Here is a 288358-nt window from a genome sequence, read left to right as displayed (position 1 = left end):
CAGGCACCTGGCCCTAAAGGCAGCCCGGAAAGGCGTGACATTGCTTAAGTTTGAAATGCCTCTGAATATCTCCCACGTCCCCCAGATGCGACGCCCATGAAGCTGGGGTCGGGGGAGATTGGAGGATTCTTACCCCATCTCACGCTAGCTCCAAGGCAGAGAACGGGGTGGGATTATGGCCAACTCGACACTGTCCTGGGAGGGACAGTTGGGGGGTGGGAAGCCAAAGGGGCCAGGCAGCCAGGTCAGTCTCTCCCTTTCTCCCTTCCTCCTCCTCCTCTTCTCTCTCTCTCTCTCCATATAACTGAATTCTCCTGAGATACCGTGTGTGCACATTCATCCTCAGCACTCTCCCCTCCAGCTGTGGTGCTATCCATTTGCTCTGAGACTGGGATTCCTGCAGCCAGCACGTCACCTGCTTCCATCCCCAAGTCTGCTCCCTTTGTTTGCTTGGGTGATGAAACAATCACCCCTTTTCGATGATAATTCTTTGCTCTCGGCAGCCTCCTTGTATTTCTTTCCATCCTCGCTCTCGTGACGTTCCGTTTAATGCCACCGTGGCTGCCCATGCCCCCGGATCCATCCACGTGTAGAATGTATTATAGATTGTAAGAATGTAATATATATTTATAAACCTACCGACTGTAAATATAAAGTTTGCACTCCGCGGCTTTACGTTTGTCCGTTGTCTTTCTACATGCTGATTCCTTCTAAAGGGCTGGTGTCCGTGGCAAATGGCTCTCCAAACACTGTGGCTATTGGCCGATGAAATGCAGATTTCAGGATGCCAGCACAATCCAATTACACCCTCACACCGTGTGCTGCTGCTGTCTGTGCGATGAGATGTTGACACATGATGACAAAGTGCACTGTGTACTAAGTATCTCTCCTTCAGGACCTGAACGGATCTGCAAATAAATCACACATGCAACTCTCTCCTAAAAGCCTGCTGACTGATGGCGGTAAGTGAGAACTGTGGCGGGCGAGTGCATATTCCAGCCTCCCTTTGGGCTGGAGCAAGGAAAATGCCCCGTTCTCCCCTTGGGTCGCAAACATCCATGCACAAGGTAACCCTGGGCTGGGTTAAAAAAGTCTGATACTTTATTACATTCCTTCATCAAGTGCAGCCTCAACACCATTGCACATAAAGAGAAGCTGCATGAGATCCTTGCATTCATGCAAAGCGTAGCAAGTATTGGATCATTCATTCATCCAGCCTGTACTTAACTGAGCAGCTATACTGCACCAGCAATAGCTGTAAGCCCTGGAGACAGAGCCGTAAACACAGACACACCCTCGCTCCTGGAGACCTGACTTACATCTGGCAGGGGGCGGGGGGGGCACAAAATAAATTTTGTATAGTCCTAAGTTTTCCAAAAGACAATAAAACAGGTTATAGAATAGAGAAAATTCAGCCAACATTTACCACTTTGATGATTCTACCTAAAAATTTGGGGCTTCTATTGTCACTTGCAAATTCAGACATTCTGGCGAGAAGGGGCGGAATTCCAGCCTGTCTGGGCGTGACTGGGTGGAGTCAAGTGGGGACAGGAGTCCCCTCCACCCCCTCACCCCCCCCCCCCCCGTGTCTCCTCGACTCACCGCATCGATTTCATTTACAATCTCACCGCTCTTCTACTAACAGACAAATATTTCTCCCTAGTCATGTCTCTGCCCACAAATGGGGCAGGTGTCGCTCCCCAGCCCCGGAACCTGGGGCAGGGAGGAGGAAGTCCTTACCTGAACCCTGTCGCAGGGACGCAGGGCGGGGAAAGGTCAGAGTCCCAGGGCGAAATGCAGAGCCTGTTGCCAGCGTGGGGAACAGGTGTCACGCCTGTTGCCAGCGTGGGGAACAGGTGTCACCGAGCAAAGCGACCCCGCCCACTGCCCTCTCCCATGGCCGATTCCCGGCTTCCGCGCTCCCCACGGTCTGTTCTCGCGAGCTTTGCTTTCTAGACACTCAGAAAGATGCTGGAGTCACATACACGGGGCCCCAGGAAATTGTGGGCATGGTGAGGAGTGGGGACAGGCGCCCTTCACAAACAACCCACGCGGGGCCACCACAGAAACCCTCTCCTCTCGGGCTGGGTGAGGGAGCCCCTTGGGGCCAGCACGATTTCTGCTCTTTCTTGGATAGCGGGACTTTAAACAGTTGCTTTTCCTGATGTTCCATCAAGCCTGACCCCCAGTCATGCTAATGGATTCAATGCACCACCGCCAGCGATTGATAACTTTGAAATCTTCTCTCTCCCCCTCTCGGTCCCTCTGCATCTGGAGCATTTCAAGGCTCTCAGATGAATCTACTAAGTAGGCAGTCGATGTTTGTAAGTGAAAATTAATGGGTGACCTTTTAAAAACATGATTCATGGCCAGGTGTTGTGGCTCATGCCTATAATCGCAGCACTTCGGGAGGCTGAGGCCAAGGGGATTACTTAAGGCCAGGAGTTTGAGACCAGCCTGAGCAACACAGCAAGACTCTGTCTCTACAAAAAATTTAAAAATCAGCCAGGTGTGGTGGTGCACACCTAGAGTCCTAACTACTCAGGAAGATGAGGCAGGAGGGTCGCTTTGAGCCCAGGAGCTGGAGGTTGCGGTGAGCTGTGATCACACCACTGCAGTTCAGCCTGGACAACAGAGTGAGACCCTGCCTCAAAAAAAAAAAAATCATAAAAAATAAGTAAAAATATGATTCAAATCATGTCACTCTCAGCTGAAACCCTCCAACAGATGCCCACAGTTCCTAGAATAAAATCCAGGCTTCGTGGTATGACACAAATGTCCCATGCAATGTAGGGGCACCTGTTCACCCTCACACCTGTCACCTGCCCACCCACTCACGAAGCTCCAGCTCACTGGTCTCCTTCTGTCCCTTCCTCTAACAAACAAGCTCCCTCCCCCCTCAAGGCCTTTGCTCCTCCTGCTGCTTCTTTCTGGAACTCTCTTCCCCCAGATGTTCACAGATCTGACCCCTCCTCATCATGCTGGGAGACCACCTCTGAGCAGCCTCACGCCCCTCCCGTTCCTGAACTTCCCACCTCCCTCATCTCAACCTATGTCTCCAGAGCTCTCAGAACACTCTGGAATTGTCTTTGCTAAGTGTTTGCTTTCTTACTTGTTGTGTCCTCCCTCGTATACTAGAATGTTCCAGAAGAGTAAGAACATAGTCCAATCTGTTCCCTGCTCTATAGAGTCATGTCTCCAAGAGTCGGCGATCAGTATAGACTGTTTCGGGTGGATGGTTGGACGTCCGGGTGGGTGGGTGAGAGGTGAGTGTGTGGAAGGTGGATGGTGGCCTTGCAGCTGGGGTGGGGGGCACAACCAGCTCTGGGCAGTGACTGTGAGTGGTGACAGCCGTCACTTCCAACGAGGGCAGGGGAGAGCCATGAGAGCAAGAAAACCAACAGCCCTCAGCAGAGGTGGCCATCTTGGGCTGGACATGGCAGGTCCCAGACTCCGTTAGGGGCATCAGCCTTGGCTACAAGCCGGCTCTGCCTCTGCCCAGCCTTGGCCACCCCCAGCCCAGTGGGTCTGCAGAGAGGGTGGGGCTATGTAAGTCCACAGCCTCCAGCCAGTGACCAACCAGACCTTCATGCCTTAAGCCAACATAGACTGAGGTCTCAGCCTCGGAAGGGGCAGTGGGTGCTACAGCCCTGACAGAGGACAGGACGCCAGGGCTTCTGCCGCCCTACCCGGCAGGGCCTGCTGCTCTCTCGGGTGGTTCTCCAGGTTCCCAAGGGGCCTTTCCCGGCCGTGACTGTCACTGCCATTTACCACCAGGGTGTCACTCTCTGGGCCTGCAGGGGCCCCGGGGCAGAACTCGGGCATCTGTAAGTGAGGAGCCTTCCCGAATTTTGTTTTTCTCCATGGAGAAATAAACAAAATCTAAACCCTCCCAATTTTAAAAAGCCTCAAGGAATGTGCAAAACTCCCCGGTTGTTCCTTAGGTATTTGAAAATAACTGTGGTTTTAAAAAAAAGGCTTAAAGTTTAAAATCATGTGAGCTTGTGGCCTGGTGAATCTTTGTTTCTTCCCCACTTTTGAGAGGCTTTAAAGAATATGAAGGTTTTTAAAATAATCCCCGTCTGTCTCACTGTCCCTCAAGTAACCAGACACAGTCAATATGTGCTGCTAGAATTTTCCAGTGCGGATCTGTAACTGGACAAACAGCCCAGCTGTGTGTCAGTGTGTAGATCTCAGCACGGGGGGGTGGTCTGTAACTAGCAGCTACTACTCATGTGATTTGCCCCCGTGACTGGGTCTCGGTAACTTTGTGTTGGAGGATGTGCATCGTTAGGGATTCCAGTCTTGAACTTCAGGCCCCAAAAGTCAAAGGCACTTTCTCAGAGTCACGTGGCTGGCAGGTGGCAGAGCTAAGTGTCAAAACTCACTTCCTGACTCCCAGGCCAGAGATCGTGGGTTAGAGCCGCAGTAGCATCCAACTCCCTTTTCTAGTAACACCCCAAATTGCTTGGGGCATCACCTCCCTACAGTGTGTGCATTCTTGGTAGGACGGTAAAGGCAAGTAGCGACCTTTGACACAGAAGTCTAAGGGTCAACTGGAGACTGGCGGCTCAGAGCCTTCCTCTTGGCCCAGGGTGCCCGACTGGCAGGTGCGCACACACCTGAGCTAGGCGAGCCAGGTAGATGCTCTTTCCTGGGCCGTTGACTGTCAGACAAGTGACCCAGGGACAGGAGAAGCAGATGAAACGCAGCCATTCGATCAGGAGCTGCCTGACCCGGCCGTCCCTGCTTGGCCCCGGGCCCGCAGCGTCCGCCTTCCTGCCTCCGAACCGCCCTGTTCCCGGTCTACTTCCAAACTCCCCAGCGAGCCGGGGAGTTCCCAGTGGCCCCCAGGAAACCACACTTCACTTGCAGGAATGAGCCTCCGCTTGCAACAAGCATCCTGATAAAATCGGTCTTTCTGTCTTACGCTGCCTGGTAATAAAAGGACGTTTCTGTCCTCCCAGTGTGACATCCAGGCCACAGTCGGCAGGGGCTCTCCGATGTCCTACGTTTTGATAAGGCCCCACATCCTATGGGGCACGAGCTAAGCTTCTAGGGAAAAAAATAGAGACATTTATTTCTGTTTCAAGAAATAGCTTAGAAAGAAACAGTCCAAGCCTGGTGGGTGTTTATGACTCATGAGGTCACCTGAGGACGCGGGTTCCTCCTGCTGTGTGTTCTCCTGCTGGAGAACTGGCTTCCTCTCTGTCCCTGCCTGACCCCAGCACGATCGACTCCTTGGGGCCGGATCATTCCCGTGGCCGGGGCTGTGCTGCGCGTCCCTGGATCCGTAGCAGCATCCCCGGCCTTTCCCAGCAGGTGCCGGCAGCACCTCTCCCCACGGTGACAAAACGGTGGCATGGCCGCTGTCCCCTCATCCTAGCCCACAGAAAGGGGAGGGGAGGAAGAGGAGGCAGGAGAGTGTGAGAAACTGCCTTCCGGAAGGACACGACCCCAAAGCCGCCATACCCCTCACTTCCAGCTGCACGAACTTGTCCCTGGTCCTCCCCTCGCAGTAGCAGCCGTGGGCCCGGCTAAAGCTCAGGGGTCCTTTTAATTAACCACGGCGCAGGAAGGATGGATTCTGGGGACAGCGTGTAGTCTCGGCCACAAGCCCTGACAAACCGCTCTAAAAGCCCATTTCATGGCGTCTCCCAGAGGCAGTGCAGAAAGGCGGAGGGTTCAAGCTGTGTGGGGATAATTGTGTGTGTGTGTAACATACACACGTACCACACATATAAAATATTTATATACACAACACATACACACATATCCATATCCTTGCATGTGTTCATAACACATATGTAACACATAGATTGACTGATATAACACATTGATTGATTGATAGATAACTCTATTTCTATTGTGTTCTTCAGGGACGGGGGACCTAGAATGAGTAGAGGTAGTAAGAAAAGTCAGTGGGCATCGTCTTTAGTGAGCGAAAGAATACCCTTCGGGGCTGCGGTGAAGCCCGTGGGTTGGGCGTGTGGCTTTAGGGTTGTCGGGATTTGGACTTGAGCCAGCTGCTACCACTCACCCACTTTACAGAAGAAGCAATTAAGGGTTAACAGGAGCAGAGGCTTTGGGGGTGGTCAGCCGCTGGTTTGAGTCTATGCTCTTCTCCTTCCCAGCTGTGGCAGGGACTTCCTCTCTCGGCCTCAGTGACGATTGCCTTGTTTACTTTCTGTCTCAATTGTTCCATACGTGAGATGGGGTGACAATTGCACGCACATCACAGGGCTGTGCAGAGGTTGATGAAATGCTGCACGTTGCCTGGCGATAGGGACCCCTCAGTAAACAGGAGTTACTATCGCTGCAAATATTCACGGATGTCAAGGCATGGATTACAGCCTTGGACTAGGTCATTGGTTCCTGAAATTTCCCTGGAGAGTTTTGACAAAATATAGATTGAAAGGCCGACCTTCAAGAAATTTGGAGTTGATGGCTTGGGGTCAGAGCCTAGGAGTTTGTGTTTTTTAAAAATTTCCCCCGGTTGGTTCTGATATGTAGCTGGGTTTTGGAAGGGACTCTCCAGCGCTAAGATTTTGTATTCCAATTCTTTAACTTCACTCTGCCCTTTCGTCTTCATGCCAGAAATCCCAGCCTCCGTCCCTGCTCTGGCCATTAATGAGCATTTACGACTCTCTGTCATCCTTCCTCCGTCCCGTCCTGATCAATAGCTCTCTTCTTAGCTTTTGGCATCGCTCCGCATGCGCTGGGCGGGCTCCCAAGGTCAGAGAAGGGCTGGGAATCTTCTTCTTAAATAATAGCACCGACCCACAGGGTTCTGTGTTCCTGAACCGTTTTGCAGCGATTTGATTTGACGCGGCCCTGTGCTCGGTGCACACGGCAGGAGCAGCTGTGAGAGGCACACTCGGTGGGAAGCCGTTGGGAGCTGAATGTGCAGAGCTGTGGCCAGCAAGTGGGTTCAGTGCAGAGCACAGCCGCCAGCCCCAGACCTGGGGCCTCCACTGATGAATGAGCCTCCAGGAGCAGGTTGCACGGAGCTCTGTTTGCAGTTACCCAGATAACGCGCCCAGTGACCCCCAGGAAAAAGACAACAATTCCCTCTTCAAAGTGCACTAGGTAATTTATCCTACAGTTGGACCTGCACGTTTGCACAAAGACAGATGGAGGCGTAGGGCTATTTCTTGCAGAGCTCTTTGCAGTGACAAAACACTTGGAACTACATAAACGTCCTTCAATAGGGAACTGGCTAAAGAGTCTGTGGGGTTCTCTGGGGCTCTGACCAGCTTCTCAAGCCCCAGGGACTCAGCACAGGCTTCCAAGGCCCCCAAGGGCTGGCAAATGCTCCCCTGTATAGACTCCACGAGCACCTCCAAGCTTGGAGGGCTGTGTGGGCCCTACAGCCCAGAGGTGTGGACGGGTGTGATGGATTGATCACAAAAAAGGGGCTCCAATTCTTCTCCCCATGTGCAATCCACCTTTTCTTTCCTTTATTAGTTTAAAATATTTAACTGATAGAAAGATTGTATGTACTCAAGGTACACACTGTGATGATTTGACATAATGTATACATCGTGTATGATTTTCAATGTAGCTTTGCCCTCTTCCTATCCAGGGGAGTAATGATAAGGGTCAGAATAGTGGTGACATTTGGGGCGATCCTGACTGGAAATGGCATGAGGCAGCCTTCAAGAAACACTGACAATGTCCTATGTCTTGATCTGGGTGGTGGCTTCGTGGGTAACTACACATACAAAAATTTATATTTTTGTACATTTTGTTGTATTTAAATTATACCCCAATCAATATAATAATGATGATAATAGAAAGTATAACCAACATTATGGTAATACATATGAAAACTAGAAAAATAGACTATAGTTTATTGAGCACTTATTATGTGCTGGGCATTGGCCAAGCGTTGTTCACACATTTCATTCTCACGACTACCCTATTAGATGGCAACTTTTACTAGCCCTAATCTATAAATGAGAAAATTTAGGCTCAGAAAGACCATGGGACTTGCCCAAGTTCACACAGGTCATACCTAGCAGACCTGGGATATGAAATTAGACTGCCTGGCTCTAGAGCCTGTATCCCTAACCCCTGTGACATGGATAGATGTGAGATGCATGTACCCTCACACATGCTCTCTCTCTCCAACACACACACACACACACACACACACACACACACAAACACTCAAAGTGACAAACACGACTTGTAGCTGTATATGTCTACTGCAGATAGGACTCAACTTAGTCTTCTTTTTCTATTTTTGTTTACAAAGCATTCAGCCATTCAAATGAGTCTATAACTTCTCAGTGATTTAGTAGAGTTTTTCTCAGCTGAAAACAATGCACATTCCCTGTCGTTTATACCCACAGATTAAATGTCCGGTGTGCAAAGTTATCATATTAATTGTAGCTTCTCAATCCGTTTGCTGAGCTGGGCTGGTGATCATGCATTTATGATCTGGAGGCTGAACCCATAGGTCAGTCTTTACCGCCGCAAGGCAGAGGCCTGTGGATAGAGCTGTCCATGGTGCTGAGTGTTAAATGGGGCAGTTTGCACACATCTGGAGGCAAACCTGGTATTTCCACTTGCTCTGAAGAGGAGGAGTTTGGGATTGAGATCACTTCAGGAACACTGGATTAGATTTCCAAATTGGCCAGATCAAGGTGAAGTTGGCCACGCTGGGAAAGCTATAGCTGGAGACAAAGTAGCAAGCCAAAGTTCAAGAATAGCCATGAAGAGCAGAGAGTTAGTTTTAAAAAAAATTAAAATTAGAGAAAAGCACTTTAAATTCTGCAATAAACACAAAGGATATATTCTCAGAAAAGGTTTGCATAGGTCTGCTCAGGAGGACGTTCATTCAGAACTGTTAATTTCTCATGGGAATGGCAAACATACATAAGAAAAAATGCTCAACATTTCTAATCATCAGAGAAATGCAAATCAAAATGACAACGAGATATCACTTAACTTTAGTGAGAATAGCGTTTACCAAAAAGTCTCAAAACAATAAATGTTGGCGTGGATGCAGAGAGATAGGAACACTCATACACTGCTGGTGGGACTGCAAACTAGTACAACCTCTGTGGAAAGCAATATGGAGATACCTCAAAGAGATACAAGTAGACCCATTACTGGGCATCTACAAAAAAGAACAGAAGACATTCTATAACAAAGACATCTGCACTAGAATGTTTGTGGCAGCACAATTCACAACTGCAAAGATGTGGAAACAACCCAAGTGCCCATCAATCAATGAGTGGATTAATAAAATGTGGTATATGTATACCATGGAGTTCTACTCAACCATAAAAAGCAATGGTGATCTAGCACCTCTTGTACTATCCTGGGTAGAGCTGGAGCCCATTCTACTAAGTGGAGTTTCACAAGAATGGAAAAATAAGCACCACATGTACTCACCATCAAAGTGGTATTAACTGATCAACACTTATGTGCACATATAGTAATATCATTCATTGAATGTCAGGCAGGTGGGAGATGGGACAAGGGGATGGGTATATTCACACCTAATGGGTGTGGTACGCACCATCTGGGGGATGGACATGCTTGAAGCTCTGACTCAGCCGGGGCAAAGGCAAAATACGTAACCTAAACATTTGTACTCCCGTGATATGCTGAAATTAAAAAAAAAAATTGCATGCAAAATGGTAGCAATGGTGTTCTCCCTGTCCAGGACTGTGGGAAGTCCCAGGTGGGGCTTAGCAAGCCTCCTGCACCCCCAGCTATGTGACTCTGAAGTAGCTGTGAAGTATCTCCCCTATAACCACCTTTCCCAGTTTCAAAAATGACTTTTGTAACCCAGAGCTCCTAAATCTCACATGCCATTTTGAGTAAGATTTGGGATATTTTCCTACTATTTTCCACAGATTATATGAAAACAACAAAGCATCACCTGTGCAAAGTCATACTTCAATTATTCAATGGGGTGTTTGGACAGAAAGATTCCAAATCCTACCCAGCTTGAGAAGAGGTGGGCACAGGACTCTTAGCCAGCACCATGCAGAAGGGGCACGGCCACCAGGTTATTTGCTAAAAGCAGCAGATACTTTCTCCAGTATTTTCCAAATACACACGTTTAGCCTACTTTTCTACATTAATGACATGATAGTATGAGCATAAATGCAATTGACAATTGGGGAGTGGAATTGCTCTCCGATACTTTGTTTGGGGGGATGACTAGGGAACTCCCAGTGGCACCAACATCAACCTTATCCACCAAATAAACCACTTACTCTTGTAGCCACACCTATCTGCTGCTCTCTAAAGACATTTAAATCACAAACTTGGATTCATTGTCATTGTTCTTCTCCATGCCTCTCCCATTTCTTCCCCGTTCTTGGACTCAAAGAATTACTGAAATTAAACATAGCCACTGAGGCTGCCTATTGTTTCTTGGTAGGTGACACATTACAGTGGCACCTTCAGACTCAGCCATCCATCGGAATCCCCCCGGGTGTGTGGCTCACACAACGGTTATTGTAAAAAGAGACCCAGGAATGAGCTCGTGCATTATTCACTTCATTTATTTTGATACAATATTTGCAGCCACTTCATTAAATTTGCTTAGAATGTCCTGTCATTTTTTCCCTCTGCCAGCATCTGCTTCACACAGATAATGTAACACAGAGAGGGTAAAAAAGAAGTTTCCTGTAGAAGGAAATAGAAATTATTTAACTTGATTTATAGATTGCAGTTAGCTGCTTTTTTTCCCCCTTCTCTCAAAGAATTCAAATAGCATGAAACATTTCATCAGTGAACATGTCAATGCATTTGGCTACTTAATGGCTGAGGCAATTAAGCTATTGCTCTCCCAGAAGAAAAGAGACACTGTTCGGGTCTGTTTGGGGGAGGGGTTTTATCCAACCGAAGCCGGCTCTGACAGCAGAACTGCTAACCGGGCTGCCCATATGTGTGTACTTTCAACTTTCATCAATGTGAGAGACGGAAATCTTCAAGTTCTGGGCGATCTTGCTTCTCAGTCTGAGGAAACAACTCAAAGACCAGCGTCTGTCTCATTCAGGGACTGTTGTCTTTTTACAGTTAATGAATGTGACACTTGTCGCTGAGAGATGCTAGACAAACAGGGATTGGATTCCAGTGAATTTGAAGGTCCACAGTCCCAAGTTTACGATGGGAAAACCAACGCAGGTAAAACAACACAAGGACCCAACTGAAGGAGACAAGCTGGAGGGACAGCGTGTCAGCATTCCTCGCCCAGTGTTCTCCTCATTAGATGCACTGGATCTAAAATTATCCAGAGATGGATATGTAGGGAGGGAAGATGATGTAAACAAGAAAACCAGTGTGGGTTTATTTTTATTATTATTTTTTACTTCTCCAGCTTTCAGAAAAAGAAATTCTGTAGCCATGAAATTATGTCCACCTGCAGTTTGTGCCATGGCCATCTGGGATGTCCCAGCAGTGGCCGCACATTTGCTTATGGGCAGTTCCACTCTGACCAGGCAGTGTTCACACTAGTTATTAAATATTTTGAAAGCAATCCCAGTGTCAATCAAAAGGGTCGGTCCAAGAGGAAGTGGAAGGCATTGGCTCTTTTGTAACTGTTCTTCCTTTTTCTGGCAATAGCATCGCAAATGTGTTTTGGGGGAACAATTATAATTTTCCACTAAGAGATGCAGTCTGCTGGGGCTGTCAACCAAAGTGGCTTCATCTCTCCCACTCAGAGATGTCCACACTGGTGCTCTGGGGGAACCAGCCATTAGTTTCTGTTACCTCTACCTGCCTCAATCCTAGTCCATCCATGGTAAGCCTAGTTTTTTAGCCTACTTTTCAATTTTGTAAGATACCCAAGAACCCTCTAATAAAGCTCATTCCTCTTTAAGTTAGTCAAAATCAATTTCTGTAACTGGCAACCCAACCCAAAGTACCTAGGACGAACACCAAAATATAAGTCCCTTAGTTTTCTAGAAATGATATAAGTCAACCCATGAGATACTATTAATAAATCACACCCCACAGATGGAATTGGATGGCCGGTTGCAGGAATGCTTTCCGAAGCAAACCATCCTGAAAAGACAGCTTGGAGACAAGTTATTGATGAGATTAAAGTGGCCCTCTCTCTGTCATCGGGAAGCATCATCTAGGAAGAAAATTCTGTAGCTCTAAGACTCAACATGTTATAAAAAATCTGTTGACAATAAAATAATGACTGTGACAAGTGTGAGCCTCAGGGAAGAGTGGTCTTACACCAAATAAGGTTTGGGAAGAGTTTAATTAATCTTGATCTCCAGAACTGTGCAGAAAAGTGATTGCTTACTTTACCAAAAAATTATTTTCTAAAGGCTTGTGTGTATGCGCTTGGAGGCATTCCATGCACTTACCTTTGTTCTGCGTTCTGGTGAGAACAGCCCTCTGATCCCCACAATGATAGTCACGATGCCCACATTTGTCAGGACCCTCTAAGTCAGCCGTACACGACAGAATCCGGCTGAAATGGTTTTAAGCAGAAGGTGGGGGGGTAGCTCACAGGCACGAGTAAAATAAAACCGTGTCTGGAATGCACCAAGGCTGAGATTCTCTTTGTCACCTGCCTCTGCTTTCCTCTGAAATGACATTACTCTCGTGGAGCCTCTTTCCACATGGTAATTCTCCTGGAAGCTTTAGGCTCACGTTGTCCCAATATCAATCTCTAAAGAAAGATTCTCTCGGAGGGGCTCGGTGGCTCACGCCTGTAATCCTAGCCCTCTGGGAGGCCAAGGCGGGAGGATCGCTCGAGGTCAGGAGTTGAGACCAGCCTGAGCAAGAGTGAGACCCCGTCTCTACTAAAAATAGAAAGAAATTAGCTAGACAACTAAAAATATGTATATAGAAAAAATTAGCCGGGCATGGTGGCGCACGCCTTTAGTCCCAGCTACTCGGGAGGCTGAGGCAGGAGGATTGCTGGAGCCCATGAGTTTGAGGCTGCAGTGAGCTGTGATGACACCACTGCACTTCAGCCCAGGTGACAGAGCAAGACCCTGCCTCAAAAAGAAAAAAAATGAAAAGAAACTTGTTCTCATCTAAGCAATCATGAGCTAGAACAGTCTAGTGAAGAAAGAGCAGTAGGTACGTACGAAGCATCGACTCTATATTGTAATTTGCCCCTTTATCTCCCCTAAACACGTCTGGCATGTCTGGCGGATACCACGTAACCAAAAGCAATGGTTGTGGTTGTGGAAATCCTAGGATTGGATGGGGAAGGGGCCACAGACCCGTGGAAATTCTGCCACGGTGACGGGACAGGGGTGCTCTGGAGAGCGGAGCCGGTTTACCAAGCAGGAGGTACTTCCTCCCCGGTCGCTCTTCGGGATGTCAACCGGCAACGTCACTTCTTGTAAACCTGACCTCCAGGGGCTGCCTTGGGCATCTGTGCCCAAGAATGAGCCTTACTCGTCTGACACTTCCCCAGTGGGGACCAGGAGGCTGCAGCTCCTTGCAAACATGGAGCAAACAGAAAACGGAAACAACAATCTAGCACCTTGAGTCTTAGTAGCCACGAGGCGTGTCACAGGTGAGTTGTTCTCCGGTGCCATCGGGTGCGGAGAGGACATATGTGTACATGTGCGAGTGTCTGTCTGTGCCGTGACATGTGCCCATGAAGGGCGAGTGTCCAGAGACAAAAAGTCGTAAGTCAAAGAGGATTAATAATATTTGAGGATCTTTGACTGTGCAAAGTGCTTGCCTTCACTCTCAGTTTTAGGGCGAAATCTGCCCACCCCCGGCAGAGACAGCTCCTCACCAACCTGTGCTGCATCTGCAAAGAACATACCTCCGTTACGGGTTTCTGACGACTGTGCTGGCTGATTATGACAACTAACCCTTAATAAAAGACTCACGGCAAGAACGCTGTGTCTGGAGCTGTTCTTCCCTGTCTGCGTGTCACAGAGCAGAGAGAGCAATCCATCCGCCTCTGCAGCGTGCGGGGCGGCAGGGCCAGCCCCTCGCACCGGCCGCCCTAATGCAGCATCCTGCAGTGACATAAATCTCCCGTGTGACGGGCTAGAAAGCTTCATAGGCAACGGCAGCCCAGACGCTTTGTCATCCTAAGTGCCGTGCGGACCACTCCTGCTCGGGGGGCCTCCGCTGAGTTATTGCAGGAACTGCGGGTCGCTTGTGCACGGGCAGGCTGCAGCCATCGTCTGGCCGCCGGAAGCCGGTTTGCCTGGGTGTGCCGGGCGCGGTGAAGAGTTAGGGATGCTCTGGGGGCTGGGAGTCAGTTCACAAAGGCAGTGATGGGTCCTTTCTCGCCTTTCTTTTTAAATGCATCCCCGTCAATAAGAAATACGTTCCCCGTCTGCCTCCAGATCTGCTCTTGCTCTCCTGCAACCCAGTCTCCACAGAGGAGCAAAATCCCACCATGTCACTCCCGGACTTAAAACCCTCCAATGGTGTCCCCTTACACTTGAATTAAAAACCAGAACTCCTGGCCATGGTGGTCAAGACCCCCCCCCACGGCCTGAACCCCACAAGGTCCGAGCACTTGTCCCAGCCCTGCACCCCTCGCTCATGGGCCCCACTCCCGGCGACCTTCCGCTCCTGTTCCTCCAGCGCCCGAGCCCCTCCTGCCTCCCGCAGGGCTCTGCATGGACTGCTCCCCGTGTCTGGGTGGCTTCGCCTCTAGCATTCACGTGCCTGCGCCTTTCCCCTGACCCCCGTCTCAGCGGGCGCCCGCCCCGATCACCGGACACAGGCAGGTCTCACCCCACTCATCCAAGCCCCCCGGCACTCTCTAGCCCTGTTGTATCTTCTTTCAAGCACGTCACGACCTGGAATTATCTTTTTAAAAAGGTATTTGTTTACTGGCTTACAGACTGTCTCTGCCCCCTAGAACATGAGACGCGCCCCCCATCCTGCCGTGCAGACAGGGAGCTTGCCTTTCTTACGGTCAGATTTCTTAACGTCTAGAAGTATGTTTGACACACAGCAGGTGCTCAAAAGTTGTTTGTTGCGTGGACAAATGAGTGGATAAATGAGTTAATCATGTATAAACCTGGAAAAGACTGGAGTTGGAGGGATGCATCGGGTCTAGGGATAGTCCCCAACCATCCACTGAACAAACCATGAAAAAGTTATACCTAAGAATCAACCACAAGCAAAGCAGCAGATAAGGGTCTGGGGGGTGGGCTCCAGGAATCCTACCCGGCCACCCAGTGGGACATCCAGATAGAGCTGTCGACTTTCTAGTAACTTGGCATCTGACACAAAGGAACAGAAGAGAGGGGGTTACTTCCCAGAGTGATGAAATTACACTGGACAACTTAATGAAAAACTCTCAGTTCCCACTGAGGCATTAAATAGTTGATTTCCGCATGGAAGCCTCGATAGCTTGTGACAAGCCCGTGACAAACTGTTTATTTTTTTCACAGAAATGTTATGGATGAAAACAGATTAACCAAACAGATCCTCCCCAAATGGTAGCCTTGTCTTTGAGCTCCACGTCTCGCCAGGAAAGAGTCTGCTAGAGGCGGAAGGACAAGAAAGTCCAAAGATGGATGATGTTCCGTTTCTAATCGTAACCAGCTGTTAATTATGTTTCCCATTGGCTTTTTCCAATGTAGCTCTGCCTTCCATTGGGAAAAAATACAACCTCTCCTGTGGACGTTCTCAAATTCTAGTCACTGAGGTGGTTCAACAATGAAAGGAGAGTTTAGCTCTGGGAGCACAGAAATAATTCACATTTGGCTAATGTGGCACTTTGGGGTTGGGCATTAGGCTTTAGATCACTGTGGTCAACTCTGAATTGAGGCCGGCATCCCGAATGTCTGTGATTAATCCACTGAGTACACTCGCTACCAAATGTCAGGATTTTGCTCGATAAGGTCTTATAATAACCTGACATGGTGGATAAACTGACAGTCGCAGAACAGCTCATTTCAACCGGGTGAAGACGCATCTTCGCCGTATTGATCCTTTGAACACCACGGCATGTTTGAGTGGGAGGTTACTCCAGAGCTCCCTCTCAAAATCCTCTCGGATTAAAGCCATACAGTCTGGGTATGGAGTGAACGTTTCAATGTTTACCCCTGGAGCGTGTACCTGAAGCGTGCCCTGCTTTTATATTCAACACCTGCCATCCTGTTAAGTAAGTACTCCCTAGAAGACGAAATACAGCCTGAAGCCACAAGCCCATGAAATACTTAAACAAAATAGGGTTTTAGCATTTGATCAAGATTTGAAGACTCTTGAGAAAGAAGTATCTCCAACAAGACACCTGGAAAGAAGAGAGAATGATGGCCTTCCTTTTATGTCAGGCCCTCAGCTAGTTCATTCCAGAAATGACACGTTTGCACCACCTGTTGGCATTCAGACCTGGTGGGAACTCAAGAAATAGTCACTGAGGCGTGGAGAAGTCAGGACGTAGTGATTACTTTCCCTGTTTCACTCCCTGAATTATTTTTAAAATATCATTTCTTTAACCTACCAAAAAAAAAAAAAAAGTGCTTACTTCAGAAAACTTGAAAAACCACAGGAAAAATAGTGCATAAGAAAATAAACATCACCCATAACCTTATCACCCAAATATCCATATGTGTATCAATACAAGTTCTGGCTTATGCGTCTATATGCATCATTTTCAATAAATAATATGGACATATATATGCAAATAGTTCTAAAGAAAGCTGTTTCCAAATTACGATCCCACTAGCAGCACATGTGGGCTTGGGGATATTAAAGTGCTCACATCTTTAGAGGATGCTTTGATGTCCTCCCTTCTGAGGGACCCACCTTCTAATTCCACTGGTCAGCGAGCAAATGCTCTGATTGGTTTCATCAGGATTAGGTGTCCAAGGCCCCCAGGCCCCACCCTCCAGCGCCCTCCCCCGCTGCAGCTGTGGCTGACCGCCTCAGTGCCCCTCGTCCAGAGAGGACAGCTGCCTGGCAGGAGGTGCAGGGGCACGGAGCAGCCCCTGGGGTGCCACGCACAGTTCAGTCTGCAAACATCAAGGTCATGGTTGGCACATACACAGATGATCTTAACATGGCTAAAAGTGACAATGTGCTGGTGTAGTGGGTTGAAATGCAGCCCCCCCAAAGATACGTCTACCCCAAATCTAAGTGTGTGATCTTATTTGCAACAAGTATCTTTGCAATTGTAATTACGTTGCCGATCTTGCAATGAGGTCATCCTGGACCTGGGTGGGTCCTAGAGCTAATGACGAGTGTCCTTATAAGAGAAAGAAGAAGAAAAGACAGGCACAAGGAGGAGGCCACAAGCCAAGGAGCACCTGGAGCCACTAGAAGCCAGAGAGGCAGGAGCATCCTCCCCTGGAGCCAAAATGATTTTTGCCGAACTGTGATGTGAATGGTTTGGAGCAGTCACCCACAAGGATTATGGTTGTGACCAGTCTTACTTCATCACGTTTGAAAACGTCACTGAGTGTAGGGACACCCATGTCACATGACCTTTAAACTCGCTTTGTTTTCCCACGGGTCCCCTCGTTGATAGGCTCAATGAAACCTCACATAGTTTTATTTGAAGAATTATATGTTTTTTTTTTAACATTTTGAGAATTCTATGTGTGATATTGCTCACGTGGTAACCGTGAACTGGGTACATGTGCCATGGGTAGGACGATGATTACACAAGGCGACGGGGTTGCAGTGACTGCAAACACCCTGTCCCCACATGGTCCATCTGCAGGCGCTGGTTTGCAGTGACTGGAGGAGAAGGAAATTGTGGTGAAGAAAGTCGATAAAGGGGAGCAGGGATGTCATTACGTCCCTCTAGGGGGGCCACCAACCCAGGAACCTGCTGTCATTTTCTCTAAATGGAAGTTCAGAAAGATTTTGCATTCACAAAATATATGAGATTATTTTTAAATTCTCCCAAGCAAAAACAATGTGCACTAAATGTGGGGAAGATTTGCATGGTATTATAGATGCAAATTTCTCAAGCTACATATTCAGGTGTGAGAAAGATCAGACATTATCTTTCCAGAACTGTCACCGGTTGGGGTCCCCGGGAAGCAGACCTTGAGGTGGGGGGAAGATCATCCCTCCCCCTCCTGCTCCAGTGTCCCTGGGCCCCCCACCCTCCCCAAGCTCCATGTGGAGAGGGGCAGCCTGCGCCCTGTTCCCAGATCACTGCATTTAGCTGGTTTCCCCAGGCAGGGGGAGGGGAGACAGCACCCCCCCCCCGCCCCCCTGCACCACCTGCAACCTCTCTCGTCTGCCCCGGCCTGGGCTGGTGTCCCATAGTCCCAGGGACCTGCTCCCTCATCTGTTTTCTTTCCAATCTGATCATTCAAGCGTAGGCATTATGCCTGAGTCCTTCAGGACTCTGATTCTGAGACACGTCTAGACCTTGCATTTTGAACATTAATACCTTTCTCTCTCAAAAAAAAAAAAAAGAAAAACCCTGCTTTGCAATTCAATAGCTTTGGTTTTCAAGACTATTGTTTTCTCTCTTACAATATTCAAAAACCTTCTCAGATGCTCAGAACCAAGAATTTGACTCTTTACAACCTGAATTTGGTTGTGGCAATGCCCACCGCCACCCCACCCTCAAATACTCAGCATAGTCTCTTTTTCCTGTGAATTATATGTATATATGTGTATGTGTGCAAAAACAAAACAAAGCAAAAAAACATACTTACCAGTTAATATATCAGTACGTTATTATCCTGCCAGAAAATAGGAAAATTTTTGCAGAGGCGGTATCAAAGCTTATGAGGTTTATCCAAAGAGTGTTTCTATACTACTAAAAACATTCCAAAAACAATAAAGTCTCATTGTATTTAAGGCCCCGGGATCAAAATTCCCTCCTGGTGCTACTTACCAACAAACAACAATCCTTATACTGCGCAACTCGGTTAAAATACGTGTGTGAATATTTAAACTGATTGTTCCCTTTGGCCTGGGTTGAAGATTTGTGTAACCCAAATGCAAACTAAATTTCTTAGGGTAGAGCCAGCATGGCACGTGCAAGAGAGAGAGCAGAGTTGCAGGGGGGAGAGAGAAAGAGAGAGAGAGAGAGAGCGTGAGCTGGCATCTGTGAGCCTCACCCAAGTCTCAGGGGAGGGTGCTCTTCACAGCCAGTGTTTCCAAAACATAAAAGGTGGAGGGGGGAGATGTCTTAACCTTCACTGTTTTCCAGAGCTTGAGCGCAGTTCCACGTTGTCAGCACTGAGCACGACCCCTGGCACATAGTAAGTGTTCAATTAATGATGGCCATTACTGACGGGGCTGGAACGATGACCCCATCTGATGGCGTGGGAGTCAGACACACAGCTGCATGCTAAGCCATCCCATGCAGGGTAGCTGTTTATGTGACCCCTGAGCCCTCGGATGCACTTAGACCTGGGGAGAGACAGGAGAGAAAACCACGGAGAGAGGGAAGCCTTCGCCAGCTGGAATCTAGCAGGTCAGTCTTTGTAGGCTGTTTTTCCAGATAGTTCTAAAACTGACATATGTGTGTACCAAGTCCAAAGTCAGAAAGCTCGTCGTCCACTCTATTGCCCGGCTCCTCATCCTCTGGCTTCTTGCAAACATCTGGCTGTTAACCCTTCTGATTTGGGGAAATGTTTACCATATTTTTTATATTAGATGCCAAGATGAAAATGCTGATTCTGGAGAGGACAGTCCCCTTTAAATGAAGCACAACTTTTTTAATAGTCGAGGTTTTCCAAGTGCCTGAGTGGTATCAAAGGCTGAAAAAGGCATGATGGTGTTCTCTCTCTCTCGCTCTCTCTCTCTCGCTCTCTCTCTCTCTCTCTCTCCACCCACCCCCAAGGAGAAAGCTTTTGTCATTTAGCAGAATTGTGTCATTTTTTGGAAAGACATTTCTCTCAGCCTCGATGTCTTTAAGGACTATTCATGAGTCCTTTTATGAAAGAAGAGGTAGATTGCAAAATAATCTCTTTAAAATAGATTGTGGCCACAGATACAGATGAAGTCATTCCTTTTAACCAACACCCCCTCCCCACCTTTCTTGTATGCATTTTTTCCCCCAGAAATTCCTTTAGCGTCTGTGAAGATTCTCTTAGAAATGACTTGCAGCATCTTGGATGGGGATTTTATCCCGAGAAGTGGCTGGGGCTTAATAGCCCTGAAGGTCCTGCTCTCAGTGACTTTTGTTTTTTTTTTTTTTTTTTGAGACAGAGTCTCACTTTGTTACCCGGGCTAGAGTGAGTGCCGTGGCATCAGCCTAGCTCACAGCAACCTCAAACTCCTGGGCTTAAGCGATCCTACTGCCTCAGCCTCCCGAGTAGCTGGGACTACAGGCATGAGCCACCATGCCCGGCTAATTTTTTTTTGTATATATATTTTTAGTTGGCCAGATAATTTCTTTCTATTTTTAGTAGAGACGAGGTCTCACTCTTGCTCAGGCTGGTCTTGAACTCCTGACCTCGAGCGATCCACTCGCCTCGGCCTCCCAGAGCTAGGATTACAGGCGTGAGCCACCGCGCCCGGCCTCTCAGTGACTTTTGATCCTAACTCCTTTGTTAGAGATGACTCATTAGACACTCTCAACAACAAGGTGTGAACGCACAGGCCAACTGTGCGGCCCCTCTGGGAAGCTAGTCCTCTAAGCCTTTGTTCGCTGCTGCCCCCTCGGCCCCTGGAGCAGTACCTGGCCCAATCACGCCAATAAAAACTTGTTGAATGAATGGAAGAATGGTTATACAGACACTGCTAAAACAGGGTAAAATAAACCTCACAGGAAAACAGAAGATATTTCCACACTTCCTGCTAAAGAGTCAATTCTGTATCTCAAAACAATGGTTTGGAGAACCGGACATTCCGAGGTTGACTTTCTTTAGGGTTCAGGAATTCTCAAACTTGACTGTGGATCAATGGTGTTGTGCCGGGAGCTTGGGCAGCCACCTTACACCACGAGGTAGAGCCGGCCACACACCAAGGGTGGAAGCAGTCTGGATTCCTGACTCTGCGGAACACCACGCCTGCCCGATGCATGTCTCTATTTGGGGGGGGGGGGGGAAGGCATTTTTCTCTTGCTTAAGCCACTATTTATGATCATCTGTCTTTTGTAACCAAATGTAGTCTTAACTGATACCCTCCCACTCCATGCCAATTTCAAGTTGATTCCTCTTCCTTACCCTTAGATGTTTAAAATGTTTCAAATGCTAACACAATGTAAATAAAGTAAAATTGCAAATGTTGCAAAGATGCAGGCTTTGCTGAAATTGATGAAACAGATGTTGGTGAAGTACTTGAACCGCAAGCACCTGAGGCTCTGGGTGGCTGGAAACCAGCTAAGGAATGAAGACAGAAAAAAATAACCCAGGAAGGATGAGAAGACAGGAACTGCAAAAAACAAAACAAAACTATTAAATACCAAAGGAAGGAGAGAAGCTCTCCATGCATCTGGGGAACAGGGATGAGGTCCTGGCAAGTTGCTTTATTCCTTATTTATTTGTCTGTGTGAAATATTTCTTGGCCTTATACTCATAATTTCTATTTTGCCTACATAAACAAATTTTGTTAAACACAAGACAGATTTAATCTATTTTCTCAATTTGGGGATTCATTTTTTCTCAGTAAAAGGTCACAATCCAATCTTTCCTTAGCCTGTCCCTGTTTTCCATGAAATTCCAGTCCCTACTCAAATGGATCGTGTGAGATCGTGCCTCACGGAACAGTGCTCACGGTGGCAACAGACAGTGACGATCTTTGCACGGCAGACGGGGACGCTCTTTATTAACTTAAAGACACACCCTTCCCCAAAGTGCATGAGGCACGTGCACCTTCTCATACAAGGACATTAACCAGTGACGGTGAGGTTCAGCGGAGGTCAGGATCTGCAAGGTCACCGAACGGAACAGATTCGAGCTTCCAGACAGTCGGCATTTTATAAATAGCAGCATCACTGGACGGATCTGAGACAGCACCAGGCCTGGTGGTGGCCTTGCTAATTCCAGGTTCAGACGGAGCCCTCCTCTCAGGGCTTCTGCCTCCCCCTCCTCCCTCTGCCCAGAAATGGAGCCAGGGTCCTGGGGCCACTCACAGGCAAAAAAAAAATAGGGGGTGGGCATTGCTCCCCAGGCCTCCCACCCCCGGCATCCGCTGTTCCCAGTCAGCTGCCTCTCTGGCCAGCAATTCTGCTCCGCGATTGAGGTGGCAGAATGAAACACGGCACGGAATCCAAACCTGTTATTCTCATCCCCAAGGCATCAGAGCTTAAGATGTTTAATTTGAGGCTGCTGCTTTTTTTAAAAAGAAGATGTAGGTTTCATCACTTTTTAAAAACATACCGATTGTAAAGCAGCAAGTCCAAGATGTCCTAGGACATGCGGCAAGGGTGGGATTGGCCGTCACGCCTACCGGGTCTGAGGGCGTCTACACGAGCTTTTAACAAATCACCCTCCAAGGTGGGCCCCTGAGTGGCTTCACCTCCTCTGCCCGTCACAAGAGGCAGGGGACCTGCCACTCCCTGTCTGCGGTAACACGTGTCCACCAGAAGGCAAGGAATTCAGACTCCAGCAGAGGTTCCCCAGCTGCTAAAGGACAGTGATGACAGCTTTTAGGGAGGGCGGGCTGATGTGGCCAGACCACTGTGACAATGGCCGCTGGGCTGGCCCCTGGGCTGACCGAGTGCTGCGTCCTCGGCAACGTCCTACAGACCCGACTCCTGGTCTTGCCATGGGCGGGAGGCTGCTGGCCTGTTCCCCTCCCAGCTCCCTGGTGTTGGAAGGGGACAGACAGCCCACCCTGCACCCAAGGCCCCAGTCCCCATCCGCCTTTCTAGAACACATACCCTGTCTTTCAGTGACACCCTGACGAGCAAGACCTGTGGGGCATGAACTCGTTCGAGCACTTCCTGACATTTCGACAAGCCTGGGGCCACCTGCACCCTGAGGGCCCCAAGTTCCTGGCAGAAATGCCGCCAGGACTCCACTCAGCTGACAGTTCTGATTCTGGCTTTTGCTTTGGGGACGGACAAGGATGGGTAGAGGTCCCTGAGAAGCCAGGCGAGGGGATCTGAACTGTGACTTCTTGAATAAACCTCTGTGGTCCGTGCCAAAGTCCCAGAGCAGCTAATCAAATTCTCTCCCAGATTCCCCTGGGAACCAGCTACCCCTCCCCGCCCCCCCAGCCCACTCCGCTCCTGCAAGTTCTTCAGGACCGAGGGATGAACACCTGAGATGGGGCCTGAGTGCACAGGAGGTTTGGGATGAACTCGGTGTCCTGGGGATTCATGACCACCATATCTACGATGGCGCTGAGGCCGGTTTGATTCGCACTGGGCCGGCCCAAGCCGCCCAGGGCCTCCTCTCTGGGGTTAACCCCGAGCCGAGCAGCCCAGGGCAGGCATCCGAGGACACGGGACCCCTCAACCCTCAAGGCTTCCCTCGAGCTTCCTGAGGAGGCGCTGGTAGGTGTCTCTCTCCACCTGCCACGAGTGGTGCATCCTCACATATTCCTTCCCGTTGGCCACAATTTCCTTTTCTAATGCAGGATCGCTAACCAGTCTCTTGCCCAGCTGAACAAACTCCTGCAAAAAGAAGAAGACGGGGGGAAAAAAAGGAAGTGGAAGAGAAACAGAAGTAAATAATTGAAGGGGGAGTTTGCAAGTGCATCCCGGAGCCTGTGTCTGCCTTGGCTCCAGGTCTCCTCCCGTCTGCCTCCCCGACCTGGAGACCGCGGCTTTTAGGAGGGACGGGAGTTCGTGCAAACACTGGGGTTGAGGAAGAAATCACAGATATGTACACACGCATGTGCACGCATGCACGCCAGGATGAACATGGAAAATACCGGCGCCACCAACCATGTTTCCCTCACCTGCCTCCCTGGATCAACAAAACCCAGATTCTCAGACTCACGACTTCATCCCTCCTTTATGGGTGGGGCCTGAGCTGTGAACTTGGGTCTCGCCCCAGGGTCTGAGCTTCATAGACTGTGCAGTACTATTAATAGCTGCCCCATTTGATTTCACCGTGTGTGTTCCACCGTTTGCCCTGGGCACAGAGCCTGTCTTCCCATGATGGGTGGCATCTGGTATCATGAAAGGCGCTAGGTTTCAGAGTCAGATCTGGGTTCAAAGCCTCTACATGACCTAATGCAGCTGTGTGTCTTTGGGCAAACGAGTCAACCTCTCTGAGCCCCGCATCTCTCACCTGTAGAGGGTAAGCCCAGCCCTGCCCCAAGCCCCACGGGCTCCCTGCGTGAAGAAGGGGGGACAGAGGTTTAACACCCCCACTTTCCTTGGCTTTGCTTCTGTGGCTTCGTCTCAGACCACATTTCTTCTTATGCTCATTCCTGACGTGCTCACAGACACACCACAGTAGAGAAACAGCACACCTGCTAGCCAGTTTTTAATATCAGAGCTCTTACGAATTAGAAAAAAATGGAGTTGTTTTGATTGTTAAAGAGTATTCAGGTAAAGGAGGGGAACATTCATTATTTATTATGCTTGCATACAAGTTAAGAGCAGACCTCTTTTTTTTGGAGACAGGGTCTCGCTCTGTCGCCCTTGCTACAGTGCAGTGGCATCATCATAGCTCACTGCAACCTCAACCTCCTGGGCTCAAGCCATCCTCCTGCCTAAGCCTCTCAAGTAGCTGGTGAGTGCAGGTGAGTGCCACCATGCCTGGCTAATTTTTAAATTTTTTGTAGAGATGGGGTCACACTATCTTGCTCAGGCTGGTCTTGAACTCCTGGCCTCAAGTGATCCTCCTGCCTTGGCCTCCCAGAGTGCTGGGATTACAAGTGTCAGCCATGGTGTCCAGCCAAGGGCAGACTTCTTGGGCCACGAGGCCTGGATTTAGATCCACACCCTACCCTTTATGTGAGGGATGCTGAATAAATTTCTTAACCTCTCTGTGCCCAAGTTCTTCAACTATAAATTAGGGTTAATCACAGTACCTGCTTCCTAGGGTGTTGAGAGGATGTTAAATGAGTTAATACAAATAAAGAATTTAGGGCAAAGCCTAGCACGTACTTAGCTAGCATTATCATTACTATTTCCCCAAAGCCCACGGAAATTCCAAAAAGGCAACGATGCCTAAGATTAACACACAGTGCTTGATGTTTGAAAGGAATGTCCACATACTCTCAAAATTATTGTTAATTAAATGTTGAATGCCTTTTATAGCTAGCAATATAAAATAGCAATATTTATGATAGAGTAGAATTATTTTTTATGTATTATGTTTATACTTTATAGTAAATTGGTGTTATTTTTATAATAAAATATAACACATTTATTCCAGTCTCCTAGCAGAACAACATTCTTATTAAAATTATTTGAGAGGCTTACAGCTTTGGTATATTATTTTATGATGCTGGTCATATCTTTGATTTATCTGAGGCAGAGACTTTGGATGAAACCCAACCCCACTGCTTATTATTTCTATAGGTTGTACGGCCGTTTTACAACAAAATCCTGAATGATAGACTTTCTAGGAAGAGGTTGTGATTAAAAAAAAAAAAAAAAAAAGCTTTTTTTCCTCTCTGCATGGAAGACTAAACAAAAAACATAGACTTAAATAAAGCAAGGGAGGTATGGGTTAGAGTGCACAACATCTTGGCTGTTGGCAAAATATTAATAGAACCCAGGGCCAGCGGCAGGAAGAAAATAGCAGCATTAAAAAAAGGAAAGGAAAGGAAAATCTCTCTCTTTTGAACCATTAAAAGTCACTCCCTGAGGCTCTGGAAGGCCCCAGCCCCACCCTGCCCACCTGCCCACCCTGCCCCACCCCCTGCACACCTGCCCGCCCCGCCCCCACCCTGCCCAGCGGGCATCCGACCCAGGACGCTGCGCAGCTGGAAGGGCCTTGGGAAGGGTCCTTCCTCCCCAGAAATGGATGCAGGGGTGAGGAGAACCCTGTAGAGGACTGTGAGGAAAGGACCGGCTTCCTTCCCACAGCAAGGGAGGAGGGAGAAGAGGGAGGAAGAGAGACAGAGACAGACGGAGAGAGAAACAGAGACTGAGAGGCAGGGAAGAGACAGCAACAGAGAGAAGGAGACAGAAATAGAGGAGAAAAGAGGACATGAGAGGCAGAGAGAGACAGAGAGAGAGGAGGAGAAATATAGAGGCAGAGGGAGAGACAGAGACATGAGAGACAGAGACAGAGCAAGAGACAGTAAGAGACAGAGAGAGAGGAGGAGAAATATAGAGACAGAGGGAGAGAAAGAGACAGAGACACAGAGAGGTAATGAGAGACAGAGACATGAGAGACAGAGACAGAGGGAGCGACAGGCAGCACTAGGGAGGGAGGCAGAACACCTGCAGTGGGTGCCGGGAGGGTGGGCACCATCCATGTGCTCGGTGCCCAGACGGGGCCTGGCCCAGGGGACACCAGCCCAGCCTCCTTCAGAGCCGTCCGCCCAGCCCAACCCCTGCCCTCCTCCCTCCCGAGAGCCCCCATCCCACGCCCGCGAGCATCCTCTGAGCGCCTGACATGTGGCTTCCAAGCTGCACTTTTAATTATTATTTAAGTTTGGTAGATTTGAATTTGAAATTTAAAGCTGATACTCCATTCAGTTATTTAAAAACTTTTAAGTGCGCTGGGAACAGCTTGGCTCTGTGGCCAAGCCCCTGACCAAATTCCGTAAGAGAAACGCGAGCCAGAGTGAGGGTGAGATGGGAGATCCTCTCAGGCCCCCTGCCTGGAGCAGGGCAGGAGTGTCGCCCTGGGAGCAGAGTCTGGTGCTTAAAGACCACACTGTACACACTGCGGGGCTTCCTGGGACTCAGCTCAGGGGCGGTGGACCAGGCTGCCTTGGAGCATGGAGTTGTCATCTCAGGTGACGGAAGGGACAACACCACACACCCATTTTCCCTCAGTTATTCCCAAAGGATGGGTCGTTATCTCCATTTTATACACGACAGAGCAAGCACAAGATGAGAAATGTGTCCAGCATCACTCGATTCCAAGTGGAAAACTCACAATCAAAGTCCAGCGTCCCTGGACCAAAAGTTTGGAGGTTGATATTTTTCCAGCACACATTGCTTCTTCCAAACATCAAACTGCTGCTTGACTCCTGAAGTCATTATTGCTCAAGGAAAAATAAACTCTCTCTAGTGAAAGTGTAAACCAGGGCTGACACTAAGGGTGGTGCCAGGAGCACAACACACACGCGATCAATGCCGGCTCTCCTCATCCTCATTAGGCAGAAATTTATCTTTCCCCTGCAGTTGTCTACAAAGCAAACTGAACCTCCCAGCAAAATGAGTGTGAGCTAGACTTTCAAAGTCTGACCCTGAGAGAGAGAGAGAGAGTATGGATTCACAGTTTCTAGTAAATGTCAAATGGATTTTAATTTTGAAGCTATAAAATGGGAGCGATAAAATACCTAGGAAAATAGCTCAACGCTTTTCTTCTTCTTAGAAAGAGAAATAACAGGATCGTTGTGGTAATGAAAAATCAATGTTTAGTAGGTTTGGAAAGCTTCACTTAAATTGAAGTTTTCCAGACGTGAGGCTTATAAAAATAGAGATTATTCTGTTCCTACCATGGCTGCATATGTTTAATGATCAATTTTTTTTTTTTATCAAAAATACACGCCAACAGCATGATGGTTTGCTGGAACTTTTCTAACTACAAGGCTGATGCTCCGACATGCATGTTCCCTCTTAATAAAAGCGATGCTGGTTCTAATACATAAATCTCAATACATATATATATATTTAAAATTACTCTTGCCAGCACTGGCAACTGATTAGCAGTGAACTGCACCTGAGTTTTCGCGTTGAGAGCAACACAACCACAGTCCCTGATTTATTGAAGGTGCCTATTTGTTTTAAAGCCGCAGCTCCCACCCTGTGCGAGGTAAAGTCTGACAAAGATAACAAAACCAAACCATGTGTGACATCCTCGTCTAGCGCACTTTTTCAAAGTGTGTTAAGAAACACAGCCTCCTCCCATATGAAACCAGAAGTTCTCATTTTTTTTTTTTTAACATCCTTTGTGAAACCTGAAAATGTTGGACTCAAAACACGTCTGCAGCTGAACTTCGTGTGTGTCTCCAAGTTGTGTCTGGTGACGCAGAGGAGCAAAGAGGATTCGCATGTGCCAGAGACGCGACAGTGATTTGCAAATATTACAAGGACTATCTCACAAGAGGCTCTGTGAAATGAGGGTAGCCAAACCCCTTTTGTTGTTCTTCCATTCCGCCTAATATACCCCTTATAAGAGACTGGTATTCAGACCCTCGCTGATAAAGCTATAGTGGTTTTTTTCTGGTGCTCTGAAATGGAGCTATAAAATAAATGGACACTGCATTTAGGGAGATGAAAAGAAAACCCATTTTTCTGGAGTGGAGATAATATTCTGTGACCTGAAGCTTGGCTAGAGCTGATTCTGGGAGATCCGGGGTATGGTGAGAAGTAATAAGCCTTCGTCTGGAGAAGCAACCAGTGACTGCTGGAAACTCCTCACATCCCGATACGTCCCGGCTTTTAGAGTCTGCTATCGGCTTCTAGAGGCGTGCTAGACACACCTGCCTTTTGTAGATAATGAAAGATAAACCCCTGGGTCCTGCCTCTGCTACCCCAGGCTGCTTCTCTGGCCGGGGAGGCGTTCGGGGCACCTGTGGGTGCCTGGCCACAAGCAGCCCTCCAACCTGTGAGGTTCACTTCCCTGTTGCTTGTGCTGGAGTTTGTTTGCGACTCTGTGATAAGCAGGGAGGGAAAAGAGTGACCCAGGGTCACGTCAGGGAAAGGGAAAGCTACCTTGGATTGAACATCTGCTACAGGAAATTTTAAAAGCAGAATTTTCAAATATTCAAGTTATAATGTTTAAGCACAACTGCCTGTATTTCTGAATACAATATGTGCTTTAATAAAGATGGTTATGAGTAGAACCTAATTTTTAAATCTACATATTTTTTTTTTTGAGACAGGGTCTCGCTCTGTAGCCTGGGCTAGAGGGCTGTAGCGTCAGCCTAGCTCACAGCAGCCTCCAACTCCTGGGCTCGAGCGATCCTCCTGCCTCAGCCTCCGGAGTAGTCGGGACTACAGGCATGCACCACCACACCTGGCTAATTTCTTTCTATTTCTAGTAGAGATGGGTCTCACTCTTGCTCAGGCTGGTCTCAAACTCCTGACCTCAAGTAATCCTCCCTCCTCGACCTCCCAGAGTGCTAGGATTACAGGCGTGAGCTACCACACCCAACGTTAAATCTACAGACTTAAAGAACAAAGGTTGGGCCTAAGATTTTTACTTCTGCCTTAACAAAAGGCACAGGGGGTGACAGTGCCTCCCCTTTGGGTGACACTGGGCATCTACTGAGCTTTGACCACCTGCGGTGCACACGGCTGAGCTCTGTACACGGACTCATTTGATGCCCACGTCACAACGAGACTCAGAGTTTTAATGAGCTCCACCTGTCCCAAAGAGAAAATGGGGCTGAGAAACACAGGCACCTCCTCCTGGGTCACACACTTCCAGGGGTTGCCAAGGGTGCCGAACGCAGGCAGACACCAGAGGGTGCACCCTCAGAACCACCCTGCACCGGACGGCACCTTCACACGCTGCTGTGAGGTCCTGCCACACACGGGTGCCGCAGAAGTCACCGGGTGACCAACCGCGCCCACCGTCAGCAAGATGGCGCTTTATTTTACTTCCAGATGCAGACGTGTTTGCCCATCACCCTGCCGGCTCCGAGGGATTGAAAGTGGTCGCATATACGGCATCCCCGGAAAGCCGGCAGACGTCCAGCAAACGCAAGGCCACCTTTGAACACGACCCATTTCAGACACCAGAAATCTGGACGTGGAAGGGGTGATGTCACTGCTCAGCCCTATAGCGCAACCATAGGGTCGGAAACGGAACTCAGCGCTGCTGTTGCTTGAAACTTCGGACATTTCTTCCAGTGGCACGTCCGGGCCACTGCCCAGGAGACAGCCACGCTCCCTAGTAGGCGCCTACTGACTACGACGGGAACACGGAGAGTGAGCAGAAAGATGGGACCCGGACGCTGGTAATGAAGTGCAGGTGAAAGCTATTCCCACGAGGCGAAGGGAGGGAAAGGACTGTTCCTCACCTGGGGGTCTGAAAACAGCAATCCCGTCACTTCGTGCTTCACGACGGCGGCGTTCCCAGGGATGTTCCTCGCCAGCACCGGCACTTCCAGGTGCATCGCCTGCGGAGACAGGAGGAAAGGGGACAGGTGGGCAGTCACCTTAGAGCTTCTGGGGCGAGACGAGGCCAACTCGTGGGAGAGTAACTCCTGGGGTACCTCTGGCACCTCGCAAAACGGGCACCTTGCCAAAATGACAAATGACATTCCAACCCCAACACTGCACGTTCAAATCCGGCTGAATTGCAATTACGTTACTGTAGTTGGAAGCTCTGAAAAACTAACAAACTGTAACAGTTTGTCTGACTTAATTACTGCCATGCTACAAAGAATCCCCTCTCTGCAAATGTTCACCTGACACTTCTTCACCCATCGTTTGGAGTCTACGTGCTTAGTCACCGTCATTGCTCTGACGAGTAATTTGCCTCCAGCATGGGCAGTGTGAACGCCACAAGCCCCAAGCACGTCTCTCTGGCTCGCAGACGAAAGGAAGAGGGAACGTGATCTATCGTTCCGATTATTCGCGAGACTGGCTTTCCTTTCCCAAAGGTCTGGGGACCAGGACGCGATACCCCACACACAACCGGGCACTCGCTGGCAGCGAGACCACAAGTGGGGAGAGTTGGAGGCCCCACCATCAGGGAAAACCGCGGTTCAGCAGGAAGGATGCAAGACACCCTGACACCTGGTCGTGACGCCGTGACACGGTGGGGAGAGAAGAGACGTACGTGGAATCTCAGGGCTGAGCACCTACAGAAAACTAATTCTGAAGTCGCCTCTCTAGAAACCAGCAGAATGTGTCTTTGACAGAAGAGACACCTAAGAAGGGAAGAACTCCGGATAGAACTGGGCGTGAAGCCGGCGCTGGCGTGCGAGACGGGGGTGTGGGGGGTGCTGTGACTCAGCAGCGAGAGCCCGTGGACTAGATCACGGACTTGGAACAGAGCAGTCTGGGCCCGGTGTCCGGACGCCACGCGGGGACGAGGATGCGAAATGTCAGAACACAGGATGCGTCTGGCACCCGCTGGTGTTTGAACTCACTTGATTTCTTTTACGATTTTAACTGGCAAGTAGAAATCGTGTGTATTTACAGCATGCCACGTGATGTTCACACACCTGCATGCACTGTGGAACGGCTCCGTCAGGCTCGCGGACACAGGCACGACTTCATGCTTATCTTTTTGTGGCGAGAGCACTTAACATCCACTCTTAGCAGTTTCCAAGGACACGATACCTTGTTATTAACTATAGTTGCCATGACGCACGATGGCACTCTCGAACCTGTGCCTTCTAACGGGGATTCGGTGTCCTGCGACCAGCGTCTGCCCAGTCCTCTCAGCCCAGCCTCCACACACATATGCACACAAACACGTTGGAACTAGTCAAGGTCAAAATGACAGATAATCACACTGTCTTTGAAACACCCTCACGTGGTTCTCAATCACGAGGGCTTGATCCCGGAAGCTAAGAGGCTGAGAGTCATCTTCTTCCCTGTTCCTTGTGTTAGACAATGGCCCTTTTATTTTCCTGGGCAGTGTGTGTGTGTGTGTGTGTGCTGCAGCAGGGAGAAAAGCCTAATTAGGAAGAACAGGATATAAAAATCATTTTTATGTTGTTTTAATGTAACTCTCTGCAGGATCCAACTCCGTAACAAGCTCAAAACTTGAAACGACCAATTAGTTGTCGGAACATTCACCCCGCTGCCCACACACCCAGCCAAAGTTTGCTTTTTGGAGTTTATCAGCAAGAAATGTGTTCCAGCAAATGGGATTTTTATATGCTTCCAGGGGAAAATATAGCTAATTCTGAAAGGTCAGGAGATCACTTCCTCCAAGAGCGATGGGCACTGATGCCATGATTAACCACTTTGGTTATCTGAATTGATCCTAATGAAACGCACCCGCACCACTCCTCCAAAATCAGTTGCATTCAGAACCCTTCACCCAAAGGTCATTTTGGCGTTTTCAAAAGGAACACAACAGCAACATTTTAAGGCAGCCAGAATTGCTAACAGCTGCCTTTCCTTTGAAGTAGATGAGGTTTGACGGCGATTCGTCTGCAGCGAGATGCTGTGCATGCCACTTATGAAATCATCCCTGACTTCCACTTTACCTTTCCTTAAGAAGTTGGGGAAAAAGTATACTTACATACAAAGGAGCAATTCAGCAATAGCTCAAGTACTCGCACCAAAACAATGCACATTTTTAAAGCTAACGTGAAGAGTAAAATGTATTTCTCTGGTGACTGCAGTTGAAAGCAGATTTGAAAGCACAGTGGAGACTGATGCTAATCGCTGAGCGTGGACGGAGGTGTTGGCATCTGGCTGAAGATGAACAGGTTACGAACTCATGCTGTGTTTACGATGATGCTACAAAAGTATCCAATGCTGGCTTCATTCACAGGTGTGGACGTGCGGCTTCTACCAACTCCCCTGTGTGTTTTGTTTTGGGTGGTTTTTTTTTATTTTGCTTTTTAAAATGACGCCAAATTAGAAGAATATATTAGGCATACACATCAGTCGTTTCTTAAATTTAGGGAGAGGATTTTTTTTTCCCTATTTTACCATGTTCTCGGAAAAACTAAGGTTTGTAAATTGTACCCTTGGCCAATAAATTCGGTGCATTCAGTTGGTATCCAAAGAGATAACTAGATGTTACAAATGCGTATGATACCATCACAGCATCACTCTATGGAGACATGGGAATAAGAGATCCAGGTATTAAGAGAGAGCACGTGAAACCCGACTCAAAGACCTCAGGAGCCAGTGGTCGAACATTTTCCCTCCTACAGCAGGTTCCGTCATGTGCTCATCGGCCGATGCTCACGCCGTGTCTGTCACGTGCAATGTGTGTGCTGGGAGTTGTCACACCTGCAGCAGCTTGAGTTTCGATGATGGGAAAACCCAGCCACGCGAGCCAAGCCGGGTCCTCGCGGAGCTAGCTCTTCAGAGGGCGGAGTCCTCGATGCCATGAGCCAACGACAGACTCAGGGAAGGAGGATTTTTTTGTGTTAGACATATGCTGGTCTAGAACCCAGCATCAGGGAGTGAGGACACCCTATCCCAGCACACTCTCACTCGAGAGGAGGTGCTGTGGGCAGTCACTTTGCAAAGGGGCACAGGGAATGTCACACTCGTCTAAGGAAGAGGCAGCATGGCCAAGCCAGGGCCCACCAGGGTTTGGGGAGCAGAGCCCTCTTACTCAGCCCCGGTGCTGCACACGGTGCACCGGCAGGAGGCCTAGGAGGTGGCGGGAATGCACACATGGCCAAAGGACAGGAGGTGATGGAGCCGAACGCTGGGTGACAAGAATGCATCCACCCTGGTCCCAGCTACCCCATCATCGCCTGTGATTGCCACCCCCAACCCCGTCTCCTGCCACCTGCAGAAGTCCAGCCCTTCCCTCTCCCTTAAATCCTGGGATGACAGAACATGCGGACAAGAGGGAGAAGAGACTGAGCTAGAGGAGGCTTCTTACCAAAAAATGCCTTCATCCATCTCCCGCCCGACCTCTCATAACCTCAGCTGCCCTCGGGCCAAAGGTGTTTGGGGGGTCAGAGAGGCAAGAGAGGCATGGCCATCCCAGCTTTATTTTACGCTATAGCAGGCAAAGAGAAACAGCAATGAGAAATGCAATGGTATTTTTTAACTCCCAGACAGAACTTTGAAAGTCCCTTTAAACGCCAAAGGAAACGCCAGTTTGCTCTTTCAGCTCTGAGAAGTGCAGAGCTTTATTGACAAAGACGTCTCCTCCATAAGCACGAAAAGGAGTGACGGACAATTTCATACTCCCAGTGTCGGTGCTCGAGTTACATAATTACCTCCAGGATCGCAGCTGACATGCCTTCGGAGACAGAGCTGTTCACCACCGCGAAGCAGTTCTTCACGGCCGCGTGCAGGTCTTCCTGGGCCATCTCTCCCATCTGTCGGACCCCTGCGGCCCTGAAACGACAGGGAGCAGGGGGGCAGGTCTACATTCAGGACCCGCATGGGTGGGGAGCTGGGAGGAGGAGAGGTGACAATTTGGGAGAAACACTGGATCGCAAAGCAAGCACTGTTGCCACGGGTGCGGTAAGGAAAACCACGTGGGCTGAAACTTCATCACAGCTCACATCTCTGATCAGGGTGGGAGGGAGCCGGTTAACAAATTCCTGTTTTGAGTGTGCACGACAGAGACACCTGCTCTCAAATACCGGAAGCGTCAGAGAGAAGGCCTTTTGACATTTTCTCTGCATGATCTAGAAAACATTTTTCTAATAGTTCAACCATTTTTTTCAAATAATTTTAAAAAATACTAAAGGCACAATAAGAATAGAAATCATAAACGGAGAGAAACAGAAGTACTCGAACAGAGAGGATAACGCAACACAAGCCCATGTTCCCGGCACCAGAGTTGACAGATATTTTGTCTTCTAGGTTTTGCCTTGATGTGTTTTTTTCATCAAACAGTGTATTATACATCTGCACCTGTCTTTGATATTCTTCCCCACGCTGCTGCAAAATGTCCTTCCCCACCAGCGCTTACCTTTGCACTTTGGCTTTTACTTCCCTCGTAAACACCGGGTCAACCTGAGAAGAGACAAAGACAAACTTCAGCAAGAGCCCGAAATGAATCTGTCTCCAGCGAATCCCACGTACGGGCAACAGGGCCGGACTCGGCCATCCAGAGGCAGGAAATATAAGCAAGTGGGAGACAGTACCCCGAGCCCAGCTGTTAAATAACAAAAACAATAATGGTAATAAAAAGAGAAAGAGGGAGATGAGGTTCCAGAGAAATATGTATTTATGCTCCTGCTTGTCCTGGCTGAGCCCGGGTGCGGTGCGGGGAAGGCGTCGGCCGACCTAAGGGTTTGAAACAGTCGTTTCAGAAATGGGATAATCTGACAAGGACACGACACTGCGTTGAGATTTGCTCACTTAACTGATGCAGATGGATTTTGTCCAAAAACTCTCCGGCAGAATAAGTGGGAACCTTCAGTAAATCTACGACCAAGCGTTTATCCATCCAAGGGAGGGTTGGCCACAAAGAGGAAGTGGTGAGTGATGCTACAGTGTGGATTCAAGACATTGTGCTGCGTGAGTTGAACCTCCAGGGCAGGGACTGTGTCTTGTCCCGTCGCATCCCTGGAGACTGATAGCACTGATAGCATGAGTGTTGAACTCATGCAAAAATTAATGGCAATGTTTTCAAACCGATCTGCTACACCAGGAATTTTTGCTCCTTGAAGACAGGGCCGTGCGTTTAGGCAAACGCATGTGCAGATTGTTAGAGGCAGCGGAGACCGGTGAGGGCCTGGACACAGACTGCCAGCGCCCGGTCCCCCACGCAACACACGAGCCTCGCACACAGCAATGCGCCTCTCTGGGTCTTCCCTTGCTCATCTCTAGTAAAATGGGAACAGGAACAGCACCTGAGGACGGTCGGGAAGATTGAACCACTTAAAATACATTCAGTGCCTGGTTAGAACTAGATACCAGGGCATGGTATCTGCTGTACAAGTAGAAGCAAAAAGTCAAACATCAACACCCTATTGTAGCTGTGTTGTTTTCTCTTTAAAGATATTTCCAGTGAATAGTTAATACTTCCTGGCTACTTACTCTGTGCTGAATCTGTGCTAAGTCCCTCACATGTGCATGAACTCATTTCCCAATCCTGGTATCATCAGCTGCCTTTTAGACATGAGGATGCTGAAGCCCAGAGAGGGTGTGACTGTGCCAAGATCACACAGCTAGAAAGTTACCGGGCCAGCGTTCACATTCAGGCAGTCTGACGCTGTAGCCTGAATTCCTAAACCCATGTTCTACAGCCTCTCTGGTTTCTGTTCAAAGGATTTCCTCAAATAGCTCATAAAAGGCTCATGTGGGTTATGGAACACCTGCCTACCTACTTATTTATTTGCCTACTGTACCCCAGCTGTATCTACCTGTGTCCCCAAATTCTCCCTACCAGGAATGTCACCCTCTGTCCCCAAAACTATTCATCCACCAAGGTGCAGACAGTATCTCTCTGAGACACCGTCCCTCCATCCTGCCCCAAAGTTATATCTTCTCCCCAAACTCTCCCAACACCTCCTACCACACAGGAGCCAAGCTTTCATGCCACTGTCCTCATCCTCGCCTTGTACATCTCCACGTCCCTCCCAAGGCCATGTGCAATGCCCCACTACAGTTCTTTGCTTAATAATATTTGCTAAATGAATAACCATTGACCCTACTGACTGACCCTACCTTTCTATTTCCCATTTCTGATTCCTTTTGTTCAAATTATCCTAAATAATTGAATTATATTATAACCCTAACATCTCATAAAAAAGTGAACAGTCCAATGAAAACCTTCTTTTGGCTCTACATATTAATTTTTGAAGAAATATGAAATATTCTACTTACGATAATTTTTAGTTAGAAATTTCTCTTTTTTAAAAAAATCTCATTAGCATGCCTCTGCTCTCAGGATTAACTAGGTAATTTGTCAAGGGAAAAAAATCGAATTTTTATAAGACCACTAAAATGCCTAACGCTTGAAGTAAAATTTAACTGAAGATATAATAACACCAACTTTGAAGTTGAAACTAAAAACTGCCTTAAGTTTTTCTGGGTTTTACCTTCCACATGAGTTCATTTTCAAATCTCTTAGTGAAGCAGAGTGGAACAAAACCCAAGATAGAGAAAAAAAGAAGGGCGGATATTTTTATTTAATGAAAGCACATGTTATGAAATTTTAAAAGGCCAAGGCATTGCCAGCCACAAAGAAAATTCTTATTTCCTCCTTCCAGGCTTATGTATTTTCTAGCGAAATATATTGTTTCAACTCCCGGGCTTAAGGGAAATAATCTTTGATACGAGGAGTTATCGTGGAAAGTCATTACGCTGCTCCGCTCAAGCCACATGCTCACACCACGCTGCTTATCAAAGAGCACCAGAAGATGCACCCGCACCGGAGCCCCCGTGAGCAGGAACCACACGCTCTGCTGAAACGGTTGAACCGAGAGATCAAAGCAGCTTTAATAGAAACCAAAGCCACACTCGAGCCGTCCCGCAGCTAAGACAGAATCGCAGCATGTCAAAGCAGCAAAGAAACACGGGCAAGAAAAGATCTTTTATGTGACATTCAGAGGATGCGGCCCCAGAGCCAGGCACTGTTCCAGACGCTGCTCAAGTCCTCGCTCACTGACCCCTCACAGCAGACTGCGAGGCAGGTGGTGGTGGCTTCGTCATCCCCATGTTACAGGTGGGGAAACTGAGGCACAGGGTGTTTAAGTCATGTGCACCCAGGTAGCTGGCTCTAGGGTCCACGACAGGCGTGTGTAACCATTCTAAGATGCTGCCATGCAGAGCTAAACTTCTCGTGATTCTGATAGTTAACATGTATCGATGGCTATGTGGTCGGCGGGTGTCACCCAAGTTGCCAGCAGTCAGCAGCTGTAGGTGATGGTGTGGATTTCGTACGGCACTGGGACCTGTCTTTGTAAAAAAAAGTCCCTGCTAAGAATGATCACAAAAATAAACATACGTATGGCTTCCAAAACTCAAAACATACAGGGCATCAATGGTTTTGTTTAAGCACTCTAAGATCATCCACTCTCCTATTTTGTAAATGATTGGTGGAGTGGAAAAATAGCAATTATTAACAAAAAGCAGAGTGACGATATTCAAAAGAAAGCTACCGTCACTACCTTTGGGCGGGGCCCAGACATGGTCCGTGCAAACGTCCACGTGACACACGCCCCTGGCCACGGACTTCCCACTGGCGACACATCCCAGCCTTGTCATTATCGGTTCAGGTCTGTCTTCCGAACTGGAGCATCCATCTGGGTTCTCCTGCCGGGGCTCATGTTCCTTTCGGATCCCTCCTCACCTCGTCCCACGGGACACGATGTAGTGAGAGTGGCATCAGCTGTGTCACAAAGGGTGGGAGGTGACCCTGAGCCCGCACAATCTGATGTCCTCCTCCGCAACTCGGAACCTTGACCAGAACGACGCAGAGACTGAGCAGTGGGTGGGGCTCACCTTTCCCAGGTGCGGTGCCTCGGACAAGGGGCTCCTTGGACCAGAGTCCCCACCTCTGCGATGTCCTGGTTCTTCCCCAAATCCAAGCTGGCTCCGTGAGTCTCCTCGCGACCAGTCGGATTCTTTCAATAAACATACTTTTGTGGATGTTGAGCCGGAGGCCGTTTCCGATGCTCGTGGCTGAGGACATGACTGAGCAGGTGCCGTTTCTTCCCTGGGGTCTCCCACGTGACGGGGCTCCGGGAGAGAGAGGGACAGGGAGGAGTCACCACTGTATACACACGGCAATTATTCCCTCAACACAGACTGGGCTCTCTCATCAGCACACAGGGCCTGCCGGGACGGGGGTCCTAGCGGTCGAAGTAGGAGGGAAGAGAAACATTTTGCCTCTCAAAAGGAGGCAAACATAAGCTGGAGGCAAGGCGGTGTGTTCCAAAAAGAAAGGGTAGAAGAGACGTATTTCCTCCTCCGGGACGTGAAAAACATTCCTGACTCTTTCACATGGAAACAGCAGTGGCAGTGGCAGGGGTCCTGCTAAAAGGCTGTCACTTCAGAAGCCATTAAGAAATTAGTGGCACCTGCCACTGCCCCGCGGGCTGCAGAGCTGAAGGTAACAGATAAGCCCTTTCTACGTCTTTCTCCCACCGCACACGCAAACACTTTGTAACACTGTTTCCCAAACTTCAGCCGTTTGCATACACTGTCACCATTGGTCACATCTGCACCCCACCTGCATGTGCTATTGTTTATTTGATCCTCTGTGTGGAGTTGGTTTATTTTTAAAGGAAATTTTCCTAACTGGAAAGCCGGTATCATGTGGTATAAATAAGATGTGACCATAAAAATAAAGACAGTTAAAAAGAAAACCATATTATTAAATTCTTTTTAGATTTTTTTTTTTTTTTTTTTGTCACCAGCCCACAGCTCTGAGCCTGAGGCCTTCTCTCCTGGTCGGCAAGAATTTTAGCATCCAACAAAAACTTTTTCTCCAGTGTTCTTCAAACAGAAGGATGAAAGGAGAATTTAAAAAATAATAGTAACTTTGCTATTATGGGGCTTCACGTTAATTAGTGCACCAGGAATTATGCTGGTATCACCAAAAGACTAGCACCTAATGTGTGTGTGTGTGTGTGTGTGTGTGTGTGAGAGAGAGAGAGAGAGAGAGAGTGTGTGTGTGTGTGAGTGTGTGTTGTACCAAGCAAACTGCTGGATTTAGGGGTGATTCGTGTTCCACGTGGTATTCTATGTGGCTGCACAGATTCCAGCCCTTGATATACTTAATAACTTATGTGGCCTCTTCCCGGGTAAACGTATTATTTCCAAAAGCCTCTGAGAACACGAAGAAGAGCTTGAGACCCCCCACTGCATGCTCTGAGGATCCCCAGGCAACCACAAAAACTAATTTTAGAAAATACATTAAAAGTCTACAGAAAACAAAGATGAGATAAAAGTTCAGAGCGTAGCAACTTACTTCAGGACCTACGATGACCATGTAAACACTGGGCTCTTCTTGGTGCCACTCTTGGGAAGAATAAAAGGAAAAAAATAACCTTTTAGAACGGTTTTAAGTCACAGTTGCAAGCACCATGAAGTTTAATATAAATGACTCCATAATATATTAATAAATCATTTCATATCATTTGGCTTTCATTAATATTAGTCAATTTATATTTATTTAGAATTTATATATGTGAAATGTTATGCTTTTAAAAAGTAACATATTTTTTTCTACAATGTTACACATTATCCATATTTCTAATTTATTAGATAACTAGGATGAATATGCCACCACAGCTCAATATGGGATTTAGAACACACTGGAGACAATATAGATAAACAACGAACAAGACTCTGAATGCATCAAGCAAGTTGGCATGTGCGAAACATTTCCAGATAAAATTCTTTGGGTCTTACAACTATTCACTATTTTCATGAATAATGACCCCAGAAGCTGTGTCCACAGGACAATAGAAAACTAAACTGAAATCACTACATAGAGCTGCTCATCCCATAAATTATTTTTCTGCTTGTTCTCAACGCGAGACTCCGGAAGCAGCTCTGCTTGTGTGCAAAGGACGAGGACATAAAACGCAAAGTCCTAAAGATGCCGAGACGTGGGCCCAGACGGGATTCCGCAAACACAGGGGGAAGGAAACGCCAGAAAACGTACCTGAAAACGCATCCACCAAATAGAGAGGATCTTTGACTTGTCGAAGTCCACAGATTAGAAGAAACACGTGTAAGGTATCAGCGCTTTGGTTAATCTCTGCAAGGGAAGAGTTCAGGATAGTTTCAGTGAGGAGAGTTCGCTCTATGCCACAGGTGCACCTCGGAAGCGAGGTCTCCGCTTCCTGTGCCGGCTGCTTCTACTCTTGCATTTGTGTTCATGTCCTTGCAGTAAACTCATTCCCTCTGCTGGGTGAACCTGGGCTCAGCCCGGCCCGTGCAATGCAAGCAAATCTCTGCTGCAAGGCGGAAGGATGACAGCAAGAAGTGACTCCATTACTGCAGAAATGGGAGCCAGAGGTCCTAGAAAATATTTGGATCCCATTCTGGATAGGAATTGGATGAAATTGTAAGTCCCAGTGTTAAATGGGGCCCTTCCCCACCCACTCCCCCTGGTGTCAAGGTGACGGTTGGTAAGAATGCTCAGGGTGAGTGGCCGATCACCGACAGTCTGTATGGGATTCACTCTATCATGTTCCTTTGTCACTGTCTGAAGCCCAAAGTGGAAGTGACAAATCACAGTCCCAGGTTTCAGATGCTCCGGAGGCCAGGGGAAGACGAGGAAGGATGCTGAGGACAGCCCATCCCCAGAGTGTGCAGTGTGACAAGGACGGACGACCTCACAAATGAGAACAGACGCCGGATCATAAAGCCCAGAGATGCGGATTAATTCCACGTCTACCCTCGAGCTGTTACCTACCCCTGTCAGCTACCGGAGCCACCAGCAAAGTCTCCCTAAGCCCATATATTCTGCATACATTTACAGCTTCTAATTGCACACATTAAGATTAAACTGCGGCCACGGAGGTCCCCAGAGAAGCTCTTGCTAAGGAGTGCTTAAAATCTCTGGGCTGTTCCCTTAATCACTCTGCAGTGAGACCAATGAAACAATCAACCCCGCCACCGCGGAACCTGATGACAGATCACCCTCCCTTTGGAAATTATGAATCTTCGTTACAACGCAGTGGCGTCCTGTGATAGATCAGAGATGAAATAACCTCACAACAGGCAATTTAAAAGAGGCCCAGTGGTTCTGAATAACGGCACGCGGTTGCCGCGGGATAAAGCGACCGGATCTCGAGGGTTCATCTGTAATGCCAGGAGCAGCCCTGCTGCTGTCGATGGGATTGATGAGCACGCTAGGAAGATTGTTCCTAATAAAATGCTTGGAAATGTTTCTTTTCAAGGGAACCCAACACTGACACACAGCAAACAGCCGGGGCTTTGTTTTGAGTTTCTGGACTGCAGACAGGCTTGGGATGGCCTCCTGGTTGCTGGGGGCTGGGCACCGGTTTTGCATTTTCAGTCCCTTCTGAGATGTTTGCGGCGGGACCTACGACTTCAACCCTCCCCGGATCCCGCGGTTTGGCCCCTGTAATGGTAACCAGCATGTCTATCTCTAGGGAAAAATGTTTCTGGTTAAAACAAGAATTCTTGCGCTTCAAGTTGCATGTGGTGAAATCCTAGCACTCTGGGAGGCCATGTAAACTTCAGAATTTTTTCTTTTTAAAAAAAGGATGAGTGACTTCCATTCTTATTGTCATAATGGATAAACAAGGCAGGTTAGAGTAGTGAGGAAAGTTTGGTTTTGTCTTTTAAAAAACATTGCATGTATATACGTAAAATTGTTGCGAAAGATCACACCAAACATTAATAACAATTCCTTTTTGGTGCTGAGATTTCAAGTGATTTAAATTTTTGTTTCATTTTTCAGATCTAGATGGTCTTGTTATTATAAAATGGTCATTTATTATGTGTGTAAATAGGACAGTCAAATAAAATGAACACCTGAGGTTGTTATTCTTTAAAAGAACAAATGTGGCAGGGAGTGACACTAAAAATGGGGTACGTGTCCCCCAAGAACAGCAGGAGAGAGGGCCGGAGCTTTCTTCCTCCCGCTCTGGCCCTGCTGTTTCCCACAGGGATGAAGCCACTGACAAGGTCACAGAGAGGAGGGACATTAAGTTCATTCTCCCAATCTTGCCTTGTTCCAATTCATGTTACTTCCTGCCCTTGTTCTCCCTAAAACAGCGCATTTCTCTCACCTGACAGCCGCTTTTTCAAAACCACATGAACGTTGCAAGTCACTGATGCTGACAAGATGCGCTTTGGTCAAAATCCCCAGAGAAGATTTCACGTCTTACCTGCACGTTGAAGAAAGGTGTTCCAGTTAAAGGCGGCATTTGGTGTTGTCGTAATTCCTGGGTAAAAGGAACAAGAAAAAGAGAAGATGACTTTGATGAAACTCCTGAAACACAACCAGTTATTTTGTGCTGAAGTTTGAGCAGCAGTGGGACTCGTTTCTTACAAAGCTACTCTAAGTTCTGAGTATTTCCGTAAAGCCCCACTAAGCCCCCCGCACGGGAGGGTCACAGAGAGCCCATGGGTTCCAAACGAGAAAACTGATCTTTCAACCCCTGATCCACGACTGGACCAAACTGCCTCCGGGTGATGCCAACCTTGAGTTCCTTTAAGAAATGCGTGTAAGTAACAGGTTTCTAAAACATCACCAGCTCAAACCTAACGGCCCTGTTGTCAGCCCTCAGCGAATCACGCGACATTGTCTGCTGTCTGCCTGTGTCATTTCCTCAGACACATGGGTTAAGTTTAACTTGCTCTGAACAAACAAACGTTTTCAGATTTAGAAAATTCAGAGGCAACATTTAACAGAAAAATTGGGCAGTTTTGTAAAATGTAAATCAAGCCATCCAGCCACCTCTGACATCTACCTGGATGTCATTCACGCTGAGTATTACAAACAATGGCTTCTTAACAGGTTCCGTCTCTGACCAGCCCCTGGGCTCAGACTGTCCACGCACCACGGGGAATCCTTAATGACCTGCTGAGCAGGTTGGTTCCTCCGGTTTATCCCGCTGGAAACCGAGGGTCAAACTGGCAGGCTGCAGGCTGCATTCAAACCTACACGCTGCTTCAAAGCCCAGGTTTTTCCTGCTGTATCAGTTAAAAATGTCATTGAAACCACCAGAGCAATGATACTATGCCCCTAAGACGGTGTGCCCCAGCTGAGGTGGGTCCCCTGGGCCATGTACATTCTTGGTGCTCGGGGCCATGGAAAAGTCCCCATGAGACTTGGCCCCCTGGCCTTGGCCTCTGAGCCTACCTAACCCGAGCTTGGAACCGGTTGTATTAATAGAACCGGTTGTATTAATACGTTCTTCCTGGGATGTGCTCTCCATGAATTTGATCGGGTAGCACGATGGCTCACAAAGTGTGTTTCGACCTCAGAGTGTTTTACGATGGGCGTCAGATGCCCCTGCAGGGGCAGGACTGGGGGAGGGGAGGAGGTCAGTGGGGGGAGAGATATTCCGGGTCACCCCAGCCCGAGTCAACTTAAATAGAGCAGCTCGGCATTTGGCTTTGTGTCTATACCACCACCGATGGAGTACACTGCTCTTTCCACCGGTAGAAAACGTTACGTGATCTGCGTTTTAAATTATTTATTTGTAATTTCTCCTATTTATAGTTTACACTAATGTTAGATATTAATAAAAATGTATCCATTCTACTGATTATTTTTAAGTCAATCTCGGAAATCACATTATCTCCTCCATAAACATCTCAGCATGAGTTTCTAAAAGATAGAACTCATTCTTTAAAAATATGTATATGTATTCTTTCTCTATCCCTTTACTAAAATAAAACAATAAATAAATAAAAATAGATATGTTTAAAAATCCTTACCTTGACTCTGGACATAGATCTTACCCTTAGCATGTGGCTGGGAAAGAGGGGAGAAAGGAAAAAAAAAAAAAGTAAATTTGATCGTCCACGACGACTGCTTTATAGAAATAAAATGAAGGTCATTAAAAAATCCTCTTGGAAAACATCACTAGGCATTACCTACATAGCTGCTCACCGACTCATTACTCTTTAAGAGCACAGCGTTACCTCTGCTCTTAATGGGTTTTGCCGTTAAAAATACAGCATCTATAAGTTAAAAAGCACAAAGAAAAAAAAAAGTCTCTTAAATTAGGCTTAATGCGATTTTACGATTTCCTGGCCACCGTGTTAGCAGAGATGCTACTGCAGCTCAGCGGGAAAGCATGCCAGCGACATGGTCCACATCCTGCCCCTAAGCAGAAGGTGGGAAGCATGGTTTGGGGACACACGTTCTATTCCCTCTGCCCCCGGGGAAAAAAGAAAAAAGGAAGAAGAGTTGGAAGAGGAGCCGCCCACATGATGGCGCAAGGAGCCAACTCTTCCTGACCTGGGGACCTGGCAAGGACCTCCCCAGACGCCTCCCCGACATCAAGGAGCAAGGTGGCGTGTGCATGGCTGCATTGGATATTCCCGCCGAGATATCAACTTCCCATCCCTTGTGGTGCTGTCTGGTGGAACCTCCCAAAACTACCAGAGAGAAAAAAGAGTCCATTTCTCCAGTTCCTTTGGAAACTGTGGCAAAATATTTTTCAACATCCAGTTTTCACACAAAGGCGGAAGTGGGAGGAGAGTGAGGAATCTCTTTTAAGTGGCTGAGGGGTCAAGTAGATGCTAATGGCTGTTTCTCTTGCATGATCAAAATTTTGGTGAAAGAGTCCCCCCAAAAAAATGTGCGTCTTGTCGTGTGACTTAAGCAGTCCAGGTCAGTGCACGGTGTGGCTGAGCTGGCTGGGTAGCTGGAGTCCCAGACAGCACACCTGTGTGTGCAGGTGTAGACGGGACACAGCCAGGGCCTGGGAGCCCCGTGGAGCCCAGGGCACTGCATGGGGCGTGCTGATCCGCTTTGGACTTTGTCCCCAAGCCAGTTTTATATTTGGGGAAACAAGCCAAAGGTGATACAGCCCTGCCAGGGCAGAGAAGGTCGGTGAGAAGATGGAGATGGGGTCTGCCCCCGCGGCCCGCCGACAGGGAGGTTTGGGAAGAGGAGGTGTCCAGGCAGGAGGTGGGACACACACTCGAGCCCCTGGTGTGGCTTCGGTTCTGGTTCTGTCCTCAGCATCACATTTGGTATTTAGCCATTGGAAGCACCTGCAACCTCCCAAAGGCAAACAGCAGTGCCCCTTCCAAACGCCCTTACAGCAGTAAGCATTTTAAAAAAGAAAGAGTGAATTTCAAAAATCTCTGCTAGTTAAAAAAGATAACTTGAATGGGGAAAAAAATAGCTAACAGCAATCATTAGAAATTATTGATAGAAACTGAAGTTCAGAGCCCTAAAACATCCCTTTTGTTTAATTGTAATTTCACTGGGAACCTGGAAAAAATGTTATTGGAATGCAGTGGACGCCAGGAGAGCTTCGTTCTTAACCAACTCTGTGCCTAAAACACCAGCCTGGGAAACATCTTTAAGGTGGATGTTAAAGTACTGTTTATCTGTATTAACTTTACAATAAAATATTCAACATAATTCTAGATGGATATAAGGTGAGGAAAAATAGAGTTTATATTCTCACCACTACTTCATTGGAAATACGCTCTGCAATTAGAAATATATAAACTCATAATGTTGCTTTCAAAAAAATTCCTTGGCTTGGCGCAGTGGCTCACACGGGTAATCCCAGCACTCTGGGAGGCTGAGGCAGAAGGATTGCTTGAGCTCAGGAGTTCAAGACCAGCCTGAGTAAGCCTGAGATCCCTCTGTACTAAAAATACAGGTATGGTGGTGCATGCCTGTAGTCCCAGCTACTCGGGAGGCTGAGGCAGGAGGATCCCTTGAGCCCAGGAGTGTGAGGTTGCTGTGAGCAAGGCTGACGCCACAGCACTCTAGCCTGGGCAACAGAGCCAGACTCTGTCTCAAAAACAAAAAAATAAAAATAATTTTTTTTTAATTCCTTTATCCACACTCTCCGAAATTAATCAGATTAGCATCTCAATCCTGGCAGCACAAGGAATTGACTGTGTGGGGGGACTTCGGGATCTATCTGCTGGTCTTCCTGCATCTCTGAGCATTATTTCTCTAAAATCTATTGAAAACCTGAAAAGAAAATAAGTACCAAGTCCCATACAGACTTTGAAAACATATCATAAATGGTATTTGGAGATCGTATCCGGGCAGATCGAGCAAAGCCAGTTACAGGATGAAGCAGCCTGGGCCCGGCGGGCTGTTTTCAGTGATTGTAATGGAAGGAAGCTTGCAAAAGCCAATGGCTCGTATTGATTTTGAAAAGACATTTTCTATATTGAAATGTTACAAATACAAATTAGTTTTCTTTGCTCAATATTTATTTCTTATTCATTTGCTTTGAAATAACACAGGGGTCGAAGTTCTTGTGCAGTGCCTGCCCCGTGAGATGAGCTCACTGAGGCATGAATGACCACGGCCGAGGTGGGAGGGCGGACGGGATGGGGAGATTGGCTGTTTGTCATGTCTGTGAGGAACCACCTCCTGCTCAGCCCATTCCTGGCTATAAAAAGCCCATGTTCCATTGGATAGAAACCTCTGAATAGAAGTGGCTTTACAGCAGACCCAAGTGCTAGTTGGTACCTTTTTAATATAATGCAATAATAGACAACAACAACAAAATGACCTCCCATTCTTTGATTAATGTAACGCCGAGGTTAAACTTCTGAAATTAAACTTTCTGCAAATGGAAACCACAACAGATACTACTTTTGAAACGCATGCACAACTCTAGACTCTATAGGTGGCAGAGACAGGAATGATTCCCATTTTGCAATTACAACACCACCTCTGTTCATGGCTTTGTTAAAAGTACTGGTAAAAATATTCATAATTACAAATGGCTTAAATGACATCATGACCCATACGCATAAAGTTCACAAAATATACCTAAGCCACAAAACACAGAGAAATGAGGCAAGTTTCAGGAGACATGGTGTCTTTTCCCTCCCTCTACTCTTTCCCCTTAGAAATCTGTTTTCAAGCAAAAAAGAAAATAATAATGTTCAAAAAAACGGGGTGGTGGTGACGTGGACTTGCCACTGAACTCCTACAATGGAACCAAGGAAAAAGTTTTCAGGACAGAAAATATGTGTGGGTGAGATGAGGAAGACATTTAAAAATTAGATGGGGATATTATTCCATCAGACCCAGCATGGAGCAGGAGGCAGAGATGAAACTAAAACCACCCATGATCCGGGGCAAAACCCAGGGAGGTGAGCCCAGCACCCAGCTCAAGCATCGGGAATGTCAACAGGAACATCCCAGAGGAGATTTTTGTTTCTTAAAACCATTAAAGCCACGGAGTAAACAACTCAGAATTACTGCTGATTTTATCCAGAACATTCCCCTCCCATACTCTGCCTGGGCAATGGAATGGACTAGAAGCAGCACCTGTGGTCATGCTACACGTTTGAGCCCTGGGTCGTGTAAAAGGTAAACTCAGGATCTACACCTGCGATGGATGAGTTTTCTCCATCCTTTCAAATTACTTTAAAACTTCTCGATTTCCAGGAATCTCACATGGTAAAAAAAAAATACGTAAAGGATATTTGCAATTCCATGAAGAAATCCCCAAGGAAAACCCATCTTAATAGAAGTTATTAAAAATGATTAACTTGCTAGAATATGACCAATCCCTGGAGTTTCTCTTGCAAAGCTCAACGGGGTCTTTACATAGCTCCCCACTGAGAACTCCCCACCAGCTCAATGCACCTGCCCCTCAGTCACAGTGAACACAGAAGTCAGTAAGTGAATTGCCTGGTAGATCTACAAAACCCCGACTCCCTAACGCTCTTCAAAGAAACAGTCCCACCTAGGAGACCACCTCTGCCATCTAAGAGATTGTCCCTCTCCGTAGACACCAGGCTGCTGCAACACGCACAGTGCAGCCTCTAAATCCCCTCATCTGAGAACATAAACAGAAAACAGACGAAACATTAAGAGATGTGGCTACTGGGCTATTTTGTTATTCGATAACAACATCAAAAAAACAAACAAAACAACCTCAGTGAAATTTTCAGACTATCCACACGCCAAAACCATCAATATATGGGAAACGTAATACACTGACGTGTCCACAGCAGGCATCGTCCGCGGAACACCTGATCCTGCCTTGCAGTTCTCCAACCCTGCGGTTTCACCAGCACACCCAAAGCAACACCACGAGATCAACACGTACCCACTGCACGTGTGCCACCTCCTTCATCGACTCTGTGAAAGCGACAGCAAACCTGGTAAATGAACAGAAACAACGGAGACAATTAGGCCAGGATGCAATTAACGTCACCATGAAACTGCTCTTCGGAGCAAATGAAGAGAGACAAGGTAAGACACCAAATTTAAAGAGCAATCAATCTTTATTACTTGTGGTTGTCGGCCGTTAGATTTAATCTTTACTCACAGCAAGAAAAAAAGTTGTGTGTGTAGGAAGTAAAATAAACGAAGCTCAAAACTTCCTACTTTTCTTGTTCCTTCCACGCGAGGTTAGAGAAGCAGGGATAAAGTCCAAAAGCTGGAAATCCAGATGCAAGACAGAAGCAGGACTCAGGGAAGCCCCCCTGCAGGTTCAAGGGCAGACTCCACTCCGGCAGCTTTGCCAAAGGAAGACTCTGCTGAAACACTCAACACTTCCTGAATGTCCGTGGATGAGAAATTTTTTTTTGTTTTTGTTTTTGTTTTGAAGTATGTCATTTTATACAAAATCTGCTCATCTGACTAGCATTATTTTTTCCAATATGTACCTGGATGGTCCTTCGCAAAACAATTTCCACAAGTTTCAAATACTCTTTCATTTTGATATTTATAATATAATTGCCAAACATTTGTAATATTTCTAAGTCAGAAAGCTGATGTTAAAATATGTTCAAATGCTCTACTATACAGGAAAAAAGTTTAACATACTAACAAAGTTCAAAATATACCCCATAGGAAAAATACAACTATTGAAAAGTATTCAATTGAAAATGAAGCACTCATTATAAAGCTAAACAAGTTCAATGCTTTGTTTTATAGAAAAGTGTGCTCTATTGTGTCGGAAGAGAAACCTACAATTCATGCAGCTCTCCTGCCCACTAACCTGGATCAATAACTCCCCCAAATAAAAATCAATGTTTGTTTTAATAACAATGCAGTGAATAATACTAATGATAATACTATAAGATGAATTCAATATTGTTTCTAGTAAACAGAATTATTTTCCTTCTATTAATATGAGGCAGGGCATTGCAAACAACATGAATCTAAAGGTAATAAATTTTAACAGGGTAAGGACAGCAACAACAGCAAAACTTGTAATGACAGATCACCTTTGAAGGTAACCCCAGAGTGCTTTAACGCCTCTGTTCATTGTGATACACACCTGTACAAAACACACACACATGCACACACAGTGTGTACTCTGTTTTCAAAAGGCTGCACTGCCACATGTATGTTCAGGAAGTCTTCAGGAAGAACTAGTGTCCAAAGTATAATGGCATCTTCCTGTAACCCTGGGTGTGTTTTTAATTATTATTATTATTATTTCAACAGATTTACAGGGCGTAGGTGTTTTTTCTCACATGGATGAATTGTCTAGTGCTGAAGTCAGAGCTTTTAGCTTACCCAACCCTGGTGTTAAGAAGTGAGACCAACACCTACATTATAAAAAAAAGGAACTTTAGGCTGCACAACAGAACTTTGAGTACTGTCCTGGGTTCTGTTCCAGTGAAATAAAGACTTGACCAGGTCCGAATTCCCTCGCTAGAGCTGCCCAGCCCTGTGACGGCTATAGACAAGCCACAGAAAATTGAAGGCTGGTGATCTATTGGGTTAAAATCAATTACCTGTTATGTTTTGTGTTTTTACAATGATTCAAAGACTTAAAAGAGCTGAAAGCATACTTAGACGGCACTTGTTGGCTGTCTGTAAACTTAATTCAGGGTTATTCTACACACAGGGGAGACTTCCTCGTTGCACCGCTGCCAGCGGGTGCTTGGGGGGGCAAACTACACAGAACCCCTCAACCTGTCTGTGGAATCACCCTAGGAAGCCTGTTGTCACCTCACCACTTTATCAACAGAGAAGTTCTTTGTTTCAATCTCTATTGAAAAAAAAAGAAAGACAGAAAGAAAAGTGCTTTGTTTTGGGTATGCATGCATATTTAGTTCTTTGGGTTTAATTTCCTCTTCTTTCACAATTTTTATATGATCATAGAGGATTCATATTGCTTTTATCGCTATTTTAATTCTCGTGATTGCATTTGTTATACAAAGAAATTGGAGTGATTATTTTTTTTAACCAAGCCTTCCAATTCACTCCAGAATGCTGTACCAATATAATTTTCTAAATACGCATTGTCAAAAGACACAATTACAACAAACTTAAAGATCTTAACTGGCTTTTATTAGCTGTTCTAGCACCTCGTTCCACAAAACGGAAGGAGTGTGTTGATGGGCTGAGCAGAGGCTTTGTAGACAAAAAAGGACTGGAGACAGCAGAAACGGAAAACAAGGCTCAGATGGGCCATTTCAAATTTACTTTCCTTACAGGATTAAAGACTCCCTTATGACATGAAAAACATCGACAAGTGCAGCTCTGGCAATGATGCTCAACTGAGGGTAACAGCCACCCCACCCCAGGGCAGTCAGAAGTAGGTGGAGGTGTCCTAGTTTGTCGCAGCTGGAGGGTGCTGTCCACAGGAAGTATCTGCCGCTCTGAGAAGCACTGCCCAGGGCAGATACAGCTGTGCTCCCGGCAGCCGCCTCTCAGGTCCCCGGCACGGCTGGAGGGACACACTGGAGAAAAAAGACTGAGCCACAGTTTAGAAGTCTCACCGGTGACCCGTCTTGCAAATAGTTTATACAGCTCAGGAAGCTGCATCAGTAAGAGCCGTGCCACAAACAGTCTCCTTGGGCAAGTCTGATGCAAACGGACCCTAATTTGTGCGCTGATGAGGCTAGAGTGTGTCTGTGCTGTTATCTCTTAGAAAGCAACGATGCTGTCTTTTCTACCCTCCAGAACATTCTAGGAACGCTTACCCGATATTAACTGCAGCTGGAGACTTATTCCAGCGCAATAACCTGTGAACAGTGACCATTCGTGGCAAAACAAAAATGTGCCAAAAGATAAAAAAGATTAGGTGAAATTGGTGTCTCAGGGGTGAGATGTAAAGCTCCCCAATGGCTGGTTTCCTCAGTCTTTTGGACTCAATTAATTCCATCCAAATGGTTTCAGTGTTTGACTCCGGTGAAATTCCCTTAAGCCTTACCTGGCTTCCTCGAGAACTTTTCCCATCACTTTGTTCTTTTCTCCCTGGTTGACATCTTCATTCAAATCAGTCCCGCCAAAGATGATTCCGAAAGGGACCCGGTGACCTGCAAAATGATGACAGTTAACAAAGCAAAATTCAGCTTTGGAGACACCCCTCACCAACCCGCCCCAAGGCATGATCTTAAACACTGAAGTTTCCAGAACACAGGGGCTGTATGTTGTTGTTTAATTTTATCCACTCTCCGAATAGCAGAACGGGTGGCACTACGTAAATGTGACCCTGAGAGGCCATCACGGGAGACATCAACCACTATAGGTGTTGCCATCTCAACAACAACAACAAAATTAGCCAGACGTGATGGCGAGCACCTGTAGTCCCCACTACTTGGGAGGCTGAGGCAGGAGGATCACTCGAGCCCAGGAGTTCAAGGCTGCAATGAGCTATGAACATGCCACTGCATTCTAGCCCGGCCAACAGAGTGAGACTCTGTGTCTTAAAATATAAAATAAAATAAAATAAAGTAAAATAATAAAAAGAAAAGCCCATCCAATACAGGTGATTCACCAGTGGTGATGGGTTTAGATGTGGGGGGATCTTGGGATAGGGTGAAGATTTTCACATGTGGGAAGAGCATGAATCTCTGGTGACCACAGGGAGGTCTGCGGTAGGAAGAATAATTGCCCCCAACAAAATCCACATCCTAATTCTCAGAACCCATGACATGTTCCAGGGGAAAGGAGAGTTATAGCAGCCAATAGAATTGAAGGTTGCTAATCAGCTGACCCTAAAATGGGGAAGGTTCCCCTGCATGATCCAGGTGGGTGCAACATAATCACAGGAATCCTACTAAGTGCAAGAGGAGGCGGGACCGTCGACGTCAGAGCGAGGATGTCTCCCCAGACACGGAGGCTCTGAAGACGGAGGAACGTGGGTACCCCTGGAAGGGGGGAAGGCAAGAGAGCAGATTCGCCCCAAGAGCCCCCCAGAAGGAACACAGCCCTGCTGACACCTTAACCTTAGCCTAGGAGGCCATTTCAGCTTTCTGACCTCCAGAGCTGCAGGATGATGAATACACACTTTCAGTAATTAAGACGATGGACCTTCCTAACTCCGTAAGCCAAGGAACAATAACTCAAACATGTCAAATCCAATTTAGCGGAGAAAGCCCAGGACTTTGACTTTGGACATCCCTGTTACAGTCCTGGTTCTTCCCCTGCAAGGTGTGTGACTCTGGGCAAATGACTCAGTTTCTCTGAACCACAGCCACCTCGTCTGTGAAACAGAGACAGTATTCACCAGCGGGCTGGTGAGAATGAGACTACATAGGACATCCTGGGACAGAGCAGACCCCGTAAGTGAGAGCTAGTTTCACCGTGTTTTATACTAAGGAAATGTTAAATACACAAAGCTAGAAATTCTCTGAATTGAATTAACACTTAGAAAAATGGAATGTGGGATATTTCATTTACTTTTCTGTTTTTCTGATGTTCATTCTATTACTAAGAACATAAAGCTTTAAATAGGCAGAGTGTTAGCCTTAATAGCAAAGGACTTTATGAATTCACTCAGAAAACTTCTGGCAGTCCTTTGCTATAGCATGATTTATACAAAATATCCTTGCAAACTTTTTTTATGATTGTGTATATTTACGGTGTCCTGATGTTTTGCAATATCTATACATTGTGGAGAGACTAAATTAAGCTAATTAACATGTGCATTTTACCTCCCATACTTACCATTTATTTGTGATAAGAGCACTTGAAATCTACTCTCTTAGCAATGTTAAGTACATGTTACATTGTTATTAATGTAACTACATTACATTGTTATTAACCATAGTCAACATGGTGTGCAGTACATCTCTTGAACTCATTCCTCCTGTCTAGCTAAAACTTTGTGTCCTTTGACCAACATTTCCCGGATAGCCACACCTGGCTAATTATTTCTATTTTTAGTAGAGACCAGGGTCTCACTCTCGCTCAGGCTGTTCTCGAACTCCTGACCTCAAGGGATCCTCCCACCTTGGCCTCCCAGAGTGCTGGAATTACAGGTGTGAGCCACCATGCCCGGCCCAAACTTGGTTTCTTAATCGGCCACCTGACCCTAACTGCTTCCTTAGTATGTTCAAGCCTAAAGCACAGTGTCAACAAGAAATAGGAAGGGCTTCCTTAAAACACTCCCAGCCAGCATCACATTAACTGGTGAGTTTTCTCTTGTGTGTCATTTAGGGCATATGAGAGAGCCCAGAAGACAGACTACAGGGGGACAGGTGACAGTATATCTTAGGTAAGGATAGCTATAAAAATCTGTTCTTACACACTTGAAAGAATGATTGGTATACATGTCAAAAACCTTTTTTATAGACATGCCAGAGAGGAAGAAATGCATACAATGTGTTACCTCGAAGTCCACATGGCAATTGGTCCATAACTTAAAGCATTAAAATTGATAGTGCTTTTAAATATACCTGTATTACACCTGCAATTTATCTGCAATGTGTATTAATGTTGTTAATGTGCTATTTCCCAGTGCTTGCAAATTCTACTTAGCAATATGTTGACCTAATCATTTGCTCGGCAAATATTGATTTTAAACAGAATAGCAAACTTCCACTTGTCCAAGTTGTTATGGTGTTACTTAGCTATATCTAATATACACTGTAACATAAATGTCGGTAGTTATTATTAGGCAATATGTATCAGACGCTTCAAAAATGAATATACCTAGGAGCATACATTTAGGGGAACTTGAATCTATGCTCCTGGCTAAAAAGGTTTATAAAAAATTTAAAAAGTAAAACTGCATATACTCGTTCATCCTCCAATGTCACTTCTGCAAAATACGAAAGAAAATGGGCTCCAAAGGTTTGTGCAGAAGTTTGTTCATCACAATATTGTTTATAATTGAAAGGGAAAACAGAAATTGAAATTGTTTATAATTGAAAGGGAAAACAGAAATAAGATGTGACCATTTATAACCATGTTGTAGAAGACCATTCAATGATGAAGGAACATTTCTTAACATATTATAAAATATTACTAAACTATAAGTACAGTATGATTGCAATTTTTTTTTGAAACAGGATCTTGCTCTATCACCCAGGCTGTAGTACAGTGGTGTGATTATTGCTCACTGCAGCCTCGAAACCCTGGGCTCCAGTGATCCTCCTGCCTCAGCCTCCCCAGTAGCTGGAACTGCAGGTGCACACCACCACAACTGGCTACCTTTTTTTTTTTTTTTTAGAGATGGGGTCTCACTATGTTGCCTTAGCTGGTCTCAAACTCCTGGCCTCAAGCAATCCTCCTTCTTCAGCTTCCCAAAGTGCTGGGATTACAGACATGAGCCACCGCACCCAGCTGATTGCAATTTTAAAACACACACACAGACCACAGAGAAAAAGAGTCAGATACAGCAGTATCTCTCCATTTGAAGCATTTAACACAGTGCTTAGCACATAATAAATAGCATACAAAAATTTTTAAAAAGAAGTTGCAAGTTTATATTGTAAGGGTGTATCTTTTTTGCAAACTTAATTTTAAATAAAAATATAAATAAAACAAAACACACACCCACAAGCCATGGTCATCACTTGATAGTAAAAGTGCAGATGCCGTATTTTCTTCTTTGTATTTTTATATAGTTTCCAAAGCACTTACTTTTGTAATTTTAAAAATAATCATGTGCTATATATTTTTAAATACAGTTTAACCAATAGAAGAAAGACTGTCTACAAAACTTATGGTGCAGAAAAGGAAAGAAAAAATAAATAAAAAACAAGAAAAAGAAAATTTAAAAAATAATAAAAACTTATGGTGCATCCACAGGACAGAATATTACACAGGCGTCTGGTAAGAATGTTGGCGGCTCAGCGTGCGTAACTGGAACAGAAAAAGCCCCTTAATACCTGGTTAAGCAAAAGCTTCATGGTGCACAGGGAAAGCTTTCTACACGGCACACAGGCTTCCGTGAAATGTCTTAGGAAGCAGCATTGAAAAGATCCCCCAAACATTAGTTAATTTCCTAAGAGAATGTATCCTTGTTTGGCTTCACTATTCACCAATAATTAAGAGCTCATACTCTGCGAAGTCACAGTAACTAATTTGTAGCTTTGTGTCAGGTGGAGATGTAAATCATTTCCGCCTAGTAGAAAAAATAGTCTCCAAGCTTAGGGTTCACTGCCCTGTTGAATGTCAATCAGCTTTGCAGCTAACCTGGCGATCTTATTCTGACATTCTTTATTAAATTGCCTACGTAAACCACATTTGCCCAAACGTGCTTTAAACCGGCGTTAGCCTCTTAGCAATTTCCTCATTGATTAAGGGGTTGAATAAAATCTTTCGTAAGTGTTCATTCTATATTTGTAAAAGAACCCTCTTTTTCAATTTGGAAATACTTTGAAATATGAACTATACACTGAAAAAAATTCAGGCTGATACTTTGAATACAGTAAGAACAGCTTTAATACACATCTTTTCTCGATCAGCACAGTTATGACATTTTAGAAAATTACTTAATAGAAAAACTAACCAAAGGTATCATTGTATCCCTTCCATTTCTGAACTGGGTGAACAAGAGATGCAGTTTCCTATTTTATTGAATGACAGGTGCTTCCAGTTTCCCATATTTCCAGTGTTGGACTTTAAAGAGAAAGAGTCGGTTACCTTGCAGAAGTCTGCCTGCCCGGTACAGATGAAGGGCCAAGGCGGCCTCGCACTTCTCAGCTGTGATGAGGTTTGCGATTTCAGATGGGCTTTCAAAGTCAAAGGCATCTTTCAGAATGCACACATGTCCTGCTGCCTCTAGGTGGACCCTTTATCAAAAAAGACAAAGTACAAGATGGGCAGGGAGGGGAACATTAATATGCCACAAGTTGCTGCTCTGATTAAGATTTTAAATCAATGCCATTGATAATACTTATTTAGTGCATGGCCCTTTGTAGGCAACCTGTCTTACGGACAAGGCTCATAGTCAATGACAAGAACATTCATCCACCAGCATCAGATACCCAGGACGAGGCCAGAGGGAGGAAGGCTAATCCAGGAGGGTTTGGCAGCCTTGAGACACGGGGCAAACACTCCCATCCTTAGTGGCACTTGCTATACCAGAAATCTCCTTCTCTATTTCCTTAATTCCACTTTTTTTTTTCCTGGTCCCTTAAATGTGAATGGTACCTGAAGTTTGTTTTCAAGCCTCTGCTATTCAGTTCTTTAAAAAGATTTCACAAGTCACCTATTATCATAGCTTCAAAAAATACATCATGGCCTTTCCATTCTACCTGTAAAATATATATACATGTGTGTGTGTGTGTGTGTGTGTGTGTGTGTATTGCAGGTAGAATACACACACACACAATCTTTCAAACATTTCTCTTTCTCCTCACCTTAGTACAGTTGCTGGCAACAAATCTAAAACATACATCTGATAAACAAAAAAGAATGTTCTGATTGGTGACAATAGCATGCACAAAATCAAAACACAAATGAAATCTGGGGGAGGGGAGTATTTACAATATTTACAAAAGGAAAAACTCTAGTTTGCTTAATATATAAATCTCTCTCATAAATCAATAGAAAAGACTAAAAACACCATTAAAAATTGGGGATGGGCATAAAATTGCAGTCTATGGAAAAAGAAATACAACTGGGCTTTTAATTAAAGGAAATGGTTGGTGCTCAACTGCAGTCATCTTTTTCTTTCTTCGTAGAATATCTATAAAGATTAAAAAGTCTGCCTGAGGCTTCATGAAATGAACACTCCCGTGTATTATTTGTGCCAGAGCAAAGTGGTACAACCTCTTTTGCAGGGGATGCAGCAACTGTTAGCAAATTTAGAACGCACCAACCCTGTGACCAAGTAACTCCACTGCTAGGGATTTATTCCTAAGATATACTTGGATATGTGTTCAAATGCATTCACTCAAGAGCAGGCGCTGCAGCTGTGTTTGAAGCAGCAAAAGAAATAAAAACCACCTCAAAGTGCAAGTCGGGCCCCAGTTATTAATATGTTATGGTAGATACATCCAATCATGTTCTCTGCCATTAAAAGAAGGAGCAGGTCACCATGAAGTAATTTAGAATGACCAAGATACATTGTTAATGAAAACAGAGGGAAGTGAAGGCCACTTTGTATATATACACTGCATGTGCACAGAATATCTGGAAGGATACATAAGAAATAAATAACAATGATTATGTCTAAAGAGGAAAACCGGAGGCTAAGGTGGGAGGGAGACTGTCTTCTTACCACATGCCCTTTTGTGTTGTTGGATTTTTTTTTTACTGTGTGCTTATATTATCTTTCATAATTATTTGAGGGGTGTGTGTGTGTGTGTGTGTGTGTGTGTGTGCCTGAGTGCATTTGTATATAAACAAATGGCAGCAGGTCTCTCCCCTGATCAAAACTCTCAAACAGCTCAGTGTAGCCAACTGGACTGCAAATTGCATGAGAATGGAGTCTGTATCTGTCCTGCTTAAGGAATAAACTAATGGCTGAATGAGTCTCCGTGATAAGGTGCAAACACCTCAGCCCAGCACCTAGCAAGCTCCGCACAGCAGGAATTCATCCAATACCTACCAGCCTTCCACCAGGACAGCTGACACATCATGCTGCCTTTGTGAGCCTTCCTGCCTGTGACTTGACACTTCCTAATGCCAGCTCCTTCCATAGAGCTCTTCTGAAGTCCCTGTTCCTACTGCAAAATTTCCATCATGCTTTGAACCTTTCTCTCCTGTAACCCTCCGCACTGCACTTATATTAATATGAACGATGGAGTCACATCTTACTTTGGGCTTTGGTTACAAACTCAGCACATAGGTGAAAATCAAGTACACTTAGAATTACCCTTGAAAATCTCTTAAACTATCTAGACAGTACTTTAGTACAAAGGTCAAGTTCAACATAGCCATTTTTTTTTAACTCCTACAATGAAATAGTTATTTCTCCAGTGGGACACCAGATGGATTAGCTGGCTGGAATTTCAGGGCAATATTGTATTAATGTAAAATCATAAAAGTAAGAACAGAAGAAAGAACAGGGGAAGGACGACATCTAGAATCTTCAAGCACTGTGATCCTAAAATAATCAAGTTGTCAACAGTATAGGAGCCACGTAGGAAAAAAAAGACCCTCAGAAGAAATGCTAGATACAAACTCTCAAGCTCACATCCCCCCTGGGGCATAGGTGAGCTCCATCACCAGACTAATATGTGAATGATCATGTTTCTCTCTCTTATTGTTTCCTTTTTACAATGTAATTAACCATACAATGTTGCAACCTCACTATGCAAATAAAGAAAAGTCAAGGTGTGGGACCTAAGTAGGTCTAACTTATTGAAGCCCATCCTGTGTCCTGACCTGACCATTTTCATCATTAACCCTGATCCAGGCATTGTTGGTCGATAACCCACTTCTCTCCCCCATCCTTGGGAAAGGTAATGGCAGCTGACCGGCAGAAGCAGGAAGGATGCTTGTAGAAAATATCTCACACAAAAATAAGAATTCAACATGCTTCTGAGCAGAGGTGAATAACTGCTATTCCATCCCTTCTTGAAGCTCTAAGCAATGAGAAGCCCAAAAAAAGTGTTGATAAATGGAAAAGAAAGGTTTGAATTCCACAGAAATGTTCTGGAATTAGATAGTACTGATGGCTGCGTGACTTCACTAATACACTAAAAACCACTGATGGGTATACTTTAAAAGGGTAAATTTTATACGATGTGAATTATATCTCTATTTTAAAAAACTGCATGGCAAAGAAGAAGTTATCTCTTAAAGACGCCTTCCCAGGCCCTTGCTGGGGCTCAGAGAAAGACACCCCAAAACGAAGGCCTCAGACACAGCCCCCAAAACAAACGTTTCTCTCTGATCTTCTCCTGCCCTCCTGTCTCTGGAACCTCGGTCTCCCCCCACCCCAGACTAGCCATAAAAACTGTAATCTCTCTCCCCCCAAGGCAGGTCATAGAAACCAGACCCCTTTTCCCCAAACCCAGCCATAAAACCTGAAAATACTACTCTAACTTTCCCCCAGCCTTTCAGGGTAAAAACTGGCCATAAAGAAATTATCTGACCTACCTTGTTTTATTGCAGGTCATAAGATGCACCCCCCCCATTCCAGAGAGGGTCCTGCCCCACACCCAGAAGGAAGGATGCTGCACAGAGGGGCCAAGAGGAGTCTAGACAGACGGGCCTCGCCGGTTTCCCACTCAGTCTATTCACATTACATCACACCCTTTGTGTCCAATCCTGTTTCTACCCGGCTGCCTGTGCTGTGCGAACCGAGGCATAAAAACGGACAGTTTCCCCTCTGTCCTTGGGTCTATATTCAAAAGCTCCCATGTCACTAAAAGTGTGGCCCCATAAATCTGTGTCTTTCCTCCTATTAATCTCCCTTGTGTCAGCTGGTTTTCTGTGAACCTTCCCAGGGCAGAGGGGAGCTGTCCCTTGGCCCACGCCCTCTTAAATGGGGTGGATTCCCTTTAGCGCATACTGTCATCACCCTGCCCCCCTTCACAGCACGGATCATATCTGTCTTCGTGCCAGGGTGCTGGAGCCTTTCTCCAAACGACCAGGCTTAGCTCTGAGCAGAGGTACAAACGCTCTTGGTAGCTGACCAGCGCCTGCCTCCATGGGCAGAGGGCTACATTCCACGGAAGAGGCTCGATGTTTGTTAAATGAAGATGTTAACTGACTTTCCATGCCTGTTACTTAACGTGGAAAAAAGGAAATAGTCTCCTCCCCTCCACTCAGTGTACATCCACAACTTCCTTTGACTCCTCTAAAGAAAAACTAGAAAACATGAAAACTTTTCCTCGAGCATTTTTTTTTTCTTTCCAAATGCTTGGCAATCACAGAATTCAGAATGAAGACACCAAAAAGCAGCTGAGCACTAAAGGGAAAATGCTGCCCTCCATGCAGATGATTTTTGTGTTCCTTTCTTTCTCCGTTTTCCAGACAGTATTGATTAGGGCTTCAGTTTGCTCTCATTATTTGAAGTGCTTCCCATCCAAATAAAAACACTGTTGCAAACTATGTTCAAGATGCGGAAAGAGAACAGTCACCACCCACCGTACAAAGTCCACTATCAATGCAATGACATTTGCAATAATTTTGATGTCCACACACTCATCTGAGTGAATTCTGAGCTGACCCTCAGAATTCTCTATTCTGGGCCAAGGAAGCCCAAACCCTTTACTTTTTTCCGATTTCCATAACCCTCTGCATGCATTTCCCCAGTACCCACGGCAGCTCTGCAGACAATACACTGGGCGTGGAACTCACTAATTAGCAAACGTCTATTAGTAGGTTTAGAACAGGGGGTCAGAAAACCGTTTCTGGACGTGGTCAGAGCAAATGTCTTTGTGTTTGTGGGCCAGAGGGAGACAGAGGTGTCCTAACTGCCCAATTCTGCCATTGCAGAAAAAATAAAATCAAATGTTGAAAATATATGAACTCATTTGATCCTCCCAACAACCCCACGTGGCAGGTCACATCAGTATCCCCGTTATGGGTAAGAGCACAGAGCCCCAAAGCAAACCTGGTCTACATCTTGCCGTTTCTAAGCAGAGGGCTTTGCAAGCACCAAAAGGCTTCCCCTGACCTCTATCCTGGATAGGCCCCCACCTACGTGTTCCCACAGGGCCCGTACTTCCCATATCAATGTATTCATCTTGGTGTAGCATGACTACTTACATGTGGGGTGTCCATTTACAACTACCAACTTGAGTGTGCAAATCTGAACCCACCTCTTCTTGACTCAGACACCCTGTTCCGCTAAGCGGATGGTGTGTCCACTTGAGGAGCTCCCCAACTCTGCCCACTGCCCAGGCCCACTAAGGTCTTGTGCAGAGAATATTGGAGGAGATGCTCCAGTTCCCACTGCTGGCTGCTGATTGGCTCACAGGGAATCTCTGTCGCCATGGGAACCCCCTCCCCTCCCTCCCAGGATGCCAGCATCATTTCCTCAAGGAACCTAAATTTTCACAAGACAAGAAAGTGTCTTCCAGCGACTTCTGCTTTTTCCTTTCTCAGCAGTCCTTCCTGAGGTAAAGGATGACAAAATCCGACACCAAAGCACAGATAGCAAATTTATAATGCTTTGTGCACAGCCAGGAAAACAGAGGACAAAATAGCCGACGGCCCTGCACTCCAGGTCAACTAAGTCAGCCCTCCCCGGGGGCCGTGCCCGCCTGGTTGCCCTCTGCGTCCCCAAGGCCTGGCACGGCACGCGGCACCAGAGGTGCACGGCAAACACGCCAGGTGCAGGAGTAAAGGAAGAGTGAATCTGAGGACAGCAGCTGACAGTTATTTTTCTGGTTTACTTCTGAATTGGGTCAAAAGTAACGAGTGGCCTTTGGAGTGGGTGTGTGTAGATGTGGGTGTTTATAGGTCACGTTAGAAACCAAAGGTTAAATAACAGGTACTCATTAGGCACGAGCTGTTCTCCCTGTCACGTGTACGAGTCAGCCAGATCCGGCCTGTCTCTCTCTCTGACCCAAATTCCTAGCACTTGCCCCAGATTCACTATATTCCGTGAGCTCTGCCTTCTTCCGTTGCTCTGGCGCATCAAGCTTGCTCCCACCTCAGGTCTGTTCTCTCCACCCCCCTTCCTGGGACCACCCCCTAGATCTGAGTGGGGGCCTCTGTTTGGTCTCAGGGTCAAGGTCATCTCCTTTCCCCCACCCCAGTATCTAAAGCAGTCTCAGCCTCACCCACCACCAGCCTCCTGCTCACCGTATCTAGTTACGTTTCTGAGCACCAATGGCTCTGTGAAACCACCTCCTTCACCCCTCCCTCCCCGCTGGAAGGTGACCCCAGACCACGGTGGGGTTCCTGGCCGCCTGGCCCAGTGAGTGGCTGGAAAGTCGCTGAATTCCATCTAAGACACACCTGTGCCTGGAAACCCCTAATTGCAAACTCTATGGTAAACTTTAGAAAACTCACGTACCCTCTCTTGGTCATTTTAACTTGGGATATTGGTCATTCTCACTTATGATCTTTAGAACTGGAACACTTTTTACCCGAAAGGGACATGGAAGAGTTGGTGGAGCCTTAATGATGAGGAAACAGACCCACACACGGGCACCGCATTGGGAAATTTCATGAAGCAAGTCAGGGTGTCGAGGGGGAAAAAAATTAGAGCTTCTCTTGGGCTTCAGGCACTAATCCCGGCGCTGCTGCGTGTCCCGCCCGACCCAATGCCTTTATCCAGCTAATGCAGACCCGCACCCGGCAGCTGGGTCTGCAGTGATGAGTCAGCCCCTCCCCGTCCGCCACACTTTCCAGGGACCAAAGACAGAATGCACGAGCAAACCGATAGGGCCAGGTAACTGCAGGCAGAGATCGGTGCCGAGATAAGCAGGCAGGTACACAGAGGAAGGATGGAGAGTGCCAGGGGAGGGGAGGCTCCTTCGGCGAGCAGGACCCAGGGGCGCTCTCATGGGTTTGCACCTGCTGGGCCCTGCGCCGGGAAATCCGTCCCCAGGCGAGCGCCACTGCCCAGCCTTCGCGTCTCTGGGATTCTGCTCAGACCCCCGGCAGGGAGGCCTTCCCGGAGCATCCTCGCGCTGCTCGCCCCGCGGGCGGCCCCGCGCCCTGTCTGCGGCGCTCGCGTGCATAGCGCAGGCAGGCGAGGCCGGCGGCGCGGGGGTCTGCGGGGGACAGCGCCGCGCGCCCGGCGGATCCGACCCACCCTGCACGCGCGGGGGACCGCCCGCCTTCTCCGCGCGCCCCCGCGCCCCCGCACGGCCGTTTGGGCGCACGGCCTGGGGCTGCCCCGCGCGCTGGGGTCCTGCCGGGCGCCCCCAGTCCCCGCGTCCCCGCACCTACCGGACGCGCTCGGCGGTGACCGCGTTCCCGGTGTGCGGCCTCAGCACCGCCAGGAACAGAAGCCGCATGCCGCCGCCCGGGCCATCGACCGCCCGCCGCCGCCCCCAGGCCCCGGGGAAGGCGCAGACGCGGACGCCGGGGGCGCCGGGGCGGCGGGCGGTGGCGCTGGGTCTGTCCCGCCCGCGGCTCCCCAAGGCCGCGCCCCCGCTCGCAGGTGCCCGCGCCCGGGCGGGGAGGGGTCGAGGCGCGGGGAGGGAAGGGGAGAGGGGAGAGGGCGGGGAGGGGAGAGGAGGCCGGGAGGTGGGGAGGAGAGAGGGCGGGGAGGGGAGAGGGGGCCGGGAGGTGGGGAGGGGTCTGGGACAGGGATGGGCCGGGAAACGAGAGGGGACCGCGCGCGCGGCGGGGAGGAGGCGCGCGGGGCCTGGGGGACTTGGGTTGGGGGTGGCGCGGGCCACTCTCACCCGGACCAGGATCAGGGGTGACCGTGTGTCGCTCCCCAGAGACCACGTGATAGGGTCCATTAGGGGCCTCCTCGGGCTACCATGGTGGCTGTGGGTCTGTGCCCATGGGGACCAGGCGAGACCCGGGGTCCCATCCCACCAGGTGCTGAGAGGGCATCTGAGCCTCACTGTGCACGACAACGTGTGCAGGGGCCTTCGTCCCCACGAAGCCTTGGATTCCACTCTAGTCAGATTCCTGGGGACATGGCACGGTCAGTTTCGAATTCTTTCCCAGACCCAGGCAACCCTAAACTAGCCAGAGCAGGGAAAGGTAGGTGCGGTGAGGAAGAGGTTTGAGCCCAGAACCCGGGGCCCATCAGGGGCGGGGGCTGCTCGGCCTACGCAGCAGGCCAGGTGAGCTGCGTGGGCTGTGTGCTCGGAGCTGGGTCTCCGACAGGACGAGCTGAGTGAGAAAAGTCGGGGCTGAAGGAGGCTTAAGGCAAAATACCACCTGTGTGGACTTAAAACAGCCCCCAACTAAGCTAAGTACTCAGGAAGGAAAGGCAAAAAGGGGTACATTTCATTTTAAGAGGTTTTCCTGGGAAATCACACAGCCCTGTGCCTTTGTCATATTGGCCACACGACCACTTATTGAATCCAAGGAAGCTGAGAAATGCATTAGCTGGGCACTTTGCCACTCTGAATAAAATCATGGCTCCTAAAGAAAAACAGGAGAATGGGTTTGAAGTAAGTCGTCTCTGCTGTAGCAATACAAGTGAATAGATGAAAGGAAGAAACCATGGCACAATAAGGACATGCAGTCAAATTCAGCACTCATTCCTGATGACAGAAACGAAATAAAACGAGAAAGAAGAAAGAAAGGAGCAAGGGAGGGAGGGAAGGAGTGAGGAAGGAGAAGAGATGGAGGGAAAGAAGGAAGGAGGAACCTAAAAATCCAGTAATGTTACCGAAAGTTCCAATACTTGTCCCTGAGGCTGCATCAGAAGAATGAGGACAAGTAGTTTGAGGAGAGGGAAAGAGGAGTTTATTAATTTGCTGGCAAATGAGGAGGCCAGCAGACTCCCATCTCAAAGTACCAATGTCCTCTGAGCAAAAGTACAGAGCTTCTGAAGGTTCTGATTAATTCCATTGTCCCACCTTTGGCTAAAACAATCTCCTGACCTCTGCCAGGATTAATCTCATCTTCTGTGACACAAAGAACAAAGGACACTCTCTCCCCTACAGCTTAGGAGTGGTTGAACTAGATGCAGAACTGCTCTCCAGGGGACTTTTGAAATTTGGGGTCATGGAAGGAAATGTGTTTTCTGAATGATTAAGGAATGCTATCAGTATTTCAAGACAAGGCCAAGAAGGCTTAACACCTTGCAACGTACAGAACAGCCCTGCCCAAAGAAAAATTGGTCTCCCCCAAATGCCAATAGATACCTGCATTAGTCCGAGTTCTCCAGAGAGACAGAACCAGTAGATTTATATACAAACGTGGAGATTTAGCATGAAGAATCAGCTCATGTGAGCCTGGAATCTGAGAAGTCCCACAATCTGCCGTCTGCAAGCAGGAGACCCAGGAAACCCAATGGTATAATTCAGTCCACACTCGAAGGCCTGAGAACCAAGGGAGATGAAGGTGTCAATTCCAGTGCCAGGCAGGAAAGTTGAGATGAGATGTTCCAGCCTAAGCAGGGAGACAGGGAGGAGAAAGGAAGTGAATTCCTCCTCCCTCCAAGGCTTGGAGGGGCACCTACTTTGCAGAGTCCTCTGATTCAAATGCTAATCTCACCTGGAAACACCCTCACAGACACACCCAGAAAGAGCATTTAATCTGAGCACCCCCTGGGCTGGTCACATTGACACGTAAAATAAACTATCACAACACCCCTTCCTCTCACAGTTGGGAAGTATTGGATGTGGCAAATTCTCTTTTGTTTTCCAAAGCGAGATCAGACCACTTTTCTACTTCTGGATCTGACCTTCTGTGCTCCAAACTGGGCGGCTGAAAACAACAGAAATGTTTTTCTCTCTCACAGTTCTGGAGGACAGAAGCCTGAGGTCACAGTGTCAGCTGGGCTGCACTCCCTCCGGAGATATTAGGGTGGAATCTCTGAGTTGCTTCTTCCAGCGGCTGGTGGCTGTGGGTGTCCGTTCACTTGTGGCCACATCACTCCAATCTCTGCCTCTGTGGTCACGTGGCTGCCTCCTCTGCCACCCGTCAAATCTCCCTCTGCAAGCTTCTTAGAAAGGCACTTAATCGTTGGATTTAGGGCACACTGGATAATCTAGGATGATTTCCAAATCTCAAAGCCTTTATCTTGATTACAGCAAAAAGCCCCTTTCCACATAAGGTCCCTGCTATGGTTTGAATGTCTGTGTCCTCTCCAAAATCCATGTTGAAAGTGACTCCGCAATGCAACAGTATCCAGAGATGAGGCCTTTAGGAGGTGATTAGGCCGCGAGCGCTCCATCCTCAGGGATGGCATTAGTGCCGTATGTGGAAGAATGGCGAGGTTCACACCTTAGGAAAGGAGGGCTCTATTTCTTATATGCAGCCTGCAGGTGGTCACTCGGACAGGCTGGGAAGCGTAACCTCCAGCCAGAAGTGGGAACCAGGCACTTTGAGGGAGAGGTAAAGGAGACAGAAATGTATGACAAGTGGCATGGCTGAATATACATATTTAACAAGCCGTAGGAGGAGTCATGAATATTTATGAAAGGAGAACCGTGCGCGGGCACAATTGAGCTTCACGCCCCTTCGTGGGGTCCATGTTCAAAAATGCAGGTGTCAGCACGGTCCCAGGGTGGAGATTTTAGCCCTCTGATGTCAAGAAGTGAAGCAGAGGACACAAGGTGCTCAGAGTCCAGCCTTAGTAGTCCGGCCAGAACCACTCGCTGGTCGGTGGTCTCTTATGAGGAAGGAACACAGGTCAGTTGTGTTCAAGCACAGCAGGGAGGGGCAGTCGAGCTTGGTTGAAACCAGCAGTTGACTGAGTCTTTCCAAAGGGCCAGCTCTGTTCATTTACAGGTTCTGGGGATTAGGACATGGGCACATCTTCCTTGGGGCCACCACGAAGCCTGCCACAAAAGCCCCATTTCAAAAATGGCTGCATTTATGAAGACCCCCAATCAGCGCGTCTGGGGCTGTCCTCCGCCTTCCCTAACCCACACAGCTCTCGGTCCCCCTTTTGGTTGTCCTGACCTCACTCTGCACCATAACCACGGAGCCCACAGTCAACCGTGTCATGACCTCCCCACCTAAGTCACTCATCCCTACAACCTCTTCTTGCCTGGGACAACGTCAAGTGGAGCAATGGCAATGGCAGTCCATAAATGTTGAATTAACCAAATGTTGAATTAAACCAAATAATTCAATGTGCACGGTCCTGTGAGATTCTATTCCTATGAGGATGCATGCTTGAGTATTTTTTTTTTTTTTTAGTGGGAATCAGTGCTGCAGCAGGATTTTCTAGGCTGAAATTCACCCATATTTGATTTTTCTGGAATACACCTGTTCCACAAGGTAAGAAATTCTGATGTGTTTTTTGGGACCCATTATGTTACGTATTCGTTGCTTCAGTTTACCCATTTGGAAAGTGAGAAAAAAAACTATAAACAATATTACAGTTAATTGGTTCATTTTGATGAAGTCTTCTATGATTCTCCCAAGTAGGTAACATACAAGGGCACAAAGGCAAATGTGTTATTATGGAATAATGTAGAAATAATTACGGAGGAGGACAGTGATAGGACAGAAAAAGTCACAGGCGTCTCTTACAAGATTTCTCCAGATGCTTCTAACATAAGGGTCTTAAAATAAATGTAAAGCAAGATCTTTTTTTCCCTTTGATCATAGTGTTTGCTCAGACTATTTTTCCAGTTCCTAGCGCCAGGGAAAATGAAACTTTATTACCCACTCTGCATAAAAATGATAGCATTTTCAAGGGAAAGCACTGTGGGCACACCGTCTTCAGGGATGATTCTGTGATAAAAATCAACATGGTATCTTTTTTTCCTGCCTTTATGATATTAATAAGAGAGGCACTCTACTTCTTTGCTTCTGTCAGAGATTTTAGACTCTGTGTCATTATTTCTCCCCATAGTACTGCAACCTACAAATGCTGTGTGTGTGTGTGTGTGTGTGTGTGTGTGAGAGAGAGAGAGAGAGAGAGAGAGAGAGAGAGAGAGAGAGAGAGAGAGGGACAGAGACAGAGACAGGGAGACAGAGCAGGGCAGGAGAGGAAATAAGAGAGAAAGAGAAAGGACAGGCAGACAGAGATAGATCCTCATTAAAAAAGAGAGAGAGACACACACACACACACACACACATATGAAACTGTGGTTTGTGTGTCCTGGTTATGTTTCCTTTTCCTGACTTTCATGAACAGCACTTGAAAGTGACCAAATGCAAAAAAAATAAAAAATATGTTGGTGTGAAAGTATCTAGTCCCTGCTACTGTTGCTTTAATGAACATGGTGAAGTCAACCAACCAGAAATAAGCGATCCTTCCCTTTGAGCTTTTGGCAAGAAATCAGGGCTTTGACTCCCACTGCTGTTCTGATGGCTGAGCCCACCCGATTCTTGACTTTTCAGCACAAAGATGCTCATCACTGTCAAAGGCGACAGCGAGCGCGGCAGCGTTTGGTGCAGCTGCAGGGATTTGTATCGCTGCTAAGGCAAGAGGCACATCTGCAACGGAGGCTCCAGGCCCAACTCTGGGCATATCAGAGACTCACTAAAGGGAAGATAAGACTCCCTTTGAACTGCTCCAGGTGACAACCTGTTGTTGGTAGAGGCCCATATTCATTCTTTTGACATTTTAATTTATTTTTATTAAATAAGCAAGTTACTTGTTTAACAAATTCAGATTCTCAAAACAAGGCTTGTACAAAAAAAAAAAAATCACACACAATCCCACTATCCTGAGATAACCAATATTAATGTTTTGGTCTCAAGTTCTTCCAGACTTTATGTATAAATATAATCCTCATAATAGTCCTGTTTACTGGAATGCACCGTGACCCTAACATTGTTGTAAGCACTGTATCGTGTTCATCCATTAATCCCCCCAAATCCTAAATCATAGGAGCTATTGTGCTTACTGTTTCCAGGAGGAGAACCAGTGACACAGCGAGGCCCGACACCACCCCACGGTAACACGGGCAGTGGACACTCTCCACCATGCTTTTGTGGCTGTGCTTATACACAGTCTTTTTGTTGTTGTCAATCTTTGCTCTGTTTTGCTTTGTGTTTGTCATTTTTGCTGCAAAAAATAGGAACACTCTATACCTTTTTTCTGTAATATGCATGTTTTTACTTCATAATTGTGGCAGACAAAATTCTAGCATGGCTCCCAGCGGGTCCACTCCTGGTAGACACACACATACCTCCTCCTGGTTCAATGGAACACCCATCCGGAGACTTTCTTTTTGAAACAGGGTCTTTCTCTCATCTCTACCTCCTTCTGGGTTGTGTAATTCTCCGGTTTCACGAGATGGTCCCTGGCAACTCCAGGCTTCTATCTTTATAATTCCAAGCTCAGCAGAAAGGAGAATCGCTTCTTTCTGCTCATTCCAGAATAAGTCCTGAGATTGGCTTTGACCAAGGTGGATCCCATACCCATCTCTGAACCAATTACTTTAGCTCAATAGATGGGATACTGCTGACTGGGTGGGCTCAGGTCAAATGCCCACTCCTGGACTACAGAGTCCGGCCAGCCCTCCTTAAACCACAGGGGAAAGTGATTAACTAAGGAAAATCCAGGTGCAATTACCAGAAAGGGGAAAGGATGCTGAACAGGTTCCTCTAAGGAGCCCGGCTAGTCACTATGCCAGTTTTGTTTATTGGATGTTTATCTTTTTATAAGATTCTTAAAAACTATTTATAGAATAAGAACATTAGTTTTGTCTTATGTACTCCAATTTTTTTCCAGTTTGTTTGCCATTAACTGCAATAATTATTTTTATATACATGGTTTTGGGTCTTTATGTAGTCAAATTAACTAACTTTTCCCTTTATGGCTTCTGCCTTTAGCATTAGGCTTAAGAAGGCATTCCTTTCTCTAAGATTTTACATTGGTCAATATTTTCTCCTAATGGTTTTATATTGTGGGTTTATTTTAATATTTAATTCATCTGGAATTTATGTTAGCACAAAATGTGAAGCCTGTCTTTCCCACTACATTAAATGATTTATTCCAACAGAATTTATTGAACAATCCATTTTCACCCCCTGGATTGCAAATCCCTTTATTATCATACACTGAGGGGTTTTTGGCTTTTATTATTATTTTTAATTGATGTATAACTGTACATAATTATGGGGTGCAAGGTGGTATTTTCATCATGCATAAAATGTGCAGTGATTAAATCAAGGTAATTAGCATATCCTTCTACTCTCTGCTTCTATGAGATAAACTTTTTTAGCTTCCACATATGAGTGAGAACATGTGGCATTTACCTTTCTGTGCCTACCTTGTTTCACTTCATTTGTTGAGTTACTTTGTATTTGTGCTTCAGTTCTTGTTCTTTCTATTCATCGCCATTGATCTTTCCTGTAAGGCCTAACCTAAAAAAAAAAAAATACACTTATTACTACCAATTATCTATTTTATGATTAGAATATAAGTTAAGATTACTCATGAAAAATTATAAAAGTGGCAGTTAAAATAGGATGTTGGGTGTGGTTGTACATTTGTTAATATCCTGCATTTCTTGCAATAGAAGGAAGCAGAAGTTCATTTTCTTTCACTTACTCCCTCTCTGTCTTCTACCTCCCCCCTTCTACTGGTGAATGCCCAACTTTTGCAGATGTCTTGTGGGTTTTCAAAACACAAGAGTAAAGGCACCCAAGAAGCAGAGGTCGCTACTTGTAAGGGTCAAATAAAATGAGTGCTTGAAAAAAGTCAAGTCAAAACCCACCTTCCTGACCATATACTCTCAGATCCTCTGTAAAAATAAACCCAAGTCATTCTGAGAGCTGAATTCATTTGTAGCTTTGGTTTGGGCTTTATCATATAAGACATGGTTCCAGTCCATTGGTTGGCTGTGTTTTTCCTTACTTCACTTCTTATCTTTTCTACTTCTGTCTAGATCATTTATAGCCAGAAAGAACGGTTGCAACAGCGACTCCCTGAAATAAATAGAATTTATGACGACTCTCTGTACCCAGGGACAGGAAGAAAGATCTATGACATGGCCCACGGCTATAATAGGGACAACCACTGTCACAGTCCCTCCCCAGGGAACTGGGAAATCTGGAAAACCATAAGCTTTGGCCGTGAGTGCTGAGGCTGAACCGTCATGACGGATGGGGTCTGTGTTGAACAGTTATTTGCTGACTGAATGAGTGAACAATGTGTGGATGGAACAGAAAGGCTGTGATGGCCACTTCTAAACCAAAGTTTTGAGGAAGTTTGAGGAAGCAGACACCGTAAGGAGATGCAACCGTCTGGCAGTGACTTGTGAGCAACTTAATGGAGATGTGAAACAAGAGGCAGAATGGTTATGAAAAAAAGTCAGAGAAATTAGGCAACCCCTGAAATCGCCCGTCTCTGGTGGTTTCTGAATTCATCGCCTCAAATAGCATCTCCTTCCAGCTGTCACTGGGCGAGGCTCAGGCGACAGGGCTGCCCAGCGGAAGGCAGAGTCCTGCGTTTCCGAGAGAATAGTGCATTTCTAGTTCTAGTTCACACCGCGGGTGTCCCTGCAATGAGGTCTTCTTTCCCAACAGGCCCTTGAGTTGAAGAGCCTGCCTACAAAAATGCATTTTGTAAGCCAATGCTACCTGTCCTGTAGACAACTGCTGTACGAGTTAGGTCATTTATTTATCTATTTTAGTTGCAAAGGAGAGACTCCTATGCTCAGGAGCAGGGCTGTATGGCAAGCATCCCCAACAAAGCGGTAAAGAGTCAGCTTCCATCAATACACAATCACTGGGGCTTAGTACCGGGCTGCAAACTCCATGATTACAGGAACCAGGCAGAAAACTCTCATGCCAGACATTTTCTTCTTCTTTTTTTGTAGAGACGGCGGTCTTGTTCTTGCTCAGGCTGGTCTCGAACGCCTGGCCTCAAGCATCCTTCCATCTCAGCCTCCCTAGGTGCAAGCATTACAGGCGTGAGCCGCCGCGCCCGGCCCATTTTAGCTAATTTAGGTTCCAATAGGCATAAGTGGCTGGTGGCTGCCGTAGGAGGATCGTTTGGGGCAGGGGTCTGAGGCTGCCGTGAGCCATGATGACGTCACTGCGCCACAGCCTGGGGTACGGAGCGAGACCCAGTCTCAAAATATAAATTAAATAAGTAAATAAAAAGGGGGGGCTGATCTAGTGCGGGAGGTTTAGCAAAGAGACATTTGACCCGATACGAGAAAATGATTAGCATCAACAATAGAGAGCCGAGAAGGCCCAATCCTGGCGTTCGGTTACCGTGTCATTACCAAACATGTCACCCAGCTCCCTGCGCCCCAACCTTCCAGGGCGCACCAGCCCCCGGCGCGCCCGGCTTCCGGGGCGGGACCGGAAGCGCCCCGCGCGGGGAGCTGAGCGGCTCCGCGCCCGCCCATTGGGGAGCGCCCGCGGCGGGCGGGTCTCGCGAGAAGGGCGGCGGCGGCGGGGGCTGCTGGGAGAGCGGCGCGGGCGAGCGGGCGGCGCGCATGGAGGGCGCGGGCGAGCGGGCGCCGCTGCTGGGCGCGCGGCGGGCGGCGGCGGCGGCGGCGTTCGCGGGCCGGCGCGCGGCGTGCGGGGCCGTGCTGCTGGCGGAGCTGCTGGAGCGCGCGGCCTTCTACGGCGTCACGTCCAACCTGGTGCTGTTCCTGAACGGCCCGCCGTTCGGCTGGGAGGGCGCGCAGGCCAGCCAGGCGCTGCTGCTCTTCATGGGCCTCACCTACCTGGGCTCGCCGTTCGGCGGCTGGCTGGCCGACGCGCGGCTCGGCCGGGCGCGCGCCATCCTGCTCAGCCTGGCGCTCTACCTGCTGGGCATGCTGGCCTTCCCGCTGCTGGCCGCGCCCGCCCCGCGCGCCGCGCTCTGCGGGGCCCTGCGCCCGGCGCGCGTGCTCAACTGCTCGGCGCCCCTCCCCGACGGCAGCGCCGCCTGCCCGGACGCCGCCGCCCGCCGCTGCGCGCCCGCCACCTTCGCGGGGCTGGTGCTCGTGGGCCTGGGCGTGGCCACCGTCAAGGCCAACATCACGCCCTTCGGCGCCGACCAGGTGAGCCGCGCGCGCCTGCCCTGGACCCCTGCCCCGGCTCGGGACGGGAGCGGGAGGGAGCCCCCCGGCCCGGGGAGCCTCTTCCTCGTGCGGGGAGCAAGCCCGCGGGCGGGTGTGACAGGTGCAGGGAAGCGATGGCGAGCGACCGCCTGTCTGTGGAGGTGCCCTGCGAGTGGAGGCGTGAAGGATAGAAGAGGTAGCAGGTGTTGGAGGAGCTTTCCGGATGGGGACTCTGCCAGTGTAAAGGCCCCGGGGCCAGGAAGCTAAGGGATGAGAGGGCCCCTATGGCTGTGGGTTTACGAAAAAGCGGGAAAGCACTCCATTCCGTCTTTGTTGTGTTAAAGGAGTTTTGGGATGGGGGCGGTAGGAAAGGTCTGGTGAAAATGAGTTTGAATTGAGTTAGCATCAGGCTGCTCCTCTGTCACTCCAGACCGCCAAGATCTTAGGGAGGGGACTGGAAATGATCACCAAGTGTTACATGCAGACTAGGCAGCCTTAAGAGCAGTGGCAAACTGGAATCATTGCGGAAAATGTTAAAAAAAAAAGTGAGAATCAAAGTGGTCTGATGAGGCCGGGCCACGTGAGGTCTGTTTTGAATACAGTAGGAAGCCTTCATGGTGTTTGAGAGAGGAGTGGTGACATTGTGTTTCCCTCAGTCTGACAACCGTGGCGGGAATCTCAAGTCAGGCCTACTTGCTTTTTGAGGGTCCACAAGCTAAGAGTGGTGCTTTCCTTTTGAAATGCTTGGAAACAAATAGAATATTTTGTGATAAGTGAAAACTTTGTGAAATTCACATTTCAGTCTCCATAGATCTTTATTGGCACACGGCCCCACCCATTCCTGCTACATAGCTGCTTTCTCCAGCGGCAAGAGTTAGTTGTGACAGAGACCAAATGTCTCATAAAACTCAAAATGTTAATACTGGCCCCTTCCCAGAAGAACGTGTGGATGTCTGTCGTCGAGGATGGGGTGTATGGGAAGGAACTCCAGGCAGTAGTCTTACCACTGGCTGTGTGGGAGAGGCTTGGGAGGCCGTGGGCGTCGGGGAGTGGAGGGAGGTAGGTAAGTCGTGGAAGTAGAGTGGGTGGGTCGTGCTGGTGGATCATCTCAGCCCGCTTGTGTTGCTATAATGGGACACCTGAGGCTGGTGATTCATGAAGACTAAAGGTCTTTTTGGCTCAGAGTTCCGTAGGCTGTGTGAGAGGCATGGTACCAGTGTGGGCTTCCGGTGAGGGCCTGGGGCTGCTTCCACCCCTGGGGGAGTGAAGGGACCCAGCTGTGCAGAGGTCAGGAGGCCAGAGAGGAAGTGAGAGAGAGGGTGGGAAGGTGGCAGACTCCTAACAACCATGTCCTGTGGGGACTAAGACAGGAGAACTCTCTCATTACCTTGAGGAGGGCACCACGCCATTCCTGAGGGATCCGCCCCATGGCCCAGACACCTCACCTTAGGCCCTATCTCCAACGCTGGGGATCAGTTTTGAAGATGAGATTTGGAGGGGGTCACACAAACCAAGCTGTGGCATGGCTTCTATGCGAGCCATAGGGAAGGTGACTGCTAGGCGTTTGCACTAAATAACAGTGCCTGTCTCTACCTGATGTTTGCTGAGTGCTTACTAAGCACCAGGTGCTGTGCTAAGTACAGGACTTTATTAGGCCACATGACACTTCTGCTATTACAGTGTCCATTTTACAGATGAGGGAACTGAGGCTTGAGAGGTTAAATTATTTGCTAAAAATTACACAGCTGGTCAACATTTCTGCAAGAAAAGTGGTCTGATCTCTTCAAATGTAACAGTGTCATGGAAAAGGAGGGCCATTCTGGACGAACGGGTCCTGGAGAGACATGGCAGCCAGAGGCAGTGTGTGCTCTGTGATTGGATCCCAGTCTTTTCGATACTTGGGATAATCTGTAGACCACATGTTAGCTAACAACCTGTTGATCTTGCTTTTCTTAGGTGTATGATGTTATTGTGTTCACGTAGACAAATGTCCTTAGTTTTAGGAGATTCATAATGAAACACGGGGGTGAAATATGTTGCTGCGACTAATTTGCAAATAGTTTAGCCTAAAGTACTTTGTGTATACAGAAAAAAGCCGTGCTAAGAGTCTAAGTATAGGGTATAGAAGTGTACATTTCACGATTCCTTCCACTTTCCTATAAATTTGAAATTTTTTCAAATGAAAGTTAGGGGAATAGCCATCAACTGATGAATGGATAAATGAAATGTACTATATCCACACAATGGATATCATTTAGCCATAAAAATAGGCTAAGTACGGATGAACCCTGCAACCCGATGCTGCCAGGAGGAAGCCACACACAGAGGTCTCCCTCGCGTGACTCCGCTGTGTGGAACATCAGAAGGGAGGAGTTTGTGGGCGCTGGAAGTACTAATAGACCAGTGGTTGCCAGGGCCCGGAGAGGGGGCCAGGGAGTGGCTGTTAAAGGGAACAGGGTTCCCTGACAGTGTGGTGACAATGTTGTGGGCATGGATAGGTGTGGCGGTTGTACAACGCTGAGTATCCTGGACACTGTTGGGTTGTTCACTTCTGCAGGGTGACTTTGATGTGTGTGAGTTACATGTCAATGAGAGAACATTAGGAGGAGAAATTAGCACCCTTTATGCCAGGCTGCTTGCTCTGTGCCAGGTGTTGGATGGTCTTTGAGGGGGTTTCAAAGCCCTGCTCCCCAGGGTGCTGTCTGTTCCGTGGGGGCCTGGCTTGGGACCTGAGGTCTGTAGGAGTGTGGCTTGCTCTGCTGCTCCCCAGCACGGGTCGGCTTGTCCCGCTCTGGCCCTTCTCGCTTGGAGCAAATCTGTTTGAGTTTTTACGGTACTTTTTATGCCTCTCTATCATGCCCCTCTTTACCTTGACGTAGGGGCTCCGGGAGACTCCGCTTGCAGGAATGAGTGGGGTCAGGCTGTGTGGCTGTGAGGAGGCGCCTTTGGCAGGCTTTGAAAGACATGTGAGCTACAGTCCAGGACAACATACTTTGATATAAATGGTGTCAGTCTCACATTTTCCCCCAGTGCTGAACCCTTTTCAAAGGTTACAATCATTCTTGGTGGATGGATGATTTGAAATAATGACCTTAAAGAAGAAAAACTTGGTTTGCAGATAAAGAGAACAAATGATGTATTTTTTCTAGAGGAAAAAAATGGCACTCTTGTGCATTTTGAGGAATTTTTCCGTGTCAGCCAACTGTTTGACTCACTCTGCACAATTCTGTTCTTTTGGTTTTACTTTGAATTGATTTTGATGGTACCTTCTGACCAGTCCACGGGAAGGACTTGTGTACCCCTGGTGGGCACGTGGCCACTGTACCATTCCAGTGTCATGTGACTGATGGGAAGCCAAGGCTGTGCTCGTAGCCAGGGTGGGGAGCATGTGATGTGTCCATAATAGCAGCCAGCTTCCCTTTTGTTTCAGAAATGGCTGGTGTGTGGTTACTTAGGGCTTAGTGATAGTCTTTGGCTTAGAGAGTAATTTTGATGGATTACCCTTGGAAGTGGAAATAAATTGACCACCGGGTTTACTCAGGATATGAGGATGAATGGAATTCTAGGGTTAGGATTTCACTAGAGTGATGGCATGCTAATTTTTGCACGCTTCATGTGAGGAGGATGTGTGTCTGAGAACAGGGGAGGGTGTGTGCAGGGCCCCTGTGGGTAATGGAAGGGCCCGAGCTAATTGCAACTAGTATGTAAATTATGTCTCCATTAAGTTTAGTATTGTGTCTGCTGGCCTCTTCCTTCTGAGGTTGTCAAAACAATTACTTCTTTTGCTTGTTTGATATTACATTTGTACTTATGTTTTCTCTGTAACCATTTCTCTGCTCAACATTTTTTTTCTTTCCGGTCTGTGTCCAGTATAGCATGAATATCGATGCCCACTGTTTAGTAAAATTTAAATGCACTGTGTCACAGTGAAGCACTGTGTTTCTGTCTTAGATGTGTAAGAAATTCTCAGTCCAAACTGTTTATTCAGTAGCGTTGCCTGCATTTGGCCTAGGACTCTGTTCATTGCCGATGTGAATAGGAGAACGGTTTAAATGATTGAGAATGTGTGGATTTTTTTTTTTTTTAACTCAGACTTTCAGTTTGAGATGGTGGTTTCTATATAATTAATTTCAACCATATTACTTGCCAACACGGTAGCTGTGCTTAATCTTTTGGACTTAAATTTTTTGTCTTTTGAGGAGCACACAATTTTGACTGTATATTTCACACTTGTACTTCAACCTTAAAGAGTAGAGCTTAAATTACCGTATCAAGTAATATGACTGCTAGAAAGATGCTTATTGCATATAAGTGCAATAAGTTTGGTTTAGCCCCATTTAAAACTTGTTATTCAGTAGAGGACACTCCTCTGCGGATCAAAAACCAGAGCTGCTCCTGGAACAGGAAGTAACCTGTAACTTAAGGACAAGACAGTAGAAGCTTTGAAGACAGCAAGGCTAGACAGTCATTGTGTGAGATCCACCATGAGCCTTTGGCTAGTAAGTTTGTTTTAAAGTTTTATGAAATGAAACCCATTAGCAATGTCTCTGGCTAGTACAGGGCTCATTCTTGCAGTGTCTGTTGGGATGTGGCAATGCGGGTGGGAGAGGAGGCTCACAGCGCGCCTGCCGCCAGCCAATCCAGCGGTCACCAGCCTCACGGTCACCACTGATGTCGTCTTGGGCAGGGCAGACGCCAGGACGTTGCATGAGGTCCCTTAGTGCTCTCGTCTGAGTCCAGGAAGTCTGTGATTTTTGAGCCTTTAAGGGATCCCTGCCCTTACCCAGATTTCTCGTAATGTAGAAATATTAATAGTCTGTGAGTTTTGTCTTTAGTCTATGCTTTCTTCTTTGTTTTATCAAGGTCTCTGATTCTCAGGAGACCAGATACAATAGGTGTGGTGCCCTGGCCTCTTTGGACAAACAGGAACTGCAGGGCCTCTCTGTGGGGCCTGCGTGTTTGCTGGGTGCCCCATGGCGCTGGCGTTGGGCTCAGCGAGGCGTGGGGCTGTGTGACGGTGCTTCTGAAACGCGCCTGTGCGTAGAAGTTTAAGATGCAGGTTCCTGGGCCTCAGCCCTGAGACCGTGACTCAAGAGACGTGGGTCTTGGGAATCTCTGTTTTGAGGAGTGTGCCGGGTGACTCCAAGCAGGTGGCCCACAGACTCTGCAGACTCCCCCAGGATTTGTTGGGATTTAGCATGTAATTAAAAGAAACCTACCCAGCATCTGCAGTAATTAAAAGTGTAGGATATGTTTTTGTCGGGAGACCTTGAAGGTCTCTGTAAACACCGTTTTGATTCTGCTACGCTTCTTAAAGGTTGTGATGACAACAGTAATTTTAATCGCTTCGTTATATGTTTTTTTCATCCTTGAAGATTTTCACACGTTTTCAAGTGTTTTTCCTCCCTGTTATTTTAGGTTAAAGATCGAGGTCCAGAAGCCACCAGGAGATTCTTTAATTGGTTTTACTGGAGCATTAATTTGGGAGCGATCCTTTCGCTAGGAGGCATTGCCTACATTCAGCAGAATGTGAGCTTTGTCATTGGGTACGTGATCCCCACTGTCTGCGTCGGCCTTGCTTTCGTGGTCTTCCTCGGCGGCCAGAGCGTTTTCATCACCAAGCCCCCCGATGGCAGCGCCTTCTCGGACATGTTCAGGATACTGACGTACTCCTGCTGCTCCCAGAGGCCGAGGGGAGAGCGCCCGAGTAGCGGGTAAGTACTGGATTCTCGTCACTCACTCGGTTTGAGATGACTTAGCAACCAATTTCATTAAAATACTAGCTTGTGTTTGTTGTGTGCTTATTGTGTGCGGGGTGCTGGGCTGAGTGGTTTGCATGTCTTGTCTCCTTTACCCTTGGATTCGCTCGAGGAGGTGGCGGCTGTCGTGTTATTATTGTTCTGTCTTAAACACAGGCCGGGGACTGATTCCGGAGCTCATGTTTTAACCCCCACCTTGAACTTCCTCTCACTGAAATAGAAGCTCCTGGCTTTTCAGTGGCAGATTACAAAGGTAGACATTTGCACAGGGCATAGAGGGGACAGAACACGTTTCTTTTTATTTTAAAAAGCTCTGAAATACATTTGAATGAAAAAGCAGGCAATTGCTTATGTTGTCGGCACCTGTCTGTACCCTTCAGAAAGCGAGCTGCATCTGGAGTGGAGGTCAGCGGTCCAGGTCAGCGTGGGCTCTGTTATCCAGCGGTCACTTCGTCACTCTTGGACAGATGCAGTGGCAGAATGCTGAGATGCACTCAGGGTGACCACATCATCTTTGATTTCTTGGGACTTACCTTGCTGAAACTCCCACGAGCTGGGGTTTTAAAACAGGAAGTCCTGTGTCCTCAGAACCTGTCCACATCCCTGGCAAACTGTGACTGGTGCTTGGTCCTGTTAGATGTAGGTTAGTAAAGAAAAGTCCAGATCTTAGCCCAAGAAGAGATCTCGGGAATTTTTGTGTTGTTTATTGAGGTATAATTTACATGAAGTAAAATTTACCTCTTTTAGTTGTTCGGTCCGGTGAATTACGGCAAATGTATTCAAATCCTGTAAGCAGCAGTCCAGTCAAGGTGTAGAGTATTTGCATCACCCCAGAGGAGTCTCTGGGACCTTTTGTAGTCAGTCCCCCCATGGACTGTTTTGATCCACATAGGAGTTTCTGACAGTCGCTGGGTGGGAGGTTGATTGCTCAGCCCTCACAGCTTCCTGCCTGGGGTCCTGTCCCTGTGGTACTGCTGCCGGCTGCTGTCCCGCAGGTGCCTGGCACATCTGCACACTGTGACTTATTTATATACTTGGAGCAGCAACAAGCTAATGTCTAATGTTCCTTCCACGTGGTAGATTTGAAGCTACACCAAAATAGCTCTTACGGGCTGCTTTTTTGCTCCAGGCTGAGTGTCTGATTTCTTCAGCTGTCCCTGTGTGGCGTTCTGGCCGATCTGACCACCCCAGGTGACCTGCCGGAGATGCTGGTGGGTCATCGTGGCATTTCAGCTGTGTAATCAAAACTACAAGTCGTGGGGCCATACTGAAGAATTTTTTAAAATTAAAGTAGCAGCAGACACCAGTCTTTGCCAGGACCTTATTTTGATTAGACAAGAGCAGTGTTTCAGATCCTAGATGTTTATTCTACAGATTGAAAACCCATTAGTGAAATATGGCCTTTGCAACCCTAGTGTTTCCGTGTGTCTGTCTGGGTGGTACCCGATGGACATTTCCGTAAGAGAGCAGCGCTGGTGTGTCGACTTTTTGGGGGTTTGGTGCACAAACAGCAGCATGAAGAGGGTTTGGAGCTACTTTCACTTAGGAAACTTATTTCTCGTTAGGTTTGTTTTTGGAAGTTGTCTTGGGGAAAAAGAAGGACTAGTTTGCGGAAAGGTTGATAAGCTAAAGAGTTCTCCAACTCTGCTTTCCATATGAACTGGCTCTGTCACCATGGGCAGGTTAGTGACTCACCAAGCCCACCTTTCCGTGCTGTGTGGTGGAGATGGCCCTGGGGGGTTGTTGTGAGGCCTGAGTAAGGTGACGTGGCAAAGGCCCCCCGGCAGCGTGCCGGCGCAAGGGCAGGGCCCGGCAGCGGACGCTGCTCTGGTGAGGATGCCTGCGGGAAGCCTGAGGAAGTCCAGTCCCAGCCTTTGGTCTAGGTTGATGTATTTTTTGAAGATAATTTAATGCCGATTTTATATTATTTATTTATTTATTTTTAATCTTTTATTCTTCCTTTAAAATTTTTTGCTAGTTGATTTGGCAGATGAGTTGTCACACACTCCTTAGTGGGTCCCAGCTTCCACGGCCTGTGTCCTGCTGTAATGCTGGTTTTAAATGAGAAATGAAGACATATTTCTTCAGTCCCTCAGACCGGAGTGGAAATGGTTCAGCAGCTTTTGTGAGACACGGCCCCGTGTGAGCTGAGAACCCCTGAGGCCCAGCGGCCTTTCCTCCTGCAGCATGGACGTGCGCGTAAGCGCAGCCTTCAGGAACTTTGTTAGGGCCACAGGTGTCCCGAAATTGGAGCACAGAGACTTTTGGGGGCAGGAACAGTGGACTCTTGTCTGCGTTCTGATGGCATTTGTGACGGTGGCTTTGTGTGGGACCTGTGTATGTTGCAAGATAGTACACTAACAGTGTGTATGAACCCGGTGAAGTTTTAGGTGCATATTGACTTAGCAGTTTTTAAAATATTGTAATGATATAAAGCAATAGTTGTATAACCGGTGACGTGTGAGTGATTCTTTGTGTGAAAATGGATTTAGCTGGCATTTAACTGTTTTCATAGAAAACTTATTTAATATGATGTAGTAAACCACTGGTAATATCTGTGTTAGGTACATAAAGCCTTTACATTTCCTTTTTGGAAAAAAAATAACTTGAAGAAATAATGAATGTTCTCAAATAAAAGTATGCACAATACCTTTGAAATTTAGCATTTCACTTTTGAGCATTTTTTCCCTGATTGTTTTTCCCACTAGACTCAGTGCCGTAAGGACAGGAACCTTGTCCTTTGAAATGTATTCCTGTGTCCCCAGCACCCAGCTCGAACAGTGCTGGGCTTGTAGCCAGTGCCTAATAAATATTTGTTGAATTGAATTTAGTTTTCTTCTCCAGAATTTGGCTAAAATATTCAATATTAAATTACAGTTTTCAGCTTTTTTATTTTTCTCCATTCTGAAAGTCTAGCTTTAAAGTGCCAGCTTTATAATATAAAAATGACTTAAAATAGTGGCACCTTATTCAATGGGATGTGAATTTGTAACCTAGAAAGCGGGCATCTACCATTTCTGAGTTCCAGCTTTGGAAGCGATCTTAATGGCAGCTGATTATCTGCTGGTATTTCTGGCTGTAGAGAATACTGTGCCTTTTCTTTTTTTCTTTTTCTTTTTTTTTTCTGTTTCACCCCTCAGATCCTTGTGTGTGTTGCCCCATTACAGTGGTTTGGGGCTGGGAGAGATCTTAGAGCTACCTAGTGGGACCTGTGCATTTCATAAATAATGGAGCAGGCCCAGAGTGAGCTGGTGACACTTGCTGGCACAAGAGCCGGGAACCCCAGGTTCCTGTTCCTGGTGTTACGGGCACATGTGAGAGTGGGGAGCAGAGGGGCCATGGGTCAGGCTCAGGCTCAAAGCCAAGACCGCCTGGTCCAAGTCCCAGTCCCAACCCGAGCTTCCTTGCCTGGGGCACACATTTCACTCTGTGTGTGCCCAGCGTCCACTGCTGTGCAGTAAGGCCACGTGGGCCATGGGCAGCACGTCGGTCGTGGGGAGCAGGTGGGCGTGGTGCACAAGCCGTCCTCATCTTCCTCGTCACCACCCCGCATCTCGTCCCCTCAGCGCTTCCTCACGAGAGACGGTAGTTTCCCTGCTGGAGCAGAACCCTCCCCCAGGGTCATACCCAGGACTTAAATTTATTTTTTATTTTTTTCTTCTTGGACTTCTTTATTATCAGACAAACCAACAACTCAATTTAAAACAAACCAGCATGGTTTTATTTAACACATTGGTATTGGCTATCAGGTCTTGATATTTGATAAATTAGCTAATTAAAATCAGACAAATCCCTCGCATTTTTTGTTTTGTTTTCAAATATGACCGCAGTGGCGTGGCTGCCTGGGTGGCCCCCAGCCTCAGGTGGAGCCTCGGGCTCTACTGGGCAGGGCTCTACTGGGCAGCGCAGGTCTCTTACTAGGGCTGGGTCAGCCCGTCAGCGCCGTCGCGCTGTGTCTTCCAGCCCTGTTAAAAGTGCAGCAGCCCAGTCGCACTTTGCCTCGGCAGACCCTCCGCCAGCTCTTCCAGCACGTACTGTGCTGTTTGGAACCAGTCTGGGCAGCTGCGTGGTGTGTGCAGTTAGTAAGTGACGGGGTGAGTTGAAGCAGACTCAGCGTGGTGAGCCCGTCTCCTACCCCCAAACTTAATTTGTGACCAAGTAACTGATTGCTGGGGGTGGAAGAAAACTAATTCCTTCATTTTATTTCCCAAAGTGAAGGCATTGGAGTCTTCCAGCAATCTTCTAAACAAAGTCTGTTTGATTCATGTAAAATGTCTCGTGGAGGGCCATTCACAGAAGATAAAGTGGAAGATGTGAAAGCTCTGGTCAAGATTGTCCCTGTTTTCTTGGCTTTGATACCTTACTGGACAGTGTATTTCCAAGTGAGTGGTGACAACCAGGTTTACTTTCCTTTATCTTCCTATGAAGCCTTGCCCTAGCACTCGCTCTGCCATTACGCAGGACTCTGGTTTTTATCCCTGAGTCTCTCTAGGATCTTGGAAATTTTTTAGTTATGGACTCATTTTGGCCGCTTTAAATATTTTGAAAACCTTTCCAAAAAAGAAGCTAAGAATAGGTATGCTTCTGGCTTTTCAGGCCCCTCCTGTTAATTTAATTTCCCATTTGGATAACTGGCAGTTCTTTTTCCAAATTGATCTCCAGAGGACGTTTATGATGACCAAGTAATTGACTTGTTCGTTTTCAAACTTGAACCATCATCTGTTTCTGGGAGTCATTGCTGTGTCTCATCAGAGTCTGCTTTAGGGGAGGGACAATATGCTTGAAGTGTTCAAAAAGCACATTTGGTTCACGTATAATAATCCTGCTTTTTATACCCAGATGCAGACAACGTATGTTTTACAGAGTCTTCACTTGAAGATTCCAGAAATTTCAAGCATTACAACCACCCCTCATACGGTAAGAACAATTGAGATGATCTGAAATTGTCACTTGGGGCTTATGTAAGAAATGGATTCCTTCCACCAACTGTAGAAATTTTATAAATGTTAGCAGTTAGCACGAACTAAAAACAGTTACTGAAATTGAATTTTGACTTACTTTAGAGAATTTTTTTCATCAGTCATATCATTTACTAGATTAAGTTGATTAGTATTTTCATCTGATTTTTTTTTTTTTTTTCCCTTCAAAACACAGAAAAGCAAATGCGAATCCATTTAGGAATAAGTCTTTCCCCAGGTCCGGTGTCTTGGAACTGAGGTCTTGTTCCTAGCGGTCGTTCTTTGTGGGAGGAGCTGTGGTTCACACGCGTGTCTCCCGGGTGGACGTGTTGCCAGGGAGCGGCCACGCGTGTTGCGGAACCAACCGTCCCCCTGTCTCGCCCCAGCTCCCAGCGGCCTGGCTGACCATGTTCGACGCCGTGCTCATCCTCCTGCTCATCCCTCTCAAGGACAAGCTCATCGATCCCATCTTGAGGAGGAACGGCCTGCTGCCCTCGTCCTTGAAGAGGATCGCGGTGGGCATGTTCTTCGTGATGTGCTCGGCCTTCGCCGCCGGTGAGAGCCCTGCCCGGTGCCCCGCGGGCCCGGCCTGTGGTGACCGCGACCGTGCCTCGTGTTGCTCAGGGAGTGTAGGCGCTTTAGAAAGTGCTTTAAACCACCGAGTGTTCTTTTCTAATTTTTTATCACATAAGTTTAAAACTTTTTTCCTAAGGATGTGCGATTTTTATTCTAAAACTAAAACCACTAGAGTGCTCCGGAAAGTGACTTTCGGACTGAATTAAAGGAGGCTTGTTCTCTACCTGTTGATGTAAAATTAGGCTATTCATTGCTGAATAGATGAGTTTTTATAAATTTAAGATGTTATATAATCCTCAAGATGAGAATTCTACCTTTTAATTATTTATTTATTTTATTTTGAGACAGGGTCTTGCTCTGTTGCCCCAGGTAGAGGGCGGGGGCGTCAGCGTCTTTATTTACACTCTTAAATCCCTCGAAGTATAGTCATTACATCCTTTTAAAGCTTTGGATCTGTGTGGCAGATGGCGCAGGGCGGGTCTGCTCCGTCACCGCAGGCCGTGGCTGCCTGGGCCCTGTCACCCACGGCCGTGGTCAGGCAAGAGAGCACTCTGGGCTTCCGCGCATGGACGGGCACCCTGAAATGGAGGCAGGTTCAGTGGGGAGAAGGGTCGTAGCTTTCGTTAGAAGAGAGTTAGGAAGCACTGATCCACAGCAAGTTTTTAAAAGTTGTTATTACACGATCGATCCACGGTCATTAAAAACGCAGATATAAGGAGAGGCCTGAATTTGTCTGTATCGGACCATCTAAAGATGACCAAACTATTTTTATATCCTCCTGGAACGTTTTCTTTGCATAGCCAAATTACTGTGTTTAAAACAGAAGTGGAGCAAACGACTCACAGTTTATAACCTATTTTTGTATGTTACATACTATATATGTTTTTCCACGTGAATAATTACACATTTAAATTATGCTTTTTAACAACTATATCATATTCAATTTTTGAATGTTATTTTTAAAAACCAGTCTCTTATTAAATGTGATGATTGATTCCAGTTTATTTATTCTTTTTTTTTTTTGGAGACAAGGTCTTGCTCTGTTGCCCAGGCTGGAGTACAGAGATGTAGTCACAGCTCCCTGCAACCTCCAACTCCTGGGCTCAAGCAATCCTCCTGCCTCAGCCTCCCAAGTAGCTAGGACTGCAGGTGCACACCACCATGCCCAGCTAACTTAAAAATGTTTTTTTTTAGAAATGGAGTCTTGCTATGTTGCCCAGGGTGATCTCGAAATCCTGACCTCAAGTAATCCTCCTGCCTCAGCCTTCCCGAGTGAGCCACCGTGCCCAGCCAGAAACTAACATTATCATTAGCTGTTGTAATGATAATGATAATAAATCAGTGGATCACCTAAATCTGTCATTATGATCAGAAAAACATTACATAATTTATTACCTCCTCTTAAGTAGAATGTCAGGACTGTTTAGCGTTCCCCTCCTCCACTTTGTAAAAGAAATAAAAGGAACTGTGGGTGAGCCATCCAGATATCTGAGGATGAAATTACTGCCGTGTGACCTCCAGCCAATGCACCAGGTGCTGGCAGCAGGGACTCCTCAGTCCGGGGCTCTGCCTGGTGTAACTGGGCACAATCTTTCCAGCATTTTTTAGAGACATCAATGAGCATTTTGTAGCAAGCGTCTATTAACAGTTTTTAGCTTAATTGTTATGTTAATAAAGAAGGGCTACACTGACCTATTTATGAATTCTAGGAATTCTGGAAAGTAAACGGCTGGATCTTGTTAAAGAGAAAACCATTAACCAGACGATCGGCCACGTCGTTTACCACGCTGCCGACCTGCCCATATGGTGGCAGGTTCCACAGTACGTGCTGATTGGGATTAGCGAAATATTCGCCAGTATTGCAGGTGAGGTTTCTTCAGGTCAGAGGTGTCTGAGTAGTCATTTTTAAAAAAAAAAAAAAAAAGGTCATTAAATATGAAATGTCCAATTTCAAATCAAAAGTGTGGTTTAATGTATCTCAAACAAAAAACAGTACAACTAATGAAAGCATGCACCTAAACTATTGACACAGTTTTGCCACCTTAGTGGTAGCTTGTTTACACCAGCAGCGAAGAAACCTGGAGAGTAAGTGGCGATGAAATCATGAAAGGCGTTTTCCACGGCTTTGTTGGACCTGCTGAAGGTGTTTTAAAACATACTACCTTTGAACTAGAATCCTAGTGTAGATTCCTGTTTTAGAGTATGTGCTTTGTCTTCAAATTCCCATTACTTGAGAATATAGAAAAATTTTTTTTCTTTAATCTCTTTTCCCATGAGGAACGAAAATCTTCTGAGAGCTAACAAATCACATTTTACGTTTAAGTTTGAGAGCAAGGAGTTAACTTCCTGCTTCAATGGATGTTTTTAGGGATTGTCACAGTGGGCAGGAGGACAGGCGGCTTGTAGCCATCGGTCACGACCTTGAGTGGGAACCGTCTTCACAGCAGGGCAGGGGTTGGTCCCCGAGTGACTCTGTGCTTGTCCTGCTGTGCCAGGGAGGAGCGTGGACACAGAAACGAGCCTGCCCCTTCTGTCCCTAGGTCTGGAGTTCGCGTACTCGGCCGCCCCCAAGTCCATGCAGAGCGCCATCATGGGCCTGTTCTTCTTCTTCTCCGGCGTCGGCTCGTTCGTGGGCTCGGGCCTGTTGGCGCTGGTGTCGGTCAGAGCCATCGGGTGGATGAGCAACCACTCGGACTTCGGTAAGAGCCACTCCTGTCTTCTTTCTAAGGCATCCGGCGGTGGCGAGGCGCGGAGCTCACGGCTGCCGTGGGTGTCTGGGACCCTGGGCGAGCGAGGGGGTTTTCACGCAGGCGGGCCTGTCCGAGAGCTGCGTGTCCCCGCCCCTTGCCCTGCGGGGGACCCTGGCGTGGTTGTATTCGCTTAGATCATTCACGGCGTCTCTTGGAAGCCCAGTGCCCGCCACACCCTGCCAGCTGTGCCCTCGCTCTCCCGGGAGCGTCCCCAGGGCCGGCCGCCTTCTCGCCCAGGACTAGCGCTGCTGTCGTGGGGCAGACGGACCCGCATCGCAGTCTCCCTTTGCTGCGCTTGGTTTTGTGTTTCCTTTCCCTTTTAATTTTTTGATATTAAAAAGACAGGGATAGATAACAAGTCACTTTTTACAATCAACATATCGCTCGTGATTAGTCTCAAGCGGATTTTACGGTTACTACCAGCCGGTGGCCACAAAGATCAGCGTTTTCCTTCTCCAGACTGGGGATGGCTTTTAAATGGACCCAGAGGTGAAGGCTTCTTTTTTCTTTTCTCTCTCTCTGTTTTTTAAGCTTTATCTATGGAAACAACCTTACTGCTTTTTCTCATGTAGTCGTGCAGCACTGGCTCTGGTCTGGTCAAACCTCACCACTTTCAGGTCATAAATCCCCTTGAAAATCTGAGGAAAGTTTAGGGACTTTTCTCCAGAAATTGCAAAATTCCCAAGGTCCTTCCACAACTGAGTTGAAATTCCTGTCCTCACGGCTGAGTTTAGGCCTGTGGAGTCCCAGTGTAAGTCCCAGGACCCCAAGCCACCACTGTCCCCAGACACCGGTCACCAGTGCTCCCGGCTGGGAGGGCGTCTCCCTGGCAGGCTTAGCAGTGGCTCTGAAGGGGGCAGGCGGCTCCGTGGCTGCCTGTCATTCTCGGCCCCTTCTGGGGACAGAGAGCTGTGGCATAAGGTGTGGTGACGCGGGGCAGGCTGAGGACTCTCCTGGTCCCAGGTGCCACCGGACCTGTTTCAGTCCATGGGACAGACCCCTTCAAAGACACGCATGTTATAAAGACCAAATTCTATAGGTCTTAAGTTGGAGGCCCTGTTTCTTTGTTTTTGTTTGAGCTTTAAATGTATCATAAGGGATTGACTGGTTTTTGTCATTCTTGCTGTTCTCCAGTTATTTAATCCCCTCATCACTAATTTAACATCTGAAAGTTTGCTACGGTCCCTCCTTTCTGGCAGGCTGGCTGCGAGCTCCCGCTGGGGGGGGGGGGGGTCTGTGTGCCGCTGTCCTCGAGATGGGGGCCCCTGGGGGTTCTTGAGCAGTCCCTGGACTGTGCCCTGTGGTCACAGTCACACACGGCAGCCCCTTGTCACAGGCTGAGCAGAGGTGCAGGCAGTTCTGTGGAGCAGACCCAGCGTCCTGGGAGAGACGACAGCTGTGATGTGGGAAATGCACAAATAAGCGCCTCACGCAGGGACACGTGGCTGTCACAGGTGGCTGGTCTGGGGAGGGAATTCCCCACACTCTCCAGAATGTGGGTGGTGGCAGGAGTGGAGTAGCAGCTCTCAGGCCAGGTTCCCGGGCTCCCTCGGTTGGCCTTTGCTCTGGGCTCTCTGGGGACACCTGCCTCCTGCCTCGGCACCTGGCTGACACAGGAAGTGGCTTTTGTACAGTCACAGGGCTGTGGTTTGAAGGGAGATGCGCCCGGATTGTTCCATTATTTCCTTTACCCATCCTCCCAGCAGGCCTTGCCTTTGCTATTACTAATGTTGTTTAAGTTGGGAGCAACGTGCACACCGTACAGAGCTCTCGTCTCGCGCGCACAGCCGGTGCGTCTGGCCAGGGCAGGGTGGAGACGGTTTGGAGCCGCCTCTGTCCTCCTGAGCTGTCCCGTGTTCTCCTGGGGCGTCGTCTTCTGCTCAGCGCTTCTGCCGGGGAGCCCTCCCGCACCTGCTCTCTGTGACTGCGTGGTGCTCCCTGGCGGGGCGTGTTGCCAGCTCATCCGTCCTGCTGCTGGCCGCGTCCCTGCGGTTTCTGGCGCGGGGCTGTCGTGCGTGGTGCTGCCGTGGACATTCCCACACGCAGCCGGTGGGCGGTCTCTAGTCCCGCGGGGCCAGGGCCTGCCTGAGTGAACTTGACCCCGTCGTCCTGTGTCACTGACCTCCTGTCTGTGAAGGGGCCAGGACAGCAGGGGTGGTGGCTTCCTGCATGGTGGCGTATTTTGGGACGCCCGCGAGGCGAGGCGAGGCCTGCTGTCAGCCCACTGGCCCTGCCACTCCCTCACCTCCGCAGTGTGCAGCCACATGGCCCGCTTGGAGCTTGGAAGTTTTCTGTGGCTCTTTATTCTGGGCAGATTCCTATTTCAAAATCGGCACATAAAGTGATACCATTGATATTCTGATGACAACCTTGTCACAGCAGCATCAAGTTGCTAATCCTGGAATAGCAGTGACAGCAAACACCAGGCTCCAAGACGGTGGGGTCTGTGTCTCCACCAAATGCCAGCCGAGCCTCGCCAGCAGTAAGGGCCAGATCGGTATTTGAAGCACGTGCAGGAGAACGACGCTTTAGTCGGGTATAAGCTGCAGGTATTGGCGGGTCTCTTCCCAGATCCATAGACAGAGAGATTATTGTCGTCTATAGCATATATGAACGAACTTTAAAAATATGTGGAAACTTACTACACAAACATGTGTATCTGTTTATTATGTTTGTTTGATAAATGCATTGTTAAACATTTTGATAGTAATTGTATGTTCAGATAGAAAAAGGAAGGAAGTTTCAGAATAACCCAACTTTAAAAAGATCTTCTGAGGAAAGGAAGTCTTGGTTTTTTTAAATAAAAAAATCAGTGCTTCTGAAGCGTGTCAGCAACCATAGCAGCTTTGATTCCAAAGTACTCGCTTCCCCTGGTGACGCCGCAACTAGAAGCATCTGTCAGCCTCGTCTGGGGACAGGCTGGGGATGCTTTTCAGCTGGTGGCAGGTGGCTACACGGTGTGACATCTGCGGGCCTGCAGGGACAGCGGCATCTCGGCCACGTGGCGGGGTCGGGCTTGGTGGGGACACTCGGCTGGCTCTGAGTGTGTCCCGGGCGGGTCCAGACAGACGAGTGTCCCGCCGTGTCCCGCACACGTCCCTACCCTGTCTCCACACGAGTGGGGAGTGGTGACCGTGGCAGGTGCTGTCCGAGCCCGGTGTGCTGGTGGGGGACAGTCGGTGCACAGACTGGTAGTCCCGTCCTCGGTGTGAAGCGGGGCTGCTAGCCGCGGCGCGGGACGGAGCCTCCTCGTGCCCAGGTGCTGCCTGAGCGCTTGCCTCTGCCCTTACCTGGGGGACGCCAGCCGCAGGGTGGTGGCTTCCGTTTTACAGCGGGGAACTGCCAGACCGAGGGGCCGCGTGGGTGTGAGGTTGGAGCGTCGGGAGCCCACCCGGGCCCTGCGGGGGACGCTGCCACCCCGGGGTGGCTTCTGTGGTGGCGCTGAGACACAATGTGCAGTTTGAGTCACAGAGATTTGGTTCTTGTCTTCTTTTTTAATGACTGCAGGTAAAAGTCACCCTGACCTCAGTAGACCCACACTAAATAGTAAAATCTTTTAAACTGTCTCTAGAGATGCGCTCACCGCCTGCCCCGCCTGTTTCTGCAGGAAACATCAACGGCTGCCGCCTGAACTATTACTTCTTCCTCCTGGCTGCCGTCCAGGGAGCCACGCTCCTGCTCTTCCTGATCGTCTCTGTGAAGTACGACCGCGACCGCCAGCGAGCCAGAGCCGGCGGGATGCCCGTCGCCGCCAGGGCCTGAGCCGGGCGGCCCAGGGGACTGTGCCAGTGGCCGCGGCGCTAGACGGGGTCGGGTCGCCCGGGTCTGCCTGTCGGGACGTGCAGGCCGCCCGGGTGGCCTCCCCTCCCCGCCACAGCGAGGCAGGTGTCTCGGCGCTCACCCGGCACGCGGCCGGTTGAGTGTGTTGCTTCTCGTCATCCGGGGTCCTCTGAGGGTCGCAGCCGTGTCCCTCCTCTGCTGGCACCGCGGTGGAGATTGCAGAGTCGTGGAGACCACACGGCGGCCTCCCAGCTGCGTGGACAATGTCACTTCCTCCCCGCAGCCCTGATCTAGTTTTACAGAAAGTTAATAACATCTATTTACATTGAAGAAAGGGAGGATTTTTTTTTTTTAAGAGATGGACGTGGGCAGATGCCGCGAGGGCTTTATGTCAGGGTCGCGTGTCCTTCCTGAGCCGCACGCCTTGCCGCTGCCGGGGTCTTTGGTGTGGCTGGCACGAGTGTGTTCCATCTGCTGCTTCAGAAAATACCTGTTTTTTAAACCATTGACATGGCTTTTTTGTTTTTTTGTTTTTGTTTTTTTTTTTTTTTGAGAAAGAACAGGCATAAGAGTTTCTTAAGACCATGGGTCGTATCTCAGCCTGCAGAACAACTCAGAGGGCGTTTTAGAGCTTGCCTAGCCAGTGCTTATGTGTGGCTTTACTTTGGGTGCCATGGAGACTGATAGCACATCATGGCCGGATGTCAGAAAGCATTCTCTCAGACAGAACTAGTGTAATTAAAAATAATCGAAAGTGTTAAATGTGAACTTGAGTGTTTGACTGGTCACCAGCCTTTGTGGTGTTATTTTACATGTATCTAGGGGTTCTTTGTTTGTTAAAGTATTCTGTATTTGTTGCTGTATTTTTGGCATAACTTTATTATAAAAAGCATCTCAGATTTGAGACCCACGACCTGGTTCTTTGTGTGGTTTACTCGGCGTCTGCGTGTGGATGTCAGAGAGTCACAGACTGTGGCTCTGAAGGGACGCAGTGTCCCGGGCTGGGCATTGACGAGGGTCATGGTGAACCCGCTCTGACAGCTCAGACTCCCCAGGCGTCTGACGACCCCTGAGCCTGCTCTGCATTCGAACACGGTTCATCATTGGGAGAAGACAGACAAACTCTCACATTGTTTGTTTCATAAGATAAAGTATAGGAAAATTGCAAAAAACATGCAAGATCTCAACCAGTGGGGTTAGGAGAGGGTGCAGACAGATGGCTGTCATCGTCCCTGGGTCTCAGAGGGGCTGGAGGTGTGGGTTTGGGTTAAAAAAATAAAAAGCGTTAAAAAGCACTGCTTCAGGAAGGATGTCATTCTCCAGAGATGGAAGTCACAGCCTCAGGGTCTGTCACATGTTAAGCATCATTAACTCGTGGTGTCAGAAGTTAGATTTTCTTTATGAGGAATTTGCCATGAAAGGAGAAAAAGGAGCCCACGCTCCCGCGCCTTCCTGTGTGTCCTGCTGTTGACTCTGGGGACAGTGTGGAGGGTGAGTCCCCGGCCAGATCCCCCACGGCCACCTCCTGCCCGTCCCATCACCCCAGCCAGATGCACCCTCCAGGTGACCAGGGGACACTCTCCAGAAAGTCAGCGAAGGATTGACAAAGTCAGGTGACAACCTGTGACACTGTGATGTGACAAGAAATACATATGTGGTCTCTGCCAATAGGCTGCCCCTGCACAGAGCTTGCAGATGGGTGGAGAGTCCTGTCCTCACATCTGGCCTTTGACCCCTTGACCCCAGTTCCTGACACACAGCTCCTAAGACCTTGTGATCTGGGTGATGGGAGCATCTTTTACTGAGGCCACTCTGGGACTCCTGGACGGCCTCAGGGCTGGTTGCCAGGGGAACCAACCTTGTGATGGGTGGAACTTCCTGCCCTTCCCCTCCCCTCCCCCCTCCCCGGCCAGTGGAGCAGGGGCGGGGCTGGTGGCCGCGGTGTGGTCAGCGGTGCCTGCGTGGCAGAGCCTCGCGAAAACCCAGAGGACGGTGGTAGAGCTGCCTGGTGCCCGGTGGGGCTGTCCCGGGCAGGGCCGGAGGCTCCATGCCCCCCCACGTGCCTGGCCGGCCCCTGTGTGCGTCTCCGTCCTTTATGTAAATGGGCAAATAGGGGTAAAACATTTCCCTGAGTCTGTGAGCCAGGCCGGCCAGTTGAACCCCATGGGAACCTGGAACTGCGGCGGCCGGTCAGCAGTGCGGGTGCCAGCCTCCTGCTCTGACTGGCATCCGCAGCAGGGCCATCAGTGGGACTGAGCCCCCAGCCCGTGGGAGCAGACACCGTCTCCAGTTAGGTGACATCAGGACTGTGTTGCAGGAGACTTGCGGGGGGTGTGGGGAGACGTCCCTACCCCTGGCGTCGGGTGCTCTGAGAGTAGAGAGGAGAAATCTTTTTTTCCAGACGACTTTTTACATTTTCCACTGAATTTAGATCGTGGCTGATCCTGTTCACCCCATGGCACTGAACAGTAATTGAATAAATAAATACAAAAAACAAAATATGCTCTTTTGGAAGATTTTTTAAAACGTGTCTGCCCCGAAGACTTCGATGTGCGTCTTGAACCCGTTTTTATTGGTGTCCAGGAGCAACCGTCGGGCCCCCTGTGGGGACGCTCGCCCTGACTTTCTGTTCTCAGGGTGGGCAGCACAGAGCTGCGTGTTGCTCCGCGGCGTGGCGGGCAGATGTGAAGAGGAAGCTCTCGGTACGACTAAGCGTCACCAGGGACCTGGCAAGCTCCTGCCCGGTGACGTCAGAGTGAGGCCACCACCCCGTGTCTTGCTCTGAACTTGGCAAAAGGCTCCTCTTCCCTGGGGTCCCTGGCGCCTCTGGGCACCTCACATCCCGGGGCTGAGCTGGCCTCTGGGGGCCTGGGGAGGGCCTGGCCCTGTGTCACATCAGCTTCAAAACAGCCAGTCTTTCCGAAACGACACCAGGCCCATCCCAACCCCTGGTCACTTCTAAATTCTAGGGAATAAAAAACGGATGGTCTCCACTATTATCCCATTGTCCCACTTGGTGCTAAATTGTTCCGTCCCTTCCAAGCAAAGCACATTGAGGAAGATAATTTGAAACCGCTGCGTACCACAGAGCGATTCACTGTGATTAGAACGGGCCCAATATCTTATGGGGATTTCCAAGTAGAAGGAAGTCATTTGAGTAAATGTTTTAAGATGTTCATTTTAACACCTTGTTCCTTTGGAAATGGGAGCTTTTCAAGGAAATAATACCTGAGACGTGATTTGTTGAACTAGAACATATTAAATAAATGAAAAGGGAGTTGGGGAAAGCGAGGCCAAAGGACAGCCAGCCGGGTGCACTTGCTCCTCCCGGGGTGGAGCGGCCCCGGCCGTCCCCACAGCCCAGCGAGATCTCTGCCCACTCTGACTAGTGGCCAGTGGGTGACTTGCCTGAAGTCACCTCAGGGAGCCGGAACCCACAGCTTCACTTCCACAGAGGTCGTCTGTCTCTTTGGGAAGAAGGGGGTGGACACAGTCCGGGGATGATCATAGAAGCTTCTGGATGGATTTATGCTCAGCGTTTGAAATCTTAAACCCACGCCAAGCCCAGGAGACCCAGAGGACTTCTTGCTTCCCGCTCCGTAGGGCGAAGATATTTCAAAGACATGAAGCAAACCGCGGAGGTCGGGCACCCTGCTGAGTGCCCATCGCCACCCGCCCACCGCGAGCCAGGACACCGTTGGAAACAAAGTGGGGACAGTCAGCCGAGGCCGTTCACTCATTCACTCGGATCATTCACTCGCTCAGCAGATACCCCTTGGCCACCTGCGTGTGACACACCGGCTCCCTTTAGACGTGGGGGCACAGCCAGGAGCAAGCCCGTCTCGGCTGCCCCCGGGGCTCACGTGTTAGTGACAGACAGACGGTCCCCATGTCGGCAAATAACATTTCAGGACGTGAAAGGATTACACAGAAAACGGTGGAAGGGGACACGATGACGACACGGTGCGTCTGCCTGAGAGTGACTTGTCCGGGGAAGCCTGTCTGGGACGGTGGTGCCTGAGGGGGACACCGGGGGACCAGGAGCCGGCGTGGGAATATCCAGGGACAGAGATGTCGGCAGGGAGAACTCAGGGAAAAGCCCCAAGGACGGCCCAGAGCTGCGAGGGGGCGCAGGGTGGGCTTGGGGGACGGCGAGGCGTGGGAGGCAGAGCGGCCTCAGAGCACCCCCTGTTTGGGGTCAGCCCCACCTTCGCCCAGGCCACCGGATAGACCCAGGTGTGGCCACCGGTGCCTGGTCGGCCCGCCCTCTAGTGGCCGCAATGTGGAACGACAGGCTAGTTAAAAAAAATAACGGTGCCAAGGAGTTGTTTTTTCAGTGGAAACACTGTACAGAGAAGGAAAATACTGTTAGATTCCACCAGAATGTTTGTACAGAACCTGATCACTCAAGTCGTTTTCCCAAAACCGTCTTAGGTCCACAGACGATAGGATTATTGAGAACTATTTACTATTTATTAGAACTGAATGATTCAGTTGCCGTGTCTCTAGTTTTGTTCACACTTGGTCACAGGGAGGGTTTAGAGTCTAACAGAGATTTGCAGATTTGCTTCTCGGACCCGCCCAGGACGCAGGGCCAGGCCCTCCTCGCTCTGGAGGCGGAGCCGGGCCCTGGGAGAACAGCGGGGCCTGGGAGCCTGGTCCTTCTGGAAGGCCGCCCAGACGCAATCTCAGGAGGGCAGCGGGGACGGGGAAGTGAGAGTGGGGAGAAGAGACAGCCGGTAGCAGGGCAGTCACCGAGCTGGCGGCCACCGCAGGTGCCTGGTCCTGGACCCCGTGGGTCGTTTTCGGGAGACTTAGGACGTGCATCTCAGAACTGCCTGCCTGGGCGAGAGGAGGGGAGGATGCGCCCCATTTGCCAAGCGTTCGTCCTCCAGCACTGACTGACAGCTCCCGGTTGTCCGAGGGCCAGGGCTGAGCAGGGGCATCCCCCCCCACCCCCCGTGGAGTCCGAGGGGTCCCAGGGCAGGAAGCTGGAGGGTTTTGGAACTTCTCTGCCCAGTGACCGATGAAGCTCCACCAGCTAGGCCGGGCGGGTTCCCAGGAGACCCTCTCCGCACAGGAAGACGGGAACAGAGACCCCGACCCGGGGCTCCCAGCCAGACAAGCCCCTCGTGCACGTGCTGGAACTTCTCCCAGGGTGGAAGCCGTGTGGGAGCCACGGACGGCCGATCCCGCAGCTCTGCGTGCAGACATCTTCCACCTCGTTCACTCAGCAAGCCGCGCTGCAGGGTCCCGCGTTTCCAGGAGCCACATGCGTGTCCACGTCTGCTGGCTGGGCTCCAGGACGTTGTCATCCTGAGCGCTGCCCCGGGATGGGGCGGGTCCAGGTCCCGAGCCCACCCAAGGCTGCAACCCCGGCAGGGGCCCCACCAGCCACGCCTGGCCCCAGGGCATTTGATCAGCTTGGAGAGTGTTTTTTCCTATTGACCCCATGTGTCCGTTTCCCAGGGCTGCAGAATTACCCAATTGCCCCAGCCTTCGTGGCTTCAAACAACTGGAATTTATCCTCTCTCTGCTCTGGGGACCGGAAGTCTGACACGGAGGTGTCAGCAGGGCCGCGCTCGCTCCAAAGGCTCCAGGGCAGGGTCCTTCCCGCCTCTTCCGGCTCCTGGGGTCCCCGTTCCCCGGCTGTGGCCACATCACTCCGGCCTCCGCCTCTGTCTTCCACGGCCCCCCTCTGTGCGTCTCTGTGTCCCCTTCTGCCTCTGACGGGGACACTGTCATTGGACTCGGGGCTCACCCTAATCCAGAATGATCCTGTCTCCATCCTCACCTCAGTCACGCTTGCAAAGACCCTGTTTGCGAATAAGGTCCCGTTCTGAGGATCCGGGTGGACGTGGATTTTGGGGGAACATTAGTCAAACCACGACACACAGCACTGGAGAATCAGGAGATTTTACATTTAAAAAATCCAGGCTTCTGAAGACATCAGAAAATTGGCCGAGATCACATTCCAGTCCCTGGGGCACACATAAAGCTGGCCACCTCCTCCGGAAGTGGCATCTCTTCTGGTTTGTCACCGTTCTCTACTGAGGGAAGTCGGTGGGTGGCCGAGAGTGCTGAATCAGCAGCTGGCTTCATCACGGCCACTCGGAGAGGAACAAAATCGCTTTGCTTAGAAAATCCCAGCAGCCGGAGAAAATCGACCATTTGCTTCACTGTCCTGAGAACCTTCCTAATGACAGGTCGCAGGTCAGAACGCAACACCTCAGTGAATTTCTCTGTCTTGTGCAGACAACATTACAGCAATTTATATCACTCCAATTAAGAAAAGCCATTACTTCCCATACTCGTTAGCCCAGATGGCTTTCACCTCACGGAGAGGGGAAGTTCATCCAGGAGACAGAGACGTTATGTGGTCTTATCTTGCCTGCAGTAAGAACGGGGCCTGAGTCCTATTGCCTGCAACCCTGAAAATGTCCCTCTGCACTGCGGAAACATGTTCCCAGTCACGAGGCCATAGGGAACAGAGGTCCAACCCGATCGGGCTTAAGCACAATAGAAGACTAACTGGTTTACATAAGTGAAAAGCCCACACGTGGATTTCAGGTATGGGTGGATCCAGCAGCTCACATCATGTGATCAGGACTCACTCAGTCTCTTCCCATCTTTTGAATATGGTTTTATCTGTGTCAGCTTCACTGTCAGGTTTTCCCCACGAGGGTGTGAGAGCTCTGGATCCCCTAGGAGCTCCGTGCTTTCATTCTACCAGGTTTGAATCCTGTGAAAATTGGCTGGGGCAGGATTATCGCGTAAGCCCAGAAGTTGAAGTTTACGGTGAGCTGTGATCGCACCACTGCACTCCAGCCTGGGCAACCTCATGAGACCTCATGTCTAAAAAACAAAGTTCTAAAAACTATTTAAAGAAAATCATGTCCATGTATTAATACATTATAGGAAATATGTTGAATTCATTATATTAATTAAAATATTTATATTACTACATCTTATGTAAATATTTTATATTAATTTAAAAATAACCTAGGTTGGCTAATTATCCTTGGTACAGATTCATATTCTTTCATCTGTTTCTTAGTCACGTATGTCTCTAATACTGTGCCACTTTTATTTTTCTGCAGAATACATTTTTTCAATGTAGTCTGTCTAGTGACAAGCTCAGAAGCAAAGCTGCTACATCAAGAATAGTCTCTTTGATTAGCTTTTAAAATATTGAACTTGATAATAAAATATTCAGCCCAAATATTTTCACAGGCGAAGTCCTTTTCACCTCCATTCAGAGGACCTTGCTTTGACAAGTGGTTTTACAACAGAAAATCTATCAAATTACCTCCACTTAAGGTTTCTCGCTATATTTTACCAAATTTAGATCCTGCAAAATTCTAAGCTTTCTCAATTTTACTTCATTCTGACACAGAATATAAATGTACCTAATTAAATACAGGGACTCGATCAAAACTTTCTTCCTCTGGGTCAGGATATTTCAAAGCACAATCCCATGATTTCAGAATTAAATCTTGCCTGTCGTTTCAGACTCTGTTTAATTTGTTTAATTTGTTCTGTTCCTCCTCTGCTTCTAGAGGGAAAAACTTCAATGCCTCTCTGCTTTACAGCTTTTTTTTTTTTCAAGGATTGCAATTTGCTAAAAGCTTCAAAAAGCGAAGGTTTATGATGCTCCACTGTTTGAATATTCCGATGAGAGATTTCCATCTGATTGTGAACAGAACGCAATCAGAATCTCAAGCTTTCACAAAATAGTTTGATACCATCCTAGGACACTTAGGTGGATTTGCAAAGTTCTTCAAAGACTCAAACATGTCTCTCGTCTGATTGAATAATGACGCCCAACAGAAAACGAGAGCTGCTTTGTATCCACTTCAACTTCACTGAAACGTTTTGAGCTCCACTTACTCTGCATGTAAAGAAATACATCTAAACTTTTACAGCTAGAACTTTGTGTTTGTTATCTATTGTCTGGGGGCGTAAAAAATTGCCCCCAAATCTGGCAGCTTCAAACGACGCACCTTTGTAAAAACGCAGCTTGTGTGTGTCGGTAATCCAGGCAGAGCGTAGCCGAGTTCTCCGGCTTAGAGTGTCCGGTAAGGCGGCGATCACAGTGTCGGCTGGAACTGCCATCGCCTCAGGGTTCAGGTGGAGGACAACCCTCTTCCAAGCCTTTATGATACTATCAGACATTTCATTTTCAACTGAACAAACCTCCACAAACTTTGCTTTGATTTCATGAATTGTGTGGACCAGTTCAAACCATTGTTGTAATTGCTAATATTTTATTTGAATCATTGGCCATCACATCAGTGTCATTTATTTGTTTGAGAGATTCGTCTGTTAGTAGAGCCCACCTCATTTTCTTCACTGTTTGAACATACCCAAGAAAACAAGAAATCAAAAATGAGCAAAATTAATTTAGAAGAGCAATTATTTGATCTAACAGAAAAGTCATGCTTCACAGTGAAATGTAAATGCTCCTGTCTGTGTATCAAACACTCAGCCAAGGAAGAGAAGATTTAAGTAATGACTAATGGTTTAAGTTCTTTATTATAGAACATGTTCACATATACACATATTTAAAATAAAACCCACGTGCTCCAAATGCAGCTTCAGCAATTGCCACTTCATGGTGAATGTTGTTTCGTCTATACCTTCGCCTACTTCCCACATGCAGATATTATTTTGTAGCAAATCTCAGACATCCTGTCATGTTATTGGTAAATATTTCATACGAATCTGTAGAAGAGAAGAGCTCAAAAAACCCTATTCTGCGATTATCACACCTAAAAAAACAACACTTGCTGCACAAAGTCATTAAACACCCAGTCCCAGTCGCTACTGCCCCGACTCACTCTGCTGCAGCCACATTGGCCTCCAGAACTTATCAAGCATGAAGCTGCCGCAGGGCCTTTGCACTCACTGCTGTCCATTTGGCGTGGGCTGCTCTGCCTCCAGATAGCTCCGTGACTTGCTCACTCACTTTCTTCACGGTTTTGCCCAAGTGTTCCCTTCTCAGGGACACTTTCCCCAAAAGGCTGTATTTGCAGTTGCAACCTCTTCGTCCCTGCACTGGATTTATTTTTCTCCATAGCACATACCACCTTGAACATACTGCATAACATGGTATAGGATTTGCAGTTTTGTCAGCTGTCTCAGCACACTGGTGGATTTGGGAGAGTGGGCTTCCTACTTCCTCCCCTCCCACCTAGTCCTCGTGAAGACCCTCCCAGGGGTGGTCTGTTAAGCCCAGACCCCCTTACCCAGCCCGCTGTCGGGGAGTCCTCTGTGGAGGGCCTGAGGAAGAGGAGGGAGGAGTGGCGGGTTCTCTCCTTCCTCTGTGCCCAGAGTTAGACGTTCTTACGTTCCAAGCCCAGGAAGGAACTCGGGAAGGGGAGGCACACAGTCTGCCTTGCAAAAGCCGACTGCTTGCATTTGACAAATTCGAAAGAAATATTAGAAAGACAAACAAAAAGAGGCATTTCTTTCTTTTCACTTCGAGGATTTATTCTTCCTGGGACTCCGGGCGGCATTGCCTTTGTCTCAGGGAGTCTTTGGCTGTGTCCTTGGGACGCAGACAACTTCGTTTGAGCCCTCTCTCCAGGCAAGGCAATTTTGCCATCAGCTCCCGGCGATCCATCTTAGTTTTCTCCCGGAGAAAGCTGTTTCGCAAGCTCAGCTGTGGGCCGCAGAGTCTCCGTCCCGAGGAGACAGCTGGGAAACGTGGGGGTTTCCCTTACTTGAAGCAGAGCTGTGGCCCTGCAGAGCCTGGGCTGCGGCAGGGGACGGGGTGGTCCCCTCGGTCAGAGGCTGGGCCGTCCCCCCGTCAGCGGAACCACTGCCCTTCAGTGATTCTGAGTGAGGGGCAGCACCTGCGGGTTGGTAAACAGATCACCGCTGCCCTGGGGACAGCTGGGTGACACAGATGTCCGGACTCAGATAGGAGCAGAGACTTTGGAGCGGGTTAATCCTTTACTCTGAGACCCACCTGCAAACCCCGCGTCCTCTCCTGACCCTGCTCAGAGTTGCGTGGGGGACACGGATGGAAAGCAGCTCCTCCCTGCCCCTTCCTTTGCTTTCTTCTGTTACCGTCGTTCTCTCTCCCCTCATCCCCTCATCCCCACTCTCTCTTCCTCCCTTCCTCCCTCCCTCCCTTCCTTTATTTCTTTCTCCTCCTTTTCTTTCCTTTACTCCCGTCTCTCCTCTTCATCTTTTCCCCTGCTCTCTTGCCCCCTTTCCTTCTGTCCTTCCTTCATCCCTTCCCTTCATTCCCCCCCATCTTCCTTGCTGTCTCCCTGCAGCCAGGGGCAAATGCTTATCTCTGCCCACACTCCTCCCTCTCCCGTCCTGCTCCCGCTCTGGTCCGTGCTCTATGAGCGACGCCTCCTGGTCAGCCCCGTAATATCAAGGGACACCTGAGACCCAAGGGGCTCACCCCGAGTCGGTTTCCGCAGCAAAGGGCCAGGGCTGCAAAAGCCCGGGGTGTCAGCGGGCATCCGGCGGGGAAACGGCCCGAGAGCACAGCACAGGGAACTGGCAGAAATCATGGCTAACCTTCCGTGGTTATGAAGTAGGATGGGGCCAAGTCTGACCTGCTTTCTGAATGACAGCGGGCTCCGCTCCTGTCTGGAGTCCCTGCGAAACGCATTTAGCACACTCTAGATTTTTTTCCCTACAAATATCAGACACTTCTATATTCATCGCCCCCCGACCGGGGGCCAACCCCACTCTACCAGCAAGGGAAGCCCTGGGATTTCCTGCCCAACCTCAGTGAAAAGGCAGGATTTCTTTCCCATAACAATGACAGCTCGGTGTCTGAGAGCCAGTCTTTGATTGCCGTGTCCACACCACTTTCTCCCCACAAAGGCTCTTCTGGTCTTTGTTCGAGGGTGAATCACCGGCCACCGTGACTTCTGAGAACCACTATCTGGGGTCCTCCCCGCCCGTAATTATTTCCCCAATACGACATGATCCTTAATTACCTCTCGATCGATTTCTCTCTCTGGGAGCTGGTTGTTACCGCTGAGGTTAAGCTCAGGGCTGCTGGAAAATTCAATCAGACTCACACAGTCCCCAGCCCCGCTAAGGACTTTAACAGGTAGGAATGTGTCACTGTTTGGGTCCTTAAATAGCCGGGAAGTCTGTGGACACCCGATCAAGGTGGTGAAATGCTGACCACAGCCGAGCAGCTTGCGACGTCAGTCGGGAAAAACGAACGGAGCCGCCCGCAAGTCGGGACGGAAGGGTTAGGAGATTTGAGCCTTAAAACGTCTCAGCAGAACCCACCGCTAGACAGACAGTAGAGCCCACCCAGGGCGCTTTGTCCAGGTGAGGCTGATCCCTCAGCGATCGGCCAGTGCCCACCTGTGCTCACAGCCATCTCTCATCTCCCCTCGCGGGGGCGGAAGGAACCTGCACAAAACCATTTCAAAAGCCAACTCAGAAGCCTCCCTCCTCTGCAAAAAGACCTTCCCATGGTGGGTTGACACTCACCGCCTCTCAGAGTCCCCTAAGCCACTCGTGGGAATCTCATTTTAATCAGCAGGGATGGGTTTAGGAAAGAGAATGTGGGATGATTCGGCCCTGCAGGTGTCTGGGAAACGCTCCTGTGTTTAACAGATGCACAGCAACCGACGGTCCCTCCCTCCACGGGTCCCATCTCTCAGGGACGCCCGAGACCCTGGCTGCCACCCTGAGGCCAAAAAGGTGATCGCAGAGGAATGACCCACCCTCTGCAAACAGCGGAGACAAAGACAGAAAGAGTCCGGCTCCTCACTGGGGTTGTTGATTGTCTGAGCCCAAAGCCCTGTCAGCCTCCTACCTCGGGGCTTCCCTTCCAGGCAGGAACATGCTGTTTCTGCTGTTCAAGCCACCTTGACCTGGGAGACCAGGACGGGACCCTGACTGTGCCAAAGGGATCTTCGGTTACGTGGCGCCCACCAGGCCGACCCTGCAGCCTCTCGAGATCCCATCTCAAAATCCTCACCTTGATCACATCCACGAAGTTCCTTCAGCCGTGAAGGCAACATATTCACAGATTCCAGGGTCTAGAGCATCGGTCCCCAGCCTTTTTGGCACGAGGGACTGGCTTCATGGAAGACAGTTTTTCCGCAGACCCGGGGTGTGTCTGTGATGGATTCGGGATGATTCAAGCGAATGACATTTATTGTGTGGTCACACCTCTCTGCTGCTGACCTCAGCTCCACCTCAGATCATCAGGCATTAGATTCTCAAATACCCTGAGTCACAGTGATGACTTTAAAAGTAGACACGTGACACAATGGTTCAAACAGATTCAATTGTAAGTATTTTGTTCGAGTGGTTAGGGGAAAGAACTGGAGGTACTGAGAGGTGACGAAGCAAGCCTGGCACCCCGATTTCCGCCGTTCTGCCTGCCTGGGAATGGAGGGAGCACAGAGAAAGCAGGACTGAGTGGCAGAGGGAGCGATGGCACTCAGGCCCTGTGTGAGCACCTGGATCCAGCCATGCCTGAAGCTTGATAGACTCTCATTTTAGCCAGCCTCCTCCCCCCACCCCAACTTTTTTTTCTTAAGTCATTTTGACTTGGATTTCTTGCTTCTTGTGATCAAAAGAGTCCTGACTCATACAGAAATCATCCCATAGTCTCCATTTTTTCTTCCCCACCCCGAGTCTCCTTTTGTACCTTATTTTACCCTCTCTGATGCTGCTCTTATTTGTTTTCCTTTCCATTCACTTTTTAAGCTCTCCGCTAGCACCGTGCAATGTTTCTTGCAGAGCCAAAATGAACGAACGGGCACTGGTGTCATTAAACAGCTCTAAAATGAAGACTTACAGGGAGTTGACCCTGGGCAAAGCTATTCCTGGTCCCAGAGTGCTTCGGAGGTTGCAAAATCAAGCTTCATTTTTAAAGCTCCTTTTGAAAGCCGATTTTCCACACACACAGGGGCACAGACTGAAGAGCCCCATGAGATTCGGGAACTAATTTTATTTTTGCCAGTTCTCACAGGTTTCATATGGATACTCAAGTCTGTGCTTTCTCCAGTTCTGCGGTTCTTCTGAAACTGAATTATATGTGATCCCGAAGCCTGCAGTTGTGAGCGAATAGATTCCAGTATTACTCCTGGCATTTGTGCAGTAAATGTTCTGCCAGGAAAACAATAAAGAGGCTCAGTGTATAATTTCTCCTCCCTTCGCACAGCAGAAAGCCCCTGACGGAGCCCACGAAGGCTGCAACCTTACTCCACGCACCTGCTGGGCAAGACACACCTGCTTTTCTTATTACCCGATGGAGAGGAAAAAGAAGACCTTCGACCCTCTGTTTTGGGGACGTGTCTAGGAACATATGGAGGGACTTGTTCCTAGGAAAGGCACAATTACACTTGGACCAGGAAACACACGGAGAAGTGTGTTTCTTTATATGAAGGTCAATTGTGGAGGTAGCAGCTCCAGAATCATTAGAACACGTTACAGTTTTATAAAACGCACATTTGGACATCACGCTTGAGAAGAACCTGAGTATGGACCACAAAGCCTGAGAGTGGTTTCCATGGTAACGCTGCTTTGCTGACGATGCTGAGTAACTGCTGGCCATCACCCATGGTGGGCGAGCTCTTCCGAGTTGAACTTGCTTGCCTGATTGACGTCTCCTTTCTGTGCCTGGCTCCCGAGTAGGTCATCCCTGATTCACCTTTTAAAATACACCTTTGGGGAATAGCACCTGTGTCACTCCAGTGTCAGGTACGTTGGGCTGGTGCTCTTGCTCAGGCTGGTCTCGAACTCCTGAGCTCAAGCAGTCCTCCCACCTCAGCCTCCCAGAGTGCTGGGATTACCGGTGTGAGCCACTGCACCTGGCCAAGGTCACTCAGCTTTAAGTGCTTGAGTCGCCCAGGTTTTTTTTTTTTTTTTTTTTTTAGTACAATTCAATCATCTCTTTACTATATCCACAGAGTTTGCAACCATTATCATGGTCAATTTTAGAACATTTTCATCACCCCAGAAAGAAACCCTGAACCCCTTTAGCTATCCCTTCGTTAGTCCCCATTCTCACCAGCACAAAGCAACGATGACTGCACTTTCTGTCCCTGTGGACTTGCCTGTGTTGGACATTTCATGTAGAGGGACTCAGGCGATAGGGCCTTTCGTGTCTGGCTTCTGTGCACTTAGCGACGTGTTTCCAAAGCTCATCCATGTTGTGGCGTGTGTCACATCTTGATTCCTTTCCGTGACTGACTACTGTTCCCTTGCATGGATAGACCATGTTCTCCTTGTCCACGTGTGCCCTGGGGGACTTTCAGGTTGTTTCCCTCTATTGTGAACGATGCCCTGAGCATTGCATGTAAGTTTTTATGCGAACAGCTGTTTTCAATTCTCTGGGGCACCTGCCTAGGGGTGGAATCTGAGCCGGGTCTGCCTGGCCGTTGTGTTTCTAACCAGTAACTTTGGGGACAGCAGAACTCTGCTGCTTGTGAAACGGCTCAGGTGACAATCAGTTGGCTCCCAGACGATCTGGCTGACCCCGGTTCTCCAGATGTGTCAGTCACCCCTCTCTTTCATTTCCTGCCACAACCTCTCAGCTGGATGTGACAATCTACCCACTTCCGGCCAGCATGTGGCCATCAGGAAAGTTTTGCCTTTTCCTTGTTTATTCTTGTCGTTGCTATTATCCGAAGCGCCACCAGATGGAGCGCGCGCTCCCCGGCTCCTCACCGCGGCTCGGGGAGCGCTTGCCCGCACCTGCCCGGGCCCTGGAAACCCTTGGCACGGGAGGCGTCACCCGGGACCGGTCCCCACAGCATCACCAGGAAGCTGATTAGAAAAGCAGAACCTCAGGTCCCACCTGGGCCCCCCGAGGGATAATCTGCATTTAACCAACCAGACCCGCCGGAGACGCCCGTGCGCGGGAAGGTGGGCGCAGCTCTGGGCTAAGCAGCCGCGTCCGGGAGATCCACGTTTTCAACACTTGCCGGTTGCTTTCCAGGTCGTTTGTGACATTTAAACAGCCACCTGGCGGTCTGGGTACCTCTCTCTCTCTCCACACCCTCACTGAGGTGGAGCAACATCGGGGAACACCCTTCCACTGCCTCTTGCAACCCTGTGCGCTCGGCTCTGCGTGCCAGTGGTTTCCCGAATAGCGTGCGCGGAGCACGTCGCCCGCGAAACATGGCTTGGACTTGACTCTTGAAAGGCTAGTCTGGTGAGTCCCTTTTGGAGAGCAAAGCTTTCCCGAAGGCGTCTAATCAGACTCATGTTTTAAAGAGTCAGCATAGGCCGGGCGCGGTGGCTCACGCCTGTAATCCTAGCACTCTGGGAGACCAAGGTGGGAGGATCCCTTGAGCTCAGGAGTTCGAGACCAGCCTGAGCAAGAGCGAGCGTCTCTACTAAAAATAGAAAGAAATTATCTGGACAGCTAAAAATATACATATAGAAGAAATTAGCCGGGCATGGTGGCACAAGCCTGTAGTCCCAGCTACTCGGGAGGCTGAGGCAGGAGGATCGCTTGAGCCCAGGAGTTTGAGGTTGCTGTGAGCTAGGCTAACGCCACGGCACTCTAGCCTGGGCAACAGAGTGAGACTCTGTGTCAAAAATAAAATAAAATAACAAAATAAAGAGTCAACATAGTAAAAAAATGCAAATTTCACTACTTTAACTCAAGTCTGGGAGACAAATATTTTATTTTTACTATACTAATTTATGTGAAGGCCGACAGACATAAAAACCTGTATCAAAGAAGTCCCTAATGCCCAGGGGCGGTTGGCAGCAGCGGACTGTCATACACGCAGGGACTGCAGGGCAGTGGGGAAGGGTATCGGCCCCACCTGTTGCCTGCAGGCCCTGTAAGGTGTAGGGGCGCTGAAATGACCCCGGGGGTCCCAGAGCAGCCCGGGAGGAGAGTGAAAATGGGCCGGAGCTGGAAGAGTCTTGTCTGGGGACCAGGAATGACTCCGGAGACGTCCGCACGGACAGACGACCCTGGGTAGATCCGGAACCCCCTACCCGACTCCGGGGACAATTTCACGGCGCTACTTTAACCCGCTGGAACTTAGATGCCTCCCTGGGGAGAGAGGAGGAGAATCTGAATGGTTTGAAATTGAATTCTTGTTCCTAAAGGTACAAGATTGCACAAAAAATAATTTCTGTTATAGGGGGAAAAAAATGAAAATTCTATGTTTTATATACGTGAGCTTGCGGTCTGGCAGGCTCTGTCACTGCGCATGCGCGGCTGCGGTGCGGGCCGGCCGAGGGCTCCCGCAGCCGGGATTAAGGAGCCATCACGGCGCATCAGTCCCATCTGCGTCTCACAAGCGGCAACATTGTTACTTGCCGGCGTCGTGGGGATTATAACCCACTGGGAGCGTTTTCAGGAGGGTCTCTCGTAAGGATACAAATACGGGCACCTGCAGGCAAAGCCGTGCAGACGGAAAACAGAGTAGCTGTTGCTCAGGGCCGCTGAGAACAGGGCACAGGGCAGTGCCAGCTGAAGGGTGTGGGGCTTCTTTTTGGGATGATGAAAATGCTCTGAAATGCATGTGATGAAGGACATACAACTCTGTGAATATGCTAAACAACATTAAATGGTGCAGCTTAAATGGGTCAAGTTTTTTGCTATGTGAATGGTAGCTCCATAAAGTTATTTTTTGTTTAAAAAAAAACCTTGTCTTTTACCAAAAAATTTTCTTCCTCCAACCAATCGACAGCAACAACAGTCCCACGCAAGCGTCAAACACACAACAGCAAGCACACACACAAAACAATCAAAAGTAACCCTTCTCCCCAGAGGAGAGATTTAACACCGTCTTCCATTCAAGGCCAGGGCTTTCGTTTGCGAAGCGTGGCCTTGGCGTCACCCTGGAAGCCCAGCTCAGTCCCACTGACTCGCACAGATGAGAGAAGGGTTTTCTATTTAGGAATTACTCCGGGTCGGCCAAGAAACTGAGAGGGAAATAAAAAGAGATGGGCAAATGCGTTGTCTTCCCTGCAGCCTAACAGCCTCGTTCTTCGAAAGTTGCGCATTCCGGGGTGGGGAGCAGGAACTCAATCAAACAAGAAACACCCCACGAGATACTGAATGTCACACCATGATACGCCTTTTAATGACAAATGGCATCACAGGTATAAATAAATATCTTCTTTCCGTCTACAACATGTGCTACAAATATATTTTTAAAAGGTCCAACCACAGTGAGGAGGCTTCCAGGACCCTCTCTTAGCTACCGGTTTTAGTAATTAAAAAAATAAACACAATAAACACCCCTGGCATCTTTGCTGAGAGCATGACATGCGGGCGACCTCCCGCGGCCACCGCGCACAGAGACCCGGAGCCGCGTGAGCGCAAAAGGGCTTGTTCCACTCTGCCGTGGTCTTCCGGGCCACACACGTGTCGCTTTGGATGAATGCGTGTTTGCAATGTGCTGCTACACAATTATGCTGTTCAAAAACACAGTTGATTGACAATCTAACATAGATTTTTATCTTTAGAGTTGATGCTGGTATACCCCACCCAACAAAGTAAGAAAAACAACTTAAAAACTCCCAGTGGTTTTTTTTTTTTTTTTTAATCTTTGTTCATTTTTTCAGCATCGGATATGTCTTGGGATAGACCCATCCCACCAGGTCGGCTGTGACTATTCCTGGGGACTGTCTCTCTTTTGGATTTGACCCAACTTGCCCCCATGAGGGAGGGAAGGAGTCACTGTGTGGTCGGGTGGTCCAGGCTGGGTGCCATCTGCCAGCCACGTCCCCTTCGTGCGGCCGTTAGCAATGTCCCACCGTAGTGGTGGCAGAGGTGGTCCAACTGCAGTTCCCTCCTCCCACAAGACGCTCCGAGCTTTCCCCCTAACTGCGAAAACCCAGCAAACACCAGCCAGGCTGGGGGGCTGTAGAAAAGCCTTAAAGTTACTACTTAAAAACTGGATTAATGGACCTTGTTTACAGGAATCCTTGTTAACAGGAATATAATTTATGTTTCCTTTAAGAAAAATATACCCCTTGATCCTTAGAAATAAACATTAAATATAAATGAAATAGAAGTCTAGGACACAGAAAGGAATAAAAAAGGAAACATGGAAAAGAGAAGAAAAGAGTATCAAGTAAAGATTTAAAAATCCTTCGTTCTATCCCAAGAGGCAGCCCCTTGTAGACAATCAAAGCGAATATTGAACTAAAATGGAAAATGTCTCTTAGCGGGCCCTATTTTTATATTTTGCTCCTTTATTAGAAATATAAACAGATTATTCTTTCTATCTCTTTTTATTTGTCTTTTTTTTTTTCATTTTTTTAAACAAATGATTTTTGGTAGCTTGTCTGTATTATAGGTTGACTCACAAAATAACCTTCCTAATTTCTCCTTGTGCAGTTCGATATCTTGGGCTGCACTCCCCACACCCCAGAGTTTATTCCTCTGATTTTTGAAAATCCATCATCATAGACTGCTAAAAAAAAAAACAAAAAAACCTTGATACAAAAAGAATGTCCCTTCCCGGCTTCAAACCTTCCCACTTCCGGAGGCCCAGCCCTTCCCACGCAGCCCAGCGCGAGCCCCTGCCCGGCCTGGGCCAATTTTTGGAGCCGAATCTACGTGGACCGGGAGGAAGGCAGCGGCCGAGCGCCCGGGCCAGAGGGGCCCGCGCTCCATCTGCCACTCTCTCCGACAGCCCCTGCGTCCTCGGGGCGCCACGCCCGTCTCAGCACACCCACTTGATGTCCTCGTCGTTGCCGCCGAGGATGGAGTTCACCGTGGGGCAGCCGTCGTCCGGGGGGATGGTGGTGAAGGTGGTGAACTGCACCTTCTTCCTCTTGGACGTGGGCGAGTGCAGCGGCTCCGGTTTCTGCTCCCCGCCCGGCCGGTGCAGCTGGCCCCGCGCGTGCTTCTGGGCGCCGCCGTTGAGGAGCAGGTGGCTGCTGTCCTCGTAGGCGCCCGGGCCGCGGTCGAGGGCCGTGGTGCGCTCGCGCGGGGGCGGCGGCGGCGGCGCGTCCCCCGCGTTCTCCAGCAGCTCCGCCTCATTGCCCAGCCACACCCAGTCGTGCGAGTGGCTCACGGCGGCCTGGCCTTCCAGGGGCGCCTGCTTGTGCCTGTACCTGAGCGCGAAGGTGGCGCAGTTGATCAGGAAGACCAGGATGGCCAGGCAGAAGACCCCCAGCAGGGCGTACATGCCGATCTCCAGGTGGCTCAGGCCGCCGCGGGGCGTCTGCACCGGCTCGTCCCCCGCCGGCGCCGCGCCCGCCCCGGGCGGGCCCACGTGGGCCGGGAAGTTGGCGAAGTCGATGGGGATGTTCTGCAGCTGCCCCGCCCCGGCCAGCCTGCCCCCGTCCGCCCGGCTGTTCTTCGCCACCCTGCTGTCCGGCGGCGACTTGGCCGTGGTGGTGGCCCTCCCCAGCGCGCCCTCCTCGCGCCCCAGGGCCGAGCGCCCGTAGAGCGGCCCGTCCTGGCCCGCGCGCTCCTGCTCCTGCCCCTTCTGCCGCCGCTCGCTGGCGTGGTTCTGGATCCCGTCTTCCTCGTAGTCCCCGCCGGGGCCGGGGTCAGCGTCGCTCTGTCCAAACTTGACCCTGACGGTGCCGACGCCCACGGCCAGGACGCTCTTGCGCTTGGATTTCTGGCAGGCCTCCGCGATGGTCATGTCCACCCGGACCAGTGGCCCCTGGCCCTCCCCTTCCGCCACCACGACGGGCCACCTGGGGGAGCGGGCCTGGGGGACCGACACGACGGCCTCGTCCTGGGAGGTGGCCGCCAGGGAGAAGTCCTTGGTGTCGTAGATGTCCAGGGGCGTCACCGAGCCGTCGCTGAACTGCAGCCACGTGCTGACCACGGCTTCCTGCGGGGAGAGAGGGTTAGAAGACCACCCTGGGGGAGTGCCTCTTCTCAGAAAGCCCGCCTAGGAGAACACCCTGAGAAACAGGGAGCAGGACCCCGAATCCAGACCCAGCAGCTGATGGATGCAGGCAGGAAACCTACAGGTGTTATGTCAAGGCCAGAGAAATCACCTTAATTTAAATGGGAACAAATGGAGAAACGCGCTGACAGCAACGGCATGGTCCTCACCAGGAACAAATCGACAAACAAGGACACAGAAAACCCCCAGGTAATGCCATCCGCTAGCACGTGGGACATCACTGCCGTGGGGTGACAGCCAACAGAGCACCTTCGACGGGACAACGGGGTCAGCCATATGGGCAAAACACACCTGTTTTCTTATTTCTCAGGCAAAGCCAAAGGTGCCACTGCATCGCGGGGAAGTGCAGAGAGAAGGGGGAGCTTCCTCTTTAATGTCCTTGTTCCTGACCGTGTGTCCCGGCACTGCCCCCCCCTTCCCGCCCCATGCCCCCCATCCCACAGCAGCCCTGACATCGCAGACAGCACCTGCATCAACTCCAAAGACTGGGCCACTAATCAGTGTCTGTGACCACGTGACAAGGGCCTGTTGTGGAAGCCAGCCATTGCCATCGGTGATGCACAGACCCACCAGCTGGTTCAGCAATATCTTGGTTAGTCAAATCAGCGGCCCTTGGAGATGGCTGAGCTGGAAGTGTCTCCCACCGGCTTCTCCACCGGGGTTGCTTTTGTCCACTAAATAAAGTCCTTGCACCTGAATCCTTGCTCAGGCTTAGCCTCTGGGGAACCAAACGAAGCCGGATGATGTTGGCTCAGCAATGCGGTTCCCACCGTGTCCCCCCACCCAGAGAGACGGGTGGGTCCTGCAGCCCTGCAAGCCCTTGCTGATGCCTCAGCCTCACGCGTAAATCCTGCAGGACTCATCTTTTCATTCTCCCATCCTGGCTTTCTGCAGAACACACGAGGCGTGGGACAATGCATAGCCATGACCCTCACGTTTGTGGGTGCAAAAAATCTTTCGGATTTTATATTTCAAAGTTGAACATATCACAAACAAGATGCCAGCCTTCCACACTCCACGGGCTGAGATCAAGCGCCGTAGTAGTGTGCAAGTTCACTGTGGCTGACTTTTCCTCTTGAATTAACTTCTCTTCACAAACTCTAGATGGAGAAAGATGTTAACATAAAACAAGCCCCCAAACGGCAGACAATTGGAGCTAAGCCCCCGGGCGCCCTCGGCGTGCCAGAATCCATCTCTGTCCACCCTGCTGTCTGATTGAGACCCGGGCCTTCCATTAGCTCGTTACGGGGAGGTCGGAACCTGGCGTTTTATCAGGAGAGGCCAATCCATCCCCCCAAAGATGAGAAATTCTGAACGACTTAAAATAACACGTGCCCGGGAATGATGGAGAGCTCTGTCCTGTCAAGAGTCATGTCTGCAAATCAGATGAACCACGTCCACAAATCCCCCGAGTCGTGCTGGGGTCTGCCAATTACTGTCAGCTGATGAAGACAGATGGGCCACGTCGGGGAGGGGACCGGTAGCCTCGCCCCATGCCAGGGAGGTTGCAGTGCCAATCGTCCGCCCTAATTGACTACACATTCTCGGCAAATAGCTCCATGCTCTCTCCCCAGCAAGTTCCTCCACTCATCTTATGCTGCCCTTTATAGACTAGAAACCACCAGGCCAGTTTCCTGCCCTTGGGAGAGAAGAGAAGCCGGCACTGCGGGCTGGGCGTGGGCCTGCAGGCATCCCAGGACACTCTGGAACAAAGTCAGGTCACAACCGTCTCCTTGTGGTAGGCAGAACTTCCAGAATGGCCCGCCAAAGGTGTTCCACCCTAGACCCCAGAACGTGTGTGTGCTGAGTGTGACGTTGCTCAAGACTGTGTTATATGGCACAGGTGGCCCTAAAGTGAGAAGTGAGGGCATCTTCCTGGACTATCCGTGTGGGTCCAGTGATGTCACCTGGACCCCTTAAAAGCAGAGAGATTTCTCTAGCTGGTGGCAGGAGGGGAAGGCAGGGAGGCTGGAGGCGTGAGAAGGACCCCTGCACTGCTGCTGGGTTGAGGCCCGTGGGGACAGGTGAGGAGAGAGGAGGGAGGACTGCGTGGCCTTAGGGAGCTAAGAGAAGCTCCCAGCCAGTCGCCAGCAAAGAACTGGGGGCCTCAGTCACGCAACTGCAAAGATCCGGCTTCTGCCCACACATAAGTAACTGTGGACGCAGGCCCTTCCCCAGAGTGACCCAGCAAGAACCTGGCCAGCCCACACGTTGATTTCGGCCACGAGATGCCCTGAGCGGAGAACCCAGCTGAGCACCCACAGCACCGTGAGCTGACAGGTGGGTGCTGTTTTCAGCTGCTGAGTTTGTGGCAGGTGTTACGCAGCAGTAGGTAACGGCTACACCTCTGTGCACTGTGAGTCACTGCTCTGGTCATCGCAGACCCTATGGGGTCTGTGTGACCCTAAAGCTACGTGGGTAAGATGAGCACTTTTGTCTGCAATAACGCAGCCTCCATCACAGACCATGGTCCTGCCGACCTGCCCCAGTTCCGGCCTCCTCCCTCCTCTTCCTCTGCCTCCCGCATAGACGCTGGCCCTGCTCCCTCCCAAACTCTGCCATCTGCACCCCTACCTGCTTGGGGGTCCGCAGCAGCTCCTCAGCTGTGGCCACAGCTGTGATGGCCTTGCTGTTCTCTGCGTTGGGGTGGAGGGTGACGGACAGCCCAGCCACGAGCTGGATGGCCAAGTCTGTCACCGACACTTTGTCATCTAACACGGTTACTGTCTTCTCTGCCAGGATGGAGTCAGAGAGCGGGGACAACACCTGTGGGATTGGTAGGACACAAGGAAAATCCAACACACCTGTTTCTAGATGTTAGACCTTTTCCCAGCAATATTTCCTTTAGATGAGGTACCCTTGTATAATGCCCAACCTGGTTAACTGTCCATGGTGATCTCATTGACCAGACTCATGAAAAGTTACACACGAGCTGACTTTGTGCGGCTTGCATCAAATTGTAAGCGGACTATGGAATGAACCGGGGAGAACTGAATTATAAATAGTCCACTCCTGGCTTTGCCGCCACAGGGCATCCTCTGCTGAAACAGGACTTTCTGCCTCATCTCATAAGCCACGTGTTGGGCTGGAGATGTCCAGGTGAAATGGCAGAAATGTACCCGTCGTTTCACGATGACATTCCACAGAGGTGGAGTCAGTGGGGTGGGCCCCGAGGGGTGGAGGAAAGGCTGTGCATGCCCCGTCCATCACCTGTCCCGAATCTGACCATTCCGTACGTTTCCTGAAGCGAGGGAGAGGGAGTAGGATTGCGAAGAGTTTGTTGGATAAATAAATGGTAGGATGAGACGGTGGTGGAGGGGAAGGAGGCACGAGAGGAGGAATCCGTGCTCCTTCACCTGCCACTGGGAGAGCCGTGCGGAGAGGAGAGGAGGCCATGCTGAGGGAGTGGGGTGGGTGTGTGCGGAGAGTGGCTGCTGAGCGGGAGAGTCGGAGGTGGGGTGGCAGCGCTGGGACACGGGGGGAATGGAGGCTGTGACAGTGGGGAATGGGGTCATAGGGGGTGTTCAGGACATGCAGCCACCTTCTCAGTTCTTTTTTTCCTTTTTTTGAGACAGAGTCTCACTCTGTTGCCCAGGCTAGAGTGCTATGGCATCAGCCTAGCTCACAGCAACCTCCAACTCCTGGGCTCAAGCGATCCTCCTGCCTCAGCCTCCTGAGTAGCTGGGACTACAGGTGCACACCACGATGCCTGGCTAATTTTTCTATTTTTGGTAGAGATGGGGTCTCGCTCTTGCTCAGGCTGGTCTCAACCTCCTGAGCTCAAACCATCCTCCCACCTCGGCCTCCCAGAGTGCTGGGATTACAGGCGTGAGCCACCACGCCCGGCCACCTTCCCAGTTCTGTCTGGAAGGAGACTAGAACTCAAAGAGCTGGTCCGGGCTCATCCTTCTGTGTCCCCATGAGACCATTTGGAGCCATCGTGGGGACAAGGAATTGGCCACAGTGAGCTGTCCACCTTGAGTCTCCCTCAGTATCGCATGGCATGCTCCGTGCGGGGGACACAGGAGCTTCCTACCTGGATGGTCGTCATCCCGACCTCTCGCCCGGCCAGGACCCGGCTGTCCTGGAGCGTGGCCACGTGCGGCTCCTCCAGCTTCATGAAGTCTGCGACCAGGTGGGTGATGTCGAACTGCCAGTCGGGACTGAGCAGGTGGCTGGGCTGGCCCCACGGGCCGGCCCCCTCGGACACAAACTGGGTGAGGACCCTCACGGTGGCATGCTGGTATTGGAGGGCACAGCCCCGGCCACGCCTGTCCTCCTCGTCCTCGTCCTCGCTCTCTCGGGTGGGCCTTGCGGGAAGGAGAGGGGCTCTCAGACATGGGGAGAGGAGTCTACGGTGTTCTTGAGTCAGGCAGTGCCCACTTCAACCTCAGGGGGATGACATCAAGACAGGGGCCCCGACCACACGTGGGGGACCAATCCTATCACTGGGCATCTCCTCCTCGAACACATTTACTGACAAATAAGAGGCTTAAGGGCTAATATTTACTGAGCCTGCACCATCTTGTAAGTAGCCATTAGCCACATGTGGCTATTTAAATTTTAATTTAAATAAGTAAAAACCAAATACATTTTAAAAATTCACCTTCTCCAGGCTGGCTACAGTCTGAGTGTTCCAGAGCTACATGTGCTGTTGGTGTTACCATATTGGACAATGTGGTTCTAGAACATTCTACCCCTATAGAAAATGCTAACAGACAGAACTGTATGACACTCTTGAGATGGGCCAGGTCCCACTCTAAGCTCCCTTGTGTATGAACTCTTTTAATCTCATAACACTATGAGGCAAACCCATAATTATATTCTTATGTCCAGATGAGGAAACTGAGGCACTGAGAGTGGATCGCTTGCCCACACTCACAAAGCTACTAAGTGGCAGAGCTTGGATTGGTTGTACAGTGCACAACCTAGTTAACTGTACATGGCAATTCTGTTGACCATGGAGCCCAGCAAGTCTCAGTTCTGCTCCCTCAGAGACGTGGAACAAACCCATTATCTTGGCCACTTGTGGCTACTAAATGATCTGAAGGCCTGGCTGGACTGTCCTCTTCCAATCAAGCTAAATTCCTTCAAGCTCTCCTTGTAGAAATGGATTTTCCATCTCCCTGAGGCACACTCTAGTTTGTCCCTTAACAGGAAGGCCCTGGTACCTGAGGGACTGTCAGGAAAATAGCCCTGATGGTTTGGGATAAAGAATTCCAGGCAGGAAGCTGGGAACTCAGCCACGCCCTCACTTAGCTAAACACACACTAATCTGGGGGCCATGGAGCTGAGAAAACAAGACCCCAAACTCCTATCCATGACAGACAGGCCAGAGTCACAGAGAATAAATGAGATGCTTTTTGCAAACAGTAATCCCATAGTCCAGTATAAATGCAATTAAATTGTATCCAATAACTTGATCTGCACAGAACATTTCAAGCTTATAGATATTCATAAAGCACAGGAGAGAACTTTGATGTTCTGCTTAGCGTGAATAAACCAAACCTCAAATTCCCCCGTGACTGAGAAGCTAAAACATTGCATTATCTCCATTGTGACATTTTGGGAGAGCCACTTGCAGGAGACAGCCTACTGTGAGCCAGGTGTAGGGCGTGGACAACCTGGGTTGACACGGAACTGCTGCTTAGCAGCTTTCAGGCCGGGCTGGGTCCTCCTGGAGCCTTGGCCTCCTCAGAGGTGGTTGCTAGGATTTAGGGAGATGGAATAGTCGAGATAATACCAGCACCTACCACGCACCAGGTCCCTTAGTGTTAGGGTCAGTAAATAACGCTATTGTTGTCATGGCTCTAGGACATCCCTCCCACCCAGGCTCACCTCTTACTGGCCATGATGGGGACCCTCCAGCCCTTAATCTGGCTGAGCTCTGTGTCAGAGACCTCAATCTGCAGGGGCAGCCGCGGCACCCACACAGTGATGTGCAGGGGGGCGCTCAGGTACTGGTATGTGAAGTTCACCACCGCGTCCATCTTGCCTTTTATCTCTTTGCCATTGACAAAGACGTAGTCGCAGCGGTCAGACACCTGCAGAGACAGAGGTAGAGAAGATGGAGGAGAAGTTCATGGGGCCCTGGAGACCACCATGCTCTGGTTAGTCTTATTCTCTGGCAAAGCACATATGCTTAATTCAGGTTCCTCCCAACACAGAGCCTGAGACAAGGATTCAGTGCAGCTGGTTTAATTGGGAGGTGAGCCCAGGCAGCAGGGGTGAAGGCTCAGACTGAGGGAGACAGAGGAAGAGGAAAACCCAGTAGGAAGGTGCATTTTTAAGGCTACTACAGTAACCATCAGGCTCAGCTTCTTCAAGGAATTGTCTACCTGAGGAATAAGAGGCTGGAATATTATCTATCAGCTCCCATTTCCTGCTGCCCGTGCCTGGAACTGGAAATAGAAAATAGCTTGAGGTGAAACTGCAATCAGAAAGTGAACTTGAACTTGCACAGAACTGCAGCTATGGCTGAAATCTGGGTGGGCCCAGGGGATGCGGTGTGAGCCCCAGAGGTGTCTGTGCCCCAGGCTGCTGTGTGCTCAGAAAGGGAGCTGCTCCCGGCCCCACCCCGGCCAGCCTCCCAGGATGCTGGGCCTGCGGCGTCTTCCTCTCCAGCAGGGCTCACATGAGCCTGAGCTCCGTCCCCTCCATTCACCAACGGTCCTGATGCTTCTCCAGGGCGCACAGGCCTTGGCAGTGCAGGTCCCTTTGCCCAGGAGCACCCTCCCTGTGTGCCTGGCCTGGCCCAGCTCACGGGTCCCTGGGACATGCCTCCCCCCTCCCCCCGGGATGGTTTACACATTTGTATTACAGCTGTTCGTCACGCGAATGGCAGATTCCACGTGTGACCACCAGCCTGCGTCCCCTGCCCTATAGTCCTCCCTTCCTGTTCTCCTTTCTAGCAGATTGCGGTCTCACAAAAGGGACGCGATGGAGCAGAAAGAAAAACAAACACACAAAGAAAATAAACATAAAAGTCTAAAAATATCCGGCTTGTGCGTTCCAAAGCCATTCACTCAAAGATGAATCTATCTATAGCCCCAGGGACATTCCCAGTGAGGCAGGAAACAGCAGAAAGATGCCTGTGTTCTCAGCCACGCAGGGCCAATGTGGATGACGATGAGGCCATCATGAAGGCAATCCCATGGACTGAGTGGTGAAGGATGTCCCCCTAGGAACTGTGAACTTCTGGAAGACTGGAAGACCAGAAACCCCTTCCCCGAGTGCCTCGGCAATAGTTAGGTCCCTTGGAAATTAGACTGGGATTCTGTTTCTGCCACCTTAATGAACTGAAAACTGAAACTGAGTAGAGTTACAGAGAAGCAATATGACCCACCCTGCAGAGCCAGGTTGTCTTCTTCATCTTCGATCTTGTGGTTCCTTACACTAGCTGCTCATGATGCAGAAGCTCAGCAAAGCAGCCATTGGATGGATGGATGGGTGGACAGATGGATGGATGTATGGATGAGTGGATGGATGGATAGGTAGATGGATAGATGGATGGATGGGCAGATGGATGGATGGGTGGATGGATAGATGGGTAAATGGATGGATCGGTGGATGGATGGATGGATGAATGGGGGGATAGATGGATGGATGGATGGATGGATGAATGAATGGGGGAATAGATGGATGGATGGGTGGATAGATGGGTAAATGGATGAAAGGGTAGATAGATGGATGGATGGGTGGATAGAGAGATGAACAGATGAATGGACAGATGGATGGGTGGACAAATAGGTCGATAGATGGATGGATGGATGGAAGGAAGGATGGATGGATAAACAAGGCCTTCCACTCATGGGAATGCCTCCTTCAAGATAATCATCAAAGATCTTGGGGCTGGTGGGAGATGCGGCCAGAGAAGGAGATGAGGTAGAGCCCCAAACAGCGGAAACACAAGAAGTTAGTTCAAAAGCTTCTCAGGCAATGTTTCCTAAGCTTCCTGGGGTTACTGACTCCTTTGAAAATACTCCTAAAGCTAATTCTTGCTGGGGAAACACACTATGTAGAGTTTAGTGGGACATTTCAGAGTTAACAAAGTCACTCGGGGCCTCCTCATGCACGCAGCACACACCGCGCTGAGCTACAACGGCTGACCTCGTGTCTGTCCCCTGCCCGGATTGTGCACTCGGGAGGCAGCGGAGTCCCCTTCTGGGGTTCCGTGGACCCAGCAAGTAACATCATGTGCTATTCAGTGAGCTCTCATGATCCGATTGTCCTCTCTTTCCCCAGCTTTCAGGAACTATGAGCGGCTGGTCGGGGCCTCGTTTTCATTTTCTGTTTGGGGGGCAGCTGGTGAGGGCCAGGCTGAGACAATTTCCTCCATCTGCCAGGGACTGTGGCAGGGAGAAGCCGGGAGGGCATCGCAAGGCTTGGTCTTCTCATTTGTGGTCAAGAGTGGTTCAAAAATGTTTACATGCTGATTAGGGATGGAAACCAATTTCAGTGGCTGTGCAGACTTGTCATTAGCATGTACACACTGTCCTGGGTCCGGGCAGGCATTAGCATAATAGCCGAGCACGAGTTATATCAGTAATCACTTCTTTAATCAATGTTGTAATTTACAGACCATTGACTTTTCTCACTTATTACCTCTCTGAGCTCTGGAGGGAGGAAATCTGGCCGCTCCTGAATATATAAATAACTAAGAGCGACGCCAAGGGTATGAGGTTGCCGTGCGTGATGGAGCCATCGTCACTGCTGTTCCTGAAGGTGTCATAAACGTCTGGGGACATGTCTGGATGCATCCATCATCTCCTAAGTGGCTAACAGTGAAAACCACAACGTCACAAAATGATCCTGCTTATCTACAGAAAGGAATGGAAACCCCCACAGGAATCTTTTCAGTCCCTTGGCTTCGTTTCTTGGCATCTCTTCCGTCTTTCCTCTTGGGGGAGTCTGTCGGGCCACTCTCCAAGGGACAAGCAGAGGCGGCTGCTGGTGGACCACTGATGCCCGATGGAACCTTCTCCTGAACCCTCCTCTGCCAAGCAGGTTCTCAGACGCGAGCGAGCACCAGAGAGGACTGGCCGGCTCAGCCTCCGACCTGCAGGTCTGCCAGGGGGGACCCACAGCGGCATCTGTGACCCGTTCCGATGTGACGCTGCCGCTGCCGCTCTGGAGACCACACTTTGAGACCCACTCTTTGTGTCTTACACAACCCTCTCATTGTTGTAACTATTGAGTTATGATGCTTTAAATACCGTCTCTGAGCATACGACTCCCCCAATCCCATCTCCGGATATCCACCTGCTCCTTCGACATCTCCGCTTGGATCTCTAATTGGCATCCGAAACTCAATGTGCTCACAAATCAAACGGCTAGAATAGGGCTTTTGTTTTTGTTTTTGATTCTTTTGCCACTCAGGGGACTCAGACTGTATCTGAATTAAGTTCAGATAGAGAAAAATCATATCTGCGTTTCTCGTACACCTGCTCTGTGAATGTGCACAAAACGCTCTGTTTGCAAAGTGTTTTCTCACCCTTTTCATGCTCAGTCCTCCCTGGAGCTATGGGCAGCCATTAGGATCCATTCTGCAGGTGAGGAAACTGAGGCTCGCTGAGGCTGCTGCTCGTCCGAGGTGGAGAGGCAGCGCGGGGACCGTCTGTGACAATTTGCTCTGTCGGCTGACCTGTTTCAAACAGTGTTTATCCTGGGATTATGGCCTTGGCTGAAGCCGTCCTTCCTGCCATGTGGCTCTTCGGGTCATTCCATTCCTGTGGCAGGTGGGTCGCAGGAAGGAAGGCCGTTGGCCAGCAATGGTGACACGGCCGTGGCCGGGGGCCAGAGACAGTCCGGATCTTCTCCTCGAGCTGCCCCAGCCTGTTCACTTGGCTCTTCCCACATGGGCCACGCGGACAGGCTGTCTCTTCCCGCGTCCAGGCAGGGAGCAGATGGCGCACTCGCCCGGAGCTCGAGGGGGTTGCACGAAGGGGCGGGTGGGGTTAAGGGGAACCCATGTGAGAGGACAAAGGGCGCCAGACCTGGAGGGGCTGCTGGGAGGAAAAGCAGCCTCCAAAATTCAATGTCCGCCCAGAGCCTCACACCCTGACCTTATCGGGAGACAGGATCTTTGTGGATGTAATTAGTTAAGGATCAAGATGAGATCACACTGGCTTGGGACGTGCCCTCCATCTAACTGTCCGTATAAGAAGAGACACAGACACACACGGAGAAGGTGACGTGAAGATAGAGACAGAAATTAGGACCATGCATCTCCGACCTAAGGAACGCCGAGGACTGGGGACCACCGGGAGCCGGGAGAGGCAGGGAAGGAGCCTCGCCCGGAGCCGTCAGAGGGAGAGCAGCCCTGTCCACACCTTGATTTTGAGCTCCAGTCCCCAGAGCTGCAAGAGAATACATTCCTGTTGTTTCCCGGCCCCAGTTTGTGGTTCGCTACGGCGGCCACAGACAGTAATACGAAGGGCTCCAAGGAGTCGCTGCCACCTGAGCAAGGTGAGGGCACGTCCACAGAGCCAGCCTGGCACCGTCGCGGTAGGAGAGGCCTGCAGAGCTGCGAGCTCGATGGAACACGCAGCCACGGCCAACGCACGGCCTGGCAGGGGGCGGCCGAGGGGACTGACCCTCCCTGCCCCCAGTCCCTGAGCTCACTCATGTCCCCCCTTCAGCACTGCTGGAGCCAGCGAGAAGCGGGAGGTGACCAGGCTTGTTCAGGCAACACACAAGGTTTAGCCTCCCAGGGCCAGGGTGGGAGAAAGACAGAGATCTGCGGCGGGAGCAGGAATACCCAGCACACCAGCCTCTTCTCATCATCTGTCCATCCTCCTAGTCTAGGCTATTGTTTAAAAAAATTTTTTTTTAATCATATCTCCTTCTCAACTCTGGAAAAATCCTTGAATGATGTACAAGCCTGTGTCCGGGTGGAAACCTGGGGCTGGCAGGTGGGAGTCTGTAGAGGGCCAGGCAGATGGAACGCGTTAGCCCCAGAAGCGTGTTTACTTCCGTGCAAAGCCACCACGTCAGGTGTCTCCCATGACAGCGTGCGTCCTTCCACGGAGACCGGGGACCCGTCGGCGTCTGCTCCGTCCCGGGCAGGACTGCTCCACCTGAGCGCTACTGACACGTGGAGTCAGATAATTCCCTGTCGTGAGGACAGTCCTGGACGTTGTAGGATGCCCAGCAGCATCCTTCGCTCCTACCCACTAGATGCCAGTGGCCCCTGCTCCAGGCGGGACAACCAAAAATGTCCCCAGACATTGCCACATGTCCCCTGGGGGCACAACCACCCACCAGAGAGCCCGTGGTCTGGGTCTACCTGGGTGCTAGGAAGAGCCAGCACGAGCGTTGTCCTGCCTGCTTTCCAGGTACTGCTGCATTGGAACACACCCATCTCTAGATCTATGGTACGATACGGTGACGTTAGTTAATACCAATACGTTACATTCTTGGAAGTTGCTAAGAGAGTAGAGTTTAAGAATTCTCACTGCAAAAAATGACACGTACGTGAGCTAATGCACGTATTCATTAGCTCCATTTAGCCATTCCACAACGTATATGCATCTCAAAACGATATGTTGTACACGGTAAATAAATATATACGATTTATATTTTTTTAAATAAATAAGGAAAGAAAGAAAGAAAAAAGAAAGAACAAAGAAAACCCAACTATGGGAATGGAGAAGTCGCGTGACTCAGCTGCACGTCAGCCTCTGCAAAGCTGGACCTCACATTCCCACGTGCAAGTTCCCAGGGAAGGGGACGCTCCATCCCCCTGGGCGTGGACTCACTCACTTTGATGACATCCTCGTCTGCGGACTTGCACTCCACCAACTCCGAGATGTCCGTCACGGCGCTGTCCTCCTCCACGGAGACCACCTTGATGGGCAGCTCCACCGTCTTTCCCGTGAGGATGGCAGTGTTCAGAATTTCAGTGTCCTGCAAAGGAACCGGACACACCTGGGTCAGTGGAGACCTCACTTCTGCTGGGTGCCAGACAGGGGAACCTCTCGAGGCAAACACCAGGATGTCCTCGTTTAGACAGGACACGCGGCAGCGATGACCGTAGGAACCCAGGGAAAGGGGCCGTTCTCTGTGGAACAGTTTCCTAAGAATGTTCAACAGTTCACTTTCGGCTTATGGACGATCATCTTCCTAGTTTCCAACAACAATTGAAAAATATCTATTTTTTTTTCCTCTATTATAGAGACCAGGCAGAAGGAGCACATTAGTTGGGTGTTGGCTGCAAGGAACAGAAACTAACTCTGGGCACCCTGAGTAAGATGGTACCGTGGTGGGCTGAAGGATGTCCTCCCTCGGGCCCCCTGCAAAAGATACCCAGGTCCCAACCTCCACGACCCGTGACTATGTTTCGCTACATGGTAAAAGGGATTTCACAATTGTGATGGGGGGAGATTATCCTGTATTATCCAGACAGGACCAACGTAAACCTAAGGTCCCTATAAGAGGGCACCATGAGGGTCAGAGGCAGAGAAGGGTGTGTGGAGAGGGAGGCAGAGGTCAGAGTGACAAGGCCATGAGCCAAGAGATGGGGACAGCCCCTCACAGCTGGAAACGGCAAGGAGCAGGTATTTCTCCCAGAGCTCCCGCAGGAGTGCGGCCCTGCCAGCACCTTAACGTAGCCCCAGAAGACTCATTTCCGGCTTCCGCCCTCCGGAACGACAGGATGGTGAATTCGTTTTAATTCGTCAGAGCGGCATCAGGAAACTGACCCAGATACCCACTGCCTAGACCCCGGGCTGCTGCCGGAATCAGAGGAAAAGCTGAATGAGGCTCTGCAAAGGCCAGGTCACCTTCGAGGACGGGGACAGCAGGAGATAACGGGCATCGTCCCAGAGTAAGGCGGCAAGCGTGTCTCCGACCGTTTCCGCTCTTGAGCCACTCGCTCCCCTAAGATGCAAGTTCCCTGGAGGGATGGTCTCACTGGGGTCCTTACCCAGAGGGGGGCAGGGTGCTGTGACCAACAGGACTACCAAGACTGACTGCAACAGGACAAGGGCAGTTTTTACAGATCAGGATCACGCTGTTGGAGGAAGACAGGATGCACAGATTCCTGGCAGGCAAAACACAACTACAACAACTATAGCAGCAGCACTGTCCACTACAACACCAAGTCAGGTCATTTTGTCCCCAAATGCCCATAATCCCTGCGCTTGGGCAATGGACGCCAGACCACTGGGGCTTCCTTTTTAACTGCAGACTTAAGCAGAGCTGTTCTTCCCCTGCTGCTCCCTGGGAGCTCGTTCCAGCACAGCCCTGGGACCTTGCAGCCCATTCACCCTGACTTCATGCAGAACTATTAACACCAAGCCTCTCCTACTACTTGAGATTTACAAAGTGATGAAGAAAATACCTTCTTTCTGAGTTTGCGGGATACCTCCTGCTTGCCCTTTGGCAATCCTACTCTTTATGGCCAGATGGGTGTGAAAAAGGTCATTTGGCTTTGGGGCATCTAGCGACACCTTTCACCTTTGGGCAGATTTCTCCCGAAGCCTCTCTCCAGAAACGCTGCTCGGGTTTGAAGCGGGAAAGAGGTTTCCTCTGTTCTTTCTCCAGGGAAGCAATTGACACCAAAATGACCTTTTGCATTAAACAAGAGCACAGTGGAAAGAGTTATGAGTCACAAGCAGAGTCTCGGCTTCTCTCTGATGCTCGCATGTCGGCCGGCAGTTAAACGACCCTTGGCCGCGTCTCTGGATTCCCGGGGCTGGGGTGCAACCCGGGCAGCGTGCACTGCAGCTATTACGGATGCTAAGAATACCGCAGAAATCCCCACGTCCATCTGCAGGCTCATTACAGGTAATGTGCTCGCAGTTCCGTCTTCACACTTTCTCTCCCGGAATGGGCTTTGGCTAATGGCTTCATTAAGGCAGCACACTCCACGTGGATTAATTGTGATTCACCTTCTAACGGTTGTTGCAGTTTTACACACACGCACACACACACACACACACACACAACCCTAACACTCCCTACCCCTAAATTGCATTTCACCAAAATTAAGACTGGTTGGACTTTAGGTGTTTTTCACTGATGAATATTAATTTCAGGAGCAGAGAATTGACAGTCGTAGAAATAACAAACGATAGAAGGAAACTTTGGCCTCTGGGACAAACTGGCTATGCCACACGAAACAAGTTCTCTGTATTTAAAAATCACTCTCTTGACAAATAACTCTGGGGTCTGTGGCTTGCTGGGTGCTGGAACTCCGGAATCCCGAGTTCCACTCGGTGCTTTGCATGAACTTCCGGTACCACCCTGATTCCATCGCTTGGAATCTTGGTTTCCTCATTTTACAAGTTAGGGGTTGGGCTACCTCATCTCTAACCGTCTTCCTGACTGTCCAATCCTAGACATCGGTCTCAGTCCACTAGGGCTGCTACAGCAAAACGTCACGGGCAGGGGAGCTGCCAAACAGCAGGGATCCATTTGTCACGGTTCTGCAGGCTGGGAAGTCCAAGTCCAAGACTCAGGGTGTGGTGAAGGCAGAGCGTTAAAAATGTGTGCGTGCCTGTGTATGTACACATGTATGTGCCTGTGCATGTGTGTACACATGTATGTGCATGTGTGTATGCACACACATGTGTGTGCACCTGTGTGCATGTACACATGTATGTGTGTACCTGTGTGTGCATGTATGTACACATGTATGTACACATGTATGTATGTGTGTGTGTTATTTGATGTAGAGGGCACAGAAGTCTACATGGCTGGTTGCACCTGCCAAATACCTGTTCGGTTGAGGCCCATTCACAGCGCTGTGCCTAGCGCACTATTTCAGTGCATAAAATCATACTGTTTTCTGAAACCTACCCAACCCCCACTGGAACTGGAGGGACACACCTTGTGCATGGCCTGGCAGGGAGCAGATGCCGCCTCCCTTTACCCTGCAGCTCAGCGCTGCTCTGGGCATGGTTTATGCTGCTGGCTGCCTTCCCTAGGCCCCACCTGGGCCGTGGCCAGGTCACCATCCCAGAAGGCAGCCTGTTCCTGAAGGCACAGGGGTGTACGATTCCCGTCGGCTCCAGCAGGTAGCAGAGAAAGCTTACCAACACCGTCTCAGGGCCTGGCGGAGCATGACAAAGGGCACTACTACCACCTGGAAGCTTTTTGTCTTATCAAATGTTTCCGTTCTCCTTGCACTCCGTTCTCTCTCCCTCCACCCCTCTCATCATAAATCAGAGAACTGCTCTGTTTGGCTGAAAAGAATCAATAACACAGGGTACGTTCCATCTCCGTCGTATCACATTTGACAAAAGCCCGAGGCTTCTGAGCAATCGTGCTTTGTTGCTTGATTTGCCCTCATAAATGTAAGTTGGCTGGGCCATCTTCAGGGTAAGTTGTGTATTTTTAATTTTTAAATAAATAAAGAACACAGAATTGCTTCTGGAGTCTTCAAAGGACTCAGGAGCATGAACAGACTAAAACCATGTTAGGGGAGCCCTACTGGCGGGAGATGGGGCGTTTAGCCCGTGGGTGGGTGTGAAATGCCCCACTGTGAATGTCCCCCGAGGGTCCTCGTGCAGCGTAGGAAACAGAGAGGAAGTGCATTGTATCCACACACTGAAATGCCATGCGGCCATCAAAAAGAATGAATCCGTACTGCAGCGTGGACAGATCGTGAAAACATCATGCTAAGTGAAGAAAAGCCAGACACCAAGACCACAGAGGGTGCAGTTCCACTCACAGGGAATCCCCGGGACAGGCAAGTCCACAGAGACGGACCGTGGATTAGTGCTGGCCCTGGGCTGGGGGGGGCAGGGAGGGGCTTATTACGGGGTCCGGGGTTTCCTTTGTGGTGAAGAAGGTGCTCTGGACTTAGCGGCAGTGGCTGCACAACCTTGCACACACTAAGAACCGCTGAACTGTGTACTTTACAATGATGCATTTTATGGCAGGTGAATTATATCTCAATTTAAAAATAGAAAGAAAGGAAAGAGTGTGGGATGGGGCCACAGAAAGGCCGCGGCCAGGCTGAGACCAGGATTTGACTCCGGGCTGGCCGCGTGGCCTCAGACAAGCCAGGTGCAGTGACTTACCCTGGAAATGGGACTAATTGCAAACGTACCTGCGGCTCAGAGACCAGACACCAGCCTCGCGAACCAATGCGGGGGGGAGGGTTCAAGTCCCATGCGGGTCTGAGGAAAGGGTGAGCTTACTCTAAAATGTCCCAGACAGCAGAAGAATCACCTCTCTCAATTCATGTGTCTGGGAGTCAAGAAGAGGTAGAAGCTAATAAAACTATGAACAAACAAGTGACACTTGGGGAGCTCTCAGTGCCTGCTAGGTGAGGCTAAATACTCTCATCACTCTCATCACAACTGCAAACGAACGTGCTGCGTTGAAGCAGGAAGTCTTGCTATCCTCAAGTGACAGACAGGGAAACCGAGGCACGAGCTGGGTAGCTGAGTTGCCCAGGGTGCAAAGCCCTCGGGAGGTCTCGCCAGGCTTCTACATGCACGTGTTCAGGCCACAACTGCTCGATAGGTCGAGCGCGGGGACCTGAGACGGAGCTGCCCTCAGTCCCGGTGCTGCTCTCTCCTTGCTACGATTTAAATTCTCCAAGCATCCGTTTCTCCGACTGGGAACCCGGGAATAATTAGGGCTGCTGCGAAGATGAAATCAGATAATGTTTATGGATCGCCTGTCAGGGCTGGGGAGAAAGTCCAAGTTGACTCAAAGGGCAGCTCTTCCGCGTCAGCGGGGAGTGTCTCGGGTGGGGCGGTGGGTGGAGGGAGGGAGCCAGATTTTCCCACTCGAATTTCTCTTTCCCTCTGAAAATCGGGGCGAGTCGGGGGAGGAACAGAAAACCAAACCAAAACAAGTCAGACTTGTAGCCCACATCTAAACACGTATAAAATGTATTAAAAATGAGCACTTTTTGTATTCGTTTCAGATTTTTTTTCTTTTATGAAAGAGAGAAAATCTGACTGCTAACTTTGAACTCTCCTCTGTTGTTTCTCCAGCTCGGTCCCTCGATTTCCCTCCCCGGAGGCAACTGCTGTCGGGAATTCGGGTGTATCGTTCCAGTTTGTGATTTTACACTTTTACCAAATATCCCTGTCTATGTAAAGAAAACATGGCATTGTCTCCTGCTTTCGTATTTTATACAAACATGTTGTATGTGGTTTCTGTATCAGATTGGACTTTCATCAGCTTACGTTGTGTTTTCATGATCCACCGTCTGTATCGCTGGACCGTTTATCCCTATTTAGATCCGTATCTACGTACTGACCGGGGTCATCCGTCTTAAAGACTGGCTATAATTCCACCACATTCCTTTTCCATATTTTACTTTTCCATTTCCCTATGGATGGAAATTTAGAGTGTTTTACGTTCTTTGCTTTCACAAATAACTAAATCTCTCCCTGTATGTGTGTACCCAGGGTTTGTTAGCCTCTGATCCTGGAAGGGAAATGGCTAGATGGAGAGTCTACATGTTTTTTTCTCTGACCCTGCCACCTGGGGCTGCCCAGGTTGTCCTTGTCCTGTCCACTGGGGAGCCTGGGAGTGAGCAGACAGGTGGTTGCAAGGGCCTCACCCCGGACCGGACAAGCTGGACAAGCTACTGCACGGAGCGACAAGCATAGCTTCCGTTTCTCGCTGACTCATTTCCTGACGTCAGTGACTCTCAAATCCAGGCTCTCTGTTCCTTTCACCTGCAGCCAGAGAAGCAATCCAGCCCGTGAGCCCCTCTCCCGCCCAGCTTTGCGGGAGGAGTAGCAGGTGAGTGCTCCACTTCCTTCTCTACCTGAGCGGGTGCCCACAGAGCCCGGCCTGTTGGCTCTGTCCCCTCTGGGAGCCCATGGGGCTGATTGCAGAGCAAGATTTTCACGTTTTCTCTGAAGAAGGTAACGCAGAGTGAAGTCAGTTAATAGGCAAGTCTGCTGTTTACTAATTCATAGCAAGTGCTGAGAAGAGAGATGGCAACCCCATGCTGCTTCTTGGAGTGAAAAAGAAAAAGGCTGAGCTTTTCCGGGTAGAGGAGCACGTCACGTTGGATTTCACAGACCGATTAATACAGCGCAGAGGCCAGATCCTGCCGGTGTGTGATTTTCTGTGAACCTGTGAGCCAAGAAGGATGTTTACACTTGTCAAGGCTTGTAAAAAAAAAAAGAAAGAAAGAAAAAGAAAAAAAGGAAGAAAAGGAAAAGAATGTGCAACAGAGACTGTGTCCCGAAAAGCTGAAAATATTAACTCGCCAGCCTGTCATAGAACAACTTTGCTGACCCCTGAAGGAGAGCATTTTTCCAGCACGATGGGGCCTCTTGCACCCAAGAGCCTCTCCTGACCCCTGGGTGTCAGGTCATTCTCTCTGGGGGAGCCAGGGGCCTCGTCCTTGCAGATGCCAACTCCCATCCTCCAGCGGGTACTGCCTCTGATGCACCGCGTGGCCCGGCCGCCAATGGCTGTGCTGAGTAGCTTGAAAGGAGGGTTCTGGATTCAGGGCAGAGAAACCCAGAGAAGGGTCATCTGATTAACAAGCTGACTTTGTTAGGTGCAGCCAGCAATTTGCATAATCCTGTGACTAATCACACATTACTGCTCACACAACACACAACAGGCATTGAAGGGAGGCCTCCGCAATTCCACCCACTAACGCAATTTTCCCTTCAGGCAGGCTGAGTGCAGACCTCAGCTCAGCCGGCTGCACGATGCCGTCTAACAAGCTCTCCCACCGGGGGAGCAAAGGGAACCCTGTTATCGCCGGCTGCAGACGGCAGCCTGCTGCAGCAGACCGGGCTGGACCTGCCATCGGTCCACACTGCTCCTAATGAACGCTCGGGGTTCTGTATAATCTTGCAGTAGAATTGATTTAAAAGATGCTCGGGGAGATACTGCTAGGGAAATGCTCCTCCCACAGGGACACTCACGTCCCCATCATTTCCTCTGCAGTGGCTTTAGATTCTGCAGGAGCCGTGAGAGCCGGGAGGTGGCAGGGCAGGGCAGGAGGAGGGGATGCTTCCTACAGGCAGGCATTCTCTTCTGCACATCTGCAGGGAGCCAGAGAGGAGACCTTCTCCATCAATACGCCCGCAGGTCCATCCACGCTGCGGTCATCCTCAGCCATATTTTCTCCTCTGTCCTCCCTCGACTTTGCAGTTCCTTCCAGAAATCTCAGCACAACGGAACAGTGCACCAGTTAGGATCCAAGCCTCGCAGCGGAAGGCATCTCAGCCCAGCGTTCTGCGGCAGAGCGCAGTGGAGTTGCTTCAGAGCCGAGGGAAGTGAGCTCAGCAGCCAGCTCAGAGGTAAATAAACAACCAGCCGGGCTCGGAGTTGTGGGCACCTGCAGGGTGAGAGCAGGAGCATCGCACTGCTGCACGCCCAGCAGTGAGGATGATGACAATTGATGTTTATGTCTCTGTTAGTTTCTAGGGCTGCTGTAACGAGGTACTGCAAACTGGGTGGCATAAAACAACAGAAATCTGTTCTCTCGCTGTTCCAGAGGCTGGAAGTCTGAGACCAAGGTGTCGGCAGGGCCAAGCTCCCCACGAAGGCTCAGGGAGGGTCCTTCCTGCCTCTTCCAGCTTCGGGTGTTTGCCTGCAACCCTGCCTTTCCTTGGCTTGTGGTCGCACCGCTTCAATCTCTGCCGTCACAGAGTATTTTCTCCGTGTGTCTGTGTCCCAATTTCCCTCTTACAAGGACACCAGTCATTGGATTAGGACCCACCCTAATGACCTCATCTTAACCTGATTATGTCTGCAAAGACCCTATTTCCAAATAAGATCACAGTTCCTGAGGGTCAAGACTTCAACGGTCTTTTGGGAGGAAACAATTCAACCCACAGCAATGTCTCTTCGTTCTTTGCAGAGAACGTTCACGTGAATTACTGCCTCGGTTGTGATATTCGACACACGCCACAGAAAGGGTTGGTGTTACCCCGGTGGGGGAAACTGAGTCCCGGAGGACTGAGATTCAGACCCCTCTGGTCTCCTGACAGCCAGGCCCTCCCCTCGCTCTCCCTTTCTGTGAAACAGCCCCTCCCAGCTGAAGGTGAACGTACCCAGCCAACACCGCCATGGTGAGAACAACAGCCACCTCGCAGCCCAGCGTGACTCTGAGCTCGTTCCAAGTACTGGATGCTGTTCCAGGCGTTTTTTGCATGTACTAGTGAGGCAGGCACTTCACTTATCCCCCACCTCACAGGTGGGGAAACAGAGTCACAGGAAATGTAATTAACTAGCTCCTCCGCATGGACTTGGGGAGGAGAACCGGGGACAGAACCTGGGCCAATCAGACCCCACGGCCCATCCTCTGAGCCACTAAACTGCCGACACAACATCCCTGAAAATGCTGTGATCTGACTTTGAAAAAGCAAATGCAAACATTAAATATCTCAGGAAAGCCTTTTTAAAAAATAAAAACAGCTTTATTGAGATATGATTCAGATACCGTACGATTCACCCAAAGTGTACTTTAGTTTCAGAACATTGCCATCACCCCGAAAGGAGGGAGCCCCCTTACTCATTAGCATCCAGGCCCCACCTCCCCTCCCCCAGCCCCTGGCAGCCACTGATCCCCCTTCCCTCCCTGTGGATTTGTCTACTCTGGATATTTCGTGCAAGGGGAGTCGTACAGTGTGAGGCCTTTTGCGTCTGGCCTCTCTCATCACGTTCCCAAGCTCCGCACGTGCTAGCAGGACCCACACTTCCTCTTCATGGCCTAATAATGTTCCATCGTGGGGACAGACCACGTTTCGTGTCCCCATTCACCCGCTGGCGGACATCTGGGTTGTGCCCACTCCTTGGCTATCGTGCACGATGCCGTGCGGACATTGAAGCACCACTCTCCATGCGGGTGAGGTTTTCATTTCTCTGAGGTGTGCCCGTAGGAGTGGGATGCTGGAAGGTCCCTTTTAAAAGCAGGTGATCACAAAGACTTTTCTCCAAGGCAAATTATCTTTCTTGAACTCCTCTTTGCTGACATAGAATAATCCCGTGGCCCAAGCACTGTCTTTTGTGCTGTGCAATCCGCTCCCTGGCAGTGTTTCTCGTGTTCACTCCACGAAGCAACTGAGGCTGGAGAAGGGCTTTGCAGGGGTCAGAGGCTGGGGAGCGCAGCCATGACGACCTCCAGCCAGGCGTCCTGTCTGGGGGTCCCCGTCCGCACTCTGAGGACGCTCCTCTTGCAGGCGCACGGAGATGCCCCCCGCTGTCTTCCGTGAATGCCGTTTCTGGTGGCTCCAAGAACGCCGCGTTCCGCGCCGCGGACATTCCTAGACGGTGTTGCATTCATCACCGTCCCCGTGGACGGCTGCCCTGCGAGCTGCATCTTAACGAGGGACCCCGCATGGCTGACCTTGGCGAGCACAGGAGTCCTCTGTTGGGTCCTGTGTCTCCTGCCGTTTTGAAAGCGCAGATCGATGGGACGCAGTGGGCCGACTTGTCCCACTTCCCATCTCTGGGGAACAGGAAAGCGTCCTTGTGCGCGATCCGTGCAGCCCTGCCCCTGGCCCGGACCCCGCCCACGGCCAACAAGAAACCCCTTTGGTGTGCGGGGCAGGACGGTGCGGTGCTGGGAGCTCTCCCCCTTCTCTAGCCTTCGCGGCAGGATCGTATTTCGAGAGCGGCGACCCTGCACGCAGCAGACGGGCGGAGCCCTGTGAAACCTGGATGAGACCATGTCTCCGCTCTGCTAAGAGTGAAGCCCCCGTCCCACAGGATCTGGACCCCGGGGGCCGCTTTGGTTTCCTCCCCACTTCTCTTCCCCTCCATCACATTTTCCAGCCATGGTGGCCTCACAGCTGTGTCTTGACTTGATGGGCTTTGCATATGCTGTTCCTTCTGCCTGGAATGCTGTTCCCTCAGACATCCACGTGACTCCATCCTCGGGCTCCTGCTTTTCCCCTTCCCCGCTGTGGTCCCCGTAGCTGTGATCACCCAGCGGACACTATTCCAGTTCAGCTTTGAGGCCGTGTCTGTCTCCCTCTGAAACAGAAGCACCAGGAAGGGAAGATGTGTCTCTCGTTCACCCTTCCACCCCCGGTGTCTGGAACAGCGACTGTGCGTGGCAGCTGCTCGACAAATGTAGGGGGTACGGATGAAAAAGAAAAACCACTTGCAAGCCGTTCTAGTCTGCATTTCTGAGAGCATTTTGGAGAAAGGACTTTGGGGCTCGGCACTCTTTGAAGACGGCCTTGAGTAAGGAAGAAGGGGATCTTGGCCCGTTTCCTGCGGGAGCAGGATTGCGGTCCCGGACGCAGGTGTCCGACAGCGCCAGCCTTGGGAACGAGGCCAGGGCCCTGCGCTCGGCTGGAGACAACCGCAGACGTAAAGAGACCACACTCCAGGAACAACGGATGGCAACGCGTGTGTGTCAAGATCGTGAAACAACCCCCCCCCCCCAAGCCAGCTTTGCCTTGGGCAGCAGGAGATCCAGAAACCGTTACCCCAAAGAAGCATGAAGGGGGCAGAAACCCCAAGAAAGACTGGGCTAGACTAGTTTCTTAACGCAGACGGAGTGGAAGGTGGAGTCAGAAATCAGGGTGAGGGACGGGACAGCGAACGATGGCTGGATTCACACACACCTGTGGCTGGGGATTTGTGCCCGGGGCTGACACGCAGAATCACCTCCAGCTCCTTTCTGATTGGTCAGTGCTACACCCCTGCCCTGTCCTGATTGGTCAGAGCTCCCGCCACTTCAGCTGATAGTTCCGATATCACCTGCGTCCGTGCTCAGCACCTGGGGAATTAATTTCAGGAACCAGTGACATTCACTCTGCAGTTTCCCCGCTGCCCTCTCAGTGACCACAGTGACCCCTCTTCTCCCAGTGGACGTGGTCCAGCAACGACCTTTTAAAACAATCTTTAAAAATGTTTTATACATTTCTGTCCACTGCAAAGAGTCATACGACGGCAATGACCTCTGAGTGAGACTCTTACGCGGGGTATTCGTGGGTTTCCTTGGGGTACTTGGAGACCCCAAGGGCACAGAGGTCAGAATTCAAAGGGAAAGTCGTCCGTGCTAAAATGACCTGCAGGGGTCCAGGCGTGTGGCTTTTTGACCGTGGAGAACCGTGCCAACCACGTTAGTCACATGGAGTTAAAAACAAGCCCCGTTCCTCTTCCCCCCTGCAGCCCGACTTTCGCCGCGGAAGAAACAGGCTCACCACAGTAAACCACTTAGCAGATCAATCCCGCGGAGCAGCAACTCAGATGGTAGCTGAGCAAATTTTCCTCCCTCCCCGAGGACACGGCTGACAGCTCTGCAGGCCTGCGGTAACGGAGCAATAATTCTGGGTTCTGTCACTACAGGGAAACCCAAACCCCACCTCATTTACTTCCAATGCCTCCCCAGTGCAAGCCGGGGTGCAGGAGACAAACTTTACTTATCTGTCAATTTGCTCCTAATACGCGCGAGAGAATCTATTCCGAAACGTGCATCTAAAACAAGAAAGCAATTCAATTCAAGCAGGCACCAGCGCCGTACCCGACGTATTAAACAGATCGTCCTTTGGGGAGGCATGTGGCGTATGTGGCATCGACTTCCCCGAGAAATGTCCATGTTTTTGCAGTCTAGTCAAGACAGGAGGTAGCTGAGAAATACATACTTTATTTCCCCAATGTTGTGGCGTCTTTCACCGTTTTCAATACTGTGCATCGCTTAAGTATAAACACGTGCCATTGCTATGAAATCCAGGGTGTTTCTGAGGTCAGTCCTGGGGGCAGAACCTGCCCAGCAATATTATGAAGGAGGCAAAATCGGCCAGTGGTATCTGGCGTGGGCGACATTTCGGATGTGCACCCACACCTGGATCTCCTCTCCTTCCTCAGCGAAGAGGAAGAGCCCGTGACCCCCACTCCTTGCAGCCAACAAAATGTGAGTGCAGATGATGTGTGTCCCTTCTGGGCAGAGGCAGGGGAGAGCCAGAGTGACAGTTCTCCACTTTCTCTCTCCCCGAAGGGACAGTCTGGGCTGGCACTGTCACAGGATGGCACGAGTGGAATCCCCGACTCACTGCTTGGAGGAGAGCCCAGGATGACAGCCCAGGATGACCCATCCCACACTTTGGTGAGTGTGATAAATACACCTTGGCCGTGTTGCGCCCCTGAAATCCCAGTGCCTGTCTGTTGCGGGAGCTGGCGGGACAGGTGCTGAGGACTCACCCAGGGAAGCCAGGCTGGCGTTCACCTGGACTCGAGAGAGCTGACGGTACACGCGCTCATGCTCACGTCTGTTGGACTGTGCTCCAGTGGTGACTCCGCCAGGAACACCAGCATTTCGAAGAGGCCCACAGGGACAGGGGACACAGCAGAGAGGGATGAGCTGGCAATGGTGCACTCAGAGCCAGCATGGGTGGGCCATCGGGGAAGAGAATGCTGGCGGCAGGATTCCTAGGTGCCCGTAAAATCATGTAGAGAGCTTTCACCCAGTGGGGATTTGGGGATGTGAGCACCAAATTGAGCTCTGGATTACTCAAGGCACGAGGGAATGTGCAGGATCATGGATGCCCCACAGCATGGGTGGTCAGGCACCATGACCAGGCAGCAAGGGCTTCTCCGGGTTTTGTCAGGGAGATGCTGAGGAGTGAACAGCAACAGCTGGCTCCTGTCCTTGCATCACGCCAGCCAAGAATCGGAAGGATCCTGCTGGAATTCCACCCCGGGCTGGGGTGGGGCCGGGAGAGGAGGGCGTCTGTGCCAGGCTGGGGGAGATCCACAGCCCCGTGGTCCACCCAGGCCCTCCGTGGACAGTGGCTTGGGCACAACTGCATCTGGTCTGCAGGCTTTGTCCAGTGGGGTTAGAGGCTGTTGCTGGACCAGAGGTCCTCTCGGAGTCTATGGGATGCCTCTTTTGGGGAAGACCAGAAAGTTCATGCATCTCAGTGCCCCGTTAATTCCCCTGCAGTTGTTAGCACAGGGGACACATTTTCCCTTTCAACATTGCCTGCCGAGATCTATCAAAAAACCTCATGAATCCTCCTTGACCCTAACTACAGAAGGAACCCCCAGCATCTGCCCCAGGAATAATGGATGACACTATCCCCTAGTGGCAGAGCCTGACCATGCAACGTGCCCGGCAAGCACACATTTCATTTTTACTAACTTTTTTGAACAAAAATACCCCACCGCTCACAGGGCTGATCAGAGCAGGATGGGAGTGTACGTCTCTAATGTTGTTGACTGCTCCAGAGCCCTGTCAAGGCAAAATATACACGCTGCAAAATCTAACCATTTTAAGGGTACAGTCAGTTACAGTTTTAGTAACTTTAGATACTTGTGCAACCTTTACCACAATCCGGTTTTGGAACACTTCTATCACGTACAAGGCTCCCTTGTGCCATTTGCAATTAATCTCTGCTCCAACATCCAGCCCCGGGCAATCGCTGATCTGCTTTCTGTCCCTATAGTTTTGCCTCTTCTAGGAAGTTCCTATAAATGGAATCCTATAATACGTGATTTTTTTACGCTTGCCTGATTTCATCCCAGTTGCTTGTTTTATTGCCAGTTTTTAATTCATTTTCATTTATTGTTTTATTTTACTGCTAAACAAGTGTTTGAATGTTTGGTGATACCACACTATGTTTATTCTTTCCCCAGCTGTGGGACACGTGGATTGATTTCCGTTTTGGGAGATTCTGAACAATGTTGCATAGTAACATCTGTGTACCTGTCTCCGTGTGGATGGGTGTTTTTAATTCTCCCCAGTACCTGAGAGTGGAATTGCTGGGTTGTTTGACAAGTGTACATTTCACGTGTTAAGAAACTGCCAAACTGTTTTCTAACAAATTATCATCCAGCCACATTCCCACCTCCAATGCAGTTTGCCCACATCCACGTCAACACTTAGTATTGTCCGCCGCTTCCATTTTAGCCATTCTAGTGAGAGTGAGGCCATATGTCATTATGGCTTTAATCTCCCCAATGACTAACGACAGTGAGCGTTTTAATTCCCCTCACATTTCAGGTTTAATTACTATCTTAAGTTTTGGCTAACATTCATTTTTTAAAATACTATATGTAGATATTTCTTCTTCTTGGCTCAAATTCATTGAATCGTTTCTCTGACATTGACTTAATCTTTACACTGGAGAATCTGAAAAGAACCAGATAATAGGATGAAAAGGAGGCATTTTGGTTCATTACCAGCCAAAAAAAGACAAACCAAAAATAACTAAAACCAATGGAAATCTAGAGAAAATGGGAAGTGCGGTCAGAAAGAGCTGATGTAGCAAACAAAACAGTAACTGTTTTATGTCACTGGACATTTAAATTCATTATCAAAATACATATAGTTAGGAGCACTTAACACGCTATCCTTCCAAGTTGTCTTGCAAAATTGAGTTACAGGAAACCCTGCCTGTTGTCCGTCCCAGCAAACACAGTGTCTGGTAAGGAGATTTTTAGGGCTCCAAACAGAGGCCTGGGCTGCTGTCGGCCAAGCGCGGATGGCTGCCCCTCGCCGGGTGGTTTCTCTCTGCCCTCCACGCGCCGGCTCCTCGCTGAGGCTTCATTACCTCCCCCTCAATTGCTAACGAGCCTGTCTGCCCAGGCGTCTGCGGAAACCCGCCGGAACGTGAGGTCCACATCAAACGGGCACATCCAGACAGCAGCAGCCGGGAGGCCTCCCCTGCCGCCCGGCACTGATCTCTCCGATTAATGCAAACCTCTTGCAAATTCCTGGAGAAATGTTCCCGTTTCCTGTGCCCCGGCCCAGCTTTGCAGATTTAATTTTGAGAAGCACAAGCAGTAATCCGCCCACAAAATCCCTCATCCCACACGGTGCTACTGACATATTGGACAAATAAAAGCCTCCAGGAAAAAAAAAAAAGGATCTTGTCTCTTTCTTTCAAGCGATTCAAGGAAAGAGAGAACGAGTCCGTCGACTCCTTGAGTTTTTCTGGCAAATTCAAGAAAGAAGAATTCTCTGAGGGTCGATGAGAGATGATGCCAATGAACAGGCAGCAGGGCGGGCGTGGGGGACGCAGGCAGACACTGCTCCCATCCGTGGGACGTTTGCCAACACCCTCCTCCGTCTCTGCCTGGCCGCCCGCAGTGTGACGGGGAGGTTAGCGCCCACGCGGGGCCAGGTCACCCGATTCAGGCCACAGCCTGTCTCTTAGCAGCTGTGTGTCCTGGGCAAATTATCTAACCATGCTATGTCTCAGCTTCCTTCCCTACAACACAGGGAAGATAACGGTACCAAGCTTGGGTTAGCTGCCTGTGGATGCTGTAATGAGTTGTCACAAACAATAGAAATTTATCCTCTCGTGGCTCCAACAGCGCAAGGTGTGGGGAGGATCGTGCTGTCTCTGACGGCTCTGGGGGATCCGTCCTGCCTCTCCCGGCTGCTGCTGGTGGCCAGAAATCCCTTCAATGCTCGGCTCGTGGCGGCATCAGTCCGATCACCACTGCCATCTTCACGCGGTGCCCCCCTGGTGTCTCTGTCTCCCCCCCCTTTCTGTCTCTTAGAAGGACACTTGTCATTGGTTTAGGGATCACCCCAATACAGGATGCTCTCATCCCGGTCCTTAATCCCATCTGCAAAGACCCTATTTCCAAGTTAGGTCCTATTCGTAGGAACCAGGGTTAGGACTTGCATGTGTCTCTCTGAAGGACAATGCCACCCGCTGCAGACCTCGCAGGGACACCAGGAGAGTGGGTCTGCAATGGCCGTCTTATCATTGTTGAAGGAGATGCAGAATACGGACCGGTGAGGAAGGTGATGGGAGATGTGTTCCCACGGGGACAGCAGGAGGGACGCAGGCAAGGAGGCTGCAACCTCCTTGTGTGAAGGAGAAACCGCACGTGTCAGGACTCGAATCCGGCCCTCGGTATTCAGACTGCATATTCCAACCAGGGTAGTCTCGCGCCTCCCCCTGGGAACTGTCTGTGCTTTTCTTGTCATCTCTTCAGCCCTCATGTCCCCAGAGGCTGTGGCTTTTGTGCTGGCACCGGAGCTAGCCTGCAGCACATTTTTTTTTAAAGCTTTGTTGAGATACAATTCACACACCATGCAACTGCATTAAGAATGTATAATTCCATGGTTTTAGCAGATTCAGAGTTGTGCAGCCATCTCCCCAATACGTTTCAGAATGTCTGCGTCACCCCAGAAAGAAGCTCTGCCTACCTTAGCTGTCACCCCTCATCCCTCCCAGCCCTGGGCAGCCATCGTGTTGCTCTTTGTCGCTATGGATTTACCTTTCCTGCAGTTTCACATAAATGGACTCACGCAGTGGGGTCCTTTGCGACTGGCTCCGCCCCCTTAGGGCAACGTCCCGAGGGCTCGTCCACGCTGCAGCGGGCAGCAGTGCTCCATGTTCACTGCTGGATGATTGCGGCACTCGAGTCGAGAGGTATAATTATTAAGCAGGAATCATATATTAAAATGGTTATTATGTCTCTGAGTACTTCCCCGTGCCAAGCACCGTGCTAATTATATGCATTATTTCCAGTGAAATGCCCACAGAGGATGGGCAGGCAAAACAAGCAGGTGAAATGGACGTGGTAGAAATTGTCGTAACCCTGGTTTGTGCCTGGCCCACAGCAGACAGGGAGGCAGCCTCCATTCAGCTCTGCTGGGGGCTGCCTTGTGGGCCATCAGATCTTCTAATTCTTTCTAGAGAAGCCAGAAATCCAGGTTTATTTGTGTGAAATCTCACAAATGATAATACAGATGATAAACAAAATTCATCTTAAGGCCAGATTCAGACAAAGAACTTGCAGTTAACAATGTCCACGTGTGAAGCAAGAAGATGGTCTTACAGTAACCACGGCAGGTCATGCACATCCTGCTCGCAGCCCCAAAGTCGGTTTGGGGAAAGGGTGACCCACTCACCCTGGTTTGCCCAGACTGGCTCAGCTCTAGAACTGGGAGTCCCACATCCCAGGAACCTCCTCAGTCCAGGCAAACTGGGACGGCTGGAGAAGACCCCAGTCTACCCCTAGGAAGTGCCCACATTCGAGATGCTGGGCTGCTTGCCTTTGGAGCTACACTCAGAGGGAATTTATGAACACAAGGAGGGAAGGAAGTCAATCTTTTTAACTTATTGACACTTCCTTTTGGGTCAAAAACGCCATTGTCTTTCTCCAACTTCCTTATTTGTCAGATCTGATTTTTGCCTGTTTTAAAAGATGATGTCACCACTAACCACCATAACCAACATCATCAGCATCATCATCACACGCATCATCATAATCATCACCTCCATCATCATCACCATCATCACCACCATGACCACCATTTTGACCATCATCACTATGATCATCATCATCACAATCATCATCATCATCACCACCATCATCATCATCATCATCACCATCAACACCATGGCCGTCATTTTTACCATCATCACTACGATCATCATCATCACCATCATCACCATGATCATCATTTTGACCATCATCACTACGATCATCATCATCACCATCATCACCATCACCACCATCATCGTAACCACCACCACTACCATCAATGCCATCATCATCATTCACCTCCTCTTCACCCTTTAACTGTAAATACTTTCCAGGTGAAGATGTGGTGGTGAAAAGGACAAACTCTGGAGTCAGAGGCCCATGGGTTCGGTCCCCACGTCTACCCTTTCCGAGCTGCGTGAGCACGGAGTGTCACCTCTGCCCACGGGCCTCGGTGCCCTCACCCACACAGTGGAGATGGCGTAGGCTGAGACACCACGGAAGCAGCCGTTATGAGGATTAAATGAGATAACAGACATGAAGCACTCCGCACAGCGCTGGCACTCAGCAAATGCTAACTACGATCACTGTGGACATGAAACACAGTATGATTCAGCAAACTTTGATTCTGCAGAGTTACCAAACCTGGGCAGCTCTAATTTCTGGAATTTCTTGCCAGTTTTTGCTCAAGCTCTCTCTGGTTAGGTTTCCCAGGATTACAGAGTCACATTCTTGGGGGCACTGAGGATGTTTGCCTCCGGGGGGGATTTTCCACAAGGGACAGTGACAAACAAAAAACAGGGCCAAATGTGTGAAAGCATCTTATAAACTGTGGAGTGCTGTGCAGGTGTCAGGGAAGGGGACTAGGACTCTTACAGTTTGGCATTTCATTGTTCACGGAAACAAGATGGCTGCCCGATCTTGTTCTTCACCCCGACCCCCGGAGAACTGAGGACAAACACCGGGAGCTAGGCTCCCCCACCCTCGTGTAGCTAAAAGCTCTTGGAGGTTTTGCAGGAAATGAAGGCACATGTTTCTCTATAGGAAAACTATTTTATAAATAATCTCAATTAAAAACAGCCTCAAAATTTGGGGTGACATTTTCTTTTGCTGACTCTGACAGTCCCACAGTTGCTACCTAGACATGGGAGGCCGTGGAGAAATTAGGTCAGAGAAAGGCAAATATTCACAGTGCACTTGGCAAAGTTCTGTTCCGGGAACTTCCACTGTGCCAACTGTGGGATCCAACCGAGATGTCTACAGCAGGGGGGGCCTCATTTAACGTGTGGTGGGTTCCAGAAGCAGGACGGCATGGTGAGAAGAGGGACGTGGGGGAGATGCTATAAAAGCAAGACAGCAAAAATGATTTGGAAAAGACTGCAGGAAAATTAAAAAGGAAAAGCCTTAGGCTATAACTACAGGCTCTCAGCTGGTGTCTCAGCTTCTGGAGTTGTTATAGGGAGGGAAGATAATTTCTGACAGATGGAGGTCAAACCCCATGGCTGCTCCTTGCAAGCTGTGTGATCTTGGGAGGGTGACTTTACTTCTCTGAGCCTTGCCTTTCTCATCTGTAAAATGAGAGTCATGCTCGCTCCCTGTGGAGCTTTGGTGAGGACGTAGGAGATACTGTATGTAAAATGAGCAGCACATGGTAAACACCGCAGGAAGTTAGTTACTTTGGGGCATTACAGAGTGTGGGAAGGATTTCTAACAACACGTGGGGAAAGTCAACGAAAGGTCGATGAGAAGACCTATAAAATTAAAAATAGAACTCCCACTTCTGGGTGTGCATCCAAAAAACAAACAAACAAAAAAAGTGAGATCAGTATGTTGGAGAGACATCCGCCCTCCCACGCCCACTGCAGCATGATTCACAGAGCCAAGGTGCCCATGCACAGATGAGTGGGTAAAGAAACTGTGGTAGGTCCATGCAATGGAGTACTATTCAGTCATAAAAAAGGAGGAAATCCTACCTTTTGTGACAATGCGGATGTGCCTGGAGGACCTTACGCTACGTAAGATAAGCCCGTCCCAGAAGGACAAGTGCCGCGGGATTCCGTGTATAGAAGGTGTCTCAAGTCGTCAAACTCACGGAAGCAGAGAACAGATTGGTGGTTATGGGAGCGGGCGAGGAGGAAATGGGGGCGGTTGTTCAGCGGATACAAAGTTTCAGTTATGCAAGATGGCGGAGCTCTAGCAATCTGCTGTGCAACATTGTGTCTACAGTTAACATCTGGGTATCCTGCACTCAAAATTTGTTATGAGAGTAGATTTCATGTTAACTGTTCTTAATTAAAAATAAAAATCAGAGAGAGACAAACCCACCCAAACAGAAGAAGGCCTACAAAGGGACCTAAGGAAGCATTGGGAGGTGAAGGGTTAGTTTATTGCCTTGATTGTAATGGTAGTTTTGCAGGCCTACGCCTATGTCCAAACTGGTGAAATTTTATAAATTAAATGTGCAGGTTATTTTCCTTTGGCATATCGATTATGCCTCAATAAAACTGTCTGGAAACAAATGTGAATGAGAAGAATTTCAAACATCCCCCGAGAGCACAGAAGAAGTGGCAGAACTCGTCTGCCCCTGGGGCATGGAGTTGAGTTTGGGGGGCATGGGAGTGGCTGGACCCAACTTCTGGGGCTCTGTGAATGAGATGTGTGCACAGAACTTCCCTCCTCGGCTTGGCCTCTTCGTCACAACTGTGGGCAAGAGGAAAATCCCGCTCAGAGCAGGGTTTCAGGGCAAGGAGGTGGTGCATCCAGGCTATTCTATTCAGAAATAGAATCACAAGCTGCCGGGGGCTCTTAAAAGTTCATTCTGCCACAACCCCGAGGGGTTATAACCTGGCTGTAGGTTGCTTTTCGTTAATGGAGATCCGTTTCAGGGGTTCACGTGTCACCTAATGGCAGGTGGCCCCTCAAAGGGAAAACGGAACTCTCCCATACGTGTGTTGGGGAGGCAAAAAGTACACTTTTAAATAAAATAAATGAATGTGCTGATTTTGACCTTTTTAAAACTCTGCGACAAAATCCAGATGGAAGCAAAAAAAAAAAAAATCTCATCTCACCTAGCTGTTCTCATATTAATTTATAAAGCAAAATAACCCAGATTAATTCTCATTCAAACCTGTACCCACCTAAGTTTCTCGAAAATGAAATTCCATTAACAATTCCTTTTCATTTCTCCTTTCAAGACTTTTTAGTATGCAGGCGCTTGGGCGCTGGTGATTTCTGCACTTGAGCACCGTGGGGGTTCTGGGAGCATTCTGAAAACTCTTTTTCCCTCCCATTACAGGGTACAATGATACAGTATCTTAAGAAGTCTGTTGTTTAGAATCTCTTAACATTATGCGAGCATGTATCTGAGATAATGCTAGGGACACATTTGTAAGTGAATTTCAGGTCTGATTACAGTAAGTGCTTTAAAATACTTGCTCGGAGTAATCACCATCATTTTTGCGGGTGATGTGTACACCCATAGCAGCCCAGCCTCTGTTACAGGAGTAAGAGTGAAGACCACTTCTGTGCTACAATTGCCTGCCAGAAATACTGGGAAAGGAGTTATCTACTGCTCATATATTCATTTCCTAATAAATCCTGCCTTTTCAAGGCCCCTTCAGAAAGCAATGAAATAAAAGGGAGACTACAGATCTCAAGCCATTAATGATGGGAATGCCAGGCTCTGACACAGGCAAAAGCAGAAATCAAAGTCTTTGGTTTGGTGCTAAAACCTAAAATGTGTTTGAAAGGAAAACTAATGGAGAAATGAACACTAGATAGATGGTATCTGCTTCTCTGTAGCTAAGGAAAGTGGGTTTTACGTGGTTTGCAGATAAGATCAGGCAGGGCTGCCAGGTACGGTTGGGCAGGCTTTGTACTGCACAAGAGCTCTGCATCTAAGCAGGTGTCATTCACATAACAGACATCGTATATTTTGTGATAAAGGGAAGTCAAGCATCATACAGAAAGCACCTCTTTCTAATGTGCACGAAGACACCCCTTGGGCCTGGGGTGTGGCCCTTGCCTCAGGACACGAGGAGTTACAAAGAAGCAGTGCACAGATATATTCAAAGCCATCTCTTCTAAGACAGAGAGGCAGAGGTTTCTAAGTCAAGCCCAACCTCCTTACTTTTTGATTTCATTAATGAAAGGCAGGTTGATTCATGTAGCATGTAAACAGGATCTGAGATTATCTTGTTAACTCTGGAAACTCAAAGGGTAGAATACTTGTCTGGCACTCTGGGGAAGTGGAATAAATACCTGGTAAATGAACTGACAGGTGATTCTGTGTATGAAGCTACTACTGCAGCGAGCCTGACCTCTGCCCTTAGCTCTGAATCCCCAGACATGTCTGTCCATGCTCAAGTTTGAAAACCCCTGAAACAGAGCCGCACCCTCCCCTAGCCCACAACCTGCATTTGAATTATTTTAAAAACGTTTTTTATTTTACTTTGGTAAGAATGTATAACATGAGGTCTACCCTCTCACACATTTTCAAATGCACAACGCAGTGCTGTTGGGTGGTTTGTGCAGATCTCTAGAACTTATACGTCTCGCACAACTGGAATTTTGTGACAGCTGATCAGTAACTCCCCATTTCTCTTGTCCTCAGCCCCAGGTAACCACCAGTCCGCTCTTTCGTTCTATGAATTTGACTATTTTTGATACCTCATATAAGCAGATTCACAGTTTTTAATTTTTTTTTTTTTTTTAAGACTGAGTCTCACTCTGTTGCCCAAGTGAGAGTGCCGTGGCATCAGCCTAGTTCACAGCAACCTCAAACTCCTGGGCTTAAGCGATCCTCCTGCCGCAGCCTCCCCAGTAGCTGGGACTACAGGCATGTGCCACCATGCCCGGCTAATTTTTTCTCTATATATATTTTTAGTTGGCCAGATAATTTCTTTCTATTTTTTTTTTAGTAGAGACAGGGTCTCGCTCTTGCTCAGGCTGGTCTCAAACTCCTGACCTCAAGCAATCCACCGGCCTCGGCCTCCCAGAGTGCTAGGATTACAGGCGTCAGCCACCATGCATGGCCTCCATTTCTCAATCATCTCCAATGAAGCTATATAATCTTTAAACCTAGAGCACAGTTCTAACTTTCTGAGTCAACTGAGTAACATCATGGAAAGCATGAACTTGGGAAAGGCCAGGGCCACCCTACAGCTTCCTCTCATGGAAGAAACCAAAGTTCAGCCCGTGACGGTAAGAACAAGAATGACAATGATGACTCACACTTTTTGAGCGCCGACTTTGTTGGCAGGCAGCGGGTAAGGTATCATTCATTGGATAATTAATCGGTACCCCTGCAGACGTTACCACCAAGGCAAAACAGCTTCAGAGGAGTCAGAGATTTGCTTTTCAGGCAAAAATCTGGGCCAGTTAGTTGGAGGCAAAGGATATTTTTAAACCTAATCCCAAAGTACATCTCCAGCTGTGACAAGAAAACACTTATTCTGCCCATGTAGTTATTTCGCAACCGAGCACACATTTTTCAATTGCCCTAGAGCATCGATGCCATCCTTAAAATACTCTCCGAGAGTTACAAATGAAACAACTTCAAGTTGAAACAGGAGAGTGGGAGATCAGGGTAGGACGTTTTTAAAAAACAATAAAACATTATTTTCCCATTGTCTCTTTAAAAACACTATTCCTCCAATCTCTGTCGAAGGAGATTTCCCTCGAGTTCTTTGAAACACCTGCCTTCGCCCTGCTTGAACGCAGAAGGTATTGCCACACGCTTCCCCACGGGCCCGGGGCAGAGTGAGGCCATCCATCAAGTGCAGATTGACGTGCAGATCCAGCACACCCCTGCGATGCTACAGTGCCGCCAGCGCCCTCGCTTTCCTGCACCTGGGTCTCCAGACTCCGCAAAGGCAGAGGATGCAGGAATGTAACCGCACGGTGCCGCTGTCGGGAAAATCCAACCCTGGGGATTCAAGATACCCCGATAGGTCCCTCCAGGTTTGACTGTCTGTGAAGAGGGGAAGAAAGTGACCCTGGGAATGCTTCCTGGTCGTGTCCATTTGGGGATAACCTTGGTGTGTGTTTTGGGAAGGAGACTCTAGAGGGAGCGTGTAGCGTTTACCTCTCAGGTATAACTCGGTGTCGGATGGAAACCTAGAGCTGCTCAAAGCGGTTTACCTGGAGGATGTGTATCCAAGGACTGAGGACCAGGCTGTGGGCAGGATGGAAGGAAACAGCCAGGGACGATGCAGCCCTCAGACACCGGCCCCCGCTGGGAGCCGCCTCCACCTCCAGGCATGGGGCAGCGGGGGGCAGTTGAGTTACTGGAGCCCAGAAAACAGACTCCGCAGCAGGACCGGAGCTGAGAGCACGGAGGACCACGCCCCAGGCAGACACTGGCAGGTGTGTCGGGGAGGGAGGCACTGCACGGTGTCCCAGGGCTGCGGTAAGGAAGTACCACAAACGACAGACGTTGATTCTCGCCCAGCCCTGCAGGCTAAGGGTCCAGACCCAAGGTGTGGGCCGTGCCACGCGCCCTCTGAAGGCTCTAGGTGAGAACGCACCCTGCCTCTCTCCTGGCTCCTGCAGGCGGCTGGCCACCCTTTCTTTCCTTGGCTTGTGGATGCACATCCAGTCCCTGCCACCGTCCTCATATTGCTTTCTTCTCCAGTCTCCTCCATGCCCGAATCTGTCTCCTTGTAAGGACACCAGCCATTGGATTGAGGGCTCATCCTAATCCAGTATGACCTCATCTCAACGGGGTCACATCTGCAAAGACCTTGCTTCCAGGAACGGTCATATTCCCAGGCACCAGGAGATAGGACTGCCACGTATTTTCTTGGGGACATAATTTAACCTATTTCCTCCAATTACCTGGATGCCTCCCACTGGGTAAAGCCCTCCTGAATCCAGAGTGCAAGGGAGCCGGGGGGCTGCGGTCCAGGCAGATCAGCCGTCAGGGCCCAGAGAAGAGCACGGAAGGGTCTGGAAGGGCAGGCCAGGCTCGGCGGAGGCCCTGGCTGGCATCTCTCTGCTAACAATCCTTTCCTGCTGCACACCTCGCCCGGGGCTCCCAGGATCTCTCAAACCCTAATGAATCTCCATGACACCCCAGAGAGGTGAGAATTAAGATCATCATTTTGTAGACTCCAGAACAAGTAGCAATCTCTCCTTTAAACAGCCCTACTGATTGCCACTTTATTTTTAATTTGATTTTATGCAGAGACAGGAACATGTTCCAGGCATTTTGAAAGCTCTCTGTAAGAAAAAACTCCCAAGTTACCGCCACGTTTCAGGGGTCAAGGAAAATGATTTCCCATGAAGTTTGCAAAGGGTGCAAAATGACAATCGTTTGAAACTTTTCAAAATTCCGGGTAAATTTCACCACCTCTCAGGAAATTCAATCTGGGACAAAATACATCAGTCCTGGGGCAAAGAACTTCTTCCCACACCTGCCCAAATTAGAAGAGAAATACCCAGAAATACCCTAAGGCTGAGCTGTTGGCCATGAGAAGGGAGGTCAGACACACCTTGTCATGTGACTCCTTGTAGATGTTCCTTGTGACTCACTAACAGGCCTAAGGCCATGCAGGACACAGCTCCAACCGCACCTGCAGGCCATCAGCTTACCCTACAGATCACTTGAGTCCGGTTCATTTCTGGTGGCTGGTCTGTGATTCACAGACTTGCTTATCTTAAAGCATGACGCATTCAGACAAACCTTCATTTCTTTGACCAATCACAAATCAAAGAATCTTTAAACACACTTATAACCTACAACGCTCCCCGCTTGGAGCTGTCCTGCTTCCATGGCAAGCCTGGAGCGCGGAGGGGCCCGCAGTGGCCTGGGTGTCAGTGTGCTTCCAGTGAAATAGCGCCAGGGGCAGGCAGGGCCAGGCAGGTGGCTTCTGCCTCAGTGGGTCACTTTATAGGAGAGTTGGGAGCGCTTTTCCCTGCTCCTCCCATCTCGTTCCCAGCGAGGCTGCAGATGATCCATCTCACTCATTGCTTTCTCCCTGGGTCCAGGCGGGGGCTGGAGAAGTCCTCATTTTAAGGCAAGACATTCCCCAGTGAGGCAAATTTTCCACCTGGTAATCCCCTATTTCACCTTTCTGAAGTCTGCTTTCTTTTAGAGGAAAACAACTGGGAAAATTTACTTCATTGTTTGGGACCTAACCAGCTGTCTCCCTGGCTGCTAGCAGACAACACAGGATTTGCCTCTTGTTCAGTAGTTTATATATTTTATGTCATTTCTTATCTAAGTCAAGCTATAGTTTTATTCGCTAGCTACTTCCGATAAAAGTTTCTTTTTTTGGCTGGTTGTTAATGTACTAAAGTTTATTCTTTAAAAAAATCCCTTAGAAAATAGGAGAATGGAAGTTTCTCCAAACTGCCTCATGTGTTGTCTAATTTCCATGTTGCTTTGCAGAGTTGAGGTCAGGCCCATATTCCAGGGGACACGAAGTGATGACAGCACACGGCTGGCAACCTAAATCCAGCTTTCAGAGCCCTGAGCCCCGCGCTGGGGCTGCAGAGATGTTTGTTTGTCACTGAACTTCAGGATAAAGCCAGTCTGTGTTTATTCGCATTTACTTGCAAACAAAAGGGTTCTGGGTACTGACATCTGCAGTCATTTCCTGTTACCTTAAAGGCATTACAAAAATACAAAAACCACAATAATAATAATACGTTGCTTCAAGGAGGACTTTCATGTTTCCTCGAAAATGGGTCATATTAACCTCTCATATCCTCACGATGGTTTTACCTTTCCAAGTGTTTGAATGTTGTATCCTTTGGAAACAGGTAGGCTAGGAACCGTGCACTTATCCCTCAGAGCTGATGTTGGCGTGTGCTCTAGGACACAGGTCTGCAAACTTTCCCTCCAAAGGGGCAGATAGCAAATATTTTAGGGTTTCCAAGCCAAGAGGCAAAACTGGGCCTACGCAGTAGCTCGACAGAACCCTACAAAATGTAGACACTTAACAACGTTCAAACATTCTTCGCTCGCGTGGGGTACAAAACCAGGCAGCAGATTGGATGTGGCCTGTGGGCTGTGGTTTGTTGGCCTCTCTTCTAGGACATGGAAAGTCAAAAGGAATCATTCCCCAGCCTCAAAGTGTCTGCAGATCCTGTCGGCGGATGATCCCTTCCGGGGGGACATCTGTCGTTTTGTGTGTCCAGCGTCTGTTCTCCCTCTCTGAGCGGGAGCCAGGCTTTCCCCGGGTGCACCACGTGCCGCGGCTCAGCCTCTCTGCACCTGCCCCAGGGAGGCTCCCCCGGCCGGCGGGTCAGAGTGTTCTAATTGCTATAGGGTCAACCTGCTGGCGAGGAAGCCTGCTTACCCCAAAGCCGCACAGAAATGAATTTTGGAATATCCACGCCAGGCCCTGTAATTCTGGCAAAGACAGGTGTAGCCACATATGGGAACAGTCCTGGTGTGCCTCTGAAACTCCGTCCTCTTAGGATCCTCTAGAGGGACTCTTCACACTTGTGCACAAGCATAGGAGGGCCCCAGGGGACAGTCCCGGGGAGTGGGAGAGTGTCGGTGAGGGGCCAGGGGGCAGATGTCCAGTCCTGGGCTCTCACCGTCCTGCCCGCTCACTCCCAGCTCCACAGGGACTGGCAGCTCCGACATGCCATCTTTGCTCTAACGGTTACGTTCTAGTTGTGCCGATGCTACAGGTTCACCTGATCCCACAGTGAGGCAGAGACGATGGCATCTGCCCAGCTCTTCCTCTGCCCCCACGTGTCCCAGCCATGGGGCCATGGAACTCCTGGCCAGCAGTGTGTGCATGGGAGTGTCACATGTCCCTTCTAGGCCACTGCTCAGAAGAGCTTGCATGTGACCCTCCACCTGTCCATTCTTTTGCCTGGTGACAGAGAAGATCACGCATCCTTGATGCTACAGCTACAAAACGATCATGTCCCCATCAGTCCAGGCCCCTGAGACACTGCATGGAGCAGAGCCCCCCGCCAATCAAGCCATGCAGTATGAGCAAAAATGACTTGTGTCACTCTGGGCACCTGATATTTTGGGGTTGCTTGTTGCCACAGGATAGCCGAGCTCATCACGACTAGCACACACACTGGTCTAAAGATTCCTTATGAAAAAAGGACCAGAAGAAATCAATGGAGTAGATTTCGTGAAGAAAAGGAAGTAAATAACAACGCATTTGGCATGGGGCTCTGGTAAACATCATGAGGGTGTTGTGAGTAACTGAAGTCGAGAACGGCCCGGCTAGTGAACGCAGCCGCTTCCAGGGGAAGACGGGAAGCTCTGAAAGCAAATGGCCCTAAAACAGCTGCAGCAAACACCCCGTGAGACACAGGGACGGCCCCGGATGCCACGAGACACAAACACAGGAGCATCCGCCGCGACGCACGTCTTACCGTGGCTAAGGGGACGATGCCCACCAGGTCCTTCTGGCTGACGAAGATCTCCGACACGGCGATGTCCGTGGTCCCCTTCCGCGGGTATTCCACCTGCCACGTGATGGGCTGCGTCCCCGAGAGGCTGCTAAAGCTGGCGATCTCGAAGTTCATCTGCACGACCTCGTTGAATACACCGCTGCTCCTGGAAGACAGCAGAGAAAGGGGCTCTCAGCCGGCTTTGTTCACACGACCCTCCTCTCACTCTCCATTGCACCCAAGGCAAGGACAGAGAAAATGCCTTGCAGGGAGGGAGAGCTGCGGGGTTTTCTGAGGCACCTGGGGTGTGGAGCCACCTGCAAGGGAGGGGCCGGGCAGCTGGGAGGGAGAGGGACGCACAGGTGAGGGGTCTGGACAGAGCGTTTAAGAGCATTAATCTGCGTGTGCACTGATGGGAACCTTGGGCTGGTTTCTACCTGCTCTTCAGACAGTGAGTCAATCCAGTCTGCCTCCTACCTGCAGCGCGCACCTGCATGATCTTGGCACTAACTGTCCTCCCTTCCAAGTTCAAAAGCAAGTGGTAAAATAAAAAAATAAATACAATGTCCCTCTTTATTTTGTAAATCACATCCTCAGGCTCTGCTGCCACTAGAAGCAGGACTGAAGCAGAGTTTCCACCAGTTGGACCCAATCCTCTGGGACTTAGACGTGGAAGCAGGGTATGAATCAGCAGCGGGAAGGGAGCTGGGGTTTCAGGTGGGCACAGGGGTCCTGGTTTCTCTGGGGCAGCTGTGGGGGGCTCCAGGCATCCGGGTCCCCAAACCATTGTGCCACGTGGCCGGTAGTCTTGTGTCCACTGCCCTAGTCCTCTGCAGAGCTTGGACGTTTTCTGTGCCTGTGTTACCCCTGGCTGCTCTGTGCCTGGATGTGCAGGGTAAATTCAACTCGATGTCTCTCCTAGGGACTCTCTGAATTGCTTAGTATCCTTTACTGAAAACTCTTCTGCTTAGAGGCACTGCTTAGCTAAGCCAGTCTGCTGTCTGCATCTAGTTCTGACCAATGCCTCACCTTCCAGGTGGGCCCAGATAGAGGTATTTAGGGAGCTACTGACAGTCCAGACTTTTTATTTTTTAGATGATAAACTCGAGGCCGAGGAAGGGAAGCGGCTTGCTCACAGCCACCCAGCCAGCAGGTGCAGAGCTGACATCCCCAGTAGCATCTCCCATCTCCCAGCCCGACGCTCTGTACAGCAACCTCCCCGAAGACAGCTGGTGGTCAAAGTGACATCACAAGGCACCAAGACAGCCTCCTCAGGACAGGGGACAGCAGACTGTGTCCTGCAGATGAAATCCAGCCAGCTGCCTATTTTCACAAATAACATTTTATTGGAGCTCAGCCCTGCTCATTCATTTATGTTTTTCTATGGCTGCTTTTGCGTTCCAAGAACACGGTTGAGTAACTGCATCAGGCAGTGTATATACAGAACCTCAAATATTTACTAGCTGGTCCTCTGCAGAAACTGTGCACCGGCACTTACTCAGGAGTTAGAGTAGGGGAGATTGGCCAGGCTTTCTAGAGCTGTTGAATAAATAGAATCAATATTGGTGGAGGCGAGAGGCAAGGGCATTCTGGGTACAGAGCTGGGTTTGCAGGGTGGGTCAGGGTTCTGGTGAGCCCTGGCAGCCGGCCTGAGGTGCCAGCAATGCCCCCGTCCTATATGCTAAGGATGGCTGTAAGGGGAGGGTCACCAATCAGCAACATCTCAGGTTGACATCCCCTGGAAGGCCACCTGTTTGCAGGTGAGTTGAAGGCGATTTTCCACAGCACATTAAGAAGGAAACAACAAATATGCTTAAAAACCGCATGCAAAGCGTTTATTGGTACCAATGCAAAGAGTCGTCATGGAAACCCCTCCCTTCGCTCGGGCACTAATGAATGGCAGATGCAATCAGTCCATCTTCAGGGCTTGCTCAACTGCCAGCGACGCAATTCCTCACCTGTCACCCTCAGCCCTGCTCCGTGGCTGGGACAGGAAGGACTGGGAAGGTTACTACACCAACCAAAGCACTGGGACTTGTGACTCTTCCCCGAGTTCTCTGGGCCAGCAGTGGGACCCAGAGAATCATGATTTATGAGACGCTCGAGATTCCTAAATCCAAGGTCTGGACCATCAAGCCCCGGGCTGCAAGTCTCAAGAGTGAATCACTGGTCTTGAGCAATGAGGGAGAGGTGTCTGGAGTCTAGAGTGTTTCCAAGGTGAGAGATGTGTTCTTGGTCCAGCGACCCATGCCCACTGGTACCTGAGCCCACACGACTCAACTCATCATCCGGGAAATCCTTCCAGAATGTTCTGGCCCCACCTCTCTCTCCTCACTGGGCCACAGATACTCCTTCATTTGGGGGAGTGTAACCTTGCCCTTTTAGCAAGAACATCTGGACTGACATCTCCTCATCTGCAGCAGAGCTGGTACCGGTGTTGAGCTGTCCAGTAGCTACTTGATGGACTCCACTCTGCAAACCATTCACTCCCCTCAGTGCTGGATGTGGCAAAAGTCCAGCCGTCCAAAGACTCCCTGTCAACCCCCACGGGATGCCTATCCCAGCACAGCACCGTGGTGTGGCAATGGCTCTCAATCTGTGCCCGTCTTCATTCTGTGACAAAATTCTTTTGTGAGCATCACAACCGCCCACATCATCTCCGAGACTCGGCGGCATCATTCAGAAGATTGAAATGACCACATCGCCCTTGTGTGGGGAGGACAGCAGTGTGCAGAAGAATCCAGCACAACCTCTCATGCCCAGCTGTGTCCCCTCCGTGGCAGTCATGCTAAGGAAGGCGGTAGGGAAGGTGCAACACTAGACAAGAGACAAGAGAAGCAGCGTTTTTCTTTCTGGCTGGAAAGACACTGTTGTGCGATTTTCATGAGCACTGGTCTTACATGCCTAAGGTGTTTTGTCCAAGTTAATATAAGAATAAAAACAACAAGCTATTGTTTATGAAATACTCACTATATTCCAGGACTGGGCCAGGTTCCAAGCAAACATTATTCCAAATCCCAATAAAAACCCTCACGGTTATTAAGGCTCCCGTGGGCACAAGTGGCTGCACGGATGCTCTGGCAGCCAACGAGCATGTTTGTGTCAACTCGCTCTTCAACCACGCAGAGAAGGGAGCGACTGGGCAGGAGCCCCCCTGAAACACTCTGTGGCTCCCCGCTCAGACTCTCCCCACTTAGGAGCCAACTCTACTTAATTCTGGCTTCAGTACAGAAAAATAAAAAAAGCAAATTTTACAATTAGAGGAAAACTCCAGCTTTCTGGGAGCCGTGCAGAATTCCGGGTCAGGCTGGCACTGGGGCAAGCTCCCCGGTGCAGCGTGGAGCACACGTCTGGTCCGGACACTGACATCAGATTTTCAGGGAACTGGAGATCTCAGATGACAAGGAGACTGTTCTGTGGCCACAGGGACCCGGGGAACGTGTGTGAGAGAAAATCCCAGACGTGCTGACCCGACAGAGAAAAGAGCCCCTGGGAGGGCTTAGGATTAAACATTCCGACTCAGACGAGGAACTCCTTTGGGAAGCTCTAGAACTGACTCCGCATTTGTTTATCTTTGTGCATCATGTCCCTGCCTCCTCCTCCTCCATCTCCACACAGCCTTTATCTTCATGTCTAAAAAAGGCATAGTTATATACATATAGATTTAAGGAAGTGAAACTGTATTTGGAAACTCGATCGTTTTGTGGGGAAGAGCACAGAGGGCTGTTTGGTGCCTGTGGTCCTTCCTCTGTCCCTCTTATGGGGCGTCCCCCCTCCTTCCTGCGGACGGCTGCCTTCCGGAAAGCAAGGAGAGCAAAAGATTTTCCCAGAGAAGCTGGGAATCTAGGTTTTTCCTCTAAAATTTCTGGATTTTTAAATGCAAAAGCCTTAACTTTGTAGCCACAATGCAGCTCAAACAGCATCACTGCTGTCTCTGGCTTAGGAAAACGTCTGCGTGGTCTCGCTGTATTCTGGAGGAAGCATTTCGCAGAAGTGCCGTGGCTTTGAGCTGGAAGCTGCTGTCCTAAGACGATGCCGTGTGGTGGTTTTCCCGCTGCAGGGCCCGGGATCCTTCACCCTCCAAGGGGATGAAACAGCAACTGCCAGGGGGCCCCGGCTGATCCGTCACCTCACCCCTGCCCTCCAACACACTCCTGTTGCAACAAGAGCACCTCCTGTCTCATGTGTTGCAAATATTAGGTCTCCAAGAAGCGTTTTATTCAAAGACTGAAAAAGAAGAGAAGAGATGAAGGAAGAGATAAAATGATGGAAGGAGGAGGGAAGGAAGGAAGGAAATGAGAGAGGGAAGGAGGGAAGAAGAAACTTAGGGATTAGAACCAAGATTGAAACCATGGCTCCTTTGGGGCAACACGCTGAGTGTTAGGGTTCGGGCCGCAGGCTTTCAAACAGCTTCAACGCCTGGCTTCCCAGATACTGGCTGGGTGACCACGGACAACTCTGCTTCCCTTTCTCTATTTGCAAAATGGGGACGCTCACCCCTCCCATTTCATACAGCTGTCGTGAACGAATTAAGTCAAAGCACTGAGAACAGAGACTGGCCTCAGCAAGCATAAATGTTAGCCGTTTCTTGTTTTTAGCAGGACTTGATATCACACTCGTGCTCAGGGACTGCAGGGTTGGCTGCCTAAGCCATCGTTAGGACATGCCCTGTTAAGGCTGGTCCAGAAGCCCCCCGAGAACAAGACACAGCAGAGATGCAGAGTCACTGCCATTCACTGTGAACTGACATTCCTTCAGGTGTGCGTCCAGTGCACTTGCTCAGTTCCTGCCTCTGCCTGGCACAATGCCACCATCCCAGTCTACTGGCAGATGGAGACCAAGGAAAGAAGAAATCTGTCTGCAATTCCGTCTGTGGTCAGTGCCTTCTGCCGTCTCTGAGAAGACTGAAATCTTTTCCAAGCTTCTGCCTTGAAGGGACCGAGAGCCTAGCCCTCCACATCAGCTCACACGGGGCTTGGGGTGTTGGAGTAATAAAGAGAGAAATCTAAACACTTAAGTGACTCTAGAAGCACCCAAGAACCATCGGGTGCTAAATCAATAGTGCAGATTTATTGAAGTAACTCTTGAAAGAAATTTCTAAAATTGGCTTAAAAAGCTCTTACTCAAAAGCAAATAAATTCCCCCAGTAGTCACAATAAAGTTTGGACCACTGGAAACCCAATTTACTAAACCTCTTAGCTATTAGACTCCATTTGGCAAAAAATGAAAAAAAAAAAGGGGGTAGGGGAGTCTGGGGTATGTTAAAAAGCCAAAAGAGCCTTACCTGTCTGCTATGGGGAATAGGGGTTTCAGCCCCCATGTTGGCAGCTGTGTTCAGCTTAGCGGCTGCAGACAGAAAAGAGACTCACGAAATGAAAAAATCAACCTTATATATAATGGGGAAGTCACTGTGGGAGAACAGAATCATTTGACCCAGGCTTTGTTTTATTCATTCTGCTTCATGTGTATTGCATGAAGGGAAGGACGCGGCGTCCCCGCTGGGAAAGGCTTTATTAGAAAGTCCCACTGACTCTAAAGTCCACAGGAACATCCCGGCATGTCCTGGGAGCTCTCCGTGGTGCTGAGACATCTCCGTCCGAGCCGCAAGCTGCAAGTGACGGAAAACAGCTTGCGCTGACTCGCAACGGAAAGGGCAATGCCCCAGCAGTACCAGGGTTCAGGGCACAGGGTGAGAGACGGGTGGCAGGAGCAAAGCTTGCCCTGTTTCCAAGCACGCTTGGTGTAGATGACGAGCTCGGACTTCAAACAAACAAACAAACAAACTGCATTTACTTCTCTCTATCCCGTCCCCCAAAGCACAAATATTTCCGGGAGCAGGGAAACGTATGCAAAGATGAAGAGAGAGAGGGCTTTCTGCAAATCAGACTGACATCAGACTGATGCCAATGGCATCGCTTAAAAGAACGGCAGCCCTCACAGAAGCGCCCCGAGGCTCCGCATCCTCTAAGGCAGGTGCTCCCAACCTTGGCTGCAGGTTATAACTCCCCGGGGAGATTCAAAGAAGAACTGTTGATACCTGGGTCTACCCTAGACTAACAGAGTCAGAACCTTAAGTGGTGACAGTCAGATGTTAGTATCTTTGTCACTGTCACGGCATATTGGATCAGGGTGTGTTATCTCAACTTGGCCCGTCAGAGGTCCACAATGGGCACTTTGAATGAGGGTGACTGGGGCAAAGAATTGAAGACAGGAGAAAGTTAGTTTTGGTGCCAGCGGCCTTGTCCGCTCTAGAACTGGTGTTGTCAATATATTAATACAAGAGAGGTTTCTAGAACAGAGAGCTGCTCCCTTGCTGAGACGCTGGGAGCTGGGGGAGTGGGAGGCAGAGAGGCATGTCCATGTGTAGCAGGGTCCACAAACTCAAATGCCCTGCGGGGCCAGGCCGGCAAGACGGACAGGCGAAGTGTGCTGAGTGACCAACGCACGCCTTGATGGAGACTGTCACGGACAGGAGATCCGCTGCCACGTTTGGGGAGGCGGTGGGGAGCCACGCCCCAGTTCTAGCTCACCACAGCCAGGTGCAAATCTGGGCCCCATGTTGCCAGAAAGTCTGTTTTCCAAGAGAAAAGAGAAATCTGATTATTTTTTTTTTAAATAGGAAATCTGCTGTTGTGTAAATGTTGGCAGCTAATCCAATTAATGAAATAAATAGGACGGTGACGGAAAGACAGGCAAACCGAACAAAACTGTGCTTGAAATGAAGTCCTTGAGAGATGGGGAGAGGGACTGTGGAAGCTTCCAGTTCTTCAAGGCCCCTTCTGTGTGCAAGGCCCCCAGCAGTGCTCCAGGGACCCCCAGAGCCATGAGAGGGAGGGCTCTGCTGTGGTCTTGCACGTGGCTGGTTCTCATTTTCCACGCAGGCTGCAACTTCCCAAGTGGAGCAGGAGGCTCACGTGGACCCAGCACGCCAGAAGTGTGCAGTCCCCCCATAATAACATATTCCTTCCCGGGCAGCTGGACTTGCAGCTAAATCAGATCACATTTTAGGAAGTGCCGTTGCTGAGAGGCCTTTGAGGTCCGGGTGGGAAGGGGCACAGCCTCCCATGACGCCCCGCCCAGGTGGGCTCTCGGTGCTCCGCAGCCATCACGGTGGCTTTCCGTGCGGGGTGGTCCCTGTGCCAGCCAGGGGTGCGCACTGAGCCCAGCCCTGCAGATCCAATCTGGCTGGTCCATCAACATGCTGAACAGAGGCTTCTGCCAAAGGAGAACGAAACCTTCCAAAGTGACTCTCAGGGAAGATGGGGGTGGGTGCGTGAAGGCTTCGAAGACCCCCATGTGCAACTCAAGCGAGACTGAGGAGAAACCCAGTGATGCCTCCCAAGGACAGCATCCTCCCCCCTCGCCCCTCCCCCACCCATGCCCCGGGGGCTGGTCTGACACCCCCCCCCACTGGGGACACCCAAGGCAGCAACAGGGCTGAGGCTCCCTGGGAGCCAGGGCCAGTGTTCACCCCGACCCTCGGGCCCCATTTGGTCTCCATGATGGTTCCTTTCATGCCTCAACTTGACTGAGCCCCGGGGTGTCCAGACATGTGGTGGAACAGTATTTCGGGTGTGCCTGTGAGGGCGTTTCCGGAGGAAATTCATGTTGAAACCGAGTAAAGCACATCGTCCTCCGCAGTGTGGGCGGGCTCATCCACTCCACCGAGGGCCCGAGTGGAACGGGGCATTCGGCCCTGCGCTAGGTTCCTGAATGGCCTCACACTCCACCCCTCCCAGCGTGCACCCTTTGCAAGGTGACCCTGCTGCACAGCCCCTCGAGGGGGCCTGGATCCTCGCCCCCCTGAATCTAGGATGGGCCTGCGTTTCGTTTCGTTTAGACCCATAGAATGTTGTGGAAGAGATGTTGCAAGACGTCCAAGGCCTTAGGGAGCCTCCAGCTGCTGCTTTTGCTCCACTGGGATAATTCAGATCATTGCTCTGAGGCCACCAGGGTGTGAGGACCCCCAGATGCAGGATCGTGTGGGGAGAGAGGGAGGGAGGCCTGGCCGTCCCAGCCCCAAGGGATTGCCCAGATACGTACAGCTCCCACAGAGGGAGGGCCCAGCAGATTCTTACTGATTGTGAGAAATAACAAACAGTGGCTTGCAGTCGGTCAGCCACAGTCGGGGGACAGTTTGTTATGCAGCAGCAGATGAAGGCTCTGACTGCTATACCTATCTTACTGTCCCTGAGTGATCCTGGCATCTCCTCTGTACTGTGCCAGCAGGACACGGCAGAGGTAGGAATAGGACGAGCTTGGGATGCCGGGGCAGAGAGGAGCCCACCCTGTGCCCCCAGCCCCCTAAGGCCCTGAATGGCACAGGAAAGCAAAGGACAGTTTGCCTAGTTCCAGGGCTGGTCACTGAAGTCCGTGAGAGAGAACCGAGGCAGACGCTGACCTGGCCTCAGCCTCCCGCAGGGGCCGGCAGAGCAGTGGAGAAGGTGCCCACTGTGCGCTCAGAGACAGGTGGAAACAAGGACACCTCGGAGAATGCCAGCGTTAAACAGCGACCACACCCATGGACAAAAGGGGACCGCCCATCCCTGTGGGTGAAGCCATAAGACAGCGAACCCCTGAAGACACCTCCATCTCCCCACGTCCGGAGCCATGCTGAGCCCTGGCCCCCTGGGGCAGTCTTGGGGGAACAGGGCAGAGCTTGCTGGCGGCATCAGCTGAGCTCCCACCAGGAATGCCCGAGCAGACCTGGAATCCGCCAGGTTAAGTTGTCGGTCACCAGGTAGAACAGGGGCCCACGGGAGACACCAAGCAAGATGACAGGTGCAGGAATAGGGCCGCACAGATTGCTTTGCACATGGTGTTTGTAGATGGCAAATACACCCACTGCGTTTGGCAGCTGAAGGTGAATGTGGCTTAACAAGTGTTTATTAAGTGAAACGTTTATTCTGAGCCCAGCCCCAGGATGCACAAGGCTTTCACCTCCACGTACCCCACTGACCTCCTCGCCCCGGGTCCCGCCAGGCCAGCCTCCTTGGGATCACCCAAGCACACCGAGCATCCTTCCACCACAGGGCCTTTGCACATGCTTCTCACCAGGGCTCTCCCACCACAGCATCTGCCCTGCTCCCCACGGCTCACTCGTTCATGACATTGACCCCTGTTCCTTGGGGCTTATTCAGCCACTTTAATTATATGACCTCTTGACACGGCTTATACATTTCTACGCATTTGGTAGTTCACTATCTGCCTCCTCATTCTCAAACGTGACCTCCACGACAGCAGGAGGTGTGGGACAAATGTTTGTTGGATGAATAATGATGGAGTGATCACTCTGGGAGTGGAGCTCCCTGATAGTCACAGTTTTTTCTTCCACTAGTTGGGTCAATATTAGTTTCTACCACCCGGGAAAGGACTGCAATCTCTGCCTAGCCGGGGAGGAGGCAGAGGCAGCCTCTGAAGCTATCAGCCTTTCCAGAAGGGTTGAACCTGTCCCGAGGGCAGAGCCTGTTGGAGACCTGCCAGGAGAGACACGCTCCGAGGTCCACTCCCAACACTTTGCATTTTGCAAATACCGCAGGAGACAGAAACCGCGTCTGCTCCTGCTCGTGCCCCTGAATTTTATGCCTGCCGAGCTCTGCTAAATACATAATGAAGAGGCTGAATTAACTATACAGAAGCATAATTTACAGTTAATGTTTGTAATGGATGGGTTGGGGTCTCTGTGACAGCAGGAACTGCTGAGACTGAAAGTCCCTAGTGGGGACGAAGGGAAGTTTTTACTTTTAAGATAGAAGCTTCCCCTGCTCTGTGTCTAACACGCTCACCCCTCCATCCAGCACTTGCCAAGCACCAGGTCTGTGCCAGGCACTGTGGGAGACACGGAGGCGAATCCTTGCAGTCCCTGGGGGGTCCCGGACCGCCACAGTGAGCCCCCCATGCCTGTCATCAGCGGCCCACTTGTTATATTTGGCTAAAGATCTGCGAGGAGACTGACCCGGGTGAACAGCAGGGTCCCACTGGAGTGGAGAAAGCTCATTCTTGCCACATCAACTTGTATTTGGGGGTCCATGTCACCCCCTTCTGGAGGAAGTTACACTAACAATCTCTGCCTCTGTGCAAGGTCCCCCACCCTGGCTGCACCCTATTAATAGCATAAATTGGTGAGCTTAAAAAAAATAGAAATGCTTTAAAAAAAACTCAGCATCCTCTCTCCCTTTCAGACATAACTGGTGAGTGAGAGGGCCCTCACTGGACCCCAAATGTGCCGGCACCTTGATCTTGGACTTCCAGCCTGCAGAACTGCGAGCGATACATTTCTGTTGTCCATAAGCCATCCAGGTTACGCTGTTTTGTGACAGCAGCCCACGTGGGCTGAGTTAGACACCGTCACACGCGATGCTTTGGGAAGTAGGGCTTATGTGGCCACTGACATCCACCATTGCCAGCACCCGAGGCAAACACCAGCACCAGAAGGACACATTCTCCACACGAACCGCGGACGACATGATCCCACCCCGAGAGTGTCCCGACGTCCTCCCTCCTCCCGTGTGGCCTGGAGTGTCCGTGAATATGGCCCTAAGTCGGCAATGAAGGGCAGCTACTTCAACTCGGGGTCTCCAGGCCTCCGCTCCACTTCCCCCCATTTCCTGTGGCCTCTGCACCCCCAGAGCCGAGCGGGAGCTGCCCAGGGTGGGCGCCCAGGGAGGCAGAACGCGCCCCAGCCAGCGGGGAGGGCGAGGGCCAGTGCCACGGACTCCAGCCGGACGTGGATGAGAGACGTGGGCAGGAGAGCAAACAAAACGGTAAGCACGGGATGCTCGCTGCTGGGGGGGTTTGCTTTCCATTTAGTATCCTGTGCGTTGAAATCAGCTTTACGTAGGAGAAACATCTTCCTGCCTGCTCGGGTTTACCTTCCTGCTTAATATTTGCCACAATTTCCTTTCCACAAAAGGCACAGTTGTTTTTGTAAAAGAGAGAGAGAAAGAGAGAGAGAGAGAAACAAAACAAGGAAGATGCAGAGGAAAAGTCTCACACATCATTCAGGAATATTTAAATAAAGACGGCAGTTCGGTGGTTTTATTTGCTTATGTAATAGTGGAAAAATACAAGCCCAAACCCCGTTTCACCCTGCAGCTAATAATCCTTTTAACCATAACAGAGCAGAATTCTAGTCTTGCAAAGTAGGTCACAGATTGCTAAATATATACTGCCAAACATACCTTTATAACATACGGTATAGATTTGTAAAAACACAATATATTCATATAACTATATACCATAAATTACATGTACGAAAATATTTATGATATGTGTTGCTAAAGTATATTTGGCTATTGTAACTATTCAACATTTTTTGGCATTTATAAAAGACATTTTAAAATGCAAGATGCGCATGCAGTAATAGACATTCCAACATCACTACGAAGAGTGTGGTAACCAAGTTTCCCTCCCATCCTTGACCCCCAATTTCTCCAATCCCCTCCCACCGAAGCTTTCCAGAGATCTGCTGTGCATTTACAAATATATTCCTTCATTTGACTTTTCATTTTCAATCGCGGTAAAATACACACAACATAAAATTTACCATCTTAACCGTGCTTAAGTGCACAGTTCAGTGACTTAGGTACATTCACATTGTTGCGTAACTGTCACCACCACCCATCTCAGAACTCTTCATCTTGCAAAACTGAAACTCTGTCCCCGTTAAGCACGAACTCCCCATTCCTCCCTCCCTCTCAGCCATCGCTATTCCATTTTCTGTCTGCATTAATTTGACCACTCTTGGTAACCCCTGTAAGTGGGATTACACAGGATCTGTCTTTTTGTGACTTTTTTCACTCAGCATAACGTCCGCTCTGCAGGGTTCATCACGTTGTAGCAGCCCCTTCGTTTTTTAAACCTCAGAAGTAACGTGCCACACACACTGCTGGGTGCCTGGCTTTTTTCACGTCGCAATGTTTCTCAGAGAACTTTCCAGATCAGTGGATCCCAATATAACTCATTTTCAATGGCTACATAATATTTCATTGCATGGAAGTGCCGGAATGTATTTGCCCAGTTCTTTCCGGTCTATTACAGATGATGCTGTGATAAATGTCTTGGCACACGTGTGTGGACACCCTCCAGGATGCATTTCTGCACAGAGAGCTGCTAGGTTATAGCTTCTGGGCAGTTAACACTTCCTGTCACCAAACTGCTGGCCAAAGAGATGGTATGAAATTGCAACCTCAATAGCGATACACAAAAACATGTATTTCCCACATAGTCGGTCATTTCACAAAAGTGACCACAGCCTATGGGAGTGGAAACATCTCACGGTGCTAGGCACGAAGACAGCCCACCCCTGGCTGGTGCATTCAGCTCCAGCCCCATGAACTGTACGTCCCAGATTCAAGACCTGATTCACCTTCTCCCCTTGGATCTAGGCTGCCCCTGGGCAGGGCTTTTCCAAAGAGAATGTGGCAGAGGCGAAGCTGTGCTAGCTGGGGACCTAAGTCTTAAGGAGCTGCGGCCACGTCTGCTTCGTGCCCTGAGGAAGGGCGGCCTGTGACCACCCTGAGACCACGTGGTGGGAGAAGCGGCAGGCAGCTGTGGGGAGAGGCCCCTGGAGAGGAGCCCAGGCCCCCACTCCTTGCCCGGGCAGAGCGCCCAGCTGACAACAGCAACACCAATTTGCCAGCCGGCCACGTATGTGAGGCCACGTGGACCTTCCTGCCTTAGCTGAGCTGGCCCCAGCCGATGCCACAAGGAATGCTACGAGAGTCCCTGCCGGCTCTTACCAAAGTTGCACACATGCCCTGAGCGATGGAAAAACGGTTGCAGAAAACGACACGTCGGGGTTGCCTGTTACACAGCAATAGTTATAATTCAGAGTAGAAGATCAAAGATGTTTGGAGACCAATGGTATCTATTGATTTAATTGGCCATCTACCTAGGGATGAACTTTGGGGTTGTTTTCAATATTTTTCCTCTTATAAATAATGCTGCGAAGAGCGAAGTCTGACTGCCTTGCTATGAGTCCTCTCGCCAGCCGCTGAGAATGGAACTGCTGTGTCCTAGGGGCTGAGCATTTATAAATTAAATAGAAAATTCCAAATTGCCTTCCAAAGTGTCTGTGCCCATCCACACTCCCACGAAGGGTGTGTTCGGGGAGTTTCTGTTTTCCTAATTCTCAGCGGAGTGAGCATCTTAGGATTATTGGCAACTTGTATTTCCTTTTCAGTGAATTGCCTGTGCATATTCCTTGCCAATTTTCCATCGAGTTGTTTATCTTTCCCTCATCCGCAATGCTATTCCATGTCTGTTACCTGAGTTGCAGGCGTTTTCAACCTCCTCTCAGGTGTGTGTGTCCTCCACGAGGCCCTGGCGTCACACCGTGGTCATCTCTCTCTGTCCCTCTGATAGCTCCCTCCCCCGCCTGCCGCAGAGCTGGGGGGTGGCGTTTGCTGGACTCTGACAGCGGCACCACCCTGCCCGGTGCACAACTCCATTCTCAGCCTCTCCGCAATGCCATAAAATCATAAGCCATACATCACCCCCAATTCATCTCTTCGGGGAATCTGGATAAAACATCTGCTTTCTCCATTTCCTCCTAACTTTGTTCCTTTATGACTTGGCACCGCTCTGATCGCCCTGAACCGAGAGCCCCCTCGAGCTAAGGCAGCAAAAAGAGATGAGAAGTCGGCAAAATCGACATCAGCTGCCTGGCTCTGAAATACCCTCCAGCTGGGTCTCGAATGTGTCTAATATCCTGGCTGGTCATTAGACCCGGGAACTTTGCATTTTAAAGACTGGAAAGAGGTTCGGATTCAAGGAGCCCGGGTTTTTTTTTTTGGGGGGGGGGTAACTGCTGTGATGAGAATCGATCTTCTTCAAAGGAAAGTCAAAGTGAGCTACGAAATGCTGCTAAACCCACGGCTGCAACGTGCCCTTTGCAGACGCCGTAAAGCGCGTTTCCTCTCGCGCCCGTGTTAGCAGGAGTCCGCGAGGGGCCTGGCCGCCGGCATGTGCTGCACGTTTGCTCAAGGACTGGCTGTGCTGTGGGGCTCACTGCGGTTTGCAAATTAAACATTTCTTTCGTTAGCGTGTACTTTAAAAGGAAAGGGGAAAAGAGATTCCGGGAACGGGGACTCCAACCGAGCAGCGGTGGAGTCGGAGAGCTCCCTCAGAGTGGCATGTGTCCCCAGCCGTCATCTGCAACGAGTCCTGTCCCCCCCCCATCCGCTGCTCACTTCTCCCTGCCTCTCTAGAGCTCCCCGGAACTCCCCGCCTCTGCTTCCCTCTGCTGCCCAACAGGACGCTCCGCTTCTGAGGGTAGGAGGGTGGCTGGTGTAAACCAGTGATTCTCAACCAGGAGGGCAGTTTTGCTCCCCCCAGGGGACAATTTTGGCTGTCATAACTGGGGCAGGGGAGGGTACGCTTAAATATCTCACAAGACACGTGACAGCCCCACCCCCACAAAGAATTGTTGGCCAAAATGGAAACACCCTGGTGAAACCGTCAGTGCCCCCAGGGTGGGGCAGGTCACGTCACTGCGGGCAGCGGGCTGGGTGAGTGGGTGGTGTGAGTGTGGTGTCAGGGAGTTGTGCACGCTGCCCTTAGAAGAAAAATCATGCCCCGTCCCCTCTCAATCCCAGCCAATCAGCACCATGTGCAATGTATTTCTGTCCTTTGCCAGAGATCACCCCTGCAGGAGGAGAGGTGCTGCCTCTCTTCTGATAGATATACTTGGGAAGCAAGTTTCCTTCCTGCAGGACTTATCAGTGCCTTTCCTACTTAATGTACACTGGGATGCTGTAAGAAATGGGAAATAAATTGCCTTATCTCCCAAACTTATTGGACCAGAAAACCAGGGGGCCATGTTTGGAGGAGGGGTGGGTAATGGGAGAGGATTGTTTGTGTTCTCCTTGCTCCAGCATATTTTCATAAAGTGGCAAGTTTTCAGCAATTTCAAAGTAATATGCTGACATGATAAGTGATGCACCCTTAATGGAAGACATTAGTGTGAACATTTATCAACACGGGCCAGTCTGTGGGATGCATGAACAAAGCCGGGCTACCAGGCAGTGCGATTCGGAGGCAGGGCAGACTGAGGCCCCTCACGGACACCTTCTCCACCACCCAGTGGCACAGAGTCCCCACCACAGGCTGGGGGTCCCCTCATGATGCACGTTCCTGAGGCTGCAAGAAGGTGTCACTTGCCACTTCCGAGAACAGAACTTATTTTCTTTGGCGGTTTTGTTTGTGTGTAGCATCAACATTCCACTGAAGAGACTTCAGGACGTCAGTTTAATTGTTGGAAGGCCGGCATAGTATGGACAATCCTCTAAAACTAAAAATCCCCTAATCACTTCTATTTGGAGTCATAGTTTTATGTTTTGCTCCCTAATTATATCTATTACTTAAAAAAAAAAAAACTTTAATTTTCCCACTTTCAGGCAAGCTTCATAGGAGGAAAGGATCTATTGAGGAAATCATTTGCAGCTGATAATTCACAATGAGGTGACAAGTAGACGTTGAAGGCCTGGATGAGTTTAGGTGGATGTGCCAGAAGAAGAGTGTCAGGGTTGGGACAAGAGCAAGAGCAAGGCTGTGCGCGGGTCTCCAAGGAGCTCAGGTCAGAGGAAGGAGATCTGGTGGAGGAGGGAGGGTACCTGCCGACACATTGGCTGTGACCAGCATGGGAGGTGGAGGTGCGCAGTCACCTCGCTTCAAGGCATGACCTATATTCTAATTCCAAGTGCAGCCTTCTGTTCCAACAAAAGAGGATTAGGATGAAAGCTCTCTGGGGCATTCAGAGACAAAGAGGGGAGCCTTTTAGGATCACTCGGCTCCGTTGGCATGGAGGGAAGTGGGCCCAAGGCCAAGAATTTAATTGCATTTATTTTTACGGTTGTCCTTTTTTTTATGGCAGATGATACTGGTTTCTTATATTCAGTAACGACGTAATGTTTCCTCTTGAAATATATTTGTTTAAGTGGGAAAAAAAGACGAGTTTACGTCAATATACAATACTAACTAAATAGTAACAGTATGTCATTATGACCTGTGGCTACGGCAAAACTGCAGTGGCATTTAGGAAACTCCGAGATGGGTACCCAGAGCCACTGCCGCGTCCTCCTCTGAGGTCAGTCGCGACGAGGGCGGTGTGTTCAGCCTTCTAACGAGGCAGCCCGGGCAGGACCGAAAGGGCAGATTGCTGGTTAACTGGCAGTGGGGAGGAGAGACTCATCCCATGCCCTGGGGGGAGTCAAAGGCCACTGCTGTCTTTGCAACCCCAAGATGAGATCATAAAACTTTTAAAAGATCAGTAGCCACTTCAGGAGGGTGAGGCTAGAGCGGGAAGCTGAGTTAATAAGAGCAGAGGGCTCTGGCGGTGAGAGGCACAGTTCAACCCCTTTATGGTCCAATTAGTTTCCAAAAGAAACATTTCCAAGGCTTGGGGACGGAACGCTCCTCCGCCATTTCAGCCAGAGCTTTCACAGAAGCATGGGTGGGCTCCAAGGAGCCTGGAAGAGGGAGTGCCGCTGGCCTGCGGACGGTGAGTCCCCCAGTCTCTCCTGCTCCAAGTCGAGCTATGGCCACAACCTTTGGGCACAAATTGCGATGCATCCCTATGCTTAATTTGCCAACTTTTCTTCCAACAGTGAAAAGAGGCAGTAAAGGATGCGATCAAGAGCACAGGTCCATGTGGTGTGTCCACACAGTGGAGTATTACGCAGCCATGAAAAGGAACGAAGCCCAGACTCATGCCGCAGAATGAATAAACCTTGAAAACATGATGATAAGTCAAAGAAGTCCATTACCACATATTGTAGGATTCCATTCACATGAAACGTCCGAAATAGCCACATCCACAGAGACAGGAAGTGGCTCAGTGTTGCCAGGGGCTGGGGAATCGGTGTTCAATGGACACTGAGTTTCAACCGATGAAGATAAGGCAGTTGTGGAGGGGGATGGTGGTGACGATTGCATGGCAATGTGACTATGTTCAACACCACTGAACTGCACACTGAAACTTGGTTAAAATGGTACATTTTATATGATGTATATTTTACAATAGAAACTTTCATTAAGAAAACACTTGCTTTATACAGGCTTGCCAGAGGGAGATGGAAGACCATGTCAGGTACAATATTTTGACTGAAAACCCCAGAAGGCCAATCTCAGACTGGACTCAGTGACAGTGGGATGCATCTTCTAGCCAGACAGGAAGGCTGGCAGGCCGGCGAGGGAGGGCGCTGAATCCAGTGGCTGTCAAGGACCCAGGTAGCTCCCAAGTTTCCTTTCTGCCATCCTCAGAGCACTGGCTTTGGCTTCCAGGCTTGGCTGGTACAGTGTCAAGGTTGCTAGAGCAACCGCAGCCGTCATACCTCCACTCGGCTACATCCCACAGCCTAGGGGAAGGACGCTCCTCCTCTGTCCTGGGGTGACCACCGCTGGTTGCTTATCCAACACCCGCTCCTTGCTTCTTTCTTACTAGCAAAGCTTCTATTTTTCCAAGATGGTGATGTACCCATGTGAAAATACTCACTTCCCCAGACTTCCTTGCTGCCAGGCTGGCTACACGAGTCCTCTCTAGCCATGAGATGCAAGCAGATGTCTCCTGGCTCGGTTTCCAAGGAAGCAATTGTTTTTCCGACCCCAAGAGACTGCCTCCACCTGTTTTTTGTCTTAGCCACACACCTTCCCCCATTGGTTCTACCTGAAACACAAATGAGGTGCCTGTGGGGACAGCCACCGTCTTGTGAGCACGAGAAAGGGAACCACACTGCAAAGATGGCAGAGCAGGAAGAGAAAAGGAGCCTGGGTCCCTAGTGGCTTTGTGGTGTCACTCAATCAGCCCCAGCCCTACCCTAGCCTCTGCATTTCATGCTGTGTCAAAGGAAAAAAAAAAAAAAAAAAAAAAGCCTATTTTGTTCCGCCACTGCAATTTGGTTTCTGTTCATGGCGTCAGCAAGAACCACCCATTAGGGCAGTGATGGAAGATAAAAGAAGCGAAAACCAACCAAATTCTGGAAGGAAGTCTAGCTGAAGAGCCATTCATCAGAGCAGTTTTTCCCTGACGTGCGTGTCAAAACAAGATTTGTGAAGGCCCATGAATGTGCTCAAGTGTTGTTAATTATTTGGAAAGGAAACTGACAACAGAAAGCACATCCCAAATGGCTGTGCTCCAGCTAAGTGTCAGAATGCGTCTCGCATCTTTGCTCAACGTGACCACTGTGTGCGTGTGTGTGCGTGTGCATGTGTGCATGTGTGCATGTGTGCATGGAGGGGGTAGATATTTTTTGGTCCTAGAATTTCTTTTCTTTTCCTCTTTGGTGCTCAGGGGCTTTAAGATCAGAAAATAACCCTGACCGTAGTCACAGTGGGTCACGTGCTTTTTCCTATTTTTTCCTAATATGGTTTGAGTTTATTCTTCATCTCCCCTTTCACTTCTCATGTTCATGGAACGACAATAAAAAACAAAAGCATCGGACTTGATCAAAGAAAATATGGTGAAGGAAGAAAGAATCCAGGGGCTTGGAGAGCAGAAATGACTTCCATGTCTCTGAAGTTGGGTTTTGATTTTATTTAACTTCTTTTGTTCTCCCCTGGTATTTTATGATTTTGGCAAAAGATGGAACGCAATCAGGGCTCTATTTGAGGCAGCTGTGTAAGCAATCCTCGTTTAACTGGAGACAATGAAAAATTAATCCGAGCCCAGTGTGACTAAGTTTTCACAGAAACAATGAAACCCCTTGAATATTATCATCCTCAACAGATGTTTGCTGACTGTCCTGGCTTAGCAAATCACCTGTCAGGGTTTACTACTCTCTCCCCGAGCTGCGTGGAGTACGAGCTCTGTCTTCGTGTCACCTGGTTAATAAAAAGCTGATGGTATAAATGGAAAATGTAAATTGTGCTTTATTTCTCTCTCGCTCTTTTCCCCTTTCTCCCCTCCCTTCCCCTACCCTTCACTCCTTGGTTGGAAAATCTCTGCTCTGTTCTTTTTATGTGCGTTTTATAGATATAGATGCCTTGGCGGTGGTAGGTGAAAGCGCTTTTTCTTTCTTCTGCATTTAAGAGCTCATTAGCGCCTTCAACATCTGTCTTTGTAAGGGAGGCGGAGGGAAGGACATACTTGGACCGGGGTTTTGCTGCGGGAAGGAGACTGCATCCCTCCCTGACCTTCACTGTCCCCACCGCCCCCTCAGGCCCTGGGGAGACAGCTGCATGGCCCCACACTCGGGGGCTGCGCTCTCTGCCTGAGCTCATGCCTCCTGCATTCAGGTGTCAAACGTCATCTTCCCAAGAGAAGGTGTCCGACTGCTCAGGCTCAGGTGGCACGGCCTCCCCTGCCCTCCTGGACAGCTCTCTCCGGATTCCTCTTCCTCCGACAGACCACGTCTGTCTGTCCTCCCTCCTATTTCTCTCCTTAGTGCGCTCAGGCCTGGAGGAGTGGGGGCCCGGCGCAGAGAAGAACCTCAGTGAATATCTGTTAGACGAATGAATGAAATAAAAGATTGCACAAAAGAACTCAGGCAGGCAAGTCCTTTCTGGTTTTAGCTTGACTATGTTTTTCCCTGGGCAGATGTTTCAGGTTCCCGGACAGACGGGCGCTTTGGATCTTGCACCTGGAATTCCGGCACCGCGGCTGCTGGGAAGCCGGGAGACCCCGGGCCCCGGGTACCACGGCATCCGTTTTGTGCGTCCACCTCACTCCTGGCTCAGTCTCACGTTCCCACCTTCACTCTCCCTTGTTAGCGTCATGAGAGGTGAAGGACACGGATGCTGAGCCACAGGCCTCTGCCGAGATCCCGGCTCTGCCACCTGCCAGCTGCATCACCCTGGGGCGTTTCCGAGATTCTCTGTGCTTCAATGTCCTCGCTGCCACCCAGAGATGACAACGGCACCCGCCTCGTGGGGCTGTGGAGATGAAAAAAGTCCGTACAGAGTCCTTAGAATAGTGGCTGGCCCATGGCAAGCACAGCGTACGAATTTGCTGTTGGTATTTATCTGAAATCGGTTCTGGCTTCCTGTATCGGATGCGGTATTGTAAATTGCCTAAAATCCTTTGTAGAACAAGGTGTGAGCATAAATAACAGAGCCGTCGGAGTGGAGCCAGGAGGACAGGACGTCCTTGCCGCAGCGAATACCTTTATTCCCCCAGTTTCATGCACTCTGGCCGCCTCCTCCTTGGAATCCCGGCCCTCCCAGACCCGTTAAACTCAAGGTTTCCACCGACAAGGGCACCAAGGAAAGCAGTTGGTCCGCAGGCGAGAGAGAACTGCTGCCCTCTTTGATGGCAAGATGATATTCTTTATGTTTTGAAATATATTTTTTTCTTTTTTTTTTCTTTCAAAATATTACAGGGGTACAAATGTTTTTGGTGACATGGATTGCTTTTGTAATGCTTGAGTCCTGGCTATAAACGTGCCCATCACCCAGTAGTGTTCACTGTACCCGTTAGGTAGGTTTTCACCCATCCCTCCTCCCCTCCCCCCTGCTCGATTTCCACTGAGTTTTACTTCCCTGCCTGCACACGTGTGCTCATCAGCTCTAGCTCAGTAGTGAGCTCATGTGCTGTTTGTTTTTCTGTCCTTCAGATACTTCACATGGGATTATGCTTGTCCACTTCCATCCAAATTGTTGCAAAAGGCATTAATTCATCCTTTTGTATGCCTGAGTAGAACTCCATGGTCTACATATACCACATTTTGTTAATCCACTCATGAATCGACAGGCACTTGGGTTGTTTCCACATCTTTGCAATTATGAATTATGCTGTAATAAACATTCAAGTGCAGATGTCTTTTTGATAAAATGACTTCTTTTCCTTTGGGTAAATACCCAGTAGTTGGATTGCTGGGTGGAATAGTAGGTCTGCTTTTAGTTCTTTGAGGCATCCCCACACTGTTTTCCATAGAGGTGGAACTAGTTTGCAGTCCCACCAACAGTGTGTGAGCGTTCCTCTCTGTCTGCATCCACGCCAGCAGGCAAGATGATATTATTAAAGGGTGTTTTTGAAAAGAAACGAAGCAACCCCTCTGTTGAGTGAATACCCAATTTTTTCCAAGATTGTTGAGACCCAGAATTCAGCCATATCCAACACAGACTTGCCCCAGAGAGCACGTGGCGCGATGGCAGGAAGACAGCAGCTGCTGTGCAAACAGAGGACACCCGCTAATCATATCATCATTGCTGTCATGATCACGGGACCAACAGAAGGTCTTGTCTTAAGACGATGGTTGCCTTAAATGCTCAAGCCCCTCTTCACGCTGGCTGGCTTTCCCGTGCCCTCCCGGCTCTCCCGTGCCCTCCCGGCTCTTGCTCGAGTGTTTGAAAACATTTGAAAGCCCACTTCTGCCCTTTGCACCTGAGCCTCACCTTTCTGTCTGGGCGATTTCCCAGCAGACTGGCCTCAGGGGGCCGCCAAGACTCCGGATCTCACGTTCAGTTCCTGGATGTTCCCCTACTGCAGAGGACCCACCATGGTTTTCCTTCAACATTCAGACTCTAAACATTCTCAAATTCCTACTTGTGGCAGACACAACTAGCTGTCCCTTTTATTTCACTGTGCCCTTTTCACTTGGCACTTGACTAACGAGGATAAAAGATGACACCTCTCAGCTTCCTTTGCAGCTAGACGTGGCCATGTGTATGTTCTGCCATGAGACATGCCACGTACAACTTTTGGGAGCTGCCTTCAAAGGTAAGAGGCAGGTTTCCCTCCTTCCCTGTATCTGTCCCCTCTGGCTGAAGTTTACAGTGGGGTGAGCCATCCTGGGCTGTGCTGACCACGGCAACATTTTAGGGGTGATGGAGCAACATGCTGGGGGTGTCTGGATCCCTGACACCCTTGCACAGTGGAAGCTGCCATGTGAACTCAAACATTAGAACAAGAGAGAAATATGCTTCTATCCTGCTGACTCAGGGATTTGGGGGTCTCCCTCACAGACGCTGATCCTCTTATCTGATTCATTCTACACCTACATGGTGACCTCCGTGGTTTCCAGGTAGTGGCTTGCCTTTGTCTGCCCCGAAGCAGCAAGGTGAGGAGCCGAGATTCTCGGCCAAAGTGGCCCATGAAGGATTAAGGTGACTTGCTTTCATCCCAAACGCAAGCCTCGGCGCTTCCTCCCAAGGTGGAAAATTAAAGGTATGATGAATGAGATGCCTTTGCCACTTAGCTGGCCTAGTTTACACACCGCTGGTGAGGAAATACTGCACTTGAGATGGAACAAGTAAGGAATAACAAGGACCCCGTATGAAGAATTAATGTGATGCTGAAAACGGAAGGGAAAGAAGTTACTTGGTTACCCAGGAGAGGTCTGGAGAACAGCCTTGCAGAGCCTTGCTCCACCGAAAATACAACCAACCTGTCACCTACACTACCCCATTCAATCCTCACAAGCACTCCACAGCAGAGGGACTATTGGTATTCATCATCTCGTTTTCATATAAGACCCAAAGAGCCGGACTGCTTTGGACAAAACCACATATGTTCCCAGTGGGGGAGCTGAGCCTTGAACTTGAACCCAAGTTGCCAGGCTGCTGTTGTCACCTGTGGCACCACATGGCTTCATGGGATACTTGAGCACGCAGGCACCATGCACCAGGTGAGCAAAACCTTTACCTTTGATACAGAAAAAAAAAAAAAAAAAAAAAACATTAAATTTTTTTTAAAAACTGAAATAGGCTCATTTTTGCTGTTCTTTGCCATTTTCTTATGCAGATCAGCCAGGTTTGAGAAGGACCCTCAACCTTAACAGGAGTCCCTAAAATGTAAAGGATTCGGACAAAGTGGATAACACCAGCATTGCATGGTGGCTCGGTGGCTGGGAACATTCTGACCACATTCTCTGAGACACGCGGGGCCGTGGGGGCCATTGGAAAATCAGCCCCACCGCCCAGTTCTAGTACCCAGTTTGTTCTCTGAGGACCAGTAGCTCAGAGATGGCTTCGGGGTGGGGGGACCTCACCTGAGCCTCTCGGGAAGGCCGGGTCTGCAAGGCAAGGTCGCCGGTTCCAACAACCACCTGCTGGTGTCAGGACCCCAAACAGCAGCTTCTCAGCCTTCCCTTCATTACTGGTCCAGCAAGAGCTTGAGAGCCTTGTTAACTTGATACTATAAATCATCTCAGGACAGATGCTGAGAGATATATTTACTTTATACATGTTCAGTTTCAACAGGCGACCACATGTCAGACTGTGATGGGAGTGAAAAAAAAAACCAGAAAATCTTCATTCTGGCCATGAACGACCTTAAATCAGGCTTAGGTGAGTCAAGGAATAAACTTCCAGAGGCGAGGCTGGGCTGGGAGCTGTGTATGAAGACAACTTCCTCAACATTTCCTCACTTAGGAATTTCTTCTGTTTTTGCCGGAGCAATAGGGCCTTTAGGATCAGACAATCAAGGATTAAAATATGGACAGGGGCTCTTAGTAGCTGTGTGAGTTTGGTAAGCAGTTTAGCTCTTCCGGGTTCTCCACTATTCCAGTTGTATGTCACTGTAGGACAGATACCCCAAAACGTAGTGGCATAACATAAAAACAACCATTTTCTTGTCTCTCATGGCTTCTGTGAATCAGGAATTCTGAAAGGGCTTGGCTGGGTGGTTTTGGCTTGGAAATCTCATGCAATTGCTGTGAGCCAGTGGCTAGAAGTGGAGCCGGGGGCTGGAGCAGCTGGGGGCCGGCTGGACATCACCCTCTCTTCGTGAGGCCCAGGGGTTCTCCTGGTGATCTTTCCACACCAGACAGTTGAGCTTCCTCACAACATGGTGGCATTAGGGCAACAGGACGGCCTACCTGTTGGCTCAGGGCTCTTTTAAGACCTAGCTTTGGAAGTCACATAGTGTCACTTCTGCTGAGCATGACTGCTCCACCCATCACAAAAGCCCACCCAGTAGCAAGGGGAGGAGACAAAGTTGCCTCCTGTTAATGCAACAGTAGCGAGATTCCAGAACGTGTGGGCTGGGAACATTGATAGTGTGTCCACTAGGAACATTTCTGGAAAAATACAACCTATCAGACACAGTGTCATCATCTGAACACTGAGCATGCTCATAGTCGCCGTATAGGGTTTAGGGTAATGGGTGATGGTGTGGACATGGTGCCCAGTAGCCCGCAGGTCCTCACAGGTGCCGTGCCCAAGCACTCGTTCCACCTCCCCAGCCTCTATTCCTCCTCCGTGGAAGCGTCCTGATCTCACTTGGGGAGGACACTGTCCTGCATTGGAGACATGACAGACCATGGGGCTTGTCACCTTAAACGGCACCAAGCAGTGGAGAAGCCCCTTTGCCACTTGAGACGTCAGGATTGAGAGGCCAGACGTGGCCCTTCAACGCCAGGAAAATCTCTCGGGCACCTTCCCAGCTCCCCCACCCCACCCCCAGGTGCCTCCAGAAAATTCTCTTGGAAGAGTTCAGCTTCTGCGAACAATGGGGACCGACAACAATCCCGACTATCCTGGGCTTTAACTTTTGCCACAAACCTCCAAGGAGTCCGGGAAGCCAAAGGTCTGGCGCTCACTGGAAGAGGGAGGGAGGGGAAATTTTCTGGAGAACCACACAATTTGTATCTCAATAAATTATCCTGCCACAGAGGCTTACATGAGCCTGCTGTAAGTTTGGGGCGGGTGCCTCATTTAACTTCCTTGGGGCCCCGGAATGTAAGCTTACGCCACTGATTGGGAGATTTTAATTTGCTCTCTTTGAATATCTGTTACCAAGGGAGGACTCAGTCTAGGCAATTTGCTTTAGGGAAAAGCAGATTATTTTAGCATATCATTCCCTAAGCGCTGCTGAAACTGTTTACACTAAGCAGCTACGAGCACGTTCATATTCCAGAATTCTAACAGAGCAAATAGCTGAGTGCAGTTATGGATATAAGGTATGCAATGGAGACTGCTTAAATGAATACTAATGGGCATGTTATTCACCATTTTCAATGATTTTTGTTTTTGGAAAAGGCCTTCTGTTTTATTACCTGCATGATTTACTTCTCTCCCCTGCAGCAGAGACTCCCCGAGGCAGGATGTCGGCTCTTGAATGAAGGAGCCCAGGGGCTGCAACGGCTGCTCCTGTCATGGGGAGGGGAGGACGGGAGGACGGGACAGGCACCATTTGGTGTTCCGTGGAGGCACACGGACCCCAGAAAGTCTCCCCCAAGAACACCTGGAGAAGGATGGCTTAGCTGCCACCCCAGGGACCCAGAAGCTGGGCCACGAGAATAGCAGGGAGGGAGGAACAACCTGCCACGTGCCGGGGTCCTGGTTAGGGCTGGCACTTTGTTCAAGCTACGGTAGATGGCGGTGAGGAGCCGGAGTTCAGATGGGAATTGACAGCTGCCGGAAGCACAGACGTGCCAGTGCCATGTGGTCTGTTTAGGAGGGAGTGTGTGGTGAAGACAAGGGAAGCAACCACGGTGAAGGGTTAGGCTCCTTGCTAAGACCCTGCAGAGGAGGAACAGTCTAGTTCCGGGATGGCGGTTTTGCAGGAGACGCTTTTACCTGGAAGATGCAGATAATCCACCTCCTAAAGAAACACGGGAGTTATTTGGGTTCAAAGTGCCCACTTTGGCACATGGTTTACTTTATTGAAGAACGATTTTTCTAAACAATATTTCTTTCGTTTGATCTGCACAGTGATTTTTACAAATCCCAAGCAAATGTTTAAAAATGAGAAGATTTCTGGATTTTTCAGTAGCTCTAGAAAAATCCAGAGATCTGGCCACACAGGGCCTGCTGTTGTCACGGGAAGGCTCACCCTCCCCACCGCTCACAGCCTCGGGACCAGAGCAGTGAATCGGATGTGAAAGTGCCCCTGGGTGGAGCGGCGTCCACCGCACTGGGTGCTGCCTTGGGCATATTTCCCGACATGACAAGAGTAAGCGTGAACAACGGCTGTTCTACAAGGCGGAACTTCTAGGTCTGAATCCACCTGCACCTCTGACTGAGTGGGCTTGAAAATGTACGTGTCTCCGTTTCCTCCCACGGAAAACTGAGAGCATAGTTGACTGTGTCTACCTCGAACGGCTGTTCCGAGGGCTCGGTGTGTGTACACACAAAGCATCCGGCACAGGCGAACACGACCCGTCTGAACTACGATCATTCTTCCCTCATCCACTCAGCTGCCACTGTTCCTGACACACTAACCACTAGAGTTCATCACACACCGGGTGCCGAGTTCACACGGGGACAGTCTTCAGATACCTCTCCCTCGGACTCCCCGATGAGACTCCTGTGGATATGTCACCTTATGAGGCAAAGCCACTTGCAGGTGGGATTAATTAATGATCTTGAGACGGGAAGATGATTTGAGCGGGTCCAGTGTGACCCCAGGGTCCTTACATAGCCGACACACACCAGGTTTTCAGACGAAAGCACGTTCACAAACCAAGCCAATTATTCACAAGCGACGAGGCCAGACGCGAGGCTATAGGGAGGAGTGCGGACTGCGGCGAGCTGGGGATTCGGTGTGTCCCGTGTGCATGCGTTCTCTCACACGCCGTATATTTTCAAACAAATGATAAGTGCCGGTTGTTTGAAGCCACTGTGCTTGCAGTAACTTGTGACAGCAACAACAGGAAACTCACACAAAGACACAGGCGATGCCAACCTCACGGAATACATAACTAAAGCAGCGGTTCCCACATTATAAAAAGTTTCCTCCTTCACCCTTTCTTTGCTTTAAAGTAGCGCTTCCCAGAGACCTGCTGGTGGCACCGGGGGATGTTTAGCAGGTAACTGGACGACGGTTTACAGTAACCCTTATAGTTTTGCACTTATTGTCATGCACCTTAAAAAATAATAAACACATACCCAATGTATAATTTCAAGGATATTAGTATAAAAGTGAAGGCGAACATTTTAAATATCAAAGCAATTTACAGCGGATTTAAAGAAAACTCTTAGGTACGTAGCGGTCCAAGTGGAACACGGGGCCGGCTGTTCTGAGGTTCGCGTGGTGCTGCCCACTTTCCAAGCCGATCCTGCATCCGCTCGGCAATATCCTTTGGATAAATTCCTCTTCTGCTTACATAAGACGGGACCACCCCTTTTTGGTGCATCTAAGCACATCCACTGGTACAGACAGTAGCATGGAGTTTCCCTTTTCATCAACTGACTTAAGTTAAATAAAAAAGGCAACTCAATCTGCAGATTAGGGCAGGTGATATGTAGCCGAGGGAACCCCAGTTTGGATGGTGGGGCTGCCATTCAGGTCCCCCCATTGAGCGGCCCCTTCCCTGTGCAAGCTCCCCCCACGTCATGGGTCTAACAAGCCGCATCTTTTTCTACTTCTGCCTGTTCAATTCTCCCCTCCTGTCTATCCACCCTCTCCCGAAACAGTCGAAAAGGCTGGCTGAGGAAACTCAAGTGCGGTGTTTACCATAGATGTGGCCAACAGACCGGGATCAAAGCGGTTCTCCTAGAAGCCTCAGAACAAATGGGCTGGCCACCAGGACTCCGCAGAACTCCGGACCATGGGGCTAATCTCCCTCACTTTCATTCTCCTTCAGGTTCCCACTGAAGAACTATTTGCATACGTAAATTCACCCTCTGTTAATTAACACATTCACTTTTATTTGCATAATCAATGCTAATTGTATGGGTTAATTAAACTTTATATGCATTTGATTCACAAGATTTCCTTTGGCCTCTGATCTCCTGCTTATAACAAGGGACCCACCAACACATTTTTTTTTCCTGGCCATTTTTTCACAATTTCAAAGATTTAGACACCCAACCCTCACCCCCCAACCTCACTCCCAAATGCACTAAAAATCCTTCTTGGGGTAATGAGGGTGAGGCTTGGTGTTTGAGTCAGTAACTTGTTCAGGACACTAGATGTTTTTGCTCTTTTGTGGTTACATATTAAAGGAAGGACAAAAGAACAGGGTGTGTCTAAACAGAGCAGAGAATTCACAGAATTTTTCATGGCAGCCTTGTGGCATTTACTTAAGAAAATGTGTCCAATAAATGGAACATTTCTTCCCTTAATACCAACCCCTTCAGGAAAACACGCTGACAGAATATACCAAGACCCCAGGAAAATAATTTTGCTTTTTGATTCTAAAAAGCTACCCTAAGGAATAAAAGAAGTGGGCAAAGATTGATATGGAAGGTGGTTTACTGTTGTATTATCTACATGAATATAACTTGGGAGCAACCTACATGTTCAAAAATACACAATGGTTATTTATATTGTGCTAAATACATCTGATAGGATATTATAAAGTTATTAAAATGTTTTTCAGAATATTCAATGTCAAGAGAAACTGTTTCCAATATAAGTGAAAATAAGAGTCCTAGAAATCTGGATGTATGTGGCGATACCAAATTTGTAAAACAATCTACTATACATTTGTTTACTATATATCAATGTTACATATGCATAAAATCCTGAAAGGAAATAAACCAATATGTTTGCCATGGGTTACCCTGGAGTAGTAGGGATATTCGTGTATGATCTAAGTTTTTCCCCCTCACATAACTCTGTTTTCCAAATATTCCAAAATTAGCGTATATCTCTTTTATAACCAGAAAACAATCATTTCAAATAATCATCCAGGATGTGTACAGGGACTGTCACATAGCACGTTTCTAACCTCAACCCTATCCCATTACTGCCCCAACTGCCCCCTCCTTTCCTCAAATTCCTCTCACTGAGGACAAAACCTAACCCTTTATGCAAACATGAGCGCTTTGCAACAAAGTTTCTGCTGATTATCTAGGAAGGGCAAAGCCCCCCGTAAATAAACTTGGGTGTGGAGAATACATGAGGCTTGGCAGAGCAGAGGCGACACCACGCTGCCCCAGAGCCCACGACCACAGGACCGCCCTGCCCTGCTATGTGTGGCCAGATGGCACCACCCTGGTGCAGGTGCCTACAGGTTTCCGGGCTGTGGGTTTCATAGCTCCGCTAAGCAGCGATTCATGTGCGTCTAAGTCCAGACTCTCAGGCAGTGACCAGGCCCCGGAGCCGCAGGTGGCCGGGGACAGGCCCACTTACCTGTTACGTGCGCTCGGCCCCAGGCGCTGGCAGGCCACGGTGGCGGTGACGTGCTTCCCGCCGCTGCCCAGCTCCTGCTGGACGCCCCACTGCCGAGGCTCGCTGGTCTGAGCGCCCAGAATGTTCACGCCCTTCTTCACCTTGGCTCTGCGGGGATGAAGATGGGCGAGAGAGAGCCACAGGGTTAACGACTTGCCCTTTCCCCACGTGCCCGAGCTCCACCAAGCTGCCTTCGTTACTTTCTTTTTTGCTTTTGCACTTTTTTCGTATCTGGTGATGGGCAGACAAGGCACACCTGATGGTGGAAATGCCGACACTGCGGCAGATGGGAGTGGGATTTGCCACAAACCTTGCCGTCCCGGTCAGAGGGCAAGAAGAAGGGGCCCCTGGGACAGTCCCCAGACCAAGAGGTCACACCACAAATTGGCTGAGGCCACACACTCAGCCTGCCTAGGTTAGCCGTTCTCCACCAGGGGCATCTGTGCCCTGCAGGGGACATCTGGCAATGTCTAGGGGCGCTTTTGTTTGTCACAATTGAGTGTGGAGTGCTGTCATCCAGTGGACAGTGGCTTTGGATGGGGCTAAACAGCCTACACTGCATAGAAGTGGCCAGTCCAAAGTGTCCCTAGTGCTAAGGGAGAGAATCTCGGGTCTGGGTTTACACTCTAGTTTCACTACTTTCTCAGCTGTGTGACGCTGGGCCAGCTATAATTTCTCCATGCCCCACTTCCCGCCACTGTAATGACAATAATAGCCTCCATTATAAAGCCGTCGTAATGGATATAAAGAGACTGGAACAGTATCAGGCACATGATTCTTAATAAGTGTTAGCTAATGTTACATTACTCCAGGGACGCCCCCAACCTGCTTCATGTAACTTGCCTGGCACACACTCCAAAAGTGAAATTAAGTCAAGGACCACTCAGCCTTTCTAAACTTCAGTTTTCTCATCAATAAACTGATGAGAGAAGTGGCAGATTGAGCACAGACATCTACCTAGACTCTCTTCCCGAATCCCGCCCCCAGGAGAGTAGAGGAAAACTGACTTTAAAGGCACAAACCCCTCGTGGGGAGAGGAGCAGATGTTGGAGGCTGGAAAGCAGGAGCACAGTGGTGACGTGAGTTAGCAGGTGACACGCGTTAGCAGAACGCCAGCAGTCGTCAGCTGTCCGTGAGAGAAGCTGAGAACCAACGCGGTTTACACTGTGGAATCCCCCCGACTCTGCGATTGGGGTACCAACCGCCTCCACAAGTGGGAGTACATGAGGACTAAAATAAAGAGCTAAAAGCATGTTTACGAAGCAGCCAGATGCAGATGTACTTTGACTTCCAGGACTCCATCGCTGGCACAGGGCATCAGGGAGAGTTGAGAATTGGGTACCGTACTGAACACAGAGAGACTTCGTGACCCCATATATATATATATAATATATGTATTATACATGTATAATATATATGTAAATGAATACCCAGGAGGAAGAAAAATAAGCCCTTGAAAATTAAAAATATTATAGCAGAAATGGAAAGCCAGAGGAATGGTTGAAGGATAAATCATTTGTGGAAATCTTCTAGGAAGAATAGAAAAGACAGAAATAGAAGATAGGATAAAAGATAAACTCAGAGAATGACTTTGAGGTTTGATATGTAAACAACAGGGGAAAAAACAGAGAAAAGACAGAGGTGGAATGATCAATGAAATAATGCAAGAAAATTTCCCCAAATGAAAGGATACGAGTTTTCAGATTGGAAGAGCCCACTCCGTGATCAGTACAATGGATAAGAACAGACTCACACGGAACCACACGATCGATACATTTCAGAACATTGGGTACATCGAAGTGAATTCTACAATCCTCCAGAGAGGAAAAAAACTATCAAGCAATCATAATGGATTCAGAATTCATAACTGCCACTTTGGAAACTCGAAGATAACGAAAAATATCCTGAATATTCTAAAGGGAAATGATTTCCAACCTAGACTACAGTATCTGGTCTAATTATGAATTCAATGTTTCCACACATGTGAGTTCTAAAAAAAATTCACCCCTTCCGCCCATGCTTGAGAAACTAGGTAAGGACTTGCTCCAGCAAAGCAGAACAGAAACTAGGAAGAAGACACGAGATAAGGGGAACAGAGGTCCAATCCAGGTGAGAGGAACCCCGGTTGATGTGAATAGAAGTCTCAGGATAGCAACAGAGCATGAGGCGTAAGGAGAATTCTGGCAACGACGTCTCCAGGAAACTGAAATTTTCCTAATAAATGTGAAGCGAACGACTGTTTTGTGAGGATATTCAGACAACTCGTGGAGAACCTGGAAATAAATATGAGCTAAATCCACAGAAAATCAAGAAAAGAGTAAAACCAAACTGGTTTTAATTCTGAAGATAATAACTCATTAGGCAGAAAAGGAAAAATAATCATAATTTAATACTGGGTTTTACTGTAATTAGCATATGCATTTATATTTTAAGCGCTGAATACGAATCTAGACCAAATGTTACTATACTGGAAGGGTGCACAGATAAAAAGGAGGGCACTTACTGCGGGAGAAAAGAGAGACATATCCTGACTCTGCATAGTGGGAAATTACAGATATTGCCTAAAACTCAAAAAAAAAAAAAATTAAGAAATATTGACATCAATGTGTCACTTTATGATATGGATGTGAATACCAGAGGAGGACAGGATTTTGCCTCTGTGCACGGAGAAAGACAGCAACAGGGAGCAGAGGACTGCAGCATTATTTTAAATAACTTTGTATTTTTAAATAGTTTAATGATTTGAGAGTACCAAGAAGTTGCAAAAAAAAAAAAAAAAAATTACAAGCTTCCCATATACCCTTCACCCGGTTTCCTGCAAATGATAATATTATGCATAATCAAGGTTCACTGCCAAAGTCAGGAAATTGATGTTGAATAATACTATTAGCTCAAGCATGTGAACTAAAGTAAAACCTTAAGCCCCCCTCCCAGATGACTTAATGGACCCCCTCTTGGCCATGAGGTCCCCAGAAATACCCGAAAGCTGAGCTGCTGGCCATGAGAAGGGAGGTCAGTCATGTCCCCGCCCCACTTCTTGGAGATGTCTTTTGCGACTCACTAACAGGCCTAAAGCCATACAAGGCAAAGCTTGAACGGCACCTGCAGGTCATCAATTTGCTTAACAGATCACTTGAGTCTGAGTATCCGTCCAGTGGCTTGTCTCTGATAACAGACATCCTTATCTTAAAAGATTCCAAGCCTTTTAACAAAGCTTCCTTTCTTTAACCAATCACAAATCAGAGTCTTTAAAGCCACCTATAACCTGTAAGCCCCTGCCTGGAAGTGCCCGGCCTTTTCGGGCCAAACCGATGCGCACCTTCCAGGTACTGATTTATGACTTTACGCGTAATTCCTGTCTCCCTGTAATGTATGGAACCAAGCTGTGACCCAGCCACGGCGAGACCCCTTGCTCAAGGCTTCCTATGCATGTGGCTCTCTGGCCCACAGTCACACACATTCAGCTCCGGATCATCCTCTGCTCATTATTTTACAGAGAGTGGGTTCTTTTCCATTGACAGGTACAGGCCTTATTTAGGTTTCATTTGTTTTCACATGAGCTTTTTTTGTGTATCGTTCTATGAAATTATGTCACCCATGCAGATGGGAACAACCGTCACCACAATCGCCATGTGACATTGTTCCAGCCTCTCAAAGCAGCTCTCTGTTCCTGGCGGCAGCCACACCCTCCCCAACCCCAACCCCTGGCAAACACTGGTCTGTTCTCTACCATTACAATTTTGCCTCTTCGAGAATGCCATGTATAGTTTTTTGGTCAACAAATTCTGCGGGGCCATTTGACTTCTTAAATTATATGCAAGGTTATATCTTATGAAAATAACAGCTTAACAAATTATACACACACACACACACACACACACACACACACACACACACACACACTCCTCTCCTGCTGACCTGCCAGAGGGAAAGAGGTAAATCCTTGTGAATGGTTAAAAGGCAGACTCAGCTGAGAAATGCAATGACTAAATGGTCACCAGGAGGGAACCAAGGGGCTGGGAGGTGGTGACAAACCACATTGTCACCTGCCAAATTAGGGTATGCAAATTAGCATCAACCTGCACAGCAGCAAAAGTATATCAGCCACGGCAATATCAGCCACAGCAGCCACCTTCTCCCTTAGAAACTTCTCCTGAGTCTTGCATTAAAATGATTTGCTAAACATACCTAACACACGTGATGCCAGGAACACGAGGAGGTCAGGGTGTGCCGGTAGGACAAAGATTAAAGACACATTAGCCTGCAAAAGCCCCCACCACTGTTGTGGCAGGTAAAAGAGACACCCCAGTCAGTCTTCACAGCCCGGACACCTTCTACCTCTGCTGCGGGAAATGCCTCATGCGATGTGACTTTGCTTGAAATTGGCTTTTGCTGCACGTGGATTTTGCTCAAGATTCCAGATTCCACTGAAGCTACCAATTGTCCTTTCCACTTAGGAGTCTGTGCAGATAGAGGGATTCTCACCGGCGGTGCACTGGTTGGTTTCATCTCTGCGTCAGGTGGGAGAATGAATCCCTGAGGCATAGGGTTTAAAAGGCTGATTTTGTTAACTAGGCATGTTCTTTCATGAAGGCAATCATTTTCCTACTTATTGCAAGGAACTGGTTATTGCAGGAGTTCGGGTCCCCAAACCAGAAGTTTTGCAACGAGAGTCAGCACTAAACAAACAAACAGACACCAGGGGGACGGGAAGACAAACCTTGAGGAATCCTGGCTTCAGGAGGGAGGCCAGGCAAGCCGGCCAGGGGCACCACAGAGGCTGCCCTTACTCAGTGTGGCTGCGGGGAGGGGAGGCCGGAGAGGTGGGTGGGCGGGGTGCAGACCCCCCTCGGGAGGGTGATGCAGGTGCAGTTCTCTGTCACCATCTGCTTCATGCAGGAAGACCTCAGTTAGTGAGGCTGCTTCTGCTAATACTCCTAGAGGTGACTTTGAGTTCACAGACAGAGCCCCGAATAACAGTGACACTGTCATTTTTCACTTTCTGCATCAGTATGTACGGGGCACCTCCTGTCCCCGGCACTGCGGCCAACTTGGTGCAGCTTCCAGTCCTGTCTGCGGTGCCCGAGCAGGGCTCGTGCCAACTGCACGGTGCATTGATAGTGGATGGATGCTCCTGTTCAGGTCTTCAGCGGTTAAAAACAAAACAATGAAAAAAAAATTGTTCCCTTTTTTCAAAATATGCTTGGCTTGGGTGTAACGGGGATGATTAAGTGCTCCTTAAGGAAAATCAATGTTCAGTACAAATTTTGAACACAGGAAGCTTAATTTCCATTCTGCAAGCCTTCCGTCTCAGGGTCAGCTAGAAGCTCCTTGGGAAACGCTCTGTCTACATGCATCTCGGGTCTGCCGGTGTACAAGCACCTGTGTGCCATGAGGGGTTGGGTGTGTGTCTCGGGGGTAGGTGCCACTCGGTCTCTGGCCCCAGTAGGGCTGTCCGCTCAGGGCCTGAATCTGATCCTCAGAGTATGTTTAAAGGGAAAATATAATTAGCTATTGTTATGGGCTAAGCTCCCCCTTTGCAATTCATATGTCGAAACCCCAGCACTCAGCACTTCAGAATGTGATTTTGTATGGAGACAGGGTCTCTACAAGGTAATCAAGTTAAAATGAGGTCATTAGGGTGGACCCAATCCAATAGGACTGGTGTCGTTACAAAAAGGGGAAATTTGGAGACAGACACCACTCAGGGAGAACGCCACCGTGAACTTGAAGATGTCCATGTACAAGCCAAGGAGAGAGGCCTGGGACGGGTGACATGCCCCTCAGCCTCCAGAAGGAACCAGCCCGGCCAACACCTTGATCTTGGACTTCCAGCCTCCAGAACTGTGAGAGAAGTTTCTGTTGTTTAAGCATCTAGTCCCCAACCCCCAGGCCACGGGCTATTAGGAACTGGGCTGCACAGCAGGAGGTGAGTGGGGGGCCAGCCAGGGAATCTTCATCTGTGTTGACAGCCGCTCCCCAACACTCGCATCACTGCCTGAGCCCCGCCTCCTGTCAGATCAGTGGCGGCATTAGATTCTGCACTGTGGTGAGTTGTATAATTGTTTCATTATATGTTACAATGTAATAATAATACAAATAAAGTGCACAATAAATGTAATGCACTTGAATCATCCCGAAACCATCCCCCACCCCACCCCCATGATCCATGGAAAACCTGTCTTCCATGAAACCGGTCCCAGGTGCCAAAAACAGAGGAAGCCCCTCAGTCTGCGATACTTTGTTACAGCAGGGCTACAAAATTGATACAGTTGCCAACATGAAAATAAAGAAGTCAGCAGTAACTGTAGCAGCCCACTGCTGGCCCGGCCCCTTCGGAGGAGGAGCTGCCGTGAAGCAGACTCATCACAGCCCCGAACAAGCAGATTTCACGTCCCACTGCATTTAGCCTGTCAGTCCGGCGCTTTCCGCCAACATCGCTCTGGGCACTGCGGCAGGAAAGCCTCCCGTTCCACACGCCTAACAGCTTCTGCAGCTGATAAGAGGAGCAGCGGGCCCTTTGCAAGCGGCACATGCCACGTAGGAAGGCATAATACACCCATGTTTGCCCTTCCGCTAGAATAAGACTCAGAAATTCATATCCACATCCACCCACTGACCTGACAGCGGCTCTACAAAGCTGCCTCCTATAAAGGAAGAGGGATGCAGGTTTTGAGTATTTCAAGACACTTAAGAGAAAACAAACATTTGTCCAGGAGCAACTCAAATGGCACAGGGTCGTTGCTGCTCTGATGATCTCATTCAGTCCGTGTGGTCACCCTGGGCACTGGGGGCTGGTGAGGGGCCCTTGCAGGTCAGATGAATGTCCAATACCCACTTGGTTGCTCCAGGCTCACTCAAGTTCTACAGGCAAATCATTGGTGTATCCACACCCTCTGTGATATAACTTACTTAATTTTTTTCTTTAATTTAGCTACCCCACTCTTGTTTTAATCTAGAAACGTTATTTTAAAAAGCAACTATAAATGACTCTCTATATAATAATTTTTTTTAAAAACCCTTTCTTTTTGTAAATACACATTGAAGTAAATAGAAGGCAGTACAAATAAAAAAATTTGTTCATGAGCCTCATAAAAGAACATCTCTTGCTGCTAGCATGTATACACACTCTGCCAAGCACTGATATTCATATAATTTAAAACACGCAGTTTCCTTATATAAATGCAACTTTGTATATACGATTCTTGAAAACAGGGGAGGGAAGGTAACCAGCAGGGCCCTGGGTAGTAAAAATACTGAAAAGTATTGAAGATGCTTGTCCTTGGGTTTTGTTCTTAACAGTGTGCACTGGTTTCCATCTCACCATCTGCCACCAGGAACCCCATGGACACAGTCATCTTACTGCACCAGCAACTTTCTGAAATGGGAACAGCCGAGTGGCCTGGGGGTGGGGGGGACAGTGTCCTTCCCAGGCTAGAACCCAGTCTCCGCCCATTTGTGCCATCCCTCTCTGATCTTTCCTGGACTACCAGTCAGGGCAGGCTTGCTGCTCACGTGGAAGGCTGTGGAGGTCCCAGGAGATGGGGAGGGACCGACCAGTTCCAAGGCCACAAAAGAAGCTCCAGTGGTCACCACTGCAATCTCCTAAACCAAGTCCTGAGTAAATGCATGTGTGTGAGCATGTACTTGGGTGTACATGTGCATGTGCATGTGCGTGTGCGTGTGTGTGGGTGTGCGTGCAAAGCCACCGGAACCCAGCTCTTTTCCCTGCCTATAGAGGCCCCTGGTCTCCAACTGGCCAAGATGAGCAGCTGCAGCTGGTCCACCAGGAACAAACTCCTCACCTGTTCCAGGTGGGCTGTGAAGACAGCTGCAAACCCTTTCCCAATTGAGCGGTGCTTTTCCCCTTCTGTTTAGCTGATCAAACACTGACTCCTTGTGGCCAATACCTTTCCCTGCCTTGAATTTGCTTTGATCCTGGGCGCTGATGGAAACACATCCAACGTCTGAAGTGAGGGCTGGAGCTCAGAGGAAAGTAGGATTTCCTAAGCACCATCGCCACTTCAAACTCTATTATTTTATTTAATTTATTTTTTTTACCTGTTCTTCTGGTCCTGGGCAAGGAGCTACTCCCTCTAGTGCAAACTTTGGCACAAAGAATGTCCATTCATAAAACAAACACCGATGTTTTGCGTTCATAGCTTTGCTCCTACGACCTCCCAATTGCACCTCCCCACCCCTACCGTCCTCTTCCTTCTTGGAAACTTCAGGCTGATCAGCACGAATTTATTTAATTTCTGATGTGCTGGCTGTTACATTTTCAGGAGTTTTGCAAGCTAGCGGTTAAATACAGCAATTAGGCAAGTATAAATTGTATCAGCATACAAATTGAATAACCCATATTAGAAACAAAGGTAATAAATACTCAAAACCCATCACTTCCAAATTATTTTATTACAGGTTGCTATGACCTGTGCTCTGAGGTTGCTTGTGTGTGTGTCTGCAGGGAGGAGATGCTCCATAGTGCAGGGCCACAGTCTGTGTTCCGTGACAGACACGGGTAGTCTGAAACTGGCTGTAGGGAGAGTATTTATGCCACTGAAATTGGCAAGCACCACAAATCAATGCCCTTTCCCTCCAGAGAGCCCTCTGTTCAACATATACCAGCACACCACGGGGGAAGAGCCCACTGGACCACTGTCGTAGGGATGACACAAGAAATTGTCCCCAGCATCTTGCATGGCAGTGACTGCTTTGCTGCATCTAATCACTGTCAGTCCGACGCACGGTCTTCGTCTGCAAGAAGGGTCTCCACCTGTAGATTCCCTGCCCTAAATCTACTTCCTGGCTTTCTTTGTGCTACTCCGTGCTTTGGGAGGCTGACCTCTAACAATAGAACCACTCAGCGACTCCCTTTCCTTCTGGCTCCAGTGGAGTTTGACCAAATATCAGATTGAAGGGCAAGAGGAGAGGTTTTAAAAAAACGTAACCATCTTGCCATTATCCTACCTAACGACATTAATAGCTTTCTCATAAAAATGTCTCTGATCATCTCCAAGACATTGTTCTATGTAACTGATTTCATCCCACCAGAATCCAGACAGGGTTTATGCATAGCATCTGGTTATGTTCTTACGTCTCTCGTATTCTATTAATAGTATCTCCCCCTTTTTTGTGAAATTAATATTTTTTTGAGATATGAAGTCGTTTGTCTTGTAGAATATCCCCATTCTGGATTGGTCTGATTGTGTCCTTGAATTGTCATTTAATTTGTTCTTTTATCCCCTGTTTTCCTTTTACACCGGTTGTTAGATCTAGAAATGCCATCACACCCAGGTTGAATCCTCAGGCAAGAACACTTCTGCGTGCCACTCTCTCTTCCCTATTCTACACGTGCCGAGTTCAGACTGGGCCAACTTGCATGAAACTATTTCGATACAAACTATTTCCGAGATGAATAGTGCTATAACAGATGAGTGCTCCACAGGGCCAGATAGATAACACAGGCCCGCTGGCAACGCTGGTTAGACACCAGCTCGGGACGCCTATAAGAAGATGTGCAATTCTGGAAAGGGTCAAAATGCAAAGTGAATCTTTAGCCTTGGAACTAAAATCCCTGCAGAGTCTGCCTGTGCCTTTGCATATTTCTTGGAAGTCAGAGAGAGCAATCCCTACGCCCCAGGGATTTAATAATAAACAGAGTGTGAGGCCAACAGGAGGAAACCCAGTGAAACCAATGAGCTTTACATAGCACCTCTTTTCTGATACCTGGGGCCAGACGCTGAAAACAGAGAGTGGGGAGGAGACTTGGCAAAAGGCAGAGCCCACATGCGATGTCAGGGGGGCGGTTTCCAGATGTCACAGCAGAGACCTGCAGGGCGGACACTCGAGGTGTTGAACTAACTCCCGACTCATTCTTCCTTGCTGGTACTCTTAGATTTTTTTCAGATTGTGGAGGCCAAGTACTTCAAGTGAGCCTGGCCCCCTTCCTGCCCCCTAGGGAAGGAACCTTGATGAGTGCACAACACATCTGTGATCCCACTCCCCTACCAGTGATCGACTCAGAAATGCCATGGGACAGAATTTTGGCCAATGATAATGGAGGCTTAGTCTGCCGGGCCGTAAGACTGCTGGGAACAGTTTCCTTGAACGTAAAAGGCAGAAGGAAGGCATCCCTTTTTCCTTTTAGCCCAGGAATGCACCTTGTGAAGATGTGAGGCACGGAGCTGCAGCAGCCCCTGGGGGACTTTGAGGGAACAGGTATGAGGACAAAGGCTGCCAAGGTCAGGATGAAAGAGGGGAAAAAGGGAAGAATCCAGTCCTTGAGGGCACTGGGGAGCCCTGAGCTAACCAGCCCCGGGAGCATCACCCTTCACACCCACTGTGGCATGATTTAATAAAGCCATCTGCTGGCGGAAGCATTCTTCCAGCCCCCTCCTTCTTTCTGAGCTGCGACACCTCTCCGACCCCAAGCACAAGGACTCCCAGCCACCGGACCCCAGGGAGGGAGGTGCCAGCAGGGACACCTGGGTATGTGAACCCCGTCCCAACTTCCTCTCTTTCTGAGCTATTATGGGCAAACCTCATGGGTTAATTGCAAAATAACTGCAGACGAAAATAAAAGGCTCCTGGCATATACGTGCAGGTGCTTTCATTTCCATCTCATTAACCGTCAGCACATTATTTCATTTTCTGCACAAATAAATCAGTGGCCCAGAAAACGCAAGCTCTATCCACCACGGGCCCCGAAAGCGCAGGGCCGACCTCAGAGCCTTCAGCGCACATTTGTTTGTGCCACATAAGATGTCGATTCTAATAAAAGAGAAAAGGCCGGAGCTTAACCATGCTCTCCCCCAGGGTGAGGACTCAGTGCTACCTGAATTTCAATGCTCCTCGCTGAAACTTTCAATGCAACATAATCCTGAGGTTCTGGGCTTACGGGGCTGGGCTGCTCTTTGAGGCTAAGCTTATGTGGTAGCCAACGTCTCCCCTCTTGTACCCGTCGGAGGTGTTCCTCCCCAGCGTTACATGCAGCTTTGCATAAATAGCTCAGTCTCAAGAAGCGCAGCTCCACCCTGGCTCATCTACACTCCTTTTGAAACTGGGTGGGATTCTGGGACTCTTCCGACCAAAACAGCCAGGTTGGTGCTACCTCAAGTGACGCTGTGTGATTTCCGAGGCTACATCCTAAAGGGCACTCAGGTTCTAATTTGAATCCAGGATTCACTTGATCTTAGATCCCCTAAGCAGCTCCCAAAACAGCCTAACTGACCTGAGCCCACCATGCTCTTGTGGAACCCAGCTAAGTCCCAGGGGAAGACCACCTGGAAAGGCCCTGCGATGACAATGACATTGCAGGACAGGAGGGAGAGGCAGAGAGAGGAAAGAGAGAAGCCCAGTAAGTTCTCTGTTTCTCTAGCTCTCATTCCAGCCACCATCCATCTGTCCGCAACTGCATGATGAGCCAGAGGCCAGAACCACCCAGCCAAGCCCTTCCCACACTCCTGACCCACACAAACCACGAGAAATAGAAAGGGTGGTTGTTGTGAACCACCAAGTTTTGGGAGTGATTTGCTAGATGGCACTGCATAGGCAGAGCAGGGTCAGACTTTGGTTTGAGGCCGGCTCTGACACTAGCTGTGTGGTCTTGAGCAAGATACTTCACCCGTCTGCACGTCCCCCTGTGCAAAGGAGACAACGCCAGGACCTACCTCATACCACTGACCGGGGGGTTAAAGGATGTAGACAGCACATGCTAATCGCCTGATAAGCGTTGCCTATTGCTATTAGAGCATTTTTGCTGTTCCAGTGCACCCATCTAAGAAGATGATGCAATATGAAAAGATCAGACACACCGAAGCTCAGAATTAGAAGCGTTATGAGCCTAGCGGAAACCTCTGCTCCTTCCCTGCATTGTGAATTCCTCGTTGTTTTGAATGGAAAGTGAGAGAATTTCCTTGACTCTGAAAACGGTACATCGAGCTCCCGTCAGACGAACTCTGAACATGCACGCATCTCCGAGGGCAGGAGGCTCCGCTGTATTGAGGTCAATGATAGCCTTCAACTTTTCTCTGCTTCCTTTAAAAGAAATTATTATTTAAAGGTGGAGAGCATCCAAAGTGAGGCCTCGAGAGGTAATGGGACCATTTTGGCTGGATGCCGTCGCTTCTGAGAACCCGAATAATGAGGCACATTTTACCCTTCATGTTTCAACAATGTGCAAGGTAATGGCAGCGCTATTTTCCCGGCTTCTGAGTGACAAGGTCTCCTAAAATGCTCCGTGACTGGTTAAATGGGACCGAGCGAGAAACACCTGAGAGAACAGAGCACATGGAAAGTTCCATCTATGCCTGTTTTCTGTTCAAAGGAAGACAGCATCCCGGCCCAGGCTCGGAGCCACCAAGGCAGACCCTCCACTGCAATTTCAGGGGTCTCTGGGTAGCCATCGTCCTAGCTCCCTGTTGCCTCGGCAACGCCAAGTCAAAACTTGCGTGTATCTTTCTGCCCACCCTGAGGTTGGTGCAGCTGCCGGGGATCCTGGGCCTGGAGCCCCTGCCGTGTGGACGACAGTCTCTGGCCACACCATAGCACTTACCTCCTTGGGATCTGCACTCTGGGGTGACGAAAGTGATGATTTCTGTCAGTGTGTTCTTCCAAAACAGCCAGGAAACCAATCAGATACAACCAAGTTACAGGACTGGGACCTGCAGGCTCTAACGGAGCTATTGTTATGCAAGTCGCCCCTCTAGAAGCCCAAGAATTGCCCCCGGTCCTCACAGGCCTTTACGGATTTCTCCACGGGGAGTCGCACACGCTCATCTCTGCCAACTGCGGATACCAGGGTCACCCGATTCAGGAACATCAGTCTCCTCCCTGGAATACAAGCTCCCAGGAGCAGGGGTGGCCTTGGTCACCTGTGTATCCCAAGCACAGCTCTGGGTCCAGGGTCATCGAGGCCAATGTCACCCCGTCACCGCCACCCGGCTGCACGGTCCCATCATGCGGGGAGATTTCCTTTTGTTTTATCTGTGTACCTTTGGCACGTAGCCATAAAATAGGATGACTCTTTTCCTAAACACAGCCGTATTAACACTGCACACATACAGAAAATAGCAGAATTTCGGGCAGAATTTTAACAGGATCGAGACTCACTCCTCTCCCCAGACTCACCGACTCAAGCTGTCCAAGGGCGGCACCCAGAATGTTGATTTTTCCAAACCGCCGTGGACACAAAGCCCTGAGATGCGATGATAGAAAACCATGTCTACGGTTTAACGTGGGCTCTCCTCCACCCGCACATAACCAGCCTGGGGCCCTTAGGGAAAGTTCCTCTAGACACCCAGATGCGGCTGCTGCCTTCAGGTTCAAACACTCGTTCCTCTAATTTAAAAAATAAACATTTCTTTTAGAGACAGGGTTTCATTCTGTTGCCCGAGGTGGGGAGGAGTGGCATGATCACAGCTCGTTGCAACCTCCAAAATTAAAACATATTTTATTTTAATTGTTAGAATTTTAAAATTTGCATAAATGTATGGGACAGAGAGAGAGACTATGTAAAAGTCCGGAGAGAGGTAAAAGTAGCTTGTCCTTGGGGAGTTGGTATAAAATTGTTAAGGATGATTAGATTCTGGTCAAGTTCTCTACTTGAGGGTAGAATGACATGGTGACATCAGTCAGAGAAGAACGTGAGCAAACGCCGCCCACAGGGTTGCTTGAAGGGGCAGATTAGAACCGGGAGGAGGGGTGAGGAAGAGGAGGAAACCAGCCCCCGTGAGCACCTCAGTATCTGACGCCAGCCCACGCTGGGCACGCTACCCTTGCGGGGAACTAATGAATGAGACGGAAGATCCGGGCTCTGAGCACAGTCAAGCAGCCCAGAAAGTGCCTTGGTCTGTGCCTCAGTTTCCAGAATATTCCTTGTTCACGATTGCTCTCAGCTGGGTTTACGCAGGTGCTGAAAAGTCTCTGCCGAGACTAGGTTCAGGTGACAGTGACAATGAGATAACAGCGGTTTCCAGAACATCCCCTGGACTACCCACGCACGGAGGGTCCATCCCTGCCAAAATCTCTCCCTGACAGCGTAATTTAGTTGTCATTGTTTCTTCAAAGACAGTGAGAATATAAAAAGGCAAGAGAGAAATAGAGAGGCATGTTGTCAAGCACGGAAACAGGATTTATTTTTTTCCGGAAGTAGTAAGTCTCTTCAAAGTCTCACTGTCCCCCGGTACCCGCAGGGCAGGGCTTTGGAAACATCCTCGGGGCTCAGGGAGAGGAATGGGTTTGGTACGGGGGGAGATTCTCTGTCTCTGATCTTGCAGACGCAGGTTGGGTCAATTCCCACCCAATTTATTTTCCTTCTTAGCGTCTGGTTTTGTGTGTTCCTCTAATGATTTTTCTTATCCCTGAGAAGGACTAGATTCCCCCAGCTCTTGCCCCACTCACCGCGATGGCAGTCTTGGAAAGTCAGAGATAGGAATGTCCGAGTAACGCTGTCACTTCTGAAAGTCATACAAGGTCACCCAGGGCTCCGGATAAAGGTGACAAGGACTTTCAAAATAGTAATACTGTGATATAAGACTGTGACAACAAAATCACCAGACGTGCCTACACATGCCTCACCACCCCGCCTGCCTGGCACGATGCCAGGTGCAGAAGGTGTAGCTTCTGGGCAGAGCACAACTCTTTGACTCTGTCCCTGTGAATTGCTGTGTTGTTCCATTTCTAAAATAAAATGACCGCATGATGTGTCAATCCCAGTCTCCCAAATATGAACAGAAGTCTCTGGGTATCAAGACAGATGCTGTTTTTTTAACTCGGCATCTCAGAGTCTAACCTTGAAGCGCTGCGTGCTGCAAGTACGACACACAGCTGCTATGAAAAGGAGAAGTGGACGGAAATCAAAACGAGGAGTTGGAAGGAGAACACACTCCGCTGTCCCCCAGAAACCTTTGTACCCCACATCATCCACTGCTGGGGTTCAGCGTGATGGCTGGATGGCAGGACAGAGACCCAACAGTACTGAAACTCGAAACTCTTACGTATCATCTTATCAATGCCCGGGACGAGCAGCTTCATGACCTCCCAGGCAGGATTCCTCAACCTCGGCACCACTGGTGTGTTGGGATGGCTCAATCTTTGCTGTGGGGCTGCCCTGGGCTTTGGGGACATTTAACAGTATTTCTGGGCTCTCACTAGATGCCAGTAGCATCCTCCCACCCCAGGAATGACAGCCAACAATGTCTTCAGGGATTGCCGAATGCCCCAGGGCAAAACCTCCTCTGACTGAGAACCACTTAGAGCTAGAGGGAGCCTTAGTTCCACCCGCTCTCTTGTCCAAGGCACCTTTCCCAGCATCTTCTCAGGTGGACAAGAACGGGCTCTGCTCCAGCTCTCAGGAGCTCACCTCTGGCTGCTAAGTAAGTCTTTCTTTAATTCAGCTGAACTCTGCTTCCCAGAAACTTCTCCCCATGGCTGGATTCCTTCCTGCATAGGAGCCTTTTAATATTCTAGAACACCCTCCACACCCCCCACAAGAGAAGCTACCATAATGAACAGTAAGAGGTTCCTAGGAGGGGACATCTGGGAGGGAGATATGGGCAGAAGACAGAAATAGTGGAGGGTCCCACAGACCATAGCGACCTGTGGGGTCAGTGTGCTCCTGGGAAAGCCCCGGTGCCCACCGGCCACTGGAAAGCCTCCTCCACGTGTCACCCTGTGCCCTGCCAAGGTCAAACCCCGGCCAGTGCTGTGATCTGATAAAACCTCTCACTCTGAGAAGTTCATGGTGGAAGCAGCTTAAAATGTCATTCCCTTGGGGGGGTCTCTGCATTTTTTCTTTTCTTTTTCTGAGACAGAGTCTCACTCTTGTCACCCAGGTAGAGTGCCCTGGCGTCATCACAGCTCACTGCAGCCTCCAACTCCTGGGACCGTGTGGAAGCCCGTGTTCCGTGGGCCATCCACGCACACGCATTTGCTCAAGCTTACACTTACTAGACACCTACTGTGTGCCAGGTGCCACGCTAGGAGCTGGGGACACTGACAAACACACTGGCTGCGTCCCCCTCTCTGAGCTGACGGGGAGTCTAGCCACAGACCTGCGCCAACAGCCGGGTCCCTCTGCGAGAACGGCAGGCTGACAGGTGCTGTGTGAGTCGAGCTATTCCTGCTCGGACAATTCGAATCGAGCGCGTCAGAGGCTGCCCCCAGTTTCTGCCCCGGACGCTCTGTGCCCCCCTCACGCCAGCCTGGCACCGAGGAGAACGGTGTTCTGGGGGCCATTGAGGTCCCACGGCCACACTGTTGAGTGGGTGCTAAATCTACACCCTAAATGCTGACGGGCGTTCCCACAATTCAGCTCTGAGGAGGCCGTTGAGCAGGAGACCTGTTCTCTCACTCCAGTCGTAAGAAAGTCCCGGTTTCCTGCATCAACCACGTCTGCAGCCGCAGGAGGGGGTGAGCCCGGCCACGCGCCCGCACCCGCTCCCGGACGGGGCGGCTCCGCTCTGGGCTGGGGCCGGGGCACTGGCTCGTGGCTCTGGGGAGCGGCGGGGGTATCTGATACACATCCGTCCACTATCTCAGACTTCTGGCACACGACTTGGGGCTTATTCCCGTCTATTTTAGCTTACGACATGCAGAGGTTTTAGATTCAGCAAGGAAGGTCTAAAGAGAATAACCAGACAAGCCAGCTATATCAAAGCGGGTCCTATTGTGCATGAATTCGAGGAGAAAGGTCAAAAAGGTGACCTTGACTTTTTTCCCCGTAAGGGGTGTTTACCGGCAGAGTTTTTCTCATCACTGAAACCATCATTTTTATGTGTCTAGAGAGCTGTTCTAAACGCTTCCCGCAGTGTTCACATGAGACGGATACGATTAGCACGGCCATCATTCCCGTTACAAACGTGGGGAAACTGAGGCTCAGTGGAGTTAAGAGGCTTGCTCAAGGTCACACTGCACAGAAGAAGCAGCGCTGGGCCGGGTCCTAGACGTCTGGTTCCTGAGTCTATGCTCTTAGCTGGGGTCAGCACACGATTCCTGCCAAGGGCCAGAACGTGGGTGGTTCTGGTTTCTGGGGCCATGGATGGTTCTGGATTCTGGGGCCATATGGTCTCTCGCGACTACTCAGCTTTGCCCCTGGCACGTGAAGGCAGCTGCAGCCAAAATACAAACAGAAGACCGTGGCTGTGCTCCAATAAAACTTTATTTATGGACACAGAAATGTGAGTTTGGGGATAATTTGCACTTGTCACAACACATTTTCTTCTTTCTATTTTTTCCCCCCTATGATTTAAAAATATAAAAAACTATTCTTATCTCACAGGCTGTACAAAAGCAGGTGGCCTGCCAGATTTGGCTCGTGGGCCGCAGTCTGCCCGTCCCTACTCTCAGCCGATACGCCACGTCACCTGAACTGAAGTGCCAGGTGACTGCGTTTCCCTTGTGCAACATTGTCACAGCCCAGCCTTGTGCGGCCCCCTCGCCCCTCATCTATTGTGGAAACTCACAAACCCACACCAAGGTGGAGAGGACGGTTCCATAAATCCCAACAGGCAGCCCCCCCGGGTGAGAGCTCTCAGCACAGGTGGGGAGTCTGGGCAGCCGTGATCAGACCAATAGGTGAGCCCCAGTCCTCACCGAGCCCAACAGGTGTGCCGATAACTTAGGAGGCTCATCTGCTCTTGCCTTAACTCTGGAATTTAGGCACTAATGTGGCATTAGAAGTCCTCGAAGGCTGGGAGATGTTTTTTCACCGTCCAGTGACCTATAAGATGCTATAAGAGCTATAAGAACAGGTGCCATTTTACAAGAGCAAAGTGAGTATTTCACGAGTTCGGTCAGAAGCAGAGCATGGGTAGGCATTAAACACTCTCCACTCTCCCCCTGGCATAAAAGGAAAGTTTGGGATTCGAGTTCGGCCAAGAAAACTTCCCAGTGCTCAGTGGGCCAACACCAGGGGTGGAATTCCTCCCCGAAAGGAGGTCATTCATCTTTCACTCCTTCGCCCAGCCCCGTTGGTTTCCTGAAGTTAAAAGAGGCGGAAGTGAGGCTTTGCCGGTTCTCCACAATGATTTATTTTGTTGAAGAACCCTAAGTGCTTAGAGATTGAAAAAAAAAAAATGAAAAAAAAAAAAAAAACAACAATCAGTGTATTTCAATAAACAGCTGATGGCTAAATTGAAGATGGAAATGCAGTCATAATCATCGCGGATGAGCATTCATTAAGCGTCTATCTGCATGTGGCACGGGCTTTAAAGGAAATGATGCACTGACCTACTTTTCTCCCACGGAGACGGATGCTTCACCTGTCTGGGTTTCGGTAGAGTTTGCAAACTGTAGCAACTTTGAAAATAGCTACTCACAAATTTTTGCTTGTAGGACCGAGGAGAGGCTGGAAGTTTTCATAAGAAAATGTCTCTGTCTTGCTATGCCATCATATTCTCTAACTGTGGTTAGGAACACACGGGCACGTCCCAGCTTCCATCATGGAGGGACCAACACCCACTTTTGTTCTAGAAGGACGTCTCAGTAGGATGGTGCCTACCCACTCCAAGAGACCACATTAATTGGATCAATTCTTTATCTCTTCCTGTAGCCCTGAAATGTGGTTTGCAGTGCCCTTCTGGGGATGGGGGGGCATCCCATTCCTCACCTCCTGGCTCAGCCACAGACTTAATGTTAACTAACAGAACAAGATGCAAATGATCTTTGACACTTCCACGCTTTGGCCTTGAAGATGCCAGGGAGGCTCTTTTATTCCCTGCTGTGGCTAAAAGAAGGACATTGCCAAGCTAGCTTGCTGGCCCAGGAGGAAGCTGAGATATTTACGGTGCAAGATGCCTCTACCCAACTGAGGTGCGAGTGAGTCCAGCCAAGATCAGCCACAAGATTAGCACAACTCCCTGCCCCCGCCCAGCCCAAATCACCCAGCCCATCCCCGCTCCCGGCCGCCCTTCACAATAGAGAGAAGTAATCAGTGGATGTTGTTTTAGGCCACTGAGTTTTGGGGGGTGGTTTGTTACACAGCAGTAGCTAACTGATACACCAACTCACTTTAAACTTAAGTAAACCATAAGCAGGAAGCTCATTTTGCCAGAAAAAAAAAAAATAACTGTGATATATTCACAGTGAATATCAAGTGAAAGTGAGGTTTAATTTATGCGCAGGCTTGGATTGTCAATATTTATGTGGGTAATTGAGACTCGGTCCTACAGAATGTGGAAAGTGTCATAAAATTCCTTATCTAGGGAATATGGCTGGCAAATATAAATATCAAACATTTCTCAACTCTGGCTGTGCAATACATTAGTCTGCAGAGCTGTCACCTGGGCCCCACTGCCATAGGTCAAAAATTTCCAGGTTGGGGGTTGAGGCCCAAGTATTTCCTACAAAGCCCCCCGCGTGAGCGACTGTGCTGGCAGCTCATGAGAGGCTCCGGGCTCTCTGATGCTGAGATCTAAAGGGTCAAAGTGTGACTGAGATTCTAGCAAATTCTGTGGGTTTTTTCCCCCCACACACTAAATGCATTTCCCAGTCACCACCAATATCAGATCAGACAGGAGGGATTTTATATATACATATATGATTGTATGACGTAGACAGAACACATTCTAGTTGCAGGCTGGAGACAGCTGCAAGCCACGTGAGAAATGTTCTTCCCTCACGGCTCTCTCCCGTCACAATCTCCCAGAGCCATTAGGCCTTTTTCTGCCACCTGCTTTTATTCTGCACCGTACAGGTTGTGAGATGTGACAGTCCCCCCAACCCTCTTGGTACTGCTGCGTGCACACTGCGTCCTTTCCAAGCACTGCCAGGGAGGATGCCCACCCGGAGGAGTGCTGAGTCCATATCTTGTCGGCACAGACATCAGACATCGCTGTCTTAGTTCTAAGTAAGTAAACGGATCCAACCGCGAGCCTTGTTTGGTGGCCCTCTGCCAGTCACAGGTAACTCAGGGAGAACTCGGGGCTTATCAGAGACCCACGGCAGAGGGAAATCTGCCCTTGGCTGCCCGCCAGGCGGGAAGGAGGCACTCGGTTGCTTACTCACATCCTGTGGCCCAGAACGTGGCTTGATGTATCACCTGGGTAAAGTTACAGAGCAAAAGTCACTGCTCTATGGAGCAGAGATGTCTGCAGGCTCCTGAGCCACTCCGGGCAGGCAGGGCCTCAGCTTCCCCATCTGGGAAATGGGCGGCTTGAGGTCTCCATCAGTCGGAGCTGCTGGTGGCTTTGGTGAGGTTACACGTGTGGTCCTGACACCTGTGACCCCACGACATTCACATCACACATGGTAAATGCTCACCCAATATTAAGATAAATACTTGAAAAAAAATGACAAACAGATGGAATTTGACTGCACTATTTCCTTTTTCTTTTTCTACTTTTTGTCCTCCTCCATACAACGGTCTTCAGTATAACCATAAGCCTGAATGACTTTTTTACTGATGTAATTCACATGCCCTGTAATCCACTCCTCCAAATGGGCATCCTCCCTGGCAGTGCTTGGAAAGGACGCAGTGTGCACGCAGCAGTACCAAGAGGATGGGGGGACTGTCACATCTCACAACCTGTACGGTGCAGAATAAAAGCAGGTGGCAGAAAAAGGCCTAATGGCTCTGGGAGATTGTGACGGGAGAGAGCTGTGAGGGAGGAACATTTCTCACGTGGCTGGCAGCTGTCTCCAGCCCGCAAGTAGAACGTGTTCTGTGTGTTCAGTGTGTGTTCATATGGCCACACAGTTGTGCAACCATCACCACTATCTAATTCCAGAACATTTGCTTCACCCCAAAAAGAAACCCTGTGCCTCTTAGCAGCCCCTCCCGGGTCTTCTCCTGAAACCACTCATCGACTCAGGGGGTCTGTGGGTTTGACTATTCGAGCTGCTTTATGTAAATGGTATTATGTGTAAACGGAATGGAAATAATACAATATGTGGCCTTTTGTGTCTAAGCCTGAGTCATTTTTATTAGAAAAAAAAAATTGCAGGTAACTTCCTGGATACCCAAGAAATGATATACCCAGGGGATGAGGGGGTCTTGTGATCCCGTGAACAGCCCCTTGTCTGCCGGCTGTCACCTGATTTCCCACCTGCGGAGCTGTGCATGCGGTTCTGGAAACAGGCGTAGCCGTGCTCCTACCCACAGCCGCCCTGCAGAATTGCTACCACATGCTGACACCCTCACCCCGGGCTTCCTTCTGCGGGTGGCCCTGCCGCTGGGTCCCCTCGCTTGGAGGGGAGGAGTCGCCAGGTACCTCATTGTCCTGTGCGGGGAAGTGTTCCACAGGGGACATGCATTGTGGAGGAGGGCCGGCAGCTGCTCACAAGCAGAACAACCGTCGTTTTACACCAGGCTGCCGTTTTCAAGAAAGGGGTCTGCTATTGTGGACATTTGCAATTTGGTACCAATTTGTGCAGCTTGCCACTGTGAAGATTTCAACAGACCGCTGCTCAAAGGAGAGACATATTCCTAATTCCGGAATTCATAACAAAACCTGGGGCTTGCCCAGAGTGGGACAAACGGGCAATATTGTCATTTCCCCCTCCCAGGATGTCAGCATTTTCTCGACTTCAATGAGTGTTCTCACCGGGCTCTCTAATTACTATGACAAATATCAAAATATTGCCTCGGTTGTTGCTGTAATCTTACTTAAGAAAATGCATCTGAATGTATGGATTGCTGTTCTGTTGCTTTGCTGCAAAATAAAACAGGTCTCCCTGGAAGTGGCTCCATCTGGCAGTCGGCAAAGGGCTCCTGTGGACCGATGGCAGCGTTAGGCGGGATGCTTTTCTGGAGTGTCGCAGCGTGTGCCAAATGCAGTGAGACCCCCGAGCAACAATTTGGGGAGTTGGGGTGCAGGATAACCCGGAACACAGGCAACCAGCAAATGGTGGGCCCAGCAGGCTTGTGAATTTCCTCCTAGAGAAACCCCCCTAGACTCATGGTTCTCAAAGTGGCTCTTGGACTAGCAACATTAGCATCACCTGGGAATTTCTTAAAAATGCAGATCCCTGGGTCCCACCTTGGACTTGCCAAATCAGACACTCTGAGGTGGGACCCGGCAATCTGTGTCTTAACCCTGGACAGATTAAGCCTTTCGGGAGAGGCAGAGGCTCAGGCGTGTTTAAGAACCACTGTTGTAGGGTTTTATGGCAGAATGACTCATCACCGCAAGGGATTAGCGTAACAGGAGCCCGAGACTTCGGTTAAGTCACTTGTTGTCAACAGCACTGGCAGTTTTCAAGATTACGCGACCTGTAGCAGGTTGAGTGGTAACCCCCAAAAGATATGTCCACATTCCAGAAACGGTGAGTGTGACCTTATTTGGAAAAAAGGTTTCTGCAGATGTAATTAAATTGAGGGTCCTAAGATGAGATCATCCTGAATTATCTGGGTGAATCCCTAATCCAACAGCAAGTATCCATATGAGAGACACAAAGGAGAGACTGGGAGAAGAAGACATGACATGTGGAGATGAAGACAGAGATTGCAGTGACGCCACCATGAGCCAAGGGACACACGGAGCCAGCAGAAGCAGTTCCTTGTGGGGTTTGGAGTCCAGTTAGTGGGTGTCAAGCAGTCTTTGGTGAGGAATGATGGGGACCAGAGAAGCCTCATGTGTCATGCAAAGCAAAAGTAAAGACTGTTTTGTGAAACTATTTCAGATATAAATATGCACACACGTGTGTGCATATACACACATACATAACTATGTGCAGACATATAGACATAGAAGCATGCATGCTATATGCTATTGTTTTAAGCACTCCCGCTCGTATATGAGTTCTGAGTCAAAAAGTAAAATAAATTTCTATGTGTAACCAAAAATGAGAAACCCTGCTTTAAGTGGTATTGTCATTATCTGGGATACCAGAGATGTTCTCTAGACAGTAAAGTTGCTGGGACCAGAGGAAGAAGTCACAGAGAAATACTCCCATCTCCTCGTGTCATGAAAACATCCTAGAAAACTCCTTTTGCTTCCCTGCTACCAGTTCAATGAGTTTGACCTATATATTTGCTACGAGGGATGAGTTTCATTCTTTGTGTTTCTGAGACCTAAGGAATGGTTAGAGGCTAGAAGGAAATGTGGGAAAAATAAAATCTGATGTTTCCCACACTGAGGTTTTGGAGTACCATCATGATTTTTGTTAAAACCCTGATCCATATTCTATTACTTAATATTTTTCAACTAATTTTTAAAGGTTTTGTCCTAAGCGATAATATCTGTGCCATGGCAGATTTTATATGATAGTGCCTTCTTTTTTCTAATACATATTTGACTAAATACATAATTACACTAATACAAACAGTTCATGTGCCACCTAACATCAGTGGTGCACGCGGCACGTTTTGGGAACGTGATTCCCCTGGCAACGGTCAGAGTGATCTTTTCAAAAATGTAAACTTGGTCCCTCTGCAGTAGCTTCCCTGTGCTCTTAGGGGAAGGGCCAAGCCCCCCATCCTCCCTCCGTGCCCCTCACCAGGGCTTCAAGCTGTGCCACCAACTCGCTGTCATCTTTGCCACCCCAGGGCTGGTCTTTTCGTCTGGACCACGTGCTCTCTGCACAGTTAACACCCTCATCTGGCTCAACATGCGTCCACGGAGCACCAGTACCCACCCACCTGCAGCACCGACTCAGACATCGTGTCACCAACAGACACTGCCTGCCCTTCTCAGACTCCTCGTGTAGCCAGATTCCCCATCGGGTGACGTCGGCAATGTTCCCTTGCACCCCTTATCACAGATCATGTGTTTATCACAGATTCACGTGCTCATGTGACCGTCCAATCCATGGCTGTCTCCTCCACCGGACTGTAGACCTCACGTGGGTGGGGACCATTCCAGTCTATCACAGGACGGACACACCTCAAATGTCTGTCGAAGGAACGAGTGAATGGATAGACACACGGACACAGGGCAGATGGAGAGATGCTTGTGCCTGTCTTGCAGGTGGAGAAGCCGGATACTGGGGAGAGTGGAGCCTTGCTCCCAACACGGAGGACCAGCAGCTGAGTAAGAAAACTAGACCCCCGGCTCTGTCCTGCTCAGAAACCTAAAAAGCATTTAGCTAAATAACTTGGGAACATACCCCACATTGGCCCCATGCCAGAGCTGGGTCTCCACCTCCTTCGTCAGCGCAGCCTCAACACCCAAAATCCGAACCTGACCCTCCATACCGGGAGGCTTAGAAGCCAACTTGCAGCAGATTCGTTCCAGTTCATGGAACAACAGCAACAAATGGAAAACAAAACAAAACAAAACAAAACTTAGCTACGTCGGCTCACAATCACCCGCAACAATTAGCCTCTGATTAGCCACCTCGTTAAAAATCTAAACTAATTTAATTCAATCATTTAAGCAATAGCCCAAGCCAGCACAGCCGTTATCATCGAAAACTCCGTAACGCGCACTCTCTACCAGACGTGACAGTTTGGCGTTTTTATTAAGAATATGAATTTCCTGCTGGTGTGGAGATTCTTCTCTGGCAGCTGTTGTTCTCCCACTGTGCTTGCATGACAATGGCGTCTGTGACATTCCCCAAACACAGCGTTAGGGAGAAACCACCCAGACACACCCGGAGTGGGAGATGGCAGCGGGTATAAACAGTTCACAAGAAGGGCTTTCTTCCCAAATCAGCAAACGTGTCTGATGCTTGCATGGGGACATGGTGCACTCCCAGTCGGACGGGGGTTTTCAACAAGCCCCAGCCCTGTGTGCACACCCCGACCTTCCAGTCTCTGCACATCTTCTCACTTTCACCTGAAAACGTCCTCTCTGTCTTGCCGAAATCTACTCATTCTTCAAGCATTAGCTCGACTCGTGGGCCGGGGGCCTGCACCTACTGAGGCTGCACAGGTGTAAGTAACGTGGTATCGCTGTGTGGCATGATACGAACAGCAGATGCCCACTCGGAAATACCAAGCGTGAGGCTGGATTTACAGGACAGGAACACAGGAGAGAGCTTAGGAATTCCTCCCACGGGGGAGATGAAATGCAAACGGCTTCCCTGGGTCCTGTTCCTTCTCCAATCTTGTCTCACACCTCCCTCCCTCTTGCTTTCAGCACTCTGGCTGCAATCATCCACCTGTCCTTGGGATGTGCCAAGCTTGTTCCTGCCGCAGGGCCTTTGCACTTGCTAGAGAGGAGGTAAAGCTGATCTGTGCAGTGGAAATGGGAACAGCGTTCGCTGCAGCAGGGAGCAGGTGGGCTTGCCTAGAGACAGCAGCACAGATGTTTCGGGTTGATGAAACCCTCCCGTCTTCGTGGGGGTGGGTTACACGGGTGTATGCCTTCATCCAAAGTAATCAGACCACAGAATTAGGATTTGTGCATCCTAATGTATATACATCATGTCAATGAAAATAAAGGAAAACATGAAACATAAAAAGAATATATAAGAATAGCTATTCATTCCATAAAGAGAGAAGGAAAATAAAAGGAAGAAAAGAAAGAACAGTCCATGCAAATCAAACACACCTATCTGGAGACTGCGTTGGGTCTCACGCTTTGGGCCCTTGCGTGTCTACTGCCAAGAGTCTGTCACCTGAAGCTAAGAGAGTGAGTTCCTGCAAGAGCCGTGTGGGTTTGCAGCAGCCGTTCTCCTTCCGGTCCACGGCAGCCATCAACAATCACCGTCCTCCTTCCCCCCCAACCCAGGCATGGCCTCAGATCCCCCTTAAGGCATTATCCAAGCATTCGCTGCAAATAGATCAAAGCTGACGTATTTGCCCTCTGGGAGGAGAAACGTGAGCTCCCAGAGCACAAGACTGACACTGCATTTCTTAGTTTTACAAACACTCCGTGTAAGATCTGACACATGTTTGCTGAATTGATAATTCAGTGAACGACCTCCTGCCACTGCTGGGGCCACAGTCTGGGCCCAGGGTGGTGGGTCAGCCCCCAAGCTCCCCTGGACAGTCCGCAGGGCAGGACCAATGGCTGCATCCGGGCCCCACGTGTTCCGGCTTCACCACCCAGGGCTGGGCGTGCACAACCACCATCTGCAAACACCAATAAAGTGGAGGTCGTGTTTACTCATCACCCACAGGGCAAGATCTTCACATTTCCACTTTGCTGATTAAAACACTCAGTGGTGGAAAATCGGCTTCGTCTAGAAGGTGGTTGGGGGCACCGTCAGGTGAACATGTTCACATTCACGTAACGTCGCGGTGGGAGAAGGTTCGTTTCTCTCATGAGGAATAAGTCCGTTCCTACCTCTCCTTCTCACTGGCTCCCTGGTCATTTTGGGGGACCAAAATGCAACCTCCACGTGGGTAAGGAACACATATGTCCATCCTGGACTGGGCAGAGGTGGCTGAACCACAAAGCATGCACCTGCCTCCCACATTTGCTTCCGCTGCTTCGGAATCAGCCACCTCCACGGAGCGGGGAGAGGCGGAACCGAGGTGCAGACCCACTCTCTGCAGAGCCACTAATTGGATGCGACAGCCATGATTTATTCACCGAGCAGCCCTTTGCTTCAAGCCCTAATCACACCTAAGACTCATCTTCTCTCCAGCTTGTTGGGAGTCACAAAACTTCAGATTTTTTCCAGACACACTGTAGCCGCAGTAGAAAGGCAGAGGGAAGGGAAGAAACCACAGGGCACTTATAAAAAAAATTCAGTTATATGGCCTCGAGTTTCTTCCATTCCCTCTTAATTTGGTCAGTTTCGAGGAGGAAGGAAATCGGTTTGCAGCATCCTCACTCTACCACTGCCCGTAGGTAAGTCAACTCCACCTGCTCTAAGCCTCCCGGACAATTTGAAAAGGGGCAGGGCCAGCTGCCTTCTTCAGGGAGGCTGGAGCATCTCTCTGTGACAACCTGTCCTCAGGACCCAGGGCAGGAGCGACACCAGAACCCAAGCAGGTGCCAGAAGGATGCTGCTGAATATCTGTTTGCACACGAACTTCTCCTTGAATACACCTGCTGACTGTTGGTTTCATTGTCCTGCCTTAGAGTTAGGGTGCGCACGGTTGACGGTCCGGCTGAGCTTCCAGCCGTGCCAGTGTGCCGTCCTGGGCATCCTTCCCAGCAGGGCTCTCAGACAACTTCAGCCTCAGCTCACATCTCTGCAGCCCCAGGAGAGACCCCCCCATGAGAACTACCCCGCCAAGCCCTGTTCCACAAAATCATAAGCAAAACAAAGTGGTCCCAGGTGGCATGGGCTGGGCTCTCTCGCACAGCTATAACTTGGGGTGCAGGATCTCAGATGGCCTCGCCCCCTGTCTGGCCTCTCAGTGGGGGAGACTGGCCTGCTGGGCTTCTTTGTCCCTGTGGTCTTTCCCCCTCTAGAGCAGTGGTCCCCAACTGCTTTGGCACCAGTGACCATTTTCATGGAAGACAATTTTTCCACGGATGGGGTGGGATGGTTTGGGGATGACTCAAGTGTATTCCATTTATTGTGCACTTTATTTCTATTAGTATTACTTTGTGATCTATAACAAAATAATTATACAACCCACCATAGGTTGGGGACCCCTGCTCTAGAGGCTCTGTCCTTTGCTGTGGGCTTCTGGAAGTGCCAGTTGGGGCTCCAAGAGAACAGAAGTAGGAGGTGCCGGGCTCCAAGCAAGCCATTGAGCCAGCCCCGAGTTAAGGAAAGGGGACATCTGACTCCTGGTGGGAGGAGTGACAAGGCCCCCTTGCAGTCAGACGGGAGGGGTGGGAATGATGCAGTGTCTTTGGTAAAAATCTACAACCATCCGACCTTTGGAAGCAGGAGTGACCCGGAACCATGCACCTGAGGAAGCACGTGGAAAAAAGTGGACGACTTTGGTGGGTTGTGTGTGTGTTGTGGGAGCCTCAGGGGCTGGGGCAGTTACAGGATAAGAAGGAGAAGCGAGAGGAAGAGGATTAGTTCTGTGGCCGTCTACAGAAAGCCCAGAAAGACCGGAAGACGGGTGTGGCAAGGTTCAAGGCCTTGGTGCTCAAGTTTGATTTTAACTTGAAAGTTTACTAGAAAATAATACTTTATATTACCTCCATGCATGGAAAACTGATGCCACCCGATAAAAATGGAAGGTGATCGTAACAGTAAATACATCATTATCACTGTTTAAAGATGTGGATCCGTGGGCACCCGGCCACATGCGTATATGCGTGAAAACCGCCTGCTTTTCTGCTGTCTCCCTTCCCTCTCTGTTTCAAACTATTGCTGCATATGAGACTTGCTAAGTAATACTTAAAGTTTAATTTTTGTTCTTGGCACTCATCACCGTATTTTTAAGTGACTTTATTTTATTGCCTGATAATTGCCCACCTAGCCATACAACGTAAGCTCCGTTAGGTTCCTTGTTTGGTCTGTCCTGTTCACTCTGGACTCCCCGGTACACAGAGCTTGCGCTTAGTAGGTGCTCAGTAAATATTTACCGACGGAAGGGATGGTTGGATGCACTAACGCCCCGCGGTTCTAAGTCTCTAGCTCACCCCACGGACCAGGAGGAAACTTGTTTGATTCTAAAGCTTCTCCCGGGAATTTCTTTTTCACAAATCAATATTTTTTGTACAGCCCCAAAGTGCGATGCTCACCCCCCTTCATACTCTAGTCGGTGTCGCGGCGCATTTTTGATGGTGTATTTATTTTCTGCCAAGGAACAAGGGGGCCTCCTGAAAAATGAGTACCCTGCACTCCGAATGCGCGAGAGGAATAACGTGTTGATTAATGAACCTCCCCAAATACTCAGCCTCTTTCCCACCACAGGGAGCAGGCGGGGAGGCGTACAAATTAAAAAGGGTGAAGAGGATCAATTTTCTAGGAATCAGAAAGCCAAGGGAGCCTGAGAAAAACCAAAGGCACATTTTTAGCCTGTGTCTTTCCTTCCTCTGGAATGTAGGAAAACCAGGAAAAGCCGTATTTCTCCCTTTTTTCATTCATCGTTTTATCTTGTCTTCCTCTGATGCTTAAGAATAGAAAACGGTAATATAGAAATGTCATACTTTTTTTTTTTTTTTGCATTTTTTTCTGCAGGAAGATAATACCTTAGGAACCAAACATCTACGTTTTTAGCAAAAGTAAACAGCGAATGACCCAGGTCTCTGCTGGCCATCCCTCAATGGGGCTTTCACTCTCTGACTAGAGGGCCGCAGACGAAAAACTTTGGATCCATTTTTGTTTTCAATAAAAATCTTGTTTAACAGCATCATGAATATTCATGCGTTCGGCTTACTTCCAAATTAAAACAAGAGAAGCCAAACGAAACAAGAAAAAAAGAAAGAGGAGTTCACTCAGCTGCACAAAGGTTTGAAGGACAAGATTTTATGTTTTAAGGCATGTGCATCTGTTAAAAAAAGAGAGCAAAAAAAAGAAGAAAAAAACTTGTAATAACCAGAGCACAAAAAGTACCAGCATCTACATCAGTTATTTCTTAAATTTCAGTCATTTCCTTATCCACTTTGTAATACTTGCCATCTCTGAGGACCAACTATCTCACTATTTACATAACATTTTTCTGTAAACTAAATTTAGTTTAACTCATTTTTTTTAAAAAAAATATTTAGCCTCAGTTCCTATCTATGGCATCAATAGTTTGGTAAGCTCATTGTATTTTTCTTACACATGTTAAAACAAATCATGATTAGCAAATTAAAGAAGTGTGTCCAAGTGGTAACTAAAATTTGGTATATGGGCCGTGGCCTGCTTACCATGTTTTTGGATAGAAATTATTGACCTTCATGTGGGGCGTTTCATTGGTCTTTAATCATCATGCAACAGTCATTGACGGCTGACCCACGTCTGCTGAGGGGCTTGGGGAGATACAGTGGTGGGAAACACAGGGTCCTGATCTCACAGGCTTATTCTTGGATGTGACTCACACTATAAAAGGAGGTGTTCTCATTCTACCATTTATTTTTGACACTGAACACCCAGAAGCCAGAGGTTCAAGGTCCGTCTTCTGAATGCTCTGTGCCATCCAACATGGTAGCCGGGAACCACAGGTGGCATTTTAAATCAAAATTAATTAATATTAAATAAAATTAAAAATTTAGTTCCTCTATCCTTTTAGCCACGTTTCAGGTGCTCAGTAACTACCTACAGCAGTAGGTGGACTGATAGCAGCTGGCACAGGTATGGACCATTTCCACCATCATACTAAGTCCCGCTGGCCAGCTCTGCTCCAGAAAGCACAGGACACTCCTTCCACACCACTGACCTTCTTTTAGCAATTTACTTGTGAAATTCAGGGCCCCACTACCTCTATAAGTAGGCTGGGATCCTCAAATTTTTATAGACATTGTGAATATTTCCCTGGAAAATCTTGACATCTACTGAGTATAAAACTTGATTTAATTTTCCACTAAGTTGTCCCATTTCTGCCTCTGTGTGTCAAAAACATTTCCTCCCCTGGCAAAGAGTTTCTACAGGGAAATTTCTAGTCACTTCCCTGGGGAAGCAGTGGCTTCCTTCACTTGAAATGCTGCATACCTAAGAAGACACCTGTCGGAGGATCACTGCTATTTTCGAGACAATGGAATTATCTACAGCATTATGATTTTGTACTCTGGTGGGTGACACTGGAACCTGCCTAGCAAAGCCCTGATGAGAATGCATCTTCACACATTACATATCGGAAATCTATGATGACTTCCCCCGTAATGCAATCGTGATAACATCAAGCGAGGATGAGGTTTTATCTTGGCTTCGGTCCAAATGGAGAAGTCACCCTAATCAACTGTAAACAGACTCAAAGCATGGACTAATAAGAAAGTTTCTGGTGTGTTTGTTTCCTTAGCAGTGGAGTAGGTTAACCCAATTAACTTAATGAAATCAAACACTTACACACTGAAACACTATCACAGACACTGCAAACATAAAGACCTCCAGGGATCAGGAAAACAATTTAATAAGTGAGGCAGATTTGTCTGCAAGGTACAGAGGGCTAGAGAGAGCCCTCCCCACCCCCAGAGCAGCCGCTGGTAGGCTCCAAGCTCTTGAAGCAGAAAAATGGGCTCAATTTTCAGATCTTCTGTTTTAGAGAGACAATGGAAAACCTGATTCTTAAATAAAAATTCTTAACTTTTAAAATACTACAACCCCCCCAAAAAAATACTTCTTCAAACCACCAGATTCTAACAACCCATGCACGAGGTAATGTTTTTATGAATTGATTCATAAAGGAGAAACAAAGGGTATGATTTTGTGTTCAGGGTATCCCGATGGTAGAGTACAAAAATGGGCATGTTTTTTCTTCCCTGTACCCAAGTCCCTTAGCAATGTGACTTTGAAAACCCTCCCATGAAGAAGTGGGATCTGTTCCACAATTCCTTGACCATGGGATGGTCTTGTGATTTCTTGTGGCCCAAATAAGTGGTGACAAAAGCCATATTGTACTAATCCCAATCTAGGTCATTGGCTCTGCTCTTTTTCTTGGAGCCCTGGGACTTCATGTAAACAAGCCCAGGCTAGCCTGTGAGATTATGCAACATACATGAGGCCCCTGTCATCCCACATGATAGCCAGTAAGTCCCTAGAGGCACAGCCACCTAGCTGCCTGGCAGTCCAGCTCAGCCACTTGAGTGAGCCTGACCAACATCAGGACAACCACCCAGCTGAGCACAGTCACGTTACAGACACCAATTGCAAGTGAAAGAAATAGTTGCTCTAAGCCACTAACTTTCAGGGTGGTTTATGACGCAAAAAGTTACATAACAACAGTTCATTAGTGTTCAAATCTTAGCTCCATCAACTATTAGCTATGTGATTTTCCAACAGTGACTTAACCTTCAGTGCCTCCACTCAATTTTCATTGGTGATAACTAAAAAAAAAAAAAAATGCTGGACTTTTATCAACACTGACATTCAGCAGGCTACTTACACCTTATTTTATGGATTATATTAGTATGCTTTTCTAAAGAAGCACTTCAAATGATGTCATGAATCTAGGCACGTGTAGAAGCTGATCCTTACTTGATTCTGAAGGCTGCATGTTAAATTTCCAGGAATTCAGTGAGCCAGCTGATAACTTGAAATTGTTCATAGTAGGAGTATTTACACCAGAGAAATTGCCAAACACTACAAATAAGGGCTGTCTTTTGTGCACTCCCTAGAGAGTCGCTGTTAAATACTTACCAGCATCCTCTGCAAGAATCCCTTATGTACTAATCAAGGCATCAAGTGTAGCCCCTTCCTTAATAAATATTTGTTTTAGGACCTCATCATCTGTTTACTTCCCTAGTGGCACCAAATTCTTTTGAGGGGATTATCTCTTGCCTGTTGTATGAAGTCTTGGTAAGAGAGTAATTTTAAGGGACTGGCCAAGAGTCACATACTCTCTCCCCAGCCCCAGGACAGCCAGGGGAGGGCATAGGACTAAGCTCAGCCAATCCTGCTTTTTCCCAAGGAGTCTGACTAGTGAGCAAGTGGACACAGGGCAGGAGGGACAGCAGAGGTCACTTGTCACAACAGCAGTGGCTGTTTCTGAGCCCCATCTTTCTAGCTCTGCCCAGAGAACTCCTGGCCCCGCTCATTCCACACACTGCTCAATACCCATCCCACGATTTCACTTTTGCTTAGGACAGCTGCACCTTCTGGGTGTGATCGACAACTGCAGGAGAGAGGTAACTCAACACTGGATTTGGAGACGTTTGTCCTAATTCTTGGCTGAGTTCCTTGGACTTCTGCATTCTGCAGCCTCTGTATTCATGTATATCTGCAGCTATGGAACCAATTTTTAGAAAACAGTAGTGCAATCAGTCCCCAGGGGCAAAGTACAAAGGTATTATGAGGATGTTTAATTTTACAAAGGCCATTTCTTATTGCATCACTTCTTAAGTGAGGACCGAATGCAGCTGGGGGTGCCTGAACTACAGCAGCCTGCCCAAAGCACAGGCACCATGATTGATACGATGACAGAGTCCAAGAATTCAAGGTCAAAGACGGCCTCAGAATTCAGAAGTCCACAGAGCCAATCTACTCACGGGGCCGACCACGCTGTTTCCTTTCACAGTTGCCATTAATTTCACTCAATAGATGGTTGCAAAATAGATGATGAAAGGAAAGAGATGGAGAAATCTAGATGCCTTATGGGAATGGGAGAATAGGCATCTTACGATCCAGGAAGTTTGGTGTTCCTCAGTGTGTGGTCTCAGCACAGGCGCTGGACTTACTGAAGACGGGATCCCCAGCTTGTGCTGGCTCACGGACACCTCGCTTCCCGACAGAGACCCGTCCTTTCTCTGCAGCTCACTCAACCACAAGGCTGGCGCGTCTGTCTGCATCCCTCATGGCCTGGGATGCAGAACTTCTTACTTCTGAGACTTGAGAAGCTCCAGGAGTAAGGACTACCTCAGCAGGACAGGGGTAAGACCTTCCCCACGGCCACTGCCCCGTGAGTCTGATTCCTCTGGAATTGTCGATGACTTCATGGTGGCCATGGGCAAAACCAAGCACCAACCTGTTGAAAACAGGGTCACCTTCACACAGCTGAGACGGCAAATCATTTTGACCAAAGATGTATATTGGACTACGGATCAATCTCACACGTCCTCCTTTGCTTTCTTCTTTCACAGTACGAGGGAGAATGTCTCAGCATCAGGGGGAATTGAAGGACATATAGGAACACGCAGCACCGTAAAGTTGTCAGCGCCTTTGAAGATGACAGAGATTAATTATCTCACATTCATTATGACTCAATTATGGGGGCTCTTTGGTGTTTTGTGGCTTCTCCTTTCATGTTCCACAAACAGGGGCTTGGCTGCATGTTGGAAGACAGAGCATTCTAGAAGCCAGTGTAGAATCCCCAGGGGGTGGCTTTTGATCACCACTTACTCCATTGTGGAGTGGTCATCCTTACTGCGCACAGACTTTGCAGCAAGTGCCAGACCTCGGAGAGAGTCGCTCTCCCGGGGGCACTGCCAACACCAGGCACCAGGAGGGGGCCCTTCATAAGGGTGTCCCAGCGGCAGCCACCTGGATGTCCAACCAGAGACAGGGGGACAGGACAAGGAGCAGGGACAGCTTGTCCCTCAGCTGGCGAGCGGCTTCCTGATGCTTCCAGCCCCTTTGCTGGACACAGGGGCACCCCAGGACCAAGGTGCAGCACCTTGAAAATGATGACTCTCATCACATCCCCCGAGAGGCTGGCTCTGCCTAATGTTTACCGAGGGCTTTGAAAGTGCCTCATGAGACAGCGGCGAGACAGCCTCAAGCCCAGCGTGCAGCCCTCAGACACGGAAAGGGAGGGGGAAAGAGGCCACTTCAATCTTGCAAACTGCACCCCCTCTTTTAATCTATTTCTTTGTTCAATTTAGCGCGAATGTGCACACTGCCGAACCGTTTACATTAGATGGCCAAAATGATAGCAATCTGGGCGCAAGAAAAAAACTTGTAGGTATTTTTTTTTAATGTAACATTTTCTTTAAATTTTCTTATGCAAAAAAAAAAAAAAAAAAAAAAGCCAGTGATTTCCATAGCAACAGGCCTGTGCCTGCTTTTTTTGGAGCCAGTTCAAGAATTAAGGACTAGGCAGCAATGCCAGGTGAGTGAGCCCCAGAATGCTGTATGAGGCTTTTTCAGAAACAGGCAACTTTTAATTCTTTTGTGAGCAAAGATCTTAGTGGCTTCGGTTAACCTCAGGGGAGGAGGAGGCTGAGTTCATGGCCGGGACGCGTCTATGTGATGTTCAAACATCTTCCTTTCGGTTTCACCTATCTCTGTCGGGTGGAAAATATAATTTCTTAATGAATTCTTTGATCTTGACTGAAGACCACTTCCTCGTGGTCGCCCCTCACAGAGGTAATTGCCCGAATCACATTCAAGTGCAACAGAAGAGGGAGCGGAGGGGAGGCCTCATCAAACACCGTCTGCGCCAGGGCCGTGGGGCCGTGCGAGGGCTGCCGAGTCTCCGCTCAGAGCACATAGGGAAGGTATTTACTGCCACCGTCTTCGGCCAGAAAAGTTGGAAATTGTTTCTTTCTGGAAGAGTCGCCTGCCTGAATGTGGCCCGACCTGAAAACCAGAAGCTGAGGCTCTGCCCACACCAACCACACAGATCCCCTCCCAAGCGTCTCCCCCGGGTGGCTGTCCTCAAACACCGAGGACGAGAGAATCCGAACATTCACTTACTGCATCACCAGTCTGTCCCCTCCCTGCCTGCAGACACCAAGGGCATCTTTATAAAACCAGCAGACCTTGCCCTAGACCCGCACTCCTGCTGCCTCCTAGTGCCTGCTGTCCCTCACTACTGCCAGGAACCCCCACCTGGGCAGGAGCACCTTGACATGCTGTGGGGAACACAAAGGTGCAGTCACGACTCAGGATGAAGCCCAGAGGGGTGTTTTCGAGTTTGCAAATCCGTACAAGATGGTGCAGAGAGGATAAATGACAAAAGATCAGTACAAAGAGAACCCTATGGAGAATGTGCAGAAAGGTAAGCTCCTCTCTGGCCTGAAGGCAGGTGAACAGGGGTGAGAACCAACCAGCACTGAGTCCTAAAGGACAAGAAAGAGCCCACTTTGTGAAGGCAGAAGGTTGAGGAGCATTCCAGGCAGAGGCAACAGCAAGTGCAAAGGCCCTGAGGCAGGAATGAGCTTTGCATGTTGCAACAGGAAATAAGTGACGCTTTAGCACAAGGAGGACGGGAGGGAAGGATAGAAAATGCCACCTATGACTTGCGGGGAAATGAAGACCCATTGCTAGGTAGGCAGCAGCCGGAATTTGGTTTAACTAGACAGGCCAGCAGAGGTAGGTACAATGTGGGTGAAGTGAACGGAGCCCAATCTGATGAACCAGGTGCACGTGGACTGTCTGAGGAGGGCAGCCGCCGCTCAGCTCCAGGCAATCATCGCCGTGCAGAACTGCTGACCTGGTACTTCCAGACCTTGTCACTTTTCCAGAGAAGCTGAATGCCCACGTTCTATGTAAACTCTCTCTTTTTTAAAAAAAGTATTAGCAACTAGGTTGGACATTTGTCGTGCTTTCTGGATGCCACCCTTACACATGGGGAGTGGTTTCCATTGGTGGGAACATCTTCAGGAGGCAGAAGCCAGAAACTCACTTTCCCAGACTCCTTTGCTGCTCCATGAAGTCAGGTGACCGGGTCTCAGCCAGTCAGATCCAGCCGTGAGAGACTCTGACATGGAAGGTAATAAAAGGATGTATTCCTGGCTAAGAGGGGAGATTTCTCAGGGCAGCAGAGATGTGGTCCTGGCACCCACTTCTCAGTGTCGCCAGTGACAGCTGCAAGGGGCTGTGGCGGTGGGCCCTTCTCTCTGGAGATGTCCCCACGGAGGGTCTGGCCATGACTCTGGGCTCTGCAGGTCCTAACTCCGCCTCTACTTCTTGTGAAGATTTGTGGACTCCCTGAGGTCGTCTGCTGTGCTCGTGTTCTGCCTAACCCAGCCAGAGCACAGTCTGCTACTCGCAACTGAGAACTACAGCTAAAAGAGCAACTAATTGATTTTATTTTTAAAGTCTTGTAGACACCACACAAAACACAACTGTGGGATTGATTTGGTCAGAGGCGGCTAGTTGTGCAACTCCTGCCTCAGAGTCAGCCCCTGACTCCAAATGGGAAGTCCAGGAGAGGAGAGTGAGAGAGAAATACCCCTTAGCCAAGGCCATTATTTCAAACTGTGGTTATTCGTGAGGATCTCAGAATGAGCTATCAGTAGACAATTTCTCCCTTCAAATGAAACCTCCAACCAGAAAGAGAAACCCCAAAGCTCTAATGTTTTGCAAAATGTGGTGCAACGTACTCTACGAAGCAGGCAGACAGGTCCCTCTGGGAGGCTTGGAACGGGCAGTGATCCTTCAAAGGGCACAGTCCCACCTGACTGTTCTCCACGGCTGCTCACAAACTGCCAGGAGCATCACAAAAAATCACTCATTCTGCTGCCGCATCACCTGCTCCTCCTGTCCACACTGCCTGCTTTTCCCTCGCCATAAGGGGTGCTGTCGAATCCAATCTCACCCTCCCTTTGGCCCCCTTTCCCCTCCAGTCAGCTACGGAGAGGAAAGATGAAAATAGTCCTTGGGAGAGACGGCCTCTGGGTCCCCAGATGGCCTTGAGTAGGCTGTGCTGGGAGCGGGCAGCAGCATCATTGCTTCATCCTTCTGAGAAAAGAAAGGTTCTTCTTCACGCATTTTATGGAAGTATTTAGGGTGTAAGGTATTAACGAATTGACTACAGACACCACCTCCACCAAACAAGCTGTCAAGTACTAGACAATTTCTTCTTCTTGGGTAATAAATCTAACAGGTACAAATCTCATCCTACACACTCAGAGTTTGCACTCCTCTCCCGGTAATTGAACAAAAATTTCTCTTTCAGGCCATTATCTCAAAAGACGGTAGAAATCAGTCTCAGGGAGTTGATAGTATCCTCTGTGGCAGTCACTGCTCATTCCCTACGTGACAAATATCCCCTCATCTTTCTGGCTAACTGGCTCCCCGTGTCATCTGGGCAGCATGTATCCAGCCTCACGGGATGCACAAGCAATAACTTTCAATTTTTTTTTTTTCATGGTACTGTGGAGGCAAGTAGCTGCTTCGGGATGAAGACGAACATCTCCTTCCCAGCGAATGGCTGCCGGAAACTCACTGAAGTGGACAATGAATGAAAACTCTCTACCTTTTATGAGAAGCGTATGGTCACAGAAGTTGCTGCTGACATCCTGCTGAAATGCAGAAGGGTTTTGGGGTCTAAATCAGTGGGCAGAACAACCAACAAGCTTTCCCCATGAAGCAGGGTATTTTGACCTTGTCCACCTGGTATGGAATGAGGGGCACTCCTGTTACAGACCAAGGAGAACGGGAGGGGAAAAAAATGCAATATCAGCTTAGGGTTGCATTGTGCATCCTAATCTGAGTGTTCTCAACTTGGTTGTTGTAAATAAAAACGAGGTAGAGGAAAGTGCAAAACAGGAAGTCCAGAGAGCCAGAAAGCAGATTGGTGGCTTCCAGGGGCTCTGGGGAGAAGGGAGGGAGGAGTGACTTCTTAGTGGGTATGAGATTTCCTCTTGGGATGATGAACATGTTTTGGGACCAGATAGAAGTGGTGGTTTCACAACCTTGCGAATGCACTAAATGTCACTAATTCATCACTTTAAAATAGTTACTGTATGTTATGAAAATTCTACCTGAATAAAAAAAGTGAGAGGTGTCTTATTTCAGTTTTTGTTGCTATAACAGAATCTCTGAGAGGGAGTAATTTACAAAGAAAAAAAAGTTTATTTGGTTCATGATTCTGATGGGCTGGAAAGCTCAAGATTGGGCATCTGCATCTGGCAAGAGCCTCATGGCAGGAGGTGAAGCGAGCTGGCCTGTGCACAGAGATCACATGGTGAGAGAGAAAGCAAGAGAGAGGGAGACAGGGGAGGCTCCAGGCTCTTCTTAACAACCAGCTCTCATGGTAACAGAGTGAGAACCCATTCACCCGTCTACCAGGGCATTAATCTATTCATGAGGAATCCACCCACCCCCATGACCCAAACACCTCCCATGAGCGCCCTCCTCCAACACTGGGGATCAAATTTTGACAAGTCTTGGAGAGAACAAACATTCAAACCATAGCAGGGAGTTTAAGAAGGATCTTCCTGGACTGACTGATACTACTGTGCCTGGTCACCTAAAGTCTGAAAGAGCTAACAGAATCTGAAAACTTTCCAATCTCTTCAAAGAACATGATTTCCGCTAGTATGTTTTGAGAAAGCCTCCAAACAAAGAAGGTAAGAAACCAAGGACCAAAGCACCTAAGATTCAGCATTTTGTTATTTCATTTTTCCTAGGATACAAACGTCAGTGTATGACTCTGAAAAAAACAATATACTAAGAAAAATGCAAAGCGACCACAGAAGACACTAAGCTTTTGACCAAGAGACTAAAACAAGCCAAGGTCAAATATCAGAAACAGATTTCCAAGAGACGGATGCTGTCCTTTCTGAGGGTTTCTACTCTGAGTCCCGTCAGAAATATAATTTTCTAAGAGTAACAAATAAATAAGATCAGACATTTTAAAAAAGGAAAGAAAAGAAATAACTTATGATAGCATAATTTCCCTTTCCCCTCTGCCAGAGATGGCCTAAGGGTGCTCACGGGATCCGGTTCTAGCCAATGTGACGTACTGGGAAGTCTGCTGCCAGGCTTGTGGCCAAGATTTCCCTCCCCAGAAAGGCAGAGCCATATAAGGAGATGGCCTTTACCTGTTTATTTTGCCCCATTCCTTCCTGCACGGGCCACTCGCAGTCGGGAAATTTATCTTCAGAGTGGTGGCAGCCATCTTGTGAGCCATGATGCATTATGGGTAAGTCCTGAGGAAGGCAGTGGAGCATGATGGGAAAATCCCGAGTTCGTGATGCTGTGGGGCTGCCCACACCCAGGCTCCTTGCTCAGTACACAATTAATGTGCTTATATTATGAACCACTGGTTCTCAAAGTTGGGTTCCTTGACCAGCAGCAGCACCTGGTGCATCCGTTTCCTAGGGCTGCCATAACAAAGTACCACGCACTGGGTGGTTTAAACAACGGAAATGCATTCTCTGACAGTGCTGGGGGCCAGAGGTCCAAGATGAAGATATTGGCAAAGCAGGTTCCTTCTGAGGACTCCTGGTGGTTTGCTGTTAATCCTTGGCACTCCCAATCTCTGCCTTCATCTTCCATGAGTCTTACCAGTTTAGGGGCCCTCCGGTATGACCTCCTCTTAACCAATCACATCTGCAACGACTCTATTCCAAAGGAAGCCACACTCGGAGGTACTGAATTGTTACCTAGTATTCAAAACATATGAATTTGGGGGGACACAATTCCACACAATTCAGCCACAGTTATACCTGGGAACTTGTTAAAAATATGAATTCTCTGGCTCCACTCTCACATCTCCCGTGTCTGAAACTCTAAAGAGTGGGGTCCGGCAGCTTTTTGCTTTAGTAAGCCCCCCACTCAAGTCAGAACCACTGCTGTAAGCTCCTGTTGGTGGAGGGCTGTTAACTGCAGCTGGAAGCACTCCAGCTGATGGACCCCCCACCCCTAGAGGAGGATCTACATGCTCCGGGGCTTGGGCATCCAGTGCTCATGGCATTGAGTCACGCTGGCATCTGCTTGCTGTCGGTGTTGATACCCAGGAACATGCATCTTAACGGAATATTCCCAAATCAGCAGAGCTACTTCGCCAGCAACCCACTGATGATCTTCTGTATCCTGATAACGAAGCCAGGATCCTCTCTCAGTTGCTGCTACGTCCCATTAGACAGCACAGAAAGATTTTAAGCAAGGGAGGATGCAATCAGAATGCTTGTGAAACAGGTATGCACACCTCGCTCTCTCTCTTTCCCCAAGATTTTAATTCAGCTAATAACGCTTGGGATTTTAAGACATAAGTGGTTCAGATTTCTGATATTTAGGAACGCTGGAGTTAATGACACCAAACCAAGTGGCAGCACTTGGGTATTTAAAAATCCCTCCATCTTCCCAAATACTGAACGTTATGTCTGCAATTGTCACTGACCACCTTAGACCGCCAGATAGGAAGGGACTGATGTCACGGGGCCGTTTGATTCCTGTGTTAAATTGTTTACAACAGACAACGCGGTGATTTGGGGAACTCGAAGACGAAGATGACTTTTAAATGGGTTAAAGAATGTGGAAGAAAGAGGGCAGGATTCGGGTCGGGAGGGCTCTGGCTCCTTTCTCTTTTCACAGAGCTGGAGTCAATTTTGTGTTTCAATGTTTCCCACAACAGTAAAATCGCTCTCCACTGTCTCGTGGAAGCCGGGCTGCCTGGCAACCCAGATGTGTTGTGGGGACCGGGGAGGGGCCGGGGACGGAGCAGGAAACATTATTTCTTCACTTCTTCCCGAGCAGAAAGAAAATTGTTCCTCTTCTCTGTTCCAGAAGAATGCATTTAAAATGACAAGTTGGAGAAAATGAAAACAAACCCTTCCTTTGGAGACATTCGACAGGGGAAATGAATTTTAGAGTGTGGGAAAATGAGTTTCCAGAATTTTCTGAATTAGCTCCAAATGTTGGAGTCAATGTGAACTCGATTGGGTTTCAGGGTCTCCCCTTCCTGACGCTGGGTCTGGGCACAGCCAGGTTGTTCGTGAGGGGTCTACATTGCCTAGTAGCAAAGGAAGCGTCTACAATGACACAGGTCAAGCTGAATTCCAGGATATTTTCATCACCCCAAAAAGAAACCCCACACCCATTAGCACTCGCTCCCCCGGGTCCTGGCAACCACCGATCTGCTTTCTGTCTCTCTGGATTTGCCTGTCCTAGGTATTTCATGTAAATGACATCATACAATACGTGACCGTTTGTGTCTGGTCTTTTTGTCACTCAGCAGCCTGTTTTCGGGGTTTACGCACATTGTAGCATGATCAGAACTTCACTCCTTTTCTCAGTTGAATAGTAATGTAGCACAGTATGGATAGATCACATTTTGCTTGTTCCTCTGTCAGGTGATGGTAGTTTTCATGCTTTGGCTACAATGCAAAACGCTGCTACGAGCATCTGTGTACTTTGTGCAGTTGTGTGTACGAGTGGACTCAATTCTGAGGACCCACGACCGGCTTCAGCCTATCAAGACACACGTGTTCCATGAATCCCCCCACCTCCCACCCACCAGTGGGAACCTGTGACTCTGGCCTCTGCCCTGGGCTAGTTAGGAACTAGGTCTATCTGCAATGGATTAACCTCACCAAGTGTTTTTAAAGGTAAGAGCCGGTTTTCGAATTCTACCTGAATTCTCTCATCACACAGTTAGATTCCAGAAATGAATCCACCTACAAACCACACCCTGCTTGGAAAAATAATACTTCTCTCAGTGTTCCTGTGTACAAGTTGCCTTAGCACAACTCTTCAAGAGCTTTCTTCCCTGCATCCACCCTTTATGCATTTTGTTTATTTATCGGAACATGCCGGGAGCATACCGCCACTCTTGAGCACATGAGGCGTTGTGTGGACTTGCAGGGGAGAACTTTAGTTACTACCGATAATGCCTGTGCTCCCCACCAGGCAAACCGGGACAGAACTAATGAATGCACAGGCCCCAGGTCCACCAATGGGGGAAGAATGGAAACACCGCCCTGCACCCCAGCTGAGAGTCCCTCCTCGCTCTCTTATCTTGTGAACCTGCCTCTACAAAGCGAGGGCCGTTAAAGACTGGATGCTAGAATAGCCTGTCTCCTGCGCCATCTTTGTTCTTCAGGGAGGACCAACCTCCTTCACGGTGTTTTACTTTTTAAAAAAAAATCGTCTCTTAAGATGTACGTCCTGAAGGCTCCATTGTCAGTCCGGGCACAGCAAACCTGCCCAGCAAGGGACAAAGAAGCAACACAGATTGCTGTTCCACCCTCAGTTATTGTTGAGGAACATCACAAGGACCCAGTCTCACAGACCATCGGGTGTCTATACTCTCTGCACATCAAGGATGTAGAGCCCTGGTTGTCAGCCAGGATGATTTTGCATCCCCCAGAGAATATTTAGCAATATCCGGAGACATTTTGGTTGTCACAACTGGAGCAGGAATCAAGATGCTACTGGGGTCTAGTGGGGAGAGTCCAGGGATGCCGCTAGACATCTTAGCACACACAGGGCAGCCCAACCACAGAGAGTTACCTGGCCCCAAATGCCAACAGCGTTGAGGCTGAGAAACCCTGGCATGGACAAAGCCAGCTCCTACGCTAATCATCCTCCTTCATTATGTCCAGACATGGGAGCTGTCTATTTACTACGCATATATTCACGTTAGCACCATCATATAATCTCCTAGTTGGGGAGGATTCTTTATGACTCTCTTAGCATCCCTAATGCAGGGTTCAGAATTGGTTACAAGTGGAGAACAAATCGCTCCGTGTCTACGAATTGAATTACATATTTCAGTTAAGCTTATTTTAAATTGGAGAGGACACATGATCACCACTGTTGCTTCCTTAGGTATCAATTTCAGTTGCTCACTGACAAGGCTGAAAGGCTCATGGTTGCCTCAAGTCTTCTCTTTAATGACCTGCGGGATCACAACTGACCTATTTACCTAAGAGCTGCAACTTGAGTTATGAGAACATCGATTCAACCGTGGAGAGATTCTGCAAACTCAGCGTGAAGCTGGGCACTGGGGAAACAGTCACATGGAGGAAGTTTCTTCCTCAGCATTCTGAGGTCTCCCGGAGCACCGAGGAACACCGTGATGGCAACAGGAATTTTCAGAGCTGAGGACCCCAATCATCCATATATTTGGAACATCCTTGGAATAGTGAAGGGTGCTTATGCTTGCACTTAGGAATCTCGATCTTTAGTCCAAGAAATGTCAATTAGTCAGTTATGAAAAAATATACCCATGAAAAAAAATGTTTATGATATAGATTTGCTATTCTATATGCAAAACTATTTGGTTTTACATTAATTCAACACATTTTTATTGGGGCTTTATTTTGTGCTAAGCCATATGCCATGGGCTGGGGACACAGCAATGAGTGGAGAAACAGACCCTCATGGAACATGCTTATGAGTATTTGTGAAACACATCTGCATACGTATTTCTTCATTTATATTGGTAATTATTTTTTTTTCCTATAATAGGCTTCCAAAATAACATTATAGATACAGGAAACAAAGGTTCCAGCTTCTACACCTTGACTAACTGGACCCTAAAGCAAGGGTTGCCTTTGAGTTCAATTTGTTAAGTTGCACACAAAATCCAGGCTGTCTCTGTTTGCCTATGGACATGTGTCACTTGTGAAAATGATCCTGCAAAGGAAGCTCATGCCAAGTTTCTATATAGGTTATTCGTCCCATGAAAACTCCCCAAAAGTCTAACTTTCTCCAAATATCATAGCTTTGTCAGTGACCCATCTTTCATTTTGCCAAAAAAGCAAAATGAGCAGGTGCTCTTGGAGTGGTAGAGGTGTGCCAGCAGAGAGCCAAGACTCCTCCTTGTGGAATTGAAGAGCAGAATAACTGAACATGGAGCATGTGCGCACTATGCAATTCCACGATGCTCAGGACGGTTTGCCGTTCACAAAGACAGCTTTATGCAGGACTAAATTCCAGAGGCACTACCTTTGCTGGCCGGCTGGATGCTAAGGTCTTCGAAGGTCTCCATGACGTTGCCTAGCTAAAGGCAGCTAGTGCCCACAAACATAGCAAAACGGAAATCCATGCAGCTTTGAGAACAAACTTGGTGGTGGTTGTTTTGTACAAAGCACAAGGTCCTTTTACTGCTAAAATAGAATCCAGTGCTTATTGAAGGTTTGATGGATGTTTAAAAATGGCCCTGTTAGTAATATTCAACACGCATAGAGAACTTTAATGTGCCAGATGCTGTGATAAGCACCTTGCAAATAAATGTTAGCCCCTGGAATCCCGACAACCTTATGGAAGCAGGTACCATCATTATATCCGCTTTGGATCTGGGGAAACTGAGGCATAGGAGAGGTTAGGTCACTTGCCTAAAGTCACACAGGCTGTGAGTGGAAGAGAAAGGATTAGCATTGAGGTCAGCTGGGTGCAGGACTGCAGTTCTCTGTCACCAAGCCTGTCTTCACGACGATACAAACAGCAAACAGACCCTCATCTCCAATGAGCCAGTTCTGAGCCTCCCAAGAGCAGGTGGTGCACTGGGACCCTTAGAGCTGGGGACCCTGGCGGCTGGGCTCACCCCCACCCCAGGTAGACGGCAGAGCCTGCACTTTCTGACGACGGAAGTTAACAAAGCATGAGTGGGAAGATCATGATGACTCTAAACTTTTCCAACTCCTTAACAACACTATCAGTTCCCTTTCCATCTTCAGTTTCCAAAGCCAGGGCTGGATGTATTTATTTTATGATTGAATGATCTGAAACTAAGAGGGCAAAGGGACTTACTAAAACACTAAACTCAGATCTAGATCACTATCTTTCCTCATCAAGGGCAGGAGGAAGCAAACCTGGATCCTTTTGTCTGAATGTTGACCCTCCTGGCCCTGCAGTTACAAGGTTATGACACTTTCAACAAAGCCACCGATGCACTAACAGCAGGTCCATCCCTCCCCACCATGGTGTCAGTGAGTCCCCCAATGACCGCAGAAGGTTTCAGTGCAAATGTGACGGGAATCCCTTGCACGGCAAACTTCACATCTTGTAAAAGATGTAGGATTTCATAACATCCCCTGAAAGGAAGGACATAAATCTCCTCCCATCACATCTAGAAACAAATGAAGAGCTGCAAAATTAGTCCACATAAAAAATTAAAAGAAAAATTATAAAGGTAATGACAAGACTGATACTTCAGAAGACAATTATCTGAATCTGAAGACCTAGGGAACACTTTGAGAAACTAATTGAAACCTCTGAACGCTTTTTGTAAAAACAAAACAAAACTTTAAAAATGACCATCTTTCTAGTCATATTACGAAAGTTAAAATTGAAATATGGTATAGCATGCTATCATTGTATTCTGCAAATATGTTTCCAAGCAGCTCATTCAATATACTTTTTTATTCTAACAGGTTGCAATTTTAACCTAAGTCCTTCTTAACTGTACTAGGAAAAACCCCTTATTTTTATAATCTTCATTTTTTAAACAAATCACAGGCAATTTTTTGTTTCATCATTTTGACATTCTAGTTCACACATTAAGAGGATTTGCTTCAAATGCCTTTCCCCCCAGGATAAATTATCCTCAGAAAACAGGAGCCCGGTACCAAATTTTAGAATCATCACACAGAGTGATGGAGCAGCCCTGTTACAACTTTGGTGCTACCTGCCGAACCAGCAAAGGTGAGGGTAGGTGGTTTATTACCTTGTTTTAATTTGACTGTTTTTGTTTGTTTGTTTGCTTGTTTTATGAGATAGAATACCTCTGCTAAAGAGTTTTCTGTTGGACATGTTCCTTTAATCATTGCTAAGCCATGCTCACGAATGTAGGCTTTCCCAGCCACTAACTTGCAACATTTAACCTCACCCAATTAAAAAAAAAAAAAGTACCATGAACACCATGCGAGCGACAGACACTTTTAACCCTGACTCGAGCATTGCAAAAGCCATCCATATAACCAAAACTTTTGTACCCCTGTAAGACTTTGAAATTTTTAAAAAGTGTATCATCGTTGGTTCTTCTCATCTATGCACCCGCGGTGAGATATCACAACTCCTGTGCTTTTTCGTGGGCTCCCTGCACAGACTTCCGCTCGTGCAGCCTACATTGGCACATCTGCAAAGGAATCCTAAGCAAGGGACAAATCACATCTCTCTTCAAATGTGATGGTAAGTCAAGGTCAAAGAGGCTGATGACTTTGGCCTTGCTCCTTTGGCTATAGTTTCTGCCCTCCCTCCTCCCCCAAAACACACAGTGCAAGGAGAGCGGCTGAGCTCAGGTGGCAGGTGCACAATTTGGCCTCCACTGTTACCTGAACGGTCCCTGAAGGTAGTGAAAACCGACTCTTCCCGAATATCCGCCAAGCCCAGAGCCCAGTCTCACACCAGGGATGCCAAAGATAACCCGAGGGGGCCGGGCTGGGCACCTACCTCAGGATGAAGAGGTCCACGGTGGAATTGCTGGAGATGGTGACATAGGCAGTGACCACGTCCCCCTGCCTGACCGGCTGGGAAGGCAGCCAGATGACCACGTTGCCATCCAGGCGCAGCTCGCTGAGCTGGGCGCTGTCCTGGGCCCGGAAAAGGCTGACGGTGCAGACCCTCTGCAGGTGGGACGTGGTCTCCCCCAGCCCGTCCTTCCCTGGGCGGATGGCGTTGCCCTTCCTGAAGTCACCCCCGGCACAGTCCCCTCGCTCGGTCCCCGGCTGCACGGTGTAGTACAGCTCCACGGGGCTCCCCTCCGGCGGGTCCGCGAACTTCTTCCTCCCGGGCCCCGCCGTGGGGGCGCTGAACCAGGCGGGCGGCAGCTCCAGCTCGGCCACGCACAGCCCCAGCTCCCCCCGCAGCCGGCAGCCGCCCCTCACCTCTCTGGTCTCCCGGAAAGCGAAGACCCTGAGACACGGCAGCCTCTCCCCGGCGCCGCGGTCGCCCCAGTCTCTGCCCACGATGGAGAACAGCACCTGCACCTTGGGCCGGCTCAGGTAGATCTTCTCCCGCAGGACGTGGGCTTTCAGCTTCCAGTCTAAACCCAGCTTACTGGAGGCACCTAAAACGTTCGAGGTCAACATGAAGTCCAGAGGCACGACCTTTTCCACGGAGAAAGGCCCATAGCTGGCGTTCACCACCGGGGGCTGCCGGGCTCTGTAGGTGAAGAAGGACTCCACGCGCGAGCGCAGGCTGGAGTTGCAGGGCAGGGCCTGGCTGGCGTCCTTCAGGAAGAAGGACGTCTCTGCTCGGAGGACGCGGTAGCTCACGGGCAGGTAAGGCGGCAGCGAGGAGAATCGCTGCACGTTGTCTGCGACTCCACGACCCTCTATCACTAGGAGGGGGAAAGAGAGAAGAGACAAAGTCGGAATCACTAAGGAGCTCCTCAGAAGTTGCCAGGTCTGTGAGCCGTTTAGAAAGGAGGGAGAGACATTCTGAAGCCCACGTGCCTACAATTGCTAAATCCCTCCCGGAACCAGCCGGAGAATGGCTCTCCAGGAGAACGCATGGGGGACCAGATATGGTCCAGTTTCACCAAATCTGGGTAAAGGGTGTGTGAAAATTCTATTTACTATTCTTGCAACTCTCCTTTTAGTCTCAGGCTGTGTCAAAATAAAAAATGTTTAATGAAATAAATAAAACGTAAGAAAGACATCTCGGTCTTTTTTTTTTATTGTTGTTCCTCATCTCTCACCTAGAGATTTGGCCTATTTTTATTCATCTGTTAGGAAAATTAGTAATGAGAGAAATCATCTCCCTCATATTATTCCATAATAATGGGGAAATGTAACACCATATTATTATTAGTCCTAAATTCTTCAGATTCTTTGATAATCTTGACCCATTTGCTCAGAGTGACTCTTAGTCATTAGTCACCAAAGACACTATATTGTCACCGTCATCTTCCTTCACAGCTGGGGACACAGTGCTCATTATCAAGGCTTCCAGGTACAATGAGACAGACGAATGAGCACGTCACATGTCCCCACTGGACGGAGCCCTGATCGGAGGTGGCACAGGGCCCCCCCGGGCCCCCCACTGGGACTCGGTGCACCGGGCAGTGGGCACTGATGGTATTTTAAACAATCTCTATGAGTTGAAATCCAGTTGTTAAAAACTAGGGAGTCTCTGGGTTTCCAGCTTCTCTTTAAATGTGAGAGGGACCGGTGGGGCTTAGGCCTTCTCCCCGCCGGCGATGATGGGGTACAGTGAGCAGCGCTCAAGCCGGCTCATCCTGCTCTCGGCCCCCGGCACTCAGTGGTGTTTTCTGTGTGACCCTTGGGTACATGTGAGTTTGAGACCCCTGATGTAGAACATTCAGCGGCCAAGTCAGTACGTACTGGGTGCTGAGAGGTCAACACCAAGGCAGAAAAGAGCGGCCCGTCCCCCCGTCTTCCTGGGATCCCCCCCATCACAGACATTGACAGCACACCCAGCGGGCTCCTTGCTGTTTGAATGTTGTCTGCACCTAGATCCTTCCCCGGGCTTATACTACATTGCTGGGGGCACCACTAAGAACTTGCCACATACCCAGCACCCCAAAACTTAAATTGCTCCAATTGCTAACTTAGCAAACCCAAGAAAGCCCAACTCCTTGCTCTGGTTTTTTTTAAAAAACCCCAGAAAACCCAAACGAGCCTGGATTCGTGTACTGAGAGAGAAGAGGAGAGCTCCTCTCTGCCCCCTTCGTTCCAGCCTTCCTGCGGGTCCCACCCTTGCGGGGCGGTGTGTGAAGCCCACCAGTGTGTGCGGCGGCCGGCTCTGCCCTCCTCTGGGGGCACCTGGTCCTTTTCCCGGAAGGGACACCAGCCAGGACATCAAAGCTGCCTTCCCTGCCACAGCCAGGCGGAAGGACTTGGGTCGTCAAGACGGCTTTTCAAAGAAGTGACACGTTCCTTCCTGTCCTCGGCCCAGAGGCCTTGCTCTGAGGTCACCGGTAAGAAGGTCACACTAGCTTCTGTCTCTTCATGGATGGCTCAATACTCCTACTTTAAGCCCGTTTCCAGAACCATTTAAAACACATTCAGGAGGCCCTGCCAAGGCACCACATTCCAGAAGGAGTTCCAGCTCTCTGTCCTTGAAATAATCATCATGTAAGCAACCTGCAATATTTTGTAAAAACCAACAGACTAATCGCCCCATCGGATGCTTTTATTTTCGATGTATTCATCCCTGTCCAAAAAAGCTCTTAAACCTTAAAGCGTAGAGAGTTAGAGACTCGCGGTGGAGCCCAGGACTCTGCAGGGGGCCACGCACCGGACGCGGACCCACGTGTGTCTGGCTGCAGGCCATGGCAGGAAGCGTCTGTCAACACGCTTTCTCGTCATGCCTCACTCTTCCTGCACGAAAGCATTCCTTTTTTCTCCTTTTTTATTTTTTAACTGAAAAGGTCTAAAAGGTAAACTCTTTGCTTTTAAGCAAATGCTGAGCTCATTTTCTATAAAATAAAGACGGAGCAGGCACGTTGTCTTCTCTCGTAGGGTTCTTCCGTTTCTGGAGCAGGTCACTCTTTCCCCTCCGTGGGGAGAGGACAGCACCTGCCCCACCCCTCCCTGTCGGTCCTCGCTCTGCATTCCGCCAGTCCCTGAGAGACTCCGCTCCAGCCAGGAAGAGACGGACCCTGTGAAGAAGGCAGTGGGGTCTGGCCTGTCAACTGACGGTGGCGATTCCTGAGCTTCAGACATCCATCAGTTTCACAACATTAGCCAGATATTTATGCACTTAGTCATGCAGTTCATTAATAATTGATAACTGTATTGACTAGAGCTGCAATTAATAATGTAGTCATTTCAATGAATTAGTAATTTTGTTTAAATAATCCTGCTATAAATAAAACACCAAGATCCCACCCTCCAATTGCACCTGCCTACAGCTCCGAGCCCTAGATTGGCCATTTCTTTGTTAAATGGGGAGATTATCCAGTGGTGGGTGCTGAAGATCGAGCGACAGCAAAATGAGATTTTCCTCTTAGATAGAGCAATTCAAGCAGGAGTGGGAAGGGAATCACTTTCTCATTTGTGAGGGTCAGGTGATCTCACGCTATGTCCACGTACCTCCAACAGCCGTGCACGGAGACGCCCATGTGAACGACCCTGTGGAGCTGTGCAGAGCCCTCTGCACCCTCATGCACCCTGACACCGTGTATGTCACCGAAACTCATCTCACTCACACAGCTCAGCCCGGATCTAGCAGATTAAGGAACAAGAGGTGATTGCCAGCTTTTGTTGTATGTTTTCTTTCAGGAAACGTTATCTCCTGATTGCAAGGAAACAATCCCAGGGCGTTGTGAGCTCTGACAAATGCCCTTCCATCCTTCCTCTCACTCGGGTTCATCTGTTCACACCATCGTCTCCCAGAAAGATAGGACACTTGAGTCATTTGTGTTGATCTTAGACAATACCCCTGGAGAAGTCCAATGCTGGTTTCCGAGGCCGTGGCGGGGAGGAGGGGGGAACAGGTGACAGCTGTACCTGTCTGTCCGGCCTCCACACTGACAGCACGTTCATCTGCCGCCTCCCTTCCTGTTTGTCCATTTTCTTTATCTGCACTCGCCGGCCAGTGTTGGGGATATTGTGTCCTCCTCCATCAGATGTTCATCGGAGAGCCCCACCACCAAACCATTGCCGGAAATTGACTTTTTGAGATGCCGAGATAGTGGACACAGCAGACGGCCACGTCACTCAGTGGCCAGACAGGAAAATGCTGGGGGGAAACGACACTTTTGGCTGACGGGGTGTGCCACCTTCCTCAGGATGCTCCACCTTCAGACGTGCTGCCTGACCAGGGATGGAGTCTTCAGGGTTGATAGTCTCTGGGCCGGGATGCGAAGGAGGGGTGGGACTTGGGGAGGTGGGATGCAATAGGGTGAGGATTCCTGAGATGGGATCAGCCAAGGTACAGGACTGGCAGAGGGAAATCCGAGGACTGGGGTAGGTGAGGAGTGGGCAGTCGGTCCAGGCAGGTGGGATGGGGCCAGGTTTTGCTCTGAGTCAGGCGGGGAGTGGTAAAAATACTAGGTCCTGCTTTCCTCATCGATTGGATAAAATAAAAATAAAATCCCCTGGAAGAGTCCAGATGCACACGTGGAATTATTTTAGAGCATGCAGAGGACTTTCAAAAATAGCGTCTAAGTCAGTGGTTCTCAACAACAGGTGATTCCCACCCCCCCCCCGCAGGAGACAATTGGTGATGTCTGCAGACGTTTTGGGTTGTCTAAGCTGGGAGGGGGCTGCTACCGGCATCTAGCAGGTAGAAAGTTCTAGACACTTTCCAATGCACGGGACAGCACCCCCACCATGGAGAATTATCCAGCCTAAAATGTCAGCAGTGCCAAGATTGAGAAGCCCTAATCTAACTTGATCCACACAGAAAGTAAGTGGTTTGTCAGATCTTACATAAGTAGGAAGAAACAGAGGAAGGATTTTAACCAAAGCCTTCTCCAGCCCAGAAAGAAGAAATGTATCACAGCGCTTAAGAACATTCCTGGAGTCAGACAAAATGCAACAATGAATCCTTGAATCCTACCCCACAACTTCCTCCATAAGGATATTTTTTTCAAATACCTTAAACTTTTGAGCCTCAGAACCCGCATCTCTATAATAGAAATCACATAAAACCACCTCACTGAAGCCATAAGCAGAGGAATCAACATGCTTAACAACTGGGAGAGGTGGATGTTGCTATTATTATTATGAACATTATTTCAACTACGTTGATAAGTTATACTAAAAAGCTTTTAAGGCTACAGAAAGGTGAAAAAAAAATGGGTGATCTTTGTATGTGAAAAAAAAAAACTGGGCGACTTCCACGTGAGGAAAAAAGATCTGAAATCAAGGCAGGCAGACTCTTTCATGACTTCGGCTGCATATTCTGCGTCAAACATCTCCGGTTTACTCATATGACACCAGACACCTGCAGAACAGAGCTTGCCTTTCCCCATATGCTGCAAGGAGAGCCCTGATTGGATTTTCCTCCCTAGTCACTGCAGCTTACTGGAAACACAAGCCAGCCTCAATATGTTTTTTTTTTCCCCCTCTCTCCATTTGTGATTTATTAACATTCCCCAGACACGGAATGTCTCTCCATGCTAAATATGGCCCGTTGTTTCTTTTCTCTCGAAACAAAAGGCACCTTGATAAATGGATTATTTGATTTCAATGGCTCTTCTGAACAAACCCCGAATATCCTTCGCTGAAATTACATAGTGCAGTTTGCAATTTCATAACAGTAAAACTCTCCTTTAAAACAGCAGGTACTTGCATTCTCCTCGGAGCCCCTGGGGGGATATTTGCCCACGTTTCTCTGGGAGAACTCTCTAATCACTCTCAGGTGCTACTCAAGCAGGCCCCAAGAAGCAGAGCGAAGGATTCGGTGTTTCACAGACAAATGCTCTAAAACATTCAGAATCTCAGACTCTGTCAGCAGGAGAATGGTACCTTAAGTAGGCACAGAGGGAAATATTTACCAGGCAACGTTATAAATCTAACATGGGATGTTTTAACTACACGGTGTTAGTATTTCCTGAAGTTGAGCTTGGCAATTGGCCCATGTCGTGCCCGATTCCTCCACATTTGCCCTGCCCTCCCCTGCCAGACACTCGCAACACGGCGTGGACCCCAGTCCATCCACAAGTGGGTTCTGATTGGCTGCGACCTCAGACTCCTGGGCTTAAGTGATCCTCCTGCCTCAGCCTCCCCAGACACTGGGGTTACAGGTGGGCAAACTCTTTCTTAAAGGGCCGTGGAGTAAATATCCTAGGCTTTTGCAGGCTCGGAGACAAAACCAATATTATATAAGTACTTATGTAACCATTTAAAAATGTAAATACCATTCTTAGCTTATAGGCCACACAAACAGGTGACGGGCTAGATTTGGCCCATGGTTAGTACTTTGCCAATTTCTGGTCTAAATAAAACAGAGTAATTCCAAACCTGTTTCCAGTCACTGTTTTCATTATGCATAGGCCTAAACATGTAGTGCTCAAATAGAGGCAATTTTGCTACCCAGGGGACATCTGCAAATGTCTGAAGACATCGTGATTGTCAGGATTAGGGTGTCGGGGGGTTCCACTGGCATCTTGTGGACAGAGGCCAGGGACGCGGGTCCCCACCTTCCAGAGCACAGGGCAGCCCCACAACACGGAATTACATGGCCTTGAAGATTGACATGTTGAGGTCGGGAAGCCCTGCCCCAGGCCAGTCTGGGCCAAGGAGCCACAAGGAGAAATTTGTTAGGGCTTCTGGGAAGGAGCTTCCCTCACTTTTAAGAGAAGCAAACACCTTCTGGCTCCAGGGGCCAAGTAGGGGCCAAGTCATGACATTAATACCATCACCCATCTTGAAACTATGAGTGACATCCATAGAGAGACAGTCGGCCAGGGGGTGGGCACAGTGGAAGCTTCAGGCCCCGAGGTGTTGACAACAGTCAGGGAACATAGATGAGCACACCCTGGATGTTACCTGGCGGCAGGTACATGAACCAGTGGACTTCCGTCACGCACAGGGTTTGCTCCTACTTTCAGCTAAAACCTTCTAAAATGATAACACCTTCGCTTTATCCAAACTGAAGTCACTTGGCTTCACAAGTCACATGAAGAAGGGGTCAGAACCCTTCTTCTGTAAAGGCTCAGAGAGCAAACATTTCAGCCTTCAGGGGTTGGATGGTCTCAGTCTCGACAACTCAGCCCTGCTCTGAGCAGCCAGAACCGATGTAAACAAATAATCGAGTCTGCGTTCCAATAAAACATTATTCAGAAACACTGAAATTTGAATTGCATGGAATTTTCACATGTCAGAAACATTACTCTATTTTTAACATTTTTTCCCAACTATTTAAAAATGTAAAAACATTCCTAGTCTCCAGGCCATGCAAAAATTCGGCGGTGGGCTGGAGGTGGCCTTCCACTATCGTTTGCAGACCCCCGGTAGAGAGGAAGGCTTTCCGAGTTGTGTTTCGTGCAGATGAGAACATTCTCAGTGTTTTCTCCAGTGCGCTTTACAATCTGAATTATATACCAGGTTTACCTTGGATTGAAGAGGTAAACATGGTTTTTTACTATGCTTCCAAAACAATTTGGAAATGAAAACCAAAAAAAAAAAAAAAAATTGAGGAGGGATGTAGAGTTGTATAATGTACACATTTACAGCGGAATTTAAATAACTGCATTTGCTGCTCACATAGCATATGGTTTGAGAATGTTGAGCTGTATCCATTCAGAGAGAAAGGCGTCCATTTATCGCAGATGGTGGTATTATTTATCATGGAACCTTACATTAATCCAGAGAGTCCAAATTATCTCAATTCACGTAAATAAAAAGGAACAGCGTTCCTGTTCTTTGGGATGGTCTTTTCTCCTCAAAAATAAAGAGCTTATTTTTAATAGAGTCCACATATTTTCTTTCCTGCTAATTACAGATAATTAAAAAAAAAAAACTTCTCTATATCATTGAGTCATCCACATTTCCCCCCACGTGAGAGTCTCATTTGCGTACTAGCTAGCATCTGTAGTTTTGTTTGGTTTTACCAGTGTTTAGGATGATTATATTAATGAGAAGTCTTAGGGTACAAAGTAGAAAATGCTTTCCTGATGGTTGAGTAAACAAAAAAAAAAAAAACAGAAAAGGATATACCAGAAGATGAAAGCAATTTTTCTCTTTCGTTTTATAGCCTGTAACTTGTGAAAAGGACGTTTAAACCGAGCCTTCCAAGAGGGGAATGGAGAATTACAGGGGAGAATTCTGGAAAAGTCAAGGGGAAAAATATATCCCTCAAATTGAAGGTGGAATCTTGGCCTTGTGAAACCTGGATCACCAAGATGGCAGGAGGGTGAAGGTGAGTCCAACATCACCAACCTGCAGGTCTAGGTACCGCACATCGAATACTGAGTTCTTTACACCTTCAACAACCCCGTGGGTTAAGTCCTTTGTCCATCCCCATTTCATATTAATACATAAGGAGATCGAGGCCCAGAGAGAGTGGGTAATTTACCCAAGGCCACCCAGCCAGGAATGCTGACATCAGGATCAGAATTTGAACTTGGGGTTCACATGCCCACTCCTGTGCTATACCGCCTCAGGGTACAGGCTTGATTTCAAGTTCACATCTCACTTCCAGGGATACTTCTCCGGTGGAGGTACAGTGTCAGTGCTTGGTAAACGTGACGGTGACAGCACTGTGATTACCTAACGCCTGCGTCAGTCTAGAGATGCTAAATCCCATCTTGAAAGTGCATGAAGTTAACATTGAGAATAAAACAGCTGGGAGATGCAGTAGCTCCTGGATCCAGCCGTGCCTGAAGCCAGAGGCTGCTAGACTTTCTCCCTTCACGGTTTAAGCCCACCTGAGATGCCCCCCACTGTCGTTTTGAGATACCCGATACTCAACACCCTGTCTTTGACGGGTGAGCCCACCGAGCCTACAACGGCTCTTATTTAATATTGCAGGGGCAGGACATCAATCCTGGTCTTCACGTTAATCTCAGGGGAAAAAATATCAACTGGGAGATAGGATCGGGAAGAATCTTCCCTCAATAAACTTTAACTAAGAGGCTCTTTTGTGCCCGGTGCTGCCCTGCTTCTGCAGGGAATATACGGATAATTAAACCATGTTTATCACGCTCATCGGGTTCTAAGCAGAGAGGAGGCAGCCACGATGCGGAAGCGTTCCCATGGGAAGAAGGAACCATGTGTATAGCAGATAAGACTGGCACCCTCACAATTGCTTAGAAATAGGCGGTTCTGTGGGGAGAAGCAAGGAAACCCCGGGCTGCGGGATCGGGAGGCAGCAGAGCAATGCCAGGGAGGCACGTTGGGAGCAGTACTTTGGAGGAGGTGATGCCCCCCGGGCATGTGGCATGGCAGGGGGTCTTCCTCACTGGGCAGCGCCATGTTCCTACGTCTGTTTGGAATTGCCGACCATGGTGAGGATGAAAGGCAGACCCACTCTGATTAGTTTTATTGCTGGTTTTGAATTCTCTAGGGAATACAGATGCCCTCATCACCCCGCCCGACCTGGCGCACTGCTGTAGCTGGGTGTTCAAGGCCACTGAAGTTTGCAATTGTTCCAGAAAGATGCACCTTCCTTTGGAAACTCACAAACCAAAAAAAGATGTGTGAGGGCAGGTTCACGCCAACTCAGAGCTGCCGGGCTGGCCGTGCCCTCTTCCCGATGCCCTTCCCCGGCTCTTCTTCCCGCATGCAGGTGCCCCCTCTCCCATTCAACACCATTCATCGAGCCCCGACCAGATGCCAGGCTCTGTTCCGGGCAGCGGAGATGCAGTGGGGACAAGACAAAGTTCCCACAAGCGACGTGCTCACGTTCCAGGCGGGGAACAGACCTCGACAGTATAACACGGGTGGTGTCTGTACCAGGCTCAGGAGCCTCCTTCCCCACCGCCCCAGCCGCAGCAGCCTCACCCCGGCCCCCCAGTCATCCCCGGCGGCTCGCGGGCTGTCCCGTCTTCCGGGCTCTTCTCGCGCTCTCTAAAGCCATCTGCGTGCATTGGCTGATTTCTTTGCTTAGAGTCTCTCTTCTCCCCCTAGACTGGGAAGCCCAGGAAAGAGAGACCTTATCTCCTCTATGCCCAGTGCCCAGGCGGCATCCGGAACACGCGTGTGCCCAACACAGATGCAATGAACAAGCAAGCAGACACAGCGAACATGCAGGGACCCTGTGGACCTTGGGCCGCCAAGTCCCCAGGTGCCCGAGTTAACTTCCACGTCCCACTGGGGTCTATAGTCTTCGCTCCCCAGGACCCTCGCGGCGTGTGAAGGTAGCCGCACAGTCCACAAAACACAACATGTCACATTCTTCTGGCTGTCCGGGCAGCCTTTTTTTCAGAGCTGCCTCCTGTGAATTCAGTGTCTGGTATGTGTTCAGGCAGCTGCCACTGTTTTCCTGCAGCTACGTGTGAAGCCAACACTCTGTTCAAAAGTGGAAACAAGATGCTCCCAGTTATTGCATCAAAACTAGGGCAACCGAAACAAACAGCACAAAACAAAGACGCGGGAAGAGGAGGGAAGAAGTCAGAGTCGGCTGTGGCAAGGACACGGCCTTCGTGGAGGGCGACTGACCCTCCTTCCCGGGACGGCCACGCAGCAGCCTTGCTTGTGGCACCAGCGAGGCCCGTGGGGTACCCAGAACGCGGCCCTCCCGCTGGGACCACCAACTGCGCGGCCGTGGAGAGGGGCTGCAGCACTGGCCAGAGCTGCTCAGGGAGCATCTTCTCGGGGGGGCTGCTCTCAAATGGGGGCCTCAGACATGCTGATTGCAAAGCACGGTGGGTTAAAGACAGACAGGGAAGGAGGCAGCAAGGGAGAGGCTGCACCGGCAATTCTTTAAAATTAGAGAGAACTTAGATTCTCAGCACCTTGTGAAAAATTGGAATTTGGGGCAATAGCAGGCGGGCTTTCCCACCCGGGTGCAATCGGCTGCAGCCAATGGGGCGAAGCCCCCTTTGCTCTTCCGGTCACCCGCATCCCCACCTGCCCAGCCCACCTGGCTGCTGTGTTCCTTGGGGTGGCCACCTCCCTCTCTCCACCTGAGCCCCCCTGATCTCCGAGGAGGAAGTTAATCCCAGCCCTCTGTGTAAAAGCCAAGGCCACGAGTGAGCCTGAGGTCCAAGCTCAGAGCGGGAGGTGCACTTTGAAGACACGAGTGTGATGTTCACAAGCAACCCGCGGAGCAAACCGCACCACGAACACACTCTTCTCTGCCACGGCAACCCTGAGCTGCAACCCCATCGTCCCTCTCTAGTTGTTTTCACCGTGTCGGGTTTTATGCAACAGAGGTTCTGTGAAGTACTTGCACACAAATTGAATTTCTTATGTTTCCCCTCTAACTTTTTAACTTCAAAGATGTTTTCTCATTTCCTGACTCTCAGCTCCCCTCCAATGGCTTAGATGCTAAGATGGATCTTTAAACGTATCCTGCCTAAAGTGGAATGATAATTTTATACATATTGCAGGCAGAGTCTACGGGCTGGGTGTTCTTAGAGTGGCCCTCACTTCAGCGGAAAAACAAAAAAAATTAGGGGCTGAAAGGAAACCGATCGTGCATGAGGCACGGTGCTAGGACTTGGCGTGGATGTTTCTAGTCTTTGCAGTAATCCTGCAAAGTAGATCTTGCTGTCTCCATTCCACAGATGGGAAGAGTGAGGCCGAGAGAATCACTCACTCTCTAGATCATGTAGGATCTCGATGGAGAGCGATCTAAACCCCAAACCCGAGCCCTTTCCAGGACATTCTGCTACCTGAATCTGCAGGGGGCTGTGGCAGCCCATTAAAGGCTCTCAAATGTTTTGAGACAAAGTGACAAATACCCAGGTTGGAGGCTGTGTCCTGGGTGACTTTGCCAGACCCAGAGAACGTGAGTAGCAGAGTTGACTGAAGCTTCAGGAGCCTGGGCAGGGCCACATCCTGCTTGGGGACAGTGTAAGGCTGATTTAGGATCCGTGCTCTGCATCACGGAAGGGAGGACTGACGGGTATGACTCTGGGGTGGAGGCGAATGAAGTCCCCTCACCGAGCCAGCCCTTGGTGCCACCACTGTGTGGGGGGATGTGGAAGGGACATTCACCTACTACATGAGCCCTAGTTAAGTGAAACCGAAAGTTCTAGAAATATATGTAAGAATCAAAACGGAACAAGACGGATTCCTAAGAATAAAGGTCTTAAGAACCACGCTCTAACTTCAGGAAACTGTAGTGGTGCTCCTAAGACTAGGAGCCGTGACTGGAGTCCCCGACAGTGTGGCCTCATAGCAAACAACAAAAGAAAAAGCCACCAAAGCCATGGTCACAAGGCTCACCTTGCTTTGCATCATAGAAACTTTGGTGTCTGATCTTTAACAGGAAAATAGAGACCCCTGCCCGCTGCCCTGAAGGCATCCTTAAAAGCTCCTGATGCTTCTTGTTTGATGGACGCCAACAGGGCAACCCTGCCCACCACTGCCATGACAACCGGGAACACACGGCTGCGGGAGGTGAGACCCCCAGACCTGTCACCAGGCAGCTCCTCTGTCCCACGGGTCTCCTGGGGGGAGAGCAGAGCCCCCCAGCTCTGTGTCCACTCCACGGCCTGGACCACACCCAGCACACCTGAACCATCAACTTGATTCGATTCACACCTCATTCCCTAAACCGTTTCCTTTGCCTTCCAAGCAGGAGCAGGTCAGACCTCACTGTCCAATAACTGACGGCAGGTTGTTCACCTGACTTTTCCCTTGCTCGCTTTTCCAGAATCTGATTGCCTCCTTTTGTTTTGTTTTTTAGGATTTTTTGTTTGTTTGTTTGGGTTTTTTTTTTTTTGGCGGGGGGGTGGGTGGCTTGTTTTGTTTTTGTTTTGTTTCTCAACTGTGCAGCTTGGCTAAAATCCACCCTTTGGTATCAGCAGTTGGGCCAAGGTAGGCCAGCCAAACAGACGCAGTTCTCTCCATAGTCTAAACAGTGTAGTTATGTGGATAATCCACACGTATCCTGATAGCGAGGGATTTCTCGGTGAGAGAGTGGTTACGACACAAGGGTTCCTCGAAGCAAAGCAGAGCGTTTCAAGCTGTTAAGAAAGCAGAATGGCTCAGCCTTTTCCGTCCCCGGGCCTCTGATTCCTTCCTGCATTAATTGTGCCTTTATGGGAAAGTATTCGCCTGGAAAAACTCATTCAGGCGAGCTCCAGACACACCGAGGGTCCCTGCCCTGTGGAGACAAGCTCGGGGAGGGGGAGAATCGAATCCCCTGGGGGTGGAGGGAGAAATTCCGTTTGAACTTAGGAATGATAAGATGATTAGGGGAACAGGCAGGCTTTGTGTCACTAATCTGACCTGCCTTTATCCTGTCCTGAATCCGGGGACACCCAGGGATCCCCAGTCGGATGCCAGAGCCCCGGCGCCATGGGAAACGGCTCAAGCATCCACCCCCGAGGAGGACGGGCGGCCTCGGGCATTGCCGCGAGCTCCTCCGGTTTCCACGCGGGGTCTCCGCGCTGCTGGTGGAGAGGAACCGGCCAAGGCACAGTCGGCAGTCGTGAAGGCGGGAAATGCACCTCCCCTGGGCCCACCCCCAAGTTTCTGCACTAGAGAAATGAACCCACATGTGCCCACATATACACATATGCAGATACGAAGACACGAGCACATGATCACATGCACATACATGTACAGACACATGTGTGCACATACAGATGCACACACTCTTATACCAACCCATACACAGAGAAATATACACAGATACACATACACAGATATGAAGACACGAGCACATGATCATCTACACATACATGTACAGACACATGCCTGCACATACAAAGATACACACATATAGACTCTTACACCAACACATACACATACACAGAGAAATACACACAGATAGACACAGATGCACACAAGCATGAACACACATATAGAGACACAGATACATACACACACTAATACACATAGACACAAACATTTGCAGAAACACAGACATCCACATGTACACACACAGGCAAACACATACAGACACATACAGACACATACACAGACATATTAAAAATATTTTGCATTTACACGGCAAGGGAGACGGTATTCCCGCAGTGGCAGGGGGTGTTGTACACTAGCACGGCAGCATTTGCATGACTTTTTACAACGAGGGGAAAAATGCATTTTTCCATGGGCACGTATCTGCGTGTCCAAGGGTCTCACGACAAGCTTAGAGCACGGCTTCCCTGGGCGAAGGGGAGGCTGAAATGTCATGGAGTGGTGGTAGGTTGCTGAATTAGCTTTACCATTAAGGTATTTATGTATGATTTGCGGACCTAAAACAAAATTAAAAATGAATAAAGAAAACACAATCGACCCCCCGTGAGGAGTGTGGAGAAAGGTTTTCACCAGGATGAAGAGGAGAAGGTTAGAGACCAAGTGCACCCGGGGAGGGACAGTTTCCCCTTTGGGTGGCTGTCTCCTCTTAAAAGCCAACCCCCTTTCCTCTTAAGAGGTTGCAAGACCGCCCACCACTTTTTATTGTTGACAGAAAGCAAGAGAAGCTTCCGAGAAGTGCTTGTCTTTGCGCCATCGAAGTTTGTGCCTTGCACTGGCACTCTTTCAAGCCGCCAGATGCCATCGCCCTCAAAGCGGCTCTTTGTCGCAGAGGCTGAACCCTGTGCAGCCTCCCAGCTGGGACGGCTGCTTCTGCCCTCAGCTCTCTGCCTCTGCAGGGCCTGCCCGGGGACCACGGCGGCCCTCCCATGGCGCCTTCGGGGCAGCGCTTCCTCCAGGAGTGACTCCGCAGGAAGGACTGAGAATGAACTGACTCCCTCGCTCACACCCGTGGGTTTCAAAGGAGCAGCCACAACTGACTCAGCAGAGTCCTTCGTGAATTCCAGAAAGCCGTTTCTCCACAGAAGGGGAGGGTGCCCGCCACTTGCCACGTGTGTTTAGCAGGGACAGCTCTGTGATTCCTAGGACAGGTGAGCGGAACCAGCAGGACAAGGTGGCCTCTTTCCTGCAGCTACATGGGATGGATACGCAGCCGACCCTCACTACGTGCAAATGCACCTGTGTGCTACAGTGTGTCGATCTGGCATTCCTTGGTCGGTCTCCGGCAGGGCTGTGCAGGGGACACACTTGAGTGGCCCGAAGTGCACGTGCTCGGCTGAGGTCAAACCAGGCCAGGCTCTGCCTCCCGCTTCAGGGATCAAACAGTATATAAACAAGTGTCTGCGGTCTGCTTAGTTTCATGGTTTTGGCCGTTTTGTGCTTTTTCTGTGGGTGATTTTGCTGTTGAAAACATCCCGCGAGCGTGGGGCTGAAGTGCTGTCTAGTGTCCCCACGTGTGCTCAGGCTGGGCTGTGCCCTCCAGAGACAACAGGTGTGTTGGAGAAGCTTCCATTACGCACGAGCTATAGTGCAGTGGCCCAAGAGTTCAAGGTGAATGAATCGACATCATGTATTAAATCAGGTGTCTTTATACAGGAAAACACATAAAGCCAAGTTATATATTGATCAATTGATGAGCATGCTGTGACCAGAGGTTTGTATTTCCCTTAGAGCAATGATTCAGTATTCACTAATTCAGTGTTCACGGAGACTTTATAGAGCATAACCATCTTGAATATCGAAAATCGACTGGACTTCTCCCCAGTACCTCTGCCAAAAGATGCAACATTCAAACAATACATTCTGCTTCGTTATTAGTTAAGATCCTGCGGCATAATTCTTGCTGTGAACGAATGCTACCCAAGGCATTACGGGTCTGATACAGAAGTAATTCAGGAAATGGGAGAGGGCAAAGGAGCTCACTCACATTCACACAAGATCTGCTGTCACACAGAGTCTCTGACTAATTTCTCACAAAAACCTGGCAGCGTGCCCCGAGACATCACCGTCACTCATTCATGGTTCAACACGCAGCTCCTGAGCACCTCCCATGTGCCAAGCACTGTTCTGGGTGCTGGGAACGGAGCAGTCAACAACATAGACAGACATCCTGTCTCTCGGGAGCTCACTTTCTGCTGGAAGATGACGAGACTCAACCCAGTAAGCAAGGCACGCAGTGCGCCAGATTTGGCAAGGGCTGGGCAGTAACATAAGAAACAGGAGAGGGGCAAGGAAGTGGGTTTCTTTTTTTAATACAGTGATCACGGATCCTACTGAGAAGATGACTTCTGAGCAAAAGACATGAGATTTTACAGATAACGATGGAGAGATTGAGCTCTTGCCAGAAGTTCTTTGGCCCATCCACAGCAGAACCGCAATGGCCACTGGCTGGCTGGTCTTCCATGTTTCCGCCTGTGCTCGCAGACTGGCCCCAGCATATAGCACGGGGTAAAGGCTTGGCAAATAATTCCTAAACAGACTGTACCCCAACCACAGTAGAGTCTATTTCCTCTCTTGGGTTTACAGTGGGTTGAATATCTTGTCCCCCAAAGACACATCCATTTCTAAGCCTGTGACCTGATTTCCTCACAACAGGTGTCTCTGCAAGTGGAATTGAAGATCTTGACATGAGAGCATCCTGCATGTAGGATGGGCCCTCAGGCCAATGACCGGTGTCGTTTTAAGAGACAGAAGGAAAATAGACAGTGGGAGGAGAGGGAGGTAGGTGAAGATGACGGCAGAGATCGGAGGGATGCAGCCACAAGCCAAGGGACGCCGCAGCCACCAGAGGCTGGAGGAGGCAAGAAGCTCCCTCAGAAGGGGGTGCAGCTTGGACTTCTGGCTCTAGAGCTAAAGGGAAACACGTTTCTGTGGCTTGAAGTCCCACCGTCTGTCGCCGTTTGTTGTGGCAGCCCCAGGAAAGTAACACAGGTGGTAAAACGCCTCGCTGAGAAAAACCAATCAGAACCCCCCAAATTGCATGGGCTGATCCACCAAAGCAAAGTACGGTGAGGCGTGGGGGTACTTACTCGGCTGACTTGCACAAACGTCACCCAGGAAGTTAACCAGGTCTCTTTCTCCCCTACTTCCCTCTCCCTGACCAATGACACCCTAACCCGATGCAATGGCTCGGCGCACACACGGTGTGGAATGCACGATGCCAGGGAACAACCGGGGCAGCACGGCACCTCCCACCCTTCCCGCTGTCCCGAGCAGAGGGGAATCCAGCCATGTTTTGTGCCCGCTGAATGGCAAATTGATCCTCAACCTGCTCTCTGAGCCCGCGGAAATAAGCATTACTATGACAACTCCTTCCCCCAGCAAAGCTCGCTCAGGGAGAGAGACGCATTAATAGCGCCAATTAGCACTTTGACAAGGGCATCCTCGAAACTGTGCTCTCCTGTCAAAGCCTGAGTGGCATCGAATGTGTCTATTCTACTACGTCTTGCTCTCGCTGGGCGATGAAGGTGTAAATGACAAGTGGTACTTGATGCTTAAAAAAAACCTGTTCGCTTTTTACACTTCCAAGTGATATTTTGAAACGGGGACAGTAACCAACCCAAACCACGGGTCGGAGGGTTCAGGTTCCTGGCTCCATGCTCAATGGGTCCTTGTAGCTCAGGTCCAATTCAGGACATCACGCCAGCACAAGTAACTTGTCAGCAGTGACGGTGAGGCGGAGGATGCTGGAGACATAAAGGTGGAGAAACCAGAGCTCAGAGTCACCCTCATAACTGCAACTGCAGCCTGAGAGAAGGAGCCTCCACTGCTCTTAAGAAAACCCCACTGCCAGAGCGATGCTGATTAATCGACAAATCTACAAGGTGACTATTTGTGAACCTAAAGCACACAGTGTCAGCGCTTTCCGCACTTCCAGACTTAACGACGAGGAGATGGGAAGTGGATTCAAGGACGATGGCTTTCTGATGTTTCGAGGTGCATCCCACGATCTGAGACGTTTTCATCAGGATCGCGACACACATACATATACCCAAATTCGTGTCACCAAATGAAAGCTTCATGATGCAACATGCTCTGTTTTCTACTCTGTCCCTTTCGGTCCCGTGTCCCTCCATGCCATTCTACTCTTAAATACCTGCTGCATTTATCTCACCTCCTTCTAATGGGTGGTTACTTGTGATTGGAAAAACACCAGTGGAGGCTGCAATGAAATCCCATCTTACGTGATGGGCAGGGTCTATAGCAAGCCCGTGAGGCAACATGCAGAATCCAATGTACCAGTGGAAGAAAACTCCCAGGAAAGTGTCACAGTGGGGAACAATATAAAAATCTCTTTGCTCATATCTTTCTATGGAAAACTCACTCTATGGAAAGCACAGCAGAGCCACGACCCTCGGGGAGAAAATAGATAGACTTGCATGGAGGTCGCTCTTCTATTAAGGTTTCTGGTTGTAAATACAAAATGAGAGGCCGATCCTGTATGAGGTCTACTTTCTCATCTGTAAAATAAGCATTCGTTCATCCAAAAACATTTTTTTTGAATGCCTATTCTGGTGAAAGCACTGTTCTAGCTTCCCAAATCCCAAGAGACTCTAAATAATTTCACAAATTGGACCCACCTTTTATAAGTGGACTCACAGTTCGGCACCCGAATCTCGAACCCCCTAGAACCTGAGTGGTTTCCCTAATGCTTCAAGTTCAAATATCCCACAATTCTCCTGATATTTAAAGCTGATGTTTTAAAATAAGAGACCTCCTGAAGGCTGGTTTTTTTTTTTAAACCTATTAAACCCCTGAGCAAATAATCAAAGAAATTTTACTGTGACACAAATCGAAGAGTCTCAGATTCCTATGACAACATCCCAGAACAAATTCTATCAGCAGTTTCAAAATCTAGATCCTGAGCCTATCGTTGTAAATCAGAAGAGGAAAAGTAATCTCTTCAATGCACCTGGTTACTTTAAGCCCGAGAAATAATCAGGGAGGGCCACTGCAGTGTTTCTTTGCTTTACTTCCTTCTGACAATCCTGAACTGATGATTCCAAACATTCTCTTAGTGATTACAGCTTCCTGGTGATCAACAGCTGCACAGTCATCACTATCCGCGAAAGCCTTTTCCGAAGGGAAAAATGGGCGGCCAGAAAAAATCCGACAGCAAAGCCCCGCTTACAGTGCTGAAGCTGCCCCGGCACGCAGAGCGGAATCCACACATGTCACCTGCTCTGAGACCTGTCCTTTCACCAAAGCCAGGAGGTCCCTATGGTAAGCGTTGCTCCTTTACAAATGGAGAAGTGGGGGCGCAGAGGGTTTAGGTGAGTAGCTGCCCCAGGCTGGGTGACTGGGAGGTAGTTGTCAGAGCTGCACTGGGCTCAGACACATCTGGTCCCTGGGATGCCGTCTTGACCACGGTGCTACCTTGCTGGAGACACAGTTCCCTGGCACTCAAACCAAGTGACTTCAGTTCTGGCTGATGGCAGAGCAGAGGGAACAGATTCGTCGTGGGCTGCTACGTGCTGCTGTGCACACTGTGACCTTCATGGGCTCTCAGCCATCAGGGCAGAGCGGGGTGACCTATGCCCCTGTCTACTTGCCAAGGTGTGTGCCCCGGCTGGGGGCTGGGACTTCCTGAAAGACGGGGTCTTTTCTCCCCCTTAGTCTGCACAGGAGCAGTAGCTTTCTCTAATTCATGCAAAGTTGCCGCGTCTAAGTCCAGAGCTCTGATGATGCCCTATACGATACGACTCCCTTCACCTGCAAAGTCCGACAGACAGGCAGCCGGCACTGCCCAGACCAGCCGCCCCCGGTGAGTAGAAACAGAATGCAAGTCTCAAATAGGGACTAAACATACTACATTTCCTGGTAGACACATTAAGAAAGTAGAAAGGAGACAGGTGAAATTAATTTTAATGACATTGTATGTAACCCAATAGACCCAAAATATTATCATTTGAATATGTAATCATTATATAAATTACCCATGTGATTTTTTACATTTTTTCCGTACTACATCTTCAAAATCTGGTGGGTGTTTTACAGGCAGGGCACACCTCAATGTGGAATAGTCCCATTCAAGGGTTCACTAGTCCGTGCAACCACTGCGCTGGACGGGGCAGATCTGGACTGCAGGACGTGGCCGCTCCAGTGGCCTGTGGGCTCTGCTAGCACGCCGGGGACAGCGCCAGGGGACGCGGACTGTGCCGGGGTTTATTGGCTCAACTTGGAGCCATGAGGTATTTCACGCTTACAGCACAGCTCAGTGTGGACCAGCTCATTTCAACAGCGCATCAAATGGGGCTGCTGCTAATTCACACCTCTATACTGTTTTCCAGCCCTGTGAGGTTGGGGTGGGGGTTGTCACCTAGTCACAGCCGCCAACAGTAACCCACCAGAAAACTGGCCTTCTCTCCTCAAGACCACTTTGCACAGCGAGCACAGTACCCAGAGCTCGGGTATTTCAGGTCTGGAGGAAACGTCACCCGGAGCTTCCGGCCTGTTAGGAGGAGCGCCGCGTGGTGACAGCGGGCGGCTCCTTCTCCACTCCGGCCGGACGGAGCGGTGGTGCCGCAGCCCATGTCGCGCCGGGCCAGGCAGCAGAGGGAGGCGCGTTCACGGCGCAACGAAGCGGGCGACGTGTTTGATCTCGGGCCGCAGATCCAGCGGAGTCTGCCGCAGTGGGTGGCTTTCAAACCCGACATTTGATCAAAATGAAAAAGTGGCCCTTCCTTTCACCCCGTGACAAGCCCGCGCGTATAAATCACAGCCTCCCCGGGGAGGGCTCCTCCGCGCACAATCGCAGGGGCAGCCTGGCCGCCTCCGCCGTCCCCATCTGGACAAAGGGGGCTGGGGGTTTTCAAGGGGCCCTTGTACAAATGAAACTCAGACACCATCCCCAACACGACTGTGGGGGCAGGGAGGGGAACCATCCTCGCAGATTTGCATCTGGTCTGGTTTGAAAGCTCAGTGGAAACCACAGTTCTTGCTAGAACCCGGCGCTCCAAAATCCAAGGCTAGAATGGAGGGGGGGGGGTTGCATGGATTTCTAGCTTTCAGACATAATATGCTTTTGGATTCCAACAAAAGGGAATTCAGAAATGTGCATTTGGTTGGGAAAGAAGTATAAGAATGATGGGATTTTTAAATTAGTCAAGTCAGCTGGTAATTAATAGTCAAAATATTATGTTGGTGAATTAACAGGATTAACAGTATAGTCGTATAAGAGAACATCTAATAGTATAACAACAATGACAACCGCAGCCACGGGTAATGATTTGACTGAGTACTCACACAGAGCCGGCTGGATGTTCAAACACTTGAACATCATCATCCCCTTAACTACACATTCACCACCCTGCCTCGTGGGCACTGTGATCCCATTTTACAGATGGGGCAAAGAGACCTAAAGAACTTGGCCTTGACCAGGCAGCGGGGTGACGGCAGGGCTGAGAGAGGAGCGAGTGATGTGATGTGACTCCAGGTGGGCTCCTCCCCACCGGCTTCACCTTAACACCCGCCTAGGAGCAGGTCTCCTTTCTCACTGTTAAAACCCGCCTGGGGCTTGTTTTATAAGAACCTGGCAGTTCTTCAACTCCCTCCTCAGCAATCCTGAGGGAATGGGCTAGGGTGGATCAGAAAGCCCCAACAAGAGTGAGCCAGGAAGAGCTTTGGGGACCCCGAGCGACCCCACAGACGGCTGACGTCCTCCGCTGCCTTCCAAATCCGTGTTGTAGTTGAGCGACTCCCCCAATGGGAGCTGGGGGTTCCCAGTTCATCACAACACCCGTTCTGAGTGCAAAATGCAGAAGGCCAGGCATGGCTCTGCCTCACATCAGAGCGAACTGGAAGACCCAGGGCGTCAAGGCTGGGAGAGGCCCTTAGAGACCACCTCTGCCACATCCCTCGTGAGGTCACGGTGGTTTCAGATGGGAAAGGAACTTTCCCAGGATCCCAACGACACTCTCAGTGGAGGCAGAAGGTGACCCTGTTCCACACCTGCCACCTGGCTTTCCTTCTGTGAACACACTGCCTCCAATTGGCTTCTGAACGGAAATGTTTGGGGGCCGAGGAGACGGAGGGTGAGAAAGATGGAGCCATTTGAGGAAAAATGGCCCATCTCTTAGACTCCACCAGAAACTCTGCCCTCAGGGGCCACACGGGGACTCCTGCTCAGCATGGTGCACACCTACGTGCCCGGGTGAATGAGGGGGACACTGAGGGGTGGCACGGCAAGAAACAGACACGTCCTCTAAGAGGAAGACTCTACTTGAGCCTAAGTGTTGGTTGGTGCAAGTGTGCGTGCATAGATGTGTGTGTGTGAGAGAGAGAGAGGTGCTCTATAAATATTGCAAACTAATCCCAACTTACGGTGTCTTAAATGTGGCTATGGGTCAGATCCTGGATCATGAACCCCAACTTTGCAATCTCTGGTTTAAGATTGATTTGCTTCATCTCCTGTTGTCCAGCCAGGAGATGCTCTAACCATGCTCCATGTCACCGCCTCCAGGCAGCCTCCCCAGACTCTTCCAGGAAGGGCTGCTCCCTCCTCTCTCACATGCTATTTCCCTGGGCTGCAATTATTGGAATGTGTAGATTTCCACCTGCCCTGCTACACGGAGCATGTGATTTTGAGGTAAGGGATCCCATCTTACTATTTATTTATATAGTTTCTCCAGTGCCCAGGGGAGTGTCCAACACAGACCTTATTACTTGTACTGTGATTGCGTCAAAATGCTGAAACAATGTGGGCACCTTACCTAGGCCGCCCCATAGTGTGTACAAAGTCCTCATTTTTCCAGAGTGATTAATCCCGGGAATTGAAAAGTATAAAGAATCTACTTCAAACGGAAAGTAAAATGTTATTGTCAATAGTTGAAGTGGGGTGGGGAGAGGAGATTTGACTGGGATTTCCTTTTGAAAAGTGAACGTTGTGAAAAAACAGTTGTATTTGATCTGCCTGTTAGCAAAATATTGAAATTTTAATTAAAACCATGTGCTCACTTTTAGCACAGACAGAATGAAAGAAATGTTACTTTTGGTGGAAAAAAAAAATGGCGACTTGACTTTTTCCTGCAAAACTGAGTGATGGTATTATAAACAAATCTTTGTTTATATTAATATATGACTTTGGCAGCTCAGTCACCAGGAAGGCCATCGTGGTTTGTTTTGTTTTGTTTTTGCAAAGGCTAAGAATGTTCCCTCAGTTTTGCTGAGGCTCTCTCTTAGTCCTTGAGTATTCAAATCGTTCTCTCTTTATTTTCTCTTCTTCTTGGATTGTGGCTGGTGCAAGCCCACCAGATACTCACTTTGCCATGATTTCAGCAGCTTTACATGTGGTTGGAGAAGCTTCCCCTAAAAAAGTCGCTTTCATGGACTTCAGAAAATCCTGCATCTTTTTGCAAGCTTGGCAAACTCACTTGGTAAAACACTGTGCTGTTGTGCATTATACAAGTTGAGCATCCTTCATCCGAAAATCCAAAATCCGAAATGCTCCAATGAGCATCGCCTTTAAGCATGACCTATGAGCGTCACGTCTGTGCTCAAAAAGTTTCAGACTTTGGAACATCCTGAATTTTGGCTTTTTGGATGAGGGATGCTCAACTGGTATGTATATGCAAATATTCCAAAAGGAAAAAAAAAAATCCCAAATCTGAAACACTTCTGGTCTCACGCATTTTGGGTAAGCGATACTCAGCTTGTATTGGCGGATATCTCCAGGACCCCCAAACCCGAGAGTGAACAGAACGAGTCTCATTTCATGATAGCTGCAACAACTAACTAGTGTCTTCACAAGTGACACCATTAATGAATCTTTTCTTGAGATGAAAACAACAATCTCATAACAGGCAATCACATAACGACCGTCTGGCTGCTGAGAGGTCTTCTCACAAGTTGTAGGAACTCACGAATGATGGGACATCCCCACCACCCCTGCCCCATCTCCAGATCATATTTACTCTTTTGCCTGGAGTTTCTGCACCACCTGCTCCTGGAATATTGTTGCATTGTCATATCTTGCATTTGGGAAAGGCACCAGGAGGGACTTTGAGCTGAGGTTGCAACTGGTGCTTGCCTACCCTGGTCATTTCAAAGTAAGAAAGTGGAGTCTGGTCGGAGACAGCACAGTCCGGGGAAGGAGAGGTTCTCAATGTCTTAAAAAAAAAAAACAGTTTCCTCTCTTTGAGAAATCTGGGGCAGACAGAACTCGGCATCCCCCGACCTGCTTGTTCCACGTTCGCCCCAGAGTCTTTCTCATCTTTACTCGCTCTCTGATGAATGAATTCTACACGTTTGTAAACCTGCTGCAATGGCACAATCTTGGAGTTTCAAACCTCTCTGTGACTCACGTTTGTTTTCTAACGGGGAGAAGAGGCGCCTCCCTCTCCTAAGGAAACATGCGAGGGGGAAAAAGCTGATCAAAAGGGCTCCAAGTCCCCGGGACGGCTGCACATCAAACATCTTTTACCCCAGTGCACTTTGGAGAGTTAAGTGCTCAGGAATTGAAAGCATATGGTCTCCTTCTCCTCCCACAGGCACAGGGGTATTAAAAAGTAAAATAAAAAGAAAGAGGAGTCTGGAGAAATATGTTTCAGTTTTGGTAGAGACTCAAATGCTTGAAAACAGTTCAAGATGTTGCCCACCAAGCCCAGCAATCATCGTGGATTCTTTCCCCAATTACAGCCTTTTGAGACCACCAGTGGAGACGTCTGCTATTTGGGGAAGTCCTGACTTCAAAAGGTCTCTCTGGCCAGGGTCAGGCAGGCACCTTTCGACTTCTCTGGTGCCCACTGATTTGCGATTCCCCACATGGACACAAAGACGCCCTGGGAACTTCTGGCTGACACGTGGACGTCTGAACACAGCAGTCCTTGGAGCCTTTCAAGTATTCTCCTCAAGTCTCTCCCCTCCTTACGAACTCCCCAAAGTTTCAGTTCCATCCACCAGCTCTCTGCTTGGTCCTGACACAGGTTTTAGGACAGAGGGAAATGCCTGGTCTGCCTTGGCCAGCCCTTCGGGTTACAGGCGCTGAAACTCAGGCACACAGAGGGGACGAGTTCCTTGAGAACAATTAGGATCAAGCTCAGGTATTACAGTTTGAGACCTAGCGGGACCCACCCTATTCCTGCACCGTGAGCTTCGTACATGCAAAGGCTCTATCTTATTTTTGGATCCCCAACACCTTAAACAGCACGTAGCACACAGTAGGAGCGCGTTAAATGTGTGTCGAGCCAGTGAATGACGTCTGTGGTCAGCAGGGAGACACTCTAGGAGACAGGATCTTGGCTTGCAAGCAAAGGGCAACAACTTTGGCTCATGTCTGCAGGAAAAGAATTTACTGGTGCACTCTGGCTGGGATGGGGACACGTAGAGAGTTGATGGGGAAGTCCAAGAAGCAGGCGTGGAAGAACTCCAATGAGGGCGGCTTTTGAGATCTAAAACTTTCTTGGACTGAGAGTCTGTTGGGCGTATCACCCCTGAATTAATCAGTTCCAATAGCCTGGCTCAAGATTCACCTCCAGGAAGAGACCATCTAATGGGTTTATCCCTTTACCATTCATTGCCGCCAGGTTATTGCTTTTTTTTTTTTTTTTTTTTTTTGGTGATTCCAGCTGGGATCTATGCCCTGCCTTGGAGTGATTGGTAGAATGGATTATTCTTGATCATATGGGGTAAGAATGGGAGACAGGGGGTTCCCTTGAGAACAGGAGGTGCCATTATCAGCTGGCACCTGTGGACATTTGAATTCAAATTAATTAAAATTAAACAGAGTTAAGAATTCAGATCCTGAGTTTCACGAGTCACATTCAAGTATGCAGTGGCCACAGGTGACAAGTGGCCTCCATGTTGGGAAGCCCAGATGGAGAATATTTCCATCGTCACATAAATGCTGTGGGACAGCCTTGCTCCGATCAAATCCTGGTCCCTTCTGTTATTCTCTTATATCGCCCTGCTTTAAGGGCTTGTGTGTGTGTGTGTGTGTGTGTGTGTGTGTGTGTGTGTGTGTGTGGCATTCACCCACCTAAAATTGTTACTGTATCCTTACTCCTCTCATATTTGATTCTTCTATTAGACTATAAGATCTATTATACTTTAAGATCTATTAGGCTATAGATCTCCAAGAACAGCCACTGCATTGGTTTTGCCATCATGTGTCGGGTGCTGAGCAAACCGTGAGCATAGATCGGACGGACCCCCAGTCCACCCCCGTGGAACGGAATACACGCACAACATGCAGACCCACCACAGTGATCATTACCATTCTACTTGCAATTTCTCAGAATTTATTAAAAAATTAAAACATCCTTCATCACCAGTCCTCTTGGGTTCTAAATTAATATTTTGCCTTCCCCGTGATAAAACTTCACTCTCATTAGCATGCTTCAAATTAGTTTTATCCCGCTATAAAGACTAATTAGCCGCTGTCTTTAAATTAGCACCAATCAAGTTCCTGTCGAGAGCAGCGGCTCTGTGACGAGCGGTACCAACATGACCACCCGTAAAGAACTCCGCGTGTTCCCGGGGTGCCTGCGGTCTGTCTAGATGCCACACGTGTGGTGCCCGAGACTGCGTTTCATCAAGGGGCTTTGCAGGATGAGAACAATCTCAGACAACACAAAGAGAAGTAAGAATCTTACTGTGTGTTTGATTCTAGAATAGGGTCAGGGCATAGAAATGGGTAGGGTTTTTTTTTTCTCATGTAATTAAAGGAAATGACCAGTGGAAGGTTCTAGGAACTTCAAAAAGACAAAGAAGGTAGAATGACAAAGTGACTAAGAAGTGAGCCCCAGGCTCTGCCACGTCGTGACCCTGGGTGAGTCCCGCAGCCTCTCGGAAGCTCAGGTTCCTCATCTGTAAGGTGGGAAACCGTTACCCCCTTCTGTTGGGAGCACGGGCTGGGCTGACGTGTGCGTGTTCGGCATGAGCTCTGGCGCGTGCAAGCATCTGTACGGGCTCACACCGCTGTTCCTGTGACTGGACCGGGTTGAGCACTCTCCTTCTATTTTGGGAAGCAGAGCATGGAAAACCAACACAGGTAACATCAGCGTAGGAGCCGGGTTCTTGCCATACACCTTGAAAGCCTAGGTGCACACTGCACAGGGTGTGCATTTTTCTCTTTCCTGTTGCTCTGCAGGTCCACGTATTGCCTGGGTGTCACACAAAGTCCCACTACGGCTGCCCTGACTGGCTCTGGGGCCTCTCTGGGCCTCACTCTAAGGCAGGTGCTCTTGCTGTGGGGACCACAGGGCAGGCCCAGGGCCTCTTCCTGGGTCCCAAGTGGTCAATACATTTAACCCCTAAAACTACCACACCCTGTACTGGTTCTATGGGAAGTTCAGGTATACACACTACACACACGTATACATGCTATACACACAACACACATGTACACACTACACATGGAGCCTCTCACACACAGAGAGGCCCCGGGAGGAGGTCAGTCTGCTCCTCTGTCCTTGCTGTCTGTCTGTCCCTCTTCCTCTCTGTTTCTGAGCACCTGCAGTTTATTCCACCTAAGGTAACTGTGCAGTTTGCAGACGGTGATTATCCCAACTGGGTAACCTGAGGGTGCACAGACTCAAACCCCCCACAGGGTCCACCCCTCCTCCTGCGGACCATTTAATACGTGTGTATAGAAACCTCATTAGAGAATCCAACTTTTTAATTACCTAATGTGTCAACTGTCTTACTTATTCAGATAGCTCAAAGTAACAGTTGTTTTTTTTTTTTTTTCACAAAAGGAGAAACAAGTTGAAAACAGTAGCAACAGTACCGAGGACACAGCCCTTACTGGGCGCGTCTCTGCGCCGGGCGCTGTTCTTCAGCACTTGACACTATTCCCCTCTTAATTCTCACACCGACCCTATGGGTCCCGGCTACTATTACCAGGAGGAAAACAGGGACGCAGGGAGGTTAAGGGACCCACCCTCGGTCCCAGAGCCAGGGCAGAGCCAGGACGTCCAGCCAGGCCGCCTGCCTCCCGCGCTCCCTGCCAGCGCGGGAGAACAATCGGCATCGTTATCCGGACACATCCACAGGAAGCAACTCCCCCAATAAAAAGCCTCACGAGGGGAGGAATTGAGCAGAGTAGGAGCCATAAATAAAACGGCTCTTTCTGAGTTGGCCTTTGTGTCGTGCCTTGGGCTTTTGCTCAGAAAACGCTACGGGAGGAGGCTTTTGTGAAGGCTGCTGCCTCTCCAGGGGCAGGTGGCCCCGGCAGAATTTTAAGGAGTAGCAGACTCCGGGGGGCTCAGACCACAGCTGAAGCACCTCTGTTCTCTGTGAACCCCCTCGTGCGATGTTGCAGACCTGGGCGGCAGGAGATCTTTGCTGCCACCACATCGCTGGTGTGAGAGTGAGAATCGCGTGTCTAATCAAGTTTCCCTTTTCACTCTTGCTGCCAGGAAACCTCAGGAGTAACATTTTTATTCACTGTCAGTAAACACAGAAGACTCTGGCCTGTGTGACAGTGTTTGAATTCTTTCCTCTCGGTTTTACCCCCATTCCTGTTTTCTCTGGCCTTGGTTTATATTAATTTCTGTCATTTCTCTAATTTGCCGTATGCACTAGGAGGGCTAGTTCTGATCTTTTGTAGCAAAGGGGCAGCATAGCCAGGTTAAGAACAGAAATTCAGTGCCTCTGAGACCCGTCCTCACAGGGACCTGCTTCTCTCCCAGTCGGGACCTTTCCCTTGTCCTCAGCGTCCACATCACACTTTCTCACGGGGCTGAATCAGAAAGTGGCATCCCCTTCCTTTGTCTAATTCCTCTATCATCAGAACCACGAAAATGACAACTGTGCCGGGCGCTGGCTTCCAGAGGGACCCGTGCGGAGTGCCAGGAGGGGAACTGCTGGAAATATTAAAGCAAAACCAGCCACAGAGGTGTGAGCTATTACATGTCCTGAGCTTTAAGAGAATGTTAAGATACAACAAATCAAATCTATGCACCTGAAGGCAAAAGTATCTCAAACGTGACAAGTATCTCACCATCTTCCTCTCTCCCTCCCTCATCTGAGCCACCACCACCGGGAGGGCTCATTTTGTGTTTGTGTCAACTTGGCTGGGCCATGGGATGCCCAGATATGTGGCCAAACACAGTTCTGCTGTGTTTCTGAGGGTGGTTTTGGATGAGATTAAGTTTTGCATTGGCAGACTGAGTAAAACGCATTGCCCTTCCTACATCGGTGGGCCTCGTGCAATCGGCAAGACTTGACTAGAACAAACAGAGCGATGTTCTCCCATGTAAGAGATGTCCCCTTGCCCAATGGCCTTCCAACTGGGACAGTGACTCACCTGGGTCACTCCACAGATCTTGGGACTTGCTGGCCTCCATAATTACATTAGCCAACTCTTTATAATAAATCTCTAAATCTCTTTACATATGTATATACACATATATATATGACACATAGCTCATTGCTACACACTTCTATATATAAATATGTGTGTGACTATATAGGATTTATATGAATATATGACATATATGAGTATATATTGTACATGAGTATCCTTCTAATTGGTTCTGTTTCTCCGGAAAACCCTAATACAATTATCTTCTGCCGGGGTAACCACAGTGGCCCCAACAGATCTTTCTGTCTATCTCCCTTCTTGGTCCCTTGGAGTCTGATCTCTTCACAGCACTCAAGAGTGAGCCTCTTAAGAGATGAATCAAATCACGTCACTCCTTAGCCCCAAACTCTCCAAGAGCTTCCTATAGAGTTAAAATAAAATGCAAAGTCCTTACCATGGGGAATGAGAAAGGTTTAGGTTCAGCTGTGAGTTACAGAAAGACCCCAAATAGCACAGGCAGAAATAGGGGAACAGTTCCTCTCTTTGCCAGGCCCTTTGACAGGCGGAGCTTGTGATGGTGTCAGAGACTCAGGCTCTTTTCCTCTTTTTGTTTATATTCCGACGGTTACCTCTTGACCCAGTTTAGCGACTGGAGTCCTGCCATTACATTCACATTCCAACCATTAGGAAGGAGGCATGCCTCTGCACTTAAGGTGACTTCCTGGAAGTTAGCAGTGCCTCTCGTAACATATGTATTAATAACTGCCCTTTTATATTTATAAAGGTTAGATGGCATTCAGGGTGGTGGCATTCTGTGGGCCATGCTGCTCACCTGGCAGCTGTGCCCTGCAGCCCAGGTCACCTGATAGTGGTGGTTCTGTCTTATTGGAACAGAGACTCAGTCTCTAAGACCACCCTGAGTTCTGCTGGCCCCCTACCACTTCAGGGCTAAGCAAACAAACAAACAAACAAAAAAATCCCTCAAAACGGGAGCATCTTTCAAGTAGGAAACACTTTGCAATTGGCAACTGGTATTTTTAGCCAATTCTCTCAGTTCTATATTCTTTTCAGAGCTGTAGCAACATTTTAGGAAGGAAAAACAGATTCACAGGGATGTAAAGAAACTGAGTGTTTGGGCTGAAAAGATAAGCCCTAAAGGTGACTTATGTTCAGGAAATAAGTAAACATGTTCACCGTGCAGAAAGAGCAGAAAGCGCTAGAATGACCAGCGCTTCTTGGTTTGCCAGGGAATGTTCCAGTTTTAACACGAGAAGTCTCCCATCTTGGGAATCCCTCAATCCCAGGCAAACTAGGATGGCTGGACCCCCAAGAAAGGGGCTGAAATACCAGCCTATTTTCTACAAAAGCTGCCAACAGCTGCCATCATACTTAATGGTGAAGGATTGAATGTGGTCCCCCTAAGATCAAGAGTAAAACAGGGATGCTGGCTCTCCCTACTCCTACTCAGTGTATTACTGGAGGTTCCAGTTAGGGCATTTAGGCAAAAAATAATAATAATAATAATAAAATAAAAAATATATATATATATGTATGTGTGTGTGTGTGTGTGTGTGTGTATATATATATATATAAAGCAAGGAGAAAGGAAGAAGTAAAACTGTTTCTATCTTCAGATGATATGATCTGCATATAGGAAATCCTAAGGCATCCATAAAGAAAAATTACAGCTGATAAATGAGTTCAGCCAGGTTGCAGAGCACAAAATTACTATGCAGACATCAACTGTATTTCTGTAGGATATCAATGAACAATCTAAAAATGACATTAAGAAAGTAATTCCATTTATAATAGCTTCAAGAAGAATAAAATACTTTGCAATAAATTTAATAAAGGAAGTGTGAGACCTGTACTCTGAAAACTGTGAAACACTGGAGGAGAAAATCAAAGAAAGTTCTAAACAAATAAAAGGACATCCTGTGTCCCTGGACAGAAGACACATGTTATTAAGATGGCAATACTCTCCAGGTTGATTTACAGATTCAGTGCAATCTCTGTCAAAATCCCAGCTGCCTGTTTTGCATAAGATGACAAACTGATCCTATAAATCATATGGAATTGCAAGAGACCAAGAAGAGCCAGAACAATCTCAAATGAAAAGAACACATTTGTAAGACTCACACTTTTGGCTTTTGAGACTTATCCTGAAGCCATATCAATCAAGACTATGTGGTGCTGGCATAGCACAGATGTATGGACCAATGGAATAAAAATGAGATCCCAGACCTAAGCCCTTGTGTTGATGGTCAATTGATTTTTGACAAGGGTGCCAAGACCATTCAGTCAGAGGAATCACAGTCTCTTCAAAAAATGCTGCTGGAACGACTGGATATTCACATGCAAAAGAAAGAAATTGGATGCATATCTCATACCATATACAAAAATTAACTCAAAATAGATCGTAGCCCTAAATGTAAGAGCTACAACTAAAAAAAAGAAAAAAACTTCCCAGAGAAAATACAAGTATAAATATTTGTGACTTTGGATTAAGCAATTATTTCTTAGATATAATACTAAAAGAACAAGCAACAACAAAAGAAAACAATAAATTGGTCTCAATCAAAATTTAAAATTTAGTGTTTTAAAGGACAGTATAAATTTAAAAAAGAGGAGACAATTCACAGAATAGAAGAAAATATTCGCAAATTATGTATCTGATAAGTGACTTGTATTAAGAATATATAAAGGATATTTAACAATTCAACCATGAAAAGACAAATAACCCAGTTTAGAAATGGGCAAGTGATTTGAATAGATATTCTTCCCAAGACGATAAACAAACGGTCACTAAGTGCATGAAAAGATACTCAAATTCATTTGTCATTCAGGAAATGCAAGTCAAAATTACAATGAGATTCCACTGCAAAGGCAGTAGGATGACTAAAATAAAGAAAGAGGGACAATAAGAAGTATTGGTGAGAATGTGGAGAAATTGGAGTCCTCCCAAGAGTTGCTCTTGGGGATTCTACGGTGCAGTAACTTTGGAAAAACCATCTGACAGTTCCTCAAAATGTTGAACATAGAGTGACCATAGGACACAGAAATGCCACTCCTAGGAATATGCCCAAAAGAAATAAAAACATATATACATACAAAAACTTAACATGAATGTTCATGGCAGCCTTATTCACAGCAGCCAAAAAGTGGGAGGAACCAAATGTCCATCAACAAATAGATAAACAAAATACAGTCTATCCATAGACTAGAATATCACCCAGCCATAAGAACAAATGAATTACTGACACATGCTACAACGTGGATGTACATCAACACCATTACGCTAAGTGCAATAATCCAGTTACAAAGCACCGCATATTACATTATATAAGTTTTTTTGCGGATGTGTATATATATATATGCACATATGGAATTTTACTTGTATGATTTCATTTATAGGAAATGCCCCAAATAAGCAAACCCATAGAGACAGAAAGTAAATAATGGTTGCCCAGTGCAAAAATTGGAGATGGGAAATGACTGCTAAATGGGAACAGGGTTTCTTTGGGGTGAATAACACTTATACAGTTAGGTAGTGGTGATGGTCGCACAACTCTGTATGTACTAAATGCCATCGGGTAGTGCACTTTTAAAGGGTTAATTTTATGGCGTGTAAATTGTGTCTCAATAAAACTGCTATTAAAGAAAAAACCAAAAAAAAATCATTTAGTGGAATAATTCAATCACTTCCTGCTCCACGAATCGATACTCAATAAGGTCCAACAATTGTCCAACCTATGACAATGTTATTTGCAACAGTGTAGAGCCACTTTCTGAATATCTAAAGAAGTAAGAGTGTAAGCCCTTCTGAATTCCCTGGGTGTACCTGTGCAGACTCCTAAACTGTCCTAAACGGTCCCCAATTGCTACTTGGCATCCTGTGTCGCCCTAAACTTCTCTCTGGCCTCCCTGCTATTCCCGTTCGCTAAGTCTCCCTGGGGGAAAGCGCAGGGATCCTGCTCATTTTGCACCATAATCAGGATGTTCAGACCGTCTGAAAACTGCCAAGAACAGAGCCCCATCAACACCCTCTCCCCTCTGCCGACAGCACACATGCACACACGTCACAGCTGGCCAGGCTTGGTCCTCCCTGCTCTGAAGGGAATGAAGGAAAAAGAAAAAACGTCTGGCCTCCACTAATAGAAAACATCCCCCAGCACCCCGCAGGGCCCGGGAGCAGAGGAGGAAACCAGGGATGTCAGGCCCCATTCCATCTCTGCCATCCCTGGGAAGGATCAAAGTGAGATGAAACCCAATCCCATCTGGCGGGACAAGAAGCCTTGGCTCGTGGAGCATGATGAGATGTAAAGGCTTCTCAGCACTTGCCCGGCTTTTTTAAGCACCCCACAGAACGGAAGAAAAGGAGGCAGGAAACGGCAGCCTGTGATCAAACTTTCTGAGAGCGCTGAGTGACACCTCGGCCGGGGGGCCCCACTGGGAGCTCTGCCTGGGCTGCTTTCTCCCATTCCAAGGGCTTGGGAGAATTTCTGTCTCAGGTTGTCAAGATAACACAACTCCCTGACTAATACTTTCTTATGGTGGTAGTTACATAGGCGTTCTGAAAAAGAACTTAGCACAAAAGGATGTTTTTCTTCCCTTCCTGCTTCTCATTGAACAAGTTAAAAAAAAAAATGTAGCCAGGTGAACTTTGAACCAGAGAGGTAGAGGTGACCGTGGTAGTGGGAGAGGTGGGGGACAAAATATAGAAATATTCATTAGGATAACTCAAATCACCAGTGGTTTATAAAGTAGTTAGACATTTATTTCCTTCGCACTTAAAATCCCAAGAAGTGAAGTGGTCCAAGGACTGGGTTGACAATTCTAGTGTACGAGAAACTCCAAATCTACATGCCATTCTCTGATTCTACCTCATGGCCCAAGATGGCTGCACCAGATCAAACCATTACATCTATATTCGAACCAGCAGCAAGAAGAAAGGGGAAGAAGTCTGCCCTCAGTCCCCTTAGAAACACTTCCTAAACGTTGCACACTCCATGCCCATTTACATTTGTTGTACAGTTAGCTCCACGAAACTTCAGGGGAGGCTGGGTCTTTTTTTTCCTGGTAACCTACATAATGTTGCTTGAGTCCCCCCAAAGTATGGTTCATGTGGAGCTATTTAAAATATTTTGAAGTAATTTGGAGTAAAATAAAACACCTTGGGAGAGGAATAATTGGTAATGGCAGCAATTATTTTTTTTTACATCAACAGACTACTTTTATCCTCCTTTACAACTCCAAATTAAAATACTCACTGAGCATCCTCCTCCCACCCCCACCGCCAAAATCAGTAAAAAGAACAAACGTGGTCCGACCGCCTTTCCATTCGGACATCTGGGTAATAAATTCAAAGCAGCACAGAAGCTGGCTCAGCCTTTACCAGCAGAGAACCAAAGAAAAAGTCTGCACCCCCAAGACCCTGAGCAGTGTTGTTCCCCAAACATTGATGTTTCATTGTGTCCTTGCGGAACCCCGTTTCAGGGTGATTAATAGTTCAGATGGGTGAAGACTGCTGATACCCGAATTCACAGACTAACTCGTGGGTTGATCCCTTTAATATCCTGGGTCTTTGCTCCAACTATTTATGGCCCTTGCCTTGTTTTTTTTCCCTGCTAGTCTATTTATATTTCCTTACGGATTTGTAACAGCTCTTTATTTATTAAAAAGAAAATACCTGGGTCATCTTGTTGCAGCTGAAACAAACTTTAATGTTGTTAACGGAAAAAGCTCTAAACTCTGTAAAATAATTTAAAGAGGTTTATTCTGAGCCGAATGTGTGTGACAGGCCCAGAGCACATGGCCCCAAGAGGTCCTGAGAAAATGTGTCTGTGGCAGGCGGGTTGCAGTCTGGTTTCGTGCGTTCACGGAGACAAGAGTTACACACAAGACCCTAAGTCCGTATGTGGAGGGCGTACACTGGTCTAGCTTGAAACCAATGAAAAGGCGGGACATCTCAAAGGGGGATGGGGGTGAGAGGTGGGTTTAAAGATTCTTTGATTTGCGACTGGTTAAAAAGAAATGAAGCTTTGTCTAAAGGCTTGGAATGTTTTAACTTAATATAAGGATGTCTGTTCATCACAGACCAGCCACCGGACATTTAGGGAAACTCAAGTGATCTGTAGTGTCAATTGATGCCCTGCAGGTGTGGTTGGAGCTGTGTCCTGCATGGCCTTCGGCCTGCTAGTGAGTCACAGAGGACGTCTCCAAGAAGGGAGGTGGCACGATGAGGCTGTCTGACCTCCCTCCTCATGGCCAGCAGCTCAGCTTTAGGGCATTCCTGGGATCCCCTTGGTCAAGAGGGGGTCCATTCAGTCAGCTGGTGGGGAGGGGCCTTAAGATTTTATTTTAGTTCACCATATAATAATAGGTCTTTAAATGAAACAATTCAGATTGAAGAGCCACAGGTAAAGTTTCCAAGTTGACAAAGAGAATTAGAAAACTTTTTGAACCTAGAGGTATCAGATGAAGATGCCAGACAGGGTGAAATGTGAGAAAAACATTTTCCATGTGAACACCGCTCATTTTCACGGCCTCCCAATTGCTAAGATTACTGTGTTCCTCCAGTTTCCAACAGAGGGTATCTCTATCGATGAAAAAACACAAGAAACAAACAAAAAGAACAGCACCCAGGAATAATTTTAAACAGTTACTGGTGCCTTACATGGATGTGGGAAGGAACATGGAAGCTCCCTGTCAACTCAAAGCAACTATCCAAATATTACCGTCCATCTTTTTATCCTGCTGTCTCCACAGAGATGAAGATGTGCATCGATGACCATGTTTGTGTTACAGCAACATGAAGAGATGGCCAGGATTCGTCCTCCAAAGAGCATCTGTTTGGACATAGTTCTGCCAAGATTCCCCGGCCTGTGGGCTCCTGGTTGGCATTTGGGAGACAGGGCCCTGAAGCTGCCCAGCAGCTGCTTGGAATGGGAAAAAGACTTTCCAACCCTCCTTCTTCCCTGGCCCCAGGACCATGTCTGGAAGGACTAGCCTCCTCGGTGCATGGAGAACTGCAGGGCACGCTGCCCGGAGTTTCTTTCCAAGTGCTGGAGTCTGGGACTAGCGGGGGACATAGGAGGAAGACCCCAGTGCATCCATGGGAAGACAATACAACACAGCACCAAGAAAGCAGTCCCCAGTGCTGGGACCACTGCATGGGTGGGACAGAAAGGGAGACTCTCAGCCTGAACCAGGCAGAACAGGCACAGCCTGTGAACAACGGGCTGCTCTGAACCACAGACCTTAATATGCAAGTGAAATGAAATCGGTGGACACCCTCCTTTCTCCGCACCTCCTGACTCCTCTGGATAAACCAGCACAGGCAGGATTACACCGGGAGAGAGACAGACCTCCAACCCCCCTGGCTGACCTGGCTGCCCTCCCAGATGAACTTAAAAAGAAAAACCCCTGTAACTTGATCCCCCTTGGCTGGAAGAGCTGAAGCCCTTGGAGGTCCCTGGCGTGTCTCCCCGAACGCAGACCACATGCTGGCAGGAGGAGGCTGACCTTCAGCTCTGAAGGAGGGACCCCCCTCAACACGGACACTACTCAGACAAGGCTCCGAAAGTAAGCAGAGAGGAAGAGAGGCTCAGAAACCCTTTTTAAATTCTCCTTCCAGATGTGCAAATCCAGGCAGCCCAGAAGGCACACTCAGAGAGACACAGAAGAACCTTAAATGCTTAAGTTAAGTCCTCCTTAAGGATCTCATGCTAATCGCTTAAGCCAGCCCAACATCTTTACAAAATCAAGGGAATTACCCAAAGCCCCTTTGTGCGGGGTACTTCCAAGTGAAGCCGGGGCTTGCCTCCCCCCCCACCACATCATGTGAAACGACTCAGGCAACAGTTAATAAATCTTAAGACCCTGGGATGGATTTCATCTTCTGTGTAGAAAAAAGAAATATATATATCTGCAGAAGGGAAACAAGAAAGGAGAAGAGGAGCTGAGTGTAATCAGCTGGCTGATCAGAGAGCTACAGTCTCAGGCAGCCAAAGGCTTAGCCAGGAGGGGGAGGAGGTGCGCTGAGAATTCTTGCTTTGGAGAACTTTCCCCAGCGCCTATGCCTCTGTTCAGCAATATTGACCGAGCAGCCCACCCCCCTCCGCTAAACGCCGCCGTACAAAGGCACGTGGAGACATCAGTGGGCAAGACAGAGACCCCGCCCGAGAGGTTCCATCCTATCCGAGACTGGGAGACACACACTATAAATGACATACATAATACATAAGTCCCTTTCATAAATAGGCTTTATAATAGAATGTTAAGTGCCGTGGAAAAAGAAGGGAGGGCCAAGTAAGGAACAGCAGGAGAGGAGAATGCAGGTTGCATTTTTTTAAAAGTTCATAGACTTCATTTCTTAGAGCAATTTTAGGTTTATAGAAAAATGAGGGGGAAAGTACAGAGAATTCCCATATTCTTCCTCTCCCCCTTATACACACACATGCACACGTAGACACACATGCACACATACATACACACACACACACGCACATACACACATACACATACACATGTACAGCTGCTCCTGTTAGTAACATCTTACATTAGGGACACATAGCACTACAATTGATAAGCCAGTATTGACACATAGTGATTCATGCAAGTCCATAGCTCACAGTAGGGTTCACTCTCTGTGTTGTACAGTCCACGGGATTTGCCAGATGTACAGTGAAGTGTCTCCACCATCACCAGGCCATACAGAACAGCTTCAGGGCCCTGAAAGTCCCCCGTGCTCTGCTGTTCATCCCTCCCCACCTCCCCTCAAACCCTGGCAACCACTGACCTTTTTACTGTCCCTACGGTTTTGCCTTTTCCGCAATGTTACAGAATTGGAATCACACAGTATCTAGTCTTTCCAGACTGGCTTCTTTCATTTGGCAATGTGCATTTAAGGTTCCTCCCTGTCTTTTCATGGCTTGATAATTCATTTATTTTTATCCCTGAATAATATTCCATCACAGATGTTCCACAGTTTGTTTATCCATTTACCTGTTGAAGGATAACTTAGTTTCTTCCAAGTTTTGGCAATTATGAATAAAGCTGGTATAAGCACACGTCCATCAGATTTGCAACGATGAACCGGAAAATAGCCCCGACTAAATTCTGAGCCTGATCTTCTGCTTCAACAGTCGTAGAAGTTTGTCACGTGCCTGGAGATAATTTCTGCCCTGGATGACTAAGCGGTTACAGTTCTGGTGATTGCACTGCCATTCATCAGAATATGCACCTCTCTGCTATTCAGTAGTTCCCCATGCAGGAGTGTCACCTCCTCCTGAGAGGACTAGTCATTCCCCCCTGGCTGTGATCTAAAAGACGCTAGGTACAAACCTAACCAGTGACTCATGACATTGGCCTACCTACAAAAGAGAGAACCCTACGTCTGCCGCTTCTGCGAATCCAGGACGTTGCTTTGAGAGCTTCTCCAGACAGCAGGTAAAAATCAAAGGCGAAAAAAGGCAGATGTGAAACAGCGCCTCAGAGTGCAAGGAGTTCAGCGCGGGGACAAGGAGAATGAAGTCGGGGATGCGCGGGCTTTCTTTTCCTGGCTCCTATTTCAGGAACATCACACAGCTGGTCTGTCCCTGGGGTGTTGGTATCCTCGGTGTTACTACAACATCAAGAGTCTCACATGTTTGTGAACTGGGATAAAAAAAAAAAAAAATCTACCTTCAAGTCAGTACATCCATTTTCCAGAGCTCCACAAGGAAGAAATTAAGCAGACAGGAAATCATCCAAACATGAGGATGAAAAGGTCTGATGGAGAGTGTTTGAAATATGAGAAGGGGTGCTCTGAACTCCCCCAAAGCAAAGAAACAGTGAGGAGACTGATATAATCGCAGAGGGCTGCAGGGAACAAAACAGTGATGCCCGCAGAGAGGGAAGAACTTCCAAACCCTGAGACCCCCCTCGACATGTAACTTTACTCAGATGTCCAGCACTGGTTCTGGGCAGTGCACAGGCTAATCTGGATTCCAGAAACCCAGGGACATGATTCTTAGGATTTTTGCTCTAGCCAAGTAAGAGTGCGGCTTCGAGACGTTTTGCATCAGTGGCACTCCAAGCTGAGCAACCAGGAAAAGGTACAAATGTCCCCAAAAACCCTCCTTGGAAATGCCCATACTCTCTTCCAAAGCCTCTTCCTTATTTAGCACAGGGCTAGCATCACACTCCTGCTCTGCTAACACTTAATGAGGAGGCTGAACTGCAAACACAACAGAAGTCCCTGAGAACAATGGAAAAATATAATCAAGGAGTCAAACCCCAGCACAGTGATAATTATTCTTATCGAGTCATTCCCCCCATTGAATATAATAAACCAGACACTATAATCTTCAGGCAAAATGTTGCAGAAACAGCTGTAGTAATGAAAGAACATGCTAACAGGATCAGAGACCATGAAAAAAAAAAAAGAAACAAAAGGAAAAAACAGAAGGAGAAAAGAAACTACCACCCCCTTTCTTCCAGAAGTTCTCTCTCTGTCTCTCTCTCTCTCTCTCTCTCCCCGTCTCTCTCCCTCTCTCTCTCTCTCTCTTTAAGCAAAATTTCTCTACGGCTTATTTCTCTTGTTCTCCTGAAGCGTTTTCTTCAAGGCTGGCTGGTTTCTGATTTCCATGGCTTTAGACTGAAGTTTGTCATGCCAACTTGGAAAGAGGCCAAACTGGAGATTAAATAGAAACATTGCATGTAAAAGCCACAGAGTCTCAGACCGACTGCACAAATGCCCAGATGGAACGTGAGGATACACCTCACTCTGAGCCACCACCTCCAGGAAGCCCCACTTGACCTAGACCAAGATATGCTCCTTCCTCACTGCTGGAAGAGACAGGAAGAAGACAACGGCAGAGATGCAGGGGTCTTAAAGCTGTTTGAAGTTAAGCTGAGTCATGGAGACTTTTTCCTAGTAAATGGCACTTGACCTAGTGTGTGTCCCGCTGTGAGGGAGTGGAAATGTCACTGCAGCTTGGGGACAGACAGATGGCTAACTGAGATGGTTCCTCATCAATATCGGCATGGTTCACCCCTTAATGCAGCAGCAGTAGATTCTTTGCATAAATGGTTCCACGTTTGAGAAAAATGACACACATTTGATATTTAACTTGTAAGCAAAATAAAAGGAATGACTTAACCTTTCGAAAGAATGGCCTTGCTAGAAATAGTAACTTGGTTTTAAATATAGAGTCGCAGCTGGGATGTCTTCATCATGTAATTACCTAACTGGTGACATTCTGTTAGGAAACGGCCACATAGTGCCAGCAAATCCCCCTCCCATGGAACTACAGATCGTGCAGAGAAAATTATATTTCTTACACATCTCCATAATGACCATGTATATAAATAAGTGTCTATTTACATATGCACATACTTAAATGTAGCATTATAGGCATGCATATATTTTTATAAATGCAACCTCTTCCCATCTAATGAACAAACTCAAGAACAATTCTATTTTATGCACTGCAATAGTATGACTAGTAATTAAACCAAAATCACTTAAACATTTCCTGCCCTATATTAGACAAGTATTTTCACAATAAAGCAAGGTTCTATTTATTTAAAACACAAAATTATAATGGAAAATTACCCTGATCACTTAAACCCCAATACTACAGAGGCAAAATAACACTTCCCCCCAACACACACTGATCTAATTTAACAAGCTGGGATAAAGCATTGTGCATACGTGTATACAAACACAACACACCTAGCACGCACAATACTCACACACATACACAGAATACACACACATAATCACTACACCTAACTTTTCAAAACCTGACACTGGGTGCCCATCCCACGTGTCCTAGCCATGCACTCCAAGACTGGCGTTTTCTGTAGCAGGTTCTCTGCCGCCTGGAGGGTGCAGGGCCTCACAGAGCCACTGGGTGGGTGTCCAAGATCCCAGGCCACTGCAGCTCCTTGAAGAAGATAATCTCAGAGAGGACTGGGAACACGCTGATCCCCCTTCTGGAGGAAATGGGACACCTCTGGCTTCCTCAGCTGGCACAGCAGGGGAGAGGCTCATCCCCAGGGGTGGCACCTTCCAGCAGTGCTGGACCCGGAGCCTCCCCGCCAGGTGTCGGGGTGACAGGTGCAGCCGCCCGCTGAGAGGGTTAGGACCTTTCATTTTTAATCCTTCAAGAAAATCAGAAGCAGCGCCTGCGGGCTTTGGCTTAGAACCTTGACATGTGAGAATTATATGGTCTATCACTTCCAAGAAAACCACTGTGACTCACAGCAGAGAGAGAGAGAGAGAGAGAGAGGGAATGTATCTTCAATGAAGAGCTGTTAACAATTTTGAAACAGAAGACAGAAAACTGATGTGGCTCTTAATATTAACATTTCAGATGATAGTCCCAGGGTTGGGTGAACAAACAGCTTTTCTAACAACAGGAAAAGAACCGCAGAGGAGCGGGCGGACCGACCTCCTTCAAACGCATCGCCTTGCTCTGCCTTCCAAGAAGCCAAAGAGCTGCACGGGGCTTAGATGTCGTCAGACGTTAAGACACACATTTTAAATAATCTCCCTGAGAAGCCCTTTCACATGTGCCGGGCTACTTGGGGCATCACTGGGTGCAATAATGAAAAAGAAAATGTCACACATGCCTGTGTCAATGGAAAAGAAGCCAAACTCTGTAAAGATAATTTGAAAGAGATTTATTCTGAGCCAAATTTGAGGACCATGACCTGGAGCCACACCCAAGAAGCCTTGAGCAAGTGGACTCGTTGTGGATGGGTCACAGTTCGGTTTTATACACTTCAGAGCGACAGGGGTTACAGGTAAAGTCATAAATCAATATGTGGGAGGCGTACATTGGTTTCGCCCAAAAAGGTGGGATGTCTCAAAGCAGGGACTTACAGGTTATAGGTGGGTTTAAAGATTCTTTGACTTTAATTGATTAAAGACATGAAGCTTTGACTAAAGGTTTGGAATGTTTTAAGATAAGGAACTGTTAATCAGAGACAAGTCTCAGGACATAGATTTGTTCTATAAATTGAGGACCTGCACGTTTGTCTTGCACAGCCTTAGGCCTTTGATGGGTTACAAAGGATGTCTCCAAGAAGGGAGGGGGCATGATGAGGCATGTCTGACCTCCCTCTTCCTGGCATACAATTTAGTTTAGCACATCCCCTTGGCCAAGAGGGGGTCCATTCAGTCCACTGGTTAGGGGAGAGGAGCCTTAAGATTTTGTTTTAGTTCACACCTGTCACCAAAGAAATGTTTGCAAGTGTGAAGCATCAGCAGAGGATGGCATGAAAGGCAGGAGGTGACAGGATCCAGCTAGACCCACAGATCATCATCCCTGCTGGGCTTGAAAGTATCATGTTGGTTGAAAAAAATCAAGTGGAGAAAGATACACTGTTACACTCGGCACGCCCAGTAGCAAACAAACTAAGAAACTTTGTGGCTTATGGAAATGGATATGTTACTAAACGTTCAAAGATATAGACTGGAAACAGTAACAGGAAAGTATCATGTTGGCTGAAAAAAATCAAGTGGAGAAAGATACACTGTTACACTCGGTACACCCAGTAGCAAACAAACTAAAGAACTTTGTTGCTTATGGAAATGGGTATGTTACTAAACGTTGAAAGATACAGACTGGAAACAGTAACACCCGTGTTCATGTCAGTGAATGACTCAGGGGTAGAGATGCTGGTAAAGGGAGTGGGGGGGGGACTGGATTGGGGAAGGGGAAGAGGACGGAAAACAGGGTGGGCGTAGGGGATGACCCAAGCAACCAGGGACTGGGGGAGCAAGACAGAGGGCATGTGCCCTGGGAGGGTGCAAAGAGCGTTTCAACTTTATCAGTGATGTCTGCTTTCTTTCTTTCTTTCATTTACTTTTACATAGATCTGAAACAAACATGATGTGATTCTAACATTTGTAATTTTGTGACAGATGCTAGCTTTATCGTTCGCTATACTATTCTCTATTTTAAATTGATGTATACATATATTTAATGCTTTTTCTTTTTTATAACAGGGAAATGCTCACAGTCATGCATATGGAAATCTGATGTTTCTAACAGCTTCCTTTTGATTCTACCTTCCTAATTGAAAACCGATGGATTCCAACCTCTCCTAAGGGCTCCGAGTGGGGGCATCAGACACGAGGCACGCAAAAGGATGATTTTACAAATGAAGGGAACAGAGTCTGGAGGGATCCTGACTAGATGGAGCCATCAGGAAGCCGTCTATAAAATGAATTTCCTCACATCCATCTGTGAGAAATAGACTTTTTAACAGACTTTGTGTTTGCATAACATGCTCAAGGCTAGTTACGATAAACACATAGCAGAGAGGAATAGCCACCAGGTTCTCAAATCCTGTTAGTTGACTCAATCAAATTGATTGCCATGGCAACAGAAGGGTAAACACAGGCACAACGTGGGCTTTTGTTGCAGGGGCTGCATTGGCACATCATGGGGTATTCACATATCACGCGTGCATGTGTGTGCTCGTGTGCGTACGTGTTTGTATACCTGCAGAGACACCTGTGGGTTGTGGCTACCTGGAATTAGGTGCTTTCTGTCCAAGTGATAAAGCTGAACTCAGATAAACAGTTTTCTCAGGACACGAGGCACAACCGAGGTTGCAGTGTTACTTTCTACTCACCGGCTTCCTCAGCCCCCCGAGTCCCCTTTGGTGTTGTGCACACACAACCGGAACAAAAGAGGCCCCCGCCTGCAGGCAGATGCAGCCTTGCACGCCATGTGGGCAGTAAAGGGAAACACATGGGCACGGGGCACAGGCACGCAGCACTGAGGCTGTCAGGAACCTCCTCGAGGCCGCCTTTGACAAGTTTCCACGCAACATGACAAATCAAACCTCAGCACCTTTAATGAGGACAATCTTAACTAAATATTTGGCTTTATATGTTGGAGGAACATTTTTTCTTATTAATGTTTAGCAGCCCAGACATCTTGGGACCAGCTTAATGGCCTGCACATGCCTTCTCCATGGGGGGGCCGGCTCTGGGAGCCGCCCCCGACCCCCAGCAGAGCTGACCGGCCAGTACCGAAACAGCAGGAGGCAGCCAGAGCTCTGCATGCCATCTTCTGATCCAGCGGCATCCGTCCATCTGCAGGATGATAATTTAAACCATCTCCCTGTCTTGCAAACAGAGACAATAAAAAAAAAAAAAAAAAAAAAGACCACAGAACTCTGATCCTCTATAGAGTCCAGGGCGGAAAAACATAACTTTGTTCAGCTTCTTCCCTAACAACTGATATTTTCACAAACCAATAAAAGTTAATCCTCTTGCCAGAGAACTACCTAACACTGGCCCTTCAGCATTGTACAAATGGCCAGAAGGCTTTGCAGTCATAGACCCTCAAAGGATTAAACTTTAGCCTTCCCAGTGCCTTTCCTTTCTTCCTGACTTCCTGACAGAGTTTACAGAGATCAGAGTATTAAAAAAATGTGTTTTGAGCAGAAAGAAAAAAAAAACAAACTTTACTATGCTAATACTGGAGTTTTCATGCCTGAAATAATTCCAACGTTCATCCATATTGGGGTCTATAAGACTGAAATACGGAATTACTTAGTTGATACAGATAGAAATGCTTTTCAAATCTCTAGGTTACCAAAACCTTTTCCTTGGCCAATGGTGTCTGCACGGGATTCATTGCTCCTGGAGCCTGCCTGTTCCTTCCCCTGCTCAGTCCCCAGCTCAAGGCAGAAATCTCAGACTCAGGACAATAGCAATGGAAGTTCCCATGGAAACTAAGAGTAAAGAAAACACGAAGAAAACCAAAGAGCAAAATGCATAACCAGTGATAAATCACAACATTTATCCAAGTCTTTGCTCCCCAGGTGTGCAGAGGGAGAACTGGGTAGGCAGAGTCCCACCAACCTCCCTGCTTTGTATTTGGTTCAACTCACAGTGGCAAATAGTGCTGCCCTCTATTCACTGTGGCTGGAGGGCAAGTGATATTTCTACCACAATATTTCCTTCTCCATGGTCTTGTGCAAACTCCCATTCCGATCTGGCCTTATCCATAGACTAAAAAAAAAAAAAAAGTGGTATTTTTCACCTAATGATCATTTTTTTCACCAGCTCACCTACAAATTAGCCTTGCCTTCAACAATTATATCTATGATATTAAGGGTTTGATGAGCTAGTAGTTTTGAAATAGTTCAGCCTAGAATTAAACGCAAAGCCCTCCAATTACCCCCTTCCACACTCCTTAATGCATTTGCATCACAACCCTATTCTCTCCCTCATCTACCTGTTTGCTTCTACCTGTCCCCCTCCCTGGGTAAACCCACGTCCAGGGCTCTCTGCCCAGCAGAATCCACGCAGCTCTGTTCACTGAGTACGTGAAGGAATAATATGATGGACGCTGATGATTCAACTTGTCTTACGATGTAATTTGTCAAAACAGCGAGGGGTTTGGGGGAAAAAGAAAACCTAAAAGTAAAAATAACATCCCTAAAAGGGAATTTCACTTACATAGTTTTTCTAACTTCTTTTCCTCCTACAGCACAGCTAATCTTGAGCTTCCCAGTATTAAGCAAGTTTAATGTTAAAAAAAAAAAAACCAAAAAACTATGCTCTGCTTTATTGAAAATACAATTAATTTCTGAGTGCTGTTTCACTATATTGCTGGAAAAGAAAAAAATATGTTGTGAAATAATGAGATTTTGAAGCCACAAAGACACGTGATGGATCTGCAAACTTCTCTGTCTCTTACCTCCCAGCAGGCTCAGTCTTGGGAGGAGGTGGAACAAAGGCTAATAGAGATCCTGCTTCAGTCCCCCCTTCCTGGAGAGTGACAGACTAATTACCCCTGCTGCAGTCTCAGGGCTTTGTGGGAGCTGCCTCCAAGCACACTTTCTTTTCCTGGGGCTACTGTTTCAATTCTAGGTACCATGGATGGGGGGCTGTTCGGCCTCACACTAGGCTCAGCGCAGGATGGAAAACCAAGCCCCCTGGAGAAGTGGGATGATTTGCAAATCTGCATTTGCACAGATATGTGAACCAGAGGGAAATGAGCATCTGCCAAAGGCACAGAAGTATTCATCTTTGTAATTTTTTTTCTAGCAGATCTGGCAACTTGAAAAGTGAAAGCCTGCTACGCTGGGCACAACAGCAATCTCAAATCCAGAGAACCAGAAAAGGAGAAGGGTCAGGGGAGGCTGGAGGCGTCATTGAGCGATGAGGGTGGGGATGAACGGAGACACGAAAACCAAGAGAGATGTCTGCCTTCCCGCTTCCTTTGGAACTCCATAAATAATCGTACAGTTATAAAAACACAATACTATGTAACAGATGATGTTTTTCCACGTAACTGGTCGAAATGATATTTATCTTTGAAAAGACCTGCATTCATCTGTTTATTAACTCATTCATTTCAGTGCTGCCTGGATAATGGCAGCGTCCCAAGTGCTGCTTCAGGACCCAGGAATACCTCCGAGCACACCCTCCATCCACGTGCAAGGAGGGACCATGTCTGTCCTGTTCACAGGACAAGGGCCACAAACCCAGGAGCAAGCAGCTGCCACAACAGAACTTCCTCTCAAAGAAAGAGAAACTTCTAGTTGTCCAACGGCCATAGGGGGATGACAGCCCACCGAGGGCTTTGCTTAGTGGGAGGGTGGCCTGGGGGTCTAGTCACTGCGGCAAAGCATGCGCAGGTCACTCCAGGTCACCAAATGAGGGAACAGCAGGGTGGAACTGGAAATAGGCACAGTGTCCCGCAGTAAGTCACGGCTAAGTGATGGTGACACCATGCAGGAAAGTCCCTGCTAACATGAAAACATCCCCAAGACACACCAGAAAACATCACCTCACTCAGTAACTCCACTTTTAGGGATCCAGTCCAAAAAATGTACTTTTAGGAATGTATGTAGATTTACTTTAAAAGTTTTCCGTGATTTACACCTAAGCCTGTTTATGAAGTGTTACAATAGTAAAAATATGGAAGTAATTGAAATATCCACGAATACAGTTGAATATAAGACATAATCACTGATGTCTTGTTGTCAGAGATGTTTTCTTGAAGTCAAGAAATGCTCACAATACGATTATAAATGACAAACCTGTACAAACCACCTGGTTTGAACTTTGTAAACAGATATTATTTATATACCTATGCACACATCGATGATGTATATGCACACATTATATAATGGATTTATACGTATATGATATGTGCACACATGCATATATGGAGAGTGAACAAGTGAGGACCAGATTAAGAAAAATTGGCAGGAAGTCCATAAAAATTATTGACAGCTGAGAGGGGACTACTGGTAGCTTTCATTTCATTCTTTATAGGTTCTATTAGTTTTATAATCTGAAAAAACATGACCCTAAGCCTGCCCCTGTTTAGTGCCAACCACTGACATCTGCTGAGCAGTCTGCAATGTGCACTTACACCTCCGGTCTTAGGGAAGATGATTCCAGGCAGGCTCCCCGCCACGTGACTCTGCTGACACTGAATGAAGACTCACCCGCAGGGAGTCTCTGAGCACATCACGTGTTCAAAAATTAGTTCCCATGTGGCGCAGAGCACATCTTGGAAAATGTAGGTGTGACCTGTCCCTTTACTCAAACTACTACATTGTCACTAAAGGCCTTTAGGGGAAGTTTTCTCAAAGAGCTGCTTGCAGGCCTTCCTTCTGGGCTTCCCTCCCCCTCTGTCCCCTCCCTGCCTTTCCTCCTTTGTTTCTCTTTCCTCCCCTCATCCTCTCTTAAGGATGCCACCTCCCCGGCGTCTTAGCTGCACACAGGTACCCAGGCTTCCCTTCAAAGACTCCGGCTGGCCGGGCGCAGCCGAGCATACACAATCAGGCACGCAGCTTCCCCGCTCCCTCCGGGACGGTGCCTTGCAAGGGAATTACATTTTCTCTGCTGCGATTGGCCGCCCGCCGGCTCACCATCCACACTCTGTTACTGTGCTTATTGGCAAAGCCCGCAGATTCTATCTGGAGCCTGGGGAGGGACAGAGGTGCATCTATCAGTAATCTGATTCCACACGCCTGGCGAAAGGAGCCAATATTATCACAGCAAAGACTCGCCTCTTGCTATATTGATTTTTATATTAACAATAAAGGGCAGCAAGGTCCCCCAAGGAGCGAGGCTGTGAAGAGGAGATTAACATCCCCTCTCCCCTCTTGGCCTGCAATTGGTGAATATTCTCCAGCTAAAATTCCTGCTTCGTCACGCCTGACAATCTCCCGCCTTAGGCTGGTGGGCTGTCCACGCTGTGGGCAGTGGCTCCGAGCCGATCTTGCAGGGAGGGACCTGACACCTTGCCATCCACGTCCCCAACCCACCCAGGCTCGGGAAACTTCGCTGCTTTTAACTGACAGAATTCTTGGCTTCTGTTCCATGTTCCTTGCATGGAGCCAGGACCCCATTGAAATATTTCTTCCTGGAGTTGGCATCTAAATTCTGTGTTTTGCCAGAAGTTTTCTTCTGTGATGCTCTCAAGGCTTCACCCGTAAAGATGGAATTGGCTGGCTTGCTTGTTTGCCTGTTTAATTCAGTCCTGCCCCACCGGAATAGCAGATCCACAGGAGCAGAGACCTTGTCCCCTTGCTCACAGGTGCACCTGCAGGCCTGGAATGGGGCAGGCACTTGAAAATGTACGCTGAAGGAATGGATGGGTTCGGCTCTATTTTACATAATAATAGTGCATATTTAGTCTTCCCCAAGTCTGTTCTCCTGCCTTTCATTTAAACAGATATCTCTCCTTCAACAAGGACAGAGCAGCATGGTTAACGAGTTAGTCTATGGAAAAGCTAAGAAACCTTAAAGTAAACAGGGGTGTTTGGCTAGAGATTATTCAATGCTTACACATAATTGATGCACAGAATATTAAATAAAATAGCACCCACTAGATGCTTCAAAAAGATCTTTTGGGGTGGTTTCTGGGACCCGATTTCTTTTGGCCACCAATGTCCCCCAAACTCCCTAGCATCTCGAAAGTGAGCTCTTACGAGCGACAGGCATGTGGAAAGTGAAACTGGCACATGCCCCCGAGGACCAGCCATATGTTGTTTTTAACTGTCCAGCATCATCCTACCAGGGAACTTCCTTTTTCCCGCTGCGGTCGTGTTTGGAAAGAAGGCGGTCCAGTTTTGACTGCTGTGCTACAAAACATTCCAACAATTTCTGGCTTAAAGCAACATTGGTTTTTCTCATGAATCTGTGATTTGGGCAGAGCTCAGAGGGGGCATTTTGTCTCAGCTCCACGTGGCATTAGTTTGGGATAGCTTGAAACATCAGGAGGCTTCCTCCCTCGTCCGTCTGGCACTCGATCTGTCTGCCAGCTGGACTGTCAGCCGGAACGCTCATGGGTGGCCTCTCCATGCTACCTGGGCTTCCTCACAACATGGCGGCTGGGTTCCAAGAGCAAGCAACACGTGAGAGACAGGGAGAGGCCAGCAAAAGCCACCTTGTTTCTTATGACATGGTCTTAATGTCACATAGCATCACCAGCATGCTTGATTCATGGGATAAGCCCCAAGCCTACCCAGGTTGAAAAGGATGGGAAAAAGTTTTCATCTCTTTTTGGAAACTGGCAAGATTCTGGGAGAGTGTGTGAGCCTGGAAAAATTACTATGGCTATTTTGGGGAGACACATTCTGTCACACTGGGTGAGCCAAGGTCCTGGCTTCCAACCACACAAACTAGAGTCTCTGCTGGATCTTAACTCATGTCCTCTACTCAGCCTTGTTTTTGAGTAGGCAATAGGCCAAATGGACAGTCTCCCAGAATGTCTTTTCTGAATCAAAAGTTTTGATTAAGACAATTATTGACGTACATGCAGTTGCAAGAAATAATACAAAGAGGTCTCCTTCCCAATCATAGCATCTTGCAACATGATAATAAAATATTACAACCAGGATATTGACATTGACACAATTCGCACATGGCCACAGTTTTCCCGGTACTCATGGTGTGTGTGTTTGTGTATTTAGTTCTAACGATTCCATCACATTTGGAAATTCTGTATCTGCCACTACCAGCCAAGATACAGAGAGTTCTACCTACACAAGGGTCCCTCCTTTTTCCCGTTTATAATGAAAGCCACATCCCCCTAACCCCTCTCCCATCCCCAACCCCTGAAAATCACTAATTTGTTCTTCATTTCTAAAATTTTGTCCATTCAAAAATGTTACTTACATGGAATCATACAATATATAACTTTCTGAGACTGGCTTTTCATCACTCAGCACATGTCCTTGGAGATTCACCTAAGTTGTTATTAGGTATCAATAGTGTATTCCTTTTAATTGGTAAGTAGTATTCTGTGGGAGGGATGTAGCAGGGTTTGTTTAGCCATTGCCCTATGGAAGGACATCTTCTCCCAAAATGTTTCATTGTATGCGATGACATAGGGCAAAAGAAATGGCTGGAGATGTTTGTTTGTTTTTCAGGAATGGCGCCTTGCACAGAATCTCCCACAGCAAATCACAGCTGAGGTTCCTCCTTAGCTGTCTCGGTTTACAAGCCAGGTGTTGTGAGATCCTGACAGGTCTCTGACAGGTTTGCTTTTGCGTAAATTAGTCCAAATCAATTTCTATTGCAGGCAACCAAAGAAGCCTAATTGACACACTCCTAAATGGGCTTCACATCACAAATCTAAAAATAGATATTGGATCCAAAAACAGATATGGCCTCTCCTTTCCTAGAAACCTATTTTAAAATCCCTCATTATTAAACTATGATATCTTTACCATCTGAATGTGTGAGTGTCCACTGGACTTTAAAAGGCAAGTATGAATCTGCAAAATAATATAAATGATGGAAGTGCACATCCTAAATATTTTGGCACAATAAATAATTCAAGAAAAAACCATGCTCCAAAGTCAATAAAAGTCAACAATCACAAAACGCTCTTCTACAACTCTATGGAAATATAGATGTGCAAGCATTTAAAATGCAAAGAAAAGCTTACAGAGTCGCACCCTACCTTACACTTCTCTACAGCTCAAATGGTGAAATAAAATGTATTAATTTTATAACAAAGACAATTTATCTGAGAAAAATACACTTGGATAACACAACCCACAAGTACAAAAACATTAGGGATCCTAACTAACAACTATTGGGGACTTACATTGTGTCTTATTAGATTATTTGGTGAGATGATTAAAGAAAGTTCCTTCCTTCCTTCCTTCCTTCCTTTCTTCCTTCCTTCCATCCTTCCTTTCTTCCTTTTTTTTTCTCTCTCTCCCTCCTCCCTCCCTTCCTTCTTTCTTTTTCAATATGCTTGAGATCCACGATCTTTAGTAAGTTTGGCACAACAAATATAATTCAAGAAATAAAACATGCTCCAAAGTCAATAAAAGTCAACAATTACAAAACGCTCTTCTAGAACTCTATGGAAATAGAGTTTTTTTCTAAACACTGCTGCCAACATTTTTATCACTTGGGAATGCCCAGGATCTCACAAAGAGCAGGGCATTCTCCCACACATCACACATCAAGAAGGGTCAAGATGGGAAGGACAGTGAGGTTTGTTCTCATATGAATGAACACTGAATACCCCTTTATTTGGTCACAGCACCCTGATTTCTCCTTATGGTAACTGCCTCTGCAAGACTGTCAGGGACAAGAACCCGATCTCCCTCAGCCAAGACAGAACATGTGAGCCAAGCTTGGCCCCACAGACTCTCTCGAAGGATTGTGAACCCCAAGTGGAGCTGAGGACAGAGAAGGTACACGAATCCGCATCCCATCAGCAACACACCAACAGAACCATTCTGTTTCCCTCAACTGATGGCTGGGATCTTTATTAAGGACAGCGCTCACTGGTCCTGATTATCCTAACGTCTTTCCTGGAATCCCTTCTCTATTAGGTCACCAGAGAGTTTCTGTTGCAGACCACCGAGGAGCCCTGCTCTATGAAGAAGAGCAGAGACTCCACATCCTAATAGTTTGCCTATGGACAACATCCGGTCTATCTTCCGTCACTTGGGCATCTAACCCTAAGTCATAGAAGTAGGATATTGGAGTTAATAGGGATTTTTACAGACCCAAAGACCTCTCATTTTTGAGACAGAGACACTTAAGCCCTAGGGGAGAAGCGTGTGGCCACAGGTCATCATAAGAAAGGGACCCATGCGAGGATAGAACCCACAACTTCTGACTCCTGGCGAAGTGATCCTTTCTTCTGCCAACCTGCCTCGCAGAGTAGCAGACTCTGTCTACTCGGGATCTTTTCTAAATGCAAGGGAGGCACCTTCACAGATTGGTATTCTGAGGCTGCTGTGCTACAGTGTAACCCATCTCTCCGCGATCACTTGAAAATATTCAATCTATCGATAAAACCCCAATTAAGTTTCTCCTGTCAATTAATTAAAGCCGAGACAAATGAAATACTGGTTTTTATTTAAAGTTTAGTGAAAAATGGCATGCAATTAGCTGGCAACAGACATGATCTCAGCAGGGTTTCAATTATGTTATGGATGATGGCCGCCTAATTCAATACAAAGCTGTAATTAAGAATGTAATTAACTCTTGAAGTTGCACTGACATCATGCACCACCAGAACACATAATGGCCCTTGTTGTTCTTGTACAAAAGCCTTTGGCAAGTCAAATCATTCCCTTAGGGGAGTGTGTGTTTTTACTTATCATTTAAGTACCAAAAACGATGTCTCATGGGCACTTAGCCGATGGGCTGGTTGGATGCGCAGTGCCAGGAAAATGCAAACAAAATCAGTTCTCGAGCACCTGCCCTGCAGAGATCCAGGGAAGCTAGAAGCTGGGAGTTGCTTTTCATTACTGATAAAGGTCCAACAAAACAGAAGAGGGAACTCAAGACTGGGCCTCTAGGAATTTATCTTCAAACACAAGTCACATTCAATATCTTTTCCAAACTTCTGTTTTTGTTTTGTTCCTCTGTAAGAGTGAGAGATGAATTCATGTCCATTTCATTCACCTTGAAGCCCAGTCCCGGCCTGGCATCTAGCAGGCCCTCAATAAGCACGTCTTGTATAAATGAAGACACATACACATAATGCCCTTCTTCCGAAATGTCTACGAGACATCATTGATGTCTTATCTGAGATCATAGTATAAATGGATGGCAGAGCCCAATTTTTTTTGCTTCTGAAATCTCTACAACTTCCACGAATTTATAACCCTTATTCTTCTCCAGAGCACTCCTTTTCCTAAAAATCCCCGCAGGTATGATGGAGAAGGAGACAGAGCAGACATGTAGAGTACATCAAATTTTCTTCTCCACTTACTGACTCATCTTGTGTTTGTCGGTTGGTGTGTTTCTTGATAGATGTTCTGTGCCTGTTTTTCTCTCTTTGTGTTTTACCATTTAGTATTTGAACTCCCACAACTATCCCAGACCTATCGGAACCGGAACCCCTAAATGCTTAATAAACATTTCTGGCTTGGACAGATACGCTTGTTATCAGCTGAGTTTGCTGAATGTCTGTTCTTACTTCTTTTTATTACATAATAACCACACGGCAACCCGGGTTGCTCTTGGCTTTGTTCCTCAAAGAAATCAGTTAAGAAAGGAGAAAGTTTTGCTTAGAAAAAAAAAATTGAGTACAGAATTTCATTTGGTGCAGGTCAATAGAGAAAAGTCTACCCTGAAGATGATGATGGACTATTCGGTTTTAAGCACCAAAACGTCCCTACTTGGGGATTAAACACGTGTCTGAAACAGACTGGGTTACTGAGCAAAAAAAAAAATCAAGCCCTCAGAGTATTCATGTAACTGCATTTTAAAGTACATAAGGGTGATAGCTACTAAAAAAAAAATTGAGGTTAAATTGATGTATTGTTAAGGTCCCAGGCTTTGTTTTGGGTGGTGGATTCCTGAGTGCTTATTGTGTGCAAGTAACTCTATAAACACAAGTGAGTCACCGATGGCACAAAGAAGAGTGTGTTATAGAACAAGGGTTATGATTAAGCCCATTCTGCACCTGTGGTCAAAATAATAGTAAGAATGATAATAATCAAACAAAAAAATAAACTGAAATGATAGAACATGACAAGTTTCAAATAAAACAAGCAAACCAAAAGCTGTTCACAATAATGAGACAGAGACAGTCTCTTCCTCCTGTTCATGGAAAGGCTTCATGTTTAAGCTGCACCGTGGTCCCTCGGTGTTTGTGACACGTAGAGCCCCAAAGCTTTTTCAAAGGCTGCATTTTCTAATTGCAGAGCCCGGTTTCCATCAAGGACTTCACAGCTGGCCCTAACACGGTTTCCTTCTAAAGCTGCTGCCCACTGAACACCCTGCCCTTCCCCGGGATGGAAAAGTCCCATCTCCAAAATCAACCAAAAATCCTCAAAGAAGTCTGTTGGGTCTGTCTTACTATTGGGAGAGAGACAAAAAAAAAAAAAACAAAAAACGGAAACCGAGGAAGGAAGAGGGAGAGAAACTTGCCGCAGTGGTTTTACAAGTGGCGCTGAGACGAGACAGCCTCCCTGGGACCCCACACACTCAGAGCCGCCGCAACGGACCCCAGCAGGGTCCCTGGGGGTTCCCATTGGAACACAGTCAGAGAAGCGGTGGCAAAGGGGACAGATATGCTCAAATGACTGGGAGATGGCCCTACATCAAAAACAAAAGATACAAACAAAAGCGCTTCTTTCTCCTGCTTGGGGATTTATTTTTTGATTCTCAAAACACACCCTGGTCTATAACATTCTCCTCGGGCTGCCATCACAAAGTGCCCCAGTGTGGCTTAAAACAACAGGAACTTATTCCTTCACTGTTCTGGGGGCCAAAGACTGAAATCCAGGTGTTGGCAGAGCCTCGCTCACACCTCGGACTCGAGGGGAGAATCTCTCCACGCCGTCTCGTGGCTGCTGGTGGCTCCCGAAGTCCACGGAGTCTCATGGCTCATGGAAGCATCACTCCAATCTCTGCCTCCATCGTCACGTGGCATAGTGTCGTCCTCTGGGTCTCTCTTTGGGTCTTCATGTGGCCTTCTTAATAGGGTGTCAGGCATTGGTGTAGAAGCCCGCCTTCTCCAGCGTGACCTCAGCTTAACCAACTACATCTGCAATGACCCTGTTTCCAAATAAGGCCACATTCTGAGGTCCCGCATGGACACAATTTTTTTGTGGGGGGGACTGGTCAATCCAGGACACTGCCCTGCTTCAGAAACACATCTCTCCTTGGTCTCGCCACACTCGTCTTCAGTCCCCATCCTTTCCCGAAGGAAGACAGTCAATCTGAACGCATAAGTTATTAAAAAATCAGGTGGATTCGCTAAGAGAAAGGGCATGGTTATGCTGGTGGAACCGTGAGCAAGTGTCACGTGAAATGAGTGTCATCTCCTTCCACAGCCTTTAAATAAGGCAGCCTCGAATTCTGCCTTTTCCCGGCATCATCTGTCTGGCCCTGGTGCTCAGCTTTTTGTTTCCTTTCAAATACATATTAAATATGTTATCAGTGTCTGGAGCACAGCCCCCGCACACGCGGCTCCCTCTGCCCTCTCCCCATGCGGCTCCCTGGGCGTAGCCGCGCTGGTGTCTCGGGGACGTCAGACTCCACACTCGCTCCCTCCGCCTGGCCAACTTCCCGCAGGGGTCACCGGCAGGTCCCTCCACCCGTCCAGGTCTGCAGAGGGGACATCGTCATGCCTCTCCTGTCTGAAGACACTTCCCAGACCTTCCATCCAACTTCAAATAGACGTCCCATCCGTAACCTGACTCTTGGCAACATGTTACCTGGTTTAATGTTTTCCAATAACACTTATGAAAATAAGTACTTGTTTCTTTGCTTATTGTCTATGTCCCCTCTCACAACCCCCATAGGTAGAATATGAGATTCGTGAGTCGTTAGTTTCCTGGGGCTTCCAGAACAAAGTACCATGAACTAAGTGGTGTGAAACAATGGGAATTTACTCTCAGTTCTGAGGCCTGAAGTCCAAAATTACAGTGCCAGCAGGACTGGTCCCCACTGGTGTCTTGGAGGGAGATTCTGTGCCCTGTGTCCTCTGCAGCTGCGGGTGGCTGCTGGCAGCTCCTGTCTCATCTTCACACGGGCTCCTTCTCCGTGTGTGCATCTCTGTCTCCTCCCCTCTTGTAAAGACACCAGTTACTGGGTTTAGAGCCCACCCTGATCCAGCAGGACCTAATTTCAAATTAACTAATCACATCTGCACATTCTCTCTCTCCAACTAAAGCTATGCTCAGATGTTCGGGGTGGACAGGAATTTTTTGAGGAACACGGTCCATCTAGTACGCTATTGAATTTCCATGACAGCAGGCGGTACACGGTAGGTTCTTGATCAAAGACTGCGTAACGAGTAATGGGGCTTCCTACCAATGACACATTCAACTATCACTTTGCACAGCCTCAAACAGAAGGTCCAAAACTCAGCTATGAATTCGTGCCTTCAATAATTTAAAAAAAAAAATGTTCCTTATAAAGTTCAGAAATCACCTGAAAAGCAAACACTCAGGTTTGCAATAAATACCAAAATGGACAACACATTTCTTCCTTCTTTTCTCACTCCAGGGATATTTTTGGCTCAAACAATAAGTGATTGAAGTAACAGATTTCTCCACTGAGTGAGATAAAAGTCCTTTGATCTCTAAGAGACTCTTGTTTGCTTTCGTGCCAAGAGCTATTAAGTAGATTCCAAGTTCAAGTGCCTCCCAGGGACCCTAACCATTTCTGCAGTTTCCCACCCTTTCTTCTCAGCTGTGAGTGATGGATTTAATCAACTTCTCAGACAACTTGCAGGACGAAGGGAATAGCTAACCTCAAAGCAGGGGCAGGTTTCTTTTCTTTGTGGGAACTCACAGATTCTCTTAGGGGACAGATAGAATAAAGTAAGCTAATCCCCACATGCTCAGCCATTTCTTCGCCCTCCTGGCTACCCCTGACTTTCCCCCCCACACTGTGTTGTGTTTTCATGGACATGTCTGGGCCATGCAATCAACCCATACAGCAGAAATATCCAACATCACCACCAGCGCCCTCCTCTCCTTCCTAGCAGGACCTGTGACCTGTTGCTTTTGTTCCTCCACCACCCCATCCACCAGGCCAGGGGCTGGGTCTAAGCTAATCCCAGGGGAAAGAAACCTTTGCTCTTGCAGGACCTTGCAGAAAGGAAATGGCTGCTTCTGTTTGGTCCAACACACGCACAATCATATGAGAGGTGTTTTCAGCTCACTGTTAACAAAAACAGAGAAAAGCCTGGCACGAGAACTGGATAACTCCGGCCTTGGGTACAGAAATCGCACTGCTCCTGGGTCTCTGGTCTGCCTTAGGGCAGCAGAGCGGGGAGGGACTCCTGGCGTGGAGACAGAGACTCCAGCCCAGGCTGATTCTGCCATTTAATGTCACCGGGTGGCCTGGGACTAGGCACACAGCTTCTCTGAGCTCTCCCCCCGGGGGAGTGTATACAGGGGAGAGACAGTAGAGATAAAAATGGCAGCTGTTACTGACAGAGGAAATCCCTGAAGATGTGGCTTCCAGGGGACTCCCTCAAGGGCTTGTGCTGCGCTGCCTTGTGGGTTAGACCCATCTCCCCGAGTGCTGCACCTGCCTGCTGGCCCCGAGCCGATGAGATGTCCCTGCTGCAGGCATGAGGCCTCCAGAGAGAGCAGCGGCCGGGGCTGAGCTGGTTCCCCTTCCCCTCGCTGTCACACGGGGCCCTCTTGCTTTCCTGAGAGTCAGCGTGGGGCTGAGGGGAAGGCTCAGTGTGCAGCCTGGGCGGCTCCCCCAGGGAGGAAACATAAAAATCAGGGGGAAAGCCTCCCTCCTCCCCAGCCCTGCCTGCAGGCTGAGTGCAGCCAGGGGCCGTCTTTGATGTCACTTGGTGAGAACAAGCCTGCGAATGCAGATGTACCACCTTCCCAGGGTGGCCAAATCACATTATCACGAACTGGGAGAGAACTTGATCCTCTCATGGTGCTGGAGGCCGGAAGTCTGAAATCAAGGTGTCGGCAGGGTTGGTTCCTCCTAGAGGTTTTGGGAGAGATTTTTTCACGCCCCCCTGCAGCTTCTGATGGTCGCTGGGAATCCTCGGTGCTTCTGGGCTTGTGGCCACATCACTCCAACCTCCGCCTTCGTTGTTGCACAGCGCTCCCTGTGTGTGCATGTGTCTGTGTGTGTGTGTGTGTGTGCATGTCCACGTCGCCCTCTCTTTTCTCTTAATAAAGACGCCAGTCATTGGATTGAGGAACCACCTTAATCCAGCATGACCTCATCTTAACTAAGGACATCTGCAAAGTCTATTTCCAAATAAAGTCACATTTCTGAGCTTCGGGGTGGACATAACATTTTGGAGGAACACTCTTCACACCCACAGAAGGCAGCCCAGAAGAAAGCAAAATGAAAAGAGGAAGGTATCTATGGTGTCCTCAGGGCACCTTGAGGCAGCCGTGCCTGAGGCAGTCTCCACTGCTGGGCTTTGCAAATGATGAGTCAGCCTGGTCTGTGGGTCCCTTTTGGTGCACTTTGAAGTTGGATTTCTGTCACTTGCCCCTCAGAATCCCGATGAACCCAATCGGAGAGAAGCCTAGAATGAGGCCAAAGGACATGATTCAGCTTCGGAATCTGGGTCACCGCTTGCGGAACACAGTCCAGGGTGGCATGGGGAAATACTAAACAGTGGGGGTCAGGGAGGGCTGGGGATAGGATGTCCTGGGTCACGGGTGTCAGAGAAGAGGTGGGGCTTGCCGGCCATGCTGGACAACAAGGTTTGAGCAGGCAGCCAGCGTGGGGAAGCAAGGGCATCTCCAAGCGAGTCACCTTGCGGAGGGGCACGGAATGTGGGGTGACTCAGCCTCGCCTAGATCACCCTGTGTGACCACGTCTCACCCACGGAGGAGAGAGGGAACAAAGGACTGTTGGGAAAGTACCCTGGGTGAGCTAAACGCACCTCCAGGCAAATCGCATCGACTTGCTCATCATTCGGGTGCTACCTCTGTCGCCATGGCAACACGGTCCGCCGTTTCCCTTTAAAAAACAGAAGTGGAGGATAGAGGCGGAGAAGTGGGTCCCCTCCTGACCAGCAACTGTTGTATCACTTTCGTCTGGGGCCGTGGAATCGGTCCCCTGCGGTGCACTCTAAGTGGGTAAGAAGCAGGCAGCTTACTGCGTGGGCGACACTTCCCAATCCCGTAATTACACGAGTAACGGGAAGACAACGACGGCAGGGACACGGTGCGGCGTGCAACCTTTGGATGTAGCTCAGCTGAGCTAGTAAGTGGTGGCCAAAGAGGACTCGGATCTTGTTTTATCAGAGTGAGACTGTCGGCTGGAACTCCTGGAAAATGTGGATAAAAGAGTGAGCAGACGCCTGCCCTCTAGGTCTGACCAATTAGCTCTGTGGGTGAGCCACGTGTTTATTACTATAACTGATATTCACAGGAATAATAGTATTCACATAGCAGTTAACAAGAATATTTGATAATAGAATTTATTTTTTATAAATTGAAATTTCATTTTTTAGATTGATGCATAATAGATGTCCTAGTTTTAGAGTGCGTGTGATCATTTAATACACTGGTATAATTTGGAAAGATCAAAGCAGTGTACTTGGGGTAGCCATCCCCTTAAATATTTGCTTTTTCTTTGTGCTAGAACCGTTCCAATTCTTCTCTTCTAGCTATTTGGGAATATAAATGTAAAATAGATTATAAACTACAGCCACCCTACTGATGGAACAAAGATTAGGTCTTATTTCTTCTCTCAAACCATCTATCTGTACTCATTAACCAACTTCTCCCCTTTCCCCCCACCCTTCTACAACTCTCTGTCTTCATGGGATCCTTTGATAATATAATTTAATGGCATTTAATTAATATAAATAATTAATTGTAGTATTTATCATCTCTAATTCAAATACTTGTGCATTTCCATCCCCTTATAAATGCATGTATAAGCTGGCCACGTAAGGGAATATTACCCAGCCCTGAAAAGGAATGAAGTGCGGACACGTGCCACAGGGGGGGTGAAACTCAGAAACACAACGCTAAGCGGAAGAGGCCGGATGCAAAGGTCACTCACTGTTTGACTCCATTTCCATGAAATGCCCGGAACAGGCAAGTCCACAGAGAGAGAATGTAGAGTGTGGTTTCCAGGGTCTGGGGCAAGGGGAGTGGGGAGGGGCTGCTTAAGGGGTACAGGGTGCTCTTCTGGGGCGACGCACAAGTGTTGGAACTAGAGAGAGGTGCTGGTTGCACAATGTCGTAAATGCACTAATGCTACTGAATTGTGCACTTTAAAATGGTTAGTTGTGTGTTATGAGAATTTCACCTCAATAATAATAATAAAAATGCACGTGTTGGTGCTTGTCGAGCGCCAAGCATTTCGAGTTCACAAAGAAGGTCCTGAGACTCTGTAAGGGTAGGTGACTCACCAAAGGTCAGAGTGAAAAAGAAGAAAAGCAAGAATTGAATCTTTCTCTCTCTCTCTCTCTCTCTCTCTCTCTCTCTCTCTCTCTCTCTCTCTCTCTCGCTTTTTTCGCTTCTCATTTCAGGGCCACAGCTCTCCAATAAAATACTGCTTAACTCTGACTCTGCTTTCTTCCCACCCATTCCTAAGGTTAGGCTCATGGCAGTTCAAGTCAAGTTTTGCCCTAAAGAAGTTAAAAAAGAGGCCAGGCGCGGTGGCTCACGCCTGTAATCCTAGCACTCCGGGAGGCCAAGGTGGGTGGATCGCTCAAGGTCAGGAGTTCGAGACCAGCCTGAGCAAGAGCGAGACCCCGTCTCTACTAAAAAAATAGAAAGAAATTATCTGGCCAACTAAAATAAAAATTAGCCGGGCATGGTGGCACATGCCTGTAGTCCCACTACCCGGGAGGCTGAGGCAGGTGGATTGCTGAAGCCCAGGAGTTTGAGGTTGCTGTGAGCTAGGCTGATGCCATGGCACTCACTCTAGTCCAGGCAACAAAGCGAGATTCCGTCTCAAAAAGAAAAAAAAAAAGAAACAGGGTAACCCGGGGTTCTCTGGAATCCTGACATAGCAAGAAACACACTGGGAACGTCTCTTCCAAAAAGAAACTAAAAAGTCAAAATGCTATTAAAGAGATAATACAGTTTTTGCTTCCCTTAATTATTAATAGACATCGAGGAATAACTTAGAGTTACATTAAAACTGGATGAAAGAATTCATAATACATTTGGGTCACAGGAGATTATGAAAATATCTGGCCTCATTTTCATGTCACCTGATAGAACTTTCTGCTGCAAAACAATTGTGAGATGTAATAACGTACATTAAAATATGGGCCTTTGAGAGGGCTGCTTTTTTTTTTTTTTTTTTTTTTCAAATCCAGAGAGCTGGAGCTTACAGTTTTATGTGCAGAGGATTCTGAACATCTTTACTCAAACATTCCTGAATTTCTAAGACATAATTTGGCTCCTAGTTGGGGCAAGTATTTGTACATGTTGACAACTCAATATCCTTTCTCCCTTCATGATAACTCCCTGATTTGGGGGAGAAGCAGATATTTCTCCTCCCCAGTTCTGCTCAGTCTAAGAGGACGAGCTAAGCTGACAAGGTTCCTGGAAGCTGCTTTCCTCTCACATGCCACATGGTCAGTGGCAGGTGTGTGACCCAACCCGGGTCAACTGCACCCTCACCAAGGATGTAGAGTCTTAAGGATGCCAGAAGGAAGTTCATTCACTCATTCCAGCAATAGGGAAAGGCTTCGCAGAATTCCTTCCTTTGATTCCTCCAAAAGTAATTCAGAGGTTCCAGCCTTCTTCTTCCCACTAGGGGCTAGGGGTAGCCCAGGCCCTTTTTAGACAGAGTTCTCTCCTTGCTTAGGGTCAAAGACCCCCAGCCCATGCAGTGGTTAACCATGCAGTACGCCCACCCTGTCCCCAACATACCAACCAGAATACAAAACCTCATCTCACATTTCTGCAAAAATTTAATTTTTCGTGAACTGCCATTGATTCTTTCATTTTCCCTTTTCCCCACAAGCTGAGCAGTAATCCAGCTGACAAATGGGAAACTGAGTCGCAGTGGAAGTCGGCAAAGGCCCCTCCCTTTCACGTGCTCTTTCTGAAGTCCTCAGAAACCAGAACGCTAAAAGTAGGTAAATAGATACCTACTGCAGAAATCCTGCTGTCAGATAAATATTACACTCACACAACCATTACGATCCCCCTTTAGCCTTCTAAAAATAACACTATGGAAGAGAAAGTGCGAGCCCCCAAATTGCACGTTAGAATGTCTTCATGGGGTACAGAGGCAACTTCTAAGCTGAAATTTTTACTTTACTGCTAAACATTTTAAATCGAAGGCACTAGGATGGAGGTCTTTCTTGGGAGGAAAACCCCGCATACCTGGTTAGAAAACGAAACCTACTCTCATTGGTGTCAAAGACGGCACTATCATGGAAAATATAGACTCAGACCTACTTCGCTAATTGTACATGAGAAGAGATTTTGGATGCCTGAACTAAATCTCAAGCAAACCCTGAAAATGGATGACTCACTCCCTGAAATAATCTCTAAGATAAGAGTCAAGTCATAACTGCAAATGTCACCAGGCTATTGTCAGTTCCAGGCACCATCTATACAGGTGAGCTCCGAGCCATCAGGAGCACATTGGAAAGTTCTGGAGAAATCGGAATAGTCTTCAGAAATCCAGAAGCAGGTGACACTGGTGTTACATTTCCTCCGAAAATGCCAAGCAACAGACTCAGGGGTCTTCTTAAAGCGGGCGATTTGCAAAGGGCAATTCTCCCAATTGCAGCGGCTGCTGGGAGGTCTTGTTTTTAATCAGCAGCCAATGCTTCCATTAGTGCATACGATAATGATGTTTAAATGCCATCTAATGCCCACTGCTTAACAGCTGCGGTTTCATCATTCCAGATAATTTAATTTTGAATGGAAAAAAAAAAAAGCCACAAAACCACA

The 288358-nt window shown here is 48.6% G+C and overlaps 3 protein-coding genes and 1 long non-coding RNA gene across 4 annotated transcripts; 1 reads left to right on the top strand and 3 right to left on the bottom strand.

Annotated features, from left to right (window-relative positions):
* Positions 1-21638: 21638 nt before the first annotated feature.
* GLT1D1 (glycosyltransferase 1 domain containing 1) lies at positions 21639-63293 on the bottom strand. The gene is made up of 12 exons (XM_045535031.1): positions 63153-63293; positions 55992-56140; positions 51328-51433; positions 48262-48313; positions 43925-43961; positions 42367-42423; positions 40167-40262; positions 39468-39517; positions 34515-34558; positions 33811-33931; positions 29956-30054; positions 21639-23461 (listed from the first exon to the last, which is right to left on the bottom strand). The coding sequence occupies exons 1-12, from the start codon at positions 63218-63220 to the stop codon at positions 23300-23302; spliced, it is 1041 nt and encodes a 346-aa protein (XP_045390987.1). The 5' UTR covers positions 63221-63293; the 3' UTR covers positions 21639-23299.
* A 1345-nt stretch (positions 63294-64638) lies between these two features.
* LOC123625739 lies at positions 64639-71671 on the bottom strand. Its single transcript, XR_006730632.1, has 3 exons — positions 71550-71671; positions 70076-70169; positions 64639-65215 (listed from the first exon to the last, which is right to left on the bottom strand). It is a non-coding gene; the product is annotated as an uncharacterized LOC123625739 (long non-coding RNA).
* Positions 71672-71971: 300 nt separating this feature from the next.
* Positions 71972-91539, top strand: SLC15A4 (solute carrier family 15 member 4). The gene is made up of 8 exons (XM_045534727.1): positions 71972-72805; positions 78224-78519; positions 82778-82946; positions 83404-83481; positions 83909-84077; positions 85808-85963; positions 86639-86797; positions 90456-91539. The coding sequence occupies exons 1-8, from the start codon at positions 71972-71974 to the stop codon at positions 90608-90610; spliced, it is 2016 nt and encodes a 671-aa protein (XP_045390683.1). The 3' UTR covers positions 90611-91539.
* Positions 91540-106952: 15413 nt separating this feature from the next.
* TMEM132C (transmembrane protein 132C) lies at positions 106953-226433 on the bottom strand. Its single transcript, XM_045534726.1, is given in 10 exon segments — positions 106953-107041; positions 109170-110403; positions 113056-113247; positions 114518-114791; positions 116320-116525; positions 122245-122388; positions 149962-150145; positions 178937-179083; positions 225371-226259; positions 226379-226433. Coding segments are annotated over 10 exon segments (3414 nt in total).
* Between the last annotated feature and the right edge of the window lie 61925 nt (positions 226434-288358).

This window comes from Lemur catta, chromosome 21 (genome assembly GCF_020740605.2).
Source record: "Lemur catta isolate mLemCat1 chromosome 21, mLemCat1.pri, whole genome shotgun sequence".
NCBI classification, from domain to species: Eukaryota; Metazoa; Chordata; class Mammalia; order Primates; family Lemuridae; genus Lemur; species Lemur catta.
Note: the sequence above shows the minus strand (reverse complement) of the source record. Positions and strands in the feature narration are given on the sequence as shown.

What these genes read in the sequence shown, in the direction of transcription:
- GLT1D1 (XM_045535031.1), bottom strand. Translation starts at nt 63,220, where the DNA reads ATGCGGCTTCTGTTCCTGGCGGTGCTGAGGCCGCACACCGGGAACGCG. An exon ending in GGCAGGCAGACTTCTGCAAG is followed by an intron (nt 51,434 to 55,991) that starts GTAACCGACTCT and finishes ATCATTTTGCAG; the next exon opens with GTCACCGGGTCCCTTTCGGA. An exon ending in TTTGGTGGATGCGTTTTCAG is followed by an intron (nt 39,518 to 40,166) that starts GTACGTTTTCTG and finishes ATTCTTCCCAAG; the next exon opens with AGTGGCACCAAGAAGAGCCC.
- SLC15A4 (XM_045534727.1), top strand. Translation starts at nt 71,972, where the DNA reads ATGATTAGCATCAACAATAGAGAGCCGAGAAGGCCCAATCCTGGCGTT. An exon ending in CGCCCTTCGGCGCCGACCAG is followed by an intron (nt 72,806 to 78,223) that starts GTGAGCCGCGCG and finishes CTGTTATTTTAG; the next exon opens with GTTAAAGATCGAGGTCCAGA. An exon ending in ACTGGACAGTGTATTTCCAA is followed by an intron (nt 82,947 to 83,403) that starts GTGAGTGGTGAC and finishes TTTTATACCCAG; the next exon opens with ATGCAGACAACGTATGTTTT.